At 40.4% G+C, this 240,968-nt stretch overlaps 13 protein-coding genes and 1 non-coding gene across 26 annotated transcripts; 10 read left to right on the top strand and 4 right to left on the bottom strand.

Moving 5' to 3' along the window:
* The first annotated feature begins 621 nt into the window (after positions 1–621).
* On the top strand, positions 622–2,488 carry LOC102778376 (beta-crystallin B3-like). The gene is made up of 6 exons (XM_006784537.2): positions 622–705; positions 1,068–1,149; positions 1,253–1,368; positions 1,490–1,622; positions 1,712–1,854; positions 2,014–2,488. Exons 2-6 carry the CDS (start codon positions 1,075–1,077, stop codon positions 2,306–2,308), a joined length of 762 nt encoding a protein of 253 aa, XP_006784600.1. The 5' UTR covers positions 622–705; positions 1,068–1,074; the 3' UTR covers positions 2,309–2,488.
* A 610-nt stretch (positions 2,489–3,098) lies between these two features.
* On the top strand, positions 3,099–38,971 carry cita (citron rho-interacting serine/threonine kinase a). 7 transcript variants are annotated; one of them, XM_035905133.2, is made up of 50 exons: positions 3,099–3,225; positions 3,400–3,572; positions 3,688–3,829; positions 4,193–4,368; positions 6,444–6,545; positions 8,625–8,767; positions 9,138–9,231; positions 9,317–9,523; positions 9,697–9,850; positions 11,073–11,262; positions 14,964–15,069; positions 15,675–15,818; positions 16,385–16,504; positions 17,144–17,314; positions 18,100–18,153; positions 18,258–18,311; positions 18,655–18,795; positions 18,922–19,050; positions 19,552–19,647; positions 19,946–20,062; positions 20,711–20,820; positions 22,182–22,356; positions 23,347–23,544; positions 23,759–23,812; positions 26,417–26,614; positions 27,585–27,778; positions 27,893–28,028; positions 28,143–28,247; positions 28,396–28,536; positions 28,742–28,849; positions 28,942–29,134; positions 29,362–29,517; positions 30,383–30,406; positions 30,883–31,020; positions 31,416–31,596; positions 31,695–31,786; positions 31,940–32,044; positions 32,261–32,430; positions 32,832–32,876; positions 34,706–34,786; positions 34,930–35,065; positions 35,318–35,457; positions 35,591–35,683; positions 35,831–35,939; positions 36,094–36,222; positions 36,438–36,518; positions 36,785–36,863; positions 36,958–37,137; positions 37,913–38,300; positions 38,794–38,971. In XM_035905133.2, exons 2-50 carry the CDS (start codon positions 3,471–3,473, stop codon positions 38,815–38,817), a joined length of 6,405 nt encoding a protein of 2,134 aa, XP_035761026.1. In that variant the 5' UTR covers positions 3,099–3,225; positions 3,400–3,470; the 3' UTR covers positions 38,818–38,971. The 7 variants fall into 7 exon arrangements, with proteins under 7 accessions (XP_035761026.1, XP_035761027.1, XP_035761029.1 ...); XM_035905134.2 differs by having other exon boundaries at positions 18,925–19,050; XM_035905136.2 differs by lacking the exon at positions 32,832–32,876.
* Positions 38,972–42,654: 3,683 nt separating this feature from the next.
* On the top strand, positions 42,655–45,101 carry myl2a (myosin, light chain 2a, regulatory, cardiac, slow). Its single transcript, XM_006784534.3, has 7 exons — positions 42,655–42,715; positions 43,048–43,140; positions 43,664–43,739; positions 43,824–43,928; positions 44,019–44,097; positions 44,335–44,383; positions 44,644–45,101. The coding sequence occupies exons 1-7, from the start codon at positions 42,713–42,715 to the stop codon at positions 44,746–44,748; spliced, it is 510 nt and encodes a 169-aa protein (XP_006784597.1). The 5' UTR covers positions 42,655–42,712; the 3' UTR covers positions 44,749–45,101.
* A 5,854-nt stretch (positions 45,102–50,955) lies between these two features.
* LOC102777228 (uncharacterized) lies at positions 50,956–82,806 on the top strand. 2 transcript variants are annotated; one of them, XM_035904942.2, is made up of 14 exons: positions 50,956–51,161; positions 70,037–70,218; positions 70,363–70,448; positions 70,677–70,813; positions 71,061–71,256; positions 71,424–71,568; positions 71,994–73,220; positions 74,126–74,395; positions 74,642–75,004; positions 76,479–76,637; positions 77,335–77,508; positions 79,617–79,698; positions 79,803–79,951; positions 80,046–82,806. In XM_035904942.2, exons 1-14 carry the CDS (start codon positions 51,149–51,151, stop codon positions 80,310–80,312), a joined length of 3,450 nt encoding a protein of 1,149 aa, XP_035760835.1. In that variant the 5' UTR covers positions 50,956–51,148; the 3' UTR covers positions 80,313–82,806. The 2 variants fall into 2 exon arrangements, with proteins under 2 accessions (XP_035760835.1, XP_035760834.1); XM_035904941.2 differs by lacking the exon at positions 50,956–51,161 and adding an exon at positions 68,380–68,514.
* Positions 82,807–83,875: 1,069 nt separating this feature from the next.
* On the bottom strand, positions 83,876–85,506 carry LOC148102724 (uncharacterized). Its single transcript, XM_087841285.1, has one exon. It carries the CDS (start codon positions 85,414–85,416, stop codon positions 84,100–84,102), a length of 1,317 nt encoding a protein of 438 aa, XP_087697411.1. The 5' UTR covers positions 85,417–85,506; the 3' UTR covers positions 83,876–84,099.
* A 139-nt stretch (positions 85,507–85,645) lies between these two features.
* rplp0 (ribosomal protein, large, P0) lies at positions 85,646–87,992 on the top strand. The gene is made up of 8 exons (XM_006784533.3): positions 85,646–85,692; positions 85,988–86,095; positions 86,190–86,365; positions 86,620–86,707; positions 86,966–87,112; positions 87,249–87,434; positions 87,512–87,652; positions 87,777–87,992. Exons 2-8 carry the CDS (start codon positions 86,042–86,044, stop codon positions 87,930–87,932), a joined length of 948 nt encoding a protein of 315 aa, XP_006784596.1. The 5' UTR covers positions 85,646–85,692; positions 85,988–86,041; the 3' UTR covers positions 87,933–87,992.
* LOC118453764 (small nucleolar RNA SNORA63) lies at positions 86,756–86,885 on the top strand. Its single transcript, XR_004843447.1, has one exon. It is a non-coding gene; the product is annotated as a small nucleolar RNA SNORA63 (small nucleolar RNA).
* Positions 87,993–88,716: 724 nt separating the features above from the next.
* Positions 88,717–91,840, top strand: golga7 (golgin A7). 2 transcript variants are annotated; one of them, XM_006784532.2, is made up of 6 exons: positions 88,717–88,793; positions 89,237–89,359; positions 89,444–89,596; positions 90,386–90,487; positions 90,823–90,884; positions 91,087–91,840. In XM_006784532.2, the coding sequence occupies exons 1-5, from the start codon at positions 88,785–88,787 to the stop codon at positions 90,868–90,870; spliced, it is 435 nt and encodes a 144-aa protein (XP_006784595.1). In that variant the 5' UTR covers positions 88,717–88,784; the 3' UTR covers positions 90,871–90,884; positions 91,087–91,840. The 2 variants fall into 2 exon arrangements, with proteins under 2 accessions (XP_006784595.1, XP_006784594.1); XM_006784531.2 differs by having other exon boundaries at positions 90,823–91,840.
* Positions 91,659–99,581, top strand: r3hcc1 (R3H domain and coiled-coil containing 1). Its single transcript, XM_087841195.1, has 9 exons — positions 91,659–91,711; positions 92,403–92,576; positions 94,454–94,591; positions 94,675–95,251; positions 95,404–95,579; positions 96,520–96,590; positions 96,682–96,777; positions 96,872–97,003; positions 98,194–99,581. Exons 1-8 carry the CDS (start codon positions 91,659–91,661, stop codon positions 96,979–96,981), a joined length of 1,395 nt encoding a protein of 464 aa, XP_087697321.1. The 3' UTR covers positions 96,982–97,003; positions 98,194–99,581.
* Positions 97,361–123,224, bottom strand: loxl2a (lysyl oxidase-like 2a). The gene is made up of 14 exons (XM_006784530.3): positions 123,080–123,224; positions 120,895–121,200; positions 117,826–118,001; positions 110,540–110,748; positions 107,806–108,022; positions 105,969–106,152; positions 103,437–103,588; positions 103,179–103,346; positions 101,619–101,784; positions 101,110–101,350; positions 100,825–100,940; positions 100,533–100,669; positions 100,004–100,115; positions 97,361–98,266 (listed from the first exon to the last, which is right to left on the bottom strand). The coding sequence occupies exons 2-14, from the start codon at positions 121,166–121,168 to the stop codon at positions 98,196–98,198; spliced, it is 2,223 nt and encodes a 740-aa protein (XP_006784593.2). The 5' UTR covers positions 121,169–121,200; positions 123,080–123,224; the 3' UTR covers positions 97,361–98,195.
* A 2,727-nt stretch (positions 123,225–125,951) lies between these two features.
* On the bottom strand, positions 125,952–157,199 carry tacc1 (transforming, acidic coiled-coil containing protein 1). 4 transcript variants are annotated; one of them, XM_035905034.2, is made up of 14 exons: positions 157,064–157,199; positions 137,067–137,191; positions 133,693–135,013; positions 133,268–133,303; positions 132,831–132,894; positions 130,624–130,813; positions 129,960–130,024; positions 129,574–129,699; positions 129,407–129,483; positions 129,255–129,298; positions 128,552–128,715; positions 128,354–128,460; positions 128,102–128,222; positions 125,952–127,531 (listed from the first exon to the last, which is right to left on the bottom strand). In XM_035905034.2, exons 3-14 carry the CDS (start codon positions 134,940–134,942, stop codon positions 127,466–127,468), a joined length of 2,310 nt encoding a protein of 769 aa, XP_035760927.2. In that variant the 5' UTR covers positions 134,943–135,013; positions 137,067–137,191; positions 157,064–157,199; the 3' UTR covers positions 125,952–127,465. The 4 variants fall into 4 exon arrangements, with proteins under 4 accessions (XP_035760927.2, XP_035760926.2, XP_006784589.2 ...); XM_035905033.2 differs by having other exon boundaries at positions 156,994–157,187; XM_006784526.3 differs by lacking the exon at positions 157,064–157,199 and adding an exon at positions 138,995–139,508.
* Positions 146,307–153,354, top strand: aggf1 (angiogenic factor with G-patch and FHA domains 1). 2 transcript variants are annotated; one of them, XM_035905035.2, is made up of 16 exons: positions 146,307–146,388; positions 146,474–146,538; positions 146,699–146,898; positions 147,965–148,064; positions 148,157–148,335; positions 148,445–148,576; positions 148,676–148,873; positions 149,063–149,132; positions 150,188–150,296; positions 150,542–150,593; positions 150,710–150,811; positions 150,903–151,068; positions 151,232–151,311; positions 151,413–151,540; positions 151,626–151,725; positions 151,825–153,354. In XM_035905035.2, the coding sequence occupies exons 3-16, from the start codon at positions 146,707–146,709 to the stop codon at positions 152,071–152,073; spliced, it is 1,857 nt and encodes a 618-aa protein (XP_035760928.2). In that variant the 5' UTR covers positions 146,307–146,388; positions 146,474–146,538; positions 146,699–146,706; the 3' UTR covers positions 152,074–153,354. The 2 variants fall into 2 exon arrangements, with proteins under 2 accessions (XP_035760928.2, XP_006784587.2); XM_006784524.3 differs by lacking the exon at positions 149,063–149,132 and adding an exon at positions 149,575–150,016.
* Positions 157,200–161,426: 4,227 nt separating the features above from the next.
* LOC102798792 (neuronal vesicle trafficking-associated protein 1-like) lies at positions 161,427–167,218 on the top strand. The gene is made up of 5 exons (XM_006784522.3): positions 161,427–161,721; positions 162,038–162,191; positions 162,431–162,547; positions 164,010–164,120; positions 165,883–167,218. Exons 2-5 carry the CDS (start codon positions 162,063–162,065, stop codon positions 166,081–166,083), a joined length of 558 nt encoding a protein of 185 aa, XP_006784585.1. The 5' UTR covers positions 161,427–161,721; positions 162,038–162,062; the 3' UTR covers positions 166,084–167,218.
* An 8-nt stretch (positions 167,219–167,226) lies between these two features.
* stx18 (syntaxin 18) lies at positions 167,227–184,600 on the bottom strand. Its single transcript, XM_006784521.3, has 11 exons — positions 184,387–184,600; positions 174,224–174,291; positions 172,973–173,088; positions 172,748–172,825; positions 172,560–172,626; positions 172,379–172,470; positions 170,654–170,748; positions 170,282–170,340; positions 169,924–169,993; positions 169,747–169,827; positions 167,227–168,177 (listed from the first exon to the last, which is right to left on the bottom strand). Exons 1-11 carry the CDS (start codon positions 184,537–184,539, stop codon positions 168,082–168,084), a joined length of 975 nt encoding a protein of 324 aa, XP_006784584.2. The 5' UTR covers positions 184,540–184,600; the 3' UTR covers positions 167,227–168,081.
* Positions 184,601–240,968: the final 56,368 nt, after the last annotated feature.

The following is a 240,968-nucleotide window of genomic DNA, read 5'->3' on the forward strand; positions in this document are numbered from 1 at the left end:
CTTTTTTATGCAGTTTCAGTGTCTATGCGATTGATTGATTGATTGATTGATTAGATAACAAGCAGTTGAATAGGTGTGCCTAAAAAGTGTTGAGTGACTTCATATATAATATTGTTTCAATTGTGTTTTACAAATCCTTTTGTTCTTGTCATTTTTTTGGAGTTATTTTTATTTATTTATTTTTTTCAAATAAAAATGTGCCTATTCTTTTGAAATTGCACATAAAGGAAAAATTTGGACGCAATTTCTGTTGGGAACTGGATGAAGAGAAAGGTAAAGAAAGGGGTAGAAAACTGGAGAGTGGAGAGCAAGATAGCTGGGTGGGGCCAATAGTGCTGAGTGAGACTGATCTCTGTTCATTCTCTTGGCTGGCAGTCAGAGCTTGTGCCCACTATAGGATCATGGTCAGGATGGCAGCACGGGCAGAGAGCTGGGCAGCGCTTGCCAGTGTGCCAGGGACAGAGGGCAAGCCTATTGAGAAGCAGTGTGATGGACACAATGGGTGCGACAGACTTGCTGCATCAACAGGCTTTTTGCTGCTGTGGCTAGAAATAAACCATAAATACCCCCACTGGCATCCACCAACCGCTCACCAGGCCTCCACACACATCCTCACTCAGTCACAGACAGAAAGGGCAAAGAAAAGAAAGAGGGAAGACGGAAAACGTGGCTTGTACGGGGTGCATTGAAGCACAAGCCATCAAGGTAAAGAAAAAGAAAAAGAAAAAGGGAAAAAGAACCAAGACAATTATTTTCCCTTTTTTTGTTTTCTCTCAAGAACTTCTTCTTTGTGGATCCAGAGGGACTATTAGTGTGCTATTCTAACAGATACAAGTAAGATTTGTGTAAGCTAAACAAAAGTTGCAGGTTACTTCCTGATTGAATTCTGAACAACACGATTATGCTAATCTAAACTGTATTATGCAATCCAATCTTGCAGGAAAACTTTTTTCATGTGCATAAACTCAATAGCTCATATCTCATCATTTTTATTTGAATGTTTATTTTGTATATCAGGTGTATGTATTTAATCTAACACTAAGCAATGTGATTGTTGTGCTTTGTAGACTAAAAATGACAGACCAGCAGGGAACCCCAGACCAGCTGCCTGCAGAAAAGGGCCAAGGAGGGGCTGGAGCAACATATAAGGTACCAGATTTAACAAGAGGGACTTTTCTGTTAAACAAACTCAAAAAGACCACGGGCTTATGGACTGCATCATTTACCTGCTCCACCTGTCCCTGTTTTGCAGCTGGTGGTTTTTGAGTATGAGAACTTTCGTGGAAAAAAGGTGGAGCTGTCTGGTGAATGTAAAGATGTGCTGGAGAAGACACAAAGGGTTGGTTCAGTCATTGTGGAGTCGGGACCGTGAGTGACTCAGTTACCCTTCCTTTATTTTCACTGCACGTAGATCCTATTTTGTAGCTGTTGCCTTTGCTTTCAACAAATGTGTGCATTTATATATCTTGCTTATTTTCCATGTTGTCAGATGGGTAGGGTTTGAGCGTCCAAGTTTTGCTGGAGAGCTGTTTGTGCTGGAGAAGGGAGAGTATCCTCGTTGGAGCACCTGGACCAACTCCCAGAGTAGCTACAGCCTGAGCTCCTTTAGGCCTCTGAAAGTGGTATGTACCTGAAATGAAATGAACCTCAGACATTTTGTGATTTCGCAAGGGTTGATGTTAAACATGTGGAAATATACTGTTTTCTGCAGGACAGTGCAGATCACAAGTTACATCTGTTTGAGAATGCTGGCTTTGAAGGCAGAAAAATGGAGATTGTTGATGATGATGTCCCCAGTCTGTGGGCTCATGGTTTCCAAGACCGTGTGGCCAGTGCTAAGGCTGTCAATGGAACGTAAGTTTCACCATTCGCAGTCTCTCACTACAATGATTTCCACTTATCAGAAATGAAGCCATGAAATGTAAGATAGAAGTGCATTTGTGCAAAATGATATTAAATTTGTGTAAAAATCACTGTCCCAGAAATGTGATACTGTTTCTCTTCCTCATGAAGGTGGGTAGGATACATGTATCCAGGCTACAGAGGGCGCCAGTATGTGTTTGAGCAAGGAGACTTCAAGCACTGGAATGATTGGGGAGCCACTGCACCTCAGATCCAGTCCGTCCGACGTGTGCGGGACATGCAGTGGCATAAGAGAGGGTGCTATATCGCCCCTGCCCCCGCCCCTGCCCCTGCCCCAGCTCCTGGTCCAGCCCCAGCCCCAGCTCCAGTCCCTGCCCCTACACCACCCAATCCCAATCCTAACCCTACTCCCAACCCCAAATCCCAAACTCAGCCCGAAGCTTAAACTCCCACCTCTGACACTTTCCACAGAAACTGGTGAATGCTGAAGGCAGCTGGCCAGTCCTTAGTCTCTCATTATTAAAGCTCTTTATTGGTTTAGGCTAACTGACCAAGCAGTTTTGGAAAACTGGAACTGAAAAAATTAACCATGCATTTCTGTTGGAAATAAAAGTTTTGGCCCTGATTCTGGTTATTTGTAAATTATTCCATGCCATTTATTTTGTATAAATTAATACATGGGATTGGAGTGAGAGTGTTAAAACGATCTGTGCATTAGACAAACAACTTATAAGTATATTAAAATTAAGTAAACAATAATTCAGACCAGAAATAATTATCAACTATTAGTAATTGGCATTAGAAGGGTGCGTGATGTGAAAAAAAGCTTTGTGACACTAGAAATCCTTGCTACACCACCACTGATAACATGTTATTCTTTTTCAATTATTTAGTCACTGTCGACCTGATGTTTGGTTCTTCTGAGTCTTTGAATCTAGTCAGGCCCCGTTTCTTTTTAACTCTGGGGCATTGTAATTAATGCTCATACAATTTTTGCTATTTTTATACTTTTTTTTTTTTTTTTTACTATTAGCCACTTGTTAGATTGTAAACTAACTGATATTTATGGCGTGTTTTGTTGATAAAAACACGATCATCCCCCTCTTCAGAACCTTTCCCAGCGTTCCTTGGTGTGCTCAACTCTCATTGGTTAACAACTGCATTTATGCCCGCCCACATAAAATGGAACATCCAATCAGAACCAAGATTCATTCAGCAGGCTCGTGAGCTGGGCGGGCAACGCGCAAAATTTGAAAGTTGACCGGAAACAGGGTGACTGTGTAGAAAATAGTGTGCTCTTAAGCACATAAATATGCCTATATAACTTTAAAAGAGTATGATAGCTACCTAAATGACTAGCTGGTGAGTAATTTCCTAACAGACCGCTTTAATTTTATTCATATGTCAAGAGTGTTTCGTCTTTAATGTTCTGTTTTATAAGCTAAGTTAGAAAGCGAACGTTACCCACCGTTAGCTTAGCGCGCTAAAGGGGGGCATGTTGTTGACACCAAGTGACAGCTTTTTCTTGGTCTGTAGGTATCAATATTTCGTTAATGCCCTGGATTTAAATCTCGACTTGCTACCTGCTTTTATGCTGTGAAGAGACCATGCTGAAGTTTAAATACGTGAGTCAGGGAAACCTGAAAACACCGTCTTCCTCTGCTGACCCTATCACTAGCCGCAGCTCACGACTCAACCAGCTGTTTCAGGTAAAGTAATGGATCAGCTTAGGTGTAGTCTCGATCTCTTAAAATTCAGTTTAAATACATCCCGAATAGCAGTCTCCTGTGAACTCCACTTTTCTTGTTTGTGTATTGTTTTCAGGGACGACTGAGTCTGTGTGGGGAGCAGGGAGGATGCACTTTAGGTCGGGAAGAGTTTCTGGAGGCTTTGCTGCTTCTCTACCAAGAGTGCACTTCCCCAGAACTTATGAAGATACATCATGTGGCAAACTTCGTCAATAAATGTAAGCATACATTTTAAATATGAACAAGATTTGTTTGTTTTATTTATCAGTCATATCTGTTTTAACAAAACCTGATTATATCAACTGATGAAATTGATTAAGAGCAGTTATTTGTGATGCACAGTTTTAAAATGCTCTTTAGCATACTACAAGGCTAATGCCTTTTTTGTAATATCTGTAAGGTGGACTTTGATAATTCTACTAAGAGTATGTTGCTGTGGCTCTAGTTAGAATAAGGTGTTTAGCTCATAGTTCACATTCAAAAAAATGTCTTAAAGGTTTTACTTCAAATTTTGAAGCCATAAAGGGTGAAAAAGTTGTTTGTGCTGTGCTGAGCTGAGCTGTTCGTGCTTTTTGAAACAGTTTCTGAAGTTGTCTCGGAGCTGCGGGCCCTACAGCCCGGGCTTCAAGACTTTGACCTGCATGCAGTGGTGGGTCGGGGTCGTTTTGCTGAAGTCCGAGTTGTCCGGGAGAAGGCTACTGGAGGTGTTTGTGCACTTAAAGTCATGAAGAAGACAGTTTTACGCACTCAAGAAAATGTAAGTTTCGTCCTCTAAGAACTACATCGTACCAGAGAGTTTTGATATCCATATCTGGGACACAAAAAGGAAATTTTGGTAGTTTGCTATTTATTTGTTAATAGTTTTTTTCCAGAAGGAAAACCAGAAGTGAGAGTAATAAAATAAATGTATGCTGGTTCCATTTAAAGTTGTGTGAAAAAGAAAGTTTTAAGGATTCCATTGTAGCAGTCTTGTGCACTTAACAGTTTTGTAGCTTTACAATGTTGCTTCTGTTTGCAGAGGTTTGTGAAAATTTGTTTATGCACAGCAAATAAATGTCTGGGTTCCTCTAGACATTTCAGTCTAGTTGAGGACTGGACCATTGCAACACCTTGATTCTTTTCTTTTTCAGTCATTTGGTTGCAGATTTGTTGCTGTGCTTGGGATCATTGTTACGTTACATGACCTAGTTTGGGTGTAGCTTTAGCTTTTGGACAGATGTCCTTACTCTCAGTCTTCAATACTTTGGCATACAGAGGAGTTCATAGCTACTTCCCACTGCAAGCACCCCAGGTACTGTGGGTGGAATAAAAGCCCAAATCATCAGCCTCTAGAACTCCCTTTGAGGCATTTTTGTTGATATGCTGTCTTTGATGTTCACCAGTTGTGGTGTTGTGCATTATAGCCAAGCATGTCCACTTTCGTCTTGTCTGTCTGAAGGATATTGCTCTTGAAATCTTGTGGTTTGTTCAGATTCAACTTTGCAAACCTAAACTGAGCTACCATCTTCTTTTTAGAGGGACATTTTCAAATAAGACATATTTCTTCACTCTTTTTTTTAGTTGTGTTGTTACAAAGTTTAACATGTTAACTCGAGCCTGAGATGTAGCCCTTTTGTTTTGTTTTTTGCAATTTCTTTGAAGATTGGGCCATCTGACCTTTGGATTACTTTGTTGAACTTGTTTTTGCAGAGGTGGTCACATTTGCTGGTGATCAGCAGCATCTGCCTGCTACTTACCCTCTTAATTCCTACACAGTAAGGGTGTACTTTATTTTTCACATGACTGCATAGACTGCTGAAAAAAACTTTCTTTTTCTCAAGACTGTAGCTTTTGTTTCTGGATTTCTTTGAATACGCTGTCATAGATTAGTGGAGCAAATGCCCATTATTAATGTTTTATTAATGTTTATAATACCACTTGTGGTTTGCTCACTACCACAAGTAGAAACCCTATAAAACGGGTAGATTTAGAGTCCGTCTAATGGGAGTGGAAAGGTTCATGTACTTGAGATGGATTTCTGTCAGAATGACATTCACTGAGAATAATCATGTAATAATAACATTTATTGAAAAGTATTTATTTAATTATTTTAACACAGAGACAACAATTCACTCTCATATTCAGACCTATGAGCAATTTAGAAACACCAGTTAACCTGGATGCATGGGATGGATAATTATTTTATCTTTTTTTTTGTTTGTTATAATAGTCCTCTATTAAAATGATTTCCTCAGGAGTATTGAAGTGTATAAAGAATAAGGGGCTTGAATTTTTCACTTTCACATTTACTACACAAGTACTGTTAACTGTGTCTTAGCTACTTGGTGTTCCAAATTTGTAGTCCTAAAAAAGTCCACTGGAGAGTGCTGTAGGGCTAAGCACAACAAATGTCACTTGGATCCAATATTTCACAGCTGTGCTCTCTGGCATATGACTAATCAGACAGATCTCTGTCAGAATAGTACATGAGCTGTGACACAAAGGGAGCTGAAGAATGAACAGTTTTAATGAACAAGAAATGTCTTCTTCGTGCCACCTGTGACAGTTTTGTGTAATTTAGACTCATCTGGCGCTTATAAAAAGAGGGAACAAGAACTGAAGCTAGACGAGAAAGGCAAGAATTCTAATCACCAGAAAAAGTAGATTTTTGCACAGTTTTATCTGAAATAAAATGCAATTACATTTAACCCACATTCAGTTTCTTAATATGGAAGTTTCTGTGTTTCAGGCACATCTGTTTATATGGCCATTATACTAATCACAGTATATATTTGTATTGCTTACATTTCAAACAGTATAACTGCTCATTGCTCACCTTCTAACTCTTCAAAGGTGATTTTTCATGAAGAGGAGCGGAGGATCTTGGCTCTGAACAGTAGTCCCTGGATCCCACAGCTGCTGTATGCCTTCCAGGATAAAGATCATGTTTACCTGGTGAGACTGCGGCACATGTTTCTTTTTTTTTCTTTTTTCTTTTTTATCTTAATGATGAATTGAAATGACTAGTTTGCTAATTTTTTCTGAATCAAAATAATATTTTAAGGATCTTTTGTAACACACAGAGAAAATGGCACACATAACATACTGTACTTACTAATACAATATTTGTGCTATATTTCATGTATAAAGTAAAGGCCTTGTATTTTGTAGTGTAGGCCTCGATGTAGTGTTAGTCCCAGTGTTACAAAATAGTACTGACCGTATAGTGACTTCATAACTGGTCATAGTAGATAGCTGCCCTTCCCTGAGCCCGGTTCTGCTGGAGGTGTCTTCCTGTTAAAAGTGAGTTTTTCCATATATATATATATATATATATATATATATATATATATAGTAGGCTCTTTACCTTGCAATATAAAGGCCCTTGAGGCTCCTGTTGTGATTTGGTGCTATGAAACAAAAAATTGAGTTGGTATGACCTATTGGCTTTCACTCAAAGTATCATAAGCACACTGTGTATTCCCCCAAACTCTAAAATTATACTGTGGGGAAAATGGCTAGACTCAGAAGTAAAACAAACACCCACACTATACATGAACCCTAGAGATACAATCATCAAAATTTGCCTATTGTTACCTGCTTTCTATGTTTGATTTTCAAAATTTGACCAACAAAACTGGCAGTCACTCAAAGTGGCATGTGAAGGAGGAATTATAAAATGACCAATCTGTTTGTACAAGAAAAATATTTTGTAGCAGTGGAAAAAAAGGTTTCATTCTTAAGAAGTCGTTATTTTTGCCATCAGTACGTTCCACAGTGACCAGGATTTTTTCATGAAAAATCACATCATTCATTACTGACTCCTCCCGTGGCTTTTTAGATGCTGTGAGCAATCTTTGGGTTTAGTTTTGCTTGAAATTAACAGCTTACTGCAACTAACAAAACAGTATCACATTTTTTAAGCTATCACTGTGAAAAATAAGGAGGGAAATCAGGAACTGAGCTTACTGTTTACCATTTAAAACACTCAGTGAATGTATACTCTTTATGCTGCATTATTGTATGAGTAACTAATTAAAGGGGGAAACGTATCCCTTTAATAATGCAATCTTAGCACTTTGTCAGTTACAGTTAGCTGTTAAACTTACAATGAATCTGTATTTTTCCTTATGATCAAGGCTGTCTTAGGTAGTAGGAAAGAGTGCAGTCAGTTTCTTGTGCAGCTAGGCCTTATATTTTCTCCTGCCCATTTTTTTTCTTTCACCATCTATATACGTTCCTTTATGTCCCCTGCATATCTGTTTCAATTCTTCCTCCTCTTTTTTTCTCTCCCCCTCTGTCTCTCTGCTCCCTAACTGAGCATGGAGGAAAATACAAAGCATCCATCTTTATCCGTGTGTCAGAGAGGCACCCAGTCTCCCTGTTGCTAGGTAACACTGGAGAATGCTCCCGTTCATTGAGACTCGCTGACCATTCATGTGCATGGGCTTTGCCTGTTTATGGCTGTATGGCTTTAAACATATAGCTCAAATCAACTTGGCACAGCACCTTTTATTTCAGTGTGCAGACAGCAGGAAAAAAAAAAGAATTTTAGGCAACGTTAACCAAGGCTGATTTATTTTTCCAAACTTTCAAAACTATATGTCTTCAAATGAGCTATGTTATGGTTGCAGTATGTTGCTTTGACTTAAATGTGTCTTCTTTCATCCTATGATCATTCATTCTAGGCTACACTGGAATTATGCATTTATTCTTGACATATTTTTTAGCAATTGAACAGGAATACTTTGACTGCAGTATCATAGATAAATCAGCAATAGTACCCGGTGTTATATAACTGAATCTATAATGAGGAGAACCACCCTATAAGCTTATGCTGAGCAGAGCTTTGATGTAAGCTCAAACACATGGCCCTACACTTGTTGCTTTGTTTTTCCTTCTAAATATAGACACATTTAGAGGCGTTCTTAAAGCTTTTACAGCCTTCAACAACAACACACAATCCTTCAAATGCTATGCACTGGTTATAGTCTTATCCTGCCAGTTCCTCACTTTACACACATATGCTTTCAGGCGATGGAGTACTTGCCAGGCGGTGACCTGATGTCTCTCCTAAACCGATATGAGGATCAGTTTGATGAGTCCATGGCTCGATTTTATTTGGCTGAGCTGGTAGAGGCCATTCATGCTGTCCACCAGTTGGGCTACGTCCACAGGTAAAATACCCGCTACGAAATCCAACCTGTTATTGATAGAGGATTAGCCAAGTAAGACTTAACAGTAAAACATGATCAATGAAGGAGTGGCAGTGTTCCCGTAGAATGGGTTTCTCAACTTCCAGGTCTATATTAAAAATGTTTTTCTTTTGTTTTCATTGAAAAGGCCACAATAACCGGATCCTGTACATGAGAATTGTTATCACTTTAACTAATTTAATGTAGAGTGTGATGGCAAATGTTATAAAAACGTTGTGGAGTTTGCAAATGTCTCCGTTATGCTTGGAGCAGTAGAGCATTTTACAGTACTCAGACAGCAAACAGCTCCGTAAAAGCCGTATCAAATTTCTACTAAACTATCCACTTACAGAGATGTCAAACCAGAGAATATTCTCATTGATCGGACTGGTCATATTAAGCTGGCTGACTTTGGATCAGCTGCCAGGCTGACTGCTAACAAAACGGTAAGTCGAATATAGGCTTTGCTATATGTATTAACTTCACTGTTCTTCACAATGACATTACAGAGTTTCTGTTATGTTTTCCCAGGTGGCCACTTCCACAGTGCCTGTCGGAACCCAGGACTTTCTTTCTCCTGAAGTCCTGACAGCCATGAATGGGGGTTCTAACAGCACCTATGGAGTTGAGTGTGATTGGTGGTCCCTTGGGGTTATTGCCTATGAGATGATTTATGCCCGGTCACCTTTTTCTGAAGCCACTTCGACCAAGACTATCTACAACATCCTTAACTTCCAGGTGCTGACATTGTCATTGTTTATGTATTCAATCTCTATAACAGATCAGACACAAACGGTCTAATCAGTATTCCTGTTACGGTCAGTAATATATGCAGTCTAATTTAGGCAATATTTAATCAGTCTATAAAATATTTATTCAATTCTTGTTCAATTTTTTTTTTTTGCCTACAGCGTTGCTTAAAGTTTCCAGAGGAGCCACGTACCAGTAAGCAGTTTGTAGACTTGGTACAGAGCTTACTTTGTGGTGCAAAGGAGCGACTGGGTTTCCAGGGACTCCACTGTCACTCTTTCTTCTCCAGCGTTGACTGGAACAACTTGCGACAAGGTGAGGAGATTCCTCTCCCTTGAGACTTCTCTGCAATCTTTTTAGTAGACGTGCTCAATTTCACTTGAAATGACACATTCTTGTTGTAATTGTGTTACGACACAGTTGATATATTACTAGTTGTCAAATTCTAATGCTTGGGTTTCTTTTTTTATTCTTTTATATATAAGCAAAAAAACAACAATCCAAACCCCACCCAACAACATCTAGTCTACGTCTGTGTGTGTTCAGGGGGTAAGCTCATAGACAACAATAGCGTTGGTGTTGTCTATAGTAAAATAATGAGATTCTGTGCGCTGTTGGCAGTAAGCCATTTTTTTTTTTTTTTTGAGGAAGGGAAGGCAGACCGTTAAGATCTGCGACTCATCTGTTTCTCAACAGATGCAGCACGCATCGTTTACGCAGGCAACACCAGACATGCTCTTTGTAGCGTTTGTTAAATGTTATTGTTGTCAGTGAGTTTCACAGTTTCCCCTGACTGGCCATTGGAAAACACACCCATAACACTCAAATTAATAGATAATTTCAGTGAAGCATAGTCACATTGAAGAGGCACATGCCTACAGTGCTACTGTAATTCACAAGTGTATCTGCAGGGGTGATCGGTGTTTGTTTTGGCTCTACCAAATAGGTATTTTCTGCAGATGACACCCCCCCACATTATAAAGTAATTATATAACATTACTATGCCCATGGTTTCCTCTTAGCACTGACAGCTGTTTGTCTATGATAAAGCATTTAGATTGATAGTTTTTATTTATTTATTTTTCTCTTTGTTAATTGATTTTGTTTGAGTAGTAGCAAAAAAAACCCTCAAAATACATATATGTACAAATGTCTGCATTAAAAATATCATCCTTGTTTATTCACAACTGAGCACGGATAGAGCTTTATGCATCAGCTTTGGGTCCAGCTGATTAGCTTGCTCTGCTGCAGTGAGAGAGTGAGTGAGCATGTGTGTATGAGAGAGCGCGAAAGAGAGGAGGGAGGGACAGAGGCAGCATGTGCATCAACGCGCGACTTACTGCTCTCTAGGCTACCACCGCTCTCCGCTCTCTATTCCTCCTCCCTTCCTTTCTCTCCCCTTTCTCCTTGTGTTTTTTTTTTTTTGTTTGTTTTTGGTTTTTTTTACATTTTTTGTTTTTAAGTACCTTGTTCATAGCGGCTTCCTTTTTCCCTTGCCCTCTCTCTTATTCCCACCTCTCATGCTCTTCCCCTGCAGTTCTCCCGCCTTTCGTTCCTGCGTTGCATGCTGAAGATGACACCTCTAATTTTGAGGAGCTGGAGCAGGCAGCCCCCTGGCCAGCCTCAGCAGCCCAGCAAGGAGCTCTGCCGGCGGGCTTCCAGGGCCAGGATCTGCCTTTTCTAGGCTGGTTCTTCAGCAGAGCGTTGATACTGTTGGCCAAAACTGAGTAAGTGGTACCTGTTTACTAGTCATTGTTGGGATCATTCAAAGTAGACTAAAGCCTGTTTTTCCTTTAGACAATGCAGAGACCTTTTGCATGCACCTTTCTAATACCTTTTGTTGGTTAAAGACCCCATGCTAGTACTGAATGCTGTTCTGCCATTAGTCTCCTCATTACCACGGCAACAATTTCCAGGTAGCCTTGTTTCAGGTGACCTAGCTTGGTGCCCAGGGCAGTTGGTATTGTCCCTGTCATTAGTGTTGTGCCTGTTGGGGCCAAAAAGGGTTTGGCTATATGCTGTGTCAGACAAGGAATGAGAAAAGGGAGGGATCCCCCTGTTCTGTGGTGCTCTCTCCTACTGACTTCTTGTTTTTGTACCTTCAGATCACACGTAAGTGATCCAGTGCGCAGATAGATCAAATGAATGGCTCAGAGGATGTTAGCTGGTGTTATCTTGCCATCGACTGATTGGTATGCGGCTGAGTGTGCCGATGAGGTTTGCTGAGAAGTGGAACCCCACACATAGACACACTCCCACCCTCACTGCTGTTATTGTGCCTTCTCTGTTACTGTGAAGCGTAATAGGCTCCTGACTTTTACGGCATGGGTTTTGGGACTGTAATTATACCTAATTGTGTTTGGCTTCTTAACCCCTGATAATAAAGCAAGAGGATGGGTTTTTGTTCTTGCAGCCCCATGCTAGTGCTCTCGCAGGTTAATGGTGCTGGAGACTGCAGATCATGACAGCAGCGGCAACAGAAATGGAGAAAAAGCATTAGCAGATTAGACTGGGGAAAAGGATGAGAGCTCAGATTGGGGGAGAGAATTATTTCTATGGTTACAACCGTGATGGGTTTTTTTTGTGTGTGTGGGGTTTTTTTTTGTTTTTTTTTCCCCCCCTGTCCCCACCCCCCATCTTTACCCGTCTCATCTCCTCCTGTTATTTCTCCCTCTTCTAATGTCTAAGTCGCCTTGCTGTTACACCATCAGTCATCTGTTCAAGGTTTTTAACAGAAGCCAGTCATTTTCTATGCTGCATTTGATTAAGAGGAGCTCAGTGTTCATAAGATGTGTCAGAATTGTGTTGCGTGTGTGGGAGCATGCATATCCGTGTACACATTATTCATTACAATGCCAAATAGGAAAGAGAAATGAACCTAGAGCCAGGCATAATGAAATGCTAATCATCTGTTTTGGGGGTTCCTGCTATTGTTTGTATTTTCTTCTCCTTTTTGAACTTGTCTGTCTCACTCCTCATTAGTAAAAACTTAACAGCAAAATCCTCTTAAAAACTTGCCTCAAATTTATAAGAAGCTGTCTGTGGTATAGTGTTGGAAAATCATACTAAACACCCATAAAAAATGACATTGTTAGGATTTTTGGCTGGATTAAGGAAATTCTGAGATGGTTAATACAACATGTGCAGTATTTACAGTTTATAAATATCTGTTTTTGCCTGTTTGGAGCTGGACATAAAACGGTGTTATTAGGTCAGTCTGTCTGGTCAGGCATCCAACGTTGTGCCAAATATCTACCGATACTGGGTAAAGGTATATGGGTGGCCATTGTTCCTTCGTTGGCGTCAAATGTAATCCTGTAATATAGGCTATGATTTTTGTCTTACAAGGTATCTTGGCAACACACACACACAGTATGTAGGAAATCCATTGAGGACATTCATGGGCTTTTGGAAAAGAAATTTGTGTTTGTACTGAATTCCCACCATTTACAGTGGTGCCATCTGGGTCAAAGCTTTACATGGGGGACCCTTTTTTTGAACGAACTGCCCCAGGACATGTAGCACATGAATGACCAAAAAATGTTGGCAATGGCAGGAGAAGAAGAGTCTTCTAGCACTTATATTAAAAACAGAGAAAAAGATTAGTTAGTGTGAGTGTGTGTGAGTGTGTGTGTGTGTGTGTGTGTGTGTGTGTGTGTGTGTGTGTGTGTGTGTGTGTGTGTGTGTGTGTGTGTGTGTGTGTGTGTGTGTGTGTGTGTGTGTGTTAGTTATTTTATTTTAAGCACAAATTGAAAAAAGAAATTGTTATTGGGGAATTTTGCATGTCCTACAAAAGATTTCCCCAGAGGTTGCCTTGTTTTCATCACACTGCTTGTTAGTATTACGTGTTTGTTTCTTCCTTCAGTGTACATGACTGTTATCCATCCTTTTGCGTACCTGATGAGTGCTGCTAAGCCTTTTAACTTTCTTTGTGTCATTGTCTTTCTGAGTCTCTTCAATAATGCAGTTTGCACTGGTTACTCATTTCTTTTTCCTCCACAGTTAAAAAACATGACAGCTCTCCCATTCCTCAGTGGAAAGCGTGGTCTAACATTTTCCCTCTTTTAAATACTTAAATTCTTCATGGCCACATTATGTTTAGCGCTATTAAAGTATTACCTATGCTTCCTGAAACTCAAGCAAAAATCTCCAGCTAATTACTTAAATGGTCACATTATCTGTACAAAAACCCACCCACCCCCCATCTCCCACTTGAATTTTGATGTCTAACATCAATTTTTAATTGGCATCTGGCTGAAATGCTTCTGTTTAATCTAGAGGCCTGTGAAAAAGAACTGCCTAGGGTGTTGCTGTTTTTGTTTCAGCAGTACGAGCCAAATGTGTGTGTGTGTGCACACACTTTTCTGTATACTGTATATATGGTGTGTGTGTGTGTGTGTGTGTGTTTCAGGGGGATGCTTCTCGGTGCAGAGAGGCAAAGGGAGCAGTGCTTGCTTTTCTGATTATTTTTAACACTGTGACTCAGTCTGAGTCAACTTTATTAAAGATCCTTCTGCAGTGTTTGTGAACTCATTCATACAGATTCATTCATTTATTTAGAGGACTCTATTCATAGTTGCCTTGTCTCTGGTCAGCAAAATGGGAAAAATTCACTTGGTGCTCTCGGTTGCTGCAGAGAATGGAAACAAAATGGAACATTACCTTATACAAATAACAACAAAAAAAGAGTGTATTGTACTCACACTGAGCCTTCTGGAGATCAGCCCCACGCAACAGCATATCCCAAATTCTCCTGTCAAATTATTTTGTCAGGCTAACGGCAAACATTCCCGGGTCTGCAGGTCCATTTTGTTCATGCCGTCTGTTTTGTCCTAATCATACTGCAGCAGAAAAATATATATACAAATTGTTCTGCATAAAAATTGCTCAGCTGTTCTGTTGTCAAAAGAATAATTGTCATTACTAGATATTCTTCATTCGCCAACTCCAAAGGGAAGGTTGAGTCAGCTTTTATGCTCCTGGTTTCTGTTACTCGTTTATGACGTGTGGGTGTTGTGTCTGCGTTTTGACCGACTTCATTACAGATACAATGACTGTAGGCCTTGCTGTTATGTGTTGTGTCCTTATGTGGCAATATAAGACTGCCAGCCGAGTCCCATTCTTGTTCATTAGTCTGACTGATTATTCGAATCATTGGTTGCATTTTTAATTGATTTTTTTTTTTTTTGTCATAGTTTGTTGCACAAAAGGAAGATTTTCGAAGCATTTTGTGCTCTCTGGTCTGTTGATTATAAAGAGGTTAACAGGAACTCGCTCGCCAGAGAGAAAACATTGCCCCTAGTTAGAGTGGATATGTCTCTGTGTTTAAATAACAAATTATTGCAATGCCCATTTTAGCATCATGTGTGCCAGTTTGATTGTTGAAATATTAATGTTTCAAGAGTTTCTGTAAATGTTGTTGCCCCAGGTCAGTGTCTGCAGGCCTCAACTCTCCTGCTAAGACCAACTCAATGGAAAAGAAACTGCACCTTAAAAGCAAAGAATTACAAGAAACTCAAGACAAATGTCACAAGGTGAGCATGTACAGTCTGTTTTGGCTTTCATTCTTTGTTTTGTTTTTTTTCACAAACCTTTGTTAACAAAGCTTTCAGCTTTAACATAATTTAGTAAATCCGCAGTATATTTTGTCTTCTGTCTCTGTTATTCTGGCAAACTCAAAATGCTCCTTTGATAAGCAAATAAATAACATTAACATATTCTGGAAAAAAGGCTTTTTATTTTTAGACAAACTGTGAAATTGGGCTTCCATAGTTTGAAACTTTGTTTTGAGCAACATCACTTCATTATTCTGGATTTTATTAGCAGATTTCTTGTGTTTATTCTGGCTGACTGGCCTAACACAGATCAAGGAAGCGTCTGTTGGTGCTGTTATGAGCCAAGTTCATTTTGTAGTGTGAAAAACATAGCAGCTTACTCGTTTTAAAGCATTCTTGGTTGGCCATTTGTTAGAAAAATCATTTACAGCTAATGGACCCCTTATTTATAGTGAAGTAAATAGCCACTTTAAGTACCTTATACTTCTGACGCAGGTAGAAGACAGCTGGGACACAAACCAGCAATGTTAATCAACCTTCAGGTGAAGATTTTAAATAAGTGATATTTTCACTGCTGTGTTCAGATGGAGCAGGAAATCTCCAGGTTCCAGCGTAAGATGACTGACCTGGAGTCAGTGCTCCACCAGAAGGATGTGGAGCTGAAGGCCTCTGAGACTCAGCGGAGTATCCTGGAGCAAGACCTTGCCACCTACATTACTGAGTGCAGCGTGAGTCATACTGTACTACCAGCATTGTCCATTTGTTTTATTGAATTAACCTCTTCTACCCTGGAGGCTTTCCATCTGTTATAAAAATGCATCTACCATTTCATGAAGATTGCAAGTGTAGTATAATCACTGAGGCATACAATAATGACTTAAGTATGACAATGCTATATGGGTTTAAGTTCTGTTGTACTAAGTATGGTAGAGTTGCAGTTGACAACTTTTAGAACAGGTTAAACAAACAAAGTGTTTCCTTTCAAACTTGGGTTTTGATTTAGCAGAAATGTTGATGGCACTATTGGCCATAGTTTTTTGAAACTCCCTCTAGCCTTGTAATAAAAAACACTCTGTAAAAATTCTTGTTTAAGTGTCTGTTATACAACTTGAAGTTTTGCAGCTTTTACTGATGAAATTGTGGGTTGTTTTTTCAATTGGAAACGTCAGACAGTAGCCTAGAGCTTGAGTAGTTAAAAAAGAAGGGAAGAATACTGTAAACTAACTTTTATTTTATTTTATTTTTTAAATCTTAGTGCACTTTGTGTTAGTCTGAAACACGTATTTGTTTGCAGAGCCTAAAGCGAAGCTTGGAGGAGGCACGAGTGGAAGTCTCTAGAGAGGACGACAAGGCCATGCAGCTGCTGCACGACATACGCGAACAGAGCAACAAGCTGCAAGAAATTAAGGAGCAAGTATGTAAATTTTCTCATTTAAATGATTCTGAATCCTCCTCCTCATCATGATAATGATGTGGTGCAGATGAAGAATTATTTCATGGACACTTCATGGTATTTATAATAAAACCGTCTAGTGAAAGGGGAAAAAATGCCTTTAAACTGCATATGCATACTGTTTTTTGTTTTTTGGGGAAATTATTTGACACGGTGTTGTTTGTACCGTTGTAACTGATAGTGGAGTCCTTGGAAAAGGGATGAGATTACTTTTCCTCTCAGTGTGTCCCTGTCACACAGGGAGGGCTTTCCCTCTAAGGACTCCCTTGTCCTTAGCGCTCAAAGGTCATTCCTGCAGATGGCATAACTGCAAGGTACAAAAGTGGAGACTTGATCATTAATCTACAGATTCATCGACCCTTTAATTAGGGAGATGATACACAGTGTTTACACTTTTTAATATAAATTCATGATTTTAAATGAAAATTATAAATTGAACTGAGGTGAAAATTAAATCTGTGCAAAATAATTTTTGTTCTACCCAACTGAGGAGCTGGATCTGGTCATTAGTTAGCTTGCATAACATGTGGTTGTTTTTACAGTAAATTTTATGTTTAATTTAATTAATTGTGTTAACCACTCTGTGCTTATTAACGTCAGGAGTACCATGCCCAGCTGGAGGAGATGCAGGTGACCATCAGGCAGCTGGAAGAGGATCTCTCCGCTGCCCGACGTCGCAGCGACCTCTACGAAGCTGAACTTAGAGACTCGAGACAAACAAGTGAGGAGCTCAAAAGAAAAGCTGTGGAATACCAACAAAGGATCCAGAAGGTATGTAAATGTGTATATGTTTTCACCATATATGTTTATAGTTCATGTCATGTCTAAATCTAAATTGAACCAAATAACAGGAACACTTTTTTGTGCTTTGTATTTTTGATCTGCTCTAAAAAGCAAAGCACAAACCTGTTAAGAGGGATTGGAATGAAACTACAAGTTGCACAACTCATGAATTATGAACATGACTGTGTCACTTTACAGAGAAGATGATTTCTGTTTTGGCTTTTGATCATAAAATACAGTTGGATTTAAGTGAACTGCATTTCCTAGTTTGGGGGCATTTTACTTGGATATCACGAGTTTAATATTTGACAGTTTTGTTGATGATAAAAACTATTAGTCTCATTTGAATCGGTACAGTCGTGTGGTTTGGAAGGGCCCAGAATGCCTCACTTTGGAAGTGATCTGGGCATGGCAGACTGTGAGGAGATCCCAGAGCAGATCCAGGGTGCACTGCTGTAGTGATTACATCTCCCTACTGACCTAAAAACAGGGGAGGGATCCTTCAGAAGAAAAAATGTGTGAAAAGTGCTTTCTCTGCTGCTGTCCTTACCCTCTTGCAGAATAAATGAATGATAATATCCATCCATACTATAAATCAGAGAAAGGGCCTCATACACTTTATTGTAGGATATTGCAGTAAATATCAAACAGGTTTTTATTCATTCTCTTTCCATCATTATTAATTTCTGGATCCAAGCTGTTTTTACTCATGTGAATCAAATATTTTAGGATGAATTTATGCTCAATTCCTATCATATTCTTAATGTTTTTAGGCAAAAGAGCAGGGAAAAGCTGAAGTGGAGGAGCTTCTCTCCAAACTTGAAAAGGTGTTCTTCCTTTTTCAAAAATGTGTACAGAGCTTACAGAACTGTATTTACCCCAAAGTTTGATTTTTTTTTTCACTTTCTAAATTGTTTTTTATTCCTTTAAGACAAACTCTGAGCAGCAGGTGAAGATCCAGGAGCTCCAAGACAAACTGTCCAAGGTAGGTTCTTTCACAACTGTCTTTCATTGTTTATTTTTGTAACAAAAATTGTTTGTTTTTTACCTACATTTAAAGACTTTGGATTTTGTAATTTTTCCTATTTAACTGAAAAAGGAAAAAAACAACAACAACAAAACACACCACTATTACATGTGTATGTATCCAGGATGAAGCTGTGCAGCCATTTCTGCTGTTGTTCCTTATTTATTCAGCAGAATTGCTTTTGGTTTTTTTTGTTTGTTATGTTTTCTCTTTGTCCTAGTGGGCAGAAATTGCACAAGCATATCAAGATGTTTGTCTGGGGATCTACTAACAACCTTTGACCTCCTGATTTTTTCCCCAGGCAGTGAAAGCGAGCACAGAAGCCACAGAGCTGCTGCAGAATGTTCGGCAGGCCAAAGAGCGGCTGGAACGAGATCTGGAGCGCCTGAAAGGCAAAACCGACTCTAGTGACACTTTAAAACGCCGTCTTAGGGAGACGGAGGTACCAGACTGACCTGCTAATGCTAATGCTAATGCTTTCTAATCCTATGTTAAATAACCTTTTTGACAGTTGGACTACCCTGCAATTTTCTGTGTAATTAGCCTTGCTACATTTTTGTTGTGTAAGCAGGAGGGCAGGAAGACACTTGAGAATCAGGTAAAAAGGCTGGAGATGGTTGAGCGTCGGGAAAATAAGCTGAAGGATGACATTCAGACCAAATCCCAACAGATCCAGCAGATGGCTGAAAAGATCCTGGTGAGAGCTACAGATAAGACTTGCTAATACTCTCCATCACTCCACCCCTAACTTCACCCCACTGCCCACTCAACCAGCCCTCTGTTCATTTATCCTCAACAGATATCGGAGAACACACATGTACACACTACATACTCTTCACTTAGATAGCTGAGCCATCACAAATGGCTACTAGTCATCCAGTATTGGTACATAAATAGGCTTTAACATATTCATGATTTTACCAGAGTCAGCATGAGCAGGCATCACTGCAGTCGACTTGTGGATTTCCAGCTTTTCCATGCAAGTTTCCTTTGTAATGTTTTTGGTGGAGTAGAGCATTTTGCCTAGTTTTTAATTCATCTGCTTCATCTGTGTTTTAGCATTTTTTTCTTTGTATGTAATACAGAATTTGTGTGTATATGCCTATAAATTATTATTATTTTTGTTAAAATGTAGTTGTTTTTTTTTATCTGTGGCCATCACGTTAGATTTATCCATTTACAACTGTAATTTGTCCAGGAACTGGAGGAAAATCTGAGGGATGCCCAGTCAACTGCCCAGAGGATGGAAACGCAACTGGTTCAAAAGGAAAGGCTTTATGAAGACAAGATCAAAGTGAGTCAGCTTAATGTTTCTCAGACTGTTGTAGATATTTTAAAGAAATATTAGCATATATGTTTGCTCCAGTCAGTTTTAGTCAGTCCTGACATTTCAAATAAGTGTTGCTTTGGATTAAATCAGAGCTGTCACATGTCTTACGGTGAGATGTGACACCACACTAATTAATGTTTCCACGTCAGGTTATACATTTACAACCATATCATTGAATGACTGCTTCACATGGGAGGCCGGAATCTAAATAGCAATGTGTCAAATTAAAACTGGATTTATTCACTGGTTCTCGCTCATCAAGGTTCTTGAGGCCCAGATGAAAGCAGACCTGGCTGACAAGGAGAGCCTTGAGGCCAGAAGGGCGCAGCAGGAAGAGGAGTCAAGGGAGAACTGTAAACTCATCAGTGAACAGAAAGCAGTAAGGCAACAAAACCTCATATCATCTCAGGCATTTGCTGTAAATTTTATACTCAGGTTGACACAAAGCCATATTTAAAATGAGTAAAGGTAACTTTTTTAACTTTTGTGATATTAAAAGAAAAACAATATATGCAATTTATTTGATTTAAAGTATTTTATTCCCTTTTACATATACTAAGCATTCCCAATCTAATCTCATTGGGTAAAGGCTGACTCTTATGCATTTATTTTAAGGATTAGACAAATATATTTTTTTGTTTTACACCATAATTTGTTATAGTACTATAGTAGTGATTTTTTGTTTTGTTTTGTTTTGAAATGTACAGGTTAAAAAGACAGATTAAATTAGAGTATGCTTCATGTTGCACTATAAAGGCTGGGCTCAAGTTCTAATCTGGTTAATATGGTAGACTTGAGGCAGTTAAGAAGCTTTTAGAGGTAGTCATCTGACATTGACAGTAGACGACTCAGGCAACACCTTAATAGTCTGTAATAGGATTTTTCTGAAGTAAAAGGTTTTTCTACCTTTAAAAAAATGTGAATGTCCCATATTCTGGCCCGAATCTGGTTATCAGTCAGTGGAGAATATATCCTTGTGTTGGGATGTGATCTACAGCATGTTTTTGCACCTTCTTCTTTCCCAAAGACCATTAATGCAATGGATTCAAAGATGAAGAACCTGGAGCAGCGCATTGCTGAGTTGTCAGAGGCTAACAAGCTGGCTGCTAACAGCAGCATCTACACCCAGAAGAATATGTGAGTTAACTAGACCTTCTGCCCACACTGTGCTTTGATGAGTGTGTCCACACACACATTGACTGCACTTACATCTTTGTGCAACATGGCTGATCTGTCCCCGCTGTGTGTAAACTGTGTCATCTTTAAGATTAAATACAGGAAATGCATTTTTCATGTAGTCTTAATAGAATATACAAACCTATTACCAAAGAAGTTAGTCTGCTCTACAAAAACAGAATTCAACAGCTTACTAACCATTTGAATGCTATTTAATTCAAAATGGTACAAAGATGACTTTAAATGCTAAAATATTTTCTTAGTTTCAATTATATACCAGTTACATATTTCAAATAACATACTGATATTAAGTAGCAGTAGGTAATAACTAAGTACAATACAAGCAATGCCAGAGTCTTTAGAAGGTAAAAAGTGAAACAGTAAGAGCAAATTAATCAGCAATTCTCAACATAATGTCATCTACAATACATAATATTTTTAGATAATCCTGAGGAATTTCTCTATGCAAGCATCAAGACTGATATAAACATTATAGTTGTGAAACTAAGCTAAGGAGGACTTCAAATAAGCTTTTTAATCCATGAATGCCCATTCCAACTTTACCATTTGTTTGGAAAAGTAAATGCATATAAACAAGAAGCACTGCTTTTGGGTGGAAAAGGGCAAGAATAATAACCATGCACGCTTTATTCTACTTAAGAGGAAAGATAAAGTTTTGGAGCAACATACGATGCCAGATTACATCTTTTTAAGGGAAGGCCTTGCTAACTTCAGCAAGAACATGGCAAACTACATTTTGTGTGCATTACTGCAGCATAGCTCTGCCATAAAATTATAAAACTCTGGCCTGCCTGTGCTTTGGCCTGCAGCGCGAATGGAATATTTTCCTGCACTGTGTTGTTGCAGCACGGGGGAAAAATATGCTTATTATATTATTAAATATGCTTCTCAGGTTCAACATTTGATAACTTGGCTTTGTAGTGTTTTCAAGGAAATATCAGGTTTACATTATTCACATTAATTGCAAATTTGAAAAAAAAAAATGCAATTAATGTAAATAATGGGAAATTAATTTGCACATTTAATAGAATGAAAATGATTGCATTGTGCTTTTCTTTATATTTTACATCGTATCACGCTTGTTTATTACAATTAGAGATGCACAGACTCTAAATTTCTGTCTAATATGGATTTTTAAGATAATAATTAGTCTAATGGCAGGTACCGATGTTTTAAATTGCTGCACTGTTCATTTTGTATTAGTGCAATTAAATTGTTTACACATTAAGCTCCAACTTTTGTTTTACGAATATAAATTCAAAACAGGAGATGTAATTGGCATTTGTTTGTATTTTTGTCAGGAAAGCCCAGGAAGAAATGATCTCAGAGCTTCGACAGCAAAAGTTTTATTTGGAGTCTCAGGCAGGCAAGCTTGAGGCCCAAAATGCCAAACTAGAGGAACACCTGGAGAAGATGAGTCAACAGGAGCAAACCAAGAGAACCCGGCTGCTGGAGCTGGAGAGCAGGCTGCGGGAGGTGAGGCAACAGGAGGCCGAGAGACAGTGCAAAATCTGTTCAAGCTCAAGATTAACTAATTCACTTTAGCCGACACACAGTGTAGCCTTACTATCCACAAAAGGGATTAGGGCAGCTGATCAGCAAGCGAGCTCAGATGCTTTTCAGATAAACGGCTAATTAAAAACAGATCTGTAATGGCACTCTTTACAAAATTGCAGTTCTCTTCCTGTATCATCTCTGGAGCAGTGCTGTTTATTAGCTAACAACAGATAAAATCCTAAACCATAAGAAAATGAAGCAGGACCAGAAGTTCTGGCATGGACAGTCAACATTTTACCCTCAAACTGGATGACTGATAATTGCTTGCAAGCATTAAACTCAAGTTATACTCGTATGTATGTAATGTTTTCAGTCACTGAGAAGCGCACCCCTCAATTTCATGATGTCTTTATGAACCCATTGCAAATCTGCTCTATAAAAAGAAGTCCCGGCTTAATTTTGAGGAACACAATGCCCCCTTTCTTCTGAACGCTCTCACCCCCCAGTGTGCTTGTCTGTCGACGCTCCTGGTCGACAGCCTGCTGACTGGATGTCATATTCTACCTCCACACGGTCTTCTCTACTGAGACATGATACACAGATTGGCACTAATTGCTGGCCTCTCTGCACCCTCGCTTAAACACATACACACTGTCCTCACACACACAAATATGTACTTCAGTTGTGATCGGCCGTTCCATCTGTCAAACACTTATGAAACAGCTAAATGAACCCTTGTGTATTTTTCAGCAGACTGAATTTCTGTACTTGCCAGTAAGAAGTGCAGAACCTGAGATTAACTAAAAGTGCATATTAATTCCAGCAGTCTTTCATTAGTAGCACTCTGCTTTCCTAACAGTGTGATTAAGGTTAAAGTTATGCTGAAAATGATATTCAAATACAAAGTGTTAAAGGTTCGATTTGTTCAATATCAACGCAGTATTCACACTAACCCTCTCTGTGTTGTAGATGGGCCTAGAACATGAAGAGGAGAAACTGGAGATCAAGAGGCAGGTGTCAGAGTTGACCCTGTCCCTGCAGGAGCGTGAGTCCCAAATCAGCAGCCTACAGGCTGCACGTCTTGCATTAGAGAGTCAGCTGCAGCAAGCTAAGACTGAGCTGGAAGAGACAACTGCTGAGGCTGAGGAGGAGATCACGGCCCTCAGGGTAAGACGAGCAAGAGGAAGCACACGTGTATGCATTCACAGTCACCCAAAGTAATGGTAGTATTCACCATTTCCTATATATGGAAGCCTGTATTATTAATACAATAATAACCTTTTTTTATAGTGCTGTTAGTATGAAAGGCATTCTTTACGATTACACAATATGCATACTCAGATTTGCTTGTATTTTTTCTTTTCATTTGCTCTTCTTCCAGAACCACAGAGACGATATTCAGCGCAAGTTTGATGCCTTAAGAGACAGTTGTTCAGTAAGTGATTCCACAGCCTTTTGTCTGTGCTTTCAGCAGCAGGAGATAAAATTCTTCAAAGGTTTCACAAGACCCTTGAATATATAGTGATTCATGTGTAGCTGCAAAAGATTGTTCTAATGTAACAATGTAGTCTACTGAATCAATCTTTGGCAGCAAAATGCAGCTTGCTGTGCAGAGCACTCTGTTAGCATTTTACTGGTGAATTGTTTTTTGTTTTATTTTTTTTATAAAGGGTGCCATTACAGTTGTCACAAAGACAAAAATCTTTTTGATGCGCAGCCAACACATTACTTCAGTTACCTCTGAGTAGTGCTGAGACCACTTTAATTCAACTATTAGGTAGCTTCCAATTTGTGCAGTTTTTAAAAATGTACTGTAAATGTAAGATGAACATGTCCATCTATCGTCTTCAACAAATTATCTTATTTGTCATTAGTGGTGCAACGGATCACGGTTGATCCGTAATCCGAACCGATCCCACTCCACAGAAGAAAAGAAAGAAGTATGTGTATGGTGCGCGTGGTGGGTCTGACAAGCATAGTTATGACCAGCGCTAGCGGTCCAAGTGGAGGAGCAGAGAAGTTTGAGCTATTTAAGCAGCCCTTTGCTGCCCAATCCGACCGGGCTAAAGCTATTACAAAAGCTATTGGGGTGTTTAGCTGCAGACGGGAGGCCGTATTCCGTTGTGCAAAACAAGGGGTCTAAACTATGATGAACATGCTTGAGCCACGCTATGATATCCTGTTGCGCGTCCACTTTAGTGGCAAGATCGTTCCAAGCATGTATGAGCTGAAAAAGTTTAAAGTTATGGCTGAACTGTCCCAGGCATCTTCTGTTGCCCTAACTACTACAAATGGGTGGACCTCCAGGGCAACGGAAAGCTACGTGATGACATGACATGACAGCTCATTATATCACAGCGGAGTGCGATATAATGAGCAGTATGTATTATTGTAGGGCCTACCTTACAATATAAAGCGCCTTGAGGCAACTGTTGTTGTGATTTGGCGCTTTATAAATAAAATTGAATTGAATTGAGTGGTAGATACAAAGACTGTATTGCCCTATATTGTACCATAATTTCTTTTAATAATTGCGTGGAATGAGTCTTGAGTTGAATGTTTTTAACAGGCAAAAAATACTTTAATAAGTAAATAAGTAAATGTTAAATTTTTGTCTTTTTTCTTTTTTGCTGATCCGATAATTGATCCAATCCGTGACTTAAAACCGTGATCCGATCTGAACCGTGATATTTTTTTATCCGTTGCACCACTATTTGTCATGGAGTTAAAATGGAAACAAATTCTTATTATGTTACATTTAAAGTGAAACAACAGTTTTGTGGTTCATATGTGCCAAAAATATGTTTCCTATTTCTCTGACTGGAAATGACTTGCTGTCACTGTACTCGTGACACCTGTAAATTATACTCACTACAGCTGTGCTATTACAATCCCACTTCCAAAGAAGTTGTGATGATATAAATTAAAAACAGAATGCAAAGATTTGGAAATCTCATAAATTTTCTATTTTATTCCCAACAGAATATAGAAAACTTTAAATCTTTAAACTGTAACGTTTTACTGTGTCATGAAATATTAGAGGGACGTTTTGAAACTAAATCAGTTAATTAAGTGGCAGCAGATTGGGTAACAAGAAAAGAGAAGCAGAGTTTTTCAGAAGTAAAGATGGACAGAGATTCACCAATTTGCCAAAACTCGCACCTACAAATAATATAATCTTAATTAGTATTGAATGTGAAGACTATGAATGTCTTGAATATCTTATGGTGCATAATATCATCAAAATGTTCTGAGAATCTGGAGAAATTTCTGTGTGCAAGAGACAAGACTGAAGATAAAAATTCGATGCCTGTAATCTTTGTGCCATGAGGTAGCACTTCATTAGCAACAGATTCAATTCCCTCACAGAAATCTCTTCATGGACTCAGGAACACTTCTATAAATCACTGTCTATGATCACAGTTCACTGTGCCATCCACAAATGCAGGTTAAAGCTCTGTAACGCAAAGAAGTCATATATGCACATGATCCAGAAATGCTGCCGTCTTCTCTGGGCCAAAGTTCTTTTAAAATGCACTGAGGTTAAGTGGAAAGCTGTTCTGTGGTCAGAAAAATCAAAATGTAAAATTCTTTTTGGGAAACATGGACTTCATGTCCTTTTGACTAAAGAGGGGAGGGACCATCTGGCTTGTTACCAGCGCTCAGTTCAAAAGGCTGCAGCTCTAATGGAATGAGAGTGCATCAGTGCTTGTAGAATTTGCACCATACACATCTAGAAAGACACCTTCAGTGCTGACAGGTGTATACAGGTTTTAGAAAATATATATGCTCCCATCCAGTCAATATCTTTTCCAGGGAAGGGCTTGCATATTTCAGCAAGACGATGCTAAACTGCATACTGCACATATTACAGAGTCGAGTTCTAAACTTCACAACATTTTGAACATTATGAAATGAAAAAAATTGGAGTTGTATTTCACCAGATAGAATTATTACAACACAGCCAGTTTTGTGCATAAATCCTTAAAATGTGTTCTTGTTTGCACATGTAAACCTTTACCTGTTTGTGCCTCCTCAGGTGATCACTGACCTAGAGGAACAGCTGACACAGCTTAGTCAGGAGAACGCCGAGTTGAATCGCCAGAACTTCTACCTGTCCAAACAGCTTGATGAAGCATCAGATGAGAGAGAGGATCGGCTGCAGCTCAGCCAGGAAGTGGACCGCCTGAGGAGGGAGGTGGCTGACCGTGAGATGCACCTCAACAACCAGAAACAGGTAACAAAAACCGTTTCCAGACAAATTGCTAGCTTCTCAGTGTGTTGAGTGTCATTCAGATGTAAATCATTTTCATGGTAAGGTGCCTTGCTTCAGTGAGACATTGCCACAATACTTATTGAATGAGCCTGTTTTATGAACTTACAGGTGAGATTTGACAGTGACACATACCAAGTGGCACTTAATATATTAGATCAGAGTTTTCTGCACAAGGCAATTCTATTTTTATACTTGTTTTAATAACTAGAGGGGTTATATACTAGTATTTATGGGAACGCTTCCATAAACATTACAACACAGCACTGGTAAACAGATCAGACAATATTAAACTAGCTTACAAACTGTGCCTCTGTGTGGCTCAGCTGTTTGAACCGGTGCACACAGTGTAATTTGCTGTTCAATCTCGTCACCAGGTTTTATTAGAAGTAATTAATGAAGTTAGCACTTTTGCTACGTGTCATGGATGGTTTCTGCTGCTGTCTAGTGCTGTATGGGGTGTTTAGGCTAAATGTCCTTCTGATAACTAAATGCATGCAGTCAGTGTCTTCTGTCAGCTTCGTGCCATTCACTTACGGTGCTGAGACCATCTCATACCAGCAGCTGGATAGGAAGGAGTGTATCTCTGAAAGAGTCTAAACCTAAATTAAAAGATTAGATGCTTACCACAGGTTAGCAGATGGAGTAGAAAGATTTATTATTAATTGCTCAAATATTGCCAGCAGATTAAAAAAGCAACAATTTATAATCCTTTTTGAATTTAATTTACTTTTCTTTTTAAACACAATTTATTTGTATTTTTGTCTGAAATGTTCAAGGCCAGAGAACCTATTATGATGCATCATAGATCATTCTATTTTAATACTTTTATCATGTGCTGTAAGTGAAAATGCATAGAGACAACAATCACGTGGTATTGCCAAATGCTGAGAAAGATGTTCTCTTCAGTCTGTTATTTCATTTATGCTCTCAGAACATTGAGACACTGAAGACCACATGCAGCATGTTGGAGGAGCAGGTGGTGGAGCTGGAGTCCCTAAACGATGAGTTGCTGGAGAAGGAGAGGCAGTGGGAGGCTTGGAGAGCAGCTCTGGAAGATGAAAAAAGCCAAGCTGAGAGACGCTCCAGGGACATGCAAAGACTGCTGGACAATGAGAAGCAGAACAGGTGACATTCCTAAATTTATATTTACGCTTATTACATAGAAAGTGGTCATTGTATGTCATTTCTATTTATAAATTAGTGTATTACAGTCATAACACTTTATTGTTGTGTTCAAAGGCTGCGTGCAGACCAGCGCAGCACTGAGTCTCGCCAGGCAGTAGAGCTGGCAGTCAAAGAGCATAAGGCTGAGATCTTGGCCTTACAACAGGCTTTGAAGGAGCAAAGACTAAAGGCTGAAAGTCTATCTGATACTGTGAGTCTGTTATCCATGAACTAACTTTAACCCCACCTTCAATCTTTCAAAAATATGGTTTGACTTGTAGCTGGGATGAATTAGAGGTTAACAGGCACTCACATGTTCTCACAGCTCAATGATCTGGAGAAGAAACATGCCATGCTGGAGATGAATGCCCGTAGCTTACAGCAGAAGCTGGAGACTGAGAGAGAACTGAAACAAAGGCTGATGGAAGAGGTAGGAAGTGAAAGTCAATTAACCTGCATGATATTTCTACACATATTTAAGAAACTTGGGTTTCTTGTTGTTACCTATTGTAACTATTGCTCTATTGCTGCTGTTAGCAAACTGTACCAAAAAGATTTGTGTGCTGGTGTTCATGCAGCAAGCAAAACTCCAGCAGCAGATGGACCTCCAGAAGAGCCACATTTTCCGTTTGACCCAGGGCCTGCAGGATGCTCTGGACCAAACCGACATGCTCAAGACAGAGAGGACCGATCTGGAGTACCAGCTGGAGAATATACAGGTGCTCAGTGCAAACCTCTGCAGTAAGATAAAATACTGTGGTCTCTGGGGAGGAGGAGTCCCAGCTGGATATTAAAATAGTGCCACTGATACCGGTGCATAAGAAGAATAAAGTAATCTTAAGTCATGCAATCCCAGTGGAAATTCTTCTCATAGCTGTCTTCAGAAGTATTTCCTTCTCTGAGCTTTTGTTTTCCTGCCTACAGGCGGTATATTCCCATGAGAAGGTGAAGATGGAGGGGACAATCTCCCAGCAGACTAAACTCATTGACTTCCTCCAGGCCAAAATGGACCAACCCACTAAAAAAAAGAAGGTGTGGGAAAATATTAACAAAATCTATGTACAAACCATGTTACATTAATAATCAGCTTCAAGCCAACTGAGTACTGTTTCCTCTCTGAGCAGGGTATATTTGGGCGGCGGCGGGAAGATGTAGGCACCACAACTAATGGGGCATTAGCTCCACAGGCCCAGCCGGCAGTTCCATTGCAGTACAGTGACATGAAACTAGCTTTGGAGAAGGAGCGCTCAAGGTGTGGAGAGCTGGAAGAGGCTCTGCAGAAGATGAGGATAGAGCTGCGTTCCCTCAGAGAAGAGGGTAAGGACAGAAATCTTGAGTGTTTTTAGTCTTTATAGTTTTTGTTTGTGTGGTGATTACTGAAGCGCCATGTAGCAAGACTAAAAATCTATCAGAATATTTTATGTAGACAACACTGGATTGTGATCATCCCAGAAAAGGACAAAAGTTCAAATAAATACACCTACCCTCTAGTAAGCCCTTCAGTCAGTGTTCTTATAATTCCTTTTCCTCCCAAACTCCCAAAGCGGCTCATTTCAAGGACCATGTAGCTCCTTCCACACCAGCCCAGGCTCGACATCAAATCCTCATGTCAGCCATTGTCAAATCCCCAGAACATCAGCCCAACCCCAGCAGCCTGCTTAACCCCTCCACCCGCTGCAAGGAGACATCTACACCTGAAGGTTAGTCATTCACAAACAGACCATAAACAAATATACAGCTCATCTAAATGCAGCCAAATTTGAACCTCAGATTCCCAAATTGAGGCTGTACAGTTTTCTTACAGGAGCATTCCACCTTATGCTAATAAATGGACTCCCCAATCACTTGTCTTGTTTACGTTGTGTTTTGTTTTTTTAAATGTGTGACCAGTTTCACAAAGCAGGATTATGAAGTGAAATAAAGTTGGATAACTGTTCTCAGAACATGTTAAGACTAGAACTCGCTCCAAACAGGAACATGGGCTGACACAAAGCAACAAAAATCATTGTTTTAGGTTTCATTCACGGCATTTATCCAGCTGACTTTGTAATCCTGCTCATGTCTGTCTCACAAAGCAAAGCAACAGTGGATTGGGCAGGTATCATTGGTTTTAGTCCAGGGTTTCCACCATCACAAAGCAAAATTATATCTTTTTATGCTGTTGATCACCATGGAAACTGAACATTTGCTGAATACTCTGTCATAGCTGTATAGCTTGCTCAATAGATCACATCCAAAGGTATAAAGAAACCATCTCCTAATAAACTTCTTTAGGAAAAACCTGAAATAACTATATTTGTATTTTCCAAATTATTGATCAGTCCATTAATACAGTGATTTTTATGATACAGAAGGTGCTTAGGGAGTACTTAGGGAATGTTGCTATACCCTATTTTAGTCTGTATTTACAGACCGGCCTAAAACAATGATTTGCCCAAATCCATAAGAGTGGTTAAGTTGGACTTGCTTTGTGTTTCAAGCTCCTTACTGTCCATGTTCTTTTGGTTTCACTTAGCTATTGTTAGATTCCTCTCCTTTCTTTCTTTTTCCTGTTGCTCCTCACAGAAAAGAGGAGGGTCACGTTTGAAAGTAAGTTAGCAGCCACTACGGTGTCTCTTCACACATGTGCTCATCTGCTGCTCGTGGTAAATTGTGCACCCACATGCTCATTGCTGTATTATACATCTGTCTTCTTGTCCACTGGCTAACTGTAGCTTGACCAAAGGCTTTTTTAGGAGTCAAGTCCCCCCCCTCCCCCCCAATCATTTCTGGAGTCATGATTTAGATAGCATATGGTAGGATAGGTACCTTTTCACCTGGAAACATTTTAATACATCCCATGCACACTGGCATGCACAATCTGATTCCAGTCAACTACTTTGGTACTTGAGCTTTCATTTATATCCAATATCTGCATTGAAAAAAATCATTATTTGGATTGCATCATACTGCTTTAAAGAGCTGGATCTCATTTAACTGTTGCTGACTCTTAAGTGATTAAGATTGTAAGTGACTATGCCTACTTTCACTAACTCCTTACACTGCCTACTTGTACTGCTTTATAGAGTTTGGTCATCGTGTGAAAGAAAGAATGCATCACAACATCCCTCATCGTTTCACCGTGGGCCTCAACATGAGGGCTGCCAAGTGTGCCGTCTGCCTGGACACTGTGCATTTTGGACGGCAAGCTGCCACTTGTCTAGGTCTGTATCCTGTGCTGTAGCTGGGCAGACTGAATGTGAAAATATTTCAGAAGATACATTACTGGCCAGCTTTAACAAAAATACTGGAAATAGTTATTATAGCATCGCCATCACATGGTGGAATCAGTCTTGCCTTCCAAGTGTTGTGAGTTTTAGAAAATTGAAAGTTGAAAGTTGGGTGTGTTCCCAAATCAGCATTTTAGAACAGTACCCTTCCATGTTTTATATGTACAGCTGTACAAATGAAATGTTGATAGATAGAATTAGGATATTTTTAATGTGATAATCCCTACCATTCTGTATTCTTGCCTTCTTTATTGACAAGATTCAGCATGGTAAAGAACTTTTCACTAAATCCAATCAGATTTTTCATCCTTCTCTTTGTCTCATTGCAGAGTGCCACACTATTTGCCATCCCAAATGCTCGCCGTGTCTTCCGGCCACCTGTGGTCTGCCAGCTGAGTATGCCACTCACTTTTCAGAAGCCCTGTGCCGAGAAAAGGCAAACTCACCTGCACTGCAGGTTAAAGAGGCCAGTGGGCATGTTCGCTTGGAAGGATGGATGAAGCAGCCTAGGTAACTATTTAAGTCCTTACTGCCATCCTGAATGTATGCAATATGTTATGTACACTGCATTGAATATAGTTTGCCTATTTGTATATTTACTCCTTTAGAAATGGCAAGCGTGGGCAACAAGGCTGGGAGAGGAAATATGTGGTTCTTGATGGAACCAAAGTGTCCATCTATGATACTGAGCCCAGAGAAGGTCAGTACTTCATTAAATTGTTTTTATTTATTTTATTATTTTTCAAGATGACTGATTCTGTCTTTGTTTTTGCTCCTAATTCAACTGTATAGTGAATGTTACCATGTAGGTCAAATTGGAGAAACCTCTGTTTTTCTCTTCCCTTCTTTGTAGACTCTGTAAAGGCTGAGGAAGAGTTTGAGCTCTGTCTGCCTGATGGAGAGGTGACTGTCCATGGAGCTGTTGGAGCCTCTGAGCTCATCAACACTGCCAAGTCAGGTACTGGATCAATACTAGTTAATCCCAGTGTACTCAATCTGTTGTAGGATATTAAGTGTATCATCCTCTCTCCAAATTTTGATTTGGATTTACCTCTCCTGTCTAAAATGTTTAAACACAAAATACAGCAAAAATGTTGATGCTTCTGCTCAGCTGTGAAATTAAGCTGCTAGCAGAGGAACAAACTGATGCATTTTTTTTTATGTCTGTGCGTAGACATCCCGTATGTGTTGAAGCTGGAATCGCATCCGCACACCACATGTTGGCCTGGCCAGTCCCTCTACTTCATGGCTCCTAGCTTTCCTGACAAGCAGCGCTGGGTGGCAGTACTGGAGTCTGTTGTGGGTGGTAGTCGTGGATCTAGAGAGAAAGTGGATTCTGATGCTGTAAGTATCATGCCTGCATATTACATACCTATGAATGTCCTTGTGTCAGGCTTGATAGCGTTCATAATTTAGGCTTACTGTAGTGTATTTGAGGTGTTGCAAAAAGCCATTGCCTCCTTTACATAGCACAAGCTTTGTTGTTAGGCCCATATGAATGAGCAAATTAATACAAAGCTGGTTGTGTCATTTTGTGTGAAAATTGGGTAAAATATTGAATACCTCCATTAAACATCAGCCAGTGCCTTCACTTCTTCTTCTCCCCCTCCCTCTTCTTTCTCTCTCTGCATGTTCTCAACATCCACGTCTTGTGTTTATTTGTTGTCATTGTCTTTTTTCTTTATATAACTATACTCTGTGTGTGTGTATCTCCATTCAACTCGGTTGTGTGAATCATATTATAGGCAGGTGTTTCTAAAAGACAGAAGAACCTGTCCCCTCTGGTTCAGGTACAGTAAGTAGCTGCACGAATGCTTGAGCTTCAGTCGACCGATCGACTGAGCATGCAGTAGCTGTACATCCATATGACACTGATGCACTATAAGTACAGTCCTTGAATCAGTTCCTGAATATGGTGTGTGTATTCACACAGAAACATATGTAGTGCATGGATGTGAATAGACTGCTGTGCACCATTTATTTGGTGTCCTATGCTATGTCATGCATGATTCTGCAAAGCCCGTGCACTGCTTAAGCCCCCCTTCTCAGAAATATGACGCACACAAACAGACCTTGAGCAATTTAACTTCAGTGTGCAGCTATAGGCTGTTGGCGCTTCTGTGTTTCTTGCCGTTTTAGAAGAAATATTTTCTTCCATGTTCTCTGCAAAATGACCCTTAAATTAAAAGTGAAGTAGTAAGTCAAATAGTTCCACAAGTGTATTTCAGTATTCTCAAAAAGTTGCATTGCTGTGTTTTTTAGTTGTATCACTTACTAAATATGGAAAGTTGAACATGTAGCTTTATTACATCGTATCCTTACTGTATGCTGTACATACAGTAAGGATGGTGCAGGGTGTAAAATGTAAATAAGACCAATGACAATGCTTTGCTTATCATTTAACCCCCATATTTATTTAAATACTTCAAAGATAACATATGAAATGCATAATCTGTGAAATTTTTGTTGACTCTGTTATTGCTTTTGTGAACATTTTTTCTTTAATTAATGCCAGCAACTTTTCTCCCTTCTCTTCTTTAACCCATATGCAGCACCTTTTTTCCTGTATCTAAAGGGATTTTTTTCCTCTCCTGTTTTGCATATTATTATTATTATTATTATTATTATTATTATTATTATTAAGTCTTATGTTATTGAGCTGTTGTGGATTATTTAAATATTGTTGAGTGTGTGGGGTTTTCCTTCTTGCTAACAATCAACAACTATTTCAGACTTTTTTGCTGGCATCAAATTCAAAATACCCCCCACAGACAGCATTTCTGTTTCATACTTTGATATATTATCTTTCTAATATTCTAAATTAAATGAATGGTCCAAATGATTTCCAAATTATTCCATTCTCATTTATGTGTATTTTACACAGCCTCTCATCTGGTTTTAGAGACTGGCTGTATGTTGTTGAACTGTATCAGCTATTTCGAAAAGGCTATGTAACTGCAGATCTAACGCTAAGATAGTTGAGGAGTTTTCTTCCCACTAAACCATAAGAACATTACTGAGGTCAGGCACTAATGTTCAGTGATAAAGCCTCAAGGCCAACATTACTGGAAAAATGGCACTGTGATATTTGCTGAGCTTGTGCTTCATCATTGATTTTAATGTATAAAGTGGAAACAAAGAGCCACTCTCCACAGAACCCATTACAGTCATGAGATGTATAAACTTGGAGGGTTTTATTCTGACCATTTGTCAACAAAAGGCAGTGTATCCTCAAATTAAAAATAGCATTTATTAATGATCAGACATAGCTCATTTGTGCTTTTCTGTTTTAAACAACATAAAATGTATTTCTTGCTCCGTAGTTGTTCTGTTGTTAGCATTGTGAGTGATCTTCAGTCTCAACAGGAAAGACTTTGCGAGGCTCTCTTTCTCTCCCTTTCTTTCTCACAATCTTTTACTGTTAGCTCATTTAGACACCAGATTCACCTAAATTATGACACATCTTTAATGTTATGTTGCTGTGGTTATTTTGTGGCAGCTTTCCGGCTGGCATCCCTGCTGTGTTAGCTTGTCTTGCTAAAGCTCCCGATTTGCAGGAAGTCTTAATCCACCTCCTTCCCCTGCTCCATTCTCTCCCTTTCTCTTTCTCTCTCCATAGAAACTTCTGGGCAATTCTCTGCTGAAGCTGGAGGGTGACGACCGTTTGGACATCAACTGCACTCTGCCTCTCACTGACCAGGTATAAAAACAAACATGTCGTAAACAGAGTTAAAAACCTAATTGGTCAGCTTTCTAGTTAGACATCACCATGCTGGATGTTTCTTTTTTTCTTTCTTTCTTTTTGTTTTTTTAAATCTCTGGTGATCTCGTCCTTTCTTGCAGATTGTCTTGGTTGGTTCTGAGGAGGGTTTGTATGCTCTGAATGTGATAAAGAACTCTTTGACTCACATCCCGGGCCTGACCTCCGTCTTCCAGATCCAGATCCTGAAGGAGCTTGATAAGCTGCTGATGATCACTGGTCAGTTAACGGAGGCCATTATATTGAAGTTATTTTATGATATTATCAGATTTATGTTTTCCTCGTACACTGTTTCAGCTGTAACTTAATGCTTCTGGATAGTGTGCATTTATTGTAACACATTACATCACATTATGGTTTTCTTTTAGAAACTGTAATGTGTGCTTTGAAGTAACAGCGAACAAAAGTGCTGAAGTAATGAGAAGATGATGTGCATCATCTCACACTTGGCATGTTTGATGTGTCATTCAGGGGAGGAGAGGGCACTGTGCCTGGTAGAGATCAAGAAGGTGAAACAGTCTTTGTCACAGTCCCATCTCCCAGCTCAGCCTGACCTCAACCCCTTCATCTTTGAGACAGTCAAAGGATGCCATCTCTTCTCCTCTGGAAAAGTGAGTCATGTTGTAACTTGCAGGGAGCAGAGTCCTTGTGGACTGTTATTGGGTCTGAGTTAAGGAGCTGAACATCACAGTAATGGCATCGTGTTGTGTGCTGCCTGATTGCAGAATTGTTCTTTCTTTACAGATTGATAATGGGCTCTGTATTTGTGCTGCAATGCCCAATAAGATTACAATCCTGCGGCATAATCAAGGCCTCAACAAGTTCTGCATCAGAAAGGTGAATGAGCATTAAAAGTGAACAGCTTACAGTGAAGAGACCTTTATTGTGAACAATGGACATTGTTTTTCTAGGAAATGTAGATGCTCTGTTTTTCTTCTAGAAATAATGAGTTTTTGAAAAAAACTTTTTTGTGTGTGTTTGCAGGAGATTGAGACATCAGAGCCTTGCAGCTGTATTCACTTCACTGGCTACAGTATCATTATCGGCACCAACAAGTTCTATGAGATTGAGATGAAGCAGTATGTACTGGAAGGTCTGTCAAATGCAGCATTATTGTTTCTTTAGTATTATTTCTTTACAACCAGATGGTGCTCCAACAAAGTCCACTCAAGGGTGTTTCTGTCTCTGTTGGGTTCCAACATTCACACCTGAACAAGCTGAATGATACTAATGATTTCTCTCTGCAGAGTTCTTGGATAAAAACGATGTGACACTAGCGTCAGCTGTCTTTGCGGCGTCCTCCCACAGCTTCCCCATCTCTATCATCCAGGTCACCACGGCTCCACAGAAGGATGAATACCTGCTCTGTTTCCATGGTTAGACAGTTACTTCTGCTGGCAAACCCTCTCAGTTGAATGTGTATACACATCCCCAAACTAGTGGATAAACAAAGTTGTGGAACAGTTTGTCTTAGAATCTGTATTTGACAAGCAATCTCTAAGCATTTCTAAAGTCATTGTTTTCTTTTTTGGTTACATATTCTATGCTAAATTTAAATAACTCATTTTGTTTATGTATTTATTTTTTGCAGAGTTTGGTGTGTTTGTGGATGCATATGGCCGCAGAAGTAGAAGTGAGGACATCAAATGGAGCCGTCTGCCTCTCTCATTTGGTAAGTGTAAATCTGCATGTTTACTAGAAGCGTAGTTTCTTTGGGCACCGGGTGGAGCAGGTGACCATATCCTGCGAGGCCCAATGCAGTGGCCTGGGTTTGAGTCTGACTCTGGGCCTTTTGCTGCACGTCTTCAGTCTCTCACTGCTTTCCTGTCTGGTCTTCACTGTTCTCTCAAATAAAGGCCAAAAAGCCCGAAAATAGTTTTCTTGATTTAAGGATTTTTAGGTTTTTTTAAAATAACAAGTTGTATTTCTGTATTTCAGCCTATAGAGAGCCTTACCTATTTGTGACCTACTTCAACTCTCTGGACGTCATTGAGATTCAGGGACATGCTGCTCTTGGGTAAGATTGTTCTCAGCTTTTTTAAATTGTTTATCAAGTTCTTTTTATTTTCCAACTTCTAATTCTGCCATGGCTGATTTTTCTCTTTTTCCAGTCCTCACTCATACGCACATCTGGATATCCCTAACCCACGCTACCTTGGCCCAGCCATTTCCTCTGGAGCCATATACCTGGCTTCATCCTATCAGAACAAACTTCGGGTCATTTGCTGCAAGGGCAACCTTGTCCAAAGCCAAGACGGTGGAGATCTGCAGCGTAATGGCTCTGGACGCAGGTAATGACACACAAATAGCATTAAATACCATCTGCCAGTCACCTTTATACATAGCATCCCAAATATTTGGAAACGGGTTTGTAGGTCAGAGATGTACATAGAGGGAGATTTCTAAGCACATTCTTCTGTTCTGTGTACACTGGTGTTAATGAGTCACTGGGCCTAGCTGGCACTGAGGGGCACAGGTTGGCATCTATAGGTCAGAAGTTTGGCTTAAATGTTTGAACTAGTTAAAAAAAACAAAAAAAAACGGGAGAGTAATGCCATCATTTTGTCTTTTGCAGGAAGAAGAGTTCATTTTTTTATCTGTAGCAGATTTTAAAAAATGTTGTCATCATCATTCTTTATTTTACCTAAATTACTTTTTAAAGTTCTGTGTCAAATGTAGAAAGGAAATTTTTGAATAAAGACTGACATCTTCCCTTTTATGTCTGGTCTGTTACTCATCGTGACGCTTACTGACTGTGCTTTGCAAGTCAAAGCTTTGTTCTACAGTAATTGTTGTCAGTGACAGAGTCCACTCTTATTTAGGAAACCAAATTGAATTTATATGATCAGTCTGTTCTGATTACAAATAGCAGTGCTGTGTATTTATATATTAGCTTATTAAATCAGCTTAATTGCAAGTCCATCAATCTCACCAAATCTGCTGAGTGACCAGAGTCCCACAGTGCCAAACTAAGTCCAAGAACTGAGACAAATAAAAACATTGCCCAACATTTGCCCAATGCTCCTTTTTTTCCTTCTTTATTTTAACCTTGGTTCCTCCTGACAGTCCCAACAAGCGTGGTCCTCCTTCCTACAATGAGCACATCTCTAAAAGGCTGGCGGCCAATCCTCTGGTCCATGGAGACCCAGGCACACCACATCGTTACAGAGAGGCTCGCACAGAGTTTCGGCGGGACAAGTCCCCAAGCCGTCCACTGGAGAGAGAGAAGTCTCCTGGCAGAATGCTGGAAAGCCGGATAGTGGGGTCGCCTGGCCGAGCCATGGCAGACCCCCGGTTGGAGCGATCCCCAGGCAGGGCCATGGCCGACCCTCGCATGGACCGGTCCCCTGGCAGGATGATGGATGTTCGTAGGGAGAGGTCCCCTGGACGTTTTGAAGAGCGTCAAAGGCTTCATACTGGCTCCGGACGCACGCCCATAAACCCTGTTAACAAGGTTTGTCAAGAAATTCTGCATTACATTAACTTAATGTGTAACTGTTAGCAATAAGCTGAATATTTTTGTGTTTTATTGACATACATTGGAAACTGTTGGAGTATGGTAAAAGGTTCAGTACAAAACTTCTTCGTTTCTATTCAGGCAGTTGATTCAGTGGTTTGTGATGCACTCATGCTGCTTTTATGACAGTAGTGGGTTGTGATGTCTTGTTTTGAGTGAAATACTATGACTATAGGATGGACTGTTACAGACCTTTAAGGAGTATAAATTTCTCCCCAGACTTTATAGTCTTGCAGTGTTCACGTTGTCTTTTAAATTTGTTTAGTTTTGGCTTATACTGTGGATTTTCATGACACTTCAGGTGTACTTAACATGGAAAGGCCAGCTTTCAAGGCTGTGGACACTTAGTCTAACTCTTGTGTTAGTGTACATTTTGACTCTCAAAATCTGTGTATTAACCTGACTTCATGTTGTTGGTTTTACCCTACAGGTGTGGGATCAGTCATCTGTTTGAAGGACAAAAGACCCTCATGTCCACTGTGGAAGAAGAAGTTCATGTTTGAAAAGAGAGAAGATGTAGCGGAGAACCAGTGAGAATGTTACCAACTCATGATGAAACACTGCCACACATCTGTTTTGCCTGATATCCAAAGTGAAAAACCCATGGAGGAAAACAACTGTAGCTGTCAGAACGTAGCGAGCACCAGATAAATAAAGAGATGTCATTAGTATCAGGTTATAGTTTTAAAAAAAGGTCAACAAAATGCCATATTAACCACCTGAGCAGGGTTTTTTGCGATGCATTGGAGCATGTGTTCTCTACTCCGAGTAGGGATTAGTAATTATATATAATTTCTTCTTCCACAAAGAAAATCTGAGATAAGTTCTCAAGTTAAGACTACTGGGTTTGGCTTGCTTCATTTAACTCTAGCAGCGTTAACTACAATGGATAAGCACAGCCATAGCAAGTGATGCCTATATATTTAGTCATTTTATTCAAAATGCCATTAACACATGTGGCTCATTTCCACATGTGCTGTCCACAGCAGCTACAGATCAGGGCAAATGTGTAGCAGATCACCTGTTGTGACACTGAGTATTACTTCTGGCTCCAGCCCTGTGCTCACATGTTAACACACAATCGTTATTGGCTAATTACAATCATTTTCAGCTCGGTCCTTGGTCAGTAATGCTGACCGGACTCGGCTGAAGCATGAATAAATTGAATCAAAATGAATTAATATATAATCCCTCCCAAAAAATACACTCTGTAGAACCACACACTAAAACTGCACTACCCACAATCCCCAGCAGCAATGGAGCAGGACCTTTCTAAATCTTCAGAACGCTATCTGACTGTAAATAGACGAGACATAATTTTATATATATTAAGAAGGAATTTCAAGGCTGGATAAGCCGTGTCTATTTTTGTTAAAGGAAAAAAAAAAGTGACAGTGTGTCCTCTTGAATGTCCGATGAGTATTCTTTTAATGTCCAAACGTCCTTTATCAAGTGAGTGATTGTATCTCAAACAAACTTGTGTATGCACTTCCATCTGTCAAAGGCAAAACCTCAGTGCTGACCTAAACGACGGGAGGGAAAAAAGATCATGTTTGAAGCTTAAAACATAGTACTTGAGCATTTCTTTTTGTACAATGTCCCCTGCTGTTGTATATAACCCAAAATTGTTTAAAGTGAAGATGAAGAAAAAATCTTTTTGTTTTGTTTTTCTTTTCCCTGATCCGTTAATGGCATGGATATATATATCTCGAAAATGAAACGGGGTGTTGTCTTCTGCTTCTGCCTCATTTGGGTTATATTTTTAATCTACATTTTTAAAAACAAAGCACGTGAATAACACTTTCTATCTTTAAACTCTCATGTATTTGCACAGTAAATTCACACAACTATATTATATAACTCGTTTTTTTTCTTTCTTTAAGGCATTCTTGGCAAGTTAAAACATCCAGTCCAATCATAACAAATGCTAAAGTCCATCCACGCTCATTCGGTTCACATAGCTAAGATGGATGTATTTCTGTACATCATGATCTGATGTATAGAAATAGAATATTTTGTGGATTTTAGCAGTATTTTTTTGAATGTAAACAAACGAGATGCCAAACTTTAACTTGCCCAGTTTGCCTGTCAACAGTTAGGCGCTCACTAGGAGGATTTCTTCGCCTTTAAGTCCCCTATGATTATTTTTAAGATGGTTAAAATCTTCCTGAATGTATTTTAAAGCCAATACAGCCGATTCGTTGGTCTCAATGTTCAACAACAACAAAAACAAAGCACCAAATGCTTTAGATTGCACATGTCTTCTTCTCTCTATAGGACTCTGTACAAAAGGGTTATCCATCGTATTTGATTTTATTTTTAGATTCTTTTAAATTTGTATTCTCATTCACATGATCTTGAATCATAATGCTGTAACGCTGGATATGATATTGATGTCTGCTAACAAATGTTTAATTAGCGTTCCCTGTAGAGATTTTGTCACAGAGTATTAAATATTATAATCATTGCATTTCACTTCGGTTGTGCCTCCTTCTGTTGTGCTTGTGTGTCTCTTTACAAAGACATTTAAACTTATCTCTGAGTGGATAAGCGCCATAAAACAGTCACTTCTGAAGCATTTACCCTCTCTGTTTCAAGACGGCCAGTGACACGGCCATTTGTCCACATCCATTGTGTTGGAGAAGGTTTCGTCTATTTATAGGTGTCTGATCCCAGCGCTCAGCCTGCCATTCCAGTCACAGTAGCTGCAGCGGCTGCTTGATCTGAGAGGAGCTGAAGAAGAAGCCTTTTTTTAACAATAGCATCTGCGTCCTGGGTTAACAATAACTCGTCTAATTGTGTCCTCTGCGTGCGCGCTGTACACGCTGCGAGACAACACAGACGGCATCTGCTGCTGGTTCGTCCATTGCAATTTATTTAGCAGTAAGACGATCGAGTGCGAGGAGGCTTTAAGTTTATTTAGACCAGTCACCTCCCAACCTCGGCGCATTCACGCGCTGTCACTTTTCTTGACCTGGGAGCCCCGAGTGATGGGGGATGATTTGTTAATGTTGCTGAGAGACACATTGTAAGGACGTGTCCAGTGTCTCATGCAGTATGTCTCACCTCGAGCTGTTGACATCCATGAGCTTAGTACCACAATCCCTGTGAAGAAGACTGAAGATGCCACTTGATTCTCTGGCTTCTTTTAATTCCTATCTGTCTATTAAATTAAGTTAACCATTTGTAGGGACACAGAACCCACTAAACGACCTGAAAATCTGACATTTTGCCATAAATATCACCAATTTGAATTACCTTGATAGAATAAATTAAGTGATTTAATGTAAGAGCCCTGTGCAATGCTGTATTACACTGCTTTGTCTGGCCAAAGTAAGCAGAGCCAAAGATATGATGTGAAGAAGCATGTTAGAAAGGTTGGTGCTAACACAGACCTGACAGGTCAGTAAATAACACATAATGAGCTGGTGCTTTTTCAGGCACTCTCATGCCTTTTATCAGATGGGGAACAAGAAATGATTGGCACACAGATCAGAGTTAGAAAGAGACGGTGAATTCAATCTGCAAATGCTTTGCTTTAATACACTGACATAATCTTTCACAGATCAGGTTTTAGTTCTACATCTTTTGGGCATTTCAAAATCTCAGATTGATTTGTTTTATATTCATTCCCGCTGGGTAAATACAGTTTATACTGTATGTCTTAAGAAGTATGTTCTTATTTCTCTGCAGTACTTAAATACTTTTTGAATGTAAAGGCTCACAAGCCTGTCAGTGCTACTGCAAAAGAGGCGGGCAGAAGTTTATCGGTCACACAAACCTCTAATCATATCACTTATGCATTTTTGATTAACCTGTGGCTATCATAAAGATCAGTGTGTCACAGAGGTCGAGTTAGGTAGGCTAGTCCAATGTTCTCCTTTCATTTTGCTTTTATAAATAATGCTGTCTATGGAAAGACTATGGACCAACAGATTGACAGATCACACTCTTGCTTTTGTTTTTACTATACAGCACTCTCATTCACTTACAACAATTGCAGTCAGTAGTTCGTACAGACAAGACAATGCAATGTGGATGGAGTCTTGTTTAAAGTGATTAAGTGCTTTCACCTTCAGTCTGCTCTTGATATTCTAGACCAGTTATTCCACTCTCTTTGTCGAATGCCAATCAGGACTCCACAGGGTGAGCGGCTATGTATGAGAGTGTGTGAGCGTGCGATACTGTATATGCTGTATGAAGCGTCATTTACCTGTCACTTCCTAAAGAGGGCATAGTTTATAAATATCATCCACTGGAGCGGAGGGCTGCGGGCTACAAAAGGCCACCCACAGCCTCCCTATTGTTCACTGGCATCATTGTTGGTCTGACCTCCCAGCTGCTCAGCCATGGTAAGTCTGTGTGCTGTGTGTGTGTGTGTGTGTGTGTGCAGTGTTTGTTGGGAGGTGTGTCTTATGGCTTTGAGGATGCTGCAATTGTTTTGATGAGATAAATAACAGTTTTTCACCTGCATATCATTTAAAAGCACAAGTTTTTAGCATTTTTGCGGGGGGGTGAAAAGATGACATAACTTTTAATTGTTTGTCAGTAGCTGTTTTGCTGTTTAAACTGCTTTTTCTTACAAAGATGCTTAAACCTATTTATTCATCTCTTCTGACATGTAGTTTTACCTGAACAAACGTGTAGTTTCTGCTTCACCTCTCCTGTCTTTGTGCTAAAAAAGGCCCCCAAGAAAGCCAAGAAGAGGGCAGCAGAGGGAGCCAACTCCAATGTGTTCTCCATGTTTGAGCAGGCCCAGATCCAGGAATTCAAAGAGGTGAATGCTGCTGAAACCACTTTCTATTTCACGGATTTCTGTTTGGCAGAGAACTGCCGAGAAATATCGCAAAGGGTATATTAATATGCGAGTCGGCTCACCAAGGTTCAGGCATTTCTGCATTAAAAAATAAACTGCACAAAGCATTACACAGAAAGGTCTCCACTTTCTTTCTTTGTCTTTCTACTTGCATTGTTCATTGTGGCAGTATGCGCACCTGTCTGTTTGCCCGCTTGCTGGCTTGACAACAGTAAGGCTTGCGGTATGCTGGTATGAGGGACAGTGGTGCCCAGACATCCAGACTTTGTCATCAGTGATTAGGCTGCAGATGAACTGCAGGGCATGCCCAGGATGCCAGACTAAATCCAAGGTGGAGGGGGGAGGGTAACGCGTTATAAATACTAAACAGTGTTCATGTATAAAGATGGCCTACCAAAAATTTAAGAGAACCCAAAAAAAGAAAATGTAAAACTGTTTGATGTGACTCTGGATGCCTTTTTTTTCCCCCGTGCTCTGATCTCAGGCCTTCACCATCATGGACCAGAACAGAGACGGCTTCATCGACAAGAACGATCTGAGGGACACTTTTGCTGCTTTAGGTATGTGGACACCAGTCAAAGAAACACTCAAAGTCTTCATCCTCGCTCGTGCCGTGCGTTCACATTGACTCTTTGGCGCTGCAGGACGTCTGAATGTGAAACAAGAAGAGATCGACGACATGCTCAAAGAAGCTCCTGGCCCGATCAACTTCACCGTCTTCCTCACCATGTTCGGTGAGAAGCTGAAAGGTAAAAACTGGCCGGCCAGTAAAAACTACATCTAAGTCATGAACACTGAATTGATGCAAATGTGTCTCAGTGCTGTTTTGATGTTCCCAGGTGCCGATCCGGAAGAGACCATCCTCAATGCTTTTAAAGTCTTTGACCCTGAGGGTAAAGGGGTCCTGAGGAAGGACTAGTAAGTGGCTTCTCACACTTGTCACGCGGCATCAGCTTGCATATGCAAATTTATTGCAAGTGAGCAAGCTGCCGCTCACAGTTTATGACTCAGTCTGACTGCAGTCATTCATCCTCACACAGCTCAGCTCCACAATGATTAAAACCCATTGTGTCCTGTACAGTTCATTCACTTGTGAAAAGAAGTCTCGTCATCTCTACAGCGTTTTTTTTCCCTTCCTTTTTTTCTCCTCTCCAGCGTGACACAGATGCTAACGACACAAGCCGACAGATTCTCAGCTGAAGAGGTACATTGCAGTCTCCCAGCCCATGCTAATTATCATCATTATAACAGTTTTGTGAGTGTGAGTGAGTTGAATTGAAAAAAAAAAATACAAGGATGAACGTCATCATGACGACCACCTGCGTCCACGTCAGACACATTTTCATACAAAAAAACCCCTGAGTGAATCATCTTAACACCCTTTTTATGCACACTGGGTTATGGGCTGTGTGGGGGATAACATCTGATAAAAGTGGTGTTAATGTCTCCCTTTCTGTTGTTTAGATGGAGCAGATGTTTGCTGCCTTCCCCCCGGATGTGGCTGGAAACCTGGACTACAAAAACCTGGTTCACATCATTACTCATGGAGAGGAGAAGGACCAGGAGTGAACCTTCATTTAAATGCATTCGAGAAGTAGAAAGTCAGTTTGTGTACCCAGCTGTGACTTGAAACTCAGCTTTTATGACACCATTGCTTCTGTATTGTCCTCACTCGAGAGCAGGGGGAGGATCCTGACAAATAGTCTTTTTCCAGCCTGTAAAAATGGGAAGTTTACAGCATCAAACATCATCAAGTGCCGTGCTCTTTTTCTGCTTTATCCACAGTATATCCCCCACATTCACCTGAGACTGATTAAATTATTTTTCCTTAACATTTTCTATATTAATAACCACATGCCTGTTTTTACCATAGCCACTTGTTAGGTCTTTGTTTGTCAGTCTAATAAAGATTTTTAAAGCTACGAGAGCTATGATTCTGCTGTTTTTGCTCAGATTATTGAATGCCAGTGTGGGGAAGTTGGTACAGACTTGATAAAGCCTGATTTCCAGTGAATTGTCATTACCTATTCAAGGATCACACAATTACTGCCTGAACAGATGACTATACCAGATACTCCTTAAAATCCATGTTAGGTAGTGCATCTGAGTACTTAAGAATAGCGAGCATGTGCAGCTGGTGACCCTGTAGAATCCAAAACATGCCTGCACCAGTGTCTGTGTGTGCGCAGAAAGTTGGGTGTGTGTTGGGTGTGCATGGAAATGTTTGGCTACTGAAACAAAGGGCTTTACTAAGACAAAGCCCTGTTGTTATTTTAGTGTTGTGGTGATGTAAAGAGGGTAATGCTATACTGAGGAGTTGTGGGGGGAGGTTGCTCACAAAAGGATGCCATCGAGTGATCCTCACCACCATCGCCTTACCCGACTTGAGACCTTGGCAGGGTTAAGCAGGGGGTGTAAATCCTTGATTGTTCCAGTTGAAGTGTTAAGGGCAGGGAGGAGCCAGTCTGACAGCATCAGGCAGGAGTACCGTGGATACTTCATACTGTGGATGAGACGAGACACGTGGGGAGTGGTGAGGGATGAGTGTTTGGATCGGCTTGGCTATTTCAGCTCCAGTTTTAACTGTTTGCAAGTGCAGCATGTGGTCAGTGAAGGGAAAACGTACATTTCTCTTTCAATTTTTAGTTTTGTCTGGTAGAAATTACTACTGACAAAATCACTGTCACCTAAATTTGCAGATCCTATCTAGCTCTAAGACTGAGTGTTTGCTGCTCAGGTCCAGGGACAAATGAGAAACAAAGGTTACCAGGCTGCTGCTGAACATACTGAAGAGGCTGGAGTTTGAACAGCCAAGTGTATCCCTCATGACAGCATGGAGACCAAGACAGAGCCAGAGAGACTGACAGTAGTTTTAGGACTGCCATGAAAAATCACCCCATGTTACTCTGTTTAACATGTAAACTGGTGGGCAAAAGTCTTGAGCCACACCTCATTTCTGTATATTTTCATAGAAAATAGGTGTAATGTTTTCTTACAACGTGTGCAAACAAATGGAAATACTCTATGAAAGTACTTTTTTAAAAAAGAGTTTGTACAATTTTACTGAGCTTGAAAGTGAATATTTAACGTGTTCAACTTTATTCTTCAACACGGCCTGAGCTCTCTTAGACAGGCTTTCTTGTCATTTCTTTAAGTAGTCTTCAGGAATAGTTCTCCTGGCTTCTAGAAGGACTTCCAAAGCTCTTCTTTGGAAGTTGGATGCCTTTTGTTCTCTTCACTGACAAGATGATGCCACACTGCTTCAAAAATGATGAGGTCTGGGTTCTGGGGGCCATGACAGATACTGTTTCGTTGTGTGTGTGTTTTTTGGTTTTTGGCTTTTTCTTGGCCAGATATGCTTTTACTGCATGGGCGGTGTGTTTGTGATCATTGTCATTGGAGTCAGAATACTTTTTTAATCCACTGGGACAATGTTGTTAGAAATGCTCACTGAAAATATAAAGATGAAAGATAGAAAGCATAAAAAATATTTGGTCTTTGATCAATGGGTTTTGATCAGTAGCTGCTGATCAGTGGTCATGACAATTTGCATATTAATGATCAAGGAACTGACCTCAGCCCATTGTTCATTCAGTGGGCTGGTTTCAGTTATAAGGTTGGGGAAACCTGCAGTCAGCTGAGAATGAAGAAGTCACTTGAATGAGTGATGAAATATTCCTCCCGTTGAAAATGTTACATCCAGATGAGCAGAATCAACCTTTTAGGGTTTACTTACCTGGATGATTGAGCATGCATAAAGACATAAAAAAAGAAGAAAAACTAAGGCACTTGGAGTGAAATCTGAAATTTAAATGAAATATTCCAAAATGAAAACACTAGTATGTACCCTACAGACAAGATATAAATTTGAAAATAGTCCAGGTGTCATAACAAGGAGTTGTAAACTTTCATGGCCAAAGGTAGCAATGATTTCCCGTATCTCTTTTACTGAATGTGCTGCTGTAGCTATCCATCACAGGATGGAGAGGGTGTGAAGAGTTGTCCAATACTGACTTTAACGTGGGCAGCATCCTCTTTTCTGAAACCTTTGTCAGTTAATCGGGTTCCGCGCACACAGTGTTATTGGCCTTGCAGATCAGTTTGTTCAGTCTATTGATTGCTGCCCCCACACACTGCAGCATAGTGGATGGCACTGACTGGCCACCACAGACCCATAAAATATCCTGAGCATCGTCTGGCAGATGCAAAAGGACCTCAAGGCTTCAGTACTTTTTGTAGAGAGCTTTTAATGAAATCCAATTTTTTGTCAGTGTGAACACTGAGGTGTTTTTAATATATATGGATGGAAGCAGTGGCCACTGTGTTCCTGTCCTCCTCATGCCCACAACCAGTTTCTTAGTCTTTGCCATGTTAGGCTGCAGATGGTTTTGCTCGTAGCCTGCAACAAAGCTATCCACTACACCCCTCTCTGATACTCCTCACTACTGCAGAGTCAGCCGCAAACATCAAAAATCTAACAGCACTCTGCCTTTATAATTCAAAACATGGCTCTAGACACTCACTGTTGTACATATCTCCTGACTGCTTTATACTTACTGACAATACTTTGAACCAAAGATTTCAAATTTGGAATCATCACTCCATCAGACCTGTTGCCACAGATTTTCAGTCAAGTTCTTCTGTTATTCAGCGTACCTCATCCTTAACTCCCTGTTTCCCTTTCGTAAGAAGGGCTTCTTCGTAGCCATAATTTCTTCACCGAACAAAGGTTTGGTGACCATTAGATGAATCAACTGAAGAGTCAGATGCATCTCTTAGGTCCAGTGTCAGGTCTTTGCTCAGTTTTTTTCCTCTTTCTTAAGGAGATGACTTTCAGATACTGGTCATCTGCTGTAGATAGTTCTTTTTGTCTTGACTCTTATTATCATTATTATTAGTAGTAGTAGTAGTTGTAATATATTTTTAAGGACACTGCACACTGTGCTGAGATATGCCAAGTTTTCAGCTAATAGCTCTTTAAGAATCACCTTGTTGGCCAAAAATACTATTTCATGCCTGTTAAACTGGTTTTTTTTGGCATTTTTTGCCAAATTTGTAACAAATGATAATAAATCATTCAATGGCATTTGTTTCATTGCTAATTGTCTGTTATGTATAGATACAACACTGGTTCATTCTTTGAGTTAGCTGTAGCTTTAAGCTTGAATGATTCACAGGTCACTTTTAAGTCGCTAACAAAATAACAATAATGTATACTAACAGTTCCTCTGAAAATGGTCAGGTACAAGGACTGGACTGGAAATAAGTGAAAAAGCAGCTAAAGTACAGAGAAAAACTTTGAAAGACCTTGGAAAGCCCAGAGTACTATTGATCAAGATCAACGGACTCAATAAACTGAGCTGTAAGGCCAGTTACGTTGTGGGGATGGAGCTGTGCTCGCCCTAAGGTGGTGTGAGAGAGGTGGATGTTCACCAAGATTAAGGTCAATGCTGGACCAAACCTCCCACCCACTCCATGACATGCTGGCCAGTCACAGGAGCACATTCAGTGAGAGACTGAGATTATCCACATGCATCACTGAACGACACAGGAAATCATTCCTGCCTGTGGTTATTCACTGTAAAACTCCTCCCTCTCAAAGCACAAGTACACACTGCAACAGTTGCACACCCCTAGTTCATGCAACGGGTGTCCCGATTGCTTTCACCACTATAAAAACATTGTCATTCTGAATGACACACAGCATGATGCTAAAATTTATATAATCAGGTTTTACAGGCCCGTTAACTCTGAACTCTCAGGTAACAAAAGCAAGCCTTTGTCTTACATGAAGTACGATTAAAAGAAGAAAAATAACAGCACGTTAACGTGACATAAAATCCATGAAAACCAGCCATCATCTCACTGCTGAACACACACAGTGTAATTTTGTAACTCCCTGCAGGAATATTAAAGGAAAGTTACACCAATCATTTATCAGGGGAAGCGTTTTAGTGTGTGCTGAGAGTGCAATTAACACTCTCTCACAGAGGTTTATATTGAGATTTAACACTGTGCCTAAATGGCATTTAGTCTATTTCCACCTCTGAGAAATAATGGATGGATTTTCTGTGAGAACTGTCGATTTGTGCTGAGTGCGTCTGCTCAAAGAAAGCTGACTTAAGCTGTGCAGATAATGACTGTGGTCTGAGTTATCTCCCCATTTTCTAGTGTAAGGGTAAAATCTTTGTTAACGCACAAGAAAAAGTCTTCTCTCATGTGTTTTTCTTTTAAGATGGACTTTTCTTCAAAGTCACAGAACACAAACGTCACATGTGACGAGGTATCAGTTCGTTATTTATAAGAAATGTTTTCTTAAGCCCTCTAGCACTTTATCCTGAAATCAGGAACTCATGTTTTCTTAAACTGGCTTTAAGTGCAGTGCAAGTAAATAGCAACATAGTATCCCTAATAACTACTAAAAAACCTTCTGTCAGTTGTCTCCTTCTACATGCAAGCTTCTCTTTATTTACCAGGCATAAATTACCATTTAAAATACTCCATATTTCCCCCTCTTTTCTCACAATTAGTCTCTTTCTCTGCTGAGAAGCTGCTTTGAGTCATTTTTTGCACGTATCAATGAGGCATGGGGGTGTGTGGTGGGGCTTAGGCCAGTGACCAGTTAATGAAGGTCTGATAATGTGAAGCTACTGCCACCATGTGGCCATTTAAAAATGATGTTGCCTTTTAGCACATTACTCTTTACACGACATTACAGCTACATTTCTTCTTTTATAATTTTTACAGTTTTTTAGTTATAAAAATAAATAAATAGAGTCAGTTTTTTAATGACAAATGCTTGTTTGACCTAACAAAACGCATTTCACTGTCCGTATGTAATCCCAGAAGACACGGGCATTTTGACTAGCTACTTACAGTAGTGCATATAACATGCAAGCAGACATAATAAAATCATCAATAATAAAATCTACAGTCCTCGTCATTTCAAACTCTTAAAGGAGGAACACTGGCTTATGGTTGTCGTTTTCCTTCCTCACCTTCACATCTCCTAATATCGCCTACTTCCTTCCTTCGGAGATGAACAACTCTGACAAAACCTCTCCACAAGAAAGAGTACCTGCTACACACCCAGAGTCCTCAAAACCTGAGCCCACCTTATTATGTTCTACATGTGGTCTTAAAAAACACGTTTATTGCCTCACCTCATTTAAGTCATTCAGCCATTTAATTAATTATTTTATTTATTTTGACATGTCTGACTCTCTCCCTGTTTTATTTTCCCCGGAGACCTCGGTTAGCTTCCTTTTTTCTCTCTCCTTGCATTGTGAGGCTGAGGAGGATCTCTAGCTTGCCCGGATAGTAATTTTAATTTTATCATTTTTCCCTGTTTTATTGTGAGCTTGCTCTGCTAACTGTAAACACTGCTATCAGCAAGAATGTACGACATTAAAGACTGAATTAACTAACACAAAAAAAAAACTAAATTTAGCTGACATAAAAAATACAATAATAACAAAGGAAATGTAAAAAGCTACATTTAAATCTTCTAAGAATGTATAAAATCTAATACCTTTATACTACATAAAGTATTGAAACTCTGGAACAATATGACTTATTAGGGTCCCATATATTTTTTTTTTTTTTTTTAAGTAAAATAATCTACTCAGTCTAACTGACTCCAGACTGCGCTCAACTGAATGTACTGTAGCGTCCCTTCAACACCACTCTCCGCCGCTAGATGTCGCTGGTCCCTGCGTGTTGTAGCTTGTGGGCTGGGGGTGGGCTGGCTGGATGTGGACTGCTGGGGGCAGCTGGGTATGTGTGTGTCTGTGAGTGTGTTTAAGACGCGTCGACTCGAGCAGGAGCAGCAGCAGCAGGAGGGGACTTGAAAACTTCACTGCGTCCAGTAAGAGCGGGGATTTGGCGATTTAGAGGCTTCCAGTCCAGCTGCGATCGTCGGAGAGGAGGACCGATCCGGTTCTCGGCACTGGAACCATTTCCGGCCAACATGGATGATTTAGGTAAGTTCGTTCGTCGCGGAGGCAACATTAAAGCAGAGCGCGTGAGAGTGTGTGCTTTTAGCGTAAACACACAATGCTAGCGCTGGAGGGCTGCCCAGCCCGACGACGAAGAGGAGGGGGGCTTTTCCGCAGGTGGTCAGTAGATGTAGTTGGCTTGTTTAAGTCGCAAGTGTTCCCCGTTGCCAGGTGGGCTGAGTTATCCAGGTTCAGCTGCGAGCAAGTGTGGGGTTAAATGCACAAAAGGGCCTCGCGTGCTGCTGGCACGGGGAGGCATCTCGTTACTACGATAATGAATGTAACAGTCGTCTTATTAGCTGGTAACGTGAAGATAGTCCGCTGGACGGTACGTTTGCACTGTCCTCCTCAAAAATGGGTGACGGAGTCGTGCAGGACTGCCGGAACTTTTTCATGCGCACACCTGGGATGAATGCGTGAATCAAACCGCGGCTCATTTGGCTTTTTTTTCTCACTGGTACACTGACCTATGCAGCCCCTCCTGCTGGGTGTCAGGATTATATAAGTGCCGCAGCAGGTGGGAGAGAAACAGTCCCATTAGTGCAGACCTGACACGCGATCATTGACAGAGTAACACAGTTTGTTTGATCAGTTGGATTCAGCTGATTGTTGTCAAGCACGCGCAGACGAATCCAAAAGACCCGTGTTGGTTAACCTGACTTATAGTAGACTTTATAGTGACATCAGAAAATAATACATAGCCGGGGGGGCTAGGTTCTGACAGTTCTCTTGCTTTAGTAGTTTAACATTCTCACTCACTATGAGCCTGTCAATCCTCAACTTGTCTTAGGTTGACAAGCTTACAACCGTGCATTTAAAAAACTGTGGAAGAAGCAGCAAGGCTGAGAAAGTAAGAGGTACATATAGGAACAGTTTAGGAACATTTTAAGTGGCAGCAGGTCAGTGAGATGATTGCTTATAGAAAAACATTTTAGAGAGGTAGAGTTTCTCTGATGGGCCGGGGTTTACAAATCTGGAGGGAATCTGTAGAAATCTCTGTGTGCAAGGGGACAAGGCCAAAAATTGGGAATTCTTCCAGAAATCATTGTCTGTGAACACGGTTTGTCATGCTATCTGCAAATGCAGGTGAAAGATCTATCGTGCAAAGAAGGAGCCAAACGTGAACATGATCCAAAAACGCTGCAGTTTAAAATGGACTGAGGCAAAGTAGAAAGCTGTTCTGTGGTCACACAATTTGAAGTTTGAAATTGTTTTAGGAAAATATAAGGGAGACCATCCAGCTTCTTACCAACGCTCAGTTCAAAAGCCTGCATCAGTGCGCGTGGAATTGACACTTTGCACATCTGGAAAAGCACCATCCATGCTGAAAGGGATATACAGATTTTAAAGCAACACATGCTCCCATCCAGGTGATGTCTTTTTTAGGGAAGGCTTTACGTATTTTAGCGAGACAATGGTGAACAGTATAGCCTGCAGTCCCGAACTTTCACCAGCTGAAAACATTTGGATACAGGACTGTTGAGCAGCTTATATCAGACAAGAATGGGACAACAATCCTCTCACAAACATTCAGCAGCTGCTCTCCTCTGTTCCCAGATGTTTATAGATCATTGTTAAAAGAAGATGGGATGCTAAACGGTGGTAAACATGATCCTGTCCCAGATTTTTTGAAATGTGTTGCGGCCATCAATTTCAGAATGACCTTTATTTATTTATTTATTTAGTAAGATTTTCTCAATTTAAACATTTGATATGTTTTCTGTGTTCTACAGTGATTAAATTAGGGGTTTATAAGATTTGCAAGTCATTGTATTCTGTTTTTATTTACTTTTTTGGGAATTGTGATTTATCTCCACGGAGATAAAAGCATCCAGTGTAATTAAAAACTAAATAGAAGTAACGAGGCTGGCACATGGCTATCGGGATCAGCAGTTTCTTGTTAGTTTTTCCCCGGTGACTGCATGGTTAAGTTTAGCAGGACATCCACGAAATGCATAGGAGTCAGGTTCATTGGTTGCTATAAAAAACACAACCAGTGTGTTTTTGTGAAGTCAAAGATGATGAATGCCTTGCAAAAGCCATCCAAAGGGGATTAGCACCCTCTGAGAGCTGCAGGTGGACTTGCTGGGAAGAATGTTGCAGGCTTCTGCTTTCATGTTCTGCATGCTTAAAAAAGGAATGAAACAATGGTGTTTCTTTTTTTTCTGTTTTCACCTGGATGTAACCCTTTTGGGCCAAAACGCAGATCTATGCTTCATGCATTGGTAGTGGGAGTGTACCAAGAAGTCACTCTATATCCAGTCAGCGTTTATGGATACATTCTCAGCTTACACGGGCGAAGGGCTTTCCTTAAAGTAGCTATGTAAAAAAATCCAGCCAAGGGTAATTACCATGTCACAGGGCTGTAAATTCTGTCATCATTTTAGCACAGATATGTAAAAACTGTTGGACACATACGTAGCAAAACGTTGACACCAGATCCTCCCCGTGCGATTGATAGATCTCTGTTATCACACTGGTGATATGGAGCTACAGCAGGAAACTTTACCTCCACCTGCTTATGAAAATTGGATGCGCTGAAGGTTTAAAATGGCTTTAGAAGCAGTAGGGGATATAAAGAAGCACCACCGGTGGAGTTTGAGTGAGCCAATCTGTCTAGTAAACAACTCAAAGAGGACAACGAAGTCTAGGTGTATTTTTAGCCCGAGGAGAGTTCGTCTTCAAGAGCTGAGCCAGCAGGAGCACCAAGAAACCTTTCACCAACCTGCTCTCATCTCTCTCTGCCCTGTTTTTCTCACTTTTCATTCAGTTTTTTTTTCTGTCAATTAACTGGCTTGTCTTTACTCCTAAGCCATTTTTTCCTGTGATCCACACATGTTCACACCCAGGGCTTTTGTTATATCACTGTGTTCCTTCCGCAGCGTCCGCGAGAGCAGAGCACCGCTGATCTCAGGCTGGATGTCAGGGTGAATCAGGCCCACATGCAGGGTTTGGGCCTCAGCCAAAATTTATCCTCTTTAAAAACGCTGCACTGCCCCACCCTCTCTCTTCCTACTCCCCACCATTCCTGTGGTGAGCCACATGGGAAACTGCAGGCTCCAATCTATTGACAGTTTTAAGCTGGCTGAGTTTGCAAGAGAGGAGGTTATTTGGCTCAAAGCAGATCGCAAAGCTTGATCACTTGCAATTATCAGCTTTTTTTTGTTCCTCCCCCTCCTTTGTTTTTCTTATGCAAGACGTGTAATTGTGTTATTTGCATCTCCTTTTGTTTGTGCAGTCCTTATGGTCTAGGTGCTGTGGCATGTTCTGAGGCAAACTTTCATTGACCTCCTCTCCTCAGCTATCAGTGCTGCAGAGCGTTGCTCCGTGCTTCACTGCCCTGGGCCTGCAACAACACGACATGAATGTCAAACAGCCTAAAAAGTTAACTTCCCTTTTACTGACTAATGCGCAGCACCTTTCAGTATTTCCTTTTTATGTCTGCAAATACAGTAACCGCTGCGTTTGTCTCTCACTCAGATTAATACGTTTCGCTGTCACTTTCTCGGCATCACTTCAAGTGGAACGATTCCTCAGAGCACTGGCGGCGCAGCAGCTGCAGTGTTGGAAATGTCACTCACCTAGTGGGCGTGGGCAAAGCAGTTCTTTTACAAAGTCCAAATGAGATGTGATGTAGCCTAGATACCCAGCAGCGTCTAAATTTAGGTTGGCTCATTGTTTGTAGACCAAAGGAAACATCAGACGCCGCTCACGTGAACATCTGTCATTTTTTTCCCAGCATGTTCTGTGTTACACTGCGACACAGATGTCATGTATGGCTGAGCGGTACTTTTTCATTCTGTCAGCGACGCAAAACGAGCTAGAAACTTTCCCCTTCTCTTTTTTGCACTCACTCGTTTCCAGCAATTGTTCTATTTCTAATTCCAGATTTAGCTAGAAGGCCGTTAATGTTGTCTGCCATCAACAAAGCAGTTGAAGAAAATATCACGAAACCTGCCCCGGTAGATTTTTGCATAATCTTGTGCAGTCTGACCTAAGAAATTATTTTGCAATTATACGTCAATAGATGGTGTAAGGAGAAGTGAACGAGATGAATTTGCAAATAGATGGAAGTACATACCTGAGGTCATCTAAAGTAATGACCTGACTTTCCTTTGATGTATTATTAAGATTCTTTGACCGAATAGTGTGACAGTTACAGCTACATATGTCAACGGGGGATCTTTCTGAGGTGTCGGGAAGCAAATTTTGTGATCTTTGGACTAGCCATGCTTTTAGAAAGGACAGCCACCAAGAGAGGAAATATTTCACTGACCCTGATGCTGTCGAAAGCAAGGCAGGAAGTCTACGTTGTGACCGCCAAATTACACTTCCCAAGTGTACCATATTCAGATACACAATATGTAGATTTACAATTACTTGTAAAAAAACAAAACAAAACATGGAAACATATTCAATTATTTTATGTATCTAAGTATTCAGTTATTAGGCTTAAAGCAGTGAAGTCACACTGATTTTTTGTTGTAGCCGATGTACAGCGCACTTGGAGAGGAGTTTAATCACACATTAATTCCCTGAGATATTTTAATATATATATATATATATATATATATATATATAAAAAAAGTTCAGTTTCAATTATACATCTCACTGTTTCTACATGATAAAGAAATAATAAATTTTTATAGTGGATAGTGGCAAAATGGGACCTTTCTTTCATTTAATGGTTTATTGATTACTTGATGACTTTGGTGTAGTGAATGGTCACGGAGGAGATCTTTATCAGTAGGAAAAGCTGTAAAACTTGTGGAAATACAGCTAAAAGCCTCAAATTTATTTCATATTTTCTTTGCGCATTCTCTTTGGTGGGCTCATTCTGCCCCCTTAACCTTATGCTTGACATCCCTTTAAGAAAAAGAAGACAGATTATCTTTACTGTTGAAGAAAACCTTCATTATCTTTACAAGGACACAATATATTTATTTCCTATTGGGCAAAGGTTTTGTTGCTCTTCTTTTTTTTGCTCATCAATTTTGCATTGCAGCTTAAAAAATAATTTAAAAGTTATTTACCAGGAATTGAGATTTCTGCAGAAGATGACACTAAGTTGTGTTATTTGAAATAGTGAGTTCAGTACTTTTTGAGTTTAAGAGAAAAGTTGCAGTGTAGCTTTGTCTGCTTCTGTTACTGTTTTTGATTATGGCTGCTCATTGCTGTGCTGAGGTGCAGCTCTAAATCACCTGAGTACTGTGAAGTGTAAAAATGTGACTAAGCTTGAAAGTTCACATTATTCAAAATCCTCTGTTTTTCTTTTCAGTAGACCACAGAAAAACCCCTGCAACCACTTGTCTGCAGTGACTCTTGCCCACGCTCGATGATAAGTCTCTAGTGACACATGCATGCAAGTCAGACATTCAGTGTGGCAGCTAAAGGCTAGAGAGAATAGCTCACCTCCTCCTCGGTTTGTCCATCTGTTTGACTTTTAAAAATAACGATTCTGCAGGGCTTTGAAACATATGGTGCACTTACACACACACAAACACACACTTACTTATATGCACTGAAAACAGAACTTATTCACGCTACTGATCACAGAGCGTTGGTGTGGACACACATCTCTGAATAGGAAGCTGACTAAGCAGCAGCAGCCGTCGCGTTATCTCTTATGGTGTCAGCACACGGTAACAGCAGCCTGCCAGGTCGATACTCAAGCAGCTACTAAAGAAAAAGCCCTCAAGTTAAAAACAAAAAAACATATTTAGAGTCACAAGATACAAGCGAAATCTCTCCATCTTTAGTATTTCCGGAGCTATAGTCTAACCACAAGCCAGACTGTTGTTACCACAATGTGCACTATTTTTTTGTCAGCTGATTTTTCTGCACTTTTTTTTTATTGGGCAGCTTCACATTCAGCTTGTAGCCATGAGGTTTCTATACTGCTAACTGACATCCTGGTGGGTTGTAGTTTTGGTCATTCTAAATGATGAAGCTTCCACATCTTGTTCCATATTGACTCTCCGAATGACTTCCTCGCTCGAGTTCTTGTCTTTGTTGCTTTTTTCTGATCTTTCCATTATTTGTGTATACACTAGAAGCCATTGTCAGCCTTCCTCATCCCCGCTAAGCTCTGATGAGTTGTGCTCCCTGCTGACTTTGCTGCAAGACTCTCATCCCTGCCAGTCCATCAGTGACTGACAGCTCAGTTGATGCAATGCTGCGGCTCCTTTGATGCGAGCTGGAGAACAGCTGGTGTAACGGTTTTGCATAGACGATGGTAATTGTGAAATTTTGTGTGGTTCCGGTAAGAAGAAGCACCATGTTTTTGTAACTATACTGGCGTTAAAAAAGTGGCCCAGTGCTTCCATTTAAAGCCTCTCCAGCTCCCGTGAATATCACATGGCCTTTCAGATGCTTTTAAGCCTCTCCCTTAATTGCTTCGTAAATGTCATTTTTCATAGAGGTGGCACGTTGATGTGGCTGCAGGCTGAGATAAGACATCACTGCGTTATTAGGAAATGTGTTTGTGCCTAGCAAGTTTCCTCTGCCCTTGGCACAGGTTTAAATAGTCACTAACGCACTGCCGGTGATGCCCTACTTTGGGGTATAGAGCTACCACAATGAAAGCTTTTGATGAAATTGGGAAGTTGGGAGAGTGGAGGAAAAATGAGTGTGTGCAAAAGTGTGTGCGCGAGCGTCTTAGCTGGACTGAGCGTTAGCTCTGTTTACAATCAACATCTGGCTTGGTTAAAGGGGTCACTGCGGACACTCCGATCAGCTCCCATTAATGTTAATGGCAACACTCATGTGAGGATTAGTGCTCCTCAGGTTTATACGAGTGTAGTATTAGAATACACAATTATAAGTGGCTTCTGGCACTTGGATGGAGTTGATTGTTTTCCAGTGAAATGATCTGGCCCACTTTGCAGACCTCGCTAACCCTCCTCTTCATCCCCTTTCCTTCTGTCCTTGTCTTGCCGGAGGGGACAAAGAGCTGCTTTTTTTCTGGTGACCTACTTCAGCCCAGGAAAAGACAGAACCCGAAAGAGCTGATTAATAAAAGGGGGAAATTGCCCATCTTTTTGTTTTATTTTGCATAGCAAGCTTTGCAAAGTAACATAAAAACTGAGAATCATTTTCAGCTTGAGATTGTATTTTATTAAGAAATCTCCTCTTATCTACTTACACGCTTTCTCTTGAGATTTCTCAATTTCTATGATATGATATTATGCATGATGCATGAAGCTTAAAGTACGTCAGTTCTTAAGCCAGATTTGTATTAATTCGACCCTGTAACGATTATCTGCAGTTTTATTCGCTTCATTTGAACTATAACAAAGAAAATCGCTGGTATTTGTGTTTTATAGTTACTGTTGTATCAGAAACTGAAGCCATATAACTCACTGGTCTATGCTGCAGTTTGTATTTTCACATTTATCTAAAGAAGGAACAGTTAAATCTTAACAGTAAAGTGCAGTTTTGCACGCACACATGCATATATGGTATACAGTGGGGCAAAAAAGTATTTAGTCAGCCACCGATTGTGCAAGTTCCCCCACTTAAAATGATGACAGAGGTCAGTAATTTGCACCAGAGGTACACTTCAACTGTGAGAGACAGAATGTGAAAAAAAAATCCATGAATTCACATGGTAGGATTTGTAAAGAATTTATTCGTAAATCAGGGTGGAAAATAAGTATTTGGTCACCTCAAACAAGGAAAATCCCTGGCTCTCACAGACCTGTAACGTCTTCTGTAAGAAGCTTTTCTGTCCCCCACTCGTTACCTGTATGAATGGCACCTGTTTGACCTCATCATCTGTATAAAAGACACCTGTCCACAGCCTCAACCAGTCAGACTCCAAACTCCGCCATGGCCAAGACCAAAGAGCTTTCGAAGGACACCAGGAAAAGAATTGTAGACCTGCACCAGACTGGGAAGAGTGAATCTACAATAGGCAAGCAGCTTGGTGTGAAAAAATCAACTGTGGGAGCAATCATCAGAAAATGGAAGACATACAAGACCACTGATAATCTCCCTCGATCTGGGGCTCCACGCAAGATCTCATCCCGTGGGGTCAAAATGATCATGAGGACGGTGAGCAAAGATCCCAGAACCACACGGGGGGGACCTGGTGAATGACCTGCAGAGAGCTGGGACCAAAGTAACAAAGGTCACCATCAGTAACACACTACAACGGCAGGGAATCAAATCCCGCAGTGCCAGACGTGTTCCGCTGCTGAAGCCAGTGCATGTCCAGGCCCGTCTGAAGTTTGCCAGAGAGCACATGGATGATACAGCAGAGGATTGGGAGAATGTCATGTGGTCAGATGAAACCAAAGTAGAACTTTTTGGTATAAACTCAACTCGTCGTGTTTGGAGGATGAAGAATACTGAGTTGCATCCCAAGAACACCATACCTACTGTGAAGCATGGGGGTGGAAACATCATGCTATGGGGCTGTTTTTCTGCCAAGGGGACAGGACGACTGATCCGTGTTAAGGACAGAATGAATGGGGCCAAGTATCGTGAGATTTTGAGCCAAAACCTCCTTCCATCAGTGAGAACTTTGAAGATGAAACGAGGCTGGGTCTTCCAACATGACAATGATCCAAAACACACCGCCCGGGCAACAAAGGAGTGGCTCCGTAAGAAGCATTTGAAAGTCCTGGAGTGGCCTAGCCAGTCTCCAGACCTCAACCCCATAGAAAATCTGTGGCGGGAGTTGAAAGTCCGTGTTGCTCGGCGACAGCCCCAAAACATCACTGCTCTTGAGAAGATCTGCATGGAGGAATGGGCCAAAATACCAGCTACTGTGTGTGCAAACCTGGTAAAGACCTATAGTAAACGTTTGACCTCTGTTATTGCCAACAAAGGTTATGTTACAAAGTATTGAATTGTATTTTTGTTATTGACCAAATACTTATTTTCCACCCTGATTTACGAATAAATTCTTTACAAATCCTACCATGTGAATTCATGGATTTTTTTTTTCACATTCTGTCTCTCACAGTTGAAGTGTACCTCTGGTGCAAATTACTGACCTCTGTCATCATTTTAAGTGGGGGAACTTGCACAATCGGTGGCTGACTAAATACTTTTTTGCCCCACTGTATATAGAATTGGGTCAGGGATAATGCACAAAATCTACAGTGTGGCACTTCTGCTTCTCTCTAGATCGGTAACCTGTAGTGTGCCCTCAATTACTCCCTAAATCAGTAGATTCAGCGGCTGACAGCAAACACTAGCATTCTCTGTTTGGTGGTAGGGCTGAAAAAGGTTTGGTTTAATGGGGAAACGTCATCACAGCAGAGACTTCTTTGTAGTCCAGTGCAGACTTCCTGTTATAATTATAAAACCTCAGCATGGCTTTATGCAGATATTCAGGAAGCGCTTCTTTTGCTTGTGGCTCTGTAGTGTATTTTTGCTCTTACTTTCCGTGGAGAGTCATCTTATGCAATTCAGTATAACACTGAAAATCTTTTAGTAGATGACCCCACCCTGCCCTCCCGCATGGTACTGCTGAAGTAATTTCAAGCGGCTTTCACTTCATTCACATGCACACGGTCTCTCAAAACAACCAGACTGGGCATCGGTTAAACCCCAAACTGCCTCAGCCTTTCTTTAAAAACCTTTGAGTTAACGGGGGTTTTGAGCGAGAATAGGATGGAGGTGAGAAAAAGCAAGAGGGGTTTTTTATTATGGTTTTATTTTTAGTTTATGCTATTTGTATATGTACAGCACTTTGTGAACCCTGGTTTTATGTTAAAGTTCTCTATAAATAAAGGTCGTATAGTATGGTAAGAGGACATGTTGTATCTTTTCCCTGGTTTTGTTTCACTTGCAGATACTCTCCTCGTTAGTCCCATGTATATTATTTGAACATAAAATTGTTGCTTTCATTACTTTCCTCACTTTCCTCTTCCCTTTAAATGTAATAATTCCATTTAGTTGATAACAGGAGAGCAACAAAAACGGCAGAAGCCAAGTAAACCAAGCAACAGCCAACATGTAAATAAGCGGCAGAGACAAGAAGAAGCAGAACTATTAATAACAACACATGTCTCAGTGTGATATTAATAATAACGATAGTACTGAAATGTAAATTGTGACTTTTTTTAAAAGCATCTCAGCGATCTCTGTCACGTTCCCGCCGTGCAGAGTGAAAAGAAAATAAATAATAAATAATAACTAATAGTTAAGATCCAAAATCTAATGTCCACTTTTTGCTGCTTTCACTGTGACTATTGTGAGGCAAGAGGACAAATGTGTAATTGTGTAAAAGCAAAGCTGAAATAATATCACTAATGGACTTGCTTTCTTGGATGAAAAGCTCCCAGAGATCTTACCAAGGAGCGACCTGGATATAAATGCTATAAACATGTTATAAAAGTTAAGATATAGCACAGTTGTTCTGTCGGTTGGGTTTGATTGGATGAACTTGCAGTGGCGGGACGCTGGTTTGACACTTTGAAGTGGTACTTCCTCTGTGGAACTTGACAGAGATGAGGTGTCATAGTAGTTCAGTAGTTAGCATGATGTGGTTGAACCCTTCTCAGAACAAAAGTGTGATCAGTGTTAGAAGAAGGTTGTTTTTTTTTTTGTTTGTTTGTTTTTTTTTAAATCAAATAGCTGACCTAACCTTTCCTCTCACCTCAAGTCACAGTAGACTAATCGCCTCTTTCTCAGACAAAGGAGTATGCATGTAACACAGAAAGAGAATCATTATGAGCTTTGAAGTTTATTTGGTGAATAGTTATCAATTTGATACCCAGCAGGATCAAAGTTTGCATTTATTTTTATTAGTAACTGGTGGAGTGAGTTTAATATTGACTCTTCTATTAGCTTTTTTTTTTCTTTTTTGGTCATTAAATGCTGGGAAATATTACCTCCTCCTGTGTTAAATGCTTTAATTTGCTCAGCAAACATTCAGTGTCTTTGAAGCTCTGCTGTTAGTTGCTGGGGAGGTTTGTGTATAGCGGGTTTGTCATAGTGTTTTGCAGAAAATTAGCTGCCTGCTGGGGCAGAAAATGGTGAAATGAGAGCAGAGAGATTGAACCAAAACAGTGAAGTTATGCCCTGGGGTTCTGCTTTTTATGAAATTTCCACCATGCAAATTGCAAGTTGCAACATGAGATCATCCTGTCTGGTGGTAATTTTGGCACTTATGACTGTTAAAAAGAGGCCAAAACCTCCCACAAGGCTTTATAGAGCTGAAGGAACCGGAAGAGTCTTAGTCATTTTGTCCAGTGTTAAAATAAACAAAGTGATAGCCTTGCAGGATTAGACTTGGCACTAAAAAGGTCGATTTTTAAAAAAAAGAAATCTAAAGATAAACTGTAAAAGATGTCTGTTTACTTGTTTTTGCATTTGTCATTTAGATGTAGAAAGAAAATACTGGGTGCAAGGCAGATACTAGAACTACATCTAATGATAAATTCCTTTGATTAGTCATCAGATTATTTAATGTTATTGCTATGTTAATATTAAAATACTTGATGTTGATCTTCTCCTGCTTTGTGTTATGTTTTGTGCCTGCTCGCTTTGCATACATCGATGTACTCTCTCACACTGGAGTGCATGCTGCTGTGTAAGCAGCTGCATTCTGTCTGCATAAAATAGGATCTGTAGCACTTAATTGATCTTAGAGTTACTGTGTAGTAAAATATGAAACTGCATTGATTCTAATGGTCTGCAGGAGGTGACAGGTGAGTTTGCCAAAAGAAAATGACTTGCATGTGAGAATGAGAAAATTACAGTACTGTTAATTGTTATATGACCTCATTAAAACACTTTCTTAATAAGTTTGTGGTCTCAGTCGCTTGTTTGAAGTCTAATTTGGCGCTACATTATATTCCGCTGATACCACCAGTAAAAGTAAAGTAGATAATAAAAGGTATTCTTCAGGGCTGTGGTGCCCTTTGCTTTCACAGTCAAATTCAACTCTCACTCAGCACACCTGATGATGATGATGATGGTCTGTCAAGATTGGTGACCTATCCAGGGTGTATCCTGCCTGCAGCAGCTAGGACATTGTAAGGTTTGGTTTTGGTGGTCATACACTCTGTGGTCATTAACAAGAAAGTTTTATTTTGAGCATTACTCTGAGAACATTCAGATCAAAGAAATTACATCATATTTCTTTTTCTATAGAGTACAAGTGCATACATGTTAGAGCAGATGTAATTTACAAGTGCAGAACCTGCTGGGTGGTCTGTAACGCATGACTATTGCTTTGACCATCGCGGTCATCCATCATCTGCTTCGTGTCTCTTCTCCCACAGGTCAGGGTCAGCAGGAAAGTATTTATAGCGTGCCTAGATGCCTCAGTGTGTCTCTCCGGTATGTGTAGTCAGCCATGCTGAAAGGCACCTGCGTTCAGTGTCGCCGTCCACTGTTGCACCCGTGTGTGCGTTAGTTTCCTGCGTGATTCAATTTTGTGCTCACGTAGCCGTCGAAGCGCTCCAAATGAACGCAGGCACAGGCCTTCTGCTATCTAACACGAGCCCGGAGGGCTGTACGGCACATGTTTTTTCTTCTTCCTCTTCTGTTACAAGCAAAGAGAAGGATTCATCATTTCATGTGATGGTGTGTCAGGTTGTGTCACATTGAAAGGCTAGTCCTGTCCGAAAGGCTTCGTGTCACCACATAAGTCTCAGAACAGCAGAATACTAAGATTGTTCCACGCATTTTATTGCATTTTGAAGCTTTGCTGTTTTTTTCCTCCCTCAAAGCGGATCTTAAACCAAAAGTCTGACTTTTTATCTTTTCTTTCCTTTGTCCCATCTTGCCTTTAGTCCCTACTTTTCTGTCCTATCGCGCTGTCTCGTTAAGCTGGCATGCACCTCGCATTTTTCTCCGCCTCTCCCTCTTTTTCTCTCACATGGAAGACGAGCTGTGGCACGCAAGAAATTTGTATCAGCCGGCGTGCACCTTGCACAACGACAGATGCACAGTGAAGAAATGAAAAGAATGAGGATGGAAAGATGTAGAAAGGTCAGAGAACATGGGTAAACTCGCTTCACAGCCAGGATCTTGCCGCTTAAATTTTCCTTGTAGTTTCACTTTGGTGTCAGCTCATATCTCAGTAAATGTCTTGGCATTTATGAACCTAGCAGATAAAGACTTTTCTGTATACCAGCTCTGAGAAGGGAAGGGGGGAAAAAGCTTGAGCTTGGCACTTGCACGTAGCTCAACATCATCCCCTGCAGGCTGATAAATGTACTGCGCCGTTGCGTTGAAATGAACTGCTACCAGCTGGGTTAAATAAACAGGAGTAGATATGTTGAATAGTGAACAGCATTGATTCACTCCAAGCAGCGGTCAGCACTTATAGAAGCTCATGCAGTGAGTGCAGGGTCAAACAGACAGGACATCCTGTCAGGGATAATGGAGACTTGCCTTTGTTGACATTCAGGATGAAACCAGTTAGGAGCATCTTCCTGTTTGTCTAATTGGATTCTGTTCATATTTTATGTGTTTTATGTTGAGTTTGACTGTGAAAAGTAGCGATTTACATGCTGGCATTCACTGTCAACATAGTTGAGTCTTGAAATTGTTTCCTTCTCAAACCCTCCCTAACCTCTCCCTTCATTCCTCATTTTCCTGTCTTTTTCATCTCTTCTTCTTTCCACTCGAGTTTTCCTAGTCCCCCTTTTATCTTTCTCTTTCCTATAATGAGCCCCATGTGAAACTGTCTTCGTGTAATTAAAATGCACACCATTCATCTGGGAGGAAGGGAGTCTCCTTAATCTGCGTCAACCCACATTTTAGCCTCTGAGGATTGCCTGCTGCATGCCACACTCACACACACTTCCCAGTTTCACTCCTGTCTCTCTCTCTCGACACTCCTACCACCATTCCTCATTGTTTGAGCCCAGCTGTGCTCTGCCGTGTCACATTCAGTGTCATGCACGCAGAAACCGACTGAATGCTGGTGTTTTTCTGTGTTCATTAGCTGCAAATTAAGAGGGATGACTGAGTTTAATTGATGTATTCAGGCTGTTAGCTCTACGTGCAGCCTGTTTTTTCTCCAGGTGCTGAAAAGCAGATTTGTCCCCCTTATAAAACCTTCTTCCCAAGAACTCCGGGGAATTAACCTGTGCTCACTAACAAAATACAAAAACAAGCTCACCTTCACCTTTCAGTAGAAGACATGAAACCATGTTTCAGTAGATATTTAGCACAGGTTTTTATGTGTTCTTTATGTTATTCCTCTTTTCATTTTTGGCCTTTGGAGACCTTGTGTGTGTTTTGCACTGGAGTCTGTGTCACGGTATGTTCTCTTGGCAGAGGAAGCTGACACACCTCGGTGTGCTTGTGTAGTTTGTGGATGGGTCACAGCACGTCTAACATGCTGCGTTCACTAAACAAACACAGCCCTAAAACTTAGCTAAATTATATTCTGTTAATTAGGACTGCGCGCTAATGACATTGCCGTAGGAAATGAGCTGTTGATTTCAATTAGCGTGCCTTATTTTGGTAAAGCCTCTCTCTTGTATTTGAAGTCAGTATTCTCATGTAAGGCAGTGCCAAACAGAGTATGCGTATCTGTAGCCTGGAGGTTCATGTTTTAGCAGTAACTGTATTTTAGAGAAGCAGATTCTTTATTACCAGGGTTAAATCTAGTTCAGCTTGAGAGCTAAGTTGATTAACATCTCTTGTGTAAACCATCTGGACTAACATCTGTTCACTGAAGTCTCCACCAGCTGTAGTAAAACTTTGTTCTGACATCAGTAACAGATATGAGCCCTGCAGATATTTGTGCCATTTATTTATGCAGTATTTCAGAAAAGTATCTGATGAAACCTAAATTATGTTCTGCTGTGGTTTGAGTTAGTTCTGCTTTATTGTCATCAGATTTTTTTAGGTTGTTCTTCTGAATGCTTTACATAGTTATGTGGTGTGGTGTAGTATGGCTCAAATTAGGGTAAAAAATGTTGGACTAAAGTAAAGTGCTGTTCGTAAATGATGTTTTGTAAGCTAAATGTACATGGAAAAATTCATTATTCATTACAATACAAAAACAAAAGTTGATCTGTGTATAAAAGATGGGACCCAACTTCAGCAGGGGGCGAGCCCTGTGCTTGCCAAAAACTCAGATAAAAATGGTTGTGTGGAGCTTCACAATGGGAATCTTAAAGTAAAAATCCCATTCATATTGTCCATAGGGATTTTGATTATGAGCCATAATGCTGTAGGCATTGAGAGTAGACTTTCAACGAGCTGTGACGCTAAAATGATGGTATGATATCAACCTTGTTTTAATAAGATCCTGTGTTATTCACGATGTCATGGAAAAGAAATTATTCTTCCCACAATCCTCAAAGACTGATGGATGGAGACCGTTGTTACTATGGAAGCGTTTAAACCACAAAATGTCAGGTCACTTGAAAACCCATGAGTAGTTACTTACTGTTAAAAGTGAACAATCTTATATCTTTGGCTTTTCCATGTTCTGTTTTTTTGTGATGCAGATCAAATCTTTGTGTGTAGCTGCTTGGCTTGGTTTGGTTCAAGGCTTTAAACTCTTTATATAAGGATCTGATGAAATGGCAGTGGAGAAAATGGATGGGAGATTCACTTCCGAAACCGGACCTCTTAAAAAAAAAAAAATAGGTCTTTTGGGAAATTACCCTACTGCTGTTTTTATTTATGACTTCAGTAAAAATTTCCACGTGAATTTATGCTTAAAATCTCCGGTTTCGGATTTGATTGAATACAGCGTGGCGTTCGGTTTGGAAATTATGGCTCTCTGAGGATGAAGCAAGCTATGAGCCTACCTTGTGATTGAAAAGTCACGACCCCACATAAAAGTGCAGTGTCCCTCGCTCCTTAAGTCAGGTCCACCCCTCACGTGAGGGTTTTAAAACACCAAGATGGTGACAGCCACTAAACACTGGGTGACGTAATTGAGGCTATGGTGGTATTTTGTAGACTGTGGTGTGGAGAAAGATGTGCTTTTGTGATCTTGTATACAGATACAAAGCACAAAACTCCATGTAGATCGCCACAGATCAAAGCTCCCTGTACAAAATCTGACCCTCTGATCTGATTGGATTTCCTCGATCTTGAGATACATTGTAACGGTCCAATCAGAAGAGAGATAGTGATGGTTGCTTTACCAGTTATGTTTCTGGCCTAATTGCTGCTGCAGGTCCCAAAAGGAGAAGTAGATTTACAAAACGCACTGTTGCGTAGGGCCTTCAGCAACCAGAGGATTTTGAAAATAGTAGTTCCTTTTCAGGAAATGGAACCAGCTGCTCTCTGATTGGACACTTTAAGCCCATACAGAAAACAATTTTGTGTAGATTTGTTTTACAAATTTTCAGATGTTTAATTACAACTACAAACTTTAGACCTATCTATGAGCATCACATTACATGATCAAACTCTTACTACTTACTAAATCCAAAGGATCTAGTGGACTGTTTCCTAAAAGTGCATGTCTGCCGCAGTTTCCTTGCGTTTTGTGCGTTATGTCACACTGTTAAAATCAGCTCTGGTGTGAGAAAAGTTGTAAGGAAGAAGTGTCAACTTCATTTAAGCAAGCAAGTTCAGTCCTCCTGACTTTGTCTTCTTGTGGATCAGAAGTTGAGCCGCACTGTTGAGTGTTAGGTACACCTGTGTGTGTGCTGGCCCTGCCGCTGCTTCTAGCCATCTTTCAATGGAAGGTTTTATCACACACCATACTTGGTATTTACTTTAAAGTGACAGATGTGTTGTTTCTGCCTCTTTGCTTTTATGGGTGTGCTTGTTACCAAGTAAGAGATGAAGGTGCACGCAGAGCTGGCTGCAGTAGTGTAAACAGTGTGCTGCTGTGTCCATAATGAAACTCTGTGGAATGTATCCGGGCTTCTGTGTCCAGAGAGGAGACTCTGCCGTGAAACCCTGTCAACTGGCATTTAACCAGGTTAATCGTGTTTATCACGGTAGCGCTAAGGTGCTCCAAGTGGATCTGGTATTGCTCTGGCTCAGTTTCTGCTGCGTCTCCTCTCTGTCTGGGAAACCTTGCAGACCGAATTACCACTGTACTCATGGTACTTCGGTATACCCAGCATGAGTTAGTCTCCACCTAAACTGTGGCAAGAAAACACACTTGTATATTTACGATTATAATTAAAGGACTAAATATAATGCAACATGCAGCATTAAAAAGTAGTCATGAGTCATGAGTAACCTGAGCAGAGCTTACGCTACCAGTGTGAAGGAGGGGCTGATTACAGCCCCTTATATACCTTTGTGATACCACTCCCATAGTTGGGCATGTCTGTGTTGATAAGAGCACCGATTGCTTTCAACTTTCCTCAGTTCACCACATTGTGCACTCCTTCAGTTGCTCAGACCCTGGACACTTTTTCAGAGGATTGTCGTGATCTGTGTGAGTAGTGTTTCTTCTTACTTAAGCTTTCAGGCAGCTAGTTGGAACTGGCATAGCAATGAAGGGGTGAACCTTACCCCCCGGCATTATTTTTAACCCCTCCTTCCCCTCTCTCCGTGATCCTCTCCCCCTCCTCGTCTCTCGTTCTGTTGCACTGATGGTAGAGTTAAGAAAGGCAGTTCCTGCCTGGCAAACGTTGTGTTTAGGTTGCCCTCTTCCTCTTCTGATTCTTTTCGTCTCTGTATTTGTGCCTCTTCACTTCCTTGCGTGTACTGTCTTTGCCTTTCTCAGAGGTATGTCTCATGTGCTGGTTACTTTAGCTATGGGTTTGACTGCTGACCCAGTGTTTAATTTTAGGAAGTGGTTAAGCTTGCTAACCTATGTTGAATACTCCCGAGCTATATGTCAGACTTTGTAATAGAAGGTTAGAGAGTGCTGTGCGCTTTTTAAATATTTTTTTAGTCAGCGCTTTAGCGATACAGAATGAGACTTAATGCTGATCATTACAGTTTTGGTTATATACTTTAACTTTGTTAGTTTTACTGCTTTAGATTGGCAGCAGTTGTGCCTTTACCTGTAACACACTGGTATACTGACAGTGTGTTTAAATTATTTAGAGTTGCTTTATTCATAAAACACATCTTATTGGATCAAGTTTGTTCTTCAATTTAGGGTTTTATTTTTTAGGACTTGTGAAATTCTGCGAGAGAAACTAAACCCTGCTCTGGTGGGTGAGTATGCTAAAATAAGCCCGAGTATTCAGTAATACAGCCTGTGCTCTTCATTAAATCCCCTTTAATGTTATGTGTCCTTCTACCTACTTGCTGGGACTGCTTAATTAGTAGTTGTTTTCTTGGCCTTCATTCCTCTGGGGGACCTGTCTGCGTTTAGATGGTAAATATGTCCGTGTGTATACCTGTGTGCAGATTTGACAGCAACCCTTTAAACCATTTCACAATTGCAGGCAGGAGAGGGTCAATAAGTAACGACAGGAGTGGTCATGACTGCCTGCATGATTCAACTTTTACAACTCCACTCCCTCTGATGTCAGCGCTCTTGGGGGTTTTGACAGGTTGCGAAAGAAGCAGTAATTACTTGGTGTTCGTGTATGCAAGCAGCATATCACGAGTCAAATATTATTCACTAGAAGTTCATTGAAAGTACTAACTTTTCAGAAGTGCACCAACATGTCCGCTCAACATCGATACAGGCCTTGTTTTATGCTATTGGACTTTTAGCAGATTGGAGTGTTTGATAGATGGCAGTCGCTGACTTTTTCCCCCTGTTCCATCACATTGGTTTTGTGCTGAATGCTCAAAGATCTTGTGATAGCGCGCTCTGATTTCTTTCTTTCCCATAGACAGAGTCATGAGAGCTATGGTGTTAGAGGTTAGTAATACATTTTAAAAAAATGTATTACTAACCACAAGACCATAAATAATTGAACGACAAAAGTTAAAATTCAAGATAGGATATGGCATAACCAGATGCTAATCAATCTGTGCTTTTTTTGTTTATGTAGATGCTTTGTTGGCGGACCTCGAGTCCACAACATCCCACATCTCGAAACACCCCCTTTTCCTGTCTGAAGAGGCCGCCTACTCTTTTCCTGTGCGGGGTCAGACCCAGCAAGACATCTGCTCTCCATCCCAAGTCCCACCTACTCCCTCAGACCAAGCTCTGAATGGAGTAGAAGAAATAGAGGTAAATGCATGCTGTAAATGTTGGGGAATTAACCAAAGACTGTTTCGTTTCAAATGCTGCTTGATGAACTCATGGATGAGAAGTGAATTAGTTGCTGCATTGATCCTCTAGATTCACTATTGTTATTTTACTTCCTTATTTCAGTCTGTCAGCACAGCGCAGAGAAGTCCTTGGTCTAGAGATAGCAGCAGTCTAGGCCAACCCACTGGTGGAGAGGACCACGTGTACAGGTTAGAGGTCATGTTAAGTCTCAACGAAGCTCTTGAGACATCTTTCCAACAACAACAACAACAACAACAAAAACTCAGTACAGCTAATTTTTTTTAGAATATGTTTCTGAGTAGAAACTAATAAGTAAAAACATTTGATCAGAAATAACCATTTCCACTTGGTGCTAAGCTTGAAACAAGATGTTGATGATGATGATAAATGGTGTTTCATGTCTCTGCCCTGTTCAGTCTCCCTAATAAACATAAGAGCAGCGACTCATCAGCTGGTGCAATGAACTCACTGGGCAGCAACCTGTCTGAGCTGGACCGCCTGCTGTTGGAGCTCAACGCTGTGCAGCAAAGCACCCCTGCCTTCGCCACAGAAGGTACAATTATGAGGGAGGTACATGAGGGAGCATTTCAGTTTATGAAATGCTCCCTCATGTTTCTCTGAAGGAATGTCGATGTCACCGTCTAACTATGGTACTTCTGTTTTTGTGGTATTACACAATGGTGTCATTCTTTCCACTGTAATCTGTTACTGTTTCAGTGTTTGCACTTCACACTATGTATGCATTTTAGATCTAAGCAGGATATGCATTAATCTTTTTTCTTTTTTTCTTTATGCCGTAGAGGAAGCAGCTCCACCGCTGCCTGGCAGCAGCATTGTCCACCACGTACAGGAGAATGGAGTTTCCACTGCAGGTAAAGCCATTCCTCCTGTGGTGGAGAAGCCCAAACGTAGTGGACCCACTCGAGGAATCGAGGACGTTCGACCAAGTGTGGAGAGCCTTCTGAATGAATTGGAAAGCTCTGTCCCAGCACCGCAGTAAGACCAAAAATTGTTACAGAAAAACTGGATTTGTACTACCGAGAAATTTGTGCCCATGTATTTTATGCTGGCATGAACCACTTTTATACTGTACGTGGTTTATATTTGTATTTATTTTTTAAAAATCCAGTCATTTTGGTTGACGGTGGTGTTTTCCTCACTAGCCCCACACCGTTGGTGGTGTCAGATGAGCAAACAGATGGACAAGAAACGCTGTCACAACAACAAGCCAGAATGTCTGCGTCCTCTGCCACACGAGAGCTGGATGAGCTAATGGCCTCCCTGTCTGACTTCAAAGTGCAAAGCAATGTGAGTGTGGTTCAGAAGTGGGTTGACTTTGGTTTGATTGAGGACAGTTATTTTTGGTATGTGTGGCCGTTTAGAATTTAGCTGTACTGGATGTTTTTGCATCTCTTAATTATAGAAAGTTGTTGTTGTTTTTTTGGCATTTGCCTGTTTTTAGGTCTTATTTTTATGAGCAGCATTTCTGCAACATTGCAGTGACCAAGGTTGTCAGTATTTGTGATGACATCATTCATTCGTGTTGAAACAACTAATTTTTTGTATTACAGTAACTTTCCAGGTTTTCTTTTATGTGATGCTCTTTACTGTCCTTTCTCTTTCACTCTCATCTCATTCTTTATTTTTCTGGTCTCTTTCTCTTTTCTCTACCACTGTGTATGTCTTGTGTTTGTATGTACATTGCGCCCTTCACATAATTGCACCTGATTTAGTCTGGCTCTCAGGTGTCTGTCAATCAAGATGCAGTTGACCCATTATTAGTTGCTGGTTCACCAGTTATCCACCCAATAACTAACCCACCTATAACGCCTCAGATTGGTTCCCCTGATACTCCTCTACCCAATAGTTACACTGCTCCGTCCTGTACACCACTCCCGCTGGAACTCCACATAGATGAAGATGGTGGTTCAGCTCTTGCATCTTCACCTCTTTCTGCTGTAGTAATAGCATCATCTAAGAGCCTTCAGTACTCTCAGATCCAACAGAAGACTAATGATGGCACTGTCACTTCTGAGATCTCACATGTTGAGAGCTTTAGTATTTCCAGTACTGTAAAAACCTCCAGTGAAACTGAAGTTGACACCCCCACTCATATAATAACTAAAGAGTATGCTAGTCCAGGTCCTGCTGCCACGAGCTCCAAACCCGTGGTTGTTTCTAAAAGTCCTGTTACAGTCTCTAAAAGCCCGAGTCCCACTGTTAAAGGCAAGAGTCCCAGTCCTCCTGATGTTGAATGTAAAAGCCCGGTCCTTAAAAGTCTCAGTCCTGCTCCTGTAAGTCACAGTCCACAAACAGCAATACAGAGGGATAGCCCAGTTACCGTGCCAACCATCATGGAAACAGTGCCCAAGTCAGCTAGTCCATTAACACTTCCGAGACTTTCAAGTCCAAAGATTTCAAGTCCTGTAACAATTCCTAATATCTCTAGTTCTCCAGCTGTATCTAAAAGCTCTAGTCCCGAAACAGTCCCAAAAGATACTTGTCCTAAGAGTCCTGCTCCAGTTAGGGGGAAAACATACACATTTCCAAGCAGCAGCAGTCCCAGAGGGTCTCCAGTTTCGGTCGCCACTGTGCCATCAAGTAGCTTGTATGCACCTCTTACAGAAAGTCAGGGAGGCGAAGTGCTGGGTTTAACGTGGCCATGCCGGGAGCCTTTTTTGGATGATACTTTAGAGAAACTCTTATCAACTGACTCCACTCGACCAGGTGAGAACCAGCCACCGACTGCTTTTGTGCCCGGGGAAGAAGACAGATCTTGGGAGGAGGAAGATGGATTTTATCCAGATCTCAGCCTAGAGGGAACCCTGACACCCATGACTGAGTCCAGCTGGATGGATGAGTGCTTTACCCCCTCCACCTGCCCTGGGACTCCAGATGCAACGCTGGACTTGCCCATACAGCAGCCCTCTGCTGTTGACCGTCTATCTGCTTCTGGTCAAGTAGGAGGCTCAGCTTGACTCTTCCAAAATAAGCTGCTGGCACGAAGCTATAGAGGATTTAATACTTTGTGGCTCCCGTTTAATTGGCATGTGGCTAAGATATAAATTATATCTGGAAGTAATGGCAGGAGGGTTGTATTAATTGGTTGTTCAAGCAAAATGCTGAAAAGCTTATTTTGGGCAAGCAGCTCTACAAGTACTTGAGGAGCTGTGCAATAGTACAAACATGTCAAGATGAGGAGAAATTCCTCAGTCTCTGTGCTGTGATGCATGTGGTGTCATATAGCAATTTCAGAATGGCTTGAGGGAGAAGTCGCTGTGTGGAGATCAGTTGTGGCTGATGTTGAAAGCTTTGCTGAAAAGATGTCTCTGCACGCCCCCACTTGCTTCATTGACATTGCTGTGTTAGTCATAGCACCTGACATGTCATGTTCAAGCTTTTAATCACTGACACGGCCAATATGAAAAGACCCAGACTCCACAGTAAAAGGGATATTTTTTCCCTTCCCTTTTTTGCATTTGCAGATGAATTTAAAATGCACACTAGAGCTCTGTTGGTTTAATCTTTGGCCCTGCTTTGGCATGTGCAGAGTTTTATGAAGGCATTTTGTTATAGACGGGTGTTTTCCATTGAGCATGCCTTGCCATGGATTTCCGGCAGGTTTTATGGTGATATTAAAGAATGAGCCTGTGCAGGAGGCTGATGCTCGGCTTCTGCAAACAAAATCAATTAAATATGCCTGACAGAAAAACTGCATAGCATTTTGACCCCAGCCGCTGCGTGTGGGTTTTTGCATTTGAGTGAAAAATCCACTTCTGAGCCCATCCTGCTTGTGATTGATTTTTTTTTTCCGGCGTATGGCACAATTCCAGCTTCCCACACCAACTTGTTGTCTGCTCTCCAGCTCAAGTCAGTTATCCGCCGCACCAAAGAGACTTCCAACGTGCACCCAATGTACAGGGAGGGAATGTTGAGACGTAAAATGGGACCAATCATTATAAAGAAAAGCAACTCGCAAGATCGACTTATTGAAGAGCTGCAGGGAAAACTGGGGATCGGGCGGTTGGAGCGCAGGCGTAAACAACAGCCCGATGACTGGTTGACGGAGGGAGTCATTGTTACATCCAACCCACAGCGGACACGAGAGGAAGGGATTCAGCCATCTGTGGATAAGGTAGCAGGATGAAGGTGGAGATGAAAAGCCTCACTGATGGTGTAGTTTATGCCTCTTTGGCTTTTGATCACAGGATTAACTGGCAGATGTTAGATATTTATCATTTTTCAAACTTAACCATAAAATTTTACTTATTGGCAAACAGTTTAAACAGTTTCACTTTTCGGGCCAATATAGTTTTTCCTTTTTTGTGTCTGATGTTTCCTCTCCTTTCCTTGCTGCTTTCTGTTTCCTTCTTCCTCCCAGATCATCATCCCTCCTGAATCACCTGCCCCACAGAGAAAAGTCCTTCCCCCTCCACTGTCTCCCCCAGTTCTGAAAAAGCCACCCCCCATCAAGCAGACTCCTCCGCCACTACCTCCTCCCCCTCCAACCCCACCTCCTCCTCGAGAACCTACCCCTCCACCTCCCAAGGAACCTAGTCCTCCTCCTCTTCCTCCTCCTCCTCCCCCACCTCCTCCTCCTCCCAGGGAGCCCACACCTCCCCCTGTCCAACCTCCTCCATCACCTAGCCCTCCACCCAAGCCGGTCACACCACCCCCGCCTGCCAAGCTCTTTGTATCAGTGGGTTGTCAGACAGAGTACGACCCCATCTTTCCACCGATTCAGGCACGGATCACCTTTCTTCCATCTTCCTCCTCTAACTTCATTCTTTCCACTTTCTGTCACACTTTGAATCGTTTTACTTGAGCTTGTTTGTTGGCTACTTGGATATGTATGGGCGTTAAGGAATTTGTCCAGACACTCGTTCTGTTTTTGGCCCTTGGTGTCAAACAGGTAACCTCATGAAGGCTTTGTCTGCAGTCCAGTCACAGGGGTGCTGACATTCAGGCTAGAAGGACTGAGCCCACATTCTAATTCTGACAACCAGTGGCGCCAAGAACAGTGTGTTAGAGTGGAGAGGAGAATTTAAGAGCTTAGAGGAAAGCAGAGTGTAACTCCCTGATATTCCCGTTACACTAAGAGTCCTGCCATGCATAGGAATGGAAGGATTGCAGTGCCACTGAAACCTAATCTGCCGCATGACAGCACAGTTACCGTCACAATTATAGCATGTCTCACAAGACTTAAGTCAACATGTCCCATTATGTCAGACACCAACCTGTTGAAGCTGAATTTCTTATACAGTCATGCTTTTAGAAAATATAGTGCCTTTAAGCAACTTTGTTAGAACCTGCTTTAGCAGAATAGCACAACCATGGTGAAATACCCAGGAAAAGGCTGTTTTTAATTTTATCAAATGTATGGAGGTCGTGTGGGTGTGTGGGTGTGGTGGGGGGCATGCAGCATAGGTGCTATTTTCTCCTTCAGTGGAATGTAGGAGTCATGAAGCTCCAATGACAACACCACCTGAGAAGGTCTGTGTTTGCTTGCATTACAGTCACCAGACACATTTACACATACATGTTAATATTTAAGGCCTGTTAACATAGATTAGGGCTGATCTAGGTGAAAATATTGGAGCTCAGACTTCATAGGCCATCAACTACAAAGACAGTAGAGACTGAGGTGACTTATAGCATCCACTTGTGGTCAAAGCAACTACACCTCTAATAATCCTTTAAAAAACTATAAACTTATAGTTTCTGCACTTTAGTGTTGAGTTTTCATTCCTGGAGGTTTCTAGGTTTCTTTGTAGTTTACATGTAAGTCTCACACCTCAAGGGTCCCTGGTTCAAAGCCAGGAGGAGACACAAATCCCTTTGGGGCTGCATCAGGAAGGGCATCCAGTGTGAAAATCTGCCAAATCAAATATGCTGAGCCATCTGCTGTGGTGAGCCCTTGTGAATAAGAGGGCAGCCAAAGGAAGCTTTTTAAATTAATAAACTCTCAGAAAATTTTATGTTTATACTATATCGACTTCCGTAAAGCACCACTGCGAGTTTAAAATTGTTCCTCCGAGTGCAATTTAAATCCCAGTTACAAAGACGGCTACATGAAGTCAAGTAAGTGTGCAAGAAAAATGAAAACACAAAATGTAGCAGTGGTGCGTTTCACTCACACCAACTCATATTATACTGAGGTTGTTTATTGAAGCATCTGAATGGTGTAATTAAACACTTTGCTTTTCCATCTCTGTCAGATCCATTCACCGGGAATGACTTCTCCCTCTCCTGCCCCCAAACCAGCCAACAAGCTGGACAACATGCTGGGAAGCTTGCAGTCTGACCTCAACAAACTTGGCGTCCAGACAGTGGCTAAAGGGGTCTGCGGTGCTTGTAAGAAACCGATTGCTGGGCAGGTAACAGCACAGAAACATGTAAACATACATGTATGTTGAATGTGGCTCACATACTAAACTTTTAACTTGCCTATTTTTAGACACATGTGCTCGCAGGCTGTTATTTTTATGCACGAATACCCAGTGGGACTTTGCACACATTAATGCAGTTTTCTGTTGATGTTATGGTGAAGAGAAGATTACACTTTAGATTTATTTGCACAATGAGTGCAGTGTTGGCTCATGTTTCACTTGCTTCTGGCTGTTGCTTAACCTCAAAGCTGCTTAGTCTATCAATAGCTCACCTTTCATTTAGTTTACAGCCAATAAGTGGGGTAATAAATACAATGTGTGTTTCATTTTACCAAAGTGTAGCTTTAAGCTCAATATAAGTACATGATATCCAGATAAGTTAGTGAAACTAACTTATCTGGATTTCAGCAGCAGCTCTTCCAGAAAAATGATATTTTGCGATACTTTGAATTTACAGAGGCTTAATGTTTTTACAGGATTATAAAGATGTTTTTACTTATGTGAAACAAGATGATTGTAAATATGGTTGTTGTTTCTTTTAAACTTTGAGTTGCAAACATCTGCTGCTGTTTGCAGGATTCCCTTTGCTGCTCTCATGCTCTGCTGCAGAGACTTTCGCTGCTGAGCCAGGTCTTTTCTCCTTGCAGCTCATTAATTTTTCATGCACCGTGTCTCCCCACACCAGGTGGTGACTGCCATGGGCAGAACGTGGCACCCCGAGCACTTCGTGTGCACCCACTGTCAGGACGAGATTGGCTCTAGGAACTTCTTTGAGCGCGATGGGCACCCTTACTGCGAGAAAGATTACCACAACCTGTTCTCACCGCGATGCCACTACTGCAATGGACCCATACTGGATGTTAGTAATGCAAACTTCAGCACAAACACAAACACACATATACGCATACATGGTTGTACACAGAGACTGGGCAGATAATATTTATTTATTCATAACTTAATGGATGAGGATCTTACTGGAAACAATGTGTTGGAAAGTGCTTTTCTTTCTCAATCACTTACGCTTATAGTCAGGCATATAAATATAGCATGCATGCACAAGGTCCTAGAAGCAAAGTGACTTCTAGTTTCCTTGTGCATGTAGGAAGTAATGCATTATTCTGTAACATATGAACACATTACAAGTTAAGATTACAGATGCTATTCATCCTCCTTCATATCAATTCATAAAGCTGCTGTTGACTGAGTTTGATATAGGCTTGGTTAGTGGTTTAGTGTTTTGTGTTCACTGGTTGGGATCTAACTGAGGTGCATGGTAGGTAGTGGCTTTTGCCAAAACAGTAGAAAGAGAATTTAAAGTGAAATTATATTTTTGTTGTGTTGCTTGCTGGGTGTTGTGCAGTGACTGAGGCGATAGGAGATGCAGGTCTGTAAAGCTTTCCAAATTGTTGGGCTGCTTCCTTGTTAAACTGCAATGCGTTGTGTGATATATATTTTTTTTTAATAGTTAAAAAACTGAATAATAAAATATGTATTTTAAAGATGCCTAATTAGGCAAGCGATGTTAGTATTTTGTTATAAGTATCGGATTGGAGATCTCAAATAACGTCCACAACGCTGATGCACACAGGCGAACTCGCTTTTTTAGTTTCTGTTATGTTCACGGTGACACACTCCCATTAAGGCCTTTTTTTCCCCACCCATTATTCACACTTGCACACGCATCATGCTCAGGGTACTGCAAGGGAAGCAGACAGTGAGCAGTGAACCAGTATGAGTCACTTCTAAGGCTTCCTGACTGATACTTATATAGTGTTTGATGTCTGCAATTCATCCAGCCTTGCTTGCTTCCTTCTCTGTTTTAAGAGTGGTTGAACTTAAAGTCTTCCTTTTTGGTTTCATTATCAGTGAAGGGGTAGAATTTTTATCTTGTAGATATGTGAGACAACCACTGACATGAACACGTAGATAGTGCTGTGGGAAAAAAAAACATATATGAGAGAGAGAGATGGGCACAGGGAGAGAGAGATGTTATCCTCTGTTATGCATCTTTATTTTTAGCTGTTTTATTTGATCATGAGTTGCTCTTTTATTAATTTTAATTCACTTTGGTGATGATCAGTTGCATACATAGTTCTGTGTCCTGCTGTAATATCCTTAATTATCTTTGCATCTGCTTGTAGAGATGATAAATTGCATTTCTTAAGATTGCCTCATTGCACCTCCTGGTGGCAAAGCAGAGAATCACTTCCTAGAAGTTTGTAACAGTGATTTACAGCAAGTAGCTGTCGCTCAGCTGAAACTATGCAGTTGTGAACATGTTTAGATTTTTTTGTTACGTGAACACTGTGGGTGTCCCTCCACCTGACCTGTTGGAAAGTGCTTGAAAGGCCTGAGAAGCATGAGCTAAATGTCACCATATTCATCTCTCTGTGAACTTGCCGGTCCTCTTGCACCTCAGTCACTGATGTCCATTTGCATTATGCTTAATGTGAACTTCCATGAGAATCGGCTGGTTCTTTGTGTGTTTATATTGGCTTAAAGCAGGGATGTCAAACTCATTTTACATTGTAGACCACATATAGCCCACTTTGACCTTAAATGGGTCAGACCAGTGAAACCAATGAAAAATGTGCAAATTATAGAAAAAGTTAGTTAATTTCCCAGACTGTCCTGTAATTATAAAATATAAAGTTTATAAAGTTTTTGCTAATTTACCTTAGACAGCAACTTTCCTATCATTTAATTTTTTTGTCTGTTTAATAATTACTTTGGCGTATGAATGCCAATGGATATGAGCAATCTTTATCAACAGGATGATCTGTAAAACCTATGAAAATACAGGTAAAGGATAAAATCTATGCACTCCTTCACATTTTCTAAAGCCGCACAGTGAGCCGCATACATGTCTTCACTTGGCTGATTCTGGCCCTTGGGCCTTATGTTTGACACCCCTTCCTTAAAGAGATTGTGAATGTCTAACCATTTACTTTGTCTTTTTGTTGACAGAAAGTAGTGACTGCTTTGGACAAGACTTGGCATCCAGACCACTTCTTCTGTGCTCAGTGTGGAGCCTTTTTTGGACCAGAAGGTACCAGCACACAGTCTTTGGCACGTGTTGAACTAGAATGCTTTCATTATTATTATAAAAAGAAGAGTGCATTGTGAATCGGTGACTCTTTGCTTCTCTTCTAGGTTTCCATGAGAAGGATGGAAAGGCGTACTGCAGAAAGGATTACTTTGACATGTTTGCCCCTAAATGTGGTGGATGTGCCCGTGCCATCCTTGAGAACTACATTTCTGCTCTTAACTCGCTCTGGCACCCTGAATGCTTTGTCTGCAGGGTGAGTCACCGGGTGTATCTGCAGTGTGTTAGAATCAAGAGAAGCTGCTCCACAGAGCACTTTTGTCATTAAAAACATCTGCTGTGTTTTCCAGGAGTGCTTCACGCCATTTATAAATGGCAGCTTCTTTGACCACGACGGCCAGCCATACTGCGAGGCTCACTACCACGAGCGGCGTGGCTCGCTGTGCTCTGGCTGCCAGAAGCCCATCACCGGCCGCTGCATCACAGCCATGGGCAAGAAGTTCCACCCCGAGCACTTTGTGTGCGCCTTCTGCCTCAAGCAGCTTAATAAGGGCACCTTCAAAGAGCAAAATGACAAGCCCTACTGCCACGCCTGCTTTGTTAAGCTCTTCAGTTAGACTCTGTGCCTGTGTGCCAATGTGTGTGTACATGCGTCTACACGTTTAATGTCTAAATGCACATGTGGATGTATGTGCACTTGTATGTCTATGTGCATCTATGAGTCAGTGGTTTTTCAGACAGAAGGCGTTAAGGTGAGAAATGTTTCCTGACTCTTAACTCCTGATACTGGAGGGACTTTCCGGGTTGCCCAACCTCTTAGGTTTGGCCTTTTACACTTTTACTAAAGAGATTTTTAACAGAGCCCAAAGAGATTTTTATTTTGCTCCTGTGCTTGACAGGATAAGGGAAATTGTTTTTTTGTTTTTTTTTTAATTTCCCCTTCTGTGTGTGTGTGTGTGTGTGTGTGTACATAAGTAAGCATATGAGAATCAAGATAAGAGCCCTGATTTGCAAATGATTTTCTGCCCCTGCTGCAGGACAACATCCTGCATCATGTGGCAGCGAGTCTATGTTGGCAAGTTTAATGCAGATATGTAACAGTTGCTTGATTGCATGGACCACGGAGAGTTGAGTTGCGCAGTTTTAATGTATGTGGAGAGTTGAATACACAGCTTGGCTAACGAGTGTTTAAAAAATATGTATTTTTCTAGATTTGGAAACTATTGAGGTGCCATTTAAAATAACTATGAAAACTCCCCATATGTACATAAATATGTATATGGAGCGCATACGTACACTGAGACACACTGAACCATTTCTCCTTGTTTAAAATACTCGTCCAGTCTCAGCACACGCCAACAGCAGCTCTTGATGAGACCGTCTTCAGGTGCATTTTCTAAGTTGGTCCTCCTGACATGAATTCTTGTTTTTACTACAGTTTTTCTATAGAAATGAACCCAGGTGTTTTCACAGTTTAAACATAGGTTACTCACATTTCTGCTCACATTTCTAGTGTGATTATTTCCCAATAAAAGTGAAATTAAACATTTCATTTGATTTCACTTATATATTATATTCTAATTATATACATTAGAATATAATCATATTGGATCTGTTTTTGGAACTGGTGCAACCTCGGTGTGTGTGTGTGTGTGTGTTCTTTACGTAAACAACGTTCAGATGAAATTGAATTACTACAAAAATAAACATGGGTCAGTGAGGACGGTATAAATAGTTTGGCTGACATTGTGAGAATTTTTATATATTTTTTTAATTTATGAGAACAAAACAAAGCGGATTTCACTGCTGTTTACCTCCAGTTACCACACGATAAATGAAAGCAAATTTTAATCAAAATAAACAATGTCTCATTTACACATTTTCCACATTTTGCTGTTGCTACTAACGTACATTTATCACTGTTTTAAATCGTATTAATAAGGCCGGGGTAAAGATTTAAGATGTGTTTGTCCTTTTTATTTCAATGCATGCTGACTTCTTATATGTGGAGTTTGATCAGCACCAGCTGCCAGTTGCTGTTACAATCAGAATCTAAATTTGTATACGTGTGAAACGCTCGAGTCTGTGACACAACTGAGTTTTGTCACAGTTTTGATGGAAATTTATATATTTTTGAGCTGCAGAGGCTCGGCCTGATATGCAAAGAGCTGGCTCTGTTGACATGTAGCCTGACAGTAGTTTACCATGGTCTCATTCCTTCACACACACGCACGCATATACCAGCTTGGATTCCAGTGTGTCAGTATTTTCTTCAGTATTTTTTTTTTTATATGAATTGTGATCCTGCTGTCAGAGTGATATTGCTGCAAAGCTCACAGATGGAAGTTTGATGTGAGCGTTAGCTGGACAGAAATCACAACATGAAACCAAGCCAGGGCCAAGCCTTTAGCATAGTTCACTTAATGACTTTTAGCAGCTTTTTTTTGAATTGTACCTTTTTTTGCCACATAAAGATTGTTTTTTTTTCTTTTTGACATTAATCTCTATAAATTTAAAACTATTAATACACGGTATCCATATCCAGATTGTTTTTACTTTGAGAAAATATCTGTTGTGCCAAATGTGTCAATGCAATAAGGTCTTATACACTGTGGAGTTCTCAGCCTTTCCCTGTGATTCGACTCTTTTTGGGCTGAACTCTGGGAGGGCTTCATCTGCTGTGGTGCATCTTAACCCCAAACTATACACTGTAACAGACAAACCGAGGTGAAGCCTGCTGTACCGAGTCATTCAGCGGACAGTGTGGTGTTCACCTGTAGCAGATTGAGAGTACTGGATGTAGCAGGGGCAACGTCGACGTTCGATTACGGGGTTGAGTCTTCAGTTAAAATGAGAATGCCTCATAAAAAGAAAATGAATTCTGCTCGTGTATATTTGTCTTCTTACAGGTATTGCCTTATAGTTTTTGCTTCTTTCAATGAATTCATGAGAGAAATTTAAGCTTTTTACTGTTAATGCAGTTAAATCGACTTTGCTTTTTAAATGGAGACCTTCATGTGATCTTTTCTCTTTGTGGGTGGGGCGTAAGCCTTTGTGGGTCCCGATTCTTCTGCAAATAAAATGTTAAATATTTATTTCTGGCCTTGTTTTGTCATTTTTACATTGTGTGCACAGTACTGTGCAAAAGTTTTATATTTTGCTTTCAAGGAGTCAGACTGGTGTTTTTTTTTTTGTTTTTTTTTTAAGTCTTGTCTAAAGTAGTAGTTCTCCAAGATTTCTGAAGGTCTTTCAGTTTGACTTTGGCCATTGGCTTTTTTCTTCCACTCATTCTCAGTCTACTCCTTGCCTTTGACCATTTTCAGAGGAATGATTTCCTTTTTTTTATTGTTTGCCAAGCCACTTAACACCAAGCTATGAATCATTCATGCTCCTGGCTCAATAGATGAACTAATGTATCTGTAGGAACCGTCTTGCTGGTCTCATCAGAAATTGTGTCAGTGGAAGGGCGACTGTCAAGAAGCCATTCTTAAAGAAGGGAAATGGCAATTAAATCAGTATTGATCTGATGGAGTGATAAATCCAAATGTTACATTTTTGGTTCAAATAATCAGTATGAACAGAGGTAAGGAAAGAAGTACAACAGTGAGTGTCTACAGCCTTCTGTAAAACATGGTGGAGGCTCGATGATTTGGGGCTGCATTTGGTGTTGGGACTCTTTTCAAAGCTGATGAATTATGAATGCAGAAAAGTACAGCTAGGTTTTGATCCATGCAGTACCATCTGGAAAGTGTCTGATTAGCAACAACTTCAATTTTCAGTATAACAGTGATCCAAAACTGTGTTAATGCAATAAAAGCATGCTTGGATAGTGTCCCATTATGTTTTTTTTTTAAACTGTTAAAAGTACAAACCCTTGTAAACTGAATTTTCATGTTTCAATGAATTGTCATTTTCCTTGTAACTTGTAAAAAAAAGATGAGGGTGGGTTTAAAATTTCGCATAGTGAAGTACATTGTTCAGAATCTCAGGACTGTATTAAAGTTGGACTGTAAATAGAGTGATGCAGAAGAAATTTTAGTCAACATTGTACAAGCACACAGTGTGTATGTCTAACAATTTTTATTTCACATTATCAAAGGGATCATTAGAGTTGGTAGGAAACATTTATGCTGGTTCTACCCTTTCAGCTTACAACCTTAAAACAGGTGCATGTCTGCTGAAATAATAATTAAAAGAAAAAAAAAAATCTTTAAAAACATTTTAATTAATTGAAACCTTTATAAGAGGTTGATTCCCCTGAATAAGTTAAATAATCCAAGGTATGGCAAGGCATTTTGGATTCCTGAGTTGAAATAAAACTACCTCAAAAAGTTCAGTAAACATCAATTATGAGCAAGTCTCCGTGTTCCCACTCTACAAATGAAAAGTTACCAGATCACCAGGTTAATAAACGTGACAAACACAAGGACATGACAGTACATCTCTCGGGTAAGGAAAGATTCTGATCTGAAGTCTGAACTTGGTGAGAGCTTGAAGCTTGCCAGTGAGCACAGACAGCTGTGGAGTGCTGTCCAGAATCTCCAAGTATCTAAGATGTTGCAGGTGACGAAGCTGCAAGAAATCTTGCTCCGGCACATGTTCATGGCGGATTTTAAGACTTTTGAGCTTTGGAAACAGCTGTGGGATTTCAGCGGTGCGAGTTCCCAGGTGTGAGGGCCAGGTGTCTATATGGAGGTGGAGGAGATTTGGCAGCTGCACCGCTATGGCAGCCATGTCCTTTGAAGTGATTCCTGCAACACACAGTGTGAGACTGGTCACGGTGGCTGGAATGGAGGTGATGTACTTATTAACCGGGGGGCCCTTAACGATGATCAGGGTTGAGAGCTGAGGTAGGTCATGCAACCATGTTTTGAGGCGACAAGGAGACAGTGACCACATTTCTGGAATGTCATGATGTGAGTGCTTGAAGAAGACAGACAGACTTTTCAGGCCAGGCAGGAACTGCAACCCGTGCGCCGGCAATGAAGGATCCATGCAGTCGATGAGCTCCAAACTGGCCAAGGCCAGTGCACCAGCATCCCCTGAGGGACCTGGACTTGGCTTAGGATCACTGTGACGATAGGTACACAATATATGCACACCTGACAAGGAGAGATGTTTCAGTTTAGGCAAGCACTCGAGTGTGGAGTGCAACATCCACATAGTTTCTCCAACGATGCCCACCTGATGACAGATAAGAGAGTCGAGGTTTTTAAACTGGGACAGCACAGAAATGAATTTACTCACTGATGTGGTAGGGAACATAACGCCACACATGCTTAAGTAAGTCAGCTTCTCGGGAAGAAACAATGGGAATCTGGAAATGTCTAACAAAAGATCAGAGCAACTGCTTCTTAAAACCAGACGTCTCATATTTGGGAAGTCCTTCAAGCAGCTGAAACACTCCTGGGAGCTTTGGTCCATTACCACCGTGGTGAGGATAGGAAGGAACAGAGCGAGCTGTTTCCAGTGTTTCACTTTGGTGCTCTTCATCACTGCGCTGGAGACTTTTCTATGACGAAGACTGTCCCAGAACTTCCTGTTGTATGAGCCGTTTTTAAAATCCAAAACCACTGTCCAGTTTTTCCACAGAGATCGGTGATCGACAATTGTCTTGAAATACTTGCAGGTTGCCCGGACGTTTAACTTTTCTGTCGCTGACAGATACCCAAAGACATTATTCCAGACCTCAGGAGGCATCTTCGGAGGCTTCTGTGCCATCACTTTGCTCTGCGGGCAGATGTCTAAGCGGGCTCGATAACACCGTCACACTAATGCAGTCCCAGAAATCCTTCAAGTAGAGTGCCATAAACCACGCTTTCTGCACGAAAACTGCCACGGAAGTACTAATAGTGACTTTAAAGTGATTGACACAGAATCCACCCAATAGTTATGAAGGTAACGCCCATAGCTGAGTTGTGATTGGTTGTCTTTTTTAATACATATCCCTCCCGCGCCTGTCCTCTTCCTCTTTCTTTCACGCGACCCTACTGCGAGGTACGTCTTTTTCCCTCGCTTGTTAATAAACCGAAATACTCGGTCTTTATAGGATTGGGCCAAATATTAGTTTTGTATTCGTGAGATAAACATTTAAACCACTTAACGGGATATATTTTGTATATTTTAAACATTCAATAGGTGTCATTTAGCCAAGCGAGGCCTGTTAATAGAGCGCTAGGGTAGCTAAGGGTAGCCGGCTAACCTTAACTATCGGCCACATGTCCGGAGTGTAAAGTATTGACCAATTTCGAAAGTGCCGTTAATATCCTTGTTTTTCGTCCTTTATTTGTAGATCCATCCTTGTCTTTAAACCAGCTGTGTAGCGATCCTTGGAAGCACTGCAGAGATGCCCAGGGAAGACAGGGCCACGTGGAAGTCCAACTATTTTTTGAAAATCATCGTGAGTACCTTTTAACATAAATGCACTAGGTCGTTGTTTCTATAGCATGGACACCATAATGAAATGTATGTGACGCACAGTGGTGTATTTACAGCAACTTTTGGATGACTATCCAAAATGCTTCATCGTGGGAGCAGACAATGTGGGCTCCAAGCAGATGCAGACCATCCGTCTGTCCCTGCGTGGGAAGGCTGTGGTGCTGATGGGTAAAAACACCATGATGCGCAAAGCCATCCGTGGCCATCTGGAGAACAATCCTGCACTGGAGAAGTGAGTTTACTGACAACCTTAGTTTTATGATGCATTGAATTATCAGTTTCTGTGTAGCAGGTTAGTTACGGTGCAGCTTGTGTCGTGCTGTATTGTCGTTCCCCCTGCTAAAATTAACCTGTTTCCAGCTATCCCTGTCTGTCTACACCCCTCGGACAGCCAGGGACGCAAGGTCTCAGACATCTGATAACTGCTCATGTTGGTAGAAATGATAATCTGCTTGTGTAATTTAAGTTTATGCTGTGATTTCACAGGCTCCTGCCCCACATTAAGGGTAATGTGGGCTTTGTCTTCACGAAGGAGGATCTGACTGAGATCAGAGACCTGCTGTTGGCCAACAAGGTGAGAGCCCTTTAATAAAAGCTTATAGATAATTTAGATCTTGTCAAAGTGCAGGATAAGTTACAATGCAGCTTTTGCAGTACTGCATTGTCGTTCCCCCTGCAAACAGTAAATTGTTTCCTCGCTATACCTGTCTGCCTGCATCTTTTGGCTGCCAGGAACGTAAGGTTTCAGACACCATAACCTGAGTAGTTAAGATCTTAAAGATTTGGTTCTAACAGAGTGGTCTATTAAGGGTTACCCTCTCTTGTATCCCAGGTACCTGCAGCTGCTCGTGCTGGAGCCATCGCTCCTTGTGATGTGACAGTGCCGGCCCAGAATACTGGTCTTGGTCCTGAGAAGACCTCTTTCTTCCAGGCTCTGGGTATCACCACCAAAATCTCCAGGGGAACCATTGAAATCTTGGTGAGTTTGATAATTATACTGTTGAAGAAACTGTTTTACTCACAGGTATTACTCACAATGCTAATGTGTACTTTAAAAGGGTAAGATTTGAAAATCTCTGCATCCACTAATCACTCTGTATGTCTTTGTCCGCCAGAGCGATGTCGGTCTGATCAAGACTGGAGACAAGGTTGGTGCCAGCGAGGCCACACTGCTAAACATGCTGAACATCTCTCCGTTCTCCTATGGACTCATCATCCAGCAGGTTTATGACAATGGCAGTGTTTACAGCCCAGAGGTGCTCGACATCACAGAGGCTTCTCTACATGCCAGGTTCCTGGAGGTGAGAATTGGCTGAAATAATTTGGCATGAGTTGTATCTGAATTTTCAGTTTCTCAAAAGTTATTTTTCCCTCTTAGGGTGTGAGGAATATTGCTAGTGTGTGTCTGGAGATTGGCTACCCCACTTTGGCTTCTGTCCCCCACACCGTCATCAATGGCTACAAGAGAGTCCTGGCTGTTGCTGTGGAGACGGACTACTCCTTCCCCCTGGCAGACAAAGTATGGTTTTTACATTTTTCAGACAGCTCTTGCCATTCTCAGTGTTAACATACGATACTTGACTTGGACTTGAAAGTGAAGTTTTGCATTAACAGAGAACTAATGACATCCTTCACCCTCGCAGGTCAAAGCCTTCCTGGCTGACCCATCTGCATTTGCTGTCGCAGCACCTGCAGCAGCTGCTGAGACTGCCGCAGCTCCAGCTGCTGCTAAGGAGGAGGCCAAGGAGGAGTCTGAGGAATCAGATGAGGAGATGGGCTTCGGTTTGTTCGACGAATAAAATACAGCGAACAGAACCACATCGAATAAGAACATGATTCAATAAATAATGCAAGATCCATGTGCTGGTGTCGTCTCTTTGTTAGTACAACTAAAAGGAGATTGTAGTAGTCTTTGTGGTTGAAAATGACACTTTGTAGTTGAAATGGAAAGATATAACAAGGGGAGTGAGTCCTTTTATAAGAACATTTCAAAAGCAAATGGACTGTAGACATGTAGTCATCTCACAAGTTGAACTGTAAAAGCTCATACATCCAGAATTGGCGCACTGCAGAAATTGAGCACTAATTCCTAACCGGTCCCAATTATCTGGAGCCCTCCGGCAACGTCGACTTTCTACCGGATGCTCATCTGACAACATTTCCTGTTTGGGTGTATCGTTTCGGAATAAAATGTTTGAGATGTGTCGTTTCATGTTTACATTAGAATTGTTACATTGAGAAAATAGCAACCCCAACGCATTTATTAGTTTGAAACCCCTAATACTTACTGTAAATGTGCGTTCACTTGCATTTCGAGCTTAAAGCTAAATTACTGCCTTGTACATCCGTTTGACAGCATGTCATCTGCAATACGTCTTTAGAATGATTTACTTTTGCCAGTTCCGAAATTCTTGAAATGAAATCTACACCACTTTCTACAATTTAAAAAAATATTTATATATATCTGGACTCCAGAGGGTAATGCAATTGTCAAAGCAATAAACTGTTGTTAAAAAATACTGTCGTAACAACAATTTTCCAGGAAATACTCAATCTCATTTTATTTTGAAAGCTTTGGGCCGGAAGTTGCATTGCTTTGGCGTGGCTGTAAAGAAATAGACGCGCATCAGCTAGTGGGGCGAACCTCTGCTATGGCTGAGGTGAGCGTTTTTGACTTATTTGATCTGAAAATACTGTGTTAGATGAATCTTTAATCGGATTTACACGTCTGGTGAGATTTGTTGCTTTGGGTTAAAGCTTAGATTGCCATACTTTCTAGCGACGGTATTGGTCGTCAGCGCAAGCTAATATTTTTTAAGCTAACATTAACCCATAACCGAAGCGGGTGTTGGTGTGAAGTGTAGTTTTTGACAATTTCCAACATTATAAATAGTTATTTTCATCATAGGGTAATAAAAAAGCCAGCTGTTACGATGACTGTTTGCTTTTAGGTTATGTAATGTAGTGTGTGTCTGGTTAACGTTGGATATTAGTACTGTTCGGGTAAACAGAGTTTAGGTGTTGTTAGCTTACAACAGATGCTTGCTTTTCCAACCATTCTGCTCATTAAATTAATATGCATAAGAGTAAATTCTTTGTGTAGACCCACAGCTTACAGGACCTCCAGCAACCAGCTGTGTCCTCCAAGGTGTTCATCCAAAGAGACTACAGCTCAGGCACCATATGCAAGTTCCAGACGAAGTTCCCCTCAGAGCTTGAGTCAAGGGTATGTACAGAGTTAACCTCCATGCCATGGTTGTTTCCTCGCTGCTTTAAGTTTATGTTTTTAAAACTGCTCCTGTGGTTTCAGATCGATAAGCAGCAGTTTGAGGAGACCATTCAGACGCTAAACAACCTGTATGCAGAAGCAGAAAAACTCGGGGGGAAGTCCTACCTGGAGGGCTGTCTGGCTTGCCTAACGGCCTACACCATCTTCCTCTGCATGGAAACACATTATGAAAAGGTAAAACAAAAAAGAGTTCACATCAGAGTCTTATGTTATGGGTCACTGTGCCTCAAATCGTTGTGGAACTTCTGCTGAACCATATATTTGGCTCAAAATTGTATGTTTCAAGGCGTGACAATATGTATATAGTGATTTCTGTGAGATTTTACCTTCATATATCAAATAGAACTATTTGAAAAATGTTCTGTCCACCTTTCAATTTTTGAGGCATGAATATCTCAGAATATTATCTATTAAAATAATGAACGCAAATTTTCATTGGTTCCCCCCCCCCCCCCTTTTCTTTTTTTTTTTTTTTTAATTTTAGCCTCAAAATTGAACCAGTATGTGTAATTCATGACAGATGTACAAAAATGTTTTGGCTAATTGGCTTGGCTAAAAGAAAAAAAATTTGAGGCCAACTGTCTTGGAGTAGTTTTATAAAATAGGTTGTGTTTAAAATGTACTAAGAGGTTTAAAAACTTCACAAGTACAGATGTAATTTTTCTTGTGCATGAAAATAAATTTAGCAACACAATTAAGAGGGCATTAATAGCTCGTCTCACGCGAATGGTTTTGCAAGGACAAGTTGTTGTGTCTCCAGCACTGGGTAGTCCGATAAAAGACCCTGACCCTAAACGCCTCTAACCCAAACCTATCCCTGATAACTGCCTCTTAGTTTATTTTAAACTTAACCTGAATTAAATGACTTCTCTAGGGCAACGTGCACACTTACAGAGTGACTGTAAAAAAAAAAAAAAAAAAGAAGATGGAATGACTCTTACATCGCCCTCTTTCTGTGCTCAGGTGTTAAAGAAGATTGCCAGATACATTAAGGACCAGAATGAGAAGATCTATGCTCCGAGAGGCTTACTGCTGACTGACCCCATAGAGAGAGGCCTCCGAGTTGTATCCTTAATTCAGCTGCATGCTTACTAGAGCTAAGTTATAACTGTTATAACAACAGTCATCATGCCCCACAAACCACCAACCCTTGGTCTATTTATACCTATATACTCAAACAGCGTATTTCTGTCACTTTGTGAGCACCTCAGTTACACATTAAATCAAATATAAATGTTTATTGACTTTATTGATTTCATTTTATATCTCTACAGTAGTTAAGTATGCTTTTGTTCTATACACAAAGGTGGATTATCTTCAGTTACTCTACCCTTTTCTTTTTCTTTTTTTTTTTTTGATCACATAGCACTTTGTATTGGCCTTAACTTGTTCTCTTCAAGGTTGAAATTACCATCTTTGAAGACAGAAGTATTGGCTCTGGAAGATAAAAGAATCCATTCAGGTGCAGCTTTGATAAAGATTTGACTTCGCTCCACTGTGTTGTTCATTCCTATTGTTAAGGAAATCTTTATAATTCAACTGCATAATATAAAATAAGCCAAGACAACACTAGAAATGTGATTTACTTTCAGTTGTAACAGGGTTCTCTCTCTCTATCTATCTATATATATATCTCTCCCTCTCTCTATTGCTCTACTCTGTAGGTTGAAGACTCCTTATCTGTCTGACAGCACATAATCAGAGTCCCGCTTCACCTAAATGTTGTATAGAATTTTGATCTGATCCTCTTTTTTTCCCTGTTATTTATAAGTGCTCTACTGTCTGCCTAACCTTATATGTTTATAAATGTCTTCATGTCTTTTTATACTCATCATGACCTTAGTTGATAAAGACCAGTCTCTTATGAATTGTGCCATTGTGTTAAATGCCATTTTTGATTATGGTAGTTTTGTGTGATTTGACTTGTGTGTTTTATAAAAGACATAAAGTTAAAAAAAAAAAAAACCCTCAAAAAACATTACTGCTGTAGAAACAGGTTGGGATGGAGTTGTTGGTATGGTTTTGGGTAGTTCTTCACACAGTGTGTTTAGCCACATTACGGTTGTTGGCATTGATGATGCAGATGTTCTATCCGTGTATGAATGTCACCTTTTTTCTTGTGCTGGAGCAGATCATGTCTTTTTCACACTTGCATATTGGGATTTGTGAGCTGGAGTTGGGTGACTTCCAAGATGGAGCATGTTTACCTTTTTAATAAGATCACTTCAATAGTAACATGTCCTTCTCCTTCACTAAAATCTTCCTGAATCATGCTCATCAGCCCTACATGTTTGTCAAACTTCCCCTTGTTCACAATCACCAAACAGTCCGTGATTGCTGTATATGGTGTTTGGACAACTGGTCTACTTTTCTTACAATTATTATGGTTTATCTAAATAAATAATAATTTCCTGAAAACTGTTGGGCTGCTGTTGATTAATTTCAGAGTACGCATTTATTACACATTTAGTTTTTTTCTTTTAAAAGAGAATGTGATGTGATATTTTGTGTTTGACACATTTCACTCACGAGGAATATGAAAACTTTTATTTTGAAGTAGTCAGAGCGGAAGTCTTGCTGCGTTGGTCTGACCCAAGTCAACGTTTGTTTCCGGAAGCCAAAGGATACTAGCTACCCTGCGACTTTTATTTGTAGGCGCTTTCCCTTGTTCGAGCTCCCCATCGTGCTGAAACTACAACAAATCAACACTGTACGCTTCAGCCTCAGCTGTAAGAGTATTCAATTTAATATTCAGTTATTAACGTAGCTAGAAAGGCGGTTAACATTAGCACCACTAATGCATTAATGTCAAGCAAAGAAATCTAGCTTTGGTTTAACTTTTAATTGCACATGTAAACACCGAAGATGCAGCTAGTTTTACGTGTTTGTTTGGCATTAGCAAACGCTTAACATTGCCTTGTTCAAGTTATGTTGCTAGCTAGCAGTGGTAATCACTGTCACTTTTTTGATTTTTAATTAGGGCGAGCGAGGAAGTTCACTTCACCCTGTTGTCAGCAGGACCCGGCTTTCTTTCTCCGTCCACCCTGGCGTTCCCCTGTTTCGATGGAGTGTATCTCCCAAAACAAGAAAACAACTTCTTGCATCATGTCCTGGATGAGCTGGAAACATACCAACAGAAAAACAGCCACAACAGGTAAAGTTAAGAAAGATGGAGCAACCCGAGCAGTTTCATCACATGAAGTGAAGTGATCACTTCCTTCTCGGTTATAGTGATTTATTAGTGAACCTGTTTAGTAAACATACACAGGTTAACACTGTGTAAACAAATGGCACATGTGTTGAAACACCGGTTTCCTACATTCTAAAGAAAACGAATAGGATAGAAACAGACAGTCATGCCTGATTATCACTGTGCCTTTTGTTTCATTAAGGAGATAATAAACACAGGCACGGGAAATCAAAATATCAGATCAGAAATTTAAAAAAAAAAAAACAATGTAGAAAATACTGGGTATCATATTCATATTTTCTACCACGGAAGCCAGTGGTCTCGATTTGCTTGAACCTCAATTTTTTAATACATTTTTTAATTCTCTTTCTTTACTGAGCTACATTACTGTAACCATTTTCACTCATGCACTTGAGCCAATCTGACCAATCACATTTACTGATAACTGTACTGGCCACAGAAGGGCTGATTTTCCAAATCAAGATTAAACTATTAAACATGTAGCGCTTTGGTCAGTGAGACTGGGAAAAAGTTACTGTATTAATAAGTTTGGCCTATTTGAAGCCAAGAAAATAAGTGAGCAAAAAATGCTGACTCTAAGTTAACAGACCTCAATATGAAAACTCTGTCATTAAAACATGGAAGAATCTGATGCATTAAAATCAAGTAGTTTAATAATTCAAGTTTCAAATTCAGTTTTTATTTTTTCAGCTGCAGCCTCAGTGTTGTCTGCCAATCTGAGAATAAATGATAAATATAAAAACAAAATTAAAACGTAGCTTAGTCTATTTGGTTATTTGAAATAAGGTCAAGTACTAATAGGTGCTCTGCTTTACAATCAGATATTGACGCTTATACAGAAATATAATTGTAGTTAGAAAACAATAATTAATTATAACAATAAAAGTCAAGGAATAAAGTTACATATGGGAATCTGTATTCAGTACCGTTGTTCATTGGGGAAACCCAAAGTCATTAGAAAAACTTTAGACCCTCTTAGTGTCTGTGCACAGAAATCCGAGGGATCTTCCTGGAATGGTGACACTATTTTCCAGAGAACTGATTCTTTCCAAAAGATGTCAGCGTCTGCATGTTCAAACTGTCAAGTAGTGTTTCAATTTAGGGTCATGGGGTGAACTGGAGCTTTATCCACTTCCCACTGTTGATGTGTTGCCAGTCCAATACATGGGTCGTGCATAGAGACAGACAACTATTTAAACTGAAGGCCAATTTAGAACCATTCATTAACACAGCATGTATACCGTTAGGCTCTGGGTGAAAGCTTAAATACACCTATACAAACACAGAGAGGACATGCAGTGGGCATTTTTCCTGTCCTGTCGCCATGCTAGCCCCCCAATCCTGGTGTTTCCAAACAATCTGAGTCCATAGAATTTCCAAAACTCAATTTTAGTGCTCCTGAAATGCCAGAATAGTGTGGGAGCTCAGCATAAAATCAGTTTTAGCCGTTATTATGGGGTTGAACTTTGGTTCATAGAGGCAATATTAAAAAAAGGCACTGCAGCTATGAGAAAAATGTCTTGTCATCATGAAAGCATTATTCTAAGTCCCCAAGCTATAATGAGCCTGTTAATGGGTCTAATAAAAACTGTTTAACCAAATATTGAATTGCAAAGTTCTTTCAGACTTTTATATTAACAGTTTACTTTGGAACTTTCTGTGATTGTGTTTAAAATTTATGTTTTGTGTGTTTGTTTATAACACATCTTTAATGTGTACTGTGATTTTTAAGCCTAATCGCTCCAAGAACTATGTGAATAAAAATGCTGTTATGTTTACTTGATCAAATAATGTCTGCTGCCCTGTGTGTCCCTGTCCAGTGTGCTGCTGTTTCCTCCCTTACCCAGCAGACTGCGATACCTGATTCACAAAACCATAGAAGACCTGCCAGAGCTCACCACCTTCTCAGTAGGGGAGAGCTGGTGCCGTAGGGTGGTGGTCTGCCCTTGTGAGCTCAGGTTTGTTGGCCAAAATTTGGTCTGTATGTCTTATGCATGTTGAAAAAGACGTTTATTAACTTTAAGAAAACATGTTTCTGTAGGAGGGAGGTAGAGGAAGACAGCGACTTGGAGAGCAACAGCAGCTTGTGTGAAGAGCCCCTAAGTATTAGGGAAGAGAGGGAACGCAATATCAAGCCTAAACCTTCAATCCCACCACGAAGCCGAGCACCTAAGAGGCCCGACAAGCCCCTCTACATGCCACGAGCCGCTCGAGAGAGGCTGTCATTACGAAACTCACAAGGCTCCACAGCTGGCTCTGAGTCATTGAGTTCAGCTTGTGTTGATAGAAGCTCTGTCAACAGTTTGTCTGACTCTTGTACTTGTCCTGAATCTACAGAAAACACAAAGCTCTCACTATCTAAACAGGAATCATTCCCCAGTGTAGCAGACAGAGTCCCTAAACTGTCTGCAGACAGTTCAGCAATGTGTCCTCTGGAAGAAGAAAAGCTGGTGCTCAGGCTGGATGAAGATGAAGCTCCAGTCTTGGAACAGACTCAGTCCCAGTTTGCTGAACTGACTGTGGAGGAGGATGAGAAGGAGAAGGACGACACTGCAAGTGTGTCACGCAGTCTCCAGACAGAAGACACAAGCACAGACAAAGATGGTGTAACTGCAGAGGTCAGTTCTCACAGACTTAATTTCATGGTGTGGATGTATGCATACAGTCTTTTAGTGTTGCTGTACTGTACTTGCTGCCTTTTGGATTAATCTGTGCATTTCAGAAACCTAAATATAATGGTAACATTACATATATGTGTTTCTTATTTTAGATCAAGGCACATCTAAAAGAAGGAGTCTCTGTTGCCATTGAGCACGTCCATAATGACTACTCTATGTATGAGAATGTTTCCATCGACTCAGACGACTTTCGCCACGTGATTGAGATCTATGACTTCCCGGTTATGTTCAAGACTGACGACCTTCTTGATGCTTTCTCAGAGTACAGGTGAGAGATGACACACCTGTTCACTGCTCTGTCCTTTTGTTTCCAATCATATTTTATTTTACAATGCGGCCCATGTACCAGTGAAAGTTCTCTTTGTGATAGTGTAAAGGAGTTTAATGATACATTTAATCCCTCAGATATTTTAATATTAAAAAAAAAAAAAGAAATATAATTTCAACAACACATCTCAGTTTTTCTGCAGAAAAGAAATGCTGCTTTGGGCAAAAAGTGTAAGAAATAAATATGTATGAATGTTACAGAAAAAGTTCTGTTAGCTGTGCAGACGGCCTTTTAATTCAAATGAAATGAAATTAAAATGATCATTTTTGTTACAGAATGTCCTCTTTTAAAAAAAAACAAAACAAAAACCCTTTGAACCTGCTATAAAACCCATAAATTTCCACTGTTGATAGTGAAAAAAACTGGAAAATTCTGTTATTCAATGGTTTGTCTATTAGTTATTTACTTTGGTGTAGTATGAATGGTCATGGATGAGGTCTTTATCAGTGGGAAAAGCTATAAAACATGTGAAAACACAGTTAAATGTCTAAAATTTACGTCCTTCTTCCCATTTTCCAAAGCTGTCCAAGATTGCTAGGCCAGATTGGAGTCCTCGGCAGGCTGATCCTGGCCCCCAGACCTTATGTTTCACACCCTTTGTCTAGAGTGTTCTGCTGTGAAACCATATATAATTCATTGTACACAACAAATCTGTCAACGCTTTCAACTGTCACCTTTAATATGAATCATACATGAATTTATATATTCTAAAAATGTCACTAAAAACTGAACCTTAATATGGTACAATTACACAGGTATATATTACTTTAGCTATCTCTAGTTTTCGTTGAAACCGTCTGATGTAAATCCAGAAAATATTTCACCCTCAACCGACTGATGTGGCCACAAAATTGCTTAAAGTGCTCTCTGTCTGCCTCAGTGATGGTGGAATGAAGATCAAGTGGGTGGACAACACACACGCTTTAGGGATTTTTTCCAGCGAGTCAGCAGGTGAGCGCTTTCACTGCACGATGAATGAGATGTTGGGTTTGAGGTTTAAAGCTTATGATGTGAATAAAAAAAGAAATGTGTCTTCTTACAGCAATCCATGCTCTCTCTATCTGCCACCCACTGCTAAAGGCACGAGCACTGGCTGATGGGAGTAAAAAAGCTCAAGGCAAGGCCATCAGACGAGCAGGTGGGAGATCCATAGCAGTGATATATATATATAATGTATAATATGGCATTTTTAAAAAAAAAAACAATATGGTTGTTTATGTGCCTCCTTCCAGAGTTCATCCAGCCAGTGAAGGAGCGTCCGAGGACAGACTGTGCTGTTGCTAGGCGGATGGTAACCAGAGCCTTGGGCATTCAGGGGCGAGGCAGAGTGCAGCGATATTGAGGAGTGCCAACATCCACTACAGGTGAGCGCGCTAATAACAACGACAGGTTAGGTTTTAGGTTCCCGCAGCTCACATGTTGGAAATATTTTTATGACACAGAAGCACTTGTTGCTTGTCGAGCATTTCATTTTATTGAAAACATAATGCTTTCCCACATTCATCCATGCATACAAAATAAAAACAGACAGCAACCAACAAGTATCCTTGTAACATGAAGCACACTTGAATTGCCACATTTAGAAAAACAAAATGTACAAAACCACAAAGAGGCATTTTCACATACATGTGTGGTTGTTACAGCACTTCCACAATGTAATCAAATTCCCTGATGGTAATAATTTAACACAACTCAGACACCGATAAAGTTCTTTTTGTGCAGAACAAAAAGATGAAAATGTGTGTGCGGTGTGAATAAATTAAAAATATTTTCAGAAATGTATGTGTCAAGTATGTGAAAGGCAAAATCCCAGGAGAAGTAAGCTCTTTGCAAGATGTTGGTACATTAAGTGCACGGAGGCTCTAATAGAAATTTTCAGTTTGTTATAATGAATCCCTCTGAGAGCAGGAGTTACTTATCAGACATGCTGTATCCACAGATTGTAGCACATTGCTCTGCAGAGATAATCATAGGCATGTAATTATTATTATTATTATTATTATTATGTATTATTATTAAAACTGCTCACAGTTTTGAGTCAGTAATTCCTTTAACTATTTACTGTTGAGGCAAATGTCTCTCGGTTCAGCTGCAAGGCAACAGTACAGGCTGTAGCACCAGATTAAGCACAACACTATTTTCACCCGTTCAAACAGAGCTCAGTCCAAGATTTGTGGTCTCTCATGTCGTGATTTTTCTTTGGTTTAAAATGTTCTCCCAAACACTGGAAACTTTTACGCAGGCGGCCCTCGTTGGCATGGGTTATTTAACGAGTTACCTGGCTACAATCCTCATGGCATCTCTCCTGGTAAATAAACATCAGATCAAATCTACACTGTACTAACACTTTTTGAACATCTGAATGCAGTTAATGGTTTAGTAAGCAAGCATTTCATTTTCCCATTGAGTCATTGTTTATTGTACCAGATGAGCCCGGAGCTCAACAACAATCCAGCACTGCTCCAAGGAAGCGCATCCGCCCAGGCCCCCCTCTAGTGGTTGTCAAATATTAGTCTGCACCCCCCGTCCACCAATGCTGACCTGTCCTTCTCAGGTCTACCTGTGAGAAAGCTGGTTGGTAAGCAATCCAGGGAACGTTTCCTCCGTTTCTGAACTCAGTGTGCCACCTGTTAAGTCAGACAGGAAGAGGTCAGTGAAGAGATTAGCAAAAAAAGGCAAATGTTCTAGTTAAAGATCTCCTTATTAAACCGTTTATAAAGCTCCCGGGTAAACAGATTAATGTTAATTAAAGACAGTAACAATTGCTTTAAAATGGCTAAAAGTGCACCATTTGTTCATGAACGGTGATGTAATGTGATGATAAAGTGATAGCACAGCTATAAAAAAATCCAGTTTGTGATTTTTTTTTTTTTTTTACACTAAATTGGTAAAACTTTTGTCTAAAGGCAGACTTTGTCCTTTTGTTTTCTACAAAAAGGTCCAGCAGAGGTCTGCCCTCCTTTCACTTCCTTTCCTTTCTCCGAAGAGACTCAAAAGTGGCCGTGTTTGAATCAGTGACCATGATGAGTGATGACTGCTCACCCTCACTGATCAGCACAGCAGGCACAGTTAAGAAGAGGCCTGAGAGTTTAATGCCCATGCTGCCATCATCATCATCCATCCTGAATGATCTATGAGCAGGAGCTGCTGTGCTGTATTTGAAGCTGACCTCTGACCTTTGTACATTACTGCGGTGGTGCCTCTTGTTCACTGTTAGCCTGACTAATAATGCAATTATCATAGTGATTTCAGATGGGAGGCTTATTTTGATTTTATTGCATGCTGACTCAGAACTAAAATTTCTTTCAAGGGTGTTTGATTTCCAGGCAGGGTTTTTTTTGTTTCAGATTAATTGGAAGGATCCATGGATGGATGGATGTGATTTTTCCCCCCCTGTTCTCGTCTTACCCTGCTGATGCGGGTGATGAATTGGTTGTGTAATTCTACAAAAGTATTCATTCCTTTTTAACTTCATTTGAAGTATCTCAGGATTTGGTCAGAGAAGTACATTGTGTATAGATAAGAGTAATGCAGATCCGCTAACAAACAGATTTCATAAATAAGATAAAACACTATTTGTTTTTTTAATTCCAAGATTTTAAGTTTATGTTTCTGTTTTAAAAAACACTTTTTTAAAAAATTGTATAATAATAGGTTGTTACCTTTGTAATTAATACACAAATACTTAAAGTATAAAGTTCTTCACATTACAGGAAGCTTTGGGAGGGAGCTTTGAAATGTTCAGTGTTACCTGTTCCTCTAATGTTATATTGGCTTGTTTTAATGCCATTTTTGTCACTGATGTCTCATCAAACATCTCCTGTTTGTAAAATATTAAAATGTCATTGAGAAACTGTAAAGGTTTGTATTTAGTAAAAGTTCTACATAAAAAGGGGGCTTCCTCTGAAATCATCCTCTGTGCCTGTGAGTCAATTAAATCTAAATCTATTGAGTCGTTTCGGTGCTAAAGACGATTCTGCACAATTCTGTGAAAACAGGAAAACTATAAGTTTTAATGTCATATTTTATATGACGTAAGAAGAGTTTTTGTTATGTAGACCTGTCCTGCATGATCCCAAAGTTAAAACTGCTGACTATGGCTGCTGTGAACTGGGCACTTAAACATCACACAGATACAGTGGAACAGTTATTTTTATAAATGGTCAAATAAGGTTAGGAGAAGGGGAGTTAGCATTTAACGCTCAGACTTTTCAGGTGCAGGCTCTTTGCGGCTGAAAACCTCAGTATAAAACTGAGTTTGTTTAAATGTAGACCTTTCTAAAGTACAGTCCCAAACACCACTAATTTTTTTTTACTGAAGGATATTTCGTCCTTAATGCAGAGGGTAAAAAGATCCTTTTTACCTGTATGACAGTTATATGTCCACATCCGATGGCCATCGTATCGGGAGCGGCACTTCATTATGTTGTTAGTGTAATCTGATTCCGCGACCTCATAGTTTGGGTTAATTACAACCTGGAAGAAGGAAAAACAATGGTTGTTAAAGCATTTCTCTTGACACATTTCAAGTCTTTAATTAGTTTTTATGAGAACCAAATAACGCAAGTGTAAAGACCAGCAATAGAATAAGATGATAATAGAATGACTGATAATGCACAAAAGAGACTGAAAGAGTTCATCCTTCATCTTAGATACTATAAATCTATGCTGGACTAAATTTGTTTTAATATAAAAGTTTGACTTAACCAACTCCTGCTCATTTGGTTTAGAACCGCAATCAGAGGCTCCTTGGGCTTACAGGCAGATGCAGAGCTGTGGAAACTGTTCGTGCCTGTTTGATCTAGCAGACTCTGCTGGCTGGAGATGAGACATCTTTCCAGCAGCAGATGTGCCGTGTGGACTACAACCAGACAACCACAACAGACGTTTTACCTGCAAGATGTAGTCGCCGGGCTTCACGTCTGTGATGTCGATCCACTGGCAGTCAATGTCATGCCTGTAGGTATCCCAGCAGCCAACAGTGATGCCCTGTGCGCCGAAATTTGCACACTCGTACCTCTTTTGAATTCCTGGATTAGGAAAAGGTTACAAATTTTGTGATGAGGTCACGCTTATACAGCCCAGTAAGCTCATTTCTTTCATTAATTAAACAACGTACAATAGATTACTATTATTATTGTATTTGAATGTATAATTTGCTAATATAAGGAGTGTCTGTATTTACCCTCATCACAATAGGTGTCTTCAAGACAGAAGCTGGCCTTGTGGCCCTCTGCCACTTTAGTGCCGTTCAGACTCATCAAGTCATAGTGGGTGAAAACTTCCATACTGTGGTAATGCCTTGATTATAAAAAAATAAAATAAAATCATTTCACACTAATATAAATGTTTGTAACCTTTACACTTTTATCTAGTGGCTTTCCTGTTAGATAAGTTTGGCTTCCTCTGAATTTTTACAGGAAAAAGCAAAACGTTTGCCGTTTGCACATATCTGTTCCAGATACGTCACCTGTGACAGTCGTGCCAGACCCACGACTGAGGTGATGCCCGAGGTCTGAAGTCTGACTGGCCATTGTTGTGGATCTGGGAGGAGAAGCGAAGAAGGCGGCGGTAGGAGCTAGGGTCAGCTTTGTCAGCACTGCCGGACAGACAACGCTCTTCATGGGCACACTGCAGAGCATACATGGGTCTGTCCTCCAGATATGTGGTCTGCTCCACAACCTGAGCGTTCAGGACCAAGTCAGGGGCCGCTGCGAGCAACAAGGAATCGTGCTGATTTAGAACATGAGGGTGCACAGAAACTTACACTGAAACTTTTATTACATTTATATTGAACAGCTACAAAACTACAAGTGTTTCATTCTTTTTAAGTGACCCAGTCACAACCCTCAGTCAGCATGTACTACACCAATGTCCTCAAACTATTTTTCCATTTCCACAATAAATACTTTAGAAACATAGCTCCTAACCCATGTAAGGTTCTAAATATATATGTTATGGTTTTCTGCACTTTCTTACTCATTGTACAAGAGACCCCAGCAGCAAAGCGTCCACCTCCTTTGGGACAGACAACATGTTTCCCGTGATGCAGGCACTGCTCCAGAGTCAGCTCAGTTCCTGAACACCTCACCCCGCTCATCACCACAGCATCAGCTGATGAGTCTCCTTGCCAGTACCATGTTTCCTGTTATAAGAGAAGCACAAGAAACACATTATACACTACACAGCATCAAGACTTTGATGCAAAGCTTGATACCCCTGTGTTACTGTTAAAAAGTTCAAAAACAGAGCTTGGCTATAACAAAACTCACCAGCAACATATCTACTACAGTCCTGGATCTAACTACAGTCCTGTATGTTTGTTTAGTCTACACAAAACGTACTGCTGCTAAGCTATGCATACACAGCTAGGCTCACTTCTTTTTGTAAGCTGCAATCAAACAGATACAGATCAGCCTCCTCAAAGTGTTGTGGAAACCGTGATCTGTACGGGAGCTAGGTTTTCAACAGCAACATAATCTTATTTGTCCTCCTGTATTTAATTTTCAGACTTGCCATACCAGGTGTCCCACAAGCCAAATGTAGTCTAATCAAAGTATCTAGCACCCACACAGGGAGAGATGCTCTCTTGTCCTCTCACGCCTGACTCAGCCTTATTACAACATTTTGCAGACCACAGGGAAAACCTTCTGTTAGGAAAACTCATACTTTCCATCATCTACCCAGGAAGTGGAGGAGTCATGAGAAGTAAATTAAGCTGAGGGATATGGATGTGGGAGTATTTGCTGGTGGGCTGAGGAGAAGGACAGACATAAAGCTGTATAGCTGTAAGCTCAGTGTCATTCTTTCCATTTGGTGGTGGAGTTTGCCTGGAGAAGCAGTTAAAAGTCAGACAGGAAAGAGGCTCTAGAGGGCCAGAGGTCCTGCTCTGTGATAGCAAAGAGTTAGACATCTATTACTCTTAACACGATAACCCTTACGTAATGATAACTTACAGCATTCGGTAATAAAGGGGACATGTTATTATAATGCCTGGACTGGACTAGATGACTTGGCATAGATAGGCACACTTTAGTCAGATAGCCCCCCTGCTGCTATAAATGCACCTCCCCATGATTCACACACATACTTTCCAGAAGATTTGAAACCACAAATGCAAAATGCCTTTAAACAGAAAAATAAAAAAAACCCAAGAGAGGTCTTAGCACATCTCTCACATCATGATGTAAAGGGAGTTTGGGGTCTTCTTTAAAAATCAAGAAGGAAACGTAAGCAGGACAAGAGTAACGGTAGGAAGTAATGCCAGGGGCTTTACTGGTGGAGCGTCCACTAAACTTCAAACAAAATAAATCAAGCTCCTTCTCACCGCTTCCCTGCCCATCTGTGCTCACTGTGTGCATTTGATGTTTGTAAGGAAGTGATGTCTTTCTTTTGCCCCCAGGGATCAATAAAGCTCAAGCTTATTAAAGTGAGAGTTAATGGTATTCACTGACTTTGAGCATGCTGAAAGTCTGTGCTGCAAAGATAAGCTCGTTTTAAAAACGATTGGATGTAAGAGGGCTTAAAGGAAGACCTTACCTGAAAAGCATTGCTGGCAAAGCCCAAGCCCAGCTGTCTGCACACTACCATGGCCTCCATAGTCCCCCAGCTGTCACTGCACACCGTGCCCCACACCAAAGAGCCATTTCTCTCCCCCAGGACCTCCACACGGCCCTCATATGGGTTACGGCCGCCACTTAACCGAAGCTGAGGGAAGGGATATATACATTTAGGCATCTCCTGAACTGTTACACACACATAGTTTTTTGTTCTATATGGTAGACAGAATTTACTCACTCTATTGTGGAAGCCCATGGCAGGAACATTACATTTGACTGCTGCATCTTCCTCATGGCTGCAGCCCAAAGAGTTAGGGTTGAAGTAGCACTCGGTCAGAGACTTTTCGAAACCGGAACACTCCACCTCGTTCATGTGGACCGGTCCAATGCCTGCAGGTACACATTAGGCACATTAACAAAGAGTACTGCTGTCATAAAACTCACTGCTGAGGTATTCATATTGTGTACATTACAGAGGAGAAAAGCTAGTTTCAGATTACTGGAAAGAAGACGTGATCAATTTGGGTTACACAATGGTTTTACAACCCTGTTTCCAAAAATGTTTGGATGAATTTACTGAAAATAGTAGATCATTGGATTTTGATTGTATTTTGAAAAATAATATTTTGCATTGAAATGGATTCCAGGAAAATATTTAGTTTTTGTTGTACCTGTCCCAACCTTTTAGTGACAATGTAAAACAAAACAGACACAGAAACAAAACAACTCTTGGGAAATCACGACTAATGATGTTAATTAGCAACAAGACTAAAATAAGTCCCCGGTCTGTGAAAGACTGCAGGACTTAGTATCATTAAAAAGCACTCTGGGGAGATGTCTGTTTGTATGGGGCAAGGCCAAAAACCAATATTAATTAAATGTCTGTGTTCTTTGGACCGTTAACATTAAAAACAGACCCAGTTTTATAGTGGGAATTTGGAATTTCCGAAAGACAATGTAAGCAAATCCAGTGTTTAGATGGCACTTCAAATGCAAGTTTAAGGAAAGGCAAGGCAAGGAAAGAACTTGAAAAAGATTCAGAATCGCATTTGCTTTGTCTGAGTCCAAGCTCATTTAAAATGGACTGAGATCAAGTGGAAAACTGTCCTGTGGGCAAACTAAAAACAACTGAAAAAGGAAAGGGCACCATCTGTAATGGTCTTGTGACACCTTACTGCACTTACTGTAAAGGGTCCATTAATGCTAAACAACACTTAAAGATTATGGAGCAATGTTTGCTGACATTCACATCTTTTTCAGAGAAGTTCTTCAATATTTTAGCAAGAAAATTAAGATGTATTATGACATGTCCCTACAGAAAGAGTCCAGGTGCTAAATTTCAGTTTAGACATGTAACCTGATGGAAACGATAAAGGAGGCCTGAACTTGTTTAAACCTGTGATGCTGGTGTGTAATTTAAAATAATAATATTTTTAATAAAGCAATAAAATTCTCAAGTGAAACAGTTGACATGTTTTCTTTGCACTTCTTCAGTTTAAATCTATGGTTCAAATTGCATTCTGCTTTAAACGGCATCATAACTTTTTGGGAACTAGAGCCGCAGGAAACACAAGCTTTTACTGCCAACTACTACAGACAAAAACAGCTGCTGTCTTACCTACCAGAGATTTTTGTCTGTCCAAACATATGTACTTATACTGCAAAGGAAACAAGCAGTCGCCTATGTCAAATGAAAATGAGACACGTAAGGCCTGTAAAAAATACAAATTCTCTCACCATGTGGCGCAGTTTCCACAATAACATGCAAGTGCTAACTTTATGCTGCTACTCTTCCCGTGAGATTGAGCAGGAATGTGATATAAGCTTGCAAAATAGTGACAGGGAGCCAATAGAGAGGTATAAATTTAGTGGAACAGCAGGAACACAGTGCCGTTGTAACCATGCAGCCAATATTAAGGATTGACAAATGACTATAATCCGTGAAATCTATTTTATAATAACATGCATTTAAAAAATTACAAAATAGGATACATTTAGAAATTATTAAACCTATCGATGCATAACACAAAACTGCTACACAAAGAGCGAAATCCTCTACCAGCTGAAAAAAGTAAATATGACATCCAGAAATTCTTCTTTTCATCCACTTCCCTCAATACAGTAGAACAAATCAGGAAATCTACCAACATGCTTGTTTAGTCCACTTTGTTGACTTCTGAAAACAAACACAACAAGGTATTTCAAGAGTGTGTGGTGCCATCTTTGGATCCAGTGGTCAGCTCATAAAAAAACGAAAGAAAAAAAACGATCCCCCACGTAACCTCGTTTACTCTCCAACAAAGAATTCCTTTTCTGTAACCCATAAAAGCTGTTCTCTGTACTGGAACATTTTGTGCACGTTTCTGTTTTGCTATGAGAATCAGGCAGAGAAAAAGGCAACTGTTCCAGGGAACATGTGATTCTCATAAGGCTGTGGTATATTTCATTTCACAGAATCAGGTCTTGGGTCAATGTATAAACATGAATGTGCTGCTCTATACATTCCCTAATGCCTTGATGTGCTGACTTAAGGTCTAGACTGACTGAGGTGAGAAAAAAAACAGACTGATCAGATTTAAGGTGGAAGGTCTCCAGTCCTGAGTCCCACACCTTTCATTTTCACAGCTGGGAATGAGGTCTGGTCAGGCTGTATTTGGGCTCTTGCTGAGTAATACCATTTAAAAAGAAAAGAAAAGTATTCTATACCTACAACTATAGTTGTGTACCACTATATGCATCAATAATATGCTAGTGACAAATCTGCGAGTACCTTGTCCCATTCGGGCGCCAGTCAGGGCCTCTTTGGCGCTGCCAAACCCCAGCTCTCGACACACCACGGTGGCAGTGCGAATGTTCCAGTTGTCGTCACACACTGTTCCCCACTCTCCATTCTTCAGGACTTCCACTCGCCCCTCACCTATCATGGCACCACCTCTTAGACGTACTAGGGGTTGCTATGGAAAAAGGACAATAAAAAAGCTAAAATTAGTGGATATCTTACAGAGAATGACCTTAAGGATTATAATTGTTATTACATTTTGGAAGAAAACTAAAACAGTTTAATGGATGATTGGATGAATTTATTTATTTATTTATTTATCTTTAGCTTGAAAACACTAAGAGTGAGCCTGAAAAGTTTACAAAACTAGACCTTCTTAATGATCTCAGCATCCAGTGATGCAACACGATGGTTGATGGGCTATTAATACCCAGTAAATCTTGTAATCCATTACTGGACTTCTATGTGAATACTGAACTATGTAGACAAACCAGAAATGTTTGTGCGTCTTATAATGCAGTGTAAACATGCAGCAGTATGCTCTGTTTGTAAAGCAAACAGGCTCTAAATGGAGCTTTCGTGTCTCTCTTTTAAGATAAGTGAGTAACTGTGGCTAATCTAGAAGAAATACAAACATTTGCATTATGACAAATTTCAACTACAGCCAGAGACACTATATAATGTGGATTGCACAACACTGGACATTATATTCCTCATCTCCAGTTAATATTTGTACAGCTACTGTTATTGTGTGTATATATATTTATATTTCTCTTACATTCTTATATATGTCTATACTTTGTATTTTGTTGTACAGTTATCTTATTTTCAACTTTAATTTATATATTTTATCTTATTCTTTCCAGTTATATTTACCCTTCGTTCCCAGTTAAATTTACCCTTCATTCTAATTTGTGTTGTACAGTTATCTCATTTTTAACTTAATTTTCTATATTTTATTTTATTCCTTCCTGGTTAAATTTACCCTTTTTTTATTTTCATATTTATTTATTTCCTATGTTATTCATAGCCTTTTCTTTTTTCTTTAGGTCACGAGCAGTTGTCCAAGCATTTCACTACATATCATACTGTGTATGACTGTGTATGTGACAAATAAAAATTTGAATTTGAAATTTGAATTTGACATGTGACAACATAAACAAAACCTAAGTAAAGTTTATGATTTTTGTCCTACAAGGAAGTCTTCCAGAAGCGATTAACCTTCAAAAAATATGAAGCTGATGTGATTAAAGGTTAGGCTTTCAAACCTAAGAACACTGTACCATCTGCAAAGCATGGTGGTGGTAGCCTCATCCTCTGGGAATGTATTAGACTACCTCCAACAACAGCTGGATGGCTAAAAAAGTGGGCGCTCCAACAGGACAATGAGCCCAAACACACATCAAAACTCGTTTTGGAATGGACAAAACAAGCTAACATTAATAACGTAAATTACCAAGACATTCATGTCCATAACGAGGTGTAGTTATGGTGTAGTTATTTAATTATGTATGGTAGTTATGTAGTGACGTGTATATAAGAAATACTCCATGTACTACTACTTAGTCTAAGAAAACCAACTAAACACTACCCTTTTTTATGCCACATGAAGTCCCACAGACAAATCTTTTCTCTTTGTAGAGTTTATAATAGACAGTGTCATGAACGTAGATCAGTATGAAGATGTCTTTCCTTTTACAATCCAAGCAAGACCAATTTTTGTACCTTGTTAAAAAAGCAAGTAATGTAATATGCACCATACACACATCAAGAATGAATGTTGACTTTTGAAACGAAGACTTTGTATAGTGTGTTTAATCTGACTAACCTCCACCCTGTAGGCTTTTCTGAACCCGATGCTGACGCTAGGAGCAAAGACCCGTCCAGGCACACAGCTGACCACTACAGGCATGCCCTTTCCACAGATGCTGTTGCCTTTCTTCTCTATCTCTCGGCCCAGTTTACAATCAGAAAGGTCAGCCTCGTTGCCTGTGCAGTTGATAGAGAAGCCCCAGTAGTTCTTCTTTCGACGGCTGGCCAGCAATCTGAGAAAGAATCATAAAGTAAAACAAACTATTACAACATATAATGTCAAATTTTGGGTAATTTTGCATGATTTACGAACCGTATTAGAAAACACATCATATTTATTCCCCTCTTTGGTTGGAGAATGACACATGCCAACATTTTTCCAACCACTGGTATTAGTTGATGCCAAAAGTAACAGATTTGTAACTTTCCAGGGAAAGGAACTTCATTATTGTTAAGGTCCTGGGTCTTGGACTCAGCTTTTGAGGTTGCTCTGGACTCTTTGATTGTTGTATTCTTTTAGTGCATCGGACTTTGTTGTTTATAGTTCTTAATTTATGGTTTGTTGTTTGTTCTCCTCCATGTCCAGTCGTCACTGTCTCATCTCTGTGCCCTGTCCTCTTTTCCCCAGTATTTGTTTACCTCCAATTTCCAGTCATGTTCCCATGTTTTTCTCTGTGTTTCATCCTTGGTCTTCCCAGTCCGTCATATCTCCTTAATATCCGTTCCAGTGTCAAGTTCACCTGTCTTAGTCTGAGTCTGTGTGCGAGTGTTACTTGCCGTTTTGCTTTGATAATCTCTTGTCTCGTGTGTTTGATGTTTGGTTCAGCTTCTTCCGTCTCGTTAGTTTTGCTTTTGTTGAGCTGTGTTCCCATTTGTCTCCACTCCTGTAATCACCCTCCCGTGTATTTACAGTCTGCATCGCCCTCTGCTCGTTGTCGTGTTCTCCCTTATTGTGGGTGTTACTTTCGTCTGTTTGTTAGTTTAGCTTCTGTTCAGTTTGTAGTTAGTCTGCTTGTTTGTTCCACGTTCCGGTGTCGTTCTGCTTTTGTTTTTCAGTTCAAACCTCTGTTTGCCAAGTCCTTCATTACAGGTCCACTCCCTGCCTTTAGTAGACCCCAGACTATGGGATAATTATAGTCAATATTTATTCACTACTGTGTTCGGTCATACTGCTGTTTATAATATTTTTATAATATTTTAAAGTGTTTTGCTTGGGAGTCCCACTGAACCATTAATCACTTACTGAAACGGATGCCAGAAAAGTCTACTATCAACTAAGTTATGTAAAATAAAGTTTCTAAAAATGCAGTTTTATACTATATTAGAATTGCAGGAAAAAAAGATGCTTAAAGTTGGATTGGGAGTACTATATAGTCACACATCACTTCTTTCATATTAAAAGACAAATAAAATATTTCACCATTCTTTCTTACACATTACTAAAATCATAAGCAGATGTTTTGGGGAATGGACATTTTTTTTTTAGTGAGAGGAATTCAGCGGTCTTCTCCTTGTTGCTGTGAAGCACAATGGGAGTATTGTGAAAATACCTTAACATTCCTATGACCCCAAGCTTGAATGGAGGTAATCAACTAGGGGTCACTGAAGAAGCCAACAAGAGTGGACCCTGAAGCAGCATACCATGTAGTGAAACCAGCAGGAGCTTTATTTACAACCTTTTAGTCCTTAAACCCTGTTTAGAAGTTTAAATTTAAATTCAAGTTGGTATGAACATGAGGGCAATACACAGTCTTTTAAAGTGATGCCAAATTTAGATTGAGAGGGTGAATCATGTGAAACCACAGCAGAATCACATGTTTTACAACCACATCAGCTTTATGATCTCAAGTAATAAACAAAGTTAAACGCTGGTTTCATGTTCCATATATTTCCTTTGGTTGAAATGCATTACTATCAAATTAAATGATCCTGATTTTCTTTGAATGAATGCCACCTTCTTTGCTTTGATCTTACCAGATCATTGATATCCTTACCCAGAAACATCAATGAGAAAATCCAGTTGCAGACCTGCTCGGCAGTACTTGTAAATATATTCTTGTGTCTTTCAGGTCTCGATTTCACTGATTTTACACCGCCGTCATTCTGGGAGGCTTTAGATGCCAGCTCACAGACTGGGAGAGTCTGTGTGCTCTTGTGATTGCTTTCTCATGTGCAGCAGCTACAAAACATCTGTATTCTGTTGTGTCAGACTGCATGTTGTCTGTGACACTTGAAAAGCTTTGTGATAAAACCACTGAGGCGGAAAAGATAGAGCCAGAAGAGCCACTGTTTCATAATGTACTGCACTCATCCTGCATATGCCAAAGCTTCCTCTGGTGGTGTTTGGCTTCTTGTCAGGAATCTACAGGCCCGAGTGTGTTTACTCTGGTAGAAAATGGATGAAGGCGTGAGTCACGGCCACAGTAAACAAACCTGGTTATTATGTAATGTTTCATAACATCAGCATAGTATAGGCTAAACATTCTTAAGTAAACTAGGCAGTAATAAAGTTTTATGTTTCCTGCCAGAAAATATGATATAGTTTATAAATGGATTGTTTAGCCTGTAAGAATGTCTGGTTTGATGTTTTACACCAGTGTGAAATTGAAAGAATTCATATGTAGCGGCGCAATAACCTGCGCTGTATTTAGCTGGACTAAATGTTAAATGTTTAACTCACATGAAGTTTTTTCATTACATCTAGTTGAAATTGTTTAAACCCTAATGCTGACCCCAGCAACATTACTCACTTGTAGGGTCTGGTATTGAAGCGTTTCTCCCCAGGGAAGCCCTGCATGCCACAGATGACCCTGCTATTCATCTGGTTCCAATCCTCATTGCAGATCTGCCTCCACTTGCCTCCGTCTTTTACCTCCAGAAAACCCTCAGTAATGGGAATCCTTTTTCTGTGAGAATATGTGGCCCTGATCCTCACCTCTTCCACCTGTACCGTCAAGCCCTGACAAACAGAACAGAGATAATGTTTCACGCGCTCCTGTATATAACACATGTAAAAAACAGACAGAGTATTATACTTTTAGTCCAATGGCAAAAACTGACCCCTGACTACAGTATGACTTTTTATTCAATTGAATATTGCAAGTTTTCCAGAATTTCTAATAAATTTGTAACAGATGGCTGTGGTCTATTGTAGATGGATAGGGGTGGGCAATTACTTTTCCAAAAAAAAAAACAAGAAAGAGTAGATGTAACAATTAGTCTCTAATTGTGGGCCCTTGGGAACATTAATTGCCCAGACTTGGATTCGCACATATTGGCAAGCTTAGCTTATATTTTCTATTTATTACATAAAGTTCCCATCAACTTGCATAATGGTATTTTTGCATAAGCCTCTTCACCACCCCACCACCAAGAGTGAATTCTGTTTCACTGACACACAGACAATGAGGAGAAAAACTAGTGTCTCTGCAAATGCACCACAATGTTAAGGTCTAAGTTAAACTCAGACCAACAGATGGCTTTAACTCTGTCTGCTTATCGGTCTAGAAGTGGAGTCAAGTCCCCCCTTGACATGAGAAATGCATCAGGTATTAGCAGTTATTCAAAACATTACAAGGCTCTGAGATCACTGTCTGTCAACAGAATGGCTTGTGTGAGGCACACACTTCAATTCATAGTTTTGTCAAAACTGGCAAACAGTGTTTGGATTTCCTCAGAAAAAGCACTGAAAGGGAATAGTTCATACATGACAAGCTGCTGGGTCTTTTATCAATGTCACTATTCTCTGTCAGGAGCAAAGATGAAACAAGCAGAGCACAAAGGGATACATACAAGTCTTTTCCCTTTGGCCAAATCTGGAAGGAATGTAGGTCAAATGTATTTTTAAAAGACCTCACATCTCATATCTCATAAGATATGAACATACTTGCGTGTGATACAAAGCAAGTATGACTGCAGAAGTATCAGAAAATGGGAAGCAGTGAAACAAAAAGTTTAAAATCCATGCAATCCATGACATTTTGTAAAATTCAATTTTAAGCAAGTTAAGGCTAAAGACAGAAGAGAGAATGTGCAGAATAGCCCAAAGCTATCTACTGAGGGCTGTAAATGCCGGTCAGAGCGAAGGCCACCGGTGCTCACAATTAGCATCATGTGTGCTGATACAGCAAAGAATGGTACCCTTTGACCTAAGGGCTTTAGCAGCTACCTAATAACTCTGCCTTCCTTCATTTCTCTCCATGAGCCAAGTGCTGCCGTTTGTTCCTGACTGAAGTTGCACTGAGGGTGCCAAAAAGAGCCAAAACTCCGAGCTGCTCTGTGGTATGCTGAACTCAGTAATTTTATAACAGCCAGTTTCTTCAGCATTGAAAAACCCCAACATTCAGGCATGTCTCCCAGAATATCAAATGTTTGCCCACAGGGTGGTTTCCTGAGATGGCGTCAGCCTGAGGGAATGTTCAAGGCTTCAGGGTCTTGCAGGGAAGGAGGAGCCTCCACTAACACTGCTTCAGCAGTGACCCTGGTCCTCCCTCTGACCGCAGTGGTTAGAGCGGGTAAAAACCACTCTTTCATGAGAAGATTCCTGCTGGCCATAGCATGACAGAGTGTTTTCCGTGTCTAGCAGGGGAAGGTGAGGAGACATGACTATGATCACGCAGTTGTCTCTCTCCAATTAAAATGTAATTATAGGATTTTAGACTGTTTTTTAATTCATAATAAACAAAGAAAATAAAAGAACGTGCCACAACAAAAACAAAAAAGACCAAGTTCAATAAATAAATAGCCAAATAAATAAATAGTAAGAAAAATCACTCAGATATGAGGTTATTAAGACACATCTGACCATTGTTGCATTTGGCTATGAGGCAGGAAACTGGCCTTCTGAAAGTGTGCGCTGAAGAGAAAAGGACAGATATGCACAGCTGGGATCAGTTTGGGCGTCCCCCTAACTTAGCATAATCCTGTTTGGCCTAGGCCCAACTCGATACGCTGGCCACATTTGAGCACTTTTTCAAAGAGAGTCAGAAATAAATAAATAAATAAATAAATTTCAGCTCCTGTGTTGGAATAAGACAAACTGTTATGAGTTACACAGCTACAAAAAAATGGATTATCACATTACAACAGAAGAAAATACAGAATCACTAAAATATACAGAGGGAAATACTTTAATACAAGCAGTTTTGGATCTGTTTAAGAGCATGGTTTGTATCTAACTAAGAACACGATGTGCTTCAGACACTGGCAAATTTTTTTACAGAACTGTAGATGATTTTATTTATTTCCATTAGTTGTCTCAAACTTTTCACTTTTCAGTAATTTTTATGTAATTCTTTCCAGAAAATCTAAGAAAAACAGGAAACAACAACAACGAAGAAAACAGTATATTTCCTAAAGTGTCAACATATTCCTGAAGTGCTCAGTAGGATTTATATTTTGATTTTATCTGAATCAGTGTGACGTGACAAATAGTTTTTCCTCCTACCGATTACATTGAGGTTAATACGAGCATTTCTACAAGGTTACCTCATCTCATTTCCCAACTTCCTGAAATGATTTACTCATTCTACAACTTTTTTTAAATCCAAAAATAATAATTCATATGGGGTTTTTTGGCTTGTAAGTAACAACTGAAAAAAGTGAACATCCTTCCTTCAGATCTATTCGGTGCTAGTCTGTGAAGTGAGCTCTGTCCATTACTGAACTATTTCCAGCTGGGGAGCAGACTGTTTTTCTGACTGGGTTCCCTCTCAGAATGTAAATGTGTGGACATGAGCCTGTGGTCTAGCCGGTGACTAATGCTTCCACTACTGTGCACTTCTTTCACTTCAATCAGCTTTCCAGATCCTGCTGCACGTTCATCTACACGTGCTCAACTCATCCCCCGCCCGCCCCGCCCAACGGTACACAGCAAGTATGAATGCTAATCAGCCAAAGTTTAGTTGAAAAAGCAAAAGAACAGTACGGCTCTTTGAAATGACTTTTACATCTGCCCCACCTAACTTTCTGCCTCATTGGCCCCCCTTCTGTCTGACTGACTATAGCGAGTGTGTGTGTGTGGGGAAAGAAAGAGAGTGAGTTTCAGTGGTCACTGCATCTGGAACACCTATTAGGGTACACTTCTCCCACTGCGATAGGAAAAAAGAAACCCCCCCCCCCCCCCCCCACACACACACGTTTACAGGTGTCTGTGCTGAATATAAAATATAGGAAATGAAACACAAACATTTGATTGACTGTGGAACTATACTAATAAACTCCAGTCAAAGTGCTTTAATATAGTAAAAAGACATTCAGTAGCAAACATATTTACTTGCTATCTTTGACAGAGTCAAATCAGATCCAGCCGATCCACTCTGTGTGTTTTCACTAAACGAATCTGGCAAGTTTATCTTAGAATAAACACGCTTTTACGACTGTTTCACAGCTTGTTTCAGAACAATCTCATTTGTGTAAACTTTACAAAACAGACACTTAGATTGTGTTACATTCAAACGAGAGGCTCACATGAGCCAGCGAAATGTGCACGTGAAGTTCAAGAATAAATAATAAAAATCAGAACTTGGAAGCTGTGCAACCCAGAACTGAAATGAGGCTCCAGCTGCTGAACATGTGTTAAATGTCTTGCACAGTTCTATCTGCAAGAGAGAGACTGACTTCAGCCTTCTGGCAGGCATCGACCTTTTCTCCCGTTGATCACTCATCTCCTCAAAAGCCTCTGCTATACATCATCCTGAATAGGCTTATCCTACTTTGGCTCGGGTTTCCTTCTTTTTGTCCTACAGCAGACTGTGTGAATAACTGAAATTCTCATGAGCCAGCCCCATCTCATCTGATGGAGTGAAGTGCAACCTCTACCCTTGTTACGTGTGTAAAAGATCGGAAGGTTTTTAAGTGCCGCATTCTGTGATTAGAAATGCTGGGTGTTGATTCTTGATGAAAGTGTTTGTTTGAAGTAAACATGATGAATAGTCTATTGGTCAACTACAGCTGCTTTTACTCCTTCTTTTCAGGAAGAAGTTAATCTCTGTTCACTGGACCATAGAATAGAATCTGTTTATAATCATGTTCTGCAAGCAGTGGTGTGCGATTTCTTTATGTGAAAACTACTTAGAAAAAGATACATATAAAACCAAATCCATCTTATGTACATTTGCATTGGATTTTCCTTTTCAGCAGTGAAAGTCTGCATGATTATGTACCAAGTACACAGCAGTGCCAACTTCTTGGAAAACACAAAGTAAAGAACATCCTGCAATGACTCCTATGAATCCTTACCATGAACCAGGGGCATAATTTCCAGGGGGGTTAGGGGGGTTATGACACCCCCAATAATTAGACCCAACCAATATAACCCCTCCAATAAAATTATAAATTATCTTGCATAGATAGGCTGTTGATTTTCTTTACTCATTTCAGTTATTACCAGCAAAATAGTCGCATTTTTAATCATCTGGGAATTTACCCAGATTTATTTATTTAGACAGACAGACATCTTGACCCCCCCCCCCCCAATGTTCAGCACAAAAGTTATGCTGATGTCATGAACCTATAATTATCTACGTATGAGACATCACGATCTGTACTGTCCCATTCCCACATAAAAACCTGAACCTGGCAAAGCTTGTAATCATCACTACTAACTACAGATTAAACAAAGTCTTCTGCTTGTAACCACTGTACTGTTAGAAAGATCTCTTCTGCCAGGATGTTCCATCCGTGTGTGAAACAAACACATTCTAGTAGTAAACTGGCTGTGTTGGGTTAGACAGACAAAAGCAAAAGTATCCATCATACACAATAAAACAGTTATTGTGTGTGTGTGTGTGTGTGTGCATTATGTGCTGCATGCTAAAATAATTAATATTATAATGATTCAGTCACAGTGGAATGTTTGTTGTGTTATTGTTTCAGGAGCGTTACATAACCAGCTGAGAATGGTTGCACTGGCGAAATTGTTGATCAGATCAGTAGCAGACTGCAGCAAAGTGGACCCGGCTTCCACAAATCAGAGCTTGGGAATATTTGAGGTTAACTGAGTTTGGACTCTCAAGCTGTTTTTCAGCAAAGTTACTTGATATTTTGTAAATGCTACTTTTAGGATTTTATGTTTTTGACTGACACCGCAAAAATACTAACTGGGCAACCCATGCCAGCAGCAGGACACATACTATTATTTGTGGTCAAAGCAGGACTTGATAGAGAGAGCCATCTTTGATAAAGTGTAACGCAATCTCAGGATTTTTTCCTCACAAAGGCAATATTATTAATGTCTGTGGCAAATTTGTGCACTGTAGAGATGCACTATTTAATTTTATAAATCAAGACATTGCTTGCAGTGCTAGTGATGTAGTGATGCTAGTGATTCATGCTCACTTAAATTATTTAAAAATCAGCAGGCACAGCACCAAAACCGTGTTTATAAAAGGAGATGTAATGTCCTAGGAAACTCTTCACATTTCAGACGAGTGTTCGTCATTTTGAAGGAAATATTCTTCATAGCATCCACATAGTTATAAAGAACACCGTGCTTCATTGGCCCTTACTTAGAATTTCCACACTGAACACAGAATGTCAATTCATGCTGTGAATAAACAGATTTCAGGAACAGTGCTGCTCTTTGCTGGTGTCAGTTCAAGTATAGTTCAGAGGTGTAGCTACACCTTTTTCCCATTCCTCTCTCCTGTGACTTAAAAGGCTTCAGCCAAACCAAGGAAACACTTAGAGGGTGGGGGACTGAACTAAAGCAACACCCCAGAGGCCCTAAATACACAAGACACACAATAAACAAGATGTTGTGCTTATATATAAAACTTATATAAATAAGAGTATTGTAAATAAGGTTCAACAGTCCATAATTAAACATTTCAGTTTCACCTTTCTTCTACTTTCAGCCCTCCTACATGACTGGACTAGACATTAACAAAACAAAGAAGGATTTAAGATGCTATCCTCGGGCGTGTTATCGCAACTAAATCCGGTGAAAAATATAGTCCCTGTTCTGGCTGCTGTACAGAGTCCTGTAACGCAGCCAAGTCTACCACCCCACACGTAGTGTGAGCAAACAAAGAAACTGTACTTAGTCCAGTTGCAAAGAAAGTAAAGCACTAATTAAAGACTGCCAAATAAAACTCATTTCTATCAGTGTGGTCTTAAATAGGGGAACCTCATTATTAAAAGGAAGTTGCTTCCAGACAAGCTGAAGGAATGCTTTCCTCTAATAATCTCCCTCCCTTTCTTCTGTCACATGCACAAGCCCACACTGACTTTCCATCCAGTACTGAGGCATTTTCAGCAGCCAGGCTGGAAGGACTTCTTGGCGTCTGAGTCATCTTTGCAATCTCAGTGTGCAGAGTGGGGTTCTGGTGTGGGCAGTAGACTAATAGTGTCCTGACAAAGTCATTAGTATAACATGGAGCAGACAGCTAAATATTTTAGCTTACTCATGGATCATTTCAGTTGCATGATGCCATAGCAGACGTGACTTCTTGCACAGAAGGGCTTACCTCAGTGTGTTATTTTAACCATCGAAACTCTTCAAATAAGGCATTTGGAAGTTGGTGTTTGCTTAGCATAATCACAGTATAACAGTGTTTGAAACATGGGGATTCACCTGTTACTATTTTAAAATTCAAATGAAAAACGTATATATTTGTTCTTAGATAGTAATTAGTTGTTACTAATCATTTAAAAAAAACAACGCTACACCAATAAGTAAGCGTCGTATATTCTTTAGCTTCTTAAAACTTTTGAATATTATGTTACACCTTCTTTCAACAGTTCAGCTGCTTTAAAAAAACAAACTTGGAGCCATTTGAAGCAATAAATTATGATAAGGTTTTCTTTCATCCCAAGCCTAACCTGATGTAACCTGAACTGATGCAGAACATCATTTCAGGTTTCATGTCTGTGCTTTAACCATGTGTGCATTCTACCAAAGTGTTAGTGATACTGCAATCAAGTTACGCTAGCCTTTTTTAACATTTGTGAAAGATTTTATACAAATATGCACATATTAATTGTACTGCAATTGTACCATATGCATGTATTTTGATTGTCAGTATGTTGGTCCTACCTCCTGGCTGTTGGCCTGGTTCCGAATGAACTTGAATCCTGGAATGCGCTTTGAACTGCACACCACGCCGACATCTTCTGAATGTTTGCAGTCGGATACTCCGAAGCCATTGGACTCACAATGAGCCAGGCTCTTTTCGCTACCTGTGCAGTGCACGTTGTCTAGCCAGATACGACCTGGAACAAACAGAAACAGAGAAACACACAGATGGATGTGTGTTCAGATGCTGATTCACTTTGCCCACGAGGACTTTTCTTGGATGGTAGGGATGACGGTGCTTTTGAAGGAATTTTATTTTATTTTTTATAAAATAAATGAATACTTGTTTGCTGAATACTTGTTTTATAAAAAACAAGTATTCAGCTTATCACAGGCCAACATTATCTTGTGACAGGCTGATGTGAAAATCTTTAACAGATCAGAACACAGAGAAAGATACTTGGCGGTATTTAGAAATGGTGTCATCACATAATTAGTCCAAAAGAGCAGTTCCAACTAAATTGTCAACAATACTGTCAGCCGTGTCTGCAGCACATATAAGAGTATCGCAGTTGAGCAGACAATGGTGCACTGTCAAGATCATTTTTTAAGTACATTTATAAAAAATATTAAACAATAACACTATATTTTCCCTTTAACATACATACTATATGTGTATACTGCAGCAAGTACAAAAGATTATCTGCCAATCGTCTTGGCTTTCATATTTTGTTCACCTAATCATTAACTGTTTTTCCAACCAATTAATATACAAACAATCAATTATAACATAATCATTATTTGTGTTAGAATATGTTGTTATACTCTGACTGTTTGCAACTATTATGTCTGCTTCATCCTGAGCCACAATTTCTCCTAACCCTGAGTTTTCACTAGCTTTCCCTAACATGGGTCAACCTCATTTAAAAAAACATGCAAATGAAAGAATGTCTTAAATGTTATACCCTGACAGGCGTTGTAAATCATGCCCTATTGGCTTCTGTTCTAGCACGTCCACTGAAGTCTAGCCGTAGACACAGTAAACCTGCTCACGTGGAGATGTGTTTGGTCTCTGACATAACCTGGTATATTTTTTCAGCCAAAAACCTGCCTAATAAATGTTGTCATGGCTGAAGGGAATCATCTGTTGTCCAGCTGGCTGTTCTGAATCAGCCGTGAGGGAAACCACCAACTCATTATTCTGGCAGTCTCAACATGTTGCAAGGGAACATCCTGATCATACCAAGAAAGTGACTGGATATAATGGTCACGTAGCTTCCTCCTGGCAGAGAAGTGATTACCCCTGGATCATCGTTATAATAAGAGCCAAGCACTCTGGTTCTGCAATACAGCAGAGGGAGAACCCGCTCAGTCTCAGCACACCTTTATCTAAGCAAATACTCAGCATTGCCAGCTGTTCTAAGCCTAGACTGCATTGGTAAGAACATCATTTGCAAGCCTTATGGGGATTTTGCAAATGATGTTCTTACCAATGCAGTCTAGGCTTAAATAATTTCCCCCAGGGATCAATAAAGTATTCTGATTCTGATTCTGATTTAACAAGCACTGAAAAAAACAGAGAGGACAGTCTACATGGGGCTATAAATGTATAAATTAAGCCTTTATTAGCACTTTATGTCAATATCATAGCCAAGGAGCTCAAAACAAACCTAAAGGGATTTGCATAACATGGATTAGATGGATTTTGTAGAAAATTTAAATCATAGCCAAAACCTTTGTAACATTTGCACTTTCTTCCCTCCCCCCCCTTTTTTGGGGGGGGGGGGACGGGGAGGAGGAGGGGGGGCACACTGGGATTGCAAACAGCATTTGTGCAACAGCAGCCTGGGATATGATTTGCATCCTTGCAGGAAAAACGCTCATCCAAGTAGGATGTCCTTGTAACTGTTCTGCTGTTATGTGTTCAATTGGAAACATTTGGTTGCTTTCAACAGCACATTAGTCATCACGATGGGAAATTTGAAATCCTCTTGATCACTTTTATAGCCATCTGTCTCCACCAAAAACAAAAACAAAAACAGATAAAGCTAGTCTTTATATACACACATGTGAGAACATGTCTTTTTAAAGTGATTCCACCACAAATTTGACATCCACTCAGGAAAACAGGGACCCCCTTCTCTTTTTGACCAACACAAAGATCATTTTATTTCAGATTGTGCAACTTTTTATATTAGTGCAAAATATAATTTGCAGCTTTCCTATTCATAACTGCCATTTCACTGAGTTTGTAAAACATTTGAGGGGCACACCCTTCCCAAAGCCAAGTCCCAGAGGACATCATCTTTATATACTGAACCACTGCTAAAATGTAGCCCAAACAACTGCTTCACACAGGATGCACACACAGCTATATAGTACAAACTATTTGTCAAATGCTTCCTATAAAACACTATAGATATATAATAGTATATGCATAAAGCTGCAAAACACTTGAATTGAAATTTCCATAATGACAGCAATGCTGTGAAAAGTTAACCTAACTGTTGAAGTGGCTCACTGAGTGAAGAAACGCTTTGGCAGCTCTAAATGAACTCTTTAATAAGAGTTCTTTAATAAGAGTTCATTTAGCGCTACCAACATACATTCACCTCCAGCAGCCAGCAGCTAACACATTTACAGAGCTGGGAATCTTGATAGTATTTTTACTGCTATGGTGGAAATCACAAGATACAAAAGGCTATAAAAGAGGAGATGAGATTACGTCTGTGTATGCGTCTGGTTAACGCTCCAAATCTTTCCAGTCTTTCCTTCTTCCAGTGCTCTGAACTGATTGGTGTGTCTCAGTTCTCCTCTGATGGGAAAACCAGTACCTCAGGGTATAAGCATTTAGACAAGGGAAAACCTGTCTTTCATGGAAATTATGAAACTGCATGTAGCGATAGGTTATTTCTGAGTAGATGTGGTTGAGTAGCTCAGGGATGCTCAGATTATTTCACTATAACTTGCACCTCACTTTCTGCACCAATCTGAAGTCGAACTTTGGAGGGTTTTGATTAGATGAAGTTGTAGATGGTTGTCCTGGTGGCTAACACACACATCTCATTAACTTAGTGCATTTTTTCTTACCTTCCCCTTTTCCGTACTTGGCTGAGGGCAACCAGGACTCGGCACCCGTGAAGCCCAGCTCTCTGCATACCACTTGGGCAGCATAGATGGAGAAGTCATCATCGCACACCGTCCCCCACTCTCCATTGTAAAAGACTTCGACCCGACCCTCGTAGTGTTTCTTCTTCACCCCGGCTAGACGTAGTTGGATCACAGGCTGGTTAGAGTCTGACTGGGTGCTGGATGGCACCAGCAAGGTGAAAAGGAGACAGCAGATAACAGCCAGGCGCAGCATGATGCAGAATGATGAGGGAAAAGATTAATACCCTAAAGAGAGATACAAAGAGACAAAGAACTGTGACCATTGGCTGTATAACACTGCAATAAAGTGTGTTTTTGGCATTTTTATAAGTGGTTTCTCAATTCCAAGGATTTAACGTGGAGAGTTATCTGAAGACAGGCTGAGGAAGACAGTCATTTGTGGCATGTGGTAGTTCAGTTTATTTGAGAGTAAGCAGTATCTGTATAAAATGCTGAGCTTGGTTTGGCTCTTATATCAGGCTTCAAGAGAACTGACACTAGAAACTTTACAACCACAAGTATAGTAAAAAAAATGACCACAATTTCACAGTATATTAAGCAAACGTATGGACACGACTGCCAAAAAAAGGGAAATTTGGGGAAAATCTGGGAAAGAACATAGGTTAGGTGGCAAGAATTTCTCTCTCCATTGTCTGACAGCCTAATGGAGAGCAAATGTGGGCTCCTCCAGGGAGGGGGCTGCCCGTCTTATTTATCTGCTGATCTGTGCCTGGAGGCCAAGGTAAACTCTCTGAACCTGTATTCACAAAGAAAGTTGACTCCATGTGCATCATTATTTCATGGCAAACCATGAATGTCTCAATGTTGGGACAATGAGCCCTGAGGGAGTAAAGGGAGGGATGGAGGAGAGGAAACGTTAGGACACCTTCACATCATCCTGTTGTGAATAGCAAGGGAGGAGATTTGGGAGGGGATTTGGGAGGGGGGGGGGGGGGGGATTCCTGGGTTGACGTCATGGTAACCAAACAAACTTCAGACTTGAAAAACCTCCTCTGGAGTACACAGCCTATAAATTATCAGACTGTGAAGCATTTGTTTCGTGATACTGAAACATCTGGTCAATCTCCCCATGAAATGAACACAGGTTCAGCATGAGTACAAGAGACACTTTAATTTGGCTTTTCAGTATTCAGTCTTGTACTTTATTAAACCAAGGGAGTGAAAAAGCGCACTGTAATGGTTTTAAATCAGTCAGTCAGAGTCTGAGTGAATTTCTGAACAGCTGCGCGTGCACAAACTATACTCCAACCAGCACGTGTACAATCATGGTGTATTTAAAATGGTAAATGGCCTGTATTTGTATAGCGCTTTACTATACTCATGGATTTTGTATCTAATACAAAATTTAATACAAAATCCATGAGTAAACAATACTTCTACATATTGCATGTCATAGGCAACACTTCTGTAGACACACCCATATGTTACAGAAGAATCTACTCTTAACAGTTAAAACTTGTGGTCCCAGAAAGGTTGTGAATGGACATTTTTACATCATATGCTGTGTCATGCAAAGCTTAAAACGTGTAGTTGCAAAGAAACAACAGGATCAAACAATAATTAAATACTGCTTGCCCTTTAAAATAGGAATTCTAAAATCCTACATACTTTTATTGCTTTTTCAGGCAAAATCGGGGCTCTTGTGCTGTCTGTTGTTCATCTGAATTAGTCACCGATAAAGAGATATTAAGCCCTGACCAGAGTGAAGAAAGATCGACTACAAAATCGGTAGGTGTTGAAGGGTCCTTGGCACAGCTGTCTGCTGTCATCACCAGAGTTAGCATGCATGATAAAAGTTTGTTACTAGCAGGACTGTAGTTCGTGTTATGATACAGCAAACCCCAGCGCACTTCGACACATAAATAGGGAAAAAGAAAAAACTTGATATAAAATACATTTTCAATGAATATAAAAGAGACAAACCATGCAAATATAAATCCTGCCAGGTTTTTAAGTTTCCGAAGAGAACCCTTTAGGCAAAACCCAGTCTGAACAAAGTGTGATATCTCAAAGTTTCACACATTCATGCACGTGCCAAACAACATCCAGTCAGCGGTCAGACAGCAGGAGGGAGGGAGGCTGTCTCCAAAGTGAAAGGACTTACTCTGACAGACGGAGGACAGTCAACACAGTCTTTTGAGGACGCTGAGGTTTCCAACCTGTCTTAAAGGATGACATGTGAAGCAGGGGCTCTTTGTCCCTTTAGTACTCTGCGGGCCGTTTCCTCTGCTCCCCTCACAGCTGGCAGCGCGCGCCCGTCCCACTCCTCACAAACTCAGCAGCCAATGGGAGGGTGCCTCAGCATCCTAAACCCGCCCCCCTAGACCCGATTACCGAAGTTACAAAATCTTAGGGTCCTGGTCTTTTTGTATCTGGAAATGAGTAATTTTTTACTCGTCCTAGGAGTTTTAAATGGTAGTTTCCCTGCGTTATAATATTAGTTAAGGTGGTTTTGTCAATTCATGCCTTCGATGATTGACTAATTTTCTCCAACGTATTGTTCAACATGCCAAAGTAAGAGAAAAGCAGAAAACTGTCAATAAAGGGACATATAACTGATAATGATGATGATTTCCTCCTATTTTTCGCTGTTGTCCACTTAATAATGATCTTGACTGCGAGAAAGTGAAATGGCTGGTCAATTAGAATAAAGGGGGTGGTGCTGAGTTTCTGCTTCCACTGGGCTTTCCAAATATTTCTTTTACCTTGATTAGACAGGACAGTGTGGAAATAGAGGCTGACTGACTTAAGATAGAGGAAAATGACATGTCAAGCAAGCTCTTTCACACCTGGAACATTTTGGTTATTTGGTATGTGCGTTAACCATGAGGGTATCCCAGCACACTGGTGTTAAGGACACCATCATGTGGAAAGAATGTGTAGTAAAAAAGACCAGGCTTGGAACAGGCCAGCTTGAGAAGGTATGTACTGTTGGCCTGTGCAAGAAGTTTAATTCAGAATAACAAGCAAGTCTTCATATCAGTCATCATCAGATGTCAGATACTAAAAATTTTAGTATGTTGATCAAAAAAAGTTGCACAAATTCTCTCTTCTTCTCTCTGCTATCTAAAAACCCAGACTCCAGATAGAAATGAGCCTAATTTTGAAATGAACTAGTGTGACACTCGATCCTAATTGATCCCACAAAACCAGTAACCTCATAACTGCTTACTTCCGGCGCCCCCGTGTGCGGCAGCCTGTTACAGCAGCTCTGCTCATTTTGAGTTTCTTTCTTTCTTATCTTTTTGACTGGACTGGACTCATAACTCCATGTTAACATGGAAAGGGCAGAGTGGGCTGTACCTGCTGCGGAGACTCAGGTCGTTTGGAGTGGAGGGCCCACTCCTGAAGACCTTCTATGACGTTGTGGTGGCCTCTGCTATCTTTTATGGTGTGGTCTGCTGGGGTGGCAGCATCTCTGCAGGGGACAGGAAGAGACTGAACAGGCTGATCCGAAGGGCCAGCTCTGTTCTAGGATGCCCTCTGGACCCAGTGGAGTTGGTGAGTGACAGGAGAATGGCGGCTAAGCTGTCATCACTGTTGGACAACATCTCCCACCCCATGCAGGAGACTCTGACAGCACTGAGCAGCTCCTTCAGTGGCAGACTGCGGCACCCACGGTGTGGGACGGAGAGATTTCGCAGGTCTTTCCTCCCCACTGCTGTCAGACTCCACAACAAAGACCTTAACTGATCAAACACACACACCCACAAACGTGCAATAACACTAATGTGCAATAATCTTTTCTGGCATCGTTGTATTTTTACTCAGTTGTATATAGCATTTGTATTCTATTTTTATCTTATTGTATATTTTATTCTATTTTATTCTACTGTATATAGTATTTTATTTTATTCTATTCTGTACAGTTGTGTACTGTATTTATTTTTATTGTATTCTAATTTTTGGTTCATAACTTTTGCACTGTCCACTTCCTGCTGTGACAAAACAAATTTCCCACGTGTGGGACTAATAAAGGTTATCTTATCTTATTTTATCTTATCTTATCTTATCTTATCTTATCTTATCTTATCTTATCTTATCTTATCTTATCTTATCTTATCTTATCTTATCTTCACTAGGAGAAATACTGTGTTTCTACAGTGAATCTGATGGCATCCGTAGCAACATTTGGCAAAGTCCTAATGTTTCTTACAGCTCAAGTTGAATCAGGAAAGGATATATGTAAGAGGGAAACTGGGATTTAATGAAGACAAAGCCAAACAAGCAAAATTAGTGATTATTGGGTAACAATGACCTGCTTTCCACAGATTCCGTTACATGTAAATGATTGATAGCCCCACTCTAGCCCAGAGGAACAGGAAGCAGGCTGTATTTTCATTCAAGCTGCAACATAACATGGGGATGTTAAAGCAGACTGAAGACACAACTATTAAACCACATTTCACATAGGTGACTGAAGTTTTTTTTTTGTAGTCTACACATCTAAATCAATTTGTTGTTGAAATTAGGGCAGCACGGTGGCACGGAGTTAGCACTGTTGCCGCACAGCAACAAGGTCCTGAGTTTCATTCCACCATCAGGCCGGAGTCTTTCCGTGTGCATGTTCTCACTGTGTTTGCATGGGCTTCCTCCCACCGTCCAAAGACATGCAGCTTGGGATAGGTTAATTGGATAATCCAAATTGCAACTAGGTGTGAATGTGCAAGTGAATGTGAGTGTGAATGGTTGTCTGTCCCTGTGTGTTGGCCCTGTGACAGATTGGTGACCTGTCCAGGGTGTACCCCGCCTCTCGCCCTATGACAGCTGGGACAGGCTCCAGCGCCCCCGCGACCCTGAAAAGGATAAGCGGAAGCAGTAAAAATCAGCAGTTCATTTAATGTAAGTGGCATGCAAGTAGGCAATGACTCCTCTTTAGCGATTTAGCTTGTCTCTGTTTTCATTTATTTATTGCTACATCGGAAGCTGATGATTTAAATGAGCTTAAATGATTGTGACCAAGAAGGAGAGTGGCATATTATTAAATCTTAACCATTTATTAAGGAATGCACAAAATATAACAGTTGACATACAATCTGAGTATACGTAATTCTTTCATTTTACAAACATTAGCAACACAATTATGAATACTCTTTTTATAAAGTATAAAATGTACTATAACTGTGAATTTTAAAAGCACCTTCCAACTAATGTTAACACCACCACGACGGGACATGAGGTCACACTGAAACCCACTTCATTTTGCTGTGACATTTGGCAATTGATTGTGCTGATGTAATGAAGGCTACTGTACAAAATGTGTCTTTTATACACTTCGGACCAAAAATGCACTCGTGTGCTTATTCAAGTGAAATCAGACCAGAAAATATTGATACAGCAAAAGATGTACAATGAACCCGACAGGCCTCGCTGATCTATTGCTGAAGGTGATAGCACTGAAACCGCAAATCCACTGCAACGGACCGCAGTTCAATCATAAAAGAAATACACTGACTACAGTACTCTTTGCAAACAGCTTGGAAACAACTGCACAAAGAAAAAAAAACCTGTTTGTCTTTCTTTTGTTTTCTCTCAAAAGGCACAAGCAATGTTTTGGTTCATAAATAAAATATGGACACAACCCCAAATCATTTTTATGGCAACTGGTAACTTTTCCACACTCAAACGCAGAGCAGTCGAAAATGAAACATGCCACATGGTTTTATACTGCAGCATAATAAAAGCAGGTTTTACTATATTAAAGTCAAAGTATCATCAAAGTGATTAAAAACTGGGATTTAATATTTGATTCTTTTGAAGTGCTCTTCATATTTAACAATACCCAAGATTCAAAAACAGCTTAATGTAAACCCACGTATAACTGAAGGACACACTGTGTAAACCTGTGAAATAAGAAATACAAACTGAAAGGCAACTTACTTAAGCTGAGATAAACGACCTGAAAACTATACAAAATGATCCATTTAGGCACTCAGCACATGGATTGTATTATTAACGCAGTTAATTGCAGTATAAATGTGCTCTGGTGCAAAGAAAATGTGCATGCATCTCTGCCAGCGTCATCTTTTCCCTTAGTTCCTGCACACATGCAGTGTAAAATGGGGGTGGAAAATCCTTATGAGACGAGACGTGATGAGACGACACTTGAAAATGGGTAAATCCCAGAAACGTAAAATGATACTTTACTGTAAATCCTGAAGCAAAGGTTTACAAATCATTGAGTGACTTATTAAAAAAAACAACAACAACATTACATCCTGTTATAATTGTGTGCTTCTTCAATGGTCCTGACACGATTAACACAACAATAGTTGTACTCTCATCGTATTTCAGTCTGAAAGGAGAAAATGAGCAAGTGCAACCATACTGTCCTTCAGTAATATACTGTATATTTAAACAAACAAGCAATGAAAGTTGCAATGTGCCTGATCTATGATCATGTAAAAGATTTAAAGCACATGTTGTTGTGAGAAAAATCTGGAGCTGAAGAGGAAGCAATTAAGAGCCACAGAGTTTGATGAAAGGCGTCCTATTCTGTTCCCAGTTTGGCGATCAGTTCATCACAGATCTTAGTGAGCTCTTCAATCTCTTGATTCTGTAAAGGACAGAAAAAAAATTAGAGTTAAATGTGCCAAAACTTAAACATTTAAGCGATTCAGAATTTATGGAGTTAGTGGGACTCTGCAGTTTGTCCTTCTTTTGACGATTTTGCTTTAAGTAAACAGAACATTGCCCTCTAGTGGGCAGATCATTGTAAATGAAGTGCATTTAAAATCACTATTCTGCTGGACTGTGTTCTATTTATAGAAGTAAAATAAGGAAAACAGGAAATCATCCCTTTCACTATCTTGAACATAAACCCATACAAAAAAGAAGTGACAGGAAACATCAGGTTTTGCGTGAAGCAGTGACTAAAAACTGCTAATTGTTTAACTTCCAGGAAAAATGACTGCACACAGCAGTTCATTCAACAGTCAGACACTGATGTTTAAACTTGTCTTGTTTGACATCTTTTTGCAGAAGAAAATGAAAAGTGTGTTCAGCACACAGACAAGACCCAGTAGAGCTTTCAGTCTTAATTACCCAGGTTTTTCAGCACAATTTTCCGTCACTAACACAGTTAAACACTGTCAGATCATTTTAATTAAATTTGCTCTTATCCTACCTTCTGAAGGACAGCTCTTTCAAGTGACTCCACCTTCATCTGCTCCTTTCTCAGGCTTGCGTTTAGGGCCACACTCTCACCGTTTGCCTTGGCACGTACCTGGGCTATGTCCTCATTGGCCCTGTTACAGAAGACACGATGTCAGACAATGTCAGAATGAGAAATGACGCCTAGCTTTGAAATGTAAATGGAATTTCAGGAGTCGGTATTTGAATAGAAATGAAATCTTGGAAGCCTAAATTGCAGACTTACTTGTCGAGTTTCTCTTCAGCGTGGATTTTGAGGGTTTGATATCGTTGCTCCTCTTGCTTGATCCGCATCAGGTAGTCTTGAGCACACTTCTTTAGCACCTCCTCATTCTGGAGAGACACATGTAAAACAGGTCTAGTCAAGTTATGCAAAGGTGGCTCACACAGCTTCTCATGTGATTCATATTGAGACTCTACTGACCTTCTTAAAGCCCTCCAAGACTCCCTTCATGTTCTCATACCGCCTGAAGAGGTCAGCAAAGGAGCGCTCCACTGAGTTGAGGTCAGCCAGGGCCTGATCTCTCTCTAAGGTCAGCTGTCTCACTGACTTACTACATGACAGGGTCTTCTGCTGCTGCTCATCCTCTGTAAATAAATGAGCCAGAGTATAAAATAAGGGCTAAAAACACACAACAGCTGTGACACAAAACAGTGTAATGCAATAACACATGAGTGCACATATAAAATGCAGAATAGACAGTGTAGAAATAATGTTTCATGACAATGCTGTGTTTAAGTAACTAATAAATACAAGATTAATCCCAGGCTAGAGTGGGACTCCTAGCTTTTCTGGTTAGTGCTGGTCCTCAGTTTAGAATGTAAAAAAAAAACATATACAAAATAAAATGCACGGCTGAAGTGTGCTCAGCTGTTGCACTGCATCCATGCATTTGTTATGATGTACATTATGAATTTAATAGTCTGATGGCGGTTGCGCAAAACAACGTGTAATGGATACATAATGGTTTCCTTTTTGTATAAATATCCACATAGATCAGAGAAACAAAATGTACATCTGATTTGGGGGTTTGTTTGAAGAAGTCACACAGTTGCTGGAGCAGTAACGTTGTGCATAATAACAAATTCATGGTGAGGAAAATCACCACTAGGTGGCAGCAACTTACCAATCATCTGTGCGACTGTTTTCTCATATTCTGCAACTATTTTCCTGTCAGAATAAAAACCCAAAGCAGTTACTGTCAACTTTGTTTTCACATGTTCATTTGTGTTTAATATAACGTAGGCAGGAGCACTCAGACAAACAAATGCCTCGTACCTCATTTCCATAACCTCTGCTCGGCTTTCTTCATATTTTCTCTTCCATTCATTGACCTCGATCTCTTTAACGATGATCTGTTTAGACAGGAGAGACATAAAATTAAAAACCCAGCTATGATCACAAATAAACAGTTATGCATAATAACAATCGGCTCTTTCTCATACCTCTTCTCTGATCAGGGTTAGCACTGCAGCTTTGTCCATCTCGCTCAGAGGCACGCTGTCCTGGGACAGGGCTGCTGTGTCAGGGCCCTCATTGCAGGTCAGTTTTGTTGTTGTGGACATTGCACTCTGTGGAAGGAAACATATTGTTTGAGGCTGTTTTGAGGCAAGTAGCTACACTACAATAAATATTACAAAATCTGGTTTGGCCTTAAGGTGCAAGTGATGTTATCTTAGACAAATATTGTGATTCATTGAGCAGAAATAGCTATGAATGAGAGCATAGTTGGACCTGTTATTGCTAACCTGAAGAACAGCTGATAATGCAAAACAATCCTGTCATGCTAAAATATTTATACCCCTTGCTATTGTTCCTATAGTCCACTTACTATATCATCTTTCAGACCGAAGCTGTCCTTCTCCTCCAGCTGGTCTGCAACCTTTGTCTCAGAACCTTTGACAAGATCAAACACACAACTCAATGAGAAAAACTACTGTAACTATCCATATCACAGTTTTCAAAAACAATCAAATGCACATGAAGTAAAGAGTTCATACTTACTATTTGTCTAGTTCTGTGCTTTTTGCTTTTGTTTTTTTTTATTGAAAAGACTGCATGGCTGGTCCTTATGCACAACTGTGGGGAGCAGTATAAATACTGCCCAGTGTAGTATTTATACGTTTCTTTTATCCAGGACAGAATACTGCTGAGCATGCCTGGTACATTTTTCTTCCCCTCCCTTAAGCGTGACGCAGTAGTTGTTGAGAAAATTATGTAACCGCATCACCTTCCTCGTTCACATCGTCTTATCAGTTTTATTAATAGAACTTGCTGTGTAAGCATCCTTTCCACTGAGGCTGATTTAAAAGAAAATCTAAGATATTGTGCTTTTCGACTTAAAAACATTGTCCTCAGACGTTACCTTAACTTTTAGCCAAGTTCTATCCAAGCAAAGCCTCCGTTCACTCTATATTACCGTCTTAAATACTTAAATACTCACACTTCTAAACAGAAATAGGCCATGTCTGTACAAATGTCACTGTAGAGCTTACCATCCATTATAGCTCTGTCACAGCTTAGCTGCTTTTTTACAGGTGCTTTATTGCATTCTGGCTCCTCTTTCTCCTGCTGGCTGTCTGTTGTCTGTCCCATCATACAAGTGGAGGCCAGCTTCTCCTCATCGGTGGCATGATGAACTCGCTGAGTGATTTCTGGGGTCTGTACCACCACTTCATCCTCATCCTGGACATGAAAGAGCGAGGTATCTGTACATATATCCTGCATCACAGTGGAATTTATTCTATTTATGAGATTCTGAAGCCCCCGCCCCTTCCCAACACACGCACACACACACACACACACACACACGCGCACACACACACACACACACACACACACACACACACACACACAGCCTAAAGGCACTGTTGGTGAATGCGTGGGCACAAAATATTATTTTAGGCACTAGTACTGTGCAAAAGTCCTGACTATGCCTCCAGCATAATGATTGATAACTATTCAAACCAAAAATGTCACATTTGGATTCATCACTCAATCAGACCTTTTGACCCTTTCAGTTTGGTTCTTGTGTAACTTGCCATGCCTCAGCCTTTCTCCCTGTTTCCCAGCTTCTTGGCAGCCACCCTTGTGCTAAGTCCATTTCTAACGAGGATTCAGTGAACTGTAGGTCGATCAACTGAAGCGTCAGATGCATCTCTCGGTTCCTGTGTCAGGTCTTTGCTGGAGTCTTGCTGTTTTTTTAAGAACGTTCATCTGCTGTAGATAGTTTTTTAGGGCAGCTACCTTTTCTTTTGTTCTCCATTTGTCCAGTTTCTTTCATTCTTTTAAGGATACACTGCACACCATGATGAAATATGCCAAGTTTGGGGGTAATTGATTGTTGGGATACACTGTGTTAGTGCCAAAATGTTATTTAATCAGTATATTATCATGCTCATTGAACTGTGGCATCTTTGGCATTTTTTGTAGATTCAGCTAAAGAAATGAGAACAAATGACATTTTTTTGTGAAAGACTGCTAGTAACAAAGTTTTCTGTTATGCATAGACACAACACTTGTTCATCTACCAAATCAGGTACATTTTTATGCTTTAATGAGTCATAGGTCAGAATTGTTGTAGTTTTGCATTTTCTCGTTAGATTTTGTAAATTTTCTCTTTGACTTTTTGCTTTTAATTTGCTTAAGTTTCACTTTAGTTTCCAGAGTTGATTTGCTTATTTCCATTTAGCTTTTATTGTTTGAAAATGTTTTGTTTTAGTTTAGTTTTTAATAGTTTCAGTATTCACTTTAGTAGTTTACTTGTAATTAGTTTATAGAGTGTGCATATCAGAGGGAAGATTTAGGAAAGTCAGTAGAGATACTGATTGACTCACAGACATCAGGCAAGTTTTTCATAAAACTAATAGATACTAAAACAAAGCACATTACCATGTATTTGTATTTTATTTTAGTTATTTTACTTTTTGTCCTTCTCACTACCAGTACCATGAAACAATACCTGCAGCTTATTCGGGTGCCACGGGTAGTCCAGAAGGAAGGTTTGCTGTGTCCCACAGTCTTAAGTGTGTGGAGGCGTTATCAGGAGAAGGGCTCTTACATGAGGAGAGCTATAGAGGGCCAACGTGGGGGTTAACAGAGACCTCCACGCGTTAGACAGTTAACACTACCCTGACTGCTCTTAGGGGCCTGAAGCCATGCCACATTACTGATCATTTGGTCAGAAACATCATCATGAGTGGCCTGATGGAGGCGATTTTCACAGGACTCTGGCACTTCTCCACCCATTCCTCCTTGTACAAAGGAACAGATCCTAGCCCGTTCCATGGGCATCTTTTACACGGTATATTTTAGGTCAGCAGCAAGCAGTTCCAGTGAGATAACAATGAAGGCCTTCACAATATTGTTAAAGTAAGTTAAGTATTCTGTAGTGACGCCATATCTTCAGGATTTCTCCTGAGGATGATGAAGGTGTTGCTACTGAGGACAGGTGGAAGCAGGAGACTAATATGTTGACTGCAGAGTGATATGTCACAATTTTGTCAGCATGCCAAGACAGTACTGCAGAGCTGGAGACACTGCTGATGCTTCTGTCCCTCTCTGTCTCTCGTTCTCACTGTGTGTGTGTGTGTTCGGAGGTGATGGTGGACAGAGCTGCTGAATAATGAACATTGCAGTGTCACTGCAGTAAGGCGAAGCAGTCTCACACACATCCTCACATCCTCACAAACACTTATATTACCTGATTACACATGTCAAGGACCAAGGACTGGCTTTCATCGTATTTCTCTACTTTACAGGAATTCCTACAAAACAAGCACAAAAAAATAATGCAAGAAGTTACAATCTATAGACTAAACGTGCTGTGACGCTTTAATTAACACACACTGTTTCCACAACCATTGAGCTGTGAGCATTTCTCTGCTTTGGTGTTTAGACAGATATCAAAGAAAGACCAGTGATGCACATACACGCATGTAGAACCATACTGGTGCTGCTAAACGTCTGGAGAGCTCACAAGATGTAACATACTACATCTCTAACATGTGAAATGAAAGTGAGGAAGACATATATTGCCCTCACATGCTTCTTTGTAAGCCGGTCCTGTTGCAGCGCATACCACGATGAGAGTAAAATGCGAAGCAAGCATGCGTGAGAGAAACGTGCATCAGTACTTACAACAGAAAACAGAGAAACTTGACTTGTTCAGATGTCCTGAGGCCAATAGAATAGGACAAAAGCAGAAAAGTTTGCGGGTTGCACGACAGACGAAGGGGAGGAAAGATGAAGGATGAAAGGGATTAAGCAAGTGAAGGAGGGATTTTGATAAGGGAACAAAGAACAAGAGACAAAGGAGAGCAAGTGAGCGACTGGAGGTGCTTGGCTCAGCATTTTTAATACTCAGCAGATAAAGTTTGGCAATAAACACAAGATGGAAAAGCTGAAACTGGTCCAACGGCTACAGCTGTAACAGCACTTTAAGAGTCTGAATATAACATGTTTGAGAACTGTGTGAATATCCAGTGTATCGGTGATAATGTTATGACCTCAGAGCTTCGAGCTCATGGGGCAAGAAAGAAGGTTTCCATGTTTTTGAGACTTACTTGATTGTTCTCTCTTTGTTTTTCTTGGGAACCTGCCTCACTTTCTTCTCCACCTGAGGTTGCCTTGCCTTTTGTTTCTCTCCTTCTTTTACTTTTTTCTCCGGCAGAGACGAGGTACTGGACGTGTCCTCGTTGCTCAGCGATTTTGAAGGTTTAAAAGGGTCCACAGAAACATCAATATTGTCCGGGTCAAAGCTGTAGGAGCTTCTAGGAAGCACTGGCGAGTTGTTCACCTTGCTATTGCTACCAAATGGATTGAAGTTTGGGTCGTCTGACTGACTGGGATCAAAGTTATATGATCCTGTCTTAAGAATAGGAACATCATCCAAGTTCAAAGGTGTAGAAGAGTCTGAAACTGGAAGAGAAACTTCCAGATCAGGCTCTGAATCTGGCTCTGGTATAGACTGGGGGACTGGTTCTGGTGCTGGCTGTGAAAGTGTTTCTAACACTGTGGGTTCTGGTTCAGGTTTGCAGGAAGCCTCAGATCCTTTGGGCTTCTGCTTCTTTGTAGCAAGTTTACTGATTGTCTTTTTCCCTCCTAGGTTCTTTGGAGGAGGCCTGCTGGCTGGTCCTTCATCCAGGCCAAACTCCATCATCACGGGCTTAACCTCAGATGATGGATTTGTTGTTTCCGAGTGTGCTTGTGCTGCTGAGCTGGCCTCTCCAAGCGGCTCGAGTCTGGGGAAAGAGCCCGGTTCACATGGTGGGGGAGAGTTTTGGATTTTTGATCCGCCGCTGGTGAATGGGTTAAAGCTGTCATCCAAAAGGTCAAAGTTATATGTGACCTTAGGGACAGGAAGCTCTTCTTCCTCGTTTGTGTTAGCAGCGTCATTCAGCGAGGACTTCATTTTCAGAGACGGAGGTTTGGATTTCCTCGTTTTACTCTTTTGAGTAGGCTCTGCCTCGTTGGACAGGCCATTGTATTGTGCCTCTGGTTCAGCAGGAGGTTTCTCCTCAGGGGGCTCTGGAGCTGAGAGGATTTCAGGTTCACTGCTCAGGATTGAATCTGGTTCTGAGGAAAGAGCAGGACCCAGAGCTGGAGCCAGATCTGGGACTGGATCAGCTACTAGAAGAGTAGCTGGGACTTGGGATGACTCAGAGGATGGAGCCACTTCCTTCTGTGTGGATAAATCAGCAGCAGGCAAAGAGCCCAAATCTGCTGGAAATTTCACTGTTTGTTCTTCTTCTAGGGTCTGAATGTTTATTTCGAGCGGGCCACCCATGGGCACTGCAGGATCATCCTGACCCATGTTGTGGCTGAGCAGAGTGTCCTGATCCCTGACAGGAGCAGTCACTATCAGGTTCTCCTCCTGCTCCAACTCTGTGGAAGAAATGAGACCCAAAACACCAGAATTAATCATAAAACCAAAACAAGTCTTAAAAATTAATACACACTCCTGCTGCCAGTGCTGTTCTCTTTAATAACACGCCGGCTCAGATGTCAGTGATATCTGATTGGCTCTCTGAAACCAGGTTAGTCACCAGCCAACTGTTCCAATTGCTGCTGTTGCCATGGTAACATGTTACTATGAGGGCCATGACATTTGTACAAACTCATGCATATGAAAATAAAAATAAAAAGGTGGAGTGGTTTATCATGTTGTGTGTATTTTAGACAGTAGTGATGGTGGCTGCTGTGGTGCAATCATTAGCTCCAGGGAAGATTTTGAGACCACAGCATATTTCAGCATGCCTGTCATACTCGCCGTGTTCATGTAACATTATGTTGCCAGGAAACAAGCAAAGCCTGCAGATACTTCTACCCAGTTCCAGTCGGATGTCGCCAAAGTGTCACTTTTGACTCCTTTAGTACAAATATAAACTCTGTTGGTGACGCTTGTCATGTCAGGTAGATCTCACTAAGCTGCACTGCCTGTTTTACCAATAACATAAAAATGATCTATCTGATAAAATGTTATATGTGCCTTAAATAGTATAGGCAGTGATCTATACTTGTAGTGACCCCAGGCAGATGTCAGTCACATCTCTAACTGTGACCACACCTTTAACTCTGCAGATAAGGGAGAAGGCCAAAACCACACTACCAAAAGGTCCTCATTAATACTTAATACATAATCCTAATTAATCCTACTTTTATTGATCTATAGACGCTGTTTGAATCCTAAAGATTGAAGTACTATATTAAGCTACAGTAGTATTAAAAACTGTTGTTATGCAGATCCAAAATTCTCTACACGTGATGGTTTTCGGTTCTTGTAGATCGACTGTGATCTGTACACTTGTAAAGAAAGCCCATTGAGTCAGTGTGGAGAAAATTTCCCTGAGATTGCATCAACAGAAAACAGTTTAATAGGTTATAATATAATAGTGATTCATTTAACCCCGCTGAGATCAAATTGGGCTTATATGGTCCGTCATCTAAAGTGAGTTGCACACCCATAAAATAGTTATAAACTGTCATCACGCAGATGCTGATGTAGTAATGGAGACTTTGGATGGACACAGGCAAACACTGGCATTAGCAGGTTTACTTTCAACGATGTTTCCAGAGATGCTTAAGCTCCTCCCTGCCTGAGATCAGCTGCAGGGAGAGATGTTTGCAGTTTGAATGGAAACTCCCTCCTCTCTCCACACTTTCTGACCTTTGCAACTAACTCTTTTATAAAATGTTGTTGGAGCTGTTTTACAGGATAGACTTAATCCTACTAAAACCACAACAGCCACACAAATATGAGGACTACTAAAAATCAACTTTAACAAAAAAGGAAGCTGCATGATAGCTTTGGGCTCATGGCTTGCTTTGTGCAGTTGCTCCCTTCATACTGACCTCTGTCAGTGACTACTACAAAGCAGGGCGGAGCTTTAGATGAAGCTTTTGTTGAACCTGTTGAATTCCAGAGCAAAGGCCTTTCCCACACTCTGCTACAGGCTCCTCCTTTTGGTGATTCAAAGGACAAAGTCAAGGCTTCATCACACCCAAAATCCTTCCTCATCTGCAAACCAGCTTACATACCAGGCATGCAGAGCATATTTGGCCACCTTCAGGTTTTAACCTTAATTATGTTTAATGAAGTGCATTCTGCATTTGACTGCTTGTCTGTACCCCGCATCGTAAGTCATTACTCAATCACACAAACGTTCATTTTAGCATTAAAACAAACATTATTTTGTTGACACACTCTAAACACATGTCCCTCTTGTTGACTACGAAGATAAACACAAATGTGACACCTGAGCATTTAGTGAAGCGTCTACTCTTGTTTCCATGGCAACCTTGAGGCTACTGCTTTGTGTTGTGCACTCGAACACGCATTTCTTCTCATATGTTGAATATTGTAGAGCTACTGCTATTAAGATGTTACAGCGGACAGCTTCTCATCATCGCATTTCTGTCTGTCTGCTGTTGGCCTCACCTGTTTTGTCCGCATCAGTGTTGTTGTTCTCCAGCTCTCCTGGGATGATCGGAGGGGCGCGGACAGGAGTCGCTGCCTCAGGAGTCGCTGCCTCAGGAGTGTCAAATTGACCCTCTGAGTCAGAGCTGTGGTAGTCAGTGAGAGATACATATGAGAGAGAAAGATTAAAACATTCAAAACATTAGAAAGGAGCAAAGAAGTGATCATATTACAAAAACAGAGAGCACGAGACAGAAAAACTGCTGCTGCCAAAAATAAAAATGAAAGATACATAAAAATGAAAACGAAAAAAAAAAAACAAACAGATGCACTATATTGATTCATGGTATCATAATGTACAGATGGTCCTAGGTCAGACCAAGGGTGGAATTCGCCTCTTGTGCTACATAAATAAATACTTTTTAGAAGCATGAAGAGGTGAAAATACAACATCTTGCAACCCCCTGGTGGTAGCATCACCACCTGGGGGTTAATAGTACTACAGAATACCCGGAAATGATTTCTATACTGATTTAGAGCAGGGGTGTTAAACATTAGGCCTGGGACCAGAACTGGCCCAACAAAAACTGCGCATTGTCGGTCTTCGGGAGATGTAAAGGAGGGCAAACAAATTGTTAAAATTAATTTTACTTATAAAAAACTCCTCCATGGAAAATCAAAACACAGCAAAGTAATTAAGTAATTGATAAAAAAATTTAATGAGAGAAAAATTCATGTTTTTTTTTTTTACATTTTCTTTGTTCCTTTTCACAATTACAGGACAGTCAGGGCAACAAGCAACCAGAATTTCTTTCTAAAATTTTAAGCATCCATTTCTTATAATTTAAGGTCAAAGAATTGTGCTGACAGACGTCTTTCATTTACTACAGCAGCATTTCTTTATCATGTAGAAAAGCTGAGATGAAATGTTGAAAATGTACATGTTTTTCTTATATAAAGATATCTACAAGTGACAATGCATATTTAAACCTACACTGAAAGGAAGAGCAATTTCACAAGTGACGCAAGTTTGACATCTAGAGGATTCTGAGTAACAAAAATCAAATATAAAAATCATATTTTATTGCAACTTAAATGTGCCACTGTCCCAGCTTTTATCCTCTGCTGTTGCATTATGCCGTGGAAAGACTCAGTATTGTCTGAACTGGTGAAGGAGTGAAATACAGATAAAGTGAAAGATACATAGAGGAAGAGGAAGTGCAAGTAAGCCAGCCCACTATTTCCTGTTACATTGCTAGAATCATGGGGTATGAAATATGAAACTGTAACATCCAAGCTGTAAATGATGTATTAACTCAGAATGTGAATATTAAAACAGAATAAAATGATGTGTGATTTTATAACATTGCATCATTCGATTAGATCTAGCAGTAAGAATTGCTGTGGTTGAATCTAATTTCACAGGATAGTAAACATGGATTTTGTCATTTGATTACTTGATACCCGATGACAGGATATTGTGTCTAGTTGAGTGTGCAAGAGTGGAAACAGTTGTGAGTTTACTTGGAGCAATAGTAAGTATCCATAGTGTCAAAGCAGACATGAAAAGCAGATACATGAGGACCTGATAACTTGGGAGCCCGCCGTGTTTGTGTGATCTGAGCAATGATTACCTCGTTGAGCTACTGCCTGTGCAGTGTGAGTGTGTGCGTTCTTGTACAGATCTGACAACGTGAGTCTAAGAAAAACACTCAAACGTGGTGACAATCGAAAGCACAGCCACAAATGTGTCCGCCCTGCGGGACAACGCAGCACGCGAAATATAAAAAATGACACCAATATTGTTTCTCCTCCTCCCTTTCCTCGGCCTATTTCATCAAACCCTTAAAACAGCAGAGATTCTTCAACCTGACAGGCGGACGAGCAGGTAAATAAAACTGTGTGAGCCACCCTATCAGTAGTCACGGGGGCTCCAGTGCAACACTTGCCTGCAGCCTTGAGATCTCTCCTCCTCGTCTTCGTCTACTCTCTCTCCACGTTGCTCCCTCTCCTCGCTAGCCTCCTGCCCGTCTTCATCCTCCTCTCCCTCTCCACCGCGCACTGCCGTCCATGTCCATTTAGCCCATGACACAGGTGAGAGCCAAGACATCACTCTTTATTCCAGCAGGGTCCTCTGACCCTCTCTCACCGATAGCCGTGGATTGGTTTCCAGCACTTGACTGATCCTTTTCTGATTCTTCCTCAGGTTTCCACCCAACCAACAGCTCTCACATCTTTCTATAGAGGTTCCCACTTCTCACACTTCTCAGTTTCCCATGAAGGGAACTACACATTTTTACACTACCCAACTTGTATATCACTAATCTCGAAATTACAAAGACTTGAGCTGCGTTCTTTGCCCTTCTTATTCTTATTTCCAGTCACGCTCTCTTCTCTGTCGCTCTCTCTCCCTCTGTCTCTGTGGCTGAATACCTCAGCTCTGATCAGCTGGTTTATCAAATGCTGTGCTCACTCTCTTCTCCTCTCAACCCCCTACAAACTCTCCCCTCCACCTCGGAACAGCTCACTGACAGAAAATGCAGTGGGGGAAGGCAGTGAGCTGTCAGCTCAAAGAATGAATGCAGCTTCTCTTTAGGCTTCTACATGACTTCCCCCACGGTTGAAGAATGGTATGTCCCTGTCAGGCCACTCTTCCACTCTGAAGCAGAAGGAGGGAGTCACAAAACACACACCGAGGGAGGAGGAGGAGGAGGAGAAGGCCTAGGGAGTGGAGGTAGAGGAGGAGCAGAGCTGTTTGGGGCTCCACATTTTATAGTCCAGAGAGAGGTTAGGAATGTGGGGCTGGATCTTAAAGCCCCTCCACCCCCACTCCTTTGTAGACTGTTTAACAGTTAACTGTTTCTCCCATCCAGTGGCAGCCAGACATGCATGACCAGGGGAACCAGTTCTGCATTTCTGTTGGAAAGCCACAGGAGATATACCTGGCTGGATTCAATTTGTCTGAGGTAGTAGTTCAGACCACTGAACTGGCAGGAAACCAAAGTCTTCAACGCAGTCAGGAACGGGTGGTAAAAAAAAAACAACACCCTACTGTAGCAACTTAGAAGGAGAAAATTGGGTCTTAAATCTCTCAACAGAACAATAAAATGGCCCTCTAAATACAGCAAAAAAGTCATTCACTACATTTCCATGAAAACCAACAGAAAAAAAATACATGTGTGTGTTTTTGTGTTACAGAGAGAACCCAAAAGTGGCTTGCTTCTAGGACAATGATTTCAAATGTGCTTTTTTTTATTACATGCAATAAAAGGGGAACTTCCTTTAAAAAGTTGAGAAAATCTATCATCCTGCCAACTATATCAGTCCTTTATATACTTTTACACAAGACAAACAAAGCAACAGATCATCTGGAGAATAGTTGAAGTTGATCTAGGTGGTTCTAGATACAAGAGAAGTCTAGAAATATCCCCTCAGTTGTGTGAATTTATAAAAACAAAGCTTACAGAGCTCCATAGTTGCTTAATTTGCAGATGTTAAGCTACTGACAATGTCTGCAAATTAATATATCACATGAAGAGACAATCTCAAGCAAATGATGTCAGTAAAGAAGAAAAACACTCACAATACACATACAGAACAGGGGGCAGTGGCAAATCCATTTATAACTGGCTAATAAGAGCCATACAGCAGTTTTTGCTGTAGATTTTCTGCACTCCTTCAACCACCTGCTGCAACGGCAAAACCTTCTTGTGTTCACCCAGACAGACAGCACAATAATACATCCTATTTCTGTAGTCTTGTTGTATTAAGGTGCCAGAAACTTCAAGGCTTGGTTCGTCTGCTGAGCTGCTAAACTCCTCCCAAGTTCCCATCGAGGAGCAAATACACAGACGTGCTTCAGTCAGGCTCAAAGTTTCCACATTTGACCAGAAAGGGTGGAGTTTTCTACCCGCTTATTTACAGTCTGATTCTGGTAAAGATTGTGCCTGGAGTGAGGACAAAAACTGTTCCTGCATACTAAAGACATCATCTCACAAGCATGAAGAACTACTTGTGCTTTTATCTTGGAGTTGGTATCTGTTTATTTTATTTTTTTGCCTGTGAAATGTTTGTTTGTGAAAGACAACATTTTTCTTTTTTTTTCTTTTTTCTTTTTTTTAAGTCACAGAGTAGCAGCAAAGTCCTACCTTGGGTTGGGTTTTACTAGGAGAATAGATTAGCATCTTCCCACAAGTTACACGAGTGGTAATCCTGATCACTGATCGATATTTACGTCACGTTTGCGTGATAGAAACAAAGGTGTGTTTCAGTGCAGAAGAGGAAGTCTGCATATTTAAACCTTATAAACCTTATAAATAGCTCCTTCTATCGGTGGTGAGGGGTCTCTGTAGATGCTTATAAATAAAGGTGCCTATGACTTCCCCTTCTAAAAAATATACATATAAAATAAGAACTATACGTTGAGATCTTTTTTTTTTTTTTTTTTTTTTAAAAGCCAGAAAATAACATTTGAACTGAGTACTAACATCTTTTGTTTGCCGTTTACAAACCATCGAGGTTTGTGGACCAGTGTTTACTTATCTAAAAACGGCATCAATAAACATCAGCATGAGGCAGCTGTGTGTGTGAATGTGTGTGTGTGTCTCCAGATAAAAGACCACCCCATACTTAACGGCTGCCACAGCCACAGACCAGAAAGCTTCAGCCAAGGAGTCTGAAGCACCACCAGAATCCAAACATAACTCAAAAGAGCTCAGATTTCAAGCCCAGCACGAGGTAGCCAACAGGCATTTTCTAGAAAACAGAAAGTCACTAGTAACAGACAGAATAACAGTCCGGCCTCTCCCGCTACTGTGATGTTTATTCTAAGCTGACACATCAGCTGAAATTCTGACTTTCCTACTACAAATGCACTAACTGCACACTTATGTTTAGTCTCTGTGTCAATATGGCTGTAACCGATATTGGAAACAATGCGGAGATCAAATGTGCAAACTGTATTCAGGCTGTGTCAACAGTCATCACTTTAAATGTTCTATCACCATAAATAGAGTGGGAGACAATAGAGGAACCATGTGATTATATAACAGCCATTCCTGTGGAGCCTAAAATAAGTGCAGACACACAAAGAGATGGCTTGGTCTCAGCAAATCCCAGAAAACTAACTGAATGTTCCCGGAAATTAATAAGAATGGGACATAAAGGGCAGAGGATGAAGAGCCGAGGAGAAGGAAAACAAAGAGGAAGGAAAATAATGAGCACGCTGCCACAAGACTGCAGTAGCTATGTGTGTGTGTGCTTGAGGAACAGGAATGGGAGAGGAAGAACCTGCAAACCATGCTAGCACAATGGTTTTTTACTTCTGCCTTGTGAGGAAAACTAACACGTCAGGCCTTTAACAGCAAATGTGTGAAGCTCTAAGTGACACACTTGCAGTAATATGACATGGCACTTTCAACAGCTAGCTGAAGAAAAAACTACAAGATGTGATCACATTCTTCCAGAGATGAGTGCAAGCAAAACTACTGCAAATGTCACACCACGCCTCAGTAATCTGCTCCTCTGAGCTGGCAAGCTGCAGAATCAGTGGACTGCACAGGCATCTAGTGGTCAAAAAGCATAATAACAACCAGAAAAACTTCACAAAACTTCATCAGGTGAAAAACTTAATAAAAACCATGCATTATCTTTTTTTTTTTTACCGTAATTGCTATATGACAAGCACGCATAATAGAGTAAAATCTCGGTTCATAGTCAACAGGCTCAGTATTGCTAAGAAGGTATTTTTTTGTGTATTACTCAGAAAACTGACTTTTCCCATCCATCCATCTTCTTCCGCTTATCCAGGGGGCCAGTTCACAGGGGCAGCAGCCTAAGCAGAAAAGCCCAGACTTCCCTCTCCCCAGCCACCTCCTCCAGCTTGTCTGGGAGAGTACCAAGGCGTTCCCAGGCCAGCCAAGAGATATAATCTCTGCAGTGTGTCCTGCGTCTGCCCCGGAGCCTTCTCCCGGTGGGACATACCCAGAACATCTCACCCAGGAGGCATCCTTGTCAGATGTCCAAGCCACCCCAACTGGCTCCTTTCGATGTGACTTTTTCCATGACGTGCTTAACTTCATGGAAGTGATTGTTAAACTGGTTCTCTGTCTTGAAAAAATATTTGCCCCCTTCCTGATTTCTTAGTTTTTGTGAAAATTACTAACCCTTACACTACCAGTCAAAGGTTAGGCCATGCCTTCACATTCAATGGTTTTACTTTATTTTTACTACTTTCTAAATTGTAGATGCATGCTGAAGACATCAAAGATATGAAGCAAGAAATATGTAGCAAAGAAAGAAAATGATAAATAACTCTAAATATGTTTATATTTTTGAGTAGCCACCCTTTGCTTTGCTGACAGCGCTGCAAATCCTTCTCTCAATGAAACCTAAAATGCCTGAAATGATTTTCAGGGTTCATCTGTGGAATTTCTTGCCTTCTTAATGGAGTTGGGACCATCAGTTGTGTTGTGCAGAAGTCAGGTTGGTACACAGCTAACAGCCCTATTTGACAACTGTTAGAATTCATATTATGACATTAACCACTCAGCTAAGTAAAGAGAAACAACAGTCCATCATTACTTTAAGAGCTGAATAGTCATAACTTTGACTATTTCCCCAAGTGCATTTGCAAAAACCATCAAGTGCTACGATGAAACTGGCTCACATGAGGCCCGCCCCAGGAAAGGAAGCCCAAGAATCACCTCTGCTGCTGAGGATAGATTCATACGAGTCACCAGCCTCAGAAATCGCAAGTTAACAGCACCTCAGATAAGAGCCCAGATAAATGCCACACAGAGTTCCAGTAGCAGACACACCTATACATCAGCTGTTCAGAGGAGACTTCTCGAATCAGGCCTTTATGGTCAAGAAACCACTACTAAGAAAAAGCAACAAGCAGAAGAAATTTATTTGGGCCAAGAAACACAAGGAATGGACATCAGATTAGTGGAAATCTGTGCTTTGGGTCTGATGAGTCCAAATTTGAGATCTTTGGTTCCACCCGACCTGTCTTTGAGTGACGCAGAAAAGGTGAATGGATGCATGCATGGTTCCCACCGTGAAGCATGGAGGAGGAGGTGTGATGGTGTGGGGGTGCTTTGCTGGTGGCATTGTTAGGGATTTATTCAAAATTGAAGGCACACTGAAGCAGCATGGCTACCACAGCATCCTGCAGCGACATGCCATCCCATCTGGTTTGTGTTTAGTTGGACCATGATTTTTTTTTCAAAGGACAATGACCCCAAACACCCCCCCCCCCCCCCCACCCCCCCCCACCCCACCCCAACCCAGGCCATGTAAGGGCTGTCTGACCAAGAAGGAGAGTGATGGAGTGCTGCGCCAGATGGCCTGGCTTCCACAGTCACCTGACCTAAACCCAGTCGAGATGGTTTGGGATGAGATGGACCGCAGAGTGAAGGCAAAAGGGCCAACATTGCTCAGCATCTCTGGGAACTCCTTCAAGACTGTTGGAAAACCATTACAGGTGACGAGCACATGAAAGCTCATCGAGATAATGCCAAGAGATAAAGCAGTAATCAAAGCAAAGGGTGGCTGTTTTGAAGAATCTAAAATATAAAACATGTTTTGAGTTATTTCACACTTTTTTGTTTTTTGTTTTGTTTTGTTTTTTCCGTTATGTTCAGGCCTACCTCACCCTGTGTAAAGACATAAATGCCCCCTAAACATAATAACTGGTGTTGCCACCCTTAAGAGCAAGAACTACAGTCAAGCATTTCTGATAATGAATCTTTGACATCACAATTTTGGTCATGTCTTCTTTACAGAATTGTTTTAATTTAGGCACATTGACAGGTTTGATAATGAAGGGTTTAAGGTCAAAGCATCTCAGATGGATTTTATTCCAGACTCTGATTAGGTCGCTTAAAAATGTTCACTTTTTTTTCTTCTTCTTTTGAGGCATTCAGAGGTGGACTTGCTGATGTGTTTTGGGTCATTTCCATGCTGCATAACTCAAGTGAGCTTGAGATTCAGAAATTCTCCTTCAGGATTTTCTAGTAAACAGCAGAATTCATGGTTCCATCAATTACGGTGAGTTGTCCAGGTCCTGAAGCAGCAAAACAGCCCCAGACCATCACACTACCACTACTACTAAAATGCTGTGTTAGTTTTATGCAGATGTGACTTAGATCTTTGAAAAACTTCCGCTTTTGTCTCATCAGTCAACAGAATATTTTCCCCAAAGTCTTGGGGATCATCAAGATGTTTTTTGGCAAATGTGAGATGAGACTTTGCGTTGTTTTGATCAGCAGTGGTTTTCTCCTTGGAGCTCTCCGGTGGATGATATATTCACACTTTCTTATTGTTGAATATTGTTGAACTCTGACCTTAATTGAAGCAAGCGAGGACTGCAGTTTTTCAGATGTTGTTCTGGGTTCTTTTGTGATCTCCTGGATGAGCCGTTCATGTGCTCTTGGAATAATTTTGTTAAGCCGAACATTTCTGTTCCACAAATAGAGAAAATTGCTTCTCGTTTTCTCCATTTGTCCATAACGGCTCTTCCTGTGGTTAATTCAACAGGTCTGGCAGTAATTAGGTTTAGGTGTCATTAGCGAAACTGAACTTAGTGTTTTAAAAAAAAGTAGTTAATCATGGTTAATTCAGGATTTAACAAGGTGGGCAATTACTGTTCCACACAAGGCCAAGTAGATTTGGAGCCGCCCCCCCACTCCTGAAATCAACATTTAAAAACTGCATTTTATGTAATTAGGTTATAATGTCTGATGATCTGAAACATGTGTGACAAATATACAAAAATAAAAAATACAATGAAAATCAGAAAAGGGGCAATGCTTTTTCACAGCATTGCAACCTATTAAAGCCTTTTGAATGCCAGTATATTCATTCAAGAAAATCCAGATAAATTAGATAGCGTAGCATAACAAAACAAAATAACTATATCTATGCTTTTTGTGATAGTTAATGCTTGCAAATTAACATTAGCAATAATTTTCTTAGCCTCCTGGTAACAGGGCCAGCATTTTGCTGGGTTTCTGTTCCCGCTTATGTAAAATTGAACTAAAACAATAATTTAAATGAGAAGCTGACATCTACAAAGTAAGTCAAAACAAATCAAAAATGAAATGTGAACGCACAAAAAGACGGGAAAGACAAGAAAAGACGAACAGTTAGATTAATTGCTAATTTTAGTGGTTTGTGTAACTATGAACGCGGTCCACCGTTAGGTGGCGGTAAAGTTCCTCATAACAGGGAAAGAAGTCCGCCACACCTAAAGAAGACGTACTTCCGTCGTGACGCAATCGTTAGTAGTAAATGGCGGTCACCAACAGGCCGGACTATAAACATTTCCACGGTTCCAACTGTAACTGTCTAATTATCATCAAAACATGTACTCGGCTGTATCGCACATGCAGGATAGTTATAAGATGTTTATTTTCAACTTTCAGGTCGGCTCATGCTCCGTGCTGAGAGGAAGTTTACAACTAAAAGGACCAAGAAAACGAAAAAAACGGTAAGAAGAAAAAGAGATATTAATATCTGTGCTCAGTTAGCTTATACACGCGTGCAGTTACATGACTTGATAAACACCCCGTGTGTTACATATGCGGAGAGGTCTACAGGTTTTTTCATATACCCGCTTCTGCCTGCTAAGCGCTATCGTTTTGTTTTAGGTTAACAAATGGAGAACGACGACAGTCACGAAGAAAAAGAGACGGAGCCTGAAGTGGCCGAACTCCGGCTGAAAGTCGAATCTTTGAAACAGGAGCTCAAAGAGTGCCGAGCCGAGCTGGCCAAGTTACAGAAGCAGCTGAGCCACTCCGAAAGACTGCAGCGGAGCACGGAGGGCTATAACGAAGACCTGAGGAAGCAGGTCAGTTCAAATGAAAATAAGCCAAACATATAGAGATGGGAGACATATCCTCCAAATTATATCACGATGCAACAAAAGATTTTGCGATAAAGAAATTCTCACAATATGGAGAAAGATTGTATTTTCCAATGAGCTACTGTCATTAATTACCGACTTCCTAATTTAAAGCAGCAGCACTGTTACAGTGAGATAGTAGTGGCACAGCATTAATCAAACGTGGGCACAACATTAGCCTAAGTGGTGTTTTCATCTGGAAATATTTAGTTGTAGTATAAAATAACTGCTTCGTGCTTTACTTTAAAGGTAATTAGAATCACTTCACTAACTCTAACTCTTTAGGAGCTGCACAATATTATCACAGAACAAACATTGAAGAATAATCTCTACCTCGTTTGTGTATTTAAACCATCTTCTTAAAGTCTTGATTTTCCACCAAATAACTTCATCGTTTTTTTTCCATTTGTGTTTGATCTTCCTGTTACATGGAGTGTAACTAGTGAGTGCTCTGAATGATGCTCGATGGAGTCAAATGTTTACTTTTATGTTGCACATTATAAGTTGCCAGTATCTCCTCTTTCTCAGCCTGATTGTACTTTGCGGTGTGTTTTTGTGGTGGTCAAACAAATTTGTCACTTTGCTTTGTTGGAGGTACTAAATGTTAACTGGAGGCTAGCACTCGGATATAACCAGGCTTGTCTTATTGTTGCGTACCGAGTAAACGAGTTGAATTACTATAGCAATGATAATGAGATATGACATTTTTAATATGATGCAAAAATCTACACCGGCAGATAATCTAGACAGTCTAGATCTAAATGATGTCATGTAGTAGTTTTGTTTGTTTTGAGGTGTATTTTGAGCCAGTTTAATGTTTAAAGTGTCAAAAGGGCCATTGTTTATTTATTTTTATTTTTTAACCTAAGTTGTGCTCTATTTTTCTGCATTATGGTTTAAACCAAGAAAGGAAATCAATTTGAATTTGTGAATTGCCACAAAAATCTGTAAGCTTGTCAAAGATTTTTGAATGTTTGCGCACTGAATTTTATCTCAATGTGTCTTGGTTCAGGTCGACCAGCTGAGTGCAGAGATTCATGAACGGAAGAAAAAAGATAAAGACAAAGTCGACTGTGAAACTCAAACAGAAGAATATGTATGGACAGAAACCGGTGTGTTACTTTCACATGCGCATGAATGAAATTTGCTCATTGTGTCATTAAGTTAAAAAACAGCCTAAAACTGTTTTAATATTCCTTTTCAGATTATTATAATTACTACTATGGAGACTACGGTCTGAACTCGGAGGGAGCAGACACTCAGGAAAGCCTGAACACGGTGTCAGCTGATTATGAGGCAGCAGAGAGCTCAACAACAAATGAAGCAACAGCTGCAGATGTGTCAGTTCAGCCAGACCAGACCAGTTTAGTGGTCACAACAGAGGTATCCATGTGTGTCTTTTTTCTTTTTCTTTTTATGTTAGCATTCCTATACTTATAAAAAGAGTCATATTCCATTTATAGTCACCATTATAAAACTATTTGTGTTTCAGGGGAGCGATGGAGGATCTATAGCAGATATGTTGAGGGCCACTGCTGAGGAAGCGATGACACAGACTGGGTTTGTGTTTGATGAGACTTCTGGGATGTATTATGACCACAGCACGGGCTTCTACTACGACTCGGTGTGTCAGCTGTAAAGTTTGGCAGTTTATAGTAGAAATTATTTTAGAGGAAGTTTTGTTTGGCACACATTTCTGACATTTTTCACCCCTCTCCATCAGGCCAGTCAGTTGTACTACGATGCCAACTCTGGCATTTACTACTACTACGATGCAGAGAGTGGACGATACCAGTTTCATTCCAGGATTGAGGTTCCTGCTGTGCAGAGTAGTGCAGAGCCGTATCAAGAAAAAACGAACGCTGATAAGAAAGGCAGAAAATTCAAGAAAGGAGTCAAGAAAACATCACAGGATGATAGGGTATGTAATAGTGCAAGATTTTATTTATGCATTCCTTAAAAATGTTACATTTTGTTGCTGACAGCTGGCTTTGACCTTTCAGTTCCCTCTTTAAAATCAAATTTGTTTTGTTGGTCTCAGTCTTCAAATAGATATTTTTTTTCTTTCTATATGAAGCTAGTTGACTTAAAGACTATTCCTCTGACCTAGGTGCAAGAGGTGACTAACTCTTTGGCTAAAATGAAGATTTCCTCTTACTGGAAAACTCCTTCCTACAGAGGTATACCTTTTTAATATTAATGTGCAAAAAATTTAAAAGTATGTGTTTGCTTTTTGTTCTTTAAAAAACTGAAAATTAGCTTCTTATTGTACACAGCACCTTAACAATCTTTAAAGGTGACACAGTGAGTCAAACACTGACCCTGGTCTCTGTGTTGCCAGCATTCAATCCTGTTGTGTGAGATACGGCTAATAAAGAGTTAGTGAAGTGAAAAAGTAAACCCATGAATCTCAAAGGACGCAAATAATAGGTTGCTGAAGCTCAGCTCAACACTTAGAATTTGCTGTCAGGCCTGATTTAACCTGGTAAAGGTCTTTAGTGTATTCTCTTTGAAGACTGAGACCGTCTATAAGCTTTCTGTGCCAAAAGATTGGGGATCCACAGTACAAAGTCCAGCTTTCACAGCAGATGGTAGTTTCACTGCTCACTGTCTTAATGACAGGAAGTGAAAAGTGATGATGTAAAGCTGGAAGAAGACGAGGCCGACTGGGTTGAAAGGCAAACGACTAAGAGGAAGACAGAATCACGGAAAGCGAATCGAAGGTCTCGCAGTCCAGATGTGGCTCCACGGAGAAAAGATTCGTCCAAACGCAAAGAAGACGGCGACAAATATCCATCAAAGAGAAAAAAGCAGAAAAACGGCTCGCACCATGACGATAAGGGAGACGCAAGGAAGAAAAGGAAGAAATCTAAGTCGGAAAAACATAAAAAGAAAAAGAAGGCCACTCGGAGTGATGGATCTGAGGGGAACAGTGAACCAGAAGAGGGTGAGATCACAGAGTCAGAGAGGGAAGAATGGGAGTCTACCCCCTCGTTCTCGTCCCCCTCGAGCGCAGCCTCAATAGAAAGTCCTGAATCAGAAATGGACACACAGAGTCAAGAAGGTGAGAAGTAAGAGTAGTCTGAATTAACTCACATGGCGTGCCACAGTTTGTTTTATCTGGGGCAAGTTTGTTTGATGGACCCGTCACTTTTTGGTAATGCTTGTAGCTGTCTGAGACTTGTCATATTTTTATGAATATGAGTATGTGGTGCTTTATTTTTTTTCCTTGTAGTCAAAGACATCTGGCCTCCCTGTGTAAGAGTGACTGTGGTCAGGTCTCCTGTGCTGCAGGTGGGCACTCTGTTCATCATCACAGCCGACTCTCCAGCCACCATTGGCAGGTCTGTGGGGTTGTTTTCTGTTGCTGTTTGGTGATTTCATGGCAGCAGAAGTGTATTTTGTTCACACATTCCAACAGTGGGAAATTTTAGCACTTTAGTTGCAGTCTTGAATTAAATCACTCACAAGATTTCAGAGCCGTTGTTAAAACACTGTGAGGCTGAGTAGTCAGTAAAAAGAGGTTAAATTGATCTCTCTGTCATATAATAGCCAAGTGAAGACAACATGCTGTCTTTTGTGTTTTCAGAGAGAAAGATATGAACCACGCAATCCGAATACCGGAAATGGGAGTCAGCAAGGTACCTCTCCTTTCCGCTTTCCTGCAGGGATTGAAGTTACTCTGTTATGAATTATTGTTTTTTGTTAACACAGGCTTATGTGATCTTTCTAAATGCCAGTATGTTTGTGGTTCCAGTTCCATGCAGAGGTGTATTTTGACCAGGAGCAGCAGAGCTACATGCTGGTGGACCAGGGAAGCCAGAATGGAACAGTGATCAATGGCAACCGCATCTTACAGGTGAGCATTTTGTTTACGTTTGAGTTGAAAAGAAAAAAGCAAAAAAACCTGAACTTAGCCGATACCACGTCAATGATACTTTCATCTGCAGCCCAAAACCAAGTCTGAGCCTCATGCACTGATGCATGGCGATGAAGTGAAGATGGGGGAGACTGTGTTGTCCTTCCATATCCATTCAGGGAACGATACCTGTGATGGCTGTGAGCCCGGTCAGGTGATGGCTCACCTCAGCAAGCACAGGAGAGAAGACAACACTGGTGAGCTACTTAAAGTGAAACACATCCACAGAGAGGGGAATACCTTTTTTTTCCCCTTTGCATAGATTCATGAAACAACAGTGAGCCTGCTCTTGTTGTAAAAGCTGTGCTCTTTCCTAGTGTTAGATTACACTCCTGAGTTTGCCGCTGTTGTTTTCTAAAGGTCCTGCTCTCACCAAAGAGGATAAAGAATCACTGCGACAGAAAGAGCTGAAGCAGATGAAGGCCAAATATGGCCTGCAAGTGAGTGCAAACCTTGGTGCAGTCATAAGTTTTAACCCTCTTGTCTTTTTTTTTTTTTTTAAATAATGGAGGCACTCATTTCTCTGCTTTTCTGCAAACAGAGCGGTGACTTTGAGGAGACGAAAGCCTTGAAGAACCCCAAATATAAGGATCGAGCAGAATCTCGAAGGCAAACAGTGGGCAGTGAGGGTGCTTTCCAACGCGATGATGCACCGGCTTCTGTTCATGAGTAAGTGTTAGCAAATGGCTGTAGTTCTACCTGATGGGAAATGCTAGATTAAAGTGTTGATCATTCACTGTCTGTTTTCCAAAAGGGAGATCAGTGAAGTGAATAAAGGACGGAAGATGCTGGAAAAGATGGGCTGGAAGAAAGGAGAGGGACTGGGTAAAATGGGAACTGGAATGAAAGACCCGGTAAGACGATCCGCTGATTCTGCTGGAAGTTCTCCTTTGTTTCAGTGCAAAACAGCAATGTGATTCAATTGTCTTCCTTTTCCGTTCCCGTCTTCACAGATTCAACTGAAAATCCGAAAGTCCCAGTCGGGTTTGGGAGCAGCTGCCGCCATGTCTCTGGACGACGCGTCTTTGACTAAATCAAAGTCCCAAAAGAACTGGGAGAAGGCGCGAGAGAGGTTCGCTGATACCTGCCAGCCTGACTCGCTCATGCCCAAAACCCAGAAGAACACTTCACCCAAAGCCTGGGTCAGATCAGAAGAGACGGAGACCACACAGACCAGCTTTGAAACAGAAGGCCAAAGTTAGGAGTCAGAAGAGAATTTCCAGACTTTCCACAGATTTAAAAACTGGGCGTTTACGCATATTGACACCAAGAGGAAATGTGTCGTTTTTATTTATTTCCTCAGCTGTCAAGAGTCATGCAACCAGTTGAGACTGAATTGAGTTTCACCTCTATTCTTAAGAGAACAGGATATGTCCTCATTATTTTACTGCCACCATAAAAACAAACAAATAAACATTATTGACCTGTCTTTCAGTGCTGTGCAGTTATATCCTCACTTACAGTGGTTAGGTAACTCTTATTTAATGTAAACCACAATAAGAGTTGCTGAAGGATTGAACTGGAGTGTCGCCTACACACACACACAGAGGGCAGAGGTGCCACTGTTCCTGCTAGTACAAACAAGGATGTGAATAACCTCAAGCAAACATTGACGCAGTGAAGCAATATTTCTCGCATTGAGATCTTTTTTTCTTTCCTTTTTTATGATGACGACTGAGGATCTGTTCAGACAAATCAAAGCTCATCATGTCAAGTCACAACTTCTCTGTGTTACTGTCCCCAACCCCCCCAAGCCTTTAAAAAAGAAAAACAATATTCTGAACAAGCTAAACTTATCTATTACTTTGACATATTGTGCCATTTTATTGTCACTTCTATGTTTGCTAAAAGCAGAGGGACAACCACATCCACATGGAACTACAGTGAGCAAACATTTAACAGTCCCATCTCTATGCAACCTTATCTATGGGTTCATTTTAGGGTGTGTGAATATTTGCATGTGTGCGCAAGTCAGTCTCACACCGAGCGCAAAAAGAAGGGAAATCTAGCACAAGGTCTGTATTTTAGTTTGTATAGTACAGCCCATGAGAAGCCATTAGAACGTTTAAAGTGTCTTTGCTGATGCTGTTATAACTGCGTGAGTTAGTCATCCTCATTCTGTATCAGCTCAAAGTGCCGTAAAATTATCAAACAGCTGAGAGGCTGGACTCACATGACGGTGTTGGTGTAACTCCTTGAGCTGGATCTCCTGCTGTTCTTCCTCTGACTTTGAGTGCCACCCATTTTGAGCTTTCCACTCTTCAACAGATGAACAGACACCTTCCACCACTGTGTTTATTTCCCTCAGCTAGCAGTCATAGTCCTCATCGGTGCACTGCTGTCAGATTTCTTTCTTGACAGGTAGGTCCTCCCTCCTCTGCTCAGCTACTTTCGCAAGTCTCCTCCCTGAGTTTAACTGCGCTCACCGAGAGTAAACGTTCAATTTGTGAAACTACTGTAATAAAATTGGGAGGGATCCGCTTGTGTCTTGTGTTGCTCAGTTGTTTTGTGTATAAAGTCTAAGGCATAAAAAGATATTGTTAGTCATGAGATAAAGTGGGATGTGGCTCAGGGCTTTTGAGAGATCTGCCTTGACCAGTTCCCGATGCTGAAAGAGTATTCAGAAGAACACAGAGCCACTGTTCTTGAAGTGCAGGCTTTTCTATTTTCTTTTCGCAGGTTTTTATGCAGTTTGTGTGAAACGACTCTTAGTACAATCGGAAACTAACAGCTGCTTTGATTGGTGCTGTGAAAATGTCTTTGGTGTTTTGATGAAGTGCATTTTCCCATCTCTGCAACACAATCAGTGCCAGTGAAAATCATTCTGAAGAGTAAAAAATCCATAATGCTCAATGTCAAATGACTATCAGAAACTATGCACTGTGTGAGTCCCATTAATGCTGCTAAAATGGCCCTGACCCGTAATGTAGTCTGGCATCAAAACATTCAGCGTGGATCCTTTGAGTGCTGCAGGTGTGAGGCATATTTTACTTGACTGGATGTGTTAATAAATTCATATATGTCAATATGAACACCAGCACCCAAGGTTACCTATCTGGGGATTGCATTGTGAGGAAATGATCAATTTTTAAATTTACCTCAACTGTCTGTCGTTTATTAGTTGTGGCTGATTTGCGGTTAATCCTGACGCAATAGCTCTTTATTGGACCGCACCATCACAAGCAAGTGGAAACAAGTCTCCTCAAGTCCCTGGAGCTGGAAAAGTATCTTAGTTATGTGACAGTAATCTGCAAACATGGAGTTAGTATTTAGAGGGTGGAAAGTTTCATCAAGGAAAATGTGGTGTGGCCCAAGGAAGATACCTTAAATATTGTGATCCTAGCTAGCTGGTTAAACGAGCCATAAATGGGGAAACCACAGCTGTAGTTTTGAAACAACTGGAACATTATTAAACTGATATCTGCCTCGCACAAAGATGCCTTGTTTTGCGCCCGATCATGCTTTGAGCTGTAAATTCTGTCAAGAGCCAAGGAGCATGAAAAGGTCAGCTCCTTTTCATACCACACATTGCATCACATGGAATATACTGGGCGACACAGACTTGCAAAAAACAGACATTCATTCAACTAGTATCTGATAAAAAAACAAAAGGACTCCCATTTGCCTGACAGAGGGCACTATGAAGGGTGTGTCAGGTATTTGGATGTATCGTACCTCCAATCTTGATCGTTTAGATGAGTATTTCCTGCAGTAATTTTCTATTTGATGTAGTATATGGATATTTAAAATGAAGAAAGCAAAATATATTTTGTTAATTTTTAAGTGTAAACAAGAATAAAAGACTATAAAAGCTGGGTTTGAAATAACCCAGTAAGTTTCTAATTATAGGAAACTATACTATTTAACTAGGATTAACAAAATTGGATGAAATGAAATAGTATAAATTACATTTAGTACATGAAACAGTTATTTTAATGGAAGGTAATTACCAAGCTATAAATCCAATCCAGTCATTGAATAAACTCAGCTGTGAATTTTCCTAATAATGCCTCAATAACATTTAATTTTCATAGATGAACAAAATTAAGATGAACATGTGGCCTGATATCTCTAAGTTGTTGAGAAAACTCAGTGGACTGTTCAGGGTTAACAAAAAGAGAGAGGGAGAAAAGCCTTAGAATCTGCAGAATTATAATCTCTCACACCCAAGAGAAAAAAAATGCTGCAGACATAAAATTATAATCATCTGTCTTTGAGTGAAGCCTGACCTCATGTGACACACTTTTATGAAACCAGAATCTGTGTAGTTTAGTGTTTGTTGGAATGACCACAGGGTTTAATGAGAGAAAAACTCCTCCCTCCATCATCAGTCGCAGGACGTAAATCATTTCTGTGGGTTTCCATAATAGTTAAGGATCGTAATGCAAGCACGGGTGACAGCAACATGAATTACGGTAAATATATGTCAGGAATACAGGTCAGTGAGTAATGTGTCACCAGGGTTTCATTATTTAGAAAATAAGTTGAAGTCTGTGTGGTGTATTACATAGCAGGGAGCAGTAAGAAAACACAGTTAAAATTGGATTCGGAGTGGCTGTGTGCCAAAGTAAAGCCGCTGTACTGTATGTAATATACAACAGAAGCAGCAGTGAGCAGAGGGAGTCCTCTTGTCATTATAGTATGTCTGTGTGTGTTTCTACAATGATGAAAATGTATAATTTTTTGCTATTTTATTGCAACAGCTTACTTTCTTTTTCCCTTTGGCCACAACATGACCGTCTGCCCCAATCTAACACTGTTATCTCAGTCTCCGTCTGTGCATGTGAGCCTATTGAGAGGCATGAGACCAGAAGTGACACGTCGGAGGAACAGTACTGCAGTGACTCAACAACCCCCACTTCTGCTTCCGCCTCTGTCGGCCCTCTCGGCCATATCCGTTTACATAAAATCTCAGCCTCTGGGCCTCTCGACATCAGAGCAAAGCTGAAGACGCAATATATTACTATTTTTAAACCTGACTGTGACACAAAAAAAAATTCCACTTGGTATATGTAAACATAAAAAATCACACGAGGAGAGCAGAGGTGGGGATGTGGGGGGTTAAATATCCACAGGTCATCCATCTTGATCTTTTCAGCCAAGAGGAAATAAACCTCATTCCAGCCACATTCCAGCAGCTGGAGCCAGCTCTTACCGTTTTACTCCTTTTTATATCTGCACTCTTTGAAACTCAAACATCTTAACAGAACAGGAACTTGTGTAGAACTAAAGCATACAGCCTCTAACTGTGTATTTGAATAAGAGCTGACTGTGTATGTGACGCCATCCAGCTCAGTTTAAATATCCAGGTTAAAACCTCTGTGCTCCACACTGAAAGGAAATTCCAACAGCACTGCAGCTTTCTCATGGCAAGTGACTCACTCAAAGCCACTGATGAATGTCTTCCACCCGTGGCCTTTCCGGCTTGGAAAAGGCCCCTCTGGGTGTGTCTCCCTGTGACCTCATCTTCCCAGAAAATTCTCCAGAAACTTCAGCAGCACATGATGTAGCCCCTGTGCAAGACACCGGCAATAACAAACCAGTCTGTCTCTAAAAGAGTCTCACTTGGCTTATCACGTCATCTCTTACGGTGGTGTGTCTGTGCCTTAGTCTGCTCAGTCAATCAGAGCATCACTGTCTGTGCGTAAATGTGTGAGTGTGTGAAGGCAAGCGTCCTGTTTACTGCTGGCTGTGACAGTTTGAACAAACAAAACAGTCAATCTTAACCTAATTGTCCTTGCCAACATTGTTTGCCTTTAAATCTTTGTGCCTAATTCCTCCTCTAAGGCGACTAAATGTCATGTGTGCAAGCTTTCACCAACCTGCCAGTTACAGCCTTCACAGGAGAAGCACTAATGAGCAGAGCTACTTTACAGCCCCACACACTACAAAACCGCCGGGTCAACAGGAGAGGGGAATTATAGATTTGTGAAAAGAGGCTTTGTGGTCATGCAAAAAAAAAGAAAAGAAAAAGACAATAGTGCTCACATGGCAGCAGGGCGAAACAGACACGACACATTCAAAGAGTCATCTGACACACTGTCCAAAAAGTAGCTGATCAGTACCAGAAAACACACTGTTAACAAAAGCAAGCATGTAAACTACACAGACCCCTTACTTACATGAATAACGGTGCACCTGACTGGCAGGAGAAAAAGAACTGTTCAAAAGCTCTCAGTTTTTAAATAATACCTCAAATCTCTGTTGACTGACAAGCTGTGGCAGATCTGCTGCGAGGTTTAAGTCCTTCACCGAGCCGTGGATGTAGAAATCCCTGGTCAAAGATTAAAGTCCTGTGTTCAGGACAGCTGCTGGAGTTGCCGCTCTCAGAGTGGAAATTCTTGTTCGCTCTGCGTGGTGGTGATCAGTCCATGTGGCTGGATGGGAAATGGGAAATAAACTTTCTGGGCAAGGAGCCAAGTGCAGGGTTTTAAAGACACAGCCGTAGCAGTGCTATATGAGGCTGAGTCACACTTTACAGTACACTACAGCCACTGCTTTTAAACCACTCTGTGATAACTTTAGATCATTTTAAAAGTTCATATTCCTAGTGAGATTATGATAACACTTAACTGATCTCTTTATGATTAAAGTACAGACCCAAAATATATAGTACAGTTGCTTCTTATTTCTTGTAAATTTAGACTACAATAAGTAGTTTCTTATATAATCTTAAAGGTTTTGTTATTTTTGGAAAAAGTAGAAACTCGTTTTCTAGTCCGTTATTGTTTTTTTATCTCACTCAGAAAATCACATGAAGATAAAAAAGTGTGAATAAAAAAAGCTTGTTTATTTATTGACCTAATTTCATTGATTTCTTTAGCGCAGTGATTGCTTAAGAAATCAGCGAGCTGGTGTCTCCCTCTAGTGCTCATTTGCGAGAAGGCATCTGCAACAAAGTGGCGCTGTCAGCAAAAACTACAGCAGACCCTTTACAGTTGTGAATCAGTAAATAAATGCTTGCCTCATTCATATATGATGGAGTTTATTATGTCATTTCATTATGTGCTACTTTCTGCCAGTCAGAGCTTTTAAAGGAAATCAGCATCCATACAAGCCTGCTGAGTTTTCAACTGTGCTGGTAATCTCTGCGGAGAACCTTCCTGGAAAGGCAAAAACGACTTCTCTGCTGAGGCATTAAAAACTTGAACAACACAGCTGCACTGCACTGTGCACTTGCATGCCTAGGGCTTAATAAACAAAAAACAAAATCTTAAAAAAATTGAAATGTTTTGATGTTTTCAAAATTGATTTCTTCAGTCTCAGCTGACTGCGGGTTTTCCCAACTTTATAAACAGTACATTTGCATAATGACTGAAACTAGCACCACTGTTGAACAATGGCCTGTAAGGTCAGTTTCTGGATCATTAATATGCAAATTGTCATGAACATTGATCAGTGAGTATTGATCAATGACCAATAATAGGTGAATTATTTAAATGTATAGCATACAACCCATAGCAAACCCATGTTACTGCCTGTAGTACTGACCCTTGTATGTGAATTATATGAAATGAAGACACAGTTCCAACATCAAACACACTTCGTTGGTGCTGAGAGTTGTCCTGTTGCTGAGGTTGGGGTCATCCTGTAATCTCTTATGAACTACCTCCACTGCTTCAGTGACTGAAACACAAGTGAAGAGAGATGTAACATCGTACGAGACCATTATTTCATCAGCCTCTATAATGACATCTTTCACCTTCTCAACAAAATCCAAGGTGTTCTGGATGTGGTGTTTAGAGCTGCCTACCAGCGAGTTGAGGTTGAAGACAGAAACTTTTAGATGTTATAGGTGACTGAATTGATCATACAGACAATTGGTCTTAAAGATACACCCTGTTTATATATCTGCGGTGAACCATACACACTTGGTGTAGCTTCCCCTGGGTATATCCTGTGATATGAGGTCTGGTAAATGCATTGTCTTTGATCTTGTTTCAGGGGCTCACAAGTATTTTTGTCACTGAGCAGTGAAACATGCAGGGAAACACTCCTTGAAGGCTCAATGATCCCCAAGGACAACATTAAGTCAACTTACTTCTTTAGAGATGCCAAAAGACATTCAGGAATCCTGTAACTCAGACGCCTTCCCATGGCTCCCTCTTTAATGACAGAGTTGTCATTCAGCAATACCTGTTCTGCCCGGATTCACTTGATATACTTCAGAGTTCCACTCACCCTTCACCTGAAGCTGTTTATCCTCTGGCAGATGGCTAAGGTCACAGTCTGCCACAGCAGCAGAATGTAAGTATTGCTCCCCTTCCTCTGCACCCCTTCCTATATGCAGAACCCTGCAGGAGCTGGAGTGTATACATCCAGTAAGTAGTGGAACCCAATTTCTTCTGAACCTTAAAGGGTCCTTGCCACTTAGCCAGTAGCTTATTGTTGTCAGTAAGGAGGCGCACCAACACTTTTTGTCCAGGACTAAGGGACCTCTGCCGGGCTGATCAGTCATACCAGAACTTATGCTTCTGCAGGATTTTGGTCGTGTTCGACTGGACACTCATTTTCTGAAGTAACTCCCTCATCTGCACAACATAGTAAACAATGTTAACAGATTCCAACTTTGCCTCGTCTTCCTCCCAAATGTTTCTCAACAAGGTTAGAGGTCCTGAAACTCATAACCATACAAGAGTTCAAACAGAGAGAAACCAGTGGAGGCTTGTGGTACTTCCTGTAGGCAAAGAGAAGATAAGGAAGCCCTCTCATTCTCATCTACCACCTTTCGAAGCATCTGCTTTAGAGTCTGATTAAACTGCTCGATTAGTCCATCAGTCAGAGGGTTTCATGAAGTGGTCCTCAGGCTTTTAATACCCAGCAGCTTGTACACCTGACATAAAGTTAGTTCTCTGGTCGGTCAGTGTTTCCCATGGAAACCCTACTCTTGAGAAGAGCTGTACAAGCCATTGATTTTGCCTTGATGGATTTCAGTGGGAAAACCTCAGGATATTTGGTTGCATAATCAGTAATTACAAGCATACAGTGATTCCCTGTCCTACTCTTCTCCACAGATCCAATAATGTCCATTCCAAGGCGCTCAAATGGGATGCCAATAATGAGCAGTGGTGAGAGTGGAGCTTTGGAAGGAACTTCGAAGGATATCATTTGGCACTGAGGGCAGCTCTGACAGAAGTAGGCTACATCTTTGCCAGACCAGAAAAAAATGTTGTTTAAAGCGAGCTGTGGTTTTGTGTTTTCACAGTCTGTCCAGTAAGGGAGCAGAAACCAGTGTGAATACATGTCGGCAGCCGACTGCTATCTGTTTATCCCTCCTGTCTGAATCTTCTTTAGTATTGCTTTTTGTTAGTATTCTTGTCACTATTGGTAGCATCAGATGGCACCTGCAGCCCATTCAGGTTGCACCGGAAGTCCAGCTTCTCCAGGATAGGACATACTATCCTGCCATACCAAACTGTCAGAAACAGAGTCCATAAGGTTTCCATGAGGGCCTGACGTGGATCTCTGCTCATAGACCAGCAATATGCAGCTTGAGTGGGATTCACCACAATCCTCTTTACAAATGAGAGCATGTTCACAAAAAGCACATGTAATTTGACAGTGGGTCATGGATGCTTCAGAGAGGCATATCCATGGAGAGTCATACAGACCTTTGTATATTTCAGTCCTCACAACTGTTATGCAGGGGGGCAAGAGGGGTGGCATGATGATACAATACATAGCTTTAAATTGTTTTTGTGGACATTTTGTTGACTTTATTTATACACAGGGGATTTTCACATAGTTCACTGAAGAGGTATGCGCCACCCTGCCTAGACCTCTTGGCCTTTCTTCGCACCTCCATGTAAAATTTTCTAAATCTGCCACTGACTCCCACAGCATACCGGAACCAGATCAAACCCAGCAGAGTTAGGATGAAGCAAGTTTTGTTTTGTTTTGTTTTTGTTTTTTTCTGTTTTACCCATAAGGAAGCAGAACCTCACTGAGCCCCTGAAGCTGTGGTGATCACCTGGAAGAATCAGCAGAGTGCCATATAGCTTGCAGTGTGTGTGTGTGTGTGTGTGTGTGTTTCAAATCTCAAAAACAGATGAGCTCATTGTCATCCTGTCCTTAAACCCATTACTCACGCGGTAGCCAGGCAACAAGCTACTGGATACAATACAGAAACATGCTAGCTTCAGTCCAGGATTTTTATAGGGTGGCGGCATAATAAGGATATAGAATAAACCAAGTCTAATAAAAAATAGTATGACCAAGGTTCGTGTAGTTGTGGATCGCCTGTTGCTTGTTAATAGACACAGGGTGTATCTATAAGGTGTCTTTTTCTCATTGATCCACACGTTTCTGTGTGTATGCTTCATGTTGAGAACCTTTGATATTAAAACCCAAACAACTAATCACCAATAAATGAATAAAAAAAAGGATGAAGTAGCATCTAAGTTTGTTCCTCCCTTTCAAATATCTTATGTACATATACTACTACTACAGCAAACTTAAATGTGGATGCCCCAAAACAAGCGCTCTTTTCTTTCACCTGGATCGCCTTATGATTGGGCAAAGTGACATTTCATCCTAACTGTAAATCTTACTGTTGTTGGAGAGCAGAGGGTTTACAGCCGCTGGTCGGAGTGGGTTCCTGCGTGTGTGTGTGTGTGTGTGTATGGATGGATGTAATGAGGACGTTACATCACTTGCAGTGCAGCCAGACACCAGCAGCAGCATCCAGCTCGGAGGTAACGCGGCGCACAAACCCAGCTGGCCATATTGTGCACCAGCTCCCCGCAAATCGGCTGCGTCACACCTCAAGAAGGCACAAAGCAGTACTGCAGGAATAAAACCACTACACTGCGAGAGGCTCACGGATCAACCCCCCTGTATCGCTTGAGCTGGTAAGTGCTTGGATGCATTAACGCGTATTTCTGTGTATATTTTTCCCCCTTCACGGTGATGCATCAGCCCGAGCTTTGCTTGTCCTCTCCTGCGCTTTTGTGCTCAACGGGTTTCTCGTGGCCCACAAAACGCCCCACATCGTGCACATTACACTGATTGGATTGCATTGTTGTTTTCGTGTGAGAGAAACAAAAACATAATGCACAATTCCTGGAATATTTATGCAATCTTGTGGGGCAGAGGACGATGGATAATGCTTTTCCTTTAGGTTTAATCAGTGCTTGTTTTTTTGTTTTTGCTTTTTGACCCCCTCAGGTTGGCGTTTTTCCGTGCAGGGAAAATGGTTAAACTGGGCAATAATTTCAGCGAGAAAACCAACGGGAAGGTGGTTTCTGAAGACGGGTTTGACACCATCCCTCTCATAACACCATTAGATGCCAGTCAGCTGCAGTTCCCCCCACCGGATAAGGTATGCTTTTTGATTTACCAAAATGTCCATTGATATCTGTGATTCAAAGCGAGGGAACCAGCGCGTTTAGTGGTATTGCCATCACTCCAATTAGAGGGGAGGGGGGGACGGGTAACCAGTCTTACACATCACTTCAGTCATATTGATTCACTTGCATAAAAAATAAACATGTCGATGATTTTACCAGTCATGTTTTTTTCTTCTTCTCATGAAGCGGCTGTGTTTTATTTTCCTGCCAGGTGGTGGTGAAGACAAAGGCAGATTATGACGGTGAGAGCAAAAAGGGAAAGCTACGATCTCCCAAAATCGCAGAGTTCTCAATAAGCATCATTGAAGGCGTTTCTGAGCGACTCAAAGTAAGAATAACGGAGCTGCTACAATCTGTGTTTCATGCATCATCCATTTCCCAGTATACTCCCACACATGCACATCCCTGAGAGCAGATATGTGTCTGCCTGCTGCTCAGGACATTTTTCATCCCCCTCCAATCATAATATTTCCTCCCCAGCACAGCTCATACCTTTTGGCTCCTTCATTCAGCCTTCTTTCGTCTCCCTGTCCTCCCTTGTTGTCTGTAATCTTGGCCGGCTATACAGAGAGACATAATGCTCACTGATTCACTTAACCCCGCCCTGACACTCTCATTAATTCAGCTGCTGCCATGGTGATGGCCTCCAAATGGCAGCATCTCTCCCACCTTTTAATGCTCCTTTGATTAGAAGATAGATTTTTCTGTGCACACCTATAGAATGATTGAAACGCGTGTTTTGCTTTTAAAAGAAACGAATGCGTAAAAGATGCCCTTTCTCCCTATAAATCCATCTGCGCATGTCCTGTGCCAACACTGAGCGATCGTCCCTCTACATTCGTAATCAACAGATGAAAAAATATCTCTGAGCAGTGCCAGGCTCTCTTTGTAGGGCTTTAATTCTCAAACATAAAGCCACGGAGGCACATCACTGCCTGAGAAAACACAGCCTACATCCTCACGTCGGTGCTTTGAAATGTTGCAGGCGGGCCTTTCATCACAGAGAGTCTCTGTAATAAGCTCCTGTTGCTCTGCTTTGTGCACGCTGCACTGTATGCTCTGCTGTGTAACTGTCCAATTCAAGCAAACAGATAAAAAGCAAATACTGTCATTCATATCGACGCACACTCTTAAGAATCTTATCAAACCTGAGCCAAACACAGTGGGCCAAAAAAACAAAACAAAAAAGAAAACAACCCCTCAAAGAGTTGTTGGATGTGTGGCACATTGCTCATAATGTGTGAAGTCTTGTTTCTCTGCTGCAACTGTGAAATTTCACAGATACAGACCCATTTCACTGACATTGCTTTAAAATAGAAATTTTCCCTCCCTCCAAATAGCATATTCATTTATTCTGCTGCATAAAGCACACCTTTTTGGGGGGGGTCATCTTGGGTAATAATGACGCGCTCACTCCCACTGCCCAGAAGCTCCAGTAGGTGTTACATAACTCCCCTGAGAGGTGGGAGCTGAACTGTACAGGTGGCCGCACAAACTGTGTTCTTGTCGAGTTAATTTATTCAGATTATTCTGTAGACCTGACTGGATGTTACTGTCACCGTTTTACTTTATGACCTTCCACATAATTGTCCACGTTTTTTTTCCTTTTGCTTCAATATGGCAACCTTTTACTCTCGCTCAACCTTTAATATCAAAGAAGCTATTAGAGGTTGCTCCAGTCTGCCCATTCGCTTCCTTTCATCAAGATGTAGGGAGTCTATTTATGGTGTCCTTTAACGGAGCTGTCTCGTAGGTCTTCTGCTGACGATGACACTGTGCGTCTCCTTTAGGTGACCTTGCTGGTGATCTGTGCTCTGGCTTTCCTGATGTGCCTAGTGTTCCTCGTGGTCTACAAGGTCTACCAGTATGAACAGCCTTGTCCTGACAGCTTTGTTTACACGGTAAGAAAAACATTTCACCGTGTTGCTGTTCTTTTCTTTTTTTGTTTTTACCTTTATCTGGATAAACCTTTGCCCTTCATGTAGTAAAGCATTTTTGTTGCATTATTTTAAATATCTAATTTAAATGAGGATTTAACTGACCATGAGTGCTGACACCACATTCACTTATACAATTTAAGCTGACATAAATAGAAAATGTATTTTTACCATGGAGTTTTAAAAAAAACCTCTTATCTGAACTTCCTTAGATCCCCAATAAATCTAAATTTTATTACCAGTGCCACCTGTTTGTGTGAAAATATGTAATTTTTGAGAGGTCAAACAGTACATTTTTCATATTACAGACAAAATCTTCAGTCAATAAGCAATAAAACACATTAAATAGCTTTGCTGAAACAGCCATGATGGTCAGCAATTCGCAATAGCTTAACATGGCTACTTTTAATAAAAGATTTCGTTATTAATTTTGTTGACTGGTTTCCATTTGTGTTCCTGTTCCAGGAGCAGTTTAGATTAATCCTTACCTAAGGCTTTTATCGTCCCATACTGCTGGTCTGCAAAAATGACATATTCTCACAATAAAAGCTGTGGGTCTGAGGTTATCGATTATTATCTCACCACAAAGCCTTAATCCCTCTACCTACAGTGCTGGGAAAAAGTCTTGAGTCACCCTTTATTTCTTTCGATTTTGCCTCCAATACTTTTGCTTCCAGCACTTTTGCACCAACAAGGTGATTCCCATAGAGCTATTACCCAAACACCTGGCACATCGTGACATGGTGTCCTTAAGAAATCGGGAAAAAAATCCAGCAAAAACCTGACACAGGACCAGAGAGATGAATCTGGCCCCTCAGGTGACCTTTCTACTGTCCAGTAAAGCCTAATCAGAAATGGTCTCAGTGGAAGTGTTGCTGTCAAGAAGCCATTTTCAGGGAAGGTGAACAGGTAGAGGTATGCCAGATTATACAAGAACTAGTCTGAAAGTCTAATTTGAAACTTGTGGTTGAAATTGCTCAATGTACAGAGGAGGCCAGGAGAGAGGTACCACAGTGAGTTTCTGTAGCCATCTGTAAAATAAGGTTGGAGGTTCATGGTTCATGGCTGTATTCCTCCAGTGATGTTGGCCATCTTGCCAAAGTTCCATCACATTTTGATCAACAATGCAATACCATCTGGAAAAAATCTGAGTGTCAGTGGCTTAACTTTCTAGGGTGACATTGATCCCAAACAAACTAATGCAGTAAAAGCATACCTGGGTATAGGAACAGAGTGAAACAATATCAGTCATGGATTGGCCTTCAAAGAGCCCAGAGCTCAACATTACTGAAGTACTGTGGGGTCATCTTGTTAGGGAACAAAAGAAAAAGGAGCCAGCATCCAAAGTCTGGAGAACTATTCTTGAAGACTACTTAAATAAATGACAAGAAAGCTTGTCAAAGAGACTGTGTTGAAGAATAAAGGTGGTCATACCAAATATTTTGACTTTCAAGCTAATTACAACTGTATACATTTTCCCCCTTATATACATGCATGTTTGCACATGTTAGAATAAACCACTGCAGCAATTTTCCAAAGCAAAATTTAAGACACAAATTGTGCCTCCAGACTTTTGCACAGCACAGTATAACTGTTTAAATGATAAGATTTAACTTGCATTGTTTTCTGTGCTCTTTTGCTCCAATCTATATTCTGTTGTTGTCACCTATTGTGTGCACTGAATGAGTTAACTCCCAGTATGTTTAATTCTCTCTTTCTGGAGCAGCAAGGTCGCTGCATGCCAGCTGGGCTGTATGGCAACTACCCCCCTCAGGGCCCTGGGGGCCGTGGACGTCTCTTCACACTCATTAACCACTACAACATAGCCAAGCAGACCATCACTCGGTCAGTATCACCATGGGTGACCATCATGTCTGAGGAGAAGGTCACCCAGCAGGAGACGGAGACTGCCCAGAAACTGGCTTAACCAACCTGGGATCAGGTGGTGGCTTCGCCTGCTGCTGAAAAATAAATAATATGGTTGTGCCATTCAAGCAAACCTCTCAGTCCTGTGGCTTTAATGGTTAAAAATCCACTTCTTTTGGCTGAGGTGCTATGCTGCCTTGTTGATGCAGTTTGGTCAGCTGATGCTTACAGTAGGAGGAATTTCTGCAAGTGAGGCTAACAGCTGGGTGGATTTACAGGTTTGTTTGAATAGCATACACTGTTATTTATTTACACTTTGAGTGGCAAACGTGTAGAAAAAAAGCCACAGAAACAAACACTGACACACACATTCACTGTCTTTGTACATACACACATGTAACAGAGCTCACTTTAGTACTCAGATTGTGAAACGACTGTGAACCATCTCGTGTCTGCGTCGCTTGTTTTATGCACGCACGACTCTTAATAACAATCAGTTTGCTTTGAATCTCTTTGTATTCCAATACATCAAGTACTGATATGAGCATGTTGGAAATCTCAAGGTTGGGCAAGTGGTAAATTTCTCATGAAGTGACAGGATATTTGCCACTGAGGCCATCTGTATGAAAATGTCTTAGTGTTATGGTATTGTGAACAAAGCCTTGACTTGGAGGAAATGTACCAGCAGAAAACATATTTTAAATTGTGCTGTACTGCTCTCTGCATATAGTGCTTTAAAAAAAGTGTTGATCAAGTTTCTCTTTCTTTTTTTTCCCCTCAAACAGACATGAATGATTGTTTCCATTCATTTGGATTCTGTGAACACAATGTGCTTTGATTTTCTGGCTACACAACACTTATTTAAGGATTACTTTACAGAGCATAACTTTTAAGCTACTGTACTGAATGTTTTTTGCATTGCTAGTGAAGACACTGTATTGCGCAATGCTTCGCATTGATTAATGTCGCCATATATGGCTATAAGCAGCCACCACAGATACTAGAGTTAGGCTGATGTAGTGGAACAATCTGACAGTAGTTGCTTGTCCTGTTGTTTCCTTTCTGTATTTGTCATTTAACTTAACTTGCCACAAATTATGTACCTTTTTCAAACAATGTAATGATTGCCATTGAAGTGCATTTGCTACATAAAAAAAATGTCAAATGAAAAACTTAAATAAAGTGCCCACATTTCACACCGACGTCTATGTGCAATCCATTTATGCAAAAGAAGATTTTTATTCATTACTTTGAGAGCAAGTCATGTCAGAGCTGCTGAAAACTCCCTCGGCACAGAAAATAAACACACTTAAAAGTTCCAGTTGCTCTTGAGCTGACATCAAAGGAAAAAAATGTTCAAAGCATTTTAATGCTGTCACTGGAATCTGGGTTAATCATTATAAACAGATTAACAGAAACATCAGAAGTCAACAGCTACTTTCTCCTTAGCTGACACGAACCAAGGCAGGCAGCGGCTTTAGCTGCCTTTGATGTTATCTGCAAACCCATATAGATACGAATTATAAAAATTGTTTTATATCATGAAATATCATCATGAATTAATGAGAGAAGGTACACATTAAATTTGCTATAAATTAATTGAGAATCATTTGCTTTTACTTGAATGTATCTGATGTGCCAGTACAGTTCATTCGGCTCCAATCTGCAAACCATTTTGAGCATTTAGAGTAATTTATTTTACATAAAGAACAAATCTTTTTGAATACATGGGACTGTGTTGTCAAGATGCAAATACGCTCTAGTGCATAAAACAGTTTCAGAAGAGATTCACAGGGATCGAAATCCAGTCAAACCATTGTTACTCATGGCTGAGAAAGGCAAGATGTTAAAATACAAGTGCATTTTTATATTAAAGCTACCCTGGATAGAATCAGGGAAGAATTAAGTGCCATTTAAACATGAGGACATAATCTCACGTTCAGTCTTGCTGTTGCCATCACTTCACTTCTCAGTTAGTTGTACAATCACTTCTGAGATAGGCATTGTGTATCAGCTTCAGGCAGTTTCTTGTTGTCCAGAGTCCATTTGGGCAGTCGTGTTAACTGTCAAACCAGTCCAGGAAGAGAAGAGAAAAAGAGCACATAACGAGGAAAAAGAGGATCCATACCCTAAATCCAGCGTTGTTTTTGATAGCCTTAAAAAGAAGTAAACACAATGACATTTTACTGAGTGGAAATATAAGTCACATATATACTCACCGGTACACCTGTTCAACTGGTTGTCAATATAAATACCTAATTAGCCAATCACATTGCAGCAGCTCAATGTATTTAGACATGCAGAAGACCTGCTGAAGTTCAAGCTGAGCATCAGAATGGGGGAAAAAAAAGTGATTTAAGTGACTTTGAACGTGGCGTGGTTGTTGATATCACTGTCCAGTGAATGGCAGTTCTCTAGGCCAAAATGCCTTGTTCATGCCAGAGGTCCAAAGAGAATGGTCAGACTGCTGTGAGCCAAAAAGAAGGCAATAACAACACAAATGACCACTTGTTACAACCAAGGTATGCAAAAGAGCATCTCTGAACATATGTTCTTGAAGCAGATGCACTACAGCAGCATAACATCACATCACATCACGTTCCACTCTTGTCAGATAAGATTAGGCTTAAAACTTTCCTTTTTGCTAAAGCATATAGTTAGGGCTGGACCAGGTGACCCTGAATCCTCCCTTAGTTATGCTGCAATAGACGTAGACTGCCGGGGGATTCCCATGATGCATTGAGTTTTTCCTTTCCAGTCACCTTTCTCACTCACTATGTGTTAATAGACCTCTCTGCTTTGAATCATATCTGTTATTAACCTCTGTCTCTCTTCCACAGCATGTCTTTTATCCTGTCTTCCTTCTCTCACCCCAACCGGTCGCAGCAGATGGCCGCCCCTCCCTGAGCCTGGTTCTGCCAGAGGTTTCTTCCTGTTAAAAGGGAGTTTTTCCTTCCCACTGTCGCCAAAGTGCTTGCTCATAGGGGGTCATATGATTGTTGGGTTTTTCTCTGTATCTATGAAGCGCCTTGAGGCGACTTTTGTTGTGATTTGGCGCTATATAAATAAAATTGAATTGAATTGAATAGATAAGAACAGGAAACCGATGCTACAACTCACCAACATTGTAGAACAGTAAATTGGTCAAATTTGGCCTGGTCTGAAAATTATTGATGTCTGCTGCAACATGAAAGCATGGATTCACCCTGCCTTGTATCAACACTTCAAGGCAGTTCAGTGCTGGTGGTGTAATATTGTGCAAGAATTTCTTGGCACACTTTGAGTCCCTTAGTGCCAACTGAGGATTATTTAAATGCCAAACCCTACCTGAATATGGTTACCAAACAAGCTCATCCACAGTCCACAGAGTACCTATCCTCTGATGGCTGCTTCCAAATCATCTCAAACTGGTTTCTCAAATATGAAAACAGGATCTGGTGACCTCCACAGTCACCAACAGAGCACTTTAAGATGTGAAACAGGAGCATCACATCATGGATGTGGAGCTGATAAATGTGCCGCATGTGTGTGACACTATCATGTGAACATGAAACAAAATCTTAGAGGTTTTTTTTAGCACCTTGTTGAGTCTGTTGAAATTAAAGCAGTTCTGAAGGTAAAAGGGGGTCTAACACCCAGGTGTATCTAATAAAGTGACCGGAGAATGTACAGCCAATATATGTGATGCAGATGTGTGTTTTTCCCCCAGTGCAGTAAAAGGTACCTCTCGTATATCCTCATTGCCTTCTTTGACGTTCTCTGTAGCACCAACGACGAGCTGATGAATGTTGTCTATTTCTGCTTCCTGTCATGGAGAATAAGATGGACAATAAGTCTGTGTACAACAATGCACCGTGCACTTAACAGACTGCCTGTGTGAAACCGAAGGAACCCAGCTCACTTGTTGCAGGACTTTCTCAGCAAAGATTTCTTGAAGTCGTGAGATCTCTACCACCTTCCCTTCGATTTGCCTGGTGGGTACAAAACACTCGCATGAAGCATCCAATGAAAATAATGTGGCTAGCATATATAAGCCTTTCCAGATGATGTTAGGGGAACATTTAGTGTTTAGTGATTTTTATCACAAGTGTTTCAGATCCATGTCATTTAGTTTTATTAGCCACCAGAGGACTAATCTGCAAACACTCAAATCTTTGGGTAATTTTAATCCTGTCTTGATCAACATCTAACATTTCAGCCATGGTGTTTAAAACAGACTTATCAAAAACAGAAGGGAACATACACAGATGGAGACTCACCTCACTTCATCCACCAGGCTGTTCATCTCACTGATCAACCTCTGGTTTTCCTTCTCAAACTAGACATAAACACAGTACTGAATAAATATGTATAATGCAGATATCAAATGCTAATTTAGTGTAAATATATCTCCACTTTTATTTGCCTTATCAGACAATCCCTGTAAGCTGCTTTTGTGATGACAAATAACAATCCAAATTAGTCTGACATTTGCTGCTCTAAATCTTTAACCCTTCAAACCTCTGGCAAAAATCAACAACGAGTTGTCCCTGTGCACCGACACGCTGTCAAAGTACAACATTAACGTTTGAATCATGCAGATCTATTCATTCATTATTCTGTATACATAAATATTTTCTAAGGTGTCACACCATCTGAATTTCCTCTGGAGAGAGCTCATCTTCCACTCGGCTCTCCTCCCATAGGTTTACAGGGTTGTCCTGGACCTCTGATGATGCAGTCTTCTCTAAAGGGCGAAAGACAAAAGACTTTTAAAGACAACTTTAGACGTGTTACAATAAGAAACCTCTCTGAAAATATAACCTTGAGCAGTTGAGCAGATGGAGTTTTTTAAATGGAATATCCTCAGTTTATTATTTATTCCATACTCCTTTATTGCCTTTGGTAAGCTATTCCAACATTCAGTAACTTATTTTTTAGAGTGAGTGTGTTGTGAGTCCAGATGAGCTTTGAAATTGGTTCAACTGCCTTCAGGAAGCAGTCTCTTAAAGCAGTTTTCACGTTCAAGTACAAATCAAGTTGACAAGATTATAATAATAAATGTCCTTTTTGACAACTGTAATTATAACTAGGGATAGGTACCAGTATCCGATGCCATTATGGCACTGGTTCTGACATTAACAGTAGTAACCAGACTGAAAAGCAGCGCATATTTCGGTGCTTTATTTCGGTGGGTTTTTTTTTTCCTGAGATGTCATACACTTTGGATTCTAGCCAATCATTTTACCTTTGCAAGGATAGTAGGCGGGCCCAGGTACGTACGTTCTTTTCAAGCTACAGATTAAAAATGCCCAAGGCGAAGCTGTCAAAAAAGTCTGGCTGTACTTCACAGCAAAAGATGCAAACTCAGCAGCCTGCAACAAGTGCTTTAAGGTGATACTGTGATACTGTGCAAAGGAGGTAACACCTTGAATCTGACGACCAACCTGGCGACGCATAGCGTTTTTTTAAAAGCCGAGAAATGCACAGAGTTAGCAACATCCCCCAAAAACCCGAAGAGTAGAGTCCTGGCCCCTAGACCTGCCAGTGTAGCAGAAATGATGACGGATGATGATGGCAGCAGCAGCCGTTCTTCTCTGGGTCAGTAGCTTAATGTTGTTCGTGTGTAATTTACGTTGAGTAGGCTAACCACGTTATTAAATTAATGCATGTAAGGTGAACTAGCAAACACCGTCGTAGTTACATGCGGCTGTCTTCTTGTTTGATGGCAGATGCCATTTACCCTGGCCAAAAAGGCTAAAATGACCAAAGAAAAAGTGGAAAACAGCTAAACATGAGAGGTTTTTGGACAAAGTTTGTGTTTTTTCCATTGTTTAAGCACTGCTTCCAGCCAAGAGTGATACCATATATGCCCCATAGCTGCAGAAAAGGCTAACATTGTTATCTTTTTCTTTTTTTTTTTTTTTTTAATCATTTTTGGACAAAGTTTGTGTTCTCCATTCTTTATGCACCAGTTCGAGCACCGTTTAAGCACCGGCACCGTTTCAAAAGTACTGGTTTGGCACTGGTATCGGATAAAACCTAAACGATACCCATCCCTAATTATAGCATTTAATACATTTAACTGATCCAAATAGTGCTACATATTGCTTCCTGTCTGCCAATGTTGGCTATGGATGATGATATGAATAATACTCATACTTAACTCAATCTTAACTGAGCTCACAAAGAATCATCATCATGTGCAATGACACTGTGATAAGACACCATGACATTATATATATATATAAAAAAAAAAAAAGCTGAAATATATAAGATCACAAAAAAAGTAGAAAAAGAAAGCATAATTTGGAGTCAGGTAAGTTCTAATAAAATGCAGCAGGGCTTGTCGTGTCAGGCTTTGCATGTTGACTTACCAGAACTTCCCTCCTTAACGGTGTCCTCCTCTGTGGGCTCCACTTCCACTTTTTTCTCCACTGGACTGTGATGCTCTGGTATCAGTCTTGATCTGTGACCACAGAACACAATATTACGTGAATCACAAGCAGTTTAAAAATGATGAGTGACAACAGGTCAGTGAGGAATGCAAATACTCACAGCCTCTTCTTGTCCACCATTCTCTTGACTCGAATTGCTCTCTGCTCAGAGTACAGCTTGCATACACCTTAAAACCAAAGATGCAAGGTATGACCAAATTGTGTCAGATGCATTATGAAACAATTATGAACTAGTAAAACAGGTAACAGAGGACTCACTAGAAGTTCAGTAATTAGCTACAAACTCACCTTTTAGGTATGTTTCAATGAGGTCTAGCACCGCTCCCCTGTGCTCCTTTATCTGAGCTGACATCACCTGTTTTTTAGCTGAGATGACAACAATAATACATTTACAGTCAAGACTTCCTGACTTGGAAAGCATGCAGTATGAACAAGACCATATCAGCATTTCCAGATATGTTATGTTTAAATTTCCATTTAAGTTGATTTGTTGCACAGAAATAAAAGACACACCTTCATTGCGTAGCTGCTTGATGGCTTCAGAGCAGGTTCTCATAAAGATCTGAGCATCCTGGTCGATCTGGTCACGGTCATTGTCTGTCATGCGGGAAAGGTCCGATGAAATGAGACTGTAAAACACACACCAGAGCACTGAGAGTGAGCTTGAAGACTTTTACAAACAACATATTTAGTTTTACACCGACAGACATGCCGTAATGTGAATAGTTTCAAGTTGAGAAAGCACTTGTCCAAATACTCCTTCCCTCATTTCCATGCGCAGCTTTAAACAGTGTACTCCAAATTTGTCCTAAGTGAGCATCATGTTAAGCATCCCATCATGCAATGCACACTTTGCGGGGAGAAACCTAAGGAAGCAAGGCAGTAAGCAAGCTAAAGTTTGTATTTTGCTTTAGCTAGGTGTTTTAAACTTTAAAAAGTAAACATGACAATCCACATTTGAGTCTTTTCCCTTTATATTATTAGTTTGTGGGTGGCTGTCCAGGAAATAGAGATGTCACTTGACAACAAATAATTGATAATAATTACAAGATTTGAAGCTGAACAAGCCATCCATTGAAGGACTTTAGTTTCATTACCATTACATCATGTTATAAAATAACATGATGTAATTTTATAACATCAGTGTAAATAAATCAGTTATCAACTATAGGCCACAATTACTCTGAGGACTAAGAGGTTAACAGGAAATCTGGACGATAGTAACAGCTATGGGAAAAGCTGAATGTATATAAGACCTGCAAACATATCAGCGGACAGTCCCATCACTAAATACTACCACACTCAACCCACTGACATGTCTAATGTTTAGTTAATGTTTTCTTTTGAGGTTTCATCAACAACTCGTTCCCAACAGTGGCTACTAACACACACACACACGCACACACGCGCACGCACACACACACACAAAACGCAAAGGGGCCTTGGAGAGAGGAAGGCCTGGATTAGTCCCTGGGTGTGATTTGCTCTACACTTGGTTGCAGCTCAATTATTCCAGACAATTAGACTGGAGTCTGCCTCTACAGACCACCCGACTCGCTGTTGACCTTGTGCCAGCAGGCAGCCCCTGTAGCGCGCGCACAGACACACACACACGCTGAAAATAACCCTGACTCCTGACCTTCTCTGAATTTTGTCAGAATTAAAGCGTTTGTGCCCTCATCAGCTTTCCCTGCAGCCTTGAAGGGTTTTGCCGTTGCTGTTGTTGATTGTGGTGGATTACTGTGACTGTTTGGAGAAGCTTACCTTCCGGCGCTCACATAATCTTTTCTGTGCTGTAGCAGAAAGTCTTTGAGCTTGGTGATGTTCGTGATCTGCCAAGATAAAGTGAGAAGTAGCATTACTCGACCTCATCACCGTCTTTAAATACGCAGTTGCACCTTCAAATATGTTAATTTCGGTCAATATTGTTTTTTTTTCTTTTTCTTTCAGACATGTATGAGGAAACTATTTTCTCCCAGCTACATTCCAACAGAGCCAGAGTAAATGCATAATTTTACATTTATTGGAAGTGACAGGAAACCAGTGTCCTTCTATCTCTGTGAATTCTCAATATTTACTTATGACAATTCATCAACTCCAGGACATACAAAAATCAAACCAGCAATTTGCCCGTCAAAGAGCTCTCATAAATAAAACCAAGGGCTTACAGAGCATACAGAGCACTGACAGAGCCATTTCCAATAAGCTTTAAATTTATGATCTGTTGCTATTTATCACAGAGAGAAAGTCCAGGAGTGTGTGTGTGTGCAAAGGGAAACCAGAGGAAACTTGGTTCAATCCAATATTTGCTCGTGTAATTCAGTCAAATATTAAAAAAGACCAAATTGCTTCCCTGTCCACAGACTTCTGCTGGCAGGCTACAAAAGGGTGTGGAAGCACACACAGCAGGCTCTGTTGGATCCACAAGAAGACAGAACTGAGACAGGCGCAGGACTGAAAAATGACACAATGAGTTTGACTGTGACAGCGAGCACAGAGCGTGGGGGATTATTTTGATAGCATAACGACGCTGTCTTCAGCCTTCACTTTTTCACCCTAACAGCCTCAATTATCAAATTGCTTTGGCTGTAAAGAGTAACCTGGCACCAGTCGTCTAATAATGTCTCTAAACATTCATTCCTAGCGTCACAGTGACTTAAAGCGGTGTTTTATTTGAGCTGACGTTTGAAAAATGACTCGTTTGTCAGGGCAGAAAGAAGGTGTTGTGATAAACAGAGCCGAGCAATTTGTTAGAAACCTAGAAGTCCTTCTCTGGTTTAGAGGGTGACGTACGACACTGCTGTGGGGGGCATGCTAACGCAGTCAAGGACAAGGCAGGCTGACCCCCGCTAATAATACAATTATTTGTGAGGTCAGGAGTTAATTGATGTTCAGTGCAGTTGAGCTTGGAGGGTTCAGGGAGAACAGAACCGTACTTATAGTTTAAAGTCATTCAGATCAGCATTAGTTACTAGTTTAGAGCCTATTCAAAACATGCCTGCTTGAAATTGGCTCCAGTAAATCTCAAGTTTTACTGTTGCAGCATTCTCAATCAATCACTGACCAACCATAATTATGACTGTACACACTTAAAGTCTAGAAAATATCGCATGGGAGCAGACGGCAACAATGACGACAAAGTTTGGGTGAGCATCATCGTGTCATGTGACATTTTATGATGCAACTCATTAAGTATTATATCTGTAATCAAACATTAATGTTACACCATAAATGTATATTATTTTAATATATTCTTCATTTGACATGATTATAATGTCTAAATATGACATCTAAAAATGTTTTTAATATTATTACAACCACTCTGTTCGGTAAATTTAACAGTATCTTGACTACCAAACAAAAGACCTATGATTAAAACACAGGGGTTTGTCAGTTATCACAATAATCACAGACCTTTTTTCAGATGCCTGATCAGAATAATATTGGAGCACAACTTCAAAAGGACTCCTGTGACACTGTTATATTAATGTGCATATGTAACAGTCGGCGCTTCCCTTAACTGACAAATCAGTGCTTTCACTTGACTTAAAATCCTTAACACATTCTGAATTTACCTCATCTCTGGAGTTAACACAGTTAATATGACCACTGTTAAAACAAATACAAAAAATACAATATAAAATGGCCCACGACAATGTTAAGACGATGCATGGAGAGGAAAGAGTTGGTAAAAATCCCTTTTCAGGCAACTACTACAAACAGAATACACTCAGTACCTTGACAATTGTAGTATATAATGCTTAAGTGAGGACAGGACGATGTCTTGTTAATAGCTGCTGGTATAGCTGTACTGGCATAATAAGCCATTTGCAATGCACCACACTGTTGACTGTGTTTCTGAAACATTCCCACACTGTAGAGGTTCATGAGCAATCCTTCCAGCTTGCTGTTTGGAGGGTATTAATTGGACACAGCCATCTTTGCAACACAGTCTTATTGCAACCATTTAGATGAATTATATTAATGACATGAAGTAGCACGTAGAGTCACGGACTGCTCTTTGAAGTTAATCAAACACATGCAAAGAATCCTTCATATAATTAAAATCTAGCATGTCAGTGAATAAGACTGGTTATCATTGTAACAACCTTTATAAGTTTTTTATAGCTTTAAACTGCAAACAAGCTTGGAAACAGCATCTTACAGCAAAAATTGGACTGTTTGGTTTTTGGTTTTGTTTTTTTAATTAAAAGTTGCTTTGTGTTGTTGCTACAACATTTCAACTCGTTCGTTGTGGTTTAGAGTCTTTTGGTATGATTTTGTGAGGAACAAATAAAGTGAAATGTTATGTCTAAGTTCCTAAATGAAGCACAGAGATATTTATGTAATCTAGAGTTGAAATTAGAAAATATAAACTCCTCCACACCAAGAATGATTTGTCTTGTCTTTACTATAAACTGTTTCCTTCTTGCAATTAACACTCAGTTTCAGCTTTGTACAAAGTTTATCTGACTACAAACCTCTACTCGTGGTACTACACCCTTTTCACCAGCAGGCAGTGCTAAGCCCAAAGCACTGGAACACAGTGGAAGGTCTGTGTGTGTGTGTGTGTGTGTGTGTGTGTGTGTGTGTGTGTGTGTGTGTGTGTCTGTTAGAGTGTGTTGTGGGGGTGCTGGGGAGTGTCAAAGACTGCTGCTCTGGGGGTTGAGCTGCCTCCTGTGTGTATACATTGGAGCTTGGATTCCCAGCACAACCTCAAGGGTTTGCAGGGGGTCAGAGGGATCAATTGCTCTTGTAACGTAAGACCTTAAAGAGCAAGTAATTCCTGAACAATGAGGAAGGGGGTGGCCTTGTGCATGCGGCTCACCACATATGTGTATGCATAGGTACGCGTGAGCGTGTGTGTGAGTGTAACGTGTAGCTGCCGCAGGTGTGTGTGAGGCAGAGTTTGCAGGGAAGGCAAGAGGAGACAGTCTGCCGGGCTATATCTAATCTCGTCATCATCAAAGACCCCCACTTTACCTCCTCACTTTCTCCTTCCCCTTGGTTCCCTCCAGCTCTGACTGAGCCCAAACAAACCATCAGGGGGGATTATTATGAGGAAGAAAAGAGAAAAGGCTTAGCTAGCAGATTTTCTAAAGAGCCTGGATAGCTCTTTGTTTTGTTTAATCCAGGTAACTGACAGAATTTGATGATGACTGCCCTGCTTTGGTTCAAGTCCCTGTGTGTCCTGACTGTGGGCTATCCATACTGACGCCACGTTATGTTGTGTTTAGGAATGTGGCCCTGATGCAGAGAGGATGCTTCAGAGGAGAACGCTGAGCCACATGTTGACTCTATTATCATGTTTATGTCTGACTCTCTAATGGGCTGAGTTTTGTCTTCTCATGTCTATTCACAGTTAGGAAGCTTTAGCCAGCTCTATAAACAAACGAGGAGTAATCAAAGAAAGCTTTTAAGAATATTTACCAACTGGGTCCTCGACCCTTTTGATATGTGCTAAAGTTGTATTAATCTGTCACGAGTTTAACCGGCCAATTCACTTCGATACAAAGATGTGGAAAGCAGCGCTTGCATGCAGTCTCGGTGCTTCTTCATCTACCATCACACAGGTCAGATCAAGGATGGATTTGAAAAGTTACAGAGAGTCTGAATCATATATTAGAGATTTTCAAATACTGAGGAATATCAGCCAATGTATAGTCTGCAGTAAAGAGTACAAAGCTGAAATGACCACATTACCGCTATTGTATTTTACAACTGTGTCACATTTCTCCCCTTCAAGACAGATGGAAAGCATTCAGCAATCATCTCTGTTCAATCACAACTTGTAACGGTCCTGCTGCTGGAGCTTAGTGAGACGGACTGAGTCAGTGGCAAAACTATTGAGGAAGGTTTACAGCCTGCCTAAACCGATTTCAAGCATGCATTCAAAGCCATCATATCTTAATAATCAATTTCATATGAAACAGATGTGAAGGGCGGGGCTGTAACGTTTCACTAAAACACAAATGGACAACACGGGACAAAAAATTAATTAATAAACAAAAGGCAAAGCTGGCAGCTGAAGAGAATGTGACGTTAAACATGTGAGATAAACAGAACTGTTTTTAAAAAAGGACACCACATAATATAATAGATACATACAGTATCTACCATTAGATTCAAAATATTGTTGTGTAAGTATTTGTATTTATTGATATTCCTTAGAGAGTATACTTAATCACGTTTTGTGATTATTTCAGCATATTTTTGAATTATAAGACCATCTCTCTTTTGTTTACTTAAGTCCGGTCAAGTTGCCTTGGTTGGACTGACGCAAACCTGTGTCTGTTTTTCAGAACTGCCAAAATATTATCACAGCGAACTGGAATTATGGTTTGCAAGGCCACGTGTTTGTTTCAGCCCAGGAGGAAATCTTATATTACACTTTATTAATGTTCAATATTCATATACAGTATAATGCAAACAGTGCTGCACACAGTGGGTCATAGAAGAGTAAGAAACATACTGTCCACATTGCCATCCCCCTGGTGAAACAAGTAAATAAAAGAAAGCTCACCCCTGCTTAGGACAGCAGGATACACAGGCAGAAATCCTGACAACAAAAGGAAATAAATCAGCAAAATCACTAGCTCTATAACCTAGATGGACTTAATGTGCATCTCCTGCCAACCTGGTATCAGTTGTCATGGTCATTATAATAACTAAGTTTTTCCCCCTGCATACAGTAGCACTGAAAACACCTAAAAAGTACCAGAAATGTAATTTACCCATGTAAGTGACACTGCAACTTTCCTTCAGTGTATTATACATCACTGAAGTGATATAATTCACTTCCAAAAAAGAACCAAAAACAAAACCACTTGAGTTAAAATTTCGTTTCAAAAACACGAGCAAGAAAAAGACATAATCTATAAAGACAGAAAACACTTGAATGATTTAATAAAGCAAAATAATTTGAGAAGTGCATGGAAAATCCAGACGTTTGATCGGAGTCAGATTCTCACAGTACTGGAAAACTCAAACCTACTTGAGTCTTTACCTCTAAGACAGTAAACAAACTTGTTTTTTGACCTTTGCTTTAAAAACAAAACTGAAACAGTGTCATCTGCTTTAGTTTTATTTTGTGCATTCAGTATCAATGTGAAATGACAACAAATAATGAATACCCCATGACTTATTTCCACATTTTATCCTGTAACAAAAGGCCCACTTGTATTCTTTATAGTTGTCATTTGCTTAAACAGATAAGTACACATCTGTTGTAGTTTCATGGCTCGGATTTTAGTGTTAAGAGTGGTGAATGCAGTCTGCTGTCATTAGTATTGGGAAATCGCAACATTTGCCTAATGATAATGCTGTAAGACAGTATTTAAAGTATCCACAGCTGCTGCTTGTTCATCTCTAACAATCGTGTCTACAAAAAGCAATGACTGCCTCATGACTTAGAGCTTGTCATGCATCTGTAAAACTGCTTTTAACCACTTTTTGCTCATTAGTTTCATTTTCATGAGTCCTTCCAAAACCTTTTGTTGCGTGCAGTAAAACAAAGATCACGATCCTGCTCAGGGCTGACAGCAGATGCCTCAAAATTCAATTTGCCTGGCTTTCATGGGAAAACAGTGCAGAGATTAGGCCAACTGGTAAAAGAGACCATTTAGCAGCACTGTTCATCTGAGCGTGATCCCTGCAAATCGCTCAGCATAGACTTGGCTTAGGCAGCTGTATGCGACCGCGTTTTACCTTTTCGTGTTGTACTTTGGTAACGTGATGAGCAGAAGCATAATATAAAATTACTGCCTGCAAACTTGCAAAATGTGGCTAAATAAGGCACTACCATTGCTTTAGTACATATTATGTACAATATTAATTCTTTTATTTTTCACTGATCTGGCTTTTGGGCTTTTTAACATCCCTATGATAAATGTTTTACCTTTTTTTGACTGCCAATTACTTTTACTTCTAGAAAGACTGTGTGGAGGGGGGGAGGCCATACTTGTGCACCACATTCCCTAAACAACTCATAAATGTCATGTAACATCTGCTGCTGTGGCTGTACACCATCTGTATGTGATCCGTTAAGCACAAGAAGAAATGTGCAAATTCATTCCAGTTTCATCTGAAGCAAAACACCCACAGGCTCTTAAACACATCTCTAACGATTATTTCAACTTTGATCTGCGACTCTGACCTTTGCAAGTTCACTGATCCTCTTTAACGTCCCGGTGTGATACAAGGTGATAATTTTAACTTCACTTTCACAACGGTTTAGCTTGATTTAGTTTATAACATCTCAAACATAAAATGAAATTTCAATTTTTAAAAAAAAGAAAACACACTGGAGTTGGAAACTTAACCATCGTCGAAAAAATTCAGACTAAATGTTACGAAAATACTAGAGCATACCATTTCACTGTAAAGTTTTTACAGCGAAGAGCCCCTCTAACAACACAACATAATTTTAAGAGCTGGCCCACTTTTCAGTGTTTCAAAGAAAACAGTGTGAGAAGGAGCCAATTTTGGAATACCAATACTGAAGGCAGAGTGGGGAGCCAAGCGCTATTTTCTACACCCAATTTGACAATTTTAGAGTGACCTTCCCCATTTAAACTCGAGAAGGGTAGCATGCTGCGGAGAGCGACGAGGTGAGCGGTGAAACAGAGATCACAGTGCCCAAAACCAACCCCTATGAGGTAAAAGATTCCCCTTACCAAACCCCACCCTGCAAACACTGGCCCTCTTATTAGTCAATCAAACCCTTCTTGAATTGACTTGAAAGTAGCTACATTTCCTTTCTCATTGTGTTGACTTTTGAGTGGAAAAAGAAAAAAGTCTCAGAGGTCCACTGTGTATTTGTCAACTTTGATGTTTTCTTTCTATTTTTGCGAAGCTTCAATGGGAATTTAGGAGGGAGAGTTAGCGGGAGAGTTATGCATGTCTTGAAGGGCACCCACATCTGTTGTGCATTAGGTGCCGGCCGTCAACATTGTTACTGGGGACCTAATTTAATATTTTCTCTGTTTTGATCTTCCACCTTTAATCACTGGCTCTTGGGAGGATCAGCTTTCCCCAGAAATTGTTTGAGAGCCAAAAGAAAATGTTATTGCAGCATGTTTATGGAATCATACATGGGAAGAGGCGACCTGCATAAAAATTACTGCCTATGTGATGCCGAATAGAGACAGAAAAGGATAGCTGAGCCGGGGAGACGTGGGTGAAAACCGCGACATAACTGTAAGCAGTCAGGACATTCCAAGCTCACATTTTCAATTTCGGCAAAAACAGCTTCACTGAGATGGTCGGAGATGATATCTGCAATGCGAAGGAGACAGCAGTAGGGGGGGAGGAGAGCAGGGTGCAGCCACCACAGGATAGGTTTGGGTTTCTCTTGAATAAGCAGCAGTGCCTTTATTAAACCACCATTTCTAATATGAATGTAACAGAACATAACAAAAACCTGGTTGTGCAGAGCTGCAGCAAATGGGCTCATGTTTGCCTCGGGCTGATGGCTGAAGACATCGGGTACAACTTAAAGCCCTGACTCCCCTTGGGATACGTAAAGTGGTTCTTCAAGGTACCTTTGAAGAGGTTTGTTTTTGAGATATTTATGTCAGGCCACAGAGTAGCAGTAGACGTACAAGCAACATGTACACTGCTAGATCTTGTACCGTCAACTATAGAGGATGGGTCTGTATTTCAGCGGAAAAAGATTATTTAAGATGTTTTTCATGACATTTCCTGAATCAACACAATGTCTCATAAAATGAGATCTAAAACTGTTTTCCCCAATATATTTAGTCTTATGTGAAATCCTACAAATAAATTTATATTATTATTAGGGGAGATGAAGTCTAAATTCCATTACTGACAGTGTATTAAAAAGCTAGAATTTTTCAGTGAGACCAAGGTCATTTTAACTGGCTATTACCAGAAAACTAAGAAAGGAAGAAAAGAAAACATATGTCTTCAGTTGTGTAGCTGTTCATATTTATATGGTTTCTGAAAAAAATAACCATATCAACTGCTGATCCAAGCATGTAAATTTTTTTCTGAATATCAGTTGCAGGCCTCATGTTGTGGAAAATAAATTGCACAATTTACAATTAAACTGCGATATAAATGAACTGTTCTGGTGAAAAGAAGAGGCTTCACTGAGTTCAATGCTATATATATATATATATATATATATATATATATATATATATTTTATGTGACACTTTTGACCTTTTGATTTTTTTCATGAGAATTTGGTCAAGTATGAGAATATAGACTGGGAGACTGCACACCAGCAGCTATGAAACAACATTTCTGACTTATTTCTCTCCCTATGATGCCCACACCTATCAAACTGTGATAGGAATGTTTTTCATGAAGTGGCATATGCACTTATAATAACTGCATACTCCAACAAATACAGTTATTATAATAATAACCAGGAATTGTAAAACACAGTTGAGCACACATGTAGCAAGCCTGGACATCCCCAGATAACTTTAATGAGTGAATATTGTATCTGTAAAAGTTGTAGGTTACCAAAGCATATACAGGAAAGGGCATAAGATATTTCTGTTGTAAACCCCCCCCCCCAAAAAAAAGCATTTCATTAACATCGATAGGATATTCTTCTTCTTCTTTCAGCTGCCTTTACAAAATGCCATAGCAGATAATTTGCCTCTATTTAATAATAATAATAATAATGGATTGGATTTATATAGCGCTTTTCAAGGCACCCAAAGCGCTTTACAATACCACTATTCATTCACTCTCACATTCATACACTGGTGGAGGCAAGCTACGGTTGTAGCCACAGCTGCCCTGGGGCAGACTGACAGAAGCGAGGCTGCCATATCGCGCCATCGGCCCCTCTGGCCAACACCAGATTTCACCCTATCCCTAGCACCCTCCTTTATCACAAAATCCCTCTGCATGTGCTCCTTCACTACATCCATGAGTCTCCTCTTAGGTATTCCTCTCTTCCTCCTGCCTGGCACCTCCACGTTCAGCATCCTTTGCCTAGTGTATTCTCTTCCGACTGTGCATATACCCAAGCCATCTCATCCTTGCCTATTTAACTTTGCCTCCACGCTGCTCAACCCGAGCTGCCCCTCTGATGTGTTTGTTTCTAATTTCGTCCATCCTGGTGACTCCCAGTGAAGATCTTAACATCTTCAGTTCAGCCTCCGGTCGTTTTTGTCAGTGCCACCACGTCCAAGCCATACATCATAGTAGGTCTAGTCTTGCAAACCTTCTCTTTCCCTCTTGGTGCTATCCTTCTCTCACAAATCACCCCTGACATTGCCTCAACCTTCTTCACCCTGTCTGCAAACTCTTTTTCACACCTCTTATGCATTATCCGTTGCTTTGGATGGTTGACCCCAGATATCTAAACTACTCAAACTTCAGTACCTCTGCTCCTTGCAGCTTCACTGTTACACCTGTGTCCCTCTCATTCACACAAATGTATTCTGTCTTTCTTCTACTGACTTTCATCTTCTCTCAAAGCATACCTGCACATCTCCAGGCTCTATTTCACCTGCTCCCTACTCTCAGTACAGATCTTCAAAGCCTTCAACAAACGATTAACTGGCCACTTATCGTATTAGTCAAAAATCACAACCTTTATATTTCAAATCTCAACGTATCATAATATTATGTATTCTATGACAAATTTTGAATATAATTTGTATATATTCAATATAAATTTAAAAAAATCGAATCCAATTTAAGTTCATGCTGCATTTAGCAAAGTTATAGTCTGCAAATGTTGACAGGCCCGTCTAACCACGAACAGTGCCAACACACCAAAGGAAATATAAGTGGTAAGCATCGTATATGCTCTGTATTTCACTGGCTGCTGTTGCTCATACAAAGTAGTAGTAAGTTTAGAAGCTGCCATTAAACGTAAAGCACTTTGGCCACTGTGCTAGCAGAGTTAGCTAACGCTAGCCTGGATGAACACTCACCACTTCTTTCGCCCTCGGTGAGAAGCCACTCTTCGGTCTGCTTCTCTTGAAAATTTCATCTTTGGTCGAGTCGAAGCCAATCCCTATGGCCTTGTTCCTGGTTTTGACCGTCTTAACGCTGGCTTTGAAAAGTAACGTGATATCAACAGCCATGTCTGAGCAGCTGCAGCCGACTGCTCACCGCTGTAAACAAACTGACACGTCACCCGGTGAGGACGTCATCTTCGTGGGACGCGCTGGATTTCTCTTGTAATACGGGTACGAAAGCGTTACGTAAAGATTTCATCAGTATTTATTTATTATAACTAATATTCACATCATAATAATTGAATTCTGCTACAGTCCGATCGTATATTTAAAGACTGGTCGCTTAGAATCAACTCTTGTAGGGAAAATCTTAAAATATCTTTAATTTTAAAATATATAGTCCTATATTAATATTTTAACTGAAACCTTGAGTCTGAAAGCATTAACTTGAAGCCTTTACTTGTATGTGCCAAATTTCAGCTTTGTTTTAGGCATGTTTTAGGGAGCACAGATATAACAGATAATCCATCACAGATAATCAATTTGTGTGTATCTCTTAGATAATTGCCTCTAAAGGCTCTTGAAGTGATGTCCAGCAGAATGCAGGAGAAGAGAAACACAGTCAGAGGAAAATATGTCACTGGAGTATCCATAGAAGATAAGAGACAAGTCTGGGAAACGACAGTCCAAACCATAAATGCTGCCATCCCACAGGTCAATTGTACAGTTTCAGACTGCCACAAAAATGGGAAAATCTGACTGCAAATACAAGGGAGGAGATCAAACGACAGAAATACACAGAGGTAAAGGTGAGGAAAATCAAGGAGTTGAAGCAAAATGTATAGGATAGTGAAAAACAAGGAAAAAGCATTTAAACATAGAGAGACAAAATAGGGAGTATGCATCATTAATTATTTAATAAACTCGTTATATTTATCAATAAATAATGCAAGCAATGATTCTTTGTTAATAGATAAAAGCCTGTCCATTGAGCAGTTCATTACAGAGACCCGAACAGTTATTTCTGTAATTAACCTCTGAGACGTGCTGCAACAAGAAAGAGAGAGACGACTCTTTAGCCCCACAGCTGATGGAAACTCTTAGTTTATCAAATCAGAGCGAGTTTTGGGGATTATTTACTGAAGGTTTTCTGAAAGATTGCCCATTCATTTCAAATTTAAAATAACATTTATCAGATAAATTAATGGATAAAAGTTTTTATTCATGCTGTGTTTGTGATGAAAATATTCCCACAATAGATGAAGGATTCCCAAACAAGAAGCAGCTGACACAGTGACAGCTCCCCACATATGCGAATATGCAGCATAACCAAAGATGGCATTTAGTAATGTAGCTAAATCACTGGCAGTGCAGTTGAGTGCGCCACATGCTACTGACATTACCGACTCTAGTGAACATCTGGATAACATTTTACTTCTCTAACACCAGCCTACTGCACAATCAACAAATTAAACTATACAGTTTATCGTTTTAAATGTGTAGTGTTTTCTGTGAAACGATAAGAAATATTTAGTCTGAAGGAAGATACTAGTTTTGTTCCTCCTCACTAAGGAGGTGAAAGGTACCTCCTGATCTGGTGAGCTAGGTGAGCTATAAGAATATTTATATGCCAGTGCATTTTCAAAATAAGTACATTCAACTTATTTCCGAGTTTTCTGCCATGAATGCAACCCATGTTCCTAACAATGGGCTGATTTATGCTGTGTGGGATGTGTTGGATGGTTTTCAATGTCTTTGTGGAGACTTGTGCTCAGAGACTGTGCAATATCTGAGCTGTGCAGTGCAGTTTTTCTACACTCCCTCTACCTGGTAGCAATGTGATGAATAAGGAAATGTTTTGATGTTTACATCCCAGTGAATACTGACAGATGATGGCTGCGTGTTGGCACTAATCAAAACTACAATTCGTGCCAGAACTTCTGTCTGTTGTTCTAATGATTATATTTTGGTATTGTGTTGTAACTGTGTGTGTGTGAGTGATTGTCAGTACAGTCTGTGTCCAAAACAAACAAACAAATAAAAAAAACAGCTGATGCAGTGTGTTTATATTAAAGTACATCGGTGTAATTACTGGAGGCTAAGATACATAATAGCTTTGCTTTTCCTCCTGATTACGCAATTTGTTGTGTAAAAAGAAAATCAATGTGTTAACTCAGAGCGCTTGTTATCACTAAAAATCTCCTGAAAGAGACTGTATTTACTTTACACTTTCCATTCAAGACTGCATTTAAGCTTGTGTTATTTCGGTTTTTGACATGGACATGAAGTTTTAGATTTTAAAGATAATCCATGTTGCAGTTACTGATCGACAGTAGTTATAGTAAAAGAATGGGTGGTGGATCTAAATTGCCTGTACATATGAATGTGAATGATTGTCTGCCTCTCCCGGTTAGCTCTGTGACAGACCGGTGACCTCTTCAGCCAGCCTGTACTCTGCCTAACACCCTATGACAGCTGGGGTAGGTTCCAGCCCGTCTGTGGACTTGAATTGGATAAGTGGAAGAAATTGGATGGATGGATGTAGTACTTGGGAGCAGTATAGTGACAACAGCAATACAGTGCTTTTTGGTAAAGTGGCATAGTGGTTAGCACTGTCACATTACAGCAAGAAGAGCCTGGGTTTGAATCCACTAGCTGGCTGGAGACTTTCTGTGTGGAGTTTGTATGTTCTCCCTACAGTATGTTACCATTAGTTCTCTCCAGGTACTCCAGTTTCCTCCTACAGACATGCATGCGTTAGGGTAATTGGTCATTCTAACGCTTTCCATAGGTGTGAATGAGCACAAATGGATTTCCCTCTGTTTTAACCCTGCAAGAGACTTGCACCGTAGACCCTGCCTTTTGCCTTATGGTAGCACAGATAGGTTCCAAGACCTCTTGTAACCCTGGATTAGATAAACAGAAGAAGATGGATGATTAAATGGCCACATAAAGAAAATTTTATGTAATATTTAAATATTTTTGCAAGGAACGAGTTATTCCATATAAATACTGAATTTCAGCTATTTTCACATTCGGCTTTTCTTTGTAGGAGGCAAAATTTGTCTTTTTCTTCTTCTGTTAGAAATGTAGTTTATTTGCTGAGTCACCTAATTCACTCTTAAGTGCAAATTTGGAGACTGTCAAGATTTGACATATACCAATATACATAGTCATAAAACTCCAGCTTAATCTTGCCAGTATAAGTAAAGCTAGAATAATGTCCTGTCTAGACAAATATAGCAATTTGTGTGTACTATTTCTCATAAATCTGTTTATTTGCAAGTGACTGGGATTGGCACTCAGATATAAGCAGTTGGGCTTAGAGTGTTGAATAAAAGTCTGTTATTTGCTATGTGGTTTGCTCATTTCCTTTGTTAGTGTTGTGCCAGACTGTTTTACAGCTGAGTGCTGCGACTGTCTCACCCTTTCTGCAGTCTCAGCATTTAAAATTCTTATAGTTTTGACTTTAGTAAGAGTGTATGTCTTGAAGCATGGCGTGCATGGGCACGCATAAAGGATTGATTTCCTTTAAGATGCTGCAAGAAATCTAACCGATCACTGAATTTTCACTACAGCACACATCACACTATACTAAGCTAGAAGAAAAAGGTGACTGAATGAAGTTTCAGGAGCACATTGTCTTTCATAGATCCACAATGTGTTCTTCTAAGTGCAAAAAGCCATGTTTTCTGTAATTACATTTGCTCTCTAGTGTAGTGGGTGTGAGCTTTAATAGAGTTTATTGATGAGCTAGCCTTTACTTAAAGGGAATATGCTAAGAATCATAAACTGGATGCAGTATATCCAGCTGTTTTTTTCTATTAGCATTCCCAGCTGTTTAGTTATCACTTCTAGCTTATTAGAGTGCCATGAAAAAGTATTTACCTCCTTTGTGAGTTCTGAGATTTGTTTTTGCATTTGTCAAACTTGTTTCAGTTTCATCAAACAAACGTTAACATTTGACAAAGATAATCTGAGAAAATCCAAAATGCAGTTTTTAAATGATGATTTGTTAAGGGGAAAAAAGCTATCCAAACTTATCCTGGCCTTGTGTGAAAAAGTAATTGGCCCCTTGTTAAATTATAAATTAACTGTGATTAACCACAATTTTTTGGAAAGCAAATAAATTCAGTTTCACTAAACACACCCAGGTTTGATTACTGCCAGACCTGTTGAATCAAGAAATCACTTAAATAAACCTGTCTGACAAAGTAAAGGTAGCTAAGAGATCTCAAAGAGCAACACATCATGCCGCAATTTAAAGTCATTGGCATCTGTCAGTCTGGAAAGTTTTACAAAGCTCATCCAGGAAAAAAACCTCACTTGCCATAGTTAAGGTCAGGGTTCAACAATAAGAAAGAAACTCGGGGGGGGGGTGGAGAATGACATTCATGAGAGAATTCAAAGGCAAACACCACTGCTGGCCAAAAGGAACACAAAAGCTCGTCTCACATTTGTGAAAAAGAAAAAAAAAAACATCTCTAAGATTATCAAAACTTTTGGGAAAATATTCTGTGGACTGACAAAATTTGAACTTTTTTTGGCTGGTTTAAGTGGTTTGAACACAGCATTCAAGATCATCATCCCATGTAACCATGAATTCTGCTCTCTATGAGAAAATCCTAAAGGAGAGCCATCCGACCATCAGTTTGTGCCCTGAAGCTCAAACGAACTTGTGAATAATCAGAAAACACAGTGGTGTTCTTTCAGGGCAAGCAAGGTAAGCAGTGCTTGCCTCATCAAACCTAAAAATAGACATAAATTAAATCATACCAAAATGAAGCAATCTCCCCCTTTAATCTCCGACAGTGCTTTCATAGAGCTACTCACTCGTCAATTAATATGTGCAATCAGCCTTCACATTACAACCATCTTGTTGCTGCAGTCGACTATTGTTGCAGTAAGGTGTGCTTATTCCAGTCTCACAGAGAAGTGTAGTCGTCTGTGTCTCTGAGGGCGTATCTGTCTCATGTTTACAATGAATGAAAGCAGGAAAGCTGAGAGGTCAGCACCTTATTTCTGTGAATAAGCTGCTCTTCTGTGACTGTAAACTGATGGGAGAACAACATGCCAGGCAAGGTGCTTATGGTCTGCTTTCATTGCTCTGGGCAAGCATTAGCAAGTAAACGAGCTTCAGTGATTTAGGATCATAACAGTGTTTTTGAACTTATAAAAACGTGTTGTTGTCCTGCAAGTTCCTGCATATGCTTTATAGAATATGATTGATTAAAGAGCATAAAAAGTATATCAGTTTCATTGCCTACAATGATAATAAATATTCTGAATCAATGATCTTAATTAATGACATCTATGACATTTTTGGATTAATTATTGGGTTTGTTTTTATACTTTAGGTACAATTTTCCAATAATAGTTTCATGTGTACTGAGGTGTTTTCATAGTGTTTTGTTCCTTCTTTTCCTAAAGGAATGGTTTGACAATCTTCCATCACTTGTCATTTTCAGCTACTAATAAATAATTTTCAGTAATATAGTAGATATTTATTCAACTAAGAAGTAATAATATTTTATCATTCCTCATCCAGGAAGGAGTGCAGAAAGGTGATGAAGTCCCTGTTGGCAGGGCACTCCAATTTATCTTGTTAAATAGGTAAATGTGTGTGTGTGTGTGTGTGTGTGTGTGTGTGTGTGTGTGTGTGTGTGTGTGTGTGTGTGTGTGTATGTGTATTGGAGGGAGCAATTGACCCTAAATGCCCTTCTGTAAAAGTCATCGCATGCCACTGGAAACACACCAGCAACTCCACCTGTGTCTGGCTAAAAAAGTAAATAAAATAAAATAAAGGTTTTGGAGTGAGCTAGTCAAAGTCCAAACAAATCTGAAAAGCTTTGGCATGAGCTTAACGGATCAAAAACCCGCCAATGTGGCTGAATTTAAAAAAAAAATCTTAAAAGAAGAGTGGGCCAAAACTCAGTGATGTGAAACACTCATTGTCAGGTATTGCAAATGTCTGATTGTGGTTCTTGTTGCCAAGGGTGGCACAACCAGTTATTAGCTTTAGGAGGTAATTACTTTTTCACACAGGGCCAAATTAATTGGTCTCTAAAGCTGTTTTCCCTTAATAAATCGAATCATCGTCACTGCATTTGTTTGATGAAACTGAAACATTTAAATGTGTCAAATATTCAAAAAACGAACAAAACAGAAAAGGGGCAAATACTTTTTAAATGCACTGTATAGGAAATCAGCTATAAATCATTTATTGGTCACTTTAACTGTTTTGAACATTTCCCTTTTTCCTGTTTTATTTAAATTACTCCGAATCATTCATGCACAGAGATAACCCCTGTGGTTGGGAATGCCTCTTCTAAAAGATGATTTCTGTTTATTCTCCTTCACCTCAGCCTTGCCTGCCCTTTGACCCTATCTCTCTAGTTCTGCTTATTCTTAGGAACCTACTTTCTGCTGTTGCCTTTTTAATCTCATTCCTCTAAACAGGACAATCAGCTAAATATTCACACTAACATAATAATATAAATATGCGACATAAAGTTAACACTACTGACAATAACCTGAATATAATGCAACAGACGATGCATTCTTTATAGGCATTCCTAGATACTATCTATGTCTGGATGAAGCGTCGATGATGGTATCCATTCTCCCCCACCCCTGACAGTTGAGCCATGTTTTGGAGTGTCCTCTGGGCAGTCCACTTAACTCCCTGAAAGGGAACCCCTTAATCTCCACTTTCTCTTTGTTTGGACTATTATCAGACCTGTCAGTCCTGCCTGCTTTATCTTCACAAGACTCATCTGCCGGCCGTTTGACGTTGGCTTAATTATATCAAAGGCCCTTATCTCTGTTTTGCCTGAGGATGCAGCCTTCCTCTGACTTGCTAGAATGGGTACAGCAGTGATAAGGAGATCACTTTTTGGGGTAAATAAATACCACTGTTTTGTGTAACAGCTTTTTTTTAATGTCACTGGATCAGGAAAACCTTCCTGTTGCATTTTGCTCAGCTGCCTCCCTCCCTGTGTTGTTTCTATTATGTCTTTGCATTGTTTATTAGCAGGGTGTAGTCTGAAACCCGACACAACGATATCCCATCAAGCACCACTGATTCAGTTTAGAGATAGCACTCTTTGATGGGAGCTAACCACGTCTTTTGGCAGGAGTCAGTTGAAACAGTATGCAGGAATGTCATGCGGCTTGATCTGATGAAGAGCAATTACATGGGAGGGAACTGTAGCCTTTGAGGTGGAAGCTTACCCGCCACACCCTGCAGCCTTACAAATGAGCCCCTGGACACATCCCAAAATGTGTGAGGATAGTCATTTTTCTTTGCGTTCGTTTCCATGACATACTGTCTGACGGGATCTGACAGGCGGGGAGCACAGATGGAAGAAATGGCCAAAGGGTTAATAAAAACAGCTAATTTTCCGACAAAACAAAGCACAAAGAAAATCACAGTTTCCTCGATTAAGCTTCTAATCATCCAAGTTTCTTTTCTTTATGTCTTCTCAATTCAATAAACACAACTACTTGATGCTTACATCTGTCCGTCAGACAAATTGGCATTAGTCCACACTCTATATATGACTATTTGCACATGTGTTTTTGTGTGTTAGACTGTGAGAAAGTTTGTCAGAGAAAATGTTGATGTTAATGTTTTTTTTAACCATTGCAAAAATCAGGGATCCAGTTTTGCATGTGAATCATAAGCACTGCATGCACGGTCATGTACATGTACGTTTTCTGGAAAATAATCATGAGAAAGACATGCAGCTTAGCTACTCTGACCAACAAAGACCCATGCCCATAGGTTAAATACAGATGTTGCAATCACAAATTGGATTTCCCATAATGCAGTCGCTGTTGCAAACGCTTAACTTTATTTGGAAGAGAAAGAGCTTTACCCATTACCAACAGGCTTCAGGCACAATTCTCTGCTCCAGGGATTAACCGCAATTTATGCTTATATTTTGTTGGCATGGTGACAGCCAAGAAAAGGAAACTTTCTAAAAGACATGGTTACAAGGCACTTATTCGATTTTGTCTTTGCTGTCACTGCAAGCATAAACAAAAGTGTTATTAAAGAGATTACTTCTTCTTCTTTTTTTTCAGCGTTATCTTAATGTCCCGCTGTGTTTAGGCATGGAAAAGTAATTTGTTTTTTTGTTTCCATTAGTTTGGAGGTCATTTTACAAAATTTGTGGATATTTGAGTTTCAAATATGATGTATTCATGCCATGGCCATACAATGACGGTCCAGATTTAAGCATTCTGGATATGCTTGACTTGATCATTTTCCACAACGGTCTTCAGAAATGGACAGCAATTGCCCCACCAATGAAAGGAGATCCTCTTTGTAATTAAAGCCAGTAGAAAATTGGATCATTTTTTGCCTGGACAGCTTTCACATTCCAGCCTAATATGACTTTGGAAGCTTTTGAAGTTGCTGTCTTGGCAGTCCTAAATTATACCTTTCATCAGCCAATCATAAGAAAATGGCAAACTGACATCCCCAATCATGACTTAGTTTTTAGTTATAGTCCATGTAATCAGTGGGGAGTGCATGATACTCACTGACAAATCGACTGTGAATACTAGAATTAAAATTTTTTTCATTAGGACACATGTAATGTTCGACTTTTATGATCAAAATAGAACGTTTACTTGTCTACCAAAACTTCCACATATGCTATTATCTCTTTACCTCTAATTGGTTCAAATGATGACCTTGAGTCTTGCTACTTATTCTATTCTACAATCCTGTTTCCAGAAAAGAGTGGAGATTGTGTTTAACAAATATAATGATGTAATGATTTGCCAACATGTAAAATGCAGAGATATTGTATTCACGTTCTGATAGCATTAGCAAGTTTTTATGAAAAGTTGATGCAGGCCAACAGTATACTGGAAAAGTTGTGTAATGTTAAAACAAATCACCTGGTGAAAAACTCAAAACAAATTAGCGTAAGTAGCAACAGTTCAGTAACATGACTGAGTAAGAAAATAGCCTCTTAATCAGAGAAGTTGAACTAAGGATAGCCAGTGATTCACCATCCTGTGAAAGCCTATGTTGACAAATAGTTTAACAATTTAAGAATACCTTTCTCAGTGTAAGATGTAAAAAGGGGGGTTTCTTCATTCATGGCTCAATTCAGTCATGACTTCGTTTTTATATAAAGCGCATAACTTAGAAGAAACTTTTTATGAAGAAGAATGCTTTTATTGTTAAATGAAATTTTGTTTAGTAGCTCTCGGCACAGAAGAGAAGAGTAGGGCACTTAGCTTTATATACAGTTTTTTGCATTTTATATAAAACAACAGTTGCCCCAAGGTGCTTTATATTGTAAGGTAAAGACCACAATAAAACAAAAAAACTGAAAAATATTATTATCATTAAAAGATTCAGAGAATCCAGAGAAATCTCTGTATTTAAATGACGAGGCCAAAAACTAAAGGCCTTTACACACCTGTGAATATTTCGTGCATTAATAATATCATTTAGGCTCAGACTTAATGCAGTGGTGCAGTCTGACTGCTGAGGTGTAATGCAGAGGTGCATTAGACCACATGGTCCTGGCTCTTTGACCCTGCAGTCTGAGATATAGAGTTTTAAGTTGTGTTTCTCATTGATTATTGCTTACAGTGTTTTGATTTCTGTGTTCTTGTTGACATTCCCAGTTTAGTTTAACTATATTTATATTCTTTGGTTTCCTTCATTTTAGTTTTACCAACTATTACCATCTAGTTTTGTTTGTTTTCCTGGAATTTCAGTTGATTCTTTTCTCACCTTTCTCACCATTTCCCCCCCGATGGTTAAGTCTCCGTTTATGTGTTTTGCCTTGTCAAGTTTTTGTTATTTCCTGTTTTATTTTGCAAATTTCTTGTTGTGTGTGCATGTTATTTACTTCCCCTGTCCCTTTGTCTTTGCTTAGTTTCAGCTGTATTTCGTCACTTTCCTGTGTCCACTTGCCTTGATTGCTTCATGCGTTTGTTTAAAGCTTCATTGTGTCTATTCTTTGTTGTGTCATGCTGTATATCGCTCATCATTCCTGGACTGCATTTCAGTTTACCAGGATTTTGTTTTCTGCTGCCGTCTTGGGTTACAGGCTATGCCTAAATAAAAGATCTGTTATAGGTACCCGGAGCTCTTTTCACAGTCTGCATATCGCACTGGTAAAGGCCCCATTAATGGTCAATGACGCAGCAATTTTAAATGAAAGGGGATAGGGTTAGTGATTTATTGTTATAGATACTGGTAGATGTCCCTAGTTAGATTACAGGGAACAAAAACCCTCTGTCTGTATTATATTATAGTAATACAATCATTTTGAAACCAACAAAAAAAAGCAATTCTAGACTTCGAAACAATGACAGTTTGTTTAAATTATATTTTTACTACTGACTTTCACAACTATAAAACAACACATAAAAACATATGTGACAATTTTGCTTTACCTCTTCGGTGAACACAATTATTTTCTTCTATGTTTATTGCTTGATGGTGTTGTGTTGGATGGTGGTTGCTAGGTTACAAGCAAAAGGGAACACTTGCTTTGCTACACTTCTTTGACGCAGTCCTGCCAACTGTGTTTTTCTTTTAACCAAGAAATAAATGCCTCAGGTGGGCTAAAAAATTTCCTTGCTTTGAGCTGTAATTCTTTTTCCTCTCAGGTCAAGCCCACTTAATAGTTTCTTGCAACTTCTGCACAATTGTCCTTGTGACCTAAAACAGCTCCATGAGAGCATTTACAGAGTAGGATGCTCTTCGCTTCACTGCTTCACACCCGACAGCCAGAAGGTTGAAAAATTGAGTCTGTGCTGTCAGCCCAAGTCGGCGGGTTCACAAAAAAAAAAAAAAGCCCAACATGTATCTATCTTATAGTGAGACGGGCTGCAGGTAGTATATAGTATGTTGCAATTTTCTCCTACACCAATATAACAACGTGTAATTTTTGCACAACCTTTGATGACCCACAGCAAAAAACAAGCTCCTCCAGCGCAACAGCTGACCAGTTGAGGTCAATTAAAGTTGTACTCTTCTACTGAGAGACTGCTGGCTGACCAGCGTAACCCCGAAACAATGGTAGCCATTATGCACCGTGAGGCATGTCTACTGTACAGGCACGTACGTTTGCCCCAGAACAAAACCAACCTCCTCAGAGACACTGAAATGAAACATGAACTAATTTACGTTTTGGTGGTTTCTTCCATTCTTAACCCCGGGCAGTGGCCAAGCCCAAGAGAGACTTTGTGTATTTATAAATAGGCAAGAAAAAACCAAAAAAGCACAGCGAGAAAGGAGCACTGAACATGACTGAAACCATATGGAACTGATGGTGAGTAACTCATCTTGTGATTCAACATAGCACGCAGAACCCACCTCACCAGCATTCACCCCACCATGTCTCATGTCACATCCCTTCACGAGAGACTGCAATTGGAGAAGGTCAATCGGTGGCTGGGGCCAAAGAACAAAGTGATTTTGATTTTCAGAAAGTACATGCAGGATCTGAGGAGGAAATGGTTTTGCCGCCAAACACTCAATTACACGTAATTACAATAATTCAACCTTGGAGGATGGTTTATTCCATTTTATTATGAGGTTTGCTCTTTCATGTCTCATAAGAGGAGGATGGGGGGGGGGCAGCGTCCCCAAGCAGCGACAGTGTGACTATGTGAAACAGATACTTGGTCCCTCATCTTCAATGCTTTCATTCTTTCCATTCGTGCCCCCCCCCCTCCCTTTCATCAGTATATTGACATTTCAGTCACTGGCATGACCTGCTACAGAGGTAACTAACTTAAAATACTGAGTAGGTGTGAATATAAATGGTTCTCTGTTTGCTGGCACACCTACAAGAAACAGTAAAAATAAAACATTTGAAGCAGCTGAGTCCAAGACAGCACTCTGGACCTGGACTGAGGTCAAAAAACACTGCATCCATCATTTCCCATGATGCATTTTAGTGACAATGGACCCTCACTGTTTCCTAAAAGCCAATTTCTTTCCCACAACTTCAGATTCTTTTGACTGCATGAACTTTTTGTTAACTCCAAAAACGTTTTGTTGCTTTGGAGTAGGTACTTTCTCACCATAAGAAGAACTTTCAATGAGGCGTACTATAATTGGTCCAATCCAGGTCAGTCTTGGAAAAAGAGATTTTATTCTTTAACAAGATCTTTATATCTAGAAAAGAGGGGGGGAAATGGACCATAGGCCACTACCATTTTAAACATCAACCACTCTCAGTGGTAAATCCTGCATTCAACAAGGCTTTTACTGGCTGATACAGATGCTCAATTCCTATTTCTGTGCATGACAGTGGGTTTTTTTCATACACCATTGGGCTGGGATTGTGATTTGCACCTGAAGCAACGTCACAGAAGCACAAAGCCATACTGACTGCTGTAGCTGATGAGTTCAGGAACTCGCTGTAAAAAACTGTTTAGAATTCCCACGTCTTACTGTAAATTTAACCTTCTGTTACAAATGCACACCCAAATATCAGCCTAGTCCATGTTGCAAAGTTGGACTGAACTGCCAGGTCTACACCAACACACCCCAAATGGAAGACTGAGAACCCTGTGTGACTGATCAGTCAGTTTGAATTTAGCTTTTTCTGGGTTTCTCTGCTGAAATGTACGCCCCTGAACAAGCCGAAATCACAGGCGTAGGCAGAAAGGAAGCTTTGAAATGCGGCAACCTCTGAACCAGAAAATAATCAAGGGGACTTAGGCATGGCACCGGGGCCGGAAATTCACTGTGAATACTGGTTTCAACCATGACCATTTGAGAACCTGGCTTTTTTTTGGCTTTTGTGTTGATTTTTTGAGTCCACCCCCCCTGCAGTTTCCTTCTCAGCTCCATGTCACACACTCACTTTGGGCTCCCTCTGACCTAAAAGTTGATGAGTACCGTCTCTGTTTTCGGGCCACTCTTGTCAGCAAAAAAATCGAAATGCATGTGCATGGTATGCTTGTGACACACACAAATGTGTTGGTGCCTGCCTAAAAACACAGGCGAATACGTGCCTTTTAGACCACGCTGTACCTCTTCACAACACATCACGTGGATGGCTACTTTTCTGTTCGGCCAGCAAAAACGTTCTCTCACCATTTCCACCTCTGTTATTCCTCCCTGTCTTCTTCCACTACGGAGGAAGAAATTGTGGTTGAGACTCTAGGCCAAGTCTCCCCACAGCTTGTCCTGATTACTAAGCAGGCAAGTACCCATGGTTAGAAAGAACCAGGACTCTTTGGTCCTCAGTTTTCATATTTTAATGACTCCGTCTGAGGTTTCTGCGCAGGACAAGGGTCCCCGATAGATTCTGGAAGATCCTAAAATAAACCCGCTTTTAATCATTCGTCACTGTGGTGGTCAATATGTCATCTAAATATTATAATTTTGCACAAAGCCATTGACGAAATGGGTCATAACCTCATTCAGCATGTGGGAATACACACAGTATAATTTAAATGTGAATAAACAAGGTTCAACCACATGTCAGCGGCTGGCATGTCAATATAATCTTAATGGTCTCATCAGTCCTCCGAATGCCAACCGACCACGAGGTTTTTTAATCTGCAGTTTCCACTCCTTTTATTTCTTCCCCTCCTGCTCCTCTGATCACTGTTTTCCCTCTGAATTGTATCAGCAGCGTACTGCCTTCCAGCCAATTAGTGAAGGCAAACACAACAACAACCAGTCCTTTGGCTTAATGCACTCCACCTCCTCAGCAGTAAATCCCAACTGATTCTTCAAAGTATTGTCATTCAGAGGGGCCCTGTTGGCTCTGGTCTTTGTCAAGAAGAGAGGCCCCTCTTTTGAAATGGCAGGTCAAACCAAAATCAAAACGTGTTTGAGGGGGGGAGACAAAGACTGATGTGAGTATCACAATGGCTGACGGGATCTGACAAAGGCAGACTACAGTTAACTGACCGCTTCATCAGTCGAGCGGTTTGTGTTTTATTGTGTACCAAGGACAGGTTGTGTCATGGGCCGCTGACTTTTGCTTACAGAGAGAGCTGAACTCTTTTCCTTGCAAAAGTTGAGAAATAAATTGAAATTGATGCATTTTTAATACGAAATACAATTAGAACCAATCCCAGTGGTTAAGAGATTTTTTTTTGTTGCTGTAACGAGTATGTTAAATAGGATTTAAATCAGAAGAACAAAAGGATGTAAACAGCAGCACTGCTCGTGATGCAATCACCAGCAAAGGATCTTTGCTTGTTTGTGCTTGTAATCTACTGGAGTAACTTTCTAAAATTCACAGCTTAGAAAAGCCTTTATTTATCTTACAGTGGCATTGATACATCACCTCACTTCATCTACTCTTTGTAACATACCGTTCTGGGTCCTGTCCCTTGAAATCTGTTCTCTATTTAAGACTTTTTTTCTTCTAAATGGTTGCCCCTCATCTTGTTTTCCGAGTCCATTACTTATAGGCACAGAGTCCTCTGCTTTCCAGTGAATACAAAACTTAAAAACATCAAAAACATAATTTCTTTACTCTTGAAAGGAAATTTTGAGTGTTTGAGCCAAAATCCAATGTGAGAGAGTGGACAGCACAGCAGGTTTACACCAGGATAACGTATTTAAATATAAACTATAGCATATATAGCATATATAGCATATATATATATATATATATATATATATATGAATAATATACTATACTATATACTATAATTGTACAGCATAACTTGTATATAGTTGCAGTACAATTTTCATTTTATTTTTTATTTTTGTGCAATTATTTAATGTAACCAGTTTTACTTTACTCTCAGTCTGTTAGTTTATTTAAAGGTACTACAGTCCTTTATAGCCTGCTGAGCTAAAGAAGAGTGTGTTAAACCAATAACAAAGACAGGTAATCAAGAGACCATACCAAACAGCACGACGAAAGGAGCATGCAGTAAAAAGAACAGTGCTTTGTATGTAAATTGCTGGAGTTTCCTTGGCATCATGTGAAAGTATGCAAGACAGTGCAAAGAATCTCAAGCATGCTGCTGGTAGGGGAAGACCCTGACGCCAGACTGAGTGGTGGAGCCACTGTCAATTTGTCCACAAGAAAAGCAGAGAAAGGAACAAAAGTACAGGGATGGGTGCACAGACAGGATAAGAAAAGCATATAATGACAGGATGCAAGAAGAATATTATCTAAGGAGAGGAAAAACTCAGAGTGGCGCTGCAAAGGCACACCATCAGGGGGAGACAGGTGTCTAGAGGTTCTGCTGGAGACAGAGGGGTAAGGGGGAGGCGGGGCAGGAAGATGGATGAAGAGGACCGCTGCTGAGTGTCCGTCTCCTGTCTTGGAGCCCTCTGCACTCCTGTGAGCATAGAAAGAGAGATTGAAGAGGGCAGTAACGCCACATCAGACAACCTGTTTTATTTAACATCTCTCTTATATTTTCTCCTCTCCTTTTCCCTTCGCATAAACAGGTCGACACCCAGTCCTCGCACATACACACCCTTGCTACCCCAAGTCCTCCTCACCTCTCTCTCTGCTTTCTCTCTCCCTCTCGCTCGCTCATTACGGGTCATTTTCACTTCAAAGCCTCTCCATTATCTGCCATCTCTGAGGGCAATTAGGAATGGGGTGACTTTGAGCAGCAGGCACAGCCACTGCATTATTACTACTCATCCCCTGTCATGAGGGCTTTTGTTAGGGGCTGGCGACATTGATGGAGAGGATACGGAGGCCCCGATACCCCCCCCCCAGCACAACTATCCCTCACCCCTTCACACACACCCCAGATGGCCCCTCCTTTTGACTGGTAAACTGCAGAGTAAAATGGTGTGTAATTAAGTGGCAGTCAAAGCAGGTCCTGTTTGGGTGTGTGACAGGCTTGACAGTGGAGAGCTGGGGTGGAGGCAGTAGTTTGGAGAGATGAATGAGAATAGCAGGGAGACAATAGTGAGGCTATGGAGCGCAGAAGGGGAAAAACCCGCTCTGGATTAAATAAAGTCAGTGTTTACTCGCCTACAGTCAAGCTGGTTTTCAGAATATGCGTGGAGTGAAAGGGGTGAGAAAGCTGTAAAAATGACCCATTGCTTACATGTATGAGGCCAGTCTTAAGCAAACAAACATGAATTACTTCTTAAGAAGAAAGAAATAGATCTTAACCCACATCCGCCCCCACAGAGGGCCCATTTCCTAGAGTTATTACCTCAAAAATGAAAATTCTGTCCATGTTTATGACTTCCATTTTGTCATTTATGGCATCTCTTTATATGAGTGTGAAACAGAGGCACAGTGAGTGAAGCTGTCACCAAATAAATGTCTCATTATATTCCCTTTAGTCTGCGCAACAACTTTTACTGCTTCACAATGGTCGAACTATACATGCACAGGGCCTCTGTGGGTGTGTGTGTGTGTTGAGTAGTATATGTTTTTTTTAAAGGATGGCGGTTACTGTGTTATTGCTGCCAAAGTAATGAAAAGAGCCAACAGTAAAGAACAAAGTGAATGCAGCTGTATGTACAACCCAGTCTGGATGTATGTTTTACAGAATGTTTCAAGGGCTGATAAATTAGAGATTCGTGGATTAATTCAAGAAGAAAAACAAAAACTGAAAAATATAAACTTTAATATGAACTTATAAACCTTTACTTCAAAAGATTTGATCTTTTCCTATATGCAACATCACATGCTTTCATATATGCACCTTAGATGAATGCAGGGACTGTGGTTTGGGGAGCTGATTTAGCTGTTCTTTGATGCTCTCTTTTAGTTAGTCGCCTCCTGCTGAGCAGTGACATCCTGTCAGCATGAAACCTCTTCTCATCCCTCGGGTTAGTCACTACATGACCACAAGATGTTTGCATTTGCGTGTGTGTGTGTGAGAGACAGAGAGAGTGAGTGTGGGAGGGAGAGAGAGGCAAAAGCTTCCTACATAAAAAGAAAAGCAACACTGACTACACATTGAAGAAAAAGTTACGCATTGCACGAAGTCTGTGAAGGTTTTCAGTCATTCTGGTCATTGTAGTCTAAGGAGCTTGGAAAGAAAAGTGTCTGGACTTCTTTAAGTTTCTTGAAGACGTTTCACCTCTCATCTGAGAAGCTTATTCAGTTCTTTGCACTTTGCACGTACATCTGACATATAACATACATCTTATTCTAAATGGGATTCTGACAAAGTTTCCAGCTTGACAAGTCAAACCCATAAGCTGCTGCTTGGTCAAACTGGATTCGTTAGCGTAAAACACATTTCTACCAGCAAAAGGTGAAAGCAATGAACACGATGACTCCCATTAAACAACAACAACAAAAAAAACTACCTGATAAAACGAGAAACTTTAAAGGAGTGGTTTTGGGAACCGTTGAAAATTAGTCAAGTACTTCTAATTGAATACTGAATAGTAATTTTGCTTGAAATGCCCATCCCTGGTTCAATAAAAGCAGCACAAAGATGACTCAGTGCAATAGTGCATTTTAGATATTAGGTACACTATTACAGCTAAGTACGTGCCCGAGTGTTGACAGACACCAATGACTTACAATTGTTCCAATACCAAATTTTTAAACGCATGAGTTCTGCTATTGTATCTTAGAATATGAATATAGATTGACTATGAGAAAAAATTCCCAAAAAATGACAGCTAGGAGGTGACACAAGAACGTTTTTGGTCGTCATTCCCGGTCTTCAGGAAGCTATTTGCTAAGGCCTGGAAATCCAATGACATCTAAATGCCAACTAAGCAAAAAACATGAGTTTTAATCAGGTTTTATTTATTTATTTTTGGTGTCTGACATCGATACTGCGACCACTTTTGATTGCGAAGCGATTGAAAAGGCTCTCCAATGGGAGTCACTGTTTCCAAATACCTGTGTTCCAACTGGGAAATCGCTGTAAGACAGATTGGTGACAGTTAACAAATAGCTGTCGTCTAATTTATGAACAGACAAGTTGCAATCAACTCATCTGCAATAATTCTTTTTTCAGTAGGTGACTCGACTCAGCTCATTGCCAGCTGGCTGATTTCTGGTTATATTCCTAAACAAAAGCAAGGTTAGACTCTGAGGTTGGACTTTAAATGTGAGTGTGAGTTTTTTTGTTTGTATTTATTTATTGCACTTACTCTCTGTATTATAGATTGCATATCATTGCCAACCTAACTCTATTCACCCGCAGTGGGGTTGGAGACATGGTCACCATCTTCAAAGGCAACAGGATAGCTGGTCATTCTGCATTCTCCAACCCCTGTTTTCCCTAGTGTGGTTGTAGCAAACTCAATATAGGCTACATAAAGGAGAAAACAAGGGTAACCTACACACACAAGTTAATTTTACTTTCTGGTTACAGAGCTTTGCCTGTTTTATAACACGTTTTGCGTGACCTCACATTATTTTCCTTTAATGAATTTTGGGTGATTTCAAAATGAAAATCAGATAACTTGTTTTCGACACAAAGCATATGTCTCTGTATAAAGTCCTATTCACCAAATAACATATCCATGTGACTATTTGTTTCACATGTCAAACACAAGTTGAAATAAACATTAATGGAAACTTGGCTATTCACATATTTTTATGTGTGAGAGCCTGAACTCCTTAGCTCTGATTACCATGTAACGTCCCGAGGGCTGGGTGGAATTAGTTGCAATTACCTTTTCTGGTAATTATCATTGTGTTTAATAAAACCATTCACACAGCCCTCAAGGGCCTCTGACACTGTCATTTAATTGCGGTATGGAATTAGTGTGAAGCAATCCAGGTCTCACGCCACTTAAATTGTATAGTGGAAGGAGCCTGTAGGGAGTTGAGGTTTCAAATAGCTTTAATTGATGCTGAGGTAACAAACAGGTAACAGAATCATTGGGAAACTACTGCCAGAGGGTCAGCGATGAAAAATGGTGAATGAGTGTCGATGTCAAAAGACCAAGCCCTGCTCAAGCTTAAGAGCCCTGTTTTCTCTTTATTATCAGTTTTCCTACTTAACCTTTAATACGATCATATTATAAAGATTCAGTCTACCTAGTCTAGGGGGTTCTCACATGTGCGCAGTAAACCCAGCCTGCTCTCTTCTGTCTCTTTCATGGAGAGGACAAATGAGACTCCCCTCCCCACCCCACATCTCCAAACACCAAACTGTGAAGTTCTAATGAGTAATAATCCCTATTACCACCCTGGCTAAAAAGGGAGAGTCAAGCGGTGTAACTAACCCTGCTTTTCGACAGCACGTTCCAAAGATTAAGCAAACACTGGTAATTGCCCCTGAGATCAGGTTCTGTTTTGACTGTTTGTCACCCCCACGCCGCCTGATGTGTATTTGATTTGCAGTCGAATGGCAGCAGCACTTTTCGTTCACTCTTCACATCTCGAGACAGCCAACCACTGGACAAGGAGGGAGCCTGGGCTCACTCACACTCTGATAAAATGTGAATTAGTAGCCACTTACAGCGTGCTGCCTGATGTGGTCATCCTCTGACTGAGTCATAAAGAAAGGATTAATAAAGGATTTCATGTCTTTAAATATCCACACTAATAAATACAACAACAGCTTTCTCTCTGTTTGCATGCCATCTGAACGATAATAAGCGTGATCAAAGTCAAATTTCTACTTACGGACTGAAACAACAATGAATATTTCAAATTTAGTTTCGCTATGCTGTTCTGTGGGGATTTTGGATGTTTCAGTGGAAAAAAAGACATTAAATTTCATGCTTCCACGGTGGATAACATGGCCATTAAAAACAAGCAATTCCTGTGCACTTTTATGGGTGCAAACAAATCATGTCCAGACGATCACAATAAGCACAGCTAATAGTCACATGGAGCTGGTTAAAAGGAAAATCCAAGCACTGAGAAAACTTTTTAAAAAAAGTGAAAGATGAGTTTCCGTATGTCTAAACTGCAGATCCAGTCTTTAATCAAGCAAGAAATTAAAATTCTTAAGAAAGTGCACTCGGTTCAGCAAGTCTAAATAACACTTGTTAGTGTAAAAGTGGAGGAGTAGAGAAGTGTGCTTTTGTTTGCCCAAAAAAGACTTTCAAATATGATTGAAGTCATAATTATTTTTTCCTTTTGTCCTTTTACAAAACAAACTCACATTCTTGCAACATGACATGCTGACAAACGATTGCACAGATGCGTCAGGAGCAACTTTGCAGTCCGTCATGACACGCTCTCAGCAAGTTACCGCTGACCTTGTCAACAAGCTCGAATCAAAGCCAGTCAGGAGCACGACGGTGTCAGAAGTCCCGTCTGACCTGAGGAGATCAAACCATAGGTAGGGTTAATGCCTGCTGGTCCAATCAATCTGCTTTTCATTTTCAACCTGCTGAATCATCTCGGTCTGTTTAAAAGTCTCCGTCAAAGGGGGGAAAAAAAACGAGTCAATTTTTGCAAGCAATTTGGACATGTCAATTTTTGAGGATTTACTGTTATTAGCGTGTTTGCTCCAGCGAATCCACCCTGTGAGCTGTCTGGATTAAAGGCACATTTGACATTTCTTCTGGGATGCTGGACAAGGGAACCCTGCAAATATGTTGTCACGCCACTTCTATAAACACACACACACACACACACACACACACACACACACACACACACATTATGAAAACACAGTATGGCTGTCAATCCTCTTTCCCAAAGATTCTGAGATATTTCCTCTTTATTTTGGATAAGAATTGTATAGTTTTAAAAGCGATGTTGCTTTTTTTTTTATTGGTTTGTTTCAAGTTTGGCTGACTGGATCAATTAGTCCATATATTCAAACTGCCTCGATTGATTTGACGATTAGCTTGTTAGTGGTTAAATATATTCTCAAACAGTTACAACCTGACACCCACGCAGGCTCTAAATGAGGCATAATGACAGCCTGTGGGCAAAGCTAATACCAATAAAACCCCCTGACAACGCTACAGGAATGTTGCCTCAATTAATGGAACCTACCAGCCTCTCTTCTGTCTGGTGCCAGGGCACATGTGGAACCTCTAAAAAGCCAGTGTTTCTGGTGGAGCGAATTACCCCCTGAAACCAGTCACACCAGGATATCAGGATGCAGCACTGACTGAAGTTAAAAGGCCCAACACATGACCCAATCCCCTAAAAGCATTATTGTCCACACGCAAGCTCGTGGGGATGACTTTCAAACACAAATACACAGACAGGAACTTGGTTTAGTGGCAGATCAGTGATTGAGTAAACACTGAGTCAGGCTGATGACGGGTTAACGGCTCTCGCTTAATTCTCCTGTTCAACTGTAACAGTGAAACATTTGGAGCATGGTAAATAATGATTTTGCGCAGGAAGGTCCTATATTGTGTTGCACAGCAAAAGTTATGCTTAATGTTAAATAAGGGTAGAAGTAGAGAACAACGTGAAAGCAGAGGAATGCTAGAGGCCACAGTGGCAGACAGGAGCAATGTGATGAGGAAGACTGGTACAGGGAAGGAGGAAGAAGGATGAGAGGGATCCTCGTGTAATTGCTGAAGCGACATGGGGGCAAATTTAAGACCTCGGGCTTGTATTAAAGTGACCTCAGAGACTCTAGACACAACAGGCCTCTAAACACTTCTGGCTCCACTGTGGAATGAGCTTCCCACACCAACCTACCTGCTTCCCAAACACATTATCCAACGGGTTGCCAAGTTGGCTGACAAGGTCTATGTGTTATATCCTAGGATAGATTATATCCTAATAAACAAATATCTTGCATGGATGCAATAGTAAAGTGTTGTAAGCCTTTGCTTCATGTGGTTTAAAATCATGATTTTAAATAGTGTAGTAATGAATGAAAAGAGCTGGTGGTACCTTCATTTTGATTAAAAAAAAAGATTAAAATACACAACAATGCACTACAACTTCCCTTAATGACTGTCAATAAAATTAGTTTCTTATATGAATGGGCAAGACTGCATCTGATTCACAATTTATGGGAATTAAAGCTGTTTAGCTGTTGGTTCTGACTAAATGAGTTCTTTTATTTTATTTTGAAAAATGTCTCTAAAAATGATACAACATATATGAGGATTCTTTAGTCTGTTTAGGGAAGTGATCAAATTCATTCTAAAATGTTAAGACTGTAAAGTTTTCTCAAACTTTGTAACAAAAACAATTTAAACATGCCAAACCCGTGACATTCAGAGAGCATAGAGTATATCAACATCTTGAAACTCGTTGTTTGGCCTGACAAGCACACATGCGCACAATGATCATTATGTGATAAGAAGTTTTGCAAAATCGTATCCATTTCTCTCTGGCATGCCATTAAGCAGAAGAATAAAGTTACCTGAATCCTAAATAATCAAGGAAAGTACACATATTTGCACTTTAGTACAGGATTTCAGCAAATATTCTTAGCTAAAATCTACTACAACTGCTGGCATAATAATGCACACTGCCACTATTATTATCAAGTTACCTCAGTCATTGACAAATCAACATACATGAAAGTAAAAACACTTTACGTTAGACAAATTTGTTTATGTAGAAATGCTTTGTCTCAGTTATACTTTAATAAAGTGTGTTCTCTTGTTTTGCATACTTTTCTGTACTTATGTGTGTGTTTGCTAGTGTGAGGTCCAGCAGAGGCTGACTGATTCCTACCTTAGTCTAACACCATAGTTAACACAGTTACTGTGGCTCCACAATGGGTGGAGTCGCCAGACAACATAACTGGGCCCCGCAGCCCACTGTAATTACTCTTATTGAAACTGTCACTCAACCGGCCGTCACAAACTGGTTGCAGGGAGACCCAGTGCACATATCGAGGAGAAGGTGCTAGGGGCAAGACCCCAGAGCCGCTGGCCGTGTGGTGCTAAGAGCAGGTATCTGTTACTGCTTAAATAATTCCCTTGACAGTCCCTTTTGTTGTCAGCCATTCTTCCACTTACTAGCTTTCTCATCCCTTCTCTCTCAGCCCAGAGATGTGTTTTGACAAACTGATTGTTCACTGGCATGACGCGATGTAATGAGGGACATGTGTTTTCCAGGGAAAAGGATAGAATATGAACATAACATCAAAGAAAGGAAAATCAGATCTCAGGCAGGACCTAAAACGTGGGGCAAAATATGACTTTAAAATCTGTTTATGTATCTCAATGAAGATGTTTTCAATTGGAGGAAATGTAGAGCTCCAATATAAGGGCATGCAGGAGTATGGGTTTGATGGAATAACAAAGTCCACATGAAGTAAAACATGCAGTGTCAAACTACTGCCGCCTTAGAGAGTTTGATTGTTCCTCTTGAACTCACTCAAATGGTTTTCTTCAGTATTACTTCAGCTCAAAAATGTGCTTATTATTAGTCCATGTCAGAGAAAACAAAATGCTCTGTAATCTTCACTCAGAAATGCACACCATGCACACTCACATGAAACTGGCAAGCCTAAACACATACCCAGACTCTCTGTACTTAGTATTTTTGATTTTCAGTTTCATTAATTGAAGTGAGTTACTTTTTCCCACAATGTCAACAACAGCAATTTTTGGCATAATAAAGCAAAATGCAAGGAATAGTTCAGCTTTAGATCATATGAGCTTAATCTTAACAGAACAACAGAAAAGAATGTAGATAACGTCTCTTGCGGCACATTTCTCATTTAAAGAAGGAATTTTGAGGCGTCAGAGGGTAGCTTTGCAAGAATTAGAAATTTAATTAAAACCTAGGGCCAGCAAATGATCAGAAAGTTGTTGTTCACCTTTACTGCCAGTCATGATTAGCTCTGCAATCTTGTAATCTTTCCAGGCAGTCTTGGCCAGTACTTGTAGCTTGCTTAGCTTAGTTTCCTACAAGACCAAATGAACAAGAAAATAACCACAGCTGCCCTGAGCTGATTCGCCGGCTACATAAAATAGTCTCATTTTGATAGATATTCATATAATGATCTTATTGATAGTCTCCTACACCTACAGGCCTGAAAAGTTTGCTAACTTCCATGTTTTAGCAAAACATGGAAGTTAGCAAACTTTCAGTGACTTTAGTTGCTATTGCCAGTGCAAGCTAATGCTACATAGCCTCCTTACTTAAAGTTTAGAAGAAACAGTACTTAACCACTCAGACGTTTGTACTTCCTAACAGCAATTGAATGTCATACCAACTATGCTAACACTAATACTTTTTTGCCCATGGTACATTCCACAGGATTGAGAAGAGCTTACCTGATCCGAGGAGCATCTTTAAGAGACATCCGATGAATCCCTCAAATCAAGCAAAAGTAAGTAAAGTAAGAGAAAAGAAAACTAAAATTTATCAGAAAAAATGTATGAGGGTATCAGTGTTGAGAATTAGGTGCTACCAGCACACCAAACCTGTTTCCAAACTGTTTTCATAAGGAAAACACTGGATTAAAATGCTTAGCCTTGTCAATTAAAACAATGTATTTCTAGTTTGTAGATCTTAAATACATTCAGCTTTGTTGTATGTGTTTTTTTTCTGTACAGAATAACAGGCCAATATTACAGCAAGCCTACACTACACCAAACTACTAATTTTCTCATAGTAGTTCAAAAATGAATTCTCAAACCACTGAAGCTGTTACACTTTTCAGATATTTTGTGGAATAACCTTTTTCCGCACACACAGATCCCACACTTTAACTGTCCATTAGAGGAGTACATCATGGCAACATTTGTTCCCAAGCGCACAATGCAACACAATTTAAACTCCCTGTTTAAGTTTGATTTAGCGGTACTCTCACCTCCCTGGTTCCTAGAAGTTGGTACGGTCTGGAATTAAAGCTTTGTCAGGTGCTAACTTTGTCTCTCTTAGTGTAGCAATGCGACTGTTAACTATTTCTTTCAGTATTCTGCTCAGAGAGAAAGTCATGGCAAAGGATGCTGCAGGAAACTGATTTTTACAGAGGGACACAACCCTGCTGAGTAATGCAAGAGCTACGCAAGTGCAAATTCGCTGTTTATGGAGACTTCAATTCATTATATTATCCAAATTAACAATATCTCAGAGATTTTAAACAAATACACCACAGGACACAATGACATGTTGCATCGCGCATGAATGATTCAGGGTTCGTTCCCTGCCAGTGCGCTTGTACTGACTACTTATGGCTAAGCAAAGTGCTCGCATGCTGCTGAAGGCAGTAAAACAGCTTTTTTTACAAAAGCCGGAGGTATTTGTGGGCTTAATTACATTCATTTTACGCTTGGCATTTTGATGGTAGAACATTTAGCTTAGGAATTTTCATTCCCTTTGTACACCATTGTAATGAACACAAACCCATAATTGTTTCTCACCCATAGGCACTAACTGAGCTTTTTAATTTTCCATCGCTCACTCAGTGGCTGTGCCAAGTTTTCTTCAGGTAATGCTGAAACTCTGACTCACAGGGGTGCAGGCTATGTGAGCAAAGCCAGATTTGAATGGAGCTAAATATATACCATATTCATAAATGCTTCCTGGGATTTGTTATACAAGCTGATGCTACTTAATGAACCTTTCAAGGCAGGCACAGATTTCCATGTTCTGTTTTTTTGCTGTTTGCAATTAGAATTGGTGTTTAATTATGTCTTCCTTGAAGAATTGTGCTTTGTGCAAGGAAGGCAATCACTCAAAGGTAAATTAAAGGCTAAGCACAAATCCTGAAACAGCCACATCCATCATAGCTGAGCTTTAATGATGAAAATACAGTGTTGGGTCTCATAATTATTGCTTTACTATTGTCACAAAAAGCAGCACTGAGTAATATAGCATGGAGCGCCTCTTTGGCACGAAAGAGGCCCTTTTACCTTGCTTTTCAGTGCTGAGTCACTCCATAACAACTCTGGATGGTTATCCACGACACCATAATCACTGCAGGATTAATATCAGCGCTCAGCAATTACCAACAAATGTGTCATTAAAGAAAAAATTACAATTATTTTTTGGCACTAATGTTTTATTAATTTGTGACTGAGTTCAAACAGGTTATCTCAAAGCCTTTTTTTCATTAGATGTTAAAATTACTGCACCACAGATCTAAATATCATCCTCTGGGCTTATTTTTTTCCAGTTTGCTGCCAAATTTAGATCAGCCAATGAGGCATGTTGGTATCCTTTTTTAATGCATTGCACTTTCTAGTGCTTTATATAAACCACTGCATGCTGTTGTGCCAGTTCTCCCCATACTATCTATCAGTTTAACAGCTTAAGTGTAAAGTTAGTTGTGCATGGTCAGTTTTTGTTTTATTTTTATGATTGACAGCAATGAATGTGTTTGGCATGTGAAGGACTCTGACGCTATACTGAATGCACTTGCCAAAACCGTGCAGGAAAAGCTGCATTTCTCAGGATGAACACTGGGGAGAGCCCGTCTGCTCGCAGCACGCCTGCCTCTCTGTGCTCTCCCTTCTAGGTGCAACAGCAATCGCTCTGCTCCACGTTGCGGTTTCATCAGTTTGTTTTGACAAGAGTATTAACTTACAAAATCACACTTTATAAATGTGGGATCATTTGGAAATAAACACCTGCGGCGTCATGAGACAATTAATGCAACAGTAGCAGGGCAGGAGAAGATTTTGACAGATGTTCAAATCTGTTGCCTCATTATCAACTGTTGCATGAGAAAAGGTAAATAATTTAAAGGAACAAATGAGACACAAGCTGTCCATCAATCTTTTACTTTATTCACAGTCAGTCACTTTTTCTCTTTGTGGGTCTTTTTGGACAAAAAACCCAGAAAAAACACCCCAAAAACAATCCACGTAGAGGCCACGCCAGAGAGCAAGACAAACTGTCTGCTGCATAATGAGCATCCCTTTTCTTATTTTACATGTGTGATCACTCGGTTTGGGTGGTCCTGCCATCATGCTCTCTATTTTAGGTGTACAAACATGAGAAATGTTGGAAAATCTAATCAGGATGCAAAGATAATGACTTGCTACATACATAAACACATGCTTTATGCTGCGGACGTTCCCCCAAACAAATTTCAAGTCTACTTAAATCACATGCTCTTTCTGAGGCCCCCCTGCGGGAAACAGCATTGTGATCAAGATTCACTGTGGATATCAAGATGGATTCAGAGTTTGTCTTCTCTTGACGTGCGGAAATGAATGACTTGTCAAAAGCACGCAAAAACAAAAAAGAAAAAAGCAAAGACAGAAGCCCTCAATCAGGACGATGTACACGCAGAATGCAAACCTGCACAAAAGTGTGTGTGCGTGTGTGTGTGTGTAATGTGTGTGTGTTTGTGTGCATGCAGGCATGGAAACCCTCACGCTGAAATCTGCAACAACTTTTTAGTTTGTGAGTCATCACCATGTGAAGAGTATGACAGATTGTTGAGAGACAGGGTGGTGCAAATACAACACTAATGACAATATAATGGCTCATTAGCTTATGATGTGGGTAGTATTGTGTGCATGCATGTGAGTGTGTGCGTGAGAGAGACAGAGACAGAAAGAAAGAGAGAGAGAGAGAGAAATGCCTGTAGTGTGAGTACGTTCCCAGGCTAACCTGACTAGGTGAGACTTTCTGGCACCAGCCTCTCAATGCAGCCCTGGGGGGGAATTGTACAGTGCTGCTGCCTGCAAACTGCGGTATGCACGCACACACACAACACACACACACACAGTCAAGAAAAGGCAGCAGCTGTTCAGAGTGCGCTTTCTTTCTTTCAGTTTATCATGTCTGTTTCACCGCAGCACCAGGCTGTAAAACCGAATACTGTATTTACATGCTGCAAATAAACGTTTCACATACTGCAAATAATGTACTACAGACATATAATACTTTTTAAGAACCTGGAGAGCTGCATCCTTATATTATGTTTATCCCCAATACCACAGTGTGATACACTGGTTAAAATGTAGCCTCCCGCTTGCCATAGTGATGGGTGAGTTTCGGGGTCAGGCCTCTTCATGTGTTTGACATTATTAGCAGAGCTACCATGTAATCCAGACCCAATCCTCAGGGCAATGAGACTTTATTGGGGGTAAAGGGTGATGGTTATGGAAGCTATTAGACAATAATGGAATAAACTCGCCCCCTTTAACTTATTTGGCCCCTGGAGGATTGTCTTTTTTTTTCTTTCACTGAAGTCCCTTATCGCTCAGTATTTAGACAAAATTGATGACATACCGTAAAGAGTTTGGGGAGCTCTCATTTTAAAGCTAATCTCTGAGTCGGATAATCCTTGTTTGGAGTTATGATGCAAAGTTTGGTAATCTCAGAAAGTGCTTTCCCAGGGTGAGAGCCGGGGTGAAGGGAGCAGATATGATCAGTAACCAAACTAAGAGGATGTTGTACTTTAACTTTTTAATTTTCACTGCTGGTAGAAATGATTACAGCCCTATGCTTTGTATAATTATATTTGCTGCATGTTTGTGTTTGAATTCATGGGGAAAGTGGCGAGTGAGTCACTGCAAAGAGAAGACAGTGGATGTGTTTCTCAGTCAACCATCACTGTTGTAAATGCTTCTTTAGAGGGACAAAAACGCAATGCATTCCTGCTGAGCGCAGAGTCACATCACAAGTACTTGGTTATGATGAGTCCTCTGTCTCACTGTATAGCTGTGTTATTATCCATCATTAGTGTCTATTACGCACAAAGTTGTTGCACTGATCATTGTCTTTGAAGAAACCATAATTACAGGGGAATCTGCCAAAAAAAGTTTAAAGATGTCTGAGACAATATGAGGTGATTAAGACAAATTATCTTAAGGTTGCATCCTATTACTCATTTCCTACATTTATGAGTTACAAACAAAAAAAAGAAATCTTAGGTATTATTGTGCCCGTGTGTTTCTCACCAGTCATTCATTGAAAAAAACAGGCGAGTAGAAGCGTACCTGTTTGGGTCCCGGAGAGCCGGTGGTGGGCCGTTTGACTCTGTGAGAATGTGACGCGGAGGCTAAGCTCCCTGGGATGTGTTTTTCTTTCTCCATGTTTGGACACACAGCAGACAAGTGGAGGTTAGCACAACACTGCGCTAGGAGCAAAAAGACTTATTCGACAAGTAATTAGGAGCAGGGTCAAGTTGAGAGAACTAAGCCCTGTAATTCCCCTTCAGTGCCACGGGTGAGGTCACTCACTGGAGATCCTTTACCTCCCGAGAAGTTCCTCATACAGCCTTAGAAAAGAAAGACAGTCGGAGAAGAAGGATTCAAGGGCAAGGATCAGTGGAAAACAAAAACCTGTAAATGGCAAAAAATATTTAACAGTGGCTGTAGCACGCTGTGTCGGTCTGATGCATTTTTTTCTTTACTTTGAAATCTCCTTTTGTAATGTTTTCAAAAGGAATTCACAGATGGGTGATTCAGAAGAGTTTTAATGCACTTTGGCACTGATTGTGCAAGTTTCTTGAGCTTTACTGGAGTGCTGGAACATCCAAAAGATACTCTTCTTTGTTTTTATGATGGTGGTGGAGAGCACTGTCTAACACGATCAGTCTAAAGGCTCCCGTAGCATGTGTTCAGTTGGGCTGAAGGCTGATGAGCACGAGGGCTGTAGCATATCATCTTCAGGCTCCGGAGGACAACACTCCCACCAGGAGAGAAATGTTTCATCACAGGATAAATGTATATCGCAGTTTTACACATGCAGTAATTTTTTTTTAAGGAGACAAATAGATTTAAACCATGCCTGCAAAATTCCAGACACAGTATAACACAATTTCCCACTGTAGGGGTCACGGGTTCAGGATTTTTCCCTTCAATTTGTCACCCATGTAAATGATACACAACAATTAATAAAAGCTTAATACGATTAATGTCAGAGCTGTTTTTGCAAGTAGTTTTAATGTAAATGTCAAAAAGACACTCATGATGTGATTGTATTTGTTTTAGTCTGAGGTCAATCAATTAAATATTGCATTTAAATTTTTTCAAACAAACACACACGTGCAAGTACATTTGAGGCAATTGGTCGTTACTTGCACGTCTTGCACAACAGCGTTTCCGGTTTATGCCACTTTTAAAAACACTTTTTAAACATTACTACATATCAGTGTCATGCAAATAAATATTAGATTTACTCCAGTGTATGTTGCTGTCATGATTAGTCAATTTGAAGACTTAGCTGTTATGTACAAATTTGGATAAAATTGATAAAAATAGACATGCTCTCAAAAATTGTCAGCAAAACCCTGAAAGAAATAAAATGCTGCACAAAAATAACAGCACCATACGTATGTAAAACATCTGAGAATAGTACATTCTATTATATGATAAGAGCGTGTCTGTATTTTTCTTAAGTAAAACTGTAAATTTGTATTGTCACATCATGGTTCTTTTACTGTAAACAGTAACCAAGACGGGGATACAACGACAAAGCATTAACTGATAAAACATTTCTAATCTCTTTCTTTCATCGACTGCAGTGTGTGAAAGACACACAGTCATCTCCTTGCTTGCACTTCTGTTTAAAGGTGCACTTTAAATTGCCTGGCGATGAAAAATCCTATTTACATTTTTGGGTAAGCGCTCCTTTTGATGGTGGCACTGCAGAATGCACAGTCTGTCTTTAAGCCCAATGTGTCCGTGTGAGCCTTGGCAAGAAAACACCCAAGATGTTTTCATAGCCACAGTGAGCCTGTGCTATTAACTTTCAGTCCACTTTTCATGTGGTGGAATCCTTAGGCGCACCTCAAAACCCGCAACACGTTCGTAAATCAGTCGCTCAGCACAGATGGAGCAATAATTATTCTGTTTTGAAGCGGCATGAAAAAACAAAATACTGCAAAATGAAAAAACAAAAACTTTCTCCTAGCTGACTTTCAATTTAAATAAGTTGCACTGTGATGTTGAATCTTTTATTTCTTCCTCTCTCCGCCTTCTCTTCTCTAAATATTGTTTTGTTGAGTGCTGCATTTAAGTATCATTTTCAGACCAACTTTAATCTCCTGAGTTATTTTGCTAACTCTTATGGCTGCGTTTCAAAAGCCTTTTTGCCTGTTTAGACAAATCTTTTGAGGGCTGCTTTATGCACTCAATGGAAAATTAAATAATATCATTTAAGAATGATGTGACAGTCATTTTAAGTTATTATTGTTTATGTCTAAAATCAATACATGAAGATTTTTACAGTGTGAAGAGAATATGGAAGTCAGTATGTTATGCCGTGTGTGTTGTGAAGGAATGAATGGGAAATCAGAGCTACATGTTAGCGAGCACTGGCCTCTGTATTTGGACATGTCTGCATGTTGTTTGGTGTCTTCACTTCGCTGTGGTGGCACAAGATGTTACGGAAGGCTGGATCAGCCATCTCGCCACGGATTAGAGCGGACTCGGAGGCTCTGCGAGGACATGGGGCCTTCATTAGAAAAATGAGAAATGGCCCTCTTTCTCATAAAGAGCCATTAGCGTTTATTGATGATACTAATGTGTGTGTTTAAAGTAAATTAGAAGGGGAGAAGCCGTGCTTTAGGGGAGCCGGTGATGAAAGGCTTGCATCAATGTACATGGTGGATGGACTCCTGTTTTTCATTTGAAGCGACCGCTTCCCCTCGGCTCAATGCAGCAGACCGCAAACACACACAAGCACACATACAGTATACCTGCTCAGATATGTGCTGTGCATGCTGACACACTCTCTCTCTCTCTCATGTGCACACACAAACACACACCACTCCTCCCTCACAGCAGCCTACACATGTAAGTCATATACTAACCAGAGTAGGCCTGGCGCCTGGGGAGAGCAGCCTGGAATTGCCCCTAAGAAACCAAATCCACTTTATCAAACTGCCAGATGTCACTACCAATCCTCTTCCACTGGACGCTGCTTTCACCAGGCAGGAGCACGGAGACGTGACGCCTGCTGGAGCCGGTGTGGTGACAAGGACACAGACCTAAAGGAAGGGCGTAGTCGTTACCTGTAACCTTTGTATCAGTACACTTTCCAAAGTTATTAACACAAAAGTTATTTTGTTCCCTACTACTCTGAAAACACAGCATTCAGAGTATACTTAATTCATAAGCAGTTATGCAAAAAGCATGACACATTTAGCCAGTGTTGTTGATGAATTTATTTGGCTGTTTTACTCTAAAAAGGCTTGATCAGGGTGTGAGTAGTGTAACAAAAATATTGAAAGTTGGATTCCCCCCCCATGGAACACACTTTATTTGTATTGCCTCTGTAAAAACACAAAAAAGGACAAACAACAAGCAAATAAAAAGCAAATACATTAAGAGAATCCACTCTAACCACAGCAAAACAGTTTCTTCTTCTTTCCTTCCAAATAATTTTCCAGCACAGATTATAAGTATATGTTTTGCATAAATGTAGGAACATTAAATACTTCTTTCTGTCAAATCAAGGAAAATCATTTTCCTAACCAAAATGCCATTTTAGTTCACCCGTTCCCACGACTGGATGTGTTCCATGCACCGCTGGGATGTTGCCGTTGCAAATAAGGCATGCACAAAAATTAACTTTCCAAAATGGTAAATTATTCTTCATAACAACAGCCTCATGGTTACCAGAGATGCCAAGCTAAGCAAGTACTTTTCAAAGTCCAGCAGCTCCCTAAACATCTCAAGTGCCCACTCAGATTGAACAGGAAGTGAGCGGTAATTTGCCGTGAGCTCTGTCCAGCTTCAAAACACCCAGACGCTGCGCCGTCCAATTAGAGCGGAGTCGCGTGGTTACAGAGACACAGAGCCAGTGGGTCACAGAGTTGAAACGGATTCCTACTGTCCCCAGATAGTTGCTGATTGAGGCCCTGGTAATCTGCACGCTGAAATCACTCTTTCCTCATTGTCATTTGTTGAGTTGTGAGCTTGTATGCATGTGTTTCACATACAGTAAATGAACCGGCCTCATGAAACTCAACAATCAACTGCAAATGGGACAGCCAGAGAGAACGGCGAATATCTTTTGAAAACAAAATACAGTATTACGGGTGCTTTGAGGAATGGAAATGGGAAATGGGGGCATGCAACGCGAACAATATGGTTTGAATCAAGTCACCCTCATTTTACCGTCATGTAACTAATTACATTTCTTGCTTTTCCATTCTGCAAATGGATGTTGTCTTCAATGGGGGAGAGACATTTTAACGCATTTCCATGCCATAATTAATTAGTTCCACTTAATAGCTTGGAAAAAGCCCCTGATTGTACAAACAACATGCTATCGCTTCCCCATCATATCCAGACACAATCAATTACAGATTGGTTTTTACAGAAGAATTCTTCTGTGTGGGGGTAAAAATCCAGTTTTATTTCAAAATCTTGAATCTATTATAGTAGAGACAAATCATTTTATAGATATTTTCTTCATTTAATCTTGATCTACTGCCATAATTTGACAAAAAAAACCCTTTCTTTAATTGCACGTTGAAAGGAATGAAATGTGCTGATTTCAGAGCAAAGTCTTCTAGATTAATTTCAAGATTCATGTTTCCTCTTCGTATATTAAGAGGATATCGCAAATGTGCAGAAAGGACACCAAAGTTTGTCTATGCTTGCTTATATCTATATTTTGTATAGGAAATGCATTTGCTTTCTTGTTGAGGGTTTAAAAAATTAATGGCATTCTCAGCATTTCTGCAATGTAAAGAAAAAGCTGCTAGCCATTAATTACTGTAAATGATGTAAACAGGGAACAGCTACTAATTTATAATAAATATTCCACTGCAGAAGGTGGTGTTCAGAAAGGCTTCGGATGGTGATGTTTGGTTTGGTAACAAACCCATTTTCACACATGTACTGCAGGACTGAACATTGTGCTCAGCTGAGTGGCATGTGAGAAAACAAATGTCCAAATGGTCTGTTGAGTCATTCAGTGGTGTTTGAGCTGCCAGTTCTCTAGTTTCTGCAAAGTCCAGTTGAGCCTAACTAAGAATAGAGCAGGAAACTGAATTATTTTCCTTGGTGAGACAGAAAAGTATCCCGCAACAGAAGAGAATCCTAAAAATGCCCGTGAAGATAAAATAGTCTGTGACGTAATCCCACAAGGTGATTTTTAGGGCATCTTTTCTAGTATGCAGTGAACAAATCACTTATTGGGTGAGTAAATTAACTTTAGTGGTGCTAGTCAGGTTTGTCTAGCTATGTCCCTTTTGTTTCCTGTCTTTGTCCTAAGCTAAACTAAGTGTTTTTGCTGAATGTAGGTTCACTTTACACACACACATACAAGTCTATCCGGACGACAGCAACAACAGTGAACGTATGCAATTTTCCCATCATTCACAGGAAGTGGTTTTTCTCAACCATCACCATTCCCAAGTTGCCATGGGTAACATGGTGTTTCCTTACCACCTCTTCGCCATTTTCATCCTTATCCCCCCTTTTTTCTCCCTTGTTTGTTTGTTTCCCTGATGTTTTTATTTAAGGCATCAAACGATACCCCCCGCCCGCTCCCTCCCTCACGTCGTATGCCCCCCCGAAGGCCCAGAGCAGTCAGGATGATTTGTAAACTTCAAAAGACTAAGAGCCCCAGCCTGGTCTCCACTGCTCATTTAGGTAATTCAATAAGCCAGGGGGGACAGGCTCTGCAACGCACCGCTTCCCCCTCCTGCTCTCTGCGCCTTCGCTCTTCCGAATGAAGCCTCTGTGGACTATCTGCAACACATGTCAGTCTGTGGCGGAGGGAGCTTCCGCTAAGCAAGTAACTGGTATTTAGGAGCTGCTGCATGTTGATATTTTGAGCTTCAAAATGACATTAATGTGATTTTATATTAGTGGTTAGTTAGATGAAATAAATTTATGTTTCATTTTGTTTTATTTTTTTAATCAGTGTGTCTAATAATTGTTAAAAAATATGTTTAGCTGCCTCCTTAAATCAGAATTTTTCCCTCTAATTCAAAATGAAGAGCCGCAATTGGCCTGTGGTTTTACTTTTTTTGCCATAATTACCAATTTAATTTATAATGTGAATTTAGGCCTTTGTAGCTAAATCTGATATTAATGTCTGTGTTTGATCTCTGAAAAAGACAGTGGTTCAACCACCCCTGACTCCCTGGAGAAATCTTCTTTGCAGCTGTCACATTGTTACCTCTTTATGATAAAGACTTTATCAGGCAGGTCACTGTATTCAAGTGACAGCTCATCTATTCACCTGTCTATCAGTGTTTGTTCTCCAGTTGGCATGATGGTGGGGGCAGGGGCGTAACTTCCAGGAGGGGAGTTAGGGGGGTTATGGACACCCCCCCCCCCCCCCCCCCCCCCAAATAATCAGACCCAACCAATATAACCCGCCCAATAAAATTATGAATTATCTTGCATAAATAGGTTGTTGATTTTCTTTACTCATTTCAGGTATTACCAACAAAATAGTTGCATGTTTATTCATCATTTAATTTACCCAGATTTATTTATTTATTTATTTAGACAGAGCTCTTGACCCCCTCAATGTTCAGCACAAAGTTACGCCAATGGATGGGGGTGACAGAGTGGCAGAGGGTAGGGGGTGCGTAACGATATCCGCCTTCCTTCCAGCTTGTCGAGACAGAGGTGGCGGCAGGTCTAAGTAGGCATCGCCACAATGGCCCAGACCAATAAATAGTGGAAGAGCATAAATCTCTATCTTTATCAAAACCACACAGAGACATTTGTGGCCACTCCCAACTGTGGTTGCCTATACCACCAAATCTGCATCTGATAACCCCCCCTCCTGTACCCCACTGCTTCACATCAGACACATTTAATAATGCCACACAAAAACTGGTGGGAAAGTAAAAGGCTGCTTATGCTGGCGTAGCCTCAAGGAAACCTTAGCAGTGCACAACTTGTTACTGATGTCGAAACATAAATCACAGCGTTTTTACACTCCCACGAATCTCTTACATTGTAAATAGCATTTAAGAAAAACAAAGCAAGGCGATGCCCGCAGAGACATTGCCTTGTGTGTCTACTTATCTCTTCAGGTCTGCAAAATGATTTTTTTTTCTCATTTCTTCAGAGAGAAAAAAGTGCAAAGGCAGTAGAAAATGTGAAAAAAAAGCAGTGAAAAGGAGAAGCAGAGGTTTCTGTTCCCCAGGCCTGCAGTGTCTCTCTCTTGCTCTCTCTTTCACTGCCTGAGCCCACCCCTAAGGAGGCAGTAAATGGTCCATTTTATCTCTTTTCTGTCAACCATGACTCCAAGAGCATGAGATAGTAATCTTGAGGGGGGGGGGGGGGGGGGGGGGGGGGGGGAATAAAAACAGTTTAATTGCCCCTGCAATTTTTTTTACAGTCATCCAAAACTTTTCAAAGCAAACTATGATTGGGATGAAATTGCTGAGCCTCTTCCGCAGGAAGGAAAAGCTGACTAATCACCTCGTCATTAATGCTCAGGCTCATCAGGATCGTGCCGCCTGCTGGCACTGCCCACATGGCCACTGCCCACATGGCCACGCCGACTGCTGCTGTCAGAGCGGGCTCGGGGGATAATTTGCTCTGAAGCAAAAACAGCTCACAGAGAGTATTTGGATTGTGCTGTTCAAATATTTGTTGCGCCCTGACACAGCTGCCACCATCCAGAGCTGGCGAGGCAGAGACTGCCTGTAATTCATTTAATTATCAGTAATTGCCCAACTGGTTGTGTGTATGCTGTATAGTAGTGAGGGATTGGAGGGGGGGGGGGGGGGGGGGCAGGGTCTAAGTTAATGATGTGTTTCCATCTTAATTAATGCTGTGGTCCAGTCTGGTTAAAGTGCAGCCATACAAGCACATGCAGATGTAATTTTGTGGAGACTGGCAGAGATTGACGCTCAGGGTGGCGGTCTAACGTGACATGAAACGTATGAAAGGAAGCAAGCCAGTTTTTCTCACAGGTCACCAAACATCTGAAGCAGACCTTGAGAACAATTGGATAAACTTGTGAATTACAGCAAAATCAAGGTGTGTATGTGCCATTTGCATCCACGAGAGCGCCTGCGTATTATGTGTAGGAGAGCAAGGGTGATGGGTGTGCTAAGAGGGGGTGGGGGGCTATCAAAAGTCTTAAGCTCCCGCCTGTAAATGTCATGTTTGGTCGAAGATTTCCGTTTTTGCCTTTTAATTGGTGTTGGGGGATTTTGGTTTTTAAGAGGGGAGGGTAACAGAAAAAAAAAGAAAAAAGCAAGTGAGGATAGTTGAGCGGTGCGGGTGCAGGGGGGAGGCTGGGCTGCTGCTGTAGCCTACAAAACTGCAGAGTTGCACTGAACCCAAACTGGGTTCTAATGGTTCCTACTCCAGTAGAGCATGGCTCAGGTCATTAAGACAGGAAAATGGGGTCGCGCTAGGAAAATAATCCCCCTGCTTTTATTTGACAGCACAAGAAAAATATTGTGTCAACACATAAAGGAGGTTACTGGTGATCATAAACTACATTCACTGTTCGAGACTTGAGTGGGAGGTGTTGCTGGATCGACAACTTCAGTGTATAAGTTGTTGAAGTTGTGGCAGGTTTTGCTGAAGGTGTGATCTCGTATTCATCTTGAGCGCGTAGGTAAAAATAAAACAGAAGGCCTTTTTTGGGGGCTAAACAGAGCTACTCCTTTGATGGAGCTTCGGAGGAGACAGCGAACTGTTGTCATCACTCGTGCTTATAAATCTAAAAGCATTTCTCTTTCACACACCCCATGTTTCATCTGCAGCCCTCCAACGCCCCCCGTCCCACCCCACCTCACCGGTCTCGGTCTCGACAGCGAGTGGGTTACTCTACTGTTTACAATATTTCAAATTCCCTCTCAAGTGTTTGCCTTGGCAGGTTGTCCGGCCTTTTCCCTAGCAATTACAGGCTTGCGGGGTTTCTCAAATGGGGCTTTTGAAGAAATAACACTTTTCTCCCCGAGCTCGAGGGAAAAAATGGAGACATTTGGCCAGCAGCTCATACAGTCAATCACACAGACCAAGCTCGAGCTCTGTCTGACGCACTTGGCTACTAAAATGTCCTCATACCTTGTGTGAGTGGAGACATACAGACGCACACACATGCCTTTTGATGCTCAGTTTAGAGTCAGTCAGAAGCTCTGTGTGACAAATAAGCTGTTATGGAATGAGAAGATTTGATGCAAAAGATGGGAATTGTTGTAATTTAGGGACTTTGGTCAAATTATCAGGGAGAGAGAAGACGGGGAGGGTGCTGTAATCTTTCCTTTTGCTGAAGGGAGAGAAGTTTAGCTTTTTTGAGAAAGCAAAAATAGCGCTTTATGTTCTGATTGTGCTGAATCCTTTCTTTGATACTTTACACCTAAGTATTATATGAAATTTGAAGAAGCATGATAGCTACTCCTAAATTAGACTTTCTGTTATGTGCCTATAGTTCCCTTTTTGGTTTTCAAGTAAGTTTGTAACTTTGTAATGGTGAGCATTTGCTGGCCAGATCTATCTTAAAAATAAATGAAAACACAATCTGTTAATTTAAAAAGACATCACAAATTTACTTGAATAGCATTTGATTGTTATTGGCTTCGGTTTGTAATCTGTTTTATGGCACATGGAGAAATGAAAGCGTGGAGGAGACTCTTGCTTTTTTTACTATAAAAACTTAAATTATGATGCATTGATCCTTAGTAAGGATCAGGTAAGGAGAAACAGGGTGAAGTAGTATAACAAATAACATCAATGCTGGATGTGAGACATACTTTTGGGTTATCTTACTATAATTTTGTCAAGTCTTCAGATTAATCTGTGCACAACTAGACATGCAGTACTGTGGACAGAGTCTGGATCTACCCCTCATTTCTTTATATATCGCTTGTATTTTAAACTGGTCTTGGTCAGGCGTTCTGAAGGTCTTTTAAAGTTTTTCTTTGATGGCTTTCTCACTCATTTTCAGCCCAGTCCTTGTAACTGACCATTTTCAAAGGAAGTTATTTGTTTTTTTAAGACATTAAAACTGACCTATGACACATTCAAGCATAAAAAGGTGCATAACTCAAGGGATGAACCAGTGCTGTGTAACAGACAACTTAGCAAAGAACTGTAATTTAAATTGCATCTCAAGGCTCTTTGTTATGAGCAGTCTAGTAAAAAAAATCCTTTGTTCCCATTTCTTTAGATAAATCTATGAATAAATACCAAATATACAATTTTACATGTGTAAAATATTTTTTTTTGCTCCAACAAGGTGCTTGTCAAAGAGTTATTAGCCAAAAAGCTGGCATATGCTGGCATGGTGTGCAGCATGTCATCAAAAAAATGAGGAAATTTGCAGGTAAAAGAAGTAGATGGCTTATAAACCTACAGCAGATGACGGTATCGGAAAGTCATTAAGAAACAGGGGGAAATAAATCAAGCAAAGACCATCACAGGACCTGAGAGAGAGCTATTTCTCTAGCTGGTCCATCTATTGTTCACTGAAACCTCATCAGGAATTGCAGCTGTCAAGAAGCTATTTTTAAAGGAAAGAAAACAGGGAGAAAAGGCCAAATTACACAAGAACTTCACTGTGTGGCAACAGGTCTGATAAAGCGATGAATCTACATTTTTTGTTCAAATGGTTGTCTTTATTTAGGCTGGGTGTCAGGAGAATGCCCTTCAAGAAGTCAGAAAACTAATCTTGAAGTTTACTTCAAATTATATCAAACTCATTCCAAATACCAAGTTTATTTGATTTGTACAAACTCTGTTTTTTGTCATATATATTCTATTTGTATGTATGTTTGTGCATATTTTAGTGCACCTATTCCAGGGCTGTCTCAAGACAACATTGATATAAGCAAGCCATACTCTAGAGCTGGCAGTTGAGCAGATGATAGATGTTGAAGCGCTCCAGGTTTTAAACTGAGGTGTCATGAGTGAAACTGAGAATGACAGTGAAACAAAGAGGCCAGACGAAGACAAACATGAAGAAACAAATATAAAAACAGACCGAAAGGATTTGTTTTTGTGTGACTGTACAAGTGCCGATGAGAGCACATCACAGAGCATTTTAAGGACCTTTTAAGGACTAAGTCATCGCCACATTACGTTCTGGTAATTACAATAAATGTAATTGTGCAATTGCTCTGCTAAACTTTCTCTGTGACGATTATGATGCCGGGTTCAGATGAAAGGCCCAATAACATCAACATAGTTGGCCTTGCATTGTCAGAGGGTAGGAAGGGGGTGAGTTCCTTACCCTGAGGCAAAGAATCTCTCCTCCCTCTAGTCCTCCACCTCCCCTCACCCTTCCACCCACACAAGGGAGTTAAAAATCCCATTTACTCTGACTGGAGCCAGGAGTTGGCTTGAAAAGGCCGGGGACAAAAAGCAATTTTCCACGGAACAAAACCATTACAATGGTCCTGCTTTGATCTGCCCCCCTCCCTCTTCTCCAGTCTAACCAATGCCAATTGAACTTTGTCACCATGCAACTGTCATCTGCGAGGGGAAAGCCCTTACACTCTGAATGAAGCAGTCCACAGCAATTTACTCCAGACAGCGCTTTGAAGTGTCAGGGAGAAGTCCAGCTTCTAAACTTCGCTGCTTGGGCCGATCACCCTCTCAACTCTCCTTCCCTCGTTTTCTTCCTTTCTCTTGCCAAACTCAAACGGCCAGCAGGATTGCATGGACAGTCCAGCAGGGCAGTGAGTGAAGAGAGAGAACATTAAATGTCCAGCATCCTTGCTTTCTCCCTCTTTCCCTCCCTCCCTCCCGTCTAAGTAACAGAGGCATGCAGCGCTGGCATGTGGATAATCAGCCATGGGGCCCCGCGACATCAAAAGCTTGGAGAGCCCCTAAGAATACAAATGTGAGGCCTAATGGTACACTTCATTAATGTCCTCCCCATCAAAGGCCACTTTACTGACTTGGGAGATTGACTAATTTACACATTGTGGGAAATTGCTCCCAGCCATGCGTAAAACTGCCAAGCATTTATATAGAGAGACTAAGAGAGGAAGGTGGGGGGGAGGTAAGTGGAAGGGACAGCCTCTGTTCTCTTCTCAAAGTGCTTTCTTTAACTGTTGGAAGTGGCTGAAGGCCAAGCCACATCATCACACATACACTAGGGAGTGCACGTCTTTGTGTCTCATAAGGATTATTACTTCAGGCGTTTCAATATGCAATATCGCTTTCCCTCCCTCTCTCATATAATTTCAGCCTCTCTTCTTTCGGAAGAGAGATGAACTTTTTTTAATATTCATCTTCTTTGGAGGTGTTTCACATTTTTTGTGGGAATATGATGAGAAGATTGGTGTTTTTTTTAAATCTTTTAAGTGTGCGGTAGAGAGAGACCAAGACAAGAGCGGGAGCAGGGGGGAGCTAGCTATGCTAAGTTAAACAACTCCACAGACTTGATTTGCAAAAATGTTGATTGAATACTGCAGCTATTTCTTAAAAGAAAATTCTGCAGCACACATGATAGCAATCGATGTGAGCATAAGTGGGCTTTATACATCAAAGCTTCAGGAGTCACATTCACTGATGATGGGCCCAACAATTTACATTCAATGCAAATGTTTATTGGCAGTTCAGGCCAGTGTACCTGGCACCAAAGCAAGGGTGAAGAGGTCACTAGCCATGTGATTTGTTTGCACACTATTAAACAGAAAGCCCAATAAGCAAAGGAATGTCCAAACAACCATCATGTGTCAACCTCTGCACATTTATATCTCCACACAGCAACCGCAAAAGCGAGGTAGCAATAAGTGAAGCATATTTTTGGGCAATGTGCATATGTACATGTGCTGAAGAAAACAATTGTTGTCCGTCATGGAACGTCACTGAATAAAAAGTGTTAACCAGTAAAGTTTATTGCTCTTTGTAAACGTTGTCCTCAGCTTTGAACTGATGCTGATCTGATTTTTTTTCCCTGTTGGACAAAAAGTTTCCAAAAAATGTTAAATTGATCCTTCAGCTAATCCCAAGCAATTGTTCTTGTTGCACAAACAAGGTCATATACAGTTTTCATTTTTCACAGTCACACAAGACTTCTGCATTTGCACACATACACTCATATTACTGTCATCACCAGTTATTACAGGCTGGAGCTGCACGGTTTTACAACCGTGTTAACCATGCTGTGGGGACTTAAGTGACAGCTTGAGATATTTTTTGTTTCTGAGGTACGTACACGTTAGTGCGAGCATTCATTTTATGTGCCTGTGTGTCTGTGTGTGTGTGTTTGGGGGTCTGGTGGGAGTTAACGCCTGCGTTGGGCCCTGACACCTGCATTACACAGCAAGTCTTTCAGCAGGCAAATTAGATGGCTTTAATTTGTCTTCATGAAACAGTGTAGCGCGCCTCAGACACTGATGCCAAATGGAGCCCGACTGTAGCATTGAGGAGAATGTTAAAAGTGTGTTGAATGTTGGTATATGTAAGCACAGCCTTGACATAAGTAAATACACTGGCCTGGGTGGAACACCTGTTTATGTTGGAGGCTGGAGGAGCTGACAGACATTATAAAGGAGTTTTCAATGTTTTCCACGTAGCCAGAAAGTAGCAATGAAACTTTTTCAAGGAGCTGAACTGGCAAAAGTGCTGTGCCACTGGACTGGGGTTTGCTGGCAGGAAGGGAAAGCCTAATGTGTCTCATTTGCAATCTGGACAGAGTTTTGTGGTTGGCCCAGTCTGCAGTAGTACACACTTCAGTCACTGGCTGGTCAACAGAGACGATTTGAATATTGTGACTAATTCGGCCAATTAAACTGTCACTGGCCTTTTTTTGAATGGGCCTTTTTCACAAGCTGCTCATCCATAATGCTGTCCTCTGTTAGCCTGGCTTTGACTTAACTCTCTCCATTCACAGTGAAGTGGTGCAATGAGCAAGATCATAGAGTATGTAAAAGCATAGCCAGAGGCACTACTGGGCCAAACCACAGATGAGGGGGGGGGTGATCTTTACAAGTTGAACAATGAGGTCAGTATAAACAGTTTGGGACACTGTTATTTGGCTGCTTTCAAATGAGATGTGGTCAGAGCGATCAAAAAGAAATTTACTGCAATGATATGGAAATATAAAATGCAATTTAAAACTCTGACATTCAAGCACACTATCTGTACTTCTTTTTACTGCCTATTATAAAAAGTATATGTATAGTATATGTGCAATTTTTTCTACTCATTTCACTTCAGAAGAATTAATTATGTACTGATGTATACACGCACAGAGAGAATGGATCAAATACTTTTGGTGGAAGATAAGACTTATTTCCGTAAGTAATTAAAAACAGACTTATTAATAGTCTAATTGGTACCTGGAACACACAGGGCTCCTTTTAAATTGAAAGTCAAGTCATAGATACTGTTGTGTCAGAAAAAGCAACCGTTGAAATGCAATTAGACAGAAGCCAACTCCCTTGTTTGGGAAGCAAAGAATTTCTCTCTGTTCTTACCGTCGATGTTTCAGACCGATAGGATTTGAAATGAAAGTGAAACTGCACCAGTCAAATTTGGCATATATGTTCTTTTTACAGGCTCCGACCCATAGGCCTAAATACATTTATTTTTGTGCTTAACTTACATTGTAAACCTGCCCTTACAGTTGTTACCGAAGTGCACTAAACTGCTTCCAGTGTGGCTGCTACTTTTCTTTCCATCCCATTCTGACTATGACAAATGCTGGATATGCTCCAGTGTGTTAAAATGCTAAAAAAAAAAAAAAGAACCAGGACACTAGAGGCAGTCTAGAGGTGCACAAGGGGACAACTTTGAAGAGGTTGTTGGAGAAGTTTAAATCAGGTATGGGTTTTAGTTTTTTCACAGCGAACGTGTGGAACTTTTTCATCCCACTTTGCATTGTTCTATCTATTCAAATCTATCTGTTTATAGCCCAGACTTCTTAGTTCTGTGGTAACAGCACACGCCTCATAATGTGACCTTGAAAAACTAGTTGCATTGTTGGCTCTACAAACTGCAATTAAAGTCTACAATACCCATCTGCAATACAAATATTCTATTAGCCAAAACAAACAAACAGCTAACATGTGGTTAAGCACAAACTGGAAATCATGAGCAAGAACAAATTAATGAAGGCAGATAATGGCAGGGAAGTTAGCACATGTTGAGTCACTTAAAAGTAACACTGGTCTGTGCGCAACTTACCCAACACAAAAAAACAAACAGGCAACTTATGATTAACCAATGAAGAGATTTTGGGAGAGTGAGGGGAGACTTGAGATCAATAGACTGGAGTCAGGTCTTGTGAACCTCAAAGGCAGCGTTTGAATTCACCTTTTGTTCGTCCCTAAATGAGACGCTGGGGAGACTGTGCCAATCTGGGCGGCAGATCTCAAAGAGAGGGAGAGCCACACTTGGATTTAAGTAATACGGTGTTCCTTGTTGAACAAATTCACCATTGTGACTCGTTAGCCTGATACTATCCACATACCTGCTTTTGGGGAATGCATGTGAAAAGGTGGTCTGGAGTCTCTGCCAAGAGGAGGGATGGAGTGGTGAAGGAAGAGGAGGGGCTCTACTTAATGGGTCACAAATTCACATTGAAAGGAGCCACATCTGCATTTTATCAACAGAGCCCAGATAGTGTTACAGGGGACGATTGTCTGCAGATTGGCCATTGGGCCTTTTAAAGTGGTAAATTGTTGAGCAAAAGCAGAACTGCACACAGGATGACGTCGCACGGTGCTGCCTGCCACTCACAGTTGATATCAGGCTAACAACATTTAAAAAGAAAAAGAAGAAGAAGAAAAAAAGACCTGATGGCTTTTGGAGAGATATTCTACATATTTTGCTGCCATTGGAAAGGCCCCGTGTGTTTGTGTGCGAGCAAGTTTATTCCGTAACTTGCACGTAGGCATTGGAGCCACTTGCATTCAGACCATTTCAGCAGTTTCCAGTTGTTAGCTCGAGCCAACTCGTTTTTATTTACTCTACTGAAGATCAAACACATCAGTGGTAATTTGGCAGAAAGCCCTTATCTGCTCAGACATTGTCTCTTCCCATGGCTGACCCAGAACATCCTCTGACACATCTTCTCCACGGGGAGCTGTGGACGTGGGGGCTAGCGTGGTCTGACAGCAAAACAAGTCCCGCGAGGCATCAGAGTCCCTGCAGGGACCTCTTGTCTCTTCCCTCTGCTTCATTACCATCTTCCCCCTTCTTTCTCCCCTTTCATCTGCAGTCTATCGCTGGCTCTAAGCCGCTTGCATCCGGGAATATGCTGAATAGGGGTGGGAGGCTACAGACAGAGCGGGAGCGGATGTGGGAAAAGGCAGTATAAACATTACAAAGAAAGGGGATTTTCATTTCAGTTTTAAAGTCCCTTTTTTTTAACGATAAAATGGGCACAAAAATGGAGAAAAGGGCAAATCTTGAGTGTGGGATGCAAGAGTTCGTTTCTGCGTCATGGCTCAGGTGGTTTTTCTACAACAAAGTGATTCATTTTTTCTGTTCTGTTAGCGTTCCCTGCCAGCGGCAGGGTCAACTGGAAACTGGATTTCATCATATACAAAACATGGAATTTAACATGACAGGTCAATAGTATTTTAGTGGAACAAATGAAGTGCACAAATAGAAAATTTATAAACAGGGATAAAAGCATGAAGGGAACAATGTATCACATCAGGCACATGCACTTTAGCGTGGACGCTATGCCGAGTTCAATTTTCAGCTTTCTGATGCTTATTTATTGCTCATTATTACTTGTGCACTTTCATAAAAACTTTCTTTTATTGTTGCCAGATATCTTTCCCCTGATAGAGATTTTAATGGCTTCCTGTATGACGGCTAATATCAATGAATGAATAAATCTGTCAGCCACATTGCGTAACTCTGCGCAAAGATGACAAGGCAAAGTTATTCCATTTGTCCTCAAAGGAGAGGCCAATAAAGATGTTCAGCTGAATCTCTTTAGTTTATCTTAATTGTCAGAGTAAATAGGAGGGAGAGCCATTACACTTTATGATCACCTATTTGCCCTATAATGGTGTTTATGAAAAGCATGGGGATAAACAAATTAGCTCAGATGGACAGGATAATGGCCAATTTGAAGTCCCGCGTTGCACTGAAAAAAAGGCCATGTTGGATTTACTTGATTCAATAGTGGACATTTGTTGCACACAAATGTTTTGTTTTGGCAGAAACTTAAACAACTGAGTTAAATCAACACAACTTTTTCATATTCAATAAACCTGTGCATTTTGTGTTTCTAAAACGCGATTGAAACATGTTCAGATGAAGTAAGTTGAGCTCTTGGAATATTTTAATCCTTCACAATTTTGTCATTTTATTTCAACACTATTCAATAACTTTTACCCCAATACTACTTGGTCACTTAAATACTACATGTTGTCTTCATATTACATAATGTTCAACAAAGTAAAAATTGAATGGATTTACAATGACTACCATCCTCTGGGTTGCACACTCAAAAAAATGAAATTGGGTGGTTGTTACATGCATAAGATCCAAACTTGTAATTTGAACTAAATAATTCCATGTTTCTATGGTGAACGTAATTAAATCATGTAGCATCTGCATGAAATTCAGCAACTTAATTTGTTCTTGTTGAGATGACATCATACAATCTAGTAAGAGTGGCTGGATCCAAGCAACTAACCGCTCTTGACTGACTTTTGATGTGCCAAAGTGTTTAGACAATATGAGATGGATTTAAATACATTTAATTAGACTAACGTGGTGCAAACATGTTGATTGAACAAAAGTCAAATTAATTGAATGTTAATGTTAATATGTTAAACCTACACACATATATCGTGTTGACACAACACAATCAAGATGGATTAATATAACATGATTTGTTTAGATGGAATATAAGTGGCAAGATAAAATTACGTTCATCCAATGAATTAGTTTTTTGAGTCTGTACCATGGAACTTTAAAATGAATAAACCTCAGTGCTTCATTTAAGACTGTAACCAGTTTATGTCAGTATTTTGAAGATACCTGCACATACATAGCATTGCCAAAGTCAGACACAGAGATAAAGGTTATTAAAGATTATTCACTGCTAGCAGCTACAACATCTATCCACAACAACAATTTGGAGGACTTGCCCAGTTAAAACATTTATATTAACCTGGAAAATTAAGAAAGAACCTGGGTCTACGTAGCATCAGCTAACGCTTTCATTTTCCAAATATTGTGCAGTTACTTTAAACAAACTGCTGTGGTTGATGTAACACAATAGAGCTTTTTCTATATTAAATACTCTATTTTTATGATAAAAGCAGACTGTGATAAAACAACCATTTTCAGCAGTCTATTACACACACTGATTCTTTGACCAGATGTATAAATCCAGTTCATCAGTTTCATTCGACAGGCGTTAAGAAACTGTGGCTAATTTATTGCTTTCTCATTTATAGGGGGCGGCTTTGAAACACGTTTTCCCATGCCTCTCTGCTTTGATTTCTCTGACCTCTGACAGACTCACACCTTCCCTAAATGCACACATGCGCACACAGCCACACACACGCACGTACAAATAAAACACCCTTGCTTACCTTTGTTTATATGTACTACTTCTGTAATTCTCTCACACACACGCATACACACACAGGGCCTGGAAGCAGCCTTATCGCCAGACTCTCATGTGCCCCCAGACTCCACTAATCAAGACAAACTCCAGCCATGCCCCCACCTCCCCCCGCCAAAACCCGCCCTATCATATCCTCCTCTCATTTCTGCCGCCACCCGCCTCTCCCCATCCGTCCTACTTGGCCCTCTGTGACTGGTGGGCCGCACAGGGTCCCACTGTAATTGGTTTAGACATAATTTACTGGCCACTTGGTAATGTAGCATTTCAGCATCTGATAAAAATCATATCAAGTCACAGCAATGGCCGCTATGGCTTGAAAGGGTCTCATTGTAATCATTTAGATACCAGAAGAGGTTCCTGCTCTCTCTCACTCCGCTCCGTTCTGTTACTCCCCCTGGTCTCTGTAGTCCTGTTTCTCCCTAGAATGATAAATACATAAAGTGATATATTTACATGCATGTGTATATTTTACACACATGTAAAAATCCCTCCCTTGGCATTTACCTCCCTCCTCCCCCACTTTTCCTTTTACTGCAAACCATTTTCAAGCCAAGGCACTGTAATCATTATAGTTCAGAAAACGTGGCTGCTGTTACTCGCTTGACTACTTGTGATAATATTCTTGTTTCCACTTATTCTTTTGAAAGAAGACAGAGCGAGGAAAAGAAACAGAGAGAGAGAGGGGGAAAAAAGAAGATAATTATTTCTGAGATGTAAAAGGCAAATCCAAACACTTGTTGAGTGAAACGGTGAAAGGTTGATTTAATTTGGGGCTTCATATGGAAATGCAGGAAGCACAGCTGTCTTTTCTCTTCCTTCTTTCAATAATCCATCAAATGAGTTCTTGAGCTACTGTTGAACTATTGCACATGCATACAGAAATAATTACTCGATCTGCTGCTAAATTAAGAAATTAACATTGTCTGATTTTTTATGGTGGTTTCATTTTAATGGAAAGTGATAGAATATCAACCAATAATCCAGAAAAAGAAAGTTATTCATTGATTTGCATGCCACTGAGTGAAATGAGTATTTGATGCCCAAACAACTCATGACTTGGTACTTGGAAGACCTTGTTAGTAAGCACAGCAGTGCGATGTTTCTTGTAGTTTGTCACAAAGTTTGCAAACATCTCAGGAGGGATTTTGGTCGGCTTCTCTGCAGAAACTCTCTAAACCCTTTAATTTTCTTGATTGCTGCTTGGTAACTTAAAGCTTCAGAAAATCCACAGATTTTCTACGGGCCTGAATTCTGGAGACTGGCTAGGCCACTCCATGACCTTAATATGCTTCTTTTTCAGCCATTCCTATGTTTTAGGTCACTGCCATGCTGGAAGACCCATCCATAACTCCTCATCAGTTTTCTGAAGGAAGGAGGTTCTCATCCAGTATTTTACAGCACGTCCATCCATTGGCCCCCCAATGTGGTGAAGTCGTCCTGCACCATTAACAGAAAACAGCTCCACAGCATAATGTTTCCACCTCTGTGCTTTGACTGTGGGTATGTTGTTCTTTGGGTCATACCCAGCATTTCTCATGACAGGTTGATGCCAAAAAACTCAATTTTGGTTTTATCTTACCACAGCACTTTCTCCCAAGCCTTCTCTCAATCATTTAGATGTCTGCTGGCAAACTTGACAGGCCTGTACATGTGACTACTTGAACAGGTGGGGCTTTTGGGGACTGCAATATTTCAGTCTATTGTGGTGTGTTACCAGTAGGGATATTTTTAACTATTTAACTTTTCTTAAAAGGAGAAAGTAACTATTCATACTACTCATTAAATTACTTTCTTATTACTCTGAAACGTTGCTGAAACACACTGTCTCATAGTTACTATTTAACAATATAAACCTATGGCTGCAGCCAAGCACACCAACACAAATGCCTATCCTAATGAGGACACACGGGATGTTTCTCTTAGTATTTAGGTATGAACACAAAGCCAGCAACATAAAGCAAAGATGAAAACCAGCGCAGAGAGACTTTGAAGCGATCGCCACAGTGATTCTACTGTAGAGACATGAACAGATACGCTGAAGCCTGACTGCTCGTCAGTTTGTTATCTTTTGCGGTTTAGGGTGGGCTGCCGGGCTGGGGTCAGCATTCACTCAGCCTTCACTCTGGGTTCTTGGCTAGTTTAGCATTAGCATGCCATCTGTGTAGATGCTTGCAAAGAGCTGAAGTTGTGTTAATGCATCTCTTTCTGTCATAGATGCAGTTTTCTCTTTGTCCTTGCACTCTTGTCTATTTGTGCTATAAAAATAAAGGTACTGACCATATCATGCTGTAGATTGTGCTGATATTTTTTCACCTCCAACACACAAACTGAAATCTCGCAAGTAGATGTGGAACCAATAAGCAGGACTGGTAGACAAGCAGACTAAATGTTCGATTCCCATCCCTGGTTACCACTAGTGTTCTTGGTGACTGTGGTCCCAGCTGCCTTCAGCTGCCACTAACAAGCTCCTCCTGTGCAGTTCTGGGCTGATCCACCACCTTTCTCATAACCTCAGACCGAGGGCAATTGAGGCTCATTTTAAGCTCATTTTACCAAAACTTGGTCCTTGACTACCTTCTCACCAAGGTTCTTGCGGATGGTCTTGAACCCCATTCCAGGCTTGTGCAGGTCAACAATCTTCGACTGCTAAATAAGTAGAATATGAATTATAGTGTTGATTTTTTAATAGATCTTTATGAAATTGTCACATTTTTTTAACCTGCCTGGCAACAGTTAAGGTTTAGGATATGTAAATAACCTTTCACATAATTTCATGCTATAACTTTATTTTTAACAATTGTAGATTCAGATTTTTCCATTATGTAAAAGTTTTAATGCTGCATATAACCAGATATTGAGATAATTGGTATAATGCATAAGGATATGAACTTGAGGTTAAATTGTGTGTGAAAGGACTTTTTTTTCCAGACCTATGAAAGCGGAAAGCAGACTTATGAGCCAGCTAATCCAATGATAACACTTATTACTGCTTAGCTTGCAGATTTTTATCTTAAAATATGTCAGTGTATTAAAGCCTATGGGGAATTTTTTTAAAATAACAGAGATAATGTGGGACTCCTACAAAGATCAACATTATATTTTCAGTATTTTAAAAATGCACCAATAATATAACTCTTTATGCTTCTATTTTCTTCTACAAACAAATACATTTAAAAAAGAGCTTAATATATTTTATTGGGTAGAAGAATACGAAACTTCCTTCAACCTACATAATTAAAAGGGTAAAAAAAATAAATCTCTGCTGGCACCGGTATTTAAGAAATTTAATTTCTATTACCAGGTTTTTAAGCAGATTGCTGTATGTTCACAATTTGCCTTGTGTTTTAAAAGCAGCGTTAAACCTGTGTTAGAGTATTGAGGAATATTCTGATGTGCTTTGCAGGATTCATCAACATTTGGAGGATTCCCTAAAGTCGTCTCGATGTTTTACTTTTTTTCCTTTTACCATTCTGCTCTGTGCATGGCCACGTGAAGGCAGAAGCACCTAACGCTAAACAGACGCCTTAAGCCAGATAAGTAAACAGGTGATCAGGCTGTGATCAAAGGCTCAAAGTTACTTTCAAAGAGATTCTTTTCTTCAAAATAACATAATGGATTGTGCTAAATATTGACTGGCAACTCCCATTCCACGTGATAAGCACCTATTGGTATCTGCATGTTTGTGAGGGGAGGCAGAGAGTCGTCAGATGCCATCTACAGTGATTGGTAGTGACTATATAAACTGTAGCTATGCCGCTTTCCGCAGACCTTAAATTCGTCATAACTTTAGGATGTTGCATTAAACTAAACATTTGAAAAATACAAATGCAAAGTTCTGACTTTTTTCCATTTAAAAAGACTCTTTGACATAGCAGCTGATTTATGTTGAAATAGATTTGTCACTTAATACGGTGGAGTACTATCTCTTTATTCAAATGTCTGTGGCATGAGTAGCATTTGCATCAAGCTCAAAAATGTATATTTTGTTTGCTGAGTTTGTCCAATTTTTTTTTTACTTTATCCATCACATAACCTTCGACTGTTTCTTTTACGGCTCTGATTAGTCAGTTTCATGTTTCTGCACACTAGGCTTAAGCCATACTAGAAGTGACCGCAAACCACCACTTGGTTTACTGTTTAAAAGTTACCGTTAGGCTTGGTTGGGCGTTACAGTGGCCACCAGTGGCACATAAACAGCAGCTGCAACAAGGAAAGGCCATTGTGCTTTGAGCTGAATCTGTGTCATCTGAGGTTGGCTGACTTGTCTGTTTGGCATTTGCGTGCAGCAAAGGAGGCCATCACAATGTAATTAATCTTACATCCCACAGGCTGCCATCCAAGGGAGAACCATTAGTACTTATTGTGAAAAGTGAGTTGTCGAATTGCTTACTAAATTAAAGGCAGACTTAAACCTTCTAGAGAAGAAGGGCTTGGAAGTAAATAGGTGGTTTTCCTGTTCGTTCCAAAGTAAATAAGATAGAAAACTGTTTCCATCCACTTTGGAGCTCAGTTGCCTGGCTCCTATTTACACCATAAGCTATTTAGTCATCATGCACCAGCACATTCATGACCATATGCACAGATGAAAGGTATTGTATGCATAAGGAAAAACCTTGAGAGGGCAAATCTTGTCTAGTTGAAATAACAAAAAAAAAAAGGTTTAACAATGCGTGTGGCTATCCGGTTAAATGCCCAACCTCTGACTTGATAGCTTTAACAACTTAATAATATGTACAAAAGGGCAAAAGTGAGGTTCCAATTATGGTGGGACTGGAGAAAAATACAATCTGTTTGCAGGATTGTTACACGACTGGAAACAATTCCAGAAACCAAACAGCGAGTTAAGTGTTTGATTTTGCTTTGGTTCATTTAATGTGGCGCTTTGAAATCAGCTCAGGTGTCTCTGGCAGATGGAGTAATTGCATATTAATTCCACGTAATATCTTGCAAAACTGTGTAATGAAACAATGAATCCACGATGCTGCCTCTTAGTTCCTGCACCTGCAAACTTTCATAATCCTCTCTCCGCAAATGAAAATGCACAAGAAACTGAAACCTTATATCACTTGGCACCATGATCCTGCCATCATCGTTTCACTTGTGTGTGGACTCATAGGGTGCTCTCGTCATACAAGAGCGCGCACTCGACACGACTTGAGACCACTTAGCAAGCTTTTTAGTGGTTTTCAGCCCCTGTCAGGAGTCAAGTGCACTCCTTTAGTTTTGTAACCATGAAAGCTCCTCTCATTGAGCCAATCTTTAGCTGGTGCAGAACCACAGAGCACAAATCTGCCAAAACTCACCCCAGTGTCAAGCCATGGGGGATTAACTTCCAACCAATAACATGCAATTAGATTTATTTTAGCCTCTTAAGCCTATTAAGCAACAGTCGAGCAGTCAGTGGTCTTTCTTTAACTGATTTTAATTGTGTTTCTTATGCCTAATGAAGTGTGTACTGCAGGGGGCGGAGGAGTCAAGGAGGCATTCGTGTTACACAGGCCACACCGTAAGGGCTGGGGTGATCTCAGCTCTAGGGCAGAGCTGAGCTTCCTCGCCTAGATTTAGGAACTCCTCAAAGTGAACTGACACCGCCCATAATCCGGTCACTTTGTGTGCCTTTCATGGGCTTGCTAATCCTGTTACGCAGAAATAAAGACATGGCCGTATCTTATACTCTGAGCCTTTGCGCTGTTCATTTACAGGCCTTTTTGTCTGTATAATCATGTAGGTTTATCCCCCACTGAGTGGCTCCCCTGCTGCACTAAACCAAAGAAAAGACAGAAATCTGAAGGTATAAGCTTACTTTCATCATGAATATGGTACATTTTGCTATAGAGGATGGCACAGGAAATAGTTGCTGAGGCCAGATTGTGAGCTTTTTTATTTCATTTTATTTATTTGTTTATTAAATCTGCCGGGAAAATGCTTGGTCATGCTTAGAATTTGTTGACTCATATTATAGTACCAGTGTTGTGTTTTTACAAATTACAGACATCAACACACACTTTCCAAACAACATTTATTTCCATTTGAAAGTGCAATGCCATCATCAAACAGAACAGTCTACCACATCAAAGAACAGATGCTCTCATTTCTCACTAATGTACTTAATACCACTGAGATTAAACCACTTTTCTGTGACTTTGTATGAATGTTTCTCTCTCAGATGTCGGAGAAAATCTTTTTTAAACTTGCAGATTAACCCCTCACCTGTAAACTCGGGCTTCACATAAAGCCTAGATCTCTTTCAACATTTTCCGCCCACAAACAGTTCGACGTTCAGCTGCAAACCTTTAATGTGTAACCGTGCACTTTTGTGTAAATCTTCTTCATCCATTTGTGCAAAACTTTTTCATTTATTCAGCCAGAAGAAGATGTCATGCGCAGGTAAAGATCATGTAGGCTCAAGAAAGAAATCTAATTGTTCTGATGTGTTTATTTGATCATTTAATAAGTAGATACACCCAAACATTCAGAGCTAAATGATCCCAGGTTGCTCTGATAAACCCTTAACTCTGAGACAAATATGCACTTATTAAATGACATTAAATTGTTAGATGACACATAGCTGCCCATTCATTTCAGTCTTTAGACATGTGTTTAATGACTTTTTAGCCCTTGCAGTGTGAATACTGTGTGTTAAATTAGCTTCATCATAAATATGTCTACTAGCAGCTGTGATAGGCTCCAGACCCGCCACCACACTGAACTGAAGCGGAAGAAAATGGATCTAAGGACATGCAAACAGCTTGAAGAACAATAATACATTAGTGTCAGAATACTTAAATTCAACTGTACGATAGATCAATAGAGCAAATGAATAAAACACACATTTAAGTTTTTGAATAATTTTTATGAAGGTGCAAATGTGTCGTGAAAGCAGAGTTAATGATTTCAGAGAGACTGGGGCTCTTGGTGACAAAGAGACAAATCTTTTTCCACAAGACAATAGGCAACGGTACCTATTCTTCTGATCATATTCACATTGAAACCAGGAGCTAAATCACCCTCAAAGAGCACTCTCTGTATGTAATTCCTCTTCTATTCCCCTGCCCCTTGCTCTCTCTTCAGTTACATATGTGATGACTGACTCCCACACAATTACAGAATTTGACAAATGAAATATCCATCCCTCTTTGTCAGGCGGATGAAACATCTTTGCCAGAAAATTTGAATGAACCCATAAGAAGAGTACTCAATCACCTCCTCATACATGTGAAAAGAGCGGCAGAGGCACCTCGGAGCAGAAAATCGCAACAGGAGAAAGGGAGGACAATCGCACGCAAAGGCTCACGAGAGAGGAGACGTGACCTAGAGTTTATCACAAAGCTGGCAAAACACGGTTAATGTGCTACTTTGTTCAAAACTAAGCATCTCTTTGTGATGCAGTGTACAGTCCATGACACCAGTCCTAGTAGACCCAACAAATTGCTGCCATTAAAAGTAGATTGCTACACCCAAGATGAAACCAGCGAGCACTCAAAGACACATCAAGCCTCACGCAATCCAATCAGAACAAAAACAAACATCTGAGGCTGCAAACTCTCATTATGCCATCCTCCCTCCTGACCTCTCCTTCAGTTTGAAACACTTCTTGATGACTGAACAAACAAATCCCATCATTTTGAGTGTTCAGTGTCTGGGGTGTGTGTGTGGGGGGTGGGGGCAGATTAGTAATCATATCTCTGTCCTGTTATTCTATGTCTCAGCAGGGAGCACGAGGTGTGGGATGGGGGCCGGGATGAAAAGGGAAGGGGTTGGTGGGCTTTTGCTGAAAACATAATTGGCATGGCCTCGGTGACACTGTCCGTCAGATTGTGCCGTGCCTCTCTGTGTGCATTCACAGAGGCCCCTGCAATGTTTCATTAAACAAGGAGCCGAGGCCTCTGAGGAGATGTTTGTGCAGCCTCTGTGGCTCCGCCACACAGCAAGTAGCTAACCTCACCATCACAGCCCAGCACAGATATAATTAGCTGTGGAACCTCAGCTCATAATGAGCCTCCATTCATATGTCAAGTTTGTGTTTGTGTAATCCTTAAGATTTTCATTACAGGACTTCTTCTGGAGTATATATTTGGTCTAAATACATTTAGTATTTAGATTTTTATGGATCTGCAGTTAGTGAAGGGTCCACTATGCCCGTGCTGTCCACATTAACTCAACCACATCAGAGCTTTGTTAAAAGTAGGCCAAAATTAATCAAGCATGTTTCCATTCTGGCCTATAGTGCTATTTATCCAAACTGAGTGTTTTTGGTTTTATTTGGTTACTTTTAGAGTTACCAGCTGTATAGATGCCTACTTTTCCTTGTGTCGTTGTGCCAAAAAAACGGTACATTATAATCTGATCTCTCTGTAAATGAAAACAGTCAAATAAATCCATAATCTTTGCTGTGAACAATTTCATTGACCTTTCTTTTTGCCAACCTTCACCAAATTGTTTTACCTGTACCAAAGACTGTATGAATGATGGACATAGTCACCATGATATCACCCACACTTTTTTAGCATAAGTTAAAATTAGCAACTGAGCTCATGTCCCCTTTCGAAAACTGTTTACTGAGAACATAGAGCAAGGGAGCTGAGAGATATATGTTTTCCTGTTGGGGTCTGTAGTTCCAGCCATCGTTTATATACAGTCTATGCCCACAACTGCTTTTGTAGCATGACAGGAAGTGAACATTTATTGCATCCTCCACAGATGAGCTGTAGTGCTAATTAGCTACGAAGTTGGAGATATATAACCAGAACTAGAAACAGATGACACGGTGCATTTTCTGACCCAACACCTATTTGTAAAGTCACTGAATCGCTGATATTTCTGTGCACAAAAACGTTCGGGTGGATTTTTGTTGTTGTGTACGCTTTTGCTTAATTTGTCTGTAGTATTAGATTGTCAGTAACCACTGGTATAACAAATAGAAGGGAAATTAGAGAGAAGAGAGCAGACTTAATCCAATAAATTTTCTGGGTCAGAGCACTTGTGTTTGCTAACACCTATTAAAATGAACTCAAGGCCACATGAGCTGCTTTCTATGATACTGGACTAAAAGCGGTTAAAATATAAATGATTTTCATTGTCATCAACAGTCTTAATCTTGAAAACATGTCTTCCTGTAAAACATCTGCACTTGCTGAAAAAAAAAAAATACAATAAATTGAACTAAATCTGTTTCCAAACAATCACTTCAGAGTCTGTAATGTTTCACAGCAACAGTGGACAACCATCTGTTGGAACCAAAACCAATTACACAACTGTTACAGTATGACACACAAAAAGAACAAACCGTGATCCAGTTGTGCATAAAAGGGCCGAGGCTCCTGCATGGTCGTGGGCCTCAGCTTC

The sequence above is a fragment of the Neolamprologus brichardi genome, chromosome 5 (assembly GCF_056152115.1).
Source record: "Neolamprologus brichardi isolate AB-2024 chromosome 5, ASM5615211v1, whole genome shotgun sequence".
NCBI lineage: Eukaryota > Metazoa > Chordata > Actinopteri > Cichliformes > Cichlidae > Neolamprologus > Neolamprologus brichardi.

Bases quoted from the DNA above. Each gene is read 5' to 3' on its own strand.
- LOC102778376 (XM_006784537.2), top strand. From the start codon at position 1,075: ATGACAGACCAGCAGGGAACCCCAGACCAGCTGCCTGCAGAAAAGGGC. The intron at 1,369-1,489 runs GTGAGTGACTCA...CCATGTTGTCAG, and splicing joins GTCATTGTGGAGTCGGGACC to ATGGGTAGGGTTTGAGCGTC. The intron at 1,623-1,711 runs GTATGTACCTGA...TGTTTTCTGCAG, and splicing joins CCTTTAGGCCTCTGAAAGTG to GACAGTGCAGATCACAAGTT.
- cita (XM_035905133.2), top strand. From the start codon at position 3,471: ATGCTGAAGTTTAAATACGTGAGTCAGGGAAACCTGAAAACACCGTCT. The intron at 19,051-19,551 runs GTGAGAGCTACA...TAATTTGTCCAG, and splicing joins AGATGGCTGAAAAGATCCTG to GAACTGGAGGAAAATCTGAG. The intron at 26,615-27,584 runs GTAACAAAAACC...TTATGCTCTCAG, and splicing joins ACCTCAACAACCAGAAACAG to AACATTGAGACACTGAAGAC.
- myl2a (XM_006784534.3), top strand. The intron at 43,141-43,663 runs GTGAATGCTGCT...CTCTGATCTCAG, and splicing joins AGATCCAGGAATTCAAAGAG to GCCTTCACCATCATGGACCA. The intron at 44,098-44,334 runs GTAAGTGGCTTC...TCTCCTCTCCAG, and splicing joins GGGGTCCTGAGGAAGGACTA to CGTGACACAGATGCTAACGA.
- LOC102777228 (XM_035904941.2), top strand. From the start codon at position 68,400: ATGTCTGTGTTGATAAGAGCACCGATTGCTTTCAACTTTCCTCAGTTC. The intron at 71,569-71,993 runs GTGAGTGTGGTT...CACCTGATTTAG, and splicing joins ACTTCAAAGTGCAAAGCAAT to TCTGGCTCTCAGGTGTCTGT. The intron at 74,396-74,641 runs GTAGCAGGATGA...TCTTCCTCCCAG, and splicing joins TTCAGCCATCTGTGGATAAG to ATCATCATCCCTCCTGAATC.
- LOC148102724 (XM_087841285.1), bottom strand. From the start codon at position 85,416: ATGGCACAGAAGCCTCCGAAGATGCCTCCTGAGGTCTGGAATAATGTC.
- rplp0 (XM_006784533.3), top strand. From the start codon at position 86,042: ATGCCCAGGGAAGACAGGGCCACGTGGAAGTCCAACTATTTTTTGAAA. The intron at 87,435-87,511 runs GTGAGAATTGGC...TTTCCCTCTTAG, and splicing joins TACATGCCAGGTTCCTGGAG to GGTGTGAGGAATATTGCTAG. The intron at 87,653-87,776 runs GTATGGTTTTTA...TCACCCTCGCAG, and splicing joins CCTTCCCCCTGGCAGACAAA to GTCAAAGCCTTCCTGGCTGA.
- golga7 (XM_006784531.2), top strand. The intron at 89,597-90,385 runs GTAAAACAAAAA...TTCTGTGCTCAG, and splicing joins TGGAAACACATTATGAAAAG to GTGTTAAAGAAGATTGCCAG. The intron at 90,488-90,822 runs GTATCCTTAATT...GTTCTCTTCAAG, and splicing joins TAGAGAGAGGCCTCCGAGTT to GTTGAAATTACCATCTTTGA.
- r3hcc1 (XM_087841195.1), top strand. From the start codon at position 91,659: ATGTCCTTCTCCTTCACTAAAATCTTCCTGAATCATGCTCATCAGCCC. The intron at 91,712-92,402 runs GTTTGTCAAACT...ATTTTTAATTAG, and splicing joins CATGCTCATCAGCCCTACAT to GGCGAGCGAGGAAGTTCACT. The intron at 96,591-96,681 runs GTGAGCGCTTTC...GTCTTCTTACAG, and splicing joins TTTTTCCAGCGAGTCAGCAG to CAATCCATGCTCTCTCTATC.
- loxl2a (XM_006784530.3), bottom strand. From the start codon at position 121,168: ATGCTGCGCCTGGCTGTTATCTGCTGTCTCCTTTTCACCTTGCTGGTG. The intron at 103,347-103,436 runs GTGAGTAAATTC...CCCTTCCCTCAG, and splicing joins CCATGGGCTTCCACAATAGA to CTTCGGTTAAGTGGCGGCCG. The intron at 100,941-101,109 runs GTGACGTATCTG...TTTATAATCAAG, and splicing joins GTCTGGCACGACTGTCACAG to GCATTACCACAGTATGGAAG.
- tacc1 (XM_006784526.3), bottom strand. From the start codon at position 139,155: ATGTCTTGGCTCTCACCTGTGTCATGGGCTAAATGGACATGGACGGCA. The intron at 129,484-129,573 runs GTATGAGAAAGA...CTGTCTAAACAG, and splicing joins TAACCCTGATCAGAGAAGAG to ATCATCGTTAAAGAGATCGA. The intron at 128,461-128,551 runs GTCAGTAGAGTC...GTGTCTCTCCAG, and splicing joins TCTTGGAGGGCTTTAAGAAG to AATGAGGAGGTGCTAAAGAA.
- aggf1 (XM_006784524.3), top strand. From the start codon at position 146,707: ATGGAGAACGACGACAGTCACGAAGAAAAAGAGACGGAGCCTGAAGTG. The intron at 148,065-148,156 runs GTGTGTTACTTT...ATTCCTTTTCAG, and splicing joins ATATGTATGGACAGAAACCG to ATTATTATAATTACTACTAT. The intron at 151,541-151,625 runs GTAAGTGTTAGC...GTTTTCCAAAAG, and splicing joins GCACCGGCTTCTGTTCATGA to GGAGATCAGTGAAGTGAATA.
- LOC102798792 (XM_006784522.3), top strand. From the start codon at position 162,063: ATGGTTAAACTGGGCAATAATTTCAGCGAGAAAACCAACGGGAAGGTG. The intron at 162,192-162,430 runs GTATGCTTTTTG...TTTTCCTGCCAG, and splicing joins AGTTCCCCCCACCGGATAAG to GTGGTGGTGAAGACAAAGGC. The intron at 162,548-164,009 runs GTAAGAATAACG...CGTCTCCTTTAG, and splicing joins GCGTTTCTGAGCGACTCAAA to GTGACCTTGCTGGTGATCTG.
- stx18 (XM_006784521.3), bottom strand. From the start codon at position 184,539: ATGGCTGTTGATATCACGTTACTTTTCAAAGCCAGCGTTAAGACGGTC. The intron at 172,826-172,972 runs GTGTGTCTTTTA...TTGTCATCTCAG, and splicing joins CAAGCAGCTACGCAATGAAG to CTAAAAAACAGGTGATGTCA. The intron at 170,749-172,378 runs GTAAGTCAACAT...TTCGCCCTTTAG, and splicing joins CGTTAAGGAGGGAAGTTCTG to AGAAGACTGCATCATCAGAG.